General features: G+C 43.5%; 11 protein-coding genes across 25 annotated transcripts in view; 7 read left to right on the top strand and 4 right to left on the bottom strand.

Moving 5' to 3' along the window:
• The window catches only part of zgc:113363 (MDFI domain-containing protein), a 3,873-nt gene extending 1,074 nt beyond the window's left edge, over positions 1–2,799 (top strand). For both annotated transcript variants that reach the window (XM_026368386.1, XM_026368385.1), the window contains 3 exons: positions 1–58; positions 144–404; positions 2,324–2,799. The exon at positions 1–58 is cut by the window's left edge and continues 80 nt beyond it. In XM_026368386.1, coding sequence (XP_026224171.1) covers positions 1–58; positions 144–404; positions 2,324–2,595 — 591 coding nt within the window. In that variant the 3' untranslated portion in view covers positions 2,596–2,799. The remainder of the gene's footprint in view (positions 59–143; positions 405–2,323) is intronic.
• Positions 2,800–5,482: 2,683 nt separating this feature from the next.
• tfe3a (transcription factor binding to IGHM enhancer 3a) lies at positions 5,483–31,621 on the bottom strand. Its single transcript, XM_026367366.1, has 11 exons — positions 31,248–31,621; positions 26,372–26,470; positions 26,138–26,188; positions 24,097–24,256; positions 23,648–23,809; positions 19,575–19,673; positions 10,376–10,496; positions 9,784–9,840; positions 8,981–9,056; positions 8,652–8,799; positions 5,483–8,076 (listed from the first exon to the last, which is right to left on the bottom strand). The coding sequence occupies exons 1-11, from the start codon at positions 31,382–31,384 to the stop codon at positions 7,720–7,722; spliced, it is 1,467 nt and encodes a 488-aa protein (XP_026223151.1). The 5' UTR covers positions 31,385–31,621; the 3' UTR covers positions 5,483–7,719.
• Positions 31,622–35,870: 4,249 nt separating this feature from the next.
• On the bottom strand, positions 35,871–66,727 carry fgd1 (FYVE, RhoGEF and PH domain containing 1). The gene is made up of 18 exons (XM_026367888.1): positions 65,567–66,727; positions 52,018–52,323; positions 51,227–51,425; positions 48,237–48,984; positions 47,989–48,078; positions 47,340–47,488; positions 47,101–47,257; positions 46,860–46,998; positions 45,187–45,245; positions 43,363–43,509; positions 43,193–43,285; positions 42,761–42,840; positions 42,577–42,607; positions 42,223–42,324; positions 41,984–42,112; positions 41,705–41,863; positions 41,334–41,480; positions 35,871–41,178 (listed from the first exon to the last, which is right to left on the bottom strand). The coding sequence occupies exons 1-18, from the start codon at positions 65,691–65,693 to the stop codon at positions 40,906–40,908; spliced, it is 3,135 nt and encodes a 1,044-aa protein (XP_026223673.1). The 5' UTR covers positions 65,694–66,727; the 3' UTR covers positions 35,871–40,905.
• A 106-nt stretch (positions 66,728–66,833) lies between these two features.
• On the bottom strand, positions 66,834–70,933 carry LOC113167354. Of its 2 annotated transcripts, none has more exons than XM_026367891.1 (10): positions 70,678–70,933; positions 69,420–69,593; positions 69,162–69,319; positions 68,821–69,019; positions 68,649–68,745; positions 68,341–68,512; positions 67,915–67,991; positions 67,727–67,829; positions 67,497–67,657; positions 66,834–67,155 (listed from the first exon to the last, which is right to left on the bottom strand). In XM_026367891.1, exons 1-10 carry the CDS (start codon positions 70,923–70,925, stop codon positions 67,030–67,032), a joined length of 1,515 nt encoding a protein of 504 aa, XP_026223676.1. In that variant the 5' UTR covers positions 70,926–70,933; the 3' UTR covers positions 66,834–67,029. The 2 variants fall into 2 exon arrangements, with proteins under 2 accessions (XP_026223676.1, XP_026223677.1); XM_026367892.1 differs by having other exon boundaries at positions 66,834–67,071.
• Positions 70,934–73,911: 2,978 nt separating this feature from the next.
• On the bottom strand, positions 73,912–91,089 carry mecp2 (methyl CpG binding protein 2). Of its 2 annotated transcripts, XM_026367889.1 has the most exons (7): positions 90,966–91,012; positions 90,253–90,330; positions 79,942–80,134; positions 79,251–79,471; positions 78,966–79,159; positions 78,739–78,875; positions 73,912–78,477 (listed from the first exon to the last, which is right to left on the bottom strand). In XM_026367889.1, the coding sequence occupies exons 1-7, from the start codon at positions 90,995–90,997 to the stop codon at positions 76,258–76,260; spliced, it is 3,075 nt and encodes a 1,024-aa protein (XP_026223674.1). In that variant the 5' UTR covers positions 90,998–91,012; the 3' UTR covers positions 73,912–76,257. The 2 variants fall into 2 exon arrangements, with proteins under 2 accessions (XP_026223674.1, XP_026223675.1); XM_026367890.1 differs by lacking the exon at positions 90,253–90,330 and having other exon boundaries at positions 90,966–91,089.
• An 11,928-nt stretch (positions 91,090–103,017) lies between these two features.
• On the top strand, positions 103,018–111,870 carry irak1 (interleukin-1 receptor-associated kinase 1). Of its 2 annotated transcripts, none has more exons than XM_026368229.1 (14): positions 103,018–103,333; positions 103,967–104,134; positions 104,237–104,386; positions 104,790–104,869; positions 104,938–105,117; positions 106,039–106,103; positions 106,903–107,014; positions 107,158–107,279; positions 107,645–107,858; positions 108,548–108,616; positions 108,748–108,930; positions 109,766–110,345; positions 110,511–110,609; positions 111,089–111,870. In XM_026368229.1, exons 1-14 carry the CDS (start codon positions 103,222–103,224, stop codon positions 111,166–111,168), a joined length of 2,214 nt encoding a protein of 737 aa, XP_026224014.1. In that variant the 5' UTR covers positions 103,018–103,221; the 3' UTR covers positions 111,169–111,870. The 2 variants fall into 2 exon arrangements, with proteins under 2 accessions (XP_026224014.1, XP_026224013.1); XM_026368228.1 differs by having other exon boundaries at positions 103,019–103,333; positions 104,787–104,869.
• Positions 111,871–113,729: 1,859 nt separating this feature from the next.
• hcfc1b (host cell factor C1b) lies at positions 113,730–132,860 on the top strand. 3 transcript variants are annotated; one of them, XM_026367718.1, is made up of 30 exons: positions 113,730–114,706; positions 118,551–118,699; positions 118,893–119,053; positions 119,172–119,374; positions 119,617–119,701; positions 120,106–120,212; positions 120,435–120,614; positions 120,726–121,046; positions 121,135–121,283; positions 121,777–121,965; positions 122,600–122,827; positions 122,926–123,039; positions 123,130–123,322; positions 123,404–123,519; positions 123,634–123,769; positions 124,231–124,391; positions 124,514–124,679; positions 125,526–125,713; positions 126,309–126,425; positions 126,507–126,573; positions 126,973–127,112; positions 127,190–127,342; positions 127,433–127,607; positions 128,002–128,166; positions 128,293–128,474; positions 128,557–128,679; positions 129,159–129,344; positions 131,689–131,983; positions 132,061–132,115; positions 132,523–132,860. In XM_026367718.1, exons 1-30 carry the CDS (start codon positions 114,535–114,537, stop codon positions 132,560–132,562), a joined length of 4,716 nt encoding a protein of 1,571 aa, XP_026223503.1. In that variant the 5' UTR covers positions 113,730–114,534; the 3' UTR covers positions 132,563–132,860. The 3 variants fall into 3 exon arrangements, with proteins under 3 accessions (XP_026223503.1, XP_026223504.1, XP_026223501.1); XM_026367716.1 differs by having other exon boundaries at positions 113,953–114,706; positions 123,124–123,322; XM_026367719.1 differs by lacking the exons at positions 132,061–132,115; positions 132,523–132,860 and adding an exon at positions 131,447–131,509 and having other exon boundaries at positions 123,124–123,322; positions 131,689–131,774.
• Positions 132,861–133,857: 997 nt separating this feature from the next.
• Positions 133,858–155,126, top strand: si:ch211-169p10.1 (coiled-coil domain-containing protein 120). 3 transcript variants are annotated; one of them, XM_026367685.1, is made up of 11 exons: positions 133,858–134,073; positions 149,518–149,681; positions 150,050–150,164; positions 150,253–150,380; positions 150,657–150,770; positions 151,402–151,543; positions 152,140–152,196; positions 152,378–152,465; positions 152,829–153,607; positions 154,510–154,780; positions 154,866–155,126. In XM_026367685.1, the coding sequence occupies exons 2-11, from the start codon at positions 149,634–149,636 to the stop codon at positions 154,969–154,971; spliced, it is 1,848 nt and encodes a 615-aa protein (XP_026223470.1). In that variant the 5' UTR covers positions 133,858–134,073; positions 149,518–149,633; the 3' UTR covers positions 154,972–155,126. The 3 variants fall into 3 exon arrangements, with proteins under 3 accessions (XP_026223470.1, XP_026223469.1, XP_026223471.1); XM_026367684.1 differs by lacking the exon at positions 133,858–134,073 and adding an exon at positions 145,239–145,433; XM_026367686.1 differs by lacking the exon at positions 133,858–134,073 and adding an exon at positions 147,752–148,466.
• A 3,710-nt stretch (positions 155,127–158,836) lies between these two features.
• abcd1 (ATP-binding cassette, sub-family D (ALD), member 1) lies at positions 158,837–172,926 on the top strand. 4 transcript variants are annotated; one of them, XM_026367681.1, is made up of 17 exons: positions 158,837–158,924; positions 162,631–162,878; positions 162,955–163,061; positions 164,212–164,369; positions 164,499–164,686; positions 165,124–165,298; positions 165,410–165,600; positions 165,702–165,882; positions 166,202–166,344; positions 167,482–167,662; positions 167,929–168,023; positions 169,725–169,870; positions 169,978–170,123; positions 170,830–170,914; positions 171,228–171,353; positions 171,691–171,778; positions 172,415–172,926. In XM_026367681.1, the coding sequence occupies exons 2-17, from the start codon at positions 162,750–162,752 to the stop codon at positions 172,526–172,528; spliced, it is 2,253 nt and encodes a 750-aa protein (XP_026223466.1). In that variant the 5' UTR covers positions 158,837–158,924; positions 162,631–162,749; the 3' UTR covers positions 172,529–172,926. The 4 variants fall into 4 exon arrangements, with proteins under 4 accessions (XP_026223466.1, XP_026223467.1, XP_026223464.1 ...); XM_026367682.1 differs by lacking the exon at positions 158,837–158,924 and adding an exon at positions 158,931–159,450 and having other exon boundaries at positions 164,577–164,686; XM_026367679.1 differs by lacking the exon at positions 158,837–158,924 and adding an exon at positions 158,931–159,450.
• Positions 172,927–173,784: 858 nt separating this feature from the next.
• Positions 173,785–236,117, top strand: plxnb3 (plexin B3). 3 transcript variants are annotated; one of them, XM_026367676.1, is made up of 40 exons: positions 173,786–173,932; positions 185,714–185,787; positions 210,929–211,348; positions 213,203–213,926; positions 214,438–214,617; positions 217,023–217,151; positions 217,269–217,369; positions 217,449–217,581; positions 218,698–218,857; positions 219,058–219,166; positions 219,411–219,519; positions 219,699–219,815; positions 220,287–220,400; positions 221,587–221,677; positions 221,781–221,950; positions 222,026–222,177; positions 222,270–222,375; positions 222,725–222,861; positions 224,327–224,503; positions 224,581–224,746; positions 225,662–225,793; positions 226,161–226,265; positions 226,400–226,561; positions 226,791–226,942; positions 227,404–227,504; positions 227,628–227,845; positions 228,004–228,182; positions 228,603–228,669; positions 228,766–228,912; positions 229,132–229,212; positions 229,300–229,378; positions 229,473–229,576; positions 229,678–229,765; positions 230,534–230,700; positions 231,165–231,325; positions 231,397–231,544; positions 231,645–231,709; positions 231,945–232,020; positions 232,110–232,184; positions 232,377–236,117. In XM_026367676.1, exons 3-40 carry the CDS (start codon positions 210,945–210,947, stop codon positions 232,479–232,481), a joined length of 5,691 nt encoding a protein of 1,896 aa, XP_026223461.1. In that variant the 5' UTR covers positions 173,786–173,932; positions 185,714–185,787; positions 210,929–210,944; the 3' UTR covers positions 232,482–236,117. The 3 variants fall into 3 exon arrangements, with proteins under 3 accessions (XP_026223463.1, XP_026223461.1, XP_026223462.1); XM_026367677.1 differs by lacking the exons at positions 173,786–173,932; positions 185,714–185,787 and adding an exon at positions 195,903–196,079; XM_026367678.1 differs by lacking the exons at positions 231,165–231,325; positions 231,397–231,544; positions 231,645–231,709; ... (1 more) ...; positions 232,110–232,184; positions 232,377–236,117 and adding an exon at positions 230,800–230,872 and having other exon boundaries at positions 173,785–173,932.
• Positions 236,118–236,873: 756 nt separating this feature from the next.
• The window catches only part of srpk3 (SRSF protein kinase 3), a 23,969-nt gene continuing 13,461 nt past the window's right edge, over positions 236,874–247,381 (top strand). The window contains exons 1-3 of one of the 2 annotated variants that reach the window (XM_026367823.1): positions 236,874–237,333; positions 238,657–238,750; positions 243,987–245,014. In XM_026367823.1, coding sequence (XP_026223608.1) covers positions 237,324–237,333; positions 238,657–238,750; positions 243,987–245,014 — 1,132 coding nt within the window. In that variant the 5' untranslated portion in view covers positions 236,874–237,323. Of the gene's footprint in view, positions 237,334–238,653; positions 238,751–243,986; positions 245,015–247,381 lie in introns of both variants that reach the window. The other variant, XM_026367822.1, reaches the window with a different exon arrangement.

The following is a 247,381-nucleotide window of genomic DNA, read 5'->3' as shown; positions in this document are numbered from 1 at the left end:
AATGACATCTCTCATCTTCTGCCGACTCAGCTCAACTCTGCTCTGCGAAAACACAAAGGTAGCAGTTACCTGATGTCATCTGAGTTCATGGATCTGATGTCATCACACTGAGTCACCCATGTTGTCATGTCCACTTCTCTCAGGTGTGGACAGTTCTGGCGTGTCTCCTCGTCCCGTCTGTACCTGTCCAACCTCCACCTTCACTTCTTCTCCTCCTGCCCCTCCCCCTCCTCCTCCTCCTCCTCTGTTGTCCACCTGTGACAGACACACCTGCAACCTTCATCACCACCATCATCATCGTCACCATCGTCATAAAAACACCAATCAGAAGCGTCTGTCCTCCACCAAAAGCCACACCTCCCTGAAGACAGACGCCGCCCACATTAAAGAGGTCGCTGGAGATGGTGAGCCAACGTCTCCACTTACAAACACCGACACACAGTGAAGCTGCTGGGACGTCAGTCCGTCCATTAGGATCCTAGACAACCTCCAGGAAGACAACAGCCACAGACAGATACCCTCTGCTTAACTTTCTGACTGATTCTTCTCAGGTTTTGTGTTTTGTTAGTGTCCTCGTCACCACTGGTAGCACGAGGCAGCACCTGCAGCCCAGTCCGATTCCACAGGGAGTCCAGGTACTCCAAGAAAACACATGCGCTGTGCTGTGGCTCCCAGCAGAATTATAATAATGAATACTTTATGGATCCCCTTGGGGAACTTGTGGTTGAACAGCTGCCAGACATTACATATCTTCACTGCTACAGGGTTTCAGTGTCTTGTCTAAGGACACCTCAGCAATTAGCCAGGAGGAACCGGAAATTGAACTAACCTTGGGGTTCCGTAGACAACTGCTCTACCATGTGAGCTACTGCTGCCCCAACTCCAGCAGGATGCTGGTGTGTATGTTTTCAACCAAACTGTCATAAACAATGTCTTTTCTCTCTCCTCTTCCCACTCACCCCAACCGGTCGAGGCAGATGATCGCCCACCCTGAGCCTGGTTCTGCTGGAGGTTTCTTCCTCTAAAGGGGGTTTTTCCTCTCCACTGTCTCCTGGTGCTGCTCAGTGGGGTTGTTGTGTTTTCTATTTAACTCTGTATACAGTTCTATTTATGAGGTTTTAAACCTTAAACACTGTAAAGTGCCTTGAGACGACGTCTGCTGTGTCCAGAGAAAACCAGCATTGGCGCTTCGTCCACTTCACAGATGAAAGCAGGTTCATGCTGAACACATTACAGCCACGACAGAGTTCAAAGATGCTCTGCTGAACCTCCATGTCACACCCAGTGGTAGCCTGACTGCTGTGGGGTACTTGGATGAAACCCTCAGAACGACGGTCAGACCTGCACTGGGTCCAGGGTTCCTGCTATTACAGTGGTGCCACTGACTGCAGTTTCTGAGTGTTCGCTCGAACCCTCGGATCCCGATCCTGTCAGCTTGTTACCTTCACTGTGACCGTTGGTGTGTTCAGTACAGACAGCAACACACTCTGTGTGTTATCACTTTAAACCGTTTGGGTTTGCTCATTATTAGATGGACATTACACACGTGATCTTATTTTAATCAGAGTTATGGTTTCACGTTTTTCCAAACGGTTTTTGTTACCATGCAGCAGACAGACAGGCAGGAAGCAGAACGCCGTCCCGTCTAACTGCTTATCTCTGCTGAACACACACACTGACGCCCCACTCCCAGCGTCACCAAGCCCGACCCGAACACAGCAGGACGATAACAGACATCACATCACTTACAAGCTGCTCGTTGTTGTCTTTGTCTTTACAGCTATGTATCTGTAGACGTCAGTCAGCAGGAGACACCTGAACACATCAACTCCTTAAGGTCATGACACAAAAAACAGCCTCCGTCGTGTTTGGAGGAACAAAAGCTTTAATACAGACTGTTGTGTTCACTGACTCCTGGTTTGTCTGTTCTGTGTCTCCACAGACTGTTGTGTTCACTGACTCCTGGTTTGTCTGTTCTGTGTCTCCACAGACTGTTGAGTTCACTGACTCCTGGTTTGTCTGTTCTGTGTCTCCACAGACTGTTGAGTTCACTGACTCCTGGTTTGTCTGTTCTGTGTCTCCACAGACTGTTGAGTTCACTGACTCCTGGTTCTGTTCTGTGTCTCCACAGACTGTTGCGTTCACTGACTCCTGGTTTGTCTGTTCTGTGTCTCCACAGACTGTTGCGTTCACTGTCTCCTGGTTTGTCTGTTCTGTGTCTCCACAGACTGTTGCGTTCACTGACTCCTGGTTTGTCTGTTCTGTGTCTCCAAAGACTGTTGCGTTCACTGACTCCTGGTTTGTCTGTTCTGTGTCTCCACAGACTGTTGCGTTCACTGTCTCCTGGCCTGTCTGTTCTGCGAGCTACTGTCCATGTGTTCAGCTTTGGGGGAGTGTTTGGTGTGTGGACTGGGCGGGGCTGGATGCTGCAACGTTGCCAGCTGCTGCTGCTGCGTGGAGGTAGCGGGGGAGGCGGCCTGCACAGAGGAGGCGTGTCAGGCCGTGTTGGATTGTGGGATACTTGAGGACTGCTGCATCTCGTCCGACTGCTTGGAGATCTGTCTGGAGTGCTGCTCCATCTGCTTCCCCTCATAGAGCAGCCAATCAGAGAAGGACTACAAGATTATTTCAGAGCGATTAAGAGCAGAAGGTTATTGGACGAACACTCTCACCTGCAGTCTCACCTGGTTCCTCCAACCAACACTGAAATCAAACCTATCCAATTATATCAAATTCAAATTCAGTTTTATTTGTAGAGCGCTTTTTCTATTGACATTGTCACAAAGCAGCTTTACACAACCAAAGAAACTATGGAAGTTTACATGGACAGTGAATGTGTATGAATCATAATAATCAGATTGTCCCTGATGAAACTCCCCGAGAAGGCAACAGGAAGAAACATTAAGAGGAACCAGACTCAACAGGGAACCCATCCTCATATAGGTGATCACAAACTATGTGTTAGGCAGAGCATTTACATTATAATAGTTAATGTCTTTAAGGTAATATGGAGTCCAGTTAGATATTGGAGGCTCTGGTAGACTTGTAGGAAATTCCAGTCCTGGAGAGAAACAGCTGCCGTCGTCCACCAAGGCCAGGACCGTCTTCATGAGTGGAACCAACCCCACTCACCACACACATCCCATAGGGGCCATACGGGGCATCCAAGCAACGAGATCTCCGAACAGAAGTGGGGCGCCAGGACGAGTCAGACAGGTCCAGAGGTCAGAGGGTGGAACGACGTGTAGCTCAACAGAGAGAAAGGAAGAGGGAAATAGAGAGGTAGAGAAAGAGAGAGATGGCAGTTAGTTGTATTCACAGTCAGATAAAGTTTGAAGTGAATGTATATTTAGTGTAGTGCAGCAGGGACTCCGGCAGGACTAATTATGACAGCCTAACTAAAAGGGTGGGTCCAGAAGGAAACACAGACATGAGGGCTCCCTGGGATGTAGAGCAACCAAACACTTCACCATCAACAAACCTGAGTGATCAGTGAGAGTTGGGAAGACAGCATCTAAACATACCAGTTCACCATAATGCTCTACGTCCATGAGTCCTTCCCAGATCTATTTACAAAATGCTTGACTAAATAAATAGTTTTCAGCCTAGACTTAAACACTGAGACTGTGTCTGAGTCCCGAAAGGCTATTTGGAAGGCTATTCCATAACTTTGGGGCTTTGTAAGAAAAGGCTCTGCCCCCAGCTGTAGTTTTTAGCATACGAGGCACTGACTGGCAGCCAGCATCCTTTGAGCGAAGTGGAAAATATCATTGAATGAAAGACCTGGAGATCTGCAGTGACCTGGTGACTGCAAAGAAAAGGAAGTGGAGCATTCATGTGTCTGGTGTCTTCTGGGAGGAGCTGTGGAGTTACTGTCGACCCTTCACAATGAGTCTGAACTAAACAAAGTGTGTCTGCAGCTAAAAGGCAAAGACAAAGAAGGAAACTCTAACAATGAACATCCTGCTTAATTTAACCAAGGTTTTGTTCAGTGAACATTTAATTACTTTGATTTGATTTTCAGGGTTTAAACTGTAAAATATGAGAATCTTTATTCAGAGGTTGTTGTTTATCAGAATGAAGTAACTGAGCACAGAGTTGTTTCCTGATCTATTGTCCACAATCTGTTCAGAATAAAGACTCTTGTAAAACCTAAAACCTGCCCCATGTGCTTTCGTGTCTTGATGACATCAGATCCATTTTGTTTTTTGATTGACAGCTTGGAAGGGTGTGGGCAGGACAGGAAGTGGATCCTGCATGGACAGGAAGTGTGTGTTTGTTGAAGCGGCGTGCCAGGACATCCAAACAGGAAACAGGAAATCACTGCATTGACAGCGCCACCTGACCTTCGACCCCCATCTCCTCCAGAGGTCCGACATCAAAGAGACGCACACACCCTCAGCTCCCAGCTGTCAGAACCAGTTTGATTTCTCAACCACCATCAGCATCTGCCATTCAAACATGAGGGGCAGGGCCCCGTGAGGGGACACAGGATAAATCTGAGGGGTCGAAACTCAATAACAGGAAGGAAAAGTTTAGAAACACGTTCCTCTGATTTTAGCCTCATTTCTTCAAAATGCAGAAATGAAATAGGGACGATTAAAACCACCGTCCGACCACAGAGACGGTGGTGGATAGGATGTGAGTAGATGGTTGAGACATTGCCTGTTTAAGCTAAAACCTGATCTTCTCCAGTGAAGAATAAAAAGAAGATCAGTGACAGTACCACTGAAGAATCACAAGTGAATGACTGCAGTGAGCAATTCAACAGAGTTAACACGTCAAAAAACCTCAAAGCTGTAACAAAGTAGTTATTTCCCATCAACGGGTCAGAACTTGACCAGCTTCCCTGGGTTCACACAGTTCCAGCTCAGGGCTAAAACGTTAGCAGAGAAACAAGCACCTCTGGTGACAACTTGGGAGACAGAGAACTTTACAAACCTAAAGTTCTGGAAAAAGAACATTTGTCTCCCAGTCCAACGTAGTCCAGCACCGTCACATCTGGCGAACGAACAAACAGGGAGGTTCAGGTGATGCCGACAGGTCGAGATACAACTCAAAACAGCAAGAGACCTGACAGGTGAGTCCACGGTAAACCTAGAAATGTGATCATGTGATGATGAGAGAAACAGGTGTTAGGCAGGTGACCTGGGCTGCATTTACATCCAGAACCTAAGCGACGGTGTTCAATAACCACACGAATCCTGATTCTGACAGCGGCCTCTGAGCCACATGTCCGACATGAAGCAGATCCAGGACCACTTTCTGTCACACTGCAGACAAATCTGACCTGAGCCACCACAAAGATGAACGTCTGAGGACATCTGGTGGACAATTAGGGACTGACACTGAGAACAGTTACACAGGAAATCAGGATGCAGACTGTGGCAGACGGAGGAGCAGCTTGGTCAGAGTAAACAGAACCAGGACAGGAAGGAAGCGACTGTGAACTCTGCATTTGGTGAGAGGAAAGAGTCAGAACCTGGTTTAAAGATTTTATTTCTATAGAAAAGTTGAATCATAAAGAATCTATAAAAACACACAGATCACATTCAGACACTTGACATGATAATAATCTGCATTTCTCTGTGAGCACGTCAAACTTCAATATGAGAAAAATAGGAATCCCTTTATTATCGCAGGTCTGTCTCTGAAGACAGATTCAGACCCACATCTACATTTATCTGTTGCTGTTCTGACTTCTGTGTAAAAGAAGATTCTTCTCTGAGTGAGGTACTGCACTGAGTAAGTGCTCAGCTGCAGAAAACTGATCCAGGTTTTACTGCACACACTGGACTGGAACCACAGAAAGACTAGATAAACTGGTTGATCTGGCTTGTATTTCATTCTGCTGAATCCTCCTAGATCCACTGCAGCTCTGGTTAAATTTAATACATTTACATGAACAAGTTGTTAATCTGCTGATAACAGCATTTCCAAAATGTAAACCAACATAGCCCTCAATCTGCAGCCCGCACAGCAACTCAGAGTGAATATGTATGTGGGAAGACGTCTGATACAAGAAAAAGAAATAATACATGGAGCACAACAACCCAGCTACTACATGAACATTAAACATGGAGCAGCTCTGGGATGAGACATTTAAAACAAATGACAACAAACTCGTGAAACTCAGAAGTGTAACTGTCCTTTAACAGATGATGATGATGTGGAACAGTTTCCCTCACGTGTATCACTCATCACAGGCATCAGGCAGGAAAGACAGAAACTGAGAAATGAAATCCGTAACGAAGCCGATCGCAGCTGTTCGGCCGACGTTCCTTCGAGCACTCCGTTATGTACAGAGGTGACACTTGCAGCACTGACAGGAAGTCGTCTCAATAAAAACACTCATCTCAGTATTTCAGTGATTCTACACCTGCAAACAGGTGAACTGTGGGTCATCCTGCTGATTAAACTGCTCACAGCAGGTCAAACACATGATCCATCATAACAAACATAGATGTGGTTTTTGCTACTGCAGGTGAGACACCTGCTGTGACATCACAGATAGGGGCGTGACTAAGTGCAGCACTGACTCAGCTCAGGTGAACACGAGTGATTTAAAACCTTTCTGGAAACATTTCATGAAATGTTTAGTAATTAGAAACTGTCTGAAGGTAGCGTGCTGAGTTCTTTACACTAACTTGTTTACAGGGTTAGGGTTAGTTCATTAAATCTAAACTTAAATGCTGTCAGACTCCATCTCCTCATTTTTGTATCTGTGTTGAGCCACTTACTTAAAAACAGAGTAACTTATTACACATTACTCACTGACAAAGTAAAGACATTACTTTACTGATTACTCAGAAATAGAAACGTGTTCTATTGTTTTAAAGCAGAGATTTAGGAATTAGTAACTGTTATGTAATATCTGACTGTAGTCCCTTACTACTACTTGTTACTCATTTTTGAAAGTAATCATATTACTGTAAGGCATTTCTAAAAATGACTGCAGGTTTAGCCATGGGGACCCTGGCATTAGATTCTTTAATTTTTTCTACTTCTCCTCTGTTAGCAGCCAACTGGGTGAAGGACTAGGACCCATGAGAGGCTGAGCTCACTGTGCTGAAGCTCTCTGATTGGTCACAAACAGCCAAGAACACCTGCAGCAAGAAGGATCCACCCAATAAGAGAAGAGTTTGATTATTACCCAGCAGAAAGTCTCATCCTCTGTTTTAAATCAGCTATTTAAAACATTCTGAGAATCTGAAATAAATTCCCTCTTCAAATCGGATTTTCTCAGCTGCTCCTCCACCAACTAATCAGCCGCAACTTTGTTCCTTAACAGCCAATCGGATTCTGTTTGTGGTTTCTGGGTTTATATTGTCAAGGATCATACTGTGGGACACCCACAGCTGTTGCCATAGTGACACCCATGTACATTGTTACCTTGAGTCAACGGTCTAGTGGTTGCCATGGTTAAAGAAAAGGACAGCATTTACTACAGATACACGGGGATTGTTACCATGGTTACATGCTGAACGTTACTCCTGGAGGACATAAAGGTTACCGTGGGAACACCACGTTTAGGCTATACCACAAAGCAGTTGCCTTAGTTATAAGTGAGCACCGCAGTCACCATGGTGACACTGGAGAGATTTGTTGTCGTTTCACTGCGATGTCATCTTTGTGCGTTTGTTAACTTGTCACTGATTTAAAAAATCTTTCAATTTAAAAAGTTTTGACCAATCAAAGTTTCTGCGAATGATGATGTCATCAGAGGTCCTCGTCCATGCTGAAGCTGCTTCTCCTGCTGCTGGTCTTTGAGGCTCCGCAGGACAGCAGGGGGTCACCTCCGCCCCCTTCCTCCATCAGGATGTCGCCCAGACCGTGTAGTGTCAGTTCCACGTCCGAAATCAGGTCGGGGGAGAAGACAACGGGAGCTCCCTGTGGATCTTCCAGCTCCACGAAGCTCAGGGCATCCAGACCCAGAGAGGGGGTAACTAAAGAGGTGGAGGGCTGAGGTAGGGTGGGGGACAGCAAGGTCTGAGGATCCAGAGAAGAGGACGAGGGGGGAGGCAAGGAGGTGGAGCAGGAGGCGAGTCCATGGAGGCGAGCCTGAAGTTCCAGCTCCTACAAACACAGAAACAGCTAAGATTCAGATTCAAGATTCAAAACCCTTTATTAAATAAAAATTGTTTCGCAAAATAAAATAAAATAAAATTGAATTTCGCCCAGTTACAGCTGATCTCAATTCAGACAAAAGGAAAAGGAACCCCAGCCAGAAAGGATCCACATCAAGTACAGAATAACATCAATACAGAGAACTCAGTATATACCCCGAATATGTAAGAAGGATGAAAACAGGTGAAGAATAGAGAAGAGTGGAAGGACAACAAATAGACAGTATGACATAAATAATGGCTCTGATGATTGTCAGTTCACCGTGTCTTTTCAGAGGGGGAGGAGTTGTACAGTTTGACAGCCACAGATAGAACGGACCTCCTGTGGTTCTCTGTGGAGCACTTGATGTTGATCAGTCTCTGGCTGAATGTGCTCCTCTGTCTGTGCAGTGGGTGGGAGGGATGGTCCAGGATTCAGAGGAGTTTGGACAGCATCCTCCTCTCAGCTACAACATGTAGAGGATCCAGGTCCACCCCCAGAACAGAGCCAGGCCTCCTGATCAGTTTGTTAAAGATAATGCTCACCTGTATGCGCAACAGCAAGGAGCGGTTGGTGTTCTCCAGCCTCCTCTGTCTTTCCTCCATCTCTCGAGCTCTCTGCTGCTCTTTCTGCAGTTTACGGATGTAGTCAACTGACGCCTTCAGGATGGTTCCTTTGTTCCACTTCATCTCCCTGATCACACAGTCACACGTTTATCACCTCATTACGTCAGAGTAACAATTATCCAATAAATAATATCTAAGAATCTGATAAACATGATGTGACCTATTAGCAGTATTAGTACTAGCAGTATTGTCAGCAGTACAACTAGTATTAGTATTAGCAGCAGTGTGAGGGTGGTGTGTTCACTGACAAGTCGGTGGGTTTGGGGACGAGCGCTCCCAGTTCTTTGATGCGGTCGTTGATGTTGAACCTCCTCCTCCTCTCGACTGAAACACAAACAACAACAGATTTTCAGTGGAGAACAAAATACGTTCAAGAGTGAAGAATCTGACTATGCAGCTGATCACAGCATCAGGACGTAAAGGGGGTAGTTGTTTATCAGGTTGACTGTAAGAGAAGAAGCTGATTAACCTCGCCAATGTTGTTTTCTCTGGTAAACTGCTGCTGCAGGCTGGTGAGCTGACACGTCAGGAGGAAAAATAAGCGTGACTGAATCAAAAATCGTCCACCTGTTTGTAGACTGTGTGAACAGGAGAATGCACAGGTTTTAGTTTTCATGCACGTGACCGTGACGTTACAGTGACGATCTGTGCTTTATCTACGTGACTTTAATGTCAGGTGATTCATGGGGGCACTGGCTGTGACACCAAACGTGTGCAGATATGGCGGCAGGTTTTCCTTCCACTTCGTCTATTTAGTCGTTCCCAGCTGTTATGTATCGAGTCTCGTCCACGTCATGTACAATCTGCTTATCTGTCCAAATCTCTCAGTTAACTCAGTGCTGGATGATGTCTGCGGTCAGCCTAAATAGGATTCAGTCAGATGTATTTTTAATGCACCAAGACAACAAAAGTCTTATCGAGGCACCCTACAGTGTTTAGGGTTTAGGACCGTACAAAATGTAATGACCCCTCCACCTCTGCCTCTGTACTGTATCAGTAACTCAATCCTGTAGTTATTAGTATTAGTTAAAAGTAGTACTGCAGTACTCACTCAGGTTGTGGTTGTCCTTCTTCTGTCTCTCTTTGATCAAAGCTTTGGCCTCCACATCTACAACAACAACCCAGACATTGTGCATGTTACACACACGTTACAGCTGCCTGTGTATGAGGACTAACGGCCCCGCACAGGTTTGTGGGAACATTTCCACACTTTACTCTGATAGTGAATTATTTTGTAGTAGCTGTAGAGTGGTCTGATGAAAAACTGAATGTTCACAGAAACATTTAGTCAGAGCACAGTGTGGTCTGTAGTTTAGAGGACTAATATTCACATTGACTAAACAGGAAGTGGGAACTGATGATGTGGGAAAATACAACTGGCTGTGAGCGAGCGAGTACAGAGGAAGTCGTGATGTTGACTCATCAAACTGAAGAAGAACAAGAAGAACTGTTTTTTTACAGCAGAAAAATGGGAAACAGGGGTTAACTCTCACAGTGCTGACATCAGAACTGATGTAAACCAATCAGCAATCAGCCCTGCAGACTGTCTGCATGACTCATTTTTATAAATGCCGGTGGAAACGGGACCAAACTGCAGAAACGGGGGTCAACCTAAACCTGGGGTACAGTATGTGGGAACCCACCGTTCAGCTCTCTCTTGATGGCATGCAGCTCGGCCGGGCAGCTGTTGCTAATGGTGACGGAGGGCGCCGCCATCCCCCCGCTGCTGCCGTACACGTCCAGCACAGTCCCCGACACCGGCAGCTGAAACAGACCAATCAGAACACAGAATCAACAACTGATAGAGACACGGGCCAATCACAGCAATGAATTAAGAGCGTCCTGTCCTGTGATTGGCTGCAGGACAGTTCCGCCTTTGAAGTTCTTGCTTCTATTCATGGTCCAGGTTCTGTTATAAAGTTCTTAGTCTAAAGACAAAAGTCAGACCGAAGATCATCAGTGACCTCTTTCACTCCTCTCCTGAGTCTGATCCAGTTCCTCTTCAGGTGACTGTCAGGTGGGTTTGATCGACTCATTATAGATCTGTTCAGTGAATCTATCTGCAGCTGCTGTGTTGAGTCTCATTAGAAAGTGTGGAAACTGGACTAGGTTTAATTAAAGCACCTTCAGGTTCCATCAGAACATCAAGCCATGTTTACTGAGAGGCAGGACAGCTGCTTCATCACTGACACTGATTTAAGGTTTTCAGTCCTACAGTGGGTTCACTCTGGTCCAATCAGTGGACCACTTCTACGCCACCCTACTAAAGTGCATCACCACGGTTCTCTAAGGTTCTCATCCGCATGTTGGTTAAATTACTTGTCAGAATCTTCTAGACCACAGCTGTAAAGGAGTCATTTGTGTACATTATGTCTTCATGGTGTAAAGTTCAGTGGACTTTGTCTGTCTGTCAGGACCATTCATGTTTCACAGTTCCTTCTCACTCGCAAACTCTGGCGTTTCCTTCGACTAGTGAAATAAGTGAAAATTCAAGTGATGGTGAAATGACCTCTCTCTCCTCCTGTTAGAGGACAGATGTAAGCACGTGTGAGCAGACAGAGGAGACTTTGATTCTCAGCGTGTTTTATTAATGAGTAACATCAACACTGTGAAGTTGATTTCACCTGTTTCCCACAAAGGCTGCTGAACCAGGCTGTGCTGCACTATATAACATAAAACTAAATAACTGACTGGGAAACAGGAAAATGATCTCACTGCTGACTCCAAAAGATCTAAACCTGCAAACACAGTACATTTGCAGCTGAGCAGCACTGATGTGAAGTCAGTTCATGTTCCTGCAGAAAGTGTGGAATCTGCTGAGCGAACAGGAAACGGCCCAGGTGATAAGAGACACTGAGCAGCTTTTCCAGGAACAAATTCACTCAAGAACTGGATTTACAGGAACATACCACAGAGTCTGCAGCCAGCTTCAAACATGCGGCTTTGCACAGACTGATTCACGCTCACTGTTGTTTGGACACATATTCAGAGTGTGTGCTGCAGGAATGTGGAAACTGTCCTTTATAGAAAACACAGCTACATATTTAAGGGAACTCGACAGAAATTAATTCAAATAATTCAGGAACATATTTAACGCATGTTACCCTCAGAATCTGCGGTTTCACTAAAACTGCTGTTTTGGCCTGTGAGTGACTTTTTTTCTACTGCTCTCTGCATCTGAAAACCAGACCTGAGCCAGAAACCAGTCTACAATGCTGGAGCTGAACTGAAAAGTAGTCCTGAACCAGAACATGGCTTGGGCAGCGGACTGATCTATGTGCTAATTCACCAAACACGTAAAAGCAGCTCGTCCCTCTAGCTGCAGATTTCAGGTTCTTTTATTTTAGGATGCACAGCAAAGCTAGAGCCAGATTAGAAACCATGACAAACAATTACAGATTAAACTGGCAAACGGCACGTAGAGGAGTTAAAATCTGCTTTTACTGATTCAGTTTTACTACAGTACAGGATCTGTAGGCATCGTTCACCTCTGATCTCTCACCTTAACAACAGAACACAAATAAGTCTGAAATCCTGGATCAGTAACAAGACCGGTCTGCAGTCCAGAGGTCAGAGGTTGCAACAAGACAAAGTCCACATTTTACCTCAGATTTAATTCTCCTCTTCTCATGGTCCGGCAGTAAAACCAGAATCCTCATCTTTTCTGATTTCACGCCAACATAAACACTGAGTCAGGCTGAGCAGCTTCTCTTCCTCTTTCTGCCTGACGACTGTTGAAAAATGGGGAAACGTCTCTTTAAGAAAGAAACAAAAAACCTCCCTGAACTTCATTATCAGCCTGACACACGCTCGCCGAGTCTCCACCCTGAGCGGCTGCAGCACAAACAGGGAAGTCTGGAAAACTGAACCTATGATCACGTCTGCGTCTCTGCACTGGACCTCAACCAGCGTTAAACCGTTTTAAACTGGCTTTAAACCTGTTTTAAATCAGATTTAAAAAAGAGATTTAAACCAGTTTTAACCTGGGTTTAAAACTAACTTTAAATCACAGCTTAAGCTCAGCTTTAAGCCAGCATTAACTGCAGCTGTAGCTACAAACTAACATGTAAACATGTCTGCAGCAGTGGAACTTAACCGAGTACATTTCTTTAACCACTATACTTAAATACAGTTTGGAGAATTTTGCTGGAGTATTGAAATGTTCTGCTACTTGATGTTTTCACTGTGCTGCATTTAACACGTTTAGGTCATAAAAGACAACACTGTCAAACCAAACTGTTGGATTTGTGACCTCTGACAGTGAAATCTGAAACAAACAAACAAAACACTAAATCTGCTGGAATCGGATACACAGAGCATTGTATTATGGGTTGTTTTTAGCCTTGATGTTGTTAAGCTAACATGTTTTCAGTTGTTACTAAAACCTGCAGCTGCTCATGTCCAGGAGAAGTGAACCGACCAATCAGCTGCGACGAGACTCTGCCCCACGGCACACGCCACTTTTAATGTCTGTACAAACACAAGCCGCTGCTTCTTTTATAGGTTCTCTGTATGTTCTCTATATGCTCTCTGCTCCATATGCATGAGGATGACTATGGATCAACAGAAATGGTTCCACTGCCTGCGGGGTTGGTGTTCGATCCCCAGCTCCTCATGGCCACATGTCAAACTACCCTTTAAAAATCAGAGCAATGAAAATGAAACATTGCCTGTATGTTCCCCAAATGTTCTGGGTAAGTTCAATTTATCACTGATCATAACTATTAGAGAAAAAAATGATCAGATCCTCCCTGCATACGGCATGGATGGTCTCATTTGTACAACAACTCTACATTCATTTGTAAGACCACGCTCGTACTTAGACTGCTTCCTCCCTGTAAATCATTCTGAATTAATTTCAGTAATTAATTCCTCTAAACCATATGTGTCAAACTCACGGCCCGCGGGCCGAGATTATTTCTATATTATTGTTATTAATGGCCCGGCGATATGAAGCGCTGGTAACACAATAAACTACAGATCCCATAATGCAGCGCTTCAGCTGCCTTGCCGAACACATTCCGCATTAATCAAATCCAGTTTATGATGCTGCAAGTTATTGAAGCTAGTCCCCATGATGTCAAGTAATGTTGAACCATATCGTTACAACGGTGTTCGCAAATACGCACTTTGCTGATCAACTGAGTTCTCACGGAGCTTTGGTGACTTTGACGAACAAGAAAATCATTTTACCGTCTATGTGGAAACTGCACCTGTGCAGATTCAGATGGAGCTGATTGAGCTGCAGTGTAATGACTGAAGGTAAAGTAGGACACTGCAGGACCCGCACAGTTTATTCACTCCATTCCCACAGAAATGTCCCAGCTCCGTCCACATGAGGCTCGAACCTTGTTTATGTTTGGTAGAACAAATCTTAGTGAGAAGCTGTTCTCAGTGATGAAGACTAACAAAACAGCACACAGGAGTCGTCTCACTGGTGAGAACCTACAGTCCATCCTGAGAATCTCCACAACACAGAACCTCACACCAAATATAAAAGAACCTGTTGACAACAGAAGATGCAGCTCTGATAAAATGACTGAAGAGCAAAGACTGAATGATTTGATTTGTTATTGCTGAAAAGCACAAATTTTATTTATATTTCCAGGTTTTGTTATGCAGCATGTTCATATTTTGAATTAGTATAATTTTGACAGGATATATTTTTATGGAGAGTAAAATGTTTTGGGATATTTAAAATTTAAGTTTATTTTTTATATAAAATGACATTTGTTCTTTTAATGTTTATTTTATTTCTAACTCGTATAATGTAGACAGGATGTATTTTTATGGAGAGCAAAATAAAATTTATTTATTTTTTTTAAGTTTTAAAAGTTTCAGTGTGTTCAATAAATGTTTATCCTGTTCGGCCCGCGACCTAAAGTGTGTTTTGGATTTTGGCCCCCTGTGCAATTGAGTTTGACACCCCTGCTCTAAACCATCAACATGTCTCTTAGACCCCATCCCAACTAGACTCCTCAAGGATGTCTTACCTTTGATCAGCACGTCCATATTAGATCAGATCAATCTATCTTTACAAATTGGCTACGTACCACAGGCTTTTAAGGTTGCTGTAGTCAAGCCCCTACTCAAAAAGCCTACTCTGGACTCAGGGGTCTTAGTGAATTATAGACCAATATCCATTCTGCCCTTTATCTCTAAAATCCTTGAAAAGATAGTTTCTAAGCAATTGTACGACCACCTGCGCAGCAATAACTTGTATGAAGATTTCCAGTCAGGATTTAGAGTACATCATAGTACAGAAACAGCACTGGTAAAGGTTACTAATGATCTTCTATTAGCATCAGACAATGGACTACTCTCTATACTAAAATTCTTCTCCTCACTTATAAATCCCTTAATAATCAGGCTCCATCTTATCTTAAAGAACTCATAGTTCCTTATCTTCCAAGCAGAACTCTACGTTCTCAGGCTGCAGGTTTACTTGTGGTTCCTAGAGTTTCCAAATGTAGAATGGGAGGCAGAGCCTTTAGCTACCAAGCCCCTCTCCTGTGGAACCAGCTCCCAGTTCTGGTTCTGGAGGCAGACACCCTCTCTACATTTAAGACTAGACTTCAAACTTTCCTTTTTTATAAATCTTATAGTTAGAGATGGATCAGGTGAGTCTGAACCATCTCTTAGTTCTGCTGCTATAGATTAAACTGCTGGGGGACCTCTACTGATACACTGAGCTCCTCTCCTCTCTCCTTTCTCCTCTATCCATTCAAATTCTACCATTGCATGTCATTAAATTTGTGTCTTCTCTCTCCTGTAGTTGTGTTTCCTCCTCTCTGTCTCCCTCTCTCTGTACTTTTTTTGTATCCTCGGCCTGGAGCTGTACATCTCCAGAATCCAGTTCATCTACCCAATGTTCTTGATGCTTGTTGTTGTCTTTACTGCCTGCTGTTCTTTTCTCTCTTCTCTTTCCACTCACCCCAACCGGTCGAGGCAGATGGCCGCCCACTATGAGCCTGGTTCTGCTGGAGGTTTCTTCCTCTAAAGGGAGTTTTTCCTCTCCACTGTTGCCTAAAACTTGCTCAAATGGGATTGTTGGGTTTTCTATATAATTTTTTGTATAAATATTTTCTGTAAGGTCTTAAACCTTAAACACTGTAAAGTGCCTTGAGATAACTTCTGTTGTGATTTGGCGCTATACAAATAAAACTGAATTGAACTGAACTTTGTGTTCCCCAAATGTTCTGGGTAAGTTCACTTTGTGTTCTCATACGTTCTGTGTATGTTCCCCAAATGTTCTGAGTAAGGTCACTTTGTGTTCTCATATGTTCTGTGTATGTTCCCCAAATGTTCTGGGTAAGTTGACTTTGTGTTCTCATATGTTCTGTGTATGTTCCCCAAATGTTCTGGGTAAGTTGACTTTGTGTTGTCATATGTTCTGGGTAAGTTCACTTTGTGTTCTCATATGTTCTGGGTAAGTTGACTTTGTGTTGTCATATGTTCTGGGTAAGTTCACTTTGTGTTCTCATATGTTCTGTGTATGTTCCCCAAATGTTCTGGGTAAGTTGACTTTGTGTTCTCATGTGCTCTGTGTATGTTCCCCAAATGTTCTGGGTAAGTTCACTTGGTGTTGTCATACGTTCTGTGTATGTTCCCCAAATATTCTGGGTAAGTTGACTTTGTGTTGTCATATGTTCTGGGTAAGTTGACTTTGTGTTGTCATAAGTTCTGGGTAAGTTCACTTTGTGTTCTTATATGTTCTGGGTAAGTTCACTTTGGGTTCTCATATGTTCTGTGTAAGTTCCCCAAATGTTCTGGGTAAGTTCACTTTGTCATCTCATATGTTCTGTGTATGTTCCCCAAATGTTCTGGGTAAGTTCACTTTGTGTTTAGACCCTATACCGACACACTTTCTAAAACAGATAACAGAACCCCTGCTGACAATCATACATTCCTCACTCAGCTGTGGGTATGTCCCAAAGTGTTTTAAATTAGCAGTTATTAAACCGCTAATCAAGAAACCTGATCTCGACCCCTGTCAGCTGTCCAATTACAGGCCAATATCAAACCTCCCCTTTATCTCTAAGATTCTCGAAAAGGTAGTAGCTGGGCAGCTATCCTCGTATCTTCATAGAAATAACATACATGAACTCTATCAGTCAGGATTTAGGCCTCATCACAGCACAGAGACGGCCCTTGTTAAAGTAGTAAATGACCTCCTATTGGCCTCTGATCAGGGTAGCGTCACTATTCTTGTGCTACTCGACCTCAGTGCAGCTTTTGACACCATTGACCATAGTATTCTCCTTCACAGACTAGAAAATGTTGTTGGAATTAGGGGAACGGCCCTCTCCTGGCTTAGGTCCTATTTGATTGATCGTTATCAGTATGTAGATCTAAATGGCGATTACTCCACATGCTCTTCAGTGGAGTTTGGTGTTCCATAGGGTTCAGTTTTAGGCCCGCTGCTTTTTTCCCCTCTACATGCTTTCCCTGGGCAACATTATCCGTAAGCATGGTATTAACTTTCATTGTTATGCTGACGACACACAGTTATATGTTTCATCAAAACCAGATGAGATCAAACTGCTTAATAAAGTTGAGCAATGTGTAAAGGATATACAAGACTGGATGCTAATTAACTTCCTTCTGCTAAATCCTGATAAGACAGAAGTACTAGTTATAGGATCATCTGCAGCTAGAAGCAAGATGTTAGACCACACCGTAACTCTAGATGGCCTTTCCGTTACATCTAGTGCAACAGTCAAAGACCTTGGTGTGATTCTAGATTCCAGTCTTTCATTTGAAGCTCATGTAGATAATATCACCAGGACAGCTTTCTTTCACCTCAGAAATATTGCCAAGATAAGGAATATTTTGTCACTAAATGATGCAGAAAAATGAGTCCATGCTTTCATCACCTCTAGGTTGGACTACTGTAATGCCTTACTGTCTGGCTGTTCAACCAGGTGCATAAACAAGCTTCAGTTAGTTCAGAATGCAGCAGCGAGAGTCCTCACTCGAACCAGAAGATACGATCACATCTCGCCTATCTTATCTACACTTCGTTGGCTCCCCATGACATTTCGCATTGATTTTAAAAAAACTACTTTTGACATTTAAAGCATTAAATGGTCTTGCGCCGCAGTATCTGAGTGAACTGCTAGTGTCTTATGATCCACCACGCCTACTTTGATCAAAGGATGCTGGCTGCCTGTCAGTACCTCGTATCCTAAAAACTACAGCTGGGGGCAGAGCTTTTTCTTACAAAGCCCCAAAGTTATGGAATAGCCTTCCAAATAGCGTTCGGGACTCAGACACAGTCTCAGTGTTTAAATCTAGGCTGAAAACCTATTTATTTAGTCAAGCATTTTGTAAATAGATCTGGGAAGGACTCATGGACGTAGAGCATTATGGTGAACTGGTATGTTTAGATGCTGTCTTCCCAACTCTCACTGATCACTCAGGTTTGTTGATGGTGAAGTGTTTGGTTGCTCTACATCCCAGGGAGCCCTCATGTCTGTGTTTCCTTCTGGCCCACCCTTTTAGTTAGGCTGTCATAATTAGTCCTGCCAGAGTCCCTGCTGCACTATTCTAAATATACATTCACCTCTTTAACTTTATCTGACTGCGAATACAACTAACTGCCATCTCTCTCTTTCTCTAACTCTCTATTTCCCTCTTCCTGTCTCTCTGTCGAGCTACACGTCATTCCACCCTCTGCCCTCTGGACCTGTCTGACTTGTCCTGATGCCCAACTTCTGGCTGGAGATCTCGTCGCTCAGATCCACCGTTTGCCCAATGGGATGCGTTTGGAGACTGGAGTTGGTCACACACTACTATGATGTCGGTCCTGGCCTCGGCGGACGTCGGCAGCTGTTTCTAAAAGGTCTCGACTCAACGCTCAATAGTCCAGGAATGGAACAAGTCTGCCTGCAATTAACTAACTGGACTCCACGTTAACTTAAAGACATTAACTATTATATTGGACTGCCTGCTGCCTACACAGCATGCAATCACCCATATGAGGATGGGTTCCCTGTTGAGTCTGGTTCCTCTCAGTGTTTCTTCCTGTTGCCTTCTCAGGGAGTTTTTCCTTGCCACCGTCACCCTCGGCTTGCTCATCAGGGACAATCTGATTATTATGATTCATACACATTTCTGTTTTTTGGTTGTGTAAAGCTGCTTTGTGACAATGTCAATTGTAAAAAGCGCTCTACAAATAAAATTGAATTGAATTGAATTGTTGTCATACGTTCTGTGTATGTTCCCCAAATGTTCTGGGTAAGTTCACTTTGTCATCTCATACGTTCTGTGTATGTTTCCCAAATGTTCTGTGTAAGTTCACTTTGTGTTCCCATGAGTTCTGTGTAAGTTTGCTTTGTGTTCCCATAAGTTTTGTGTATGTTGCCTAAATGTTCTGGGTAAGTTCACTTTGTGTCATTAAGTTTACTTTGGGACATATGTTCTGTGTAAGTTCACTTTGTGTTCCCATACGTTCTGTGTAAGTTCACTTGGTGTTCTCATATGTTCAGGGTAAGTTCATTTGGTGTTCTCATATGTTCTGGGTAAGTTCATTTTGTGTTCCCATAAGTTCTGTGTATGTTCCCTAAATGTTCTGGGTAAGTTCACTTTGTGTTCCCATACATTCTGTGTAAGTTCACTTGGTGTTCTCATATGTTCAGGGTAAGTTCACTTGGTGTTCTCATATGTTCAGGGTAAGTTCACTTTGTGTTCCCATACATTCTGTGTAAGTTCACTTGGTGTTCTCATATGTTCTGGGTAAGTTCATTTTGTGTTCTCATATGTTCTGGGTAAGTTCATTTTGTGTTCTCATACTCATACGTTTCCCACACGTGTGTATGTGTTCCTATCTGTGTGCGGTACCGTGGTGGCGAGCTGCAGTCCCGAGTCGATCAGCGTCAGAAAGTCATCATTCAGGCTCGACTCCAAGCTGATGATGTCATCAATGACCGTCTCTTCAATCTGAATGAACCAATCACAGATGAGGTCAAAGGTGCTCACAGCCTTGATCAGTTTGTGTGTGACATTTACACTGCGAGTTATTACATTTGAACATGTTCTAATCAATGTGTTTTACAGCAGATCCAGGTGCATTATGGGAAGCATAGGATCCAGTGGACTAAGAATGAACTGACAACCTGGAAGACTCAACTCAACTCAACTCAACAAGAGAAATGTCACTTGGACGAGCAGGTATACCTGTCCGCAGGTAAGATGTAAATGCACCTGTACACACATTCAACATGAGCGATGGGGACAAACGTCACAGTCAGTCTTTTTAAACCCAAAGTAATTTTAGTTCTGTTCCATCCACTGCAGCTCAGCAGGGAAACACAAGTGCACATGTCATACTGAAACACCTGATCTGACGTAGCTTCAGGTCGGATTTAGAAACATGTTACGTTACACGTCAGAAAGATAAAGAGGAACGATCACAGAAAAACCTCTGCTGGTTTAAAACGTGGTGGACAACTGGCCCTTTAATGGTGTAACTGTGTATGTTACTGTGTGTCAGTGTATGTTACTGTGTGTCAGTGTATGTTACTATGTGTGTTATTGTGTGTGTCAGTGTATGTTACTGTGTGTCAGTGTATGTTACTGTGTGTCAGTGTATGTTACTATGTGTGTTATTGTGTGTGTCAGTGTATGTTACTGTGTGTCAGTGTATGTTACTATGTGTGTTATTGTGTGTGTCAGTGTATGTTACTGTGTGTGTTATTGTGTGTGTCAGTGTATGTTACTGTGTGTGTTACTGTGTGTGTCAGTGTATGTTACTGTGTGTGTTACTGTGTGTGTCAGTGTATGTTACTGTGTGTGTTACTGTGTGTGTCAGTGTATGTTACTGTGTGTCAGTGTATGTTACTGTGTGTGTTACTGTGTGTTACTGTGTGTATCATTGTGTGTGTTACTGTGTGTGTCAGTTTATGTTACTGTGTGTCAGTGTATGTGACTGTGTGTCAGTGTATGTTACTGTGTGTGTTACTGTGTGTTACTGTGTGTATCATTGTGTGTGTTACTGTGTGTGTCAGTGTATGTTACTATGTGTGTTATTGTATGTGTCAGTGTATGTTACTATGTGTGTTATTGTGTGTGTCAGTGTATGTTACTGTGTGTCAGTGTATGTTACTGTGTGTCAGTGTATGTTACTATGTGTGTTATTGTGTGTGTCAGTGTATGTTACTGTGTGTGTTATTGTGTGTGTCAGTGTATGTTACTGTGTGTGTTACTGTGTGTGTCAGTGTATGTTACTGTGTGTGTTACTGTGTGTGTCAGTGTATGTTACTGTGTCTCAGTGTATGTGACTGTGTGTGTTACTGTGTGTTACTGTGTGTATCATTGTGTGTGTTACTGTGTGTGTCAGTGTATGTTACTGTGTGTGTCAGTGTATGTTACTGTGTGTCAGTGTATGTTACTGTGTGTCAGTGTATGTTACTGTGTGTGTTACTGTGTGTTACTGTGTGTATCATTGTGTGTGTTACTGTGTGTGTCAGTGTATGTTACTGTGTGTGTTACTGTGTGTTACTGTGTATCATTGTGTGTGTTACTGTGTGTGTCAGTGTGTGTTACTGTGTGTCAGTGTATGTGACTGTGTGTCAGTGTATGTTACTGTGTGTCAGTGTATGTGACTGTGTGTCAGTGTATGTGACTGTGTGTCAGTGTATGTGACTGTGTGTCAGTGTATGTGACTGTGTGTGTTATTGTGTGTGTCAGTGTATGTTACTGTGTGTGTCAGTGTATGTTACTGTGTGTGTCAGTGTATGTTACTTTGTGTGTCAGTGTATGTTACTGTGTGTCAGTGTATGTGACTGTGTGTCAGTGTATGTTACTGTGTGTGTTATTGTGTGTGTCAGTGTATGTTACTGTGTGTGTCAGTGTATGTTACTGTGTGTGTCAGTGTGTGTTACTGTGTGTGTCAGTGTATGTTACTGTGTGTCAGTGTATGTTACTGTGTGTCAGTGTATGTTACTGTGTGTGTTATTGTGTGTGTCAGTGTATGTTACTGTGTGTGTCAGTGTATGTTACTGTGTGTGTCAGTGTGTGTTACTGTGTGTGTCAGTGTATGTTACTGTGTGTCAGTGTATGTGTTACTGTGTGTTATTGTGTGTGTCAGTGTATGTTACTGTGTGTTACTGTGTGTTATTGTGTGTGTCAGTGTATGTTACTGTGTGTGTTACTGTGTGTTATTGTGTGTGTCAGTGTATGTTACTGTGTGTCAGTGTATGTTACTGTGTGTGTTATTGTGTGTGTCAGTGTGTGTTACTGTGTGTCAGTGTATGTTACTGTGTGTGTTACTGTGTGTCAGTGTGTGTTACTGTGTGTCAGTGTGTGTTACTGTGTGTCAGTCAGTTTGTGTGTTAAGTGTGTGTCCAGTGTATGTTTACTGTGTGTCAGTGTGTGTTACTATGTGTGTGTCATGTATGTTTACTGTGTGTCAGTGTGTGTTACTGTGTGTGTCAGTGTATGTTACTGTGTGTCAGTGTATGTTACTGTGTGTCAGTGTATGTTACTATGTGTGTTATTGTGTGTGTCAGTGTATGTTACTGTGTGTCAGTGTATGTTACTGTGTGTCAGTGTATGTTACTATGTGTGTGATTGTGTGTGTCAGTGTATGTTTACTGTGTGTCAGTGTATGTTACTGTGTGTCAGTGTATGTTACTGTGTGTCAGTGTGTGTTACTGTGTGTGTTACTGTGTGTTATTGTGTGTGTCAGTGTATGTTACTGTGTGTTACTGTGTGTTACTGTGTGTTATTGTGTGTTGTCCAGTGTATGTTACTGTGTGTGTACTGTGTGTTATTGTGTGTGTCAGTGTATGTTACTGTGTGTGTTACTGTGTGTTATTGTGTGTGTCAGTGTATGTTACTGTGTGTGTTACTGTGTGTTATTGTGTGTGTCAGTGTATGTTACTGTGTGTGTTACTGTGTGTTATTGTGTGTGTCAGTGTATGTTACTGTGTGTCAGTGTATGTTACTGTGTGTGTTATTGTGTGTGTCAGTGTATGTTACTGTGTGTCAGTGTATGTTACTGTGTGTGTTACTGTGTGTCAGTGTGTGTTACTGTGTGTCAGTGTGTGTTACTGTGTGTCAGTGTGTGTTACTGTGTGTGTCAGTGTATGTTACTGTGTGTCAGTGTGTGTTACTGTGTGTGTCAGTGTATGTTACTGTGTGTCAGTGTGTGTTACTGTGTGTGTCAGTGTATGTTACTATGTGTGTTATTGTGTGTGTCAGTGTATGTTACTGTGTGTCAGTGTATGTTACTGTGTGTCAGTGTATGTTACTGTGTGTCAGTGTATGTTACTGTGTGTCAGTGTATGTTACTATGTGTGTTATTGTGTGTGTCAGTGTATGTTACTGTGTGTCAGTGTATGTTACTGTGTGTCAGTGTGTGTTACTGTGTGTCAGTGTGTGTTACTGTGTGTGTCAGTGTGTGTTACTGTGTGTGTCAGTGTGTGTTACTGTGTGTCAGTGTGTGTTACTGTGTGTCAGTGTATGTTACTGTGTGTGTCAGTGTATGTTACTGTGTGTGTCAGTGTGTGTTACTGTGTGTCAGTGTGTGTTACTGTGTGTGTCAGTGTGTGTTACTGTGTGTGTGTCAGTGTGTGTTACTTTGTGTGTGTCTGTTGTTGTGCTGCTGCAGCTCTGACTCAGATCCTGACAGGTGCTGACTCAGCAGTCTCTGCCTATAACAGGAAGTTCTGTGCTGACTTATTGGAAACAGGTGAACTACTCCTTTAACTTCCTGTTTGAATCCTCCACAAATCAAACTGTTTGTTCTGGTTCTTTGATTTTAGAACCAATAACTTAACAGCAGAACAGAACCTGTGACACGTTTGTCAGTTGTGATCCAGTACTGTCCCCCCGCCCCCCATCATCACAGTCCGACTCCACCCGACATGTTTACGCTGATGATGTCGCCACAGTGCAGTAAGTATAATTACCTTCTGTCGGCTGTCCTCGGGGCGTCTGGGCGTGGACTCCACCTGGGAGGTGTGGCTTGGCGATGGTCCGGCTGGCTCCCGATTGGACAGGTACTGACGTACCTGCTGCCTCTGAGCCTGCTGGATGTGATATCTGGTGGGGTTCTCCAGGTGAGTCTGCACCTGAAGGACACAGAGAAATTGCAGTAATTTATTTTCAGCTGCAGCTAAGATATTGCTTTCACATTAATACTTCTAATACTTAAAGTACATGTACTTATACTTTTAATGAGTAGGATTTTAAATGCAGGACTTTTTATGGAGTGTTTTCAGTGTGGTATGAGTATTTGTACTTCAGTACCAGACCTGAATTCTTCCTCTGCCAAAATGTATTTATTTATTCTCCATCTGTCCCTCCCTGAACCCCCCCACCCTGCTGCTCCCCCTGCTTCTCCTGCTCCTCCTTGTACCTTAAGCACCTCCACAGGGACCTGAGCCGGGGGTCTGCAAGAGGAAGACAGAGAGATCGGGGTGGAGGACTCGGTGCAGCTGAGGTGATGCTGCTGCTTCACCTCCTTCTTCTCCTCCTGCAGTGCCTGCTGACGCATCAGATCCTGACGCAGCAAAACCCTGCAGCAGGAGACAGGAGGAGACATGAAGAATACAGAAGGAGACAGGAGGAGTAAGGAGGAGACATGAAGAATACAGAAGGAGACAGGAGGAGACAGGAGGAGACATGAAGAATACAGAAGGAGACAGGAGGAGACATGAAGAATACAGAAGGAGACAGGAGAAGACATGAAGAATACAGGAGGAGTAAGGAGGAGACATGAAGAATACAGAAGGAGACAGGAGGAGTAAGGAGGAGACATGAAGAATACAGAAGGAGACAGGAGAAGACATGAAGAATACAGGAGGAGACAGGAGGAGACATGAAGAATACAGAAGGAGACAGGAGAGACAATGAAGGAGACGGACAGAAGATACAGAAGGAGACAGGGGAGTAGGAGGAGACTGAATACAGAAGAGGAGACATGAAGAATCAGAGGAGAAGGGAAGGAGAGACATGAAGAATACAGAAGGAGACAGGAGAAGACATGAAGAATACAGAAGGAGACAGGAGAAGACATGAAGAATACAGGAGGAGTAAGGAGGAGACAGGAAGATCCAGAAGGAGACAGGAGGAGACAGGCGAAGCCAGAAGAACTACAAGAAGAGACAGGAGAAGACATGAAGAATACAGGAGGAGTAAGGAGGAGACATGAAGAATACAGAAGGAGACAGGAGGAGACATGAAGAATACAGAAGGGGACAGGAGGAGTAAGGAGGAGACATGAAGAATACAGGAGGAGACAGGAGGAGTAAGGAGGAGACATGAAGAATACAGGAGGAGACAGGAGGAGTAAGGAGGAGACATGAAGGAGACAGAAGGAGACAGGAGAAGTAAGGAGGAGACATGAAGGAGACAGGAGGAGACAGGAGGAGTAAGGAGGAGACATGAAGGAGACAGGAGGAGACAGGAGGAGTAAGGAGGAGACATGAAGAATACAGAAGGAGACAGGAGGAGTAAGGAGGAGACATGAAGGAGACAGGAGAAGTAAGGAGGAGACATGAAGGAGACAGGAGGAGTAAGGAGGAGACATGAAGAATACAGAAGGAGACAGGAGGAGACAGGAGGAGACATGAAGAATACAGAAGGAGACAGGAGAAGACATGAAGAATACAGGAGGAGTAAGGAGGAGACATGAAGAATACAGAAGGAGACAGGAGGAGTAAGGAGGAGACATGAAGAATACAGAAGGAGACAGGAGAAGTAAGGAGGAGACATGAAGAATACAGAAGGAGACAGGAGGAGTAAGGAGGAGACATGAAGGAGACAGGAGAAGTAAGGAGGAGACATGAAGAATACAGAAGGGGACATGAAGGAGACAGGAGAAGTAAGGAGGAGACATGAAGAATACAGAAGGAGACAGGAGGAGTAAGGAGGAGACATGAAGAATACAGAAGGAGACAGGAGGAGTAAGGAGGAGACATGAAGGAGACAGGAGGAGACAGGAGGAGTAAGGAGGAGACATGAAGAATACAGAAGGAGACAGGAGGAGACAGGAGGAGTAAGGAGGAGACATGAAGAATACAGAAGGAGACAGGAGGAGTAAGGAGGAGACATGAAGAATACAGAAGGAGACAGGAGGAGTAAGGAGGAGACATGAAGAATACAGAAGGAGACAGGAGGAGTAAGGAGGAGACATGAAGGAGACAGGAGGAGAAAGGAGGAGTAAGGAGGAGACATGAAGGAGACAGAAGGAGACAGGAGAAGTAAGGAGGAGACATGAAGGAGACAGGAGGAGAAAGGAGAAGTAAGGAGGAGACATGAAGGAGACAGGAGGAGACAGGAGGAGAATAAAAAGTTGCAGATTGTCATCAGGTATCTGACAGTGGGGCAGCACAGCACCCTCTGCAGGACAAACAAAGTACAAGAGAGCAAAAGGAAGAAAGGTGTGTCTGTGTTACCTGGACGACATGACTGACGGCAGTGAGGAAGAGGAGGCAGCTGATGATGCACTAAGGAGAGAAACAGAGAAATGACACAATTACATTTAATCATTTATCCAAAGCAACTTACAAGTGAGGAACAAAGCAAAAATCGAAGTCAAGGAGAAAAACATCAAAGCAAAGCCAGCGCATGTTGTTACTGTACAGTGACAGAAACAAAGGTCACAGGTCACAGGTGTGTGTGTGTGTTACCTGATGCTGATTGGCTGACTTTTGATCTGGTAGAAGGTGTCACACTCTGAAGGCAGCAAACTGTCAACCTCGATGTCAGCGACGATCCCAGACTCCACCCTGAGAGACAGACAGAGAACCAATCAGATGTGTTGGAAACGGACAGAGGGAGAACCAATCAGATGTGTTAGAAACGGACAGACGGAGAACCAATCAGAGGTGTTAGAAACGGAGAGAGGGAGAACCAATCAGATGTGTTAGAAACGGACAGACGGAGAACCAATCAGATGTGTTAGAAACGGAGAGAGGGAGAACCAATCAGAGGTGTTAGAAACGGACAGAGGGAGAACCAATCAGATGTGTTAGAAACGGAGAGAGGGAGAACCAATCAGAGGTGTTAGAAACGGAGAGAGGGAGAACCAATCAGAGGTGTTAGAAACGGACAGAGGGAGAACCAATCAGATGTGTTGGAAACGGACAGACGGAGAACCAATCAGATGTGTTGGAAACGGACAGACGGAGAACCAATCAGATGTGTTAGAAACGGACAGAGGGAGAACCAATCAGAGGTGTTAGAAACGGACAGAGGGAGAACCAATCAGATGTGTTGGAAACGGACAGAGGGAGAACCAATCAGAGGTGTTGGAAAAGGACGGAGGGAGAACCAATCAGAGGTGTTGGAAACGGACAGAGGGAGAACCAATCAGATGTGTTGGAAACGGACAGAGGGAGAACCAATCAGATGTGTTGGAAACGGACAGACGGAGAACCAATCAGATGTGTTAGAAACGGACAGAGGGAGAACCAATCAGAGGTGTTAGAAAGACAGAGGGAGAACCAATCAGAGGTGTTAGAAACGGACAGACGGAGAACCAATCAGAGGTGTTAGAAACGGACAGAGGGAGAACCAATCAGAGGTGTTAGAAACGGACAGAGGGAGAACCAGTCAGATGTGTTAAAAACGGACAGAGGGAGAACCAATCAGAGGTGTTAGAAACGGACAGAGGGAGAACCAATCAGATGTGTTAGAAACGGACAGAGGGAGAACCAATCAGATGTGCTGGAAACGGACAGACGGAGAACCAATCAGATGTGTTAGAAACGGACAGAGGGAGAACCAATCAGAGGTGTTAGAAACGGACAGAGGGAGAACCAATCAGAGGTGTTAGAAACGGACAGACGGAGAACCAATCACATGTTTCAGAAAGGGACCAAAGGAGAACTAATCAGATGTGTTGGAAACGGACGGACGGAGAACCAATCAGATGTGTTGGAAACGGACAGAGGAAGAACCAATCAGATGTGTTAGAAACGGACAGAGGAAGAACCAATCAGATGTGTTAGAAACGGACAGACGGAGAACCAATCAGAGGTGTTAGAAACGGACAGAGGGAGAACCAATCAGATGTGTTGGAAACGGACAGAGGGAGAACCAATCAGATGTGTTGGAAACGGACAGAGGAAGAACCAATCAGATGTGTTAGAAACGGACAGACGGAGAACCAATCAGATGTTTCAGAAAGGGACCAAAGGAGAACCAATCAGATGTGTTGGAAACGGACAGACGGAGAACCAATCACATGTTTCAGAAAGGGACCAAAGGAGAACCAATCAGATGTGTTAGAAACGGACAGACGGAGAACCAATCAGATGTGTTAGAAACGGACAGACGGAGAACCAATCAGAGGTGTTAGAAACGGACAGACGGAGAACCAATCAGAGGTGTTAGAAACGGACAGAGGGAGAACCAATCAGAGGTGTTAGAAACGGACAGACGGAGAACCAATCAGATGTGTTAGAAACGGACAGACGGAGAACCAATCAGAGGTGTTAGAAACGGACAGACGGAGAACCAATCACATGTTTCAGAAAGGGACCAAAGGAGAACCAATCAGATGTGTTGGAAACGGACAGACGGAGAACCAATCAGAGGTGTTAGAAACGGACAGAGGGAGAACCAATCAGAGGTGTTAGAAACGGACAGACGGAGAACCAATCAGATGTGTTGGAAACGGACAGAGGGAGAACCAATCAGAGGTGTTAGAAACGGACAGAGGGAGAACCAATCAGAGGTGTTAGAAACGGACAGACGGAGAACCAATCAGATGTGTTGGAAACGGACAGAGGGAGAACCAATCAAAGGTGTTAGAAACGGACAGACGGAGAACCAATCAGACGTCTCAGAAACAGACAGACGGAGAACCAATCAGATGTGTTAGAAACGGACAGACGGAGAACCAATCACATGTTTCAGAAAGGGACCAACAGAGAACCAATCAAACGTCTCAGAAACAGACAGACAGAGAACCAATCAGATGTGTTAGAAACAGACAGACGGAGAACCAATCAGATGTGTTAGAAACAAACAGATGGAGAACCAATCACATGTTTCAGAAAGGGACCAACAGAGAACCAATCAGACGTCTCAGAAACAGACAGACAGAGAACCAATCAGACTCACAGACAGTCACTGGTAGAATTCTGTGTTTCCACAGTTTGTAACTTTTATTTTTACCACATTACAAAATAAATCTAAACTGCTGTAAACAGGCCCCCCGAGCCTCCCACTGCATAATTACTGCGCAGATGATTGGTTATTTAACTCTAACTAAGGCAGTGAGCAGCTTCTAATTTCCTAAACAAGAAGTCTGAAGACACATCCTGTGGTCGTGGAAAAGATGTTAATCTGGTTGAGAAGGGTTAAATTATTGACATGAATCAAAGAAAACATCTGAGGAGATTGATGAAATTACTAAAACCGGGTTAAGAACTGTCCAATGGAAGAAGGTCATGTGGTCTGACGAGTCCAGATTGACCCTGTTCCACAGTGATGGGAGCATCAGGGTAAGAAGAGAGAAGGGTGAAGTGATGCACCTGAGTGGTTCAGAGACCACGATACATCATTTTCACACATGGATTGTTCCACCACAGAGTGCAGACCTTAACAAAACGATGCCACAGTGAATGTGTGTCGTAATCAAAGCTAAAGGCAACAAAATATTAGAGTGTGACTATTTTTGGACAGGCAGTGTATTTATTAGAGCAGACAAAGTGGGAAGATTCTGACTATAGAGGGGTAGTTTAGAGTTGTGGTAATTCATTCCAACTGATGGAAATACTTGAATGAGGAGAGAGAGAAGAATGTGGAGAAACCACATCTGTCAGCTGTTTGGTTTCACTACTTTAACTCTGGTCCCCGCAGCTGCAGACTTCCTCCTCCTCCTACACCGTAAACTCAATTTAATGTGTGAACGCCAGCAGTGAAAAGAAAGTTTAACCTCAAAGTTAATTTTTTCAGAGGCTCTCTAAATTCATATCTGTCCCTGTTAAGCAGTTTTAAACTTTCCTTTCCCACATGTATAGTGTCAGTTTAACTAAGTAAAAAAGGCCAGGACACAACGAACCCAAACATCACCCACATAAACAACCTGCCCCACAGTTATCATCATCATCGTCCCAAATATCAAACTCACCATTTTCATCCTCACTACTTCTTTATTGCAACCTAGGTACCTGAAGAGAAGTCTTCTGGCCCCTCAGAAAATATAACTAACATGCAAAATGTATATATATTTTTTTGTTTTGTTTTTAGGGGATGCATTTAAACACAGCATAAATCTTGTACAATATAATACATTTCTATTTAGGTAACCAAGATGCTCCACCTGAATGTTGGTTGGATGATGTTAATGGTTGACACTGCAGGTTGTTCATTTGACCTCATTGTGATGAACCTTAACAGGTTATGAACAGCCTGGTAGAAATATCCGTAGTTTAAAATTAACCCTCACACTGTACATATGTAGTCATAATGACTTCAGACATTACACAACAGTTTGAGTTGTGTTAAAAATTAGAAACGTAAAAAGGAATTTTTCTCGTTGGGCTCTGTGTTTCTTAATGACTGTTTACAGGTGTTTTACCTTGATTCGTACGGGCCAGTTGGGACACTGGAGACAAACAAAGCTGGGCTTTGAAACACAGACACTGTAATTACTTGGTTCTTGTCCTAAGCCTGTTGGTTGTGCAACAACAACAGAAAAGTAAAGTCAGCGACAGATCTGAGGAGAAACTTATGGGGTATGAGCTCAACATCCTAACATCCTCTGGTGTTTTCATGGTTTCTCTCAACACAAAAGCAGAAGTTCACAAGGAAGGTTTTCAGTTTTCAGCCGTCCAACAACATCTGGAAACAATTGGAACTGAAGAGGCAAAAACTTATGAGACAGCAGAAACTAACTGTTCTTGATCTTCTGAGACTCCTATTTTTGTCATCATTTCATCTGTGAACACAAACACAGAGAATCCTGCTTGGATTTACTTTGGCTTTCTGTCCCACCACTTCTAGACCCGACTGGTTGCTCTGTAAGTCTGTCTCTGGCTTCACCCTGGGAAACTAAGCGTGTGAGAATCTTGGATGAGTCATTACACAAAGAATTAGAGAAGGATCAGAAGTCAAAGGTCAGACAGTAGCAACAACAGCAACAATCTGCCCAGCAGTCATCATCATCATCCTCATCATCATCATCATCATGTTAAATATCACTCAGCATATCAACGTATTTACTACTAGAGCACTTCACACCAACCTCCATTCATAAGTACTGAAACAGCTGAACGTTTGATGATTCATAATGCAGGTTGTTCATCATCAATACCAGTCAGATCTTCTTGTTATATGTATCAGGTGCCACCGCAGAGAAAACAGCCTGTGAACCATTAAATGAACGAGTACTGTGGACGATTCATATGCGGAATTTACCGAAAGACACTTCAGATCCAAACTATGTCCTCGGTCCTGTTCATTGAGGTTTGTTTTCGTACGGATGAACACAGCGATGTTAAATCTATAAATGTTGTAACGGAGTTTGGTAAACCCAAGAACTTCCTAACTCACCGGACGAGGTTGAGGGTTTCAGCCGAGTCCAGAATGACAAAAACGGTCTGCGGCTGCAGGACCCCTGCTTCCTGCTGGTCCGACTCAACTCGGTTCTGCTCTCCGGTCTGGATGTGGTCGGAGCTGACAGCTGACATTGCTCCAGGGACAAAAGGCGTTTTAACGAGCAGAGACCCGGACTCAGCAGCACAGAGAGGCGCTTTATCTCCCAGGAGCCACCGTAGGTTCAAAGTCTCAGGTGTGAGATCACAGGAGCAGACACAGGAACGTGGCCTGACTAAACCAGGACCAGCAGTAGTGAAGTCCTCATCAAGGGGAGCAAGAACAGGTCTCAAGTTCAAGTCCGCTTCGCAGCTGCAGAGAAACCGGGACCGAAGTGCGCACTGATCCACAGACTGAAGCGCACACAGCCCCGGACATAGAATCACAGCGCTCAGAATAGACACAGTCCAACTTTTGTACAAACGTCTCCTCTTTAAAAGTTGAATTACTCTGAGTCAAACTGGACCCTATGTGAGTCAGTACTCCACTCTCTATTCTATAGCTACACAATACGACGTCAGCTTGTTTATGGTTAAAATTACGTATTTTTATAAAAGTTATTCTGAAAATATCGAAGTTTCTTATTTATTTCTGTGTAATAATGTAAAACCGTTTCTACCTGTTCTGTTTCTATGTGGGTCTCACCGACTGGACTGATCTTAACCGGACCAATCAGCTGCTGCTATGCTCACTGCCAACCAATAAGAAAGCGGTGGGCATCGCTAACAGCCAATGAGCTGCTGCGGTGTCTCGGGGCTCGGAGTCGGCCATCTTGTTTGTTTTCGTCTCAGTTCTTACGGGAAGTGAGGGGAAACCCGGGATGACGTCAGGTCATGGGCCGAGCTCGGAGTGACAAAAGAGGGGACCAATCAGAGATCCGGAGAGTCGCGTAAGGGGCGGGCGGAACTATTTTTATTTTTTATATACACAGAATTTCATCAGCCCGGAGTGACGTCACAAAAAATAATGTAAATTTAAATAGCGCTTACACACATTAGATAATATTATAATAAAGGTTGAAATAAATTGTATTATTAATGGTATTAAAGGTATGCAGTAAAACCAGAATAAAGAATACAGCAGTATCATTAACAGATCATTTGTACTCATTGTACATTTTAGTCAGCTAATTAGACTTTAGATCATTAGTTCACTGAAAATGTAAAGGTGTTCAATTTGAACTAAACTGTGTAAAATTCTCTGCTAACTGGGTCAAGTTGATTTAATGTTTTTGGACCATTTTCATGAATATATTAAACTGGTTGTTTGTCTCTGTGTGACGTCCTGTCTGTTGTAAAAACTGACAGAGGGGGCTGTGGACATCTGACAGTGTGCAAATGACACATAAAGAAGTGAAACTGACTTAGGAAGAAAGTCCTGCAGTTAAACAGTAAATGACATGTGAGATACATCAGGTCAATTGTATCGTTTGTAAAAAGTACAATATTGAATATGCAGAGGATTATCAGTTATAAATAGAGTCAAGCCTGGACTTAAGTACAATAGTTGATTAAATGTACTGCATTACAAGCAAACAGTCGCCCTGGATCCAGTGACATTGTTTAAACAAAGAGGAGGAAAAGGTCACGTCTGCGCTCCTTCTAATTTCACTTTGACAAACATACATTTCCAAAATATCAATCTACTATATTTTGTTGAAACTTTCAGGGACAATATTTGTAAAATATGTCACAAACCTGGATTTTACCTTCTCACCTTGTGCCGTCATCTTATTTCTTTATGTATCTTTTCTGATTAAAACTGTAATTTCATCACTGCTCTGTTCTTTTATCCTCACCAGATGGTGATGTTGCTTCAACTGTAATTGGTGTCAGACCTGTAAAAATGTTTTTTGAATGCATTAGCATTACAATAATAATACATTTAAATAATAAATGTATGTATTGTATTTTATTATTCATTGTTTTAAGTATCGTCTTAATTGCTTGTTTTTCTTTTGACTAGCTGTGTACAGCACTTTGGTCAGCCAAGGCTGTTTTTAAAGGGCTTTATAAATAAAGTTGAGTTGAGTTGAGATTTATACAGCACTTTTATGAACATGTGTTACAAAGTACTACATAAGAAACAAAAACACAGGTAACCCAACAACCCCACTGAGCAGCACCAGGAGACAGTGGAGAGGAAAAACTCCCTTTAGAGGAAGAAACCTCCAGCAGAACCAGGCTCAGGTAGGTTGTTCCAGAGTTTGGGGGCTCTAACTGCAAAAGTTCCAGAGTTTGGGGGCTCTAACTGCAAAAGCTCTGTCACCTCTAGTTTTCATCTAGACTAATTTATTAACAGTCTGAAATAGAAACTTAGATTGTGAAGATGAGCAGTGATCAGGTCTGAGAAATATTTAAGTTACAGTTGTATTGTAGTGGAGTAGTGAGTCTTTCATAGCTTCATAATACACTTGAAGTCCAGTTTTCTTCCATCTCCTCTCAGCTTTCCTACACTCAGCTTTACAGTTACGAATGCTGACATCTATTCAAGGCTGTTCGTCGGTGGCTTTATGGGACACATTTGCAATCTTTAAGGGAGCAGCTGCTTCTAGAGCACAGGCACAAATATTATTGAAAAGGCGGCCGATATCGACATGTGATGTGGAAGACATACCTTGCAACAAGGACACGTTGGCATGTGGCTCAATAGGTAGAGCAGTTGACTGCCAATCACATGATTGGTGGTTCGATTCCCGGCTGCCACGTCACATGCCAAAGTGTCCTTGGGCAAGACACTGAACCCCTAGTTGCCCCCGGTGAGTCAGGTCTCTGCCATCGGTGTGTGAATGGGTGAATGAGAAGCAATGTAAAGCGCTTTGAGTACCAACTAGGTAGAAAAGCGCTATATAAGTGCAGACCATTTACATTTAACATACAGTGGCAAGAAAAACGTTGTGAACCTTTTGGAATTTCATGGTTTTCTGCATTAATTTGTCATAAAATGTGCTCTGATCTTCATCCAAGTCACAACAATAAAAAAACACAAAAATAATACTACACAAACATTATATGTTTTCATGTTTTATTGAACATAACATGTAAACATTCACAGTGCAGGGTGGAAAAATATGTAACATATAATATATGTGAACCTTTGGACTTATATATAACTGGTTGACCCTTCTTTGGCAGCAATAACATCAACCAAACGTTTCCTGTAGTTGCAGATCAGACCTGCACAACGATCTGGAGTCATTTTGGACCACTCCTCTTCACAAAACTGTTTCAGTGTAGAAATATTCTTGGGATGTCTGGTGTGAATGGCTCTCTTAAGGTCATGCCACAGCATTTCAATCGGGTTGAGGTCAGGACTCTGACAGGGCCACTCCAGAAGGTGCATTATGTTCTGTTGAAGCTATTCTTTTGTTGAATTACTTGTATGCTTTGGATCATTGTCCTGTTGCATCACCCATCCTCTGTGGAGCTTCAGTTGGGGACAGATGGTCTTACGTTTTCCTGCAAAATGTCTTGATAAACTCTGGAATTCATTTTTCCATCAATGACAACAATCCGTCCAGGCCCTGAGGCAGCAAAGCAGCCCCAAAGCCATGTTTTACAGTGGGGATGAAGTTTTGATGTTGGTGTGCTGTGCCTTTTTTTTTCTCCACACACAGTGTTGTGTGTTCTTTAAAAACAACTCAATTTTGGTTTCATCTGTCCACAGAATATTTTGCCAGTAGTGCTGTGGAACATCCAGGTGCTCTTTTGCAAACTTCAAACGTGCTGCGATATTTCTTTTGGACAGCAATGGCTTCCTCTTTGGTGTCCTCCCATGTACTCCATTCTTGTTTGATGTTTTCCTTATTGTAGATGTGTCAACAAAAATGTTAGCATGTGCCAGAGATTTCTGTAAGTCTTTAGCTGACACTCTAGGATGCTTCTTTACCTCATTTAGTATTCTGCGCTGTGCTCTTGCAGTCATCTTTACAGGACGACCACACCTAGGGAGAGTAGCAACAGTCCTGCAACAGTTAACCCAAAACTGGTGTGTGTTTTTAAAGAGGCAGGACAGCTTTCAGCAACACATCCAATATCATCACACTGATTGGACTCAAGGTTGGCTCACTCCTGGCTCCAATTAGCTCTTGGAGTCATAAGGCTAGGGGTTCACATACTTTTTCCACCCTGCACTGTGAATGTTTACATGTTATGTTCAATAAAAACATGAAAACATACAATGTTTGTGTACTATTATTTTAAGTAAACTGTGTTTTTGTATTGTTGTGACTTACATGAAGATCAGACCACATTTTATGACCAATTAATGCAGAAAACCATGAAATTCCAAAAGGTTCTTGTCACTGTAGATAGGTGCTAGTGAACTTTGCTGCTGACTGGCTCTTAAGTAGACGGCGTTTAACTGTGAATTTTTGAGGTACAGTGATTGGATGAAGACAAGTATCAAATAAAACACATTTATGATCAGAGATGGAGTCCTTTAACTAAATTGAGTATAGAGTGAATCCTAGAGTGAATATGGCCCTGGTTATGAGTGGGGCCTTTAATGCGTTGAACCAGGTTAAAAGATTCAGTTAAACTGATAAAATATTAGTACTAATAGTAAAAAATACTTTCACACTCATGTTTTCAGTTTTTATTTCATTTATAACTTCATAAACATTTCTCAGTTTATATACTTACAGAAGGGAGCTGATGGGAAACAGACATGAACAGGATGGAAGGCAGTGGCCGGCCACTAACCAATAACCTGCAATCAATCAATAATCAATAATACCAAGGTACCAGAACTACAACAGGAACATTAAGAATGCACAACCATGCTGCTGTTTCACCCAGAGAGAAAGAGGTGCTGTTGTTGTGGTAACTAGAGCACGGTGGTTGCTATGGTAACAGAGTCCACAGTACAGTGAAGTCAGGCACTGGGGAGTCTGGTTGTTACTATGGTAACATGCTGCTCCAGAAACCTCTGAGGCTTCTATAGTAACGAATGAGTAGATCAGCGTTCTGGCCAGAAAAATCAAAAAGTCATTCAACTCTGTGACATCAGCACAGAGCCCTCCTCTGATTGGCTCTTTAACAGCTCCTTAAAATGTTGTGTAATTTGTGTAAATGTTCTGAATTATCACATTTAGCCTCAGCTTCAACAGAAGCTTTGAGTCTTTTAACTGAACTGTGTGATTTTCAAAACACCAAGTACTAAAAGTGACCTCAGAGGCTCTAGTCAAGTGGTCCCTGACCTCTCAGGTCCCTCTACTGTGGTAAGTCCATCCATGGGTATCAGCAGCCTCTTACCAGTCAGTAACACCGTGACTGTGTGAGGAGTCATGGATGGATCGAAAAGGTGGAGGACGTTTTACTGCAGAAAGACTGAACCTTGTGAGGACAGAAACATCACTGTGAATAGACTCAAACAGCCAGGGAGGAAGTCCATATTCTGAAAGAACCAAAACCAATGACAACACTTTGACTATAAATGAGAAATAAATAAAAAGCACAGACTGAACGGTTCAATATGGGGAGCGAGCAAATCGTCTCATTTGGCACAAGTTCAATAAAATTGTGAATCTGTAAGGCAAAAATCTGAATCAGCTGTAAACCAGGAGAGTCACAGATCATCAGAACAAGGTCAAAGCAGCTAATTTGAAACTTGATGAATTTCACTGGTGTCATGCGATTGTGCTCATTTCCAGTTATAACCAGTTCAAACTGCTGTAAAACAACTGTAACTTATTACAAACTGACATGATGTGGTATCCAGACCTAATAAGAATTATTTAAACACACTATGAGGATCTGATATACTGTCTTAACTGGCTCTGTATGCTGTCAGGACAGGTCAGAACCAGTGTCCACCCATGTCCAGAGACAGAAGATAAAGTAAAACTTCATAAGAAGCTCAGTGGAAACCACTCAGATTAAAAACTAAAAAACATTTTCACCACATTGAAACAACTGATGGCAATGGGAACCATGAGTTACTGGCCATTTCCTTCCTGAGGGAAGAGGAGACGACAAGCTACTGCTTAACATGGCAAAAACATGCTAAAAACACACGACAACCAGAGCCACAGACTGAGCACCAGATAGTGACGAAGGTAGAAGTTTAAGAAAGAGCTCAACATTGTGTAACCCAGTGTCACATGTTTCAGGTGGACATCAGGATGTGGTTTGCCTGTCTCAGACTGAAAGCTGTTAGCCTAGCTAGAGTGGATCTAGAAAGAGAGTGACGATCCGGCTCCAACACTTTTCTCTGAGGTAACACGGTGAAATCAGACAGGATCACGACATATTCTCGCATTAACACTAACGCATCACCACAGAGCTTCACAGCTGTCACTGTGAATATAACTCACCTCTCTACAACCTACATTTATATTGGTGCACAACTGCTTCATTTAATTAAATTAATTTAATGGACAAACCTTTAACGAAGCTGTCACAACTTGTGACAGCTTCGTTAAAGGTCTTCTACCTCCAAGGCTCTGGCTCTACCAACAACTCCAAACCATCTGCTGGTGTTTTATTCCTGTCACTTCCCAAAACCAGAGCAGCAGCAGACTTTACAGTCATTGAAAAGGCAGAGACCAAATACTACTAGCATACAATTAGAAACGTGTTAGTTTAGCATGATGAAGCTAACATTTAATATTTAGATTTTCAGTCACTACTAAATTAGCACTGACCATAGCTCACAGCTGCCTAGCTACATAAAACCAGTTAAAATCCTTTCAAAAGCTCTATAGTGTTCTTAAGAATTCATTTTATTTTTGCTAACCAACAGCAGCATACCAGTTAACACTTATAACTGTTTTTAAGTTCAGTTATAGAAATAACAGAAATACAGATATGTAAAAATAGAAGGAACTTATCAGCCTGTTATTTGGAAAAGTCCTATTTAGCCAAAGTTTAGCATTGAGCTGTAGCCTGTTAGCATAGAGCATTAACTTGGAAGCTAACTAGTTAAATGCTACAGAAAGTGCAGTTAGCAGTGCTAGCTTGAGTTCTGAACATAATCATTAGTGTGGTAGCACAGGATGTAGCTTAACAACTAGACAACTAGTCCAAGCACATCACTGAGTTCAGATATCTATAATAAAGAGAGGCTTTAGCTGTTTGGTGCCAGTTAGCACACAGCTAGGCTAAACCTGAGCTCTCTGTCTAAAGTTTCAGCACAGAAGAAACTGACCTTCATCTGAAACATGTGACTCCGGAGGAAACAGAAACCAGCAGGCTTCATTAAAAGGCTCCTTTAAACTTTGCCCTGTGACCCCAAAATGCCTGCCTGGCTCTGGCTGTGCAGAGAAACAGCACACGTTAACCTTTAACCTTTACAGAGTCACATGACCGTGTGTGTATGTTTGTATGTGTGTTGGGGGGTGGGGGGTCATAAATTATATTTACAAAAACTTTGTTTTCAAGCAAACATCAAACACAGAAATATCCCATATCAGATAGATTTCAGAATAATACAGTTATTATATTAGATTTGATTTTTTCACTATCAAAACACTAGTTCAAAATCTTTTATAGTGACAGAGAGAGAAATACTGTACCACTGGAAGTGAAGATGAGAATCACAACTAAAGTCTTTTTCAGTTTTTCTTGTCTAATCACTGGATTATTTCCAACACCCAGTGAGTCCTGTCCAGTTGCTGGTTCCTCAGAGACTCTTCGTTCTTTAAAAACTTAAATTTTTTTTACATCCAACTAAAAACCAACAACATCAGTGTCCTGCAGAAGCCTCATATCTCACCAGTTATTAGCATGTTTCCAACATTAGGATTATTTTCATCTGGATAATAAATGTCAGTACAGTGTTAAAAAATGTCCAAACCTCATCAGTCAATATGGTGGAAGTCATATTTTCACTTGTTACAGTTAAACACGGATGAACTAATGTTTCACTTACTCAAAACTCATTAAATAAGTGAGAATAATATGATAATGTCAACATATAGCAGGAAAGAAGGAGTAAATTATTAGTGAAAAAGTCCACCAGACTCCAGTTTGTCTCTGTAAACACGAACAAAGAGACAGTTGGAACTAATTGGTGAATTAATAATTAATTACTAATGAAGTCCAGATGATAACTGAAAGGATCTGAACCCTTAATCTGCCAAGTTTGGACTGAGGTTTCTACAAGACAGCGATAAACCAACTGCCCCAGTAATTTTTATAAAAACCTGCTTCACCTGCAAAGAGGCTTCAGGTAAATCACCTCAGAGCAGAGGCTGCTGGGAAATGTAGTTGCCTCTGGGCAGCATTGAGGTTACTGAGGGTGAAAGGGAAAAGATTATAGAAATAAAGATTCTTTTTCTTCAGGGGAAACTTCAGATTAAAAAACTCTAAATGCCTTTAAAATGTGTTTTTGTTCTTTCTTTAAAACTCTCACAGTTTATATCGACCTCCTGCTGACAACCATTAAAAACAGGGAAGATTCTTATATTTTTCGTCCAGCAGCTGCTCATATCAGGTCGGCTGTGTGAGGAGGTTAAACTGCGATACGGACAAAACATAAATGAAGGTCTTTATGGGCTCATTCACGTCTGGGTGACCAAGAGCTTGGATCTGAGCCGGGCTGGGTCCAGACGATAGCAGCCCCACACCTGACGAGAACATCGATTCTCGTGATTCTGCAAAGAAATGTTTTCAAAAGACTGTGTCCAATGTTTTTCAATGTGATGGTGGTTTAAGTCAAGCTGACAGCAGCCCTGTGACGGGACCCGGACTTTTATCTCCTCCGTGAAAGTTGGAGTCATGAAACATTCATCCACAGATTCTTTCTGTACCTGCACAGCTTCAGGGCGTCTGTGTAAATCGATTCGTGTTCAACATGCAGCCAAGAGTTTAACAGAACCCGGCTTCTGCAGAATAATCAGGACTGAGTTTGTTGGGGACCGAGCTGCATCACCTTCAGCCTGATTGTGCCCAGTTCTGCTGCTGCAGGTATTGGACTTTCACGATTGTAGGTTCCACCAGATTCTTTCACTGCAGGGTTTCTTTCTTCGTTCTAAACAGACTTTAGAGTGTTTGGGGGGTTTAGTGTCCACAGTGGTGGACCTGATGTTAGAGCAGGGTTTGAACCTGCAATCTTTTTATTTTTTGGAGATGTCCATCTGTCCTATGTGGGACATAAACAAAAACAAACAGAGGACAGTAAAGTTTCACCTTCTGAAAAAAACAATCCAACAGAAGAAGGAGCCGTCGGTCGACACGTGTGGTCAACGAGTCCATAACGTTAAAAACAGAAAAGAGATATCATCCAATCAGAGAGCTTCAGAACCTTGTTGCCGTGCAGCTGATGGCAGCAAAAACGATCACAAATTTAAAACGGGTTCAGGGATCAGAAGACTGCTGTGAGGTGAAAATATACAATGAAGACATTTACAGGACTTAACTGTGCAACCAGAGGCTCCACCCACCTCACCTGGCAGGAGAAACAAAGGTGAGCTGAGAGGGAGTGACGCCATCTTCTGTCAACAGCTGGGAGGAATCATGCAGACAAACCACACTTTAAACATTAAATACACAGACAGCTCAGAGAGTGTGTTTAACGTATATGTTAGCTACGACTGTCTGTACTGGTTTGTACTGGACCCCAGTAAGGACTGATCTTCATTTAAAGACCCCGCCTTCATCATCATCCACTAGAGTCACGTGTTCTCGCCCTCTGCTGCAGCAAGCTCCTCGCCTTCCTCCTCCAGACTCTCCACAATTGGTCGGTGCACCTGAGGCTCCTCGCCCCTCCCCGCCCTCGACAGGATGTCCATCCATCGCCGCTGCAGCTCCTCCACCTCAGCACTGAAGAACAGCGTCAGGTGACTCTGGGAGATCTTAAAGGTGTGGCGTCGCTCTAGACGGTCACATGACTCAGGTAGAGAGACCTCAAAGCCAATCAGAGGGACGCTGCGCTGCGCCTTCACATCCTGTGGACAAATAATAAACAATCACAGCTTTGCCATTTAATCAGTTTGATTAATTATTGGTTTGGTTGTAGACAGATTCTGATTGGTTGGTTTAGTAGCTCAGTCAGAGCGTGGGACCCACAACATGGACGTCACGGGTTTGCTGCTCCACGTACCTGTGGAGCTCCGTAGATGTAGAGAACCAGCGGCTCGTTTTCAGGAATGACGAACCAGGCCTTCTGCCAGCCCTTCCCCCCCCCCTTCTCCATGTGGTGCAGAAAACTACAAATCACACTGTTCTCTGCAGCCAGCGAGGCTTGTTTCTGTGGCAACAGCAGAGAATCAGGATTTATTTTATTATCCCAGCATGTTGACAGATAAAACTAAAACATACACAGAATATGAATTAAAAAAAACTAAATCAATGGTTTTATGACAAACATATCCAGTGTAGTTAGTTACATTCATCATACGGTGGGGAATTATAGTGATCGAAACAAAAACAGCTAGATGAAGAACTGGAATCTTTCATCTTTGCAGAACCAACCTCGAGGATGGAGCGCCTCCTCTGGGTGCTGCTGGACAGCATGGCGGGGGAGGGTGACATTCCCACAAGCGCCGCATAGCAGTCGACACAAACGCGGTTTGTCCGATTGTTGTCGTACGACAGACGAGCGCGGAACTCCGAACATTTCCCACAAACCACCTGAATTTAACAAAGACGAGCAGGACGATCAGCTGCAGCTGAGACGTCAGCAAATGTCAGTGACACTAGAAAGATTCTGTGGAGATAACAGTTAGACAGTTGGACAGACAGAGGACGTACATGTCCACAGGCTTTACAGTGATGTCGTCTCTTGGTGATGGAGTTGAACGGCTCCTGACACTTCATACACAGAGTCACTTCCTTTTCTCTGATTGGAGTTGGAGCTCGTTTACCCAGCTCTACACAGCTCTGTAAAGGAAGCCGACACAACAGAATCACTGCCTCATGTCACTGGTGTTCCCATTGAAGTACTCTTGTACTCTGTACTGTTACAGATCTGAAGTACTTGTGTGTATTACCGGAGAGTGAGGTGGCGTGGACTCGTCATCTCTTAGTTGACAGTTCAGATGTCGGAAGCTCTCCACAGTCTGCTCATGTCTCTGGATGGTCGTCTGGATGGCCTGAGCACACACATGAAACTAAGACCAAGTCCACGAACTCTGATATATACATCACTGACAGTTTTCCACCAATGACCAGCGTTTATGTGGAACAGATATAGAATAGATAGAAGCCCTGTCCAACATTTGCACATGTGCTCTGTGGTCCTGGAGTACACCTGGACCTCACTGCAGCCAGGTGCAGAGTTCAACCACCGCACATCAGCAAAGTTATATTTTAAGAGGGGGTTAAATAAAGGAGCAAGTGCCTACCTGGATCCAGTCTTTCTTCTCCTCCTCTGTCCTGCACAAACCCACACACATCGTCACAAAACAACACAGGGGTCACTGGTTTCCAGTAATAAGTACTGGAACAAACTGCAGCGATTAGTCTTAATGTGCGACGACTGCTCTATTATGATGCAACTTGTTTGATGATGAAGTGATTTCCTGCTACCTGGCCTGCAGCTCTAAGGATCGTTGTTTTCCCGACACCAGGAATGTTCTGGGAACTGCAGCACTGCTGGTCTCCTTCAGCTGGAACACACAGAGGAGAGACAGACTCACAGTCAGCAGCTGCTGCTTGGGTGAAACCTGCCAATCATCCAGAGAAATTGTTCTGAAGGATAAGTGTGTGATAAGTGTTGCTTCCCTACAGGCTGAAGTCTGCAGACTCTAAAGTAGAAACCTGTTCTACTAAACAAATGAACAGCAGCTCTGAAGCCCCTGTCTGTGAATAAAAATAACTTTTTAACATTTATTATTTATCTCACCTGCCTGAGCTGAGATAGTTTGTCACACATCAGTCACCTGAGCCAAGGGGATGATGTCAGGAAGAACGCTGCTGTGCCAACTCTAAACAGAGGACACCGTGTACTTAATGTCTCACCTCCATGCCGTCCACGTCGATGCGAGCGCGGACTCCGTACTTCTGACCAATCAGACGCAGCTTTGGGACGCAGTACAGCAACCTGTCATTAAACTGCAGAGAAAGCCAGAAGTCACGTAACACAGTTTCCATCTACAATGAGGCGAGCAGACGAGGTGACACTACAGTACCAGTATGAGGTATCTGTCCTGCGTGGTCCCGTTCTTGTTGGACAGTTTGAGAATGTGTCCTTCTTTAATGAGCTCATTAGTTGGATTAACAATGTCTTCTTCCCCTCCCAACAGCTCGTACACCTTCAACAGCTTCCTCATCCTCTCCTGACAGAGACACACAAAGAGAACCGTTAATGTCTTGTTAGTTCCTGATAAAATGAACCAGGGTCCTTCTACCCACAGCAACAGAGAAATGATTCATCGCAACAGGACATATGTCGGTGAAGATCCTCAGTCGTCCAGGTGAAGTTATCTGGAAGTTGAGTCATGGCAACTAGACTACTCATCCAGGTGGCTCTATCGGTTTGGTTAGAGACCACAGTACATATACCGTCACCGGATTCTCACCAAAGTGTCTTCAGAGCCAACCTGGTTCTTTCCAGCACCCTACCTGTTAACAACATGTGTTGTTGGACCTTGGTGTTTCTCTGGACCTGCGTCTGCCCCCTCGGTTGAACTGCTTTACCTGCTGGTTGACCAGACTCTTGGCAATTTCTGCCCAGTCAACCATGTCTGCCAAGAATGTTGTTACTACAACTAGCAACAGTTTAGTTTTTTAGGAGCACAGTTGTTGGCCGAGCAGACCACCGTCTGAACCAATACTACATCTGCTGTGGTTGCTGGATTTCAACACTGAACAGTTTTCCAGCTTTTTTCAGTACAAGCTGTCGGTCTGAGCTGTGAAGTGACGCACTTCAGCTGCAGCTTCCCTTTAATCAGTCACAGTAAATTACAGACAACAGCAAACATCCTGCTGGGAGGAGCTAGATTCACCCAGAGCTCACAGCCATGAAATCTGAAATTAGTCCAGATTTATCCCCAACCCTGACCCAAATCACCAAGCCAGGGGACACTAACCCCCAACGTCCACGACCATGACTATACAGTGTTTTTGTTTTTTTATCAAACACAGGACCAGGATTCTGATGCTGAAAACTGTAGTGATTCATGAATGAATGAATGACATAATGTATTGATAACAACATGGGGCTGAAACCCTGAAGAAGTTAGACCGAGTAAAACCGCTCCCTCCCATCTCCTCTATTACATGTCATTATCTTTCTGTCTTTTCTCTCCTGTAGTTGTGTTTCTTCCTCTCTGTCTCCCTCTCTCTGTTCTACTCTGCAGGTATCCTCCTCCTTGGAGCTGTATATCTCCAGAGTCCAGTTACTGGTCCTACCAACCTGTCCAGTGTTTTTGCTGCTTCTTGTTGTTTGTTGTCTGTTGTTCTTTCCACTCACCCCAACCAGTCGAAGCAGATGGCCGCCCACCTTGAGCCTGGTTCTGCTGCAGGTTTCTTCTTCTAAAGGGAGTTTTTCCTCTCCACTGTCTCCTGGTGCTGCTCAGTGGGGTTGTTGGTTTTTTTTTATATAATTCTGTATACAGTTATATTTTGTAAGGTCTTAAACCTTAAACACTGTAAAGTGCCTTGGGATTACTTCTGCTGTGATTCAACGCTATACAAATAAAACTGAATTGATTTGGATTAAAAGTAAATAAGTGAAAACAAAGAAAGGCATCCAATAAATTCTGTGTTGGTACTAATTCTGTCATAGAGGAAGATTTTTCCAGCAGTGACAAACTAAGCGACAATGAACAGGATAAGAAACACACTTAATGAGAGTCATGATGGGAGCAGTTTAATTAAGGATGATGAGGTTAATTAAGGATTAAGGTTAATGACAATCTAAAAGTAATTGAGTCACATTTCTCTGACTGTGTGTCTGACCGTGGTCATCATGGCTGACAGCTCTGGGTGTTGACTGTGAAGATGTGACTTACCATCTTCCTAATGGCAGCGTTGGAGTGTTCGGCTGCTGTGGCGATTAGCTCCAGAGACTCTGCAGAGACACAGACAGAGGTGAAATTTTAATGTCACTATTTTTTCCCAGCTGGTCACACTCTCACTGCTTATGGCTCCAGCTGAAGCTCTTCTCACTCCTTGATTGTCAATTTCCTTCCACCCACCTGCTCACCTACTCCGGACCCACCCTGCCAACAAACCTTGAATAGGTAGAGCAGTTGTCTGACAATCATAGGATCGGCGGTTCAATCATCTCTGCCATCGGTGTGTGAGTGCTTGCGTGTGTGAATGGGTGAATGAGATGCAGTGTAAAGCGCTTTGAGTACCAGCTAGGTAGAAAAGCGCTATATAAGTGCAGAACATTTACCATTTACCTGACTTCCACTTCACCACTGTAAACTCCCTGGTTGACACCTCCCCTGCTCTGTGGAGGACTGTTCTTTGGTCAGTTCCTAATAACCCTAACCCTGACTCTAACCCTTGGTCCTCTGTTTACATTGGCCTACTTTCCATGCACTCCTGCCCTTCCGTCACTGCTCCCAAGTTCCAGGAGCTACCTGTCCTCCTCCCCGTTGTCATTCACTAGCTCCACACTTCAGCAGCCCGGTGCCTGTTCTGGTGCCCAGTTCTCTGACTACTCTCTTGCAGAAGTAGTCCCCCTCGAGCACTTTCCTGAGAGACTGTGTCATCTGAGATCCCCTGCTCTTCAGCTCTTCGGCCAGTGGGGCACTCACCCACAGCCATCTTCCCTGTGCATCCTTCTTCCACCCAGGTGGAATGCTGAATCTTTACTGTTCCTACAAGTGTCTATCACTATACAAACTGTTTGTTCTTTGTGTTATGCTGTGCTTGTGCTTGTTCTTGGACCCTCTCTCACACAGTACCTGCTGATGTCCAGTTTCCCTGAAAGTCTCTTCGATGGTTTCTAATAAACATGGCCTACTACACCAAGCCAACTGTCTGTCTACATTTGGGTTCTCACTGCTCGCCTGCAGGCTGACAATGTAACACCCGGTATACAGCAATGTGTTGCTAAAATGGATTCATTTGCAGAAAACTCTTTAAATACAGCACTAAACTGATGCAATTGATTCCATGACCGGTGTGGGAGGGGTTTTATGAAGAAGTGACCTGATGTCAAGAGAAGCTAAATACACTACAACTGAAACTATGAAATTAGTTTTGATTTAACATCAGCACGTTACCTTCTCACATTTGATGACCCCTCTTTTCCACAAGCTAACACATATTGGTGGTTCTGTTGCCGCTGGATGATTATAGAGAAATAAAGGAACGAAGTGGTGCAGTAGAGAAAATGATTCAATGAACTGGAGCCTTTTTCCTCTGACTGGTTGAACCACAGCTGGATTCAGATCAACTGTGAAAGAAAATATGTTTCAGCTACACTTTGTCCATAGAAACACTACAACCACTGACTTCATCCTGTCCTACCAAACACAGCAGATCTGACATGTCCCAGTTTGTAAAATACAGAAACCAAAATCTCTAAGATGTTCAGGGTCTGAGAGGAACCAGGTTTCTGCAGTGGACGAAGTCTGGATGTGAGCAGGAGTATGAGTGAAGCTGTGTTTTTTAAAAGTCAGTGTTAGCGTTAGCTTGCAGTGCGGTGTGTGTGGTTGTCGTTTCTTACTCTGGGCGTCCTTGTAGTCCGGGGCATCGTCTGGCAGTCGGTGAAGATAATCTTTGAGCAGCAGCTCGTACCGAGGAATCCTCTGAACTGGCTCCAGCATGTGATGCTGCAGAGTCAAGTTCCCACAGCGCTCCTCCCTCTGGGCAAACAAACAGCCATGTTTAAACAAACAAAACTTTAACTCTAACCAGTTAAAGAGGTTTAAATCCCAACAGAAGCTGGAACAGGACTGAATCTGTACCTGGATCTCCTGGATGATAGTTTTGAACTGAGCCGATCTCTCCATCCAGGTGTTCACCAGCTCCATGGCTCGGTCAAAGTTCTTCACGTACTCTCCGTACATCTTCAAAAAGGGAGCCAGCTTCTGCAGGATGTCCCCAATGCGTGGGTTTGAATCCCTGCACACAAATAAGAAGTGAAATCAGCATCTGTTGAGGAGGAGACCCAGCAGGAGAAGAAGAGCAGGAGAGAGATCCTTACCACTCCTCCATCCGCTTCTGCAACGCTGGCAGCAGAAACTGCTGATGGAAACAGTAGATGGAGCAGATGTTGGAGAAGATTCCCTGAACCACATCACAGGGGAAGGAGGAACGAGACCGAGCCTCCTCCATGAGTCTGGCACAGAAAACCTGGAAGAGCACGCCGGGCAGGTTTAAGATTTAAAGAAGAGTTCTACTTCTGTAAAGTAAGACTCACATTTAAAAGCCTGGATCTGTGCAACGAGAAACTTAACATTATGAATCATTTATTCAGTCTGTGTCTCATTTAGCACCTTTGTGATTGTGTTGTGTCTCTTCATAGTTGTTTCATGTCTGTTTGTGGTAGATTCGTCTTTTTGTGTCTCGTAGTAGTTGTAGTGTGTTTGCTTGTATTAGTACTGTTTCTGTTGCTGCTTTTTGTCTCTTTGTTGTAGTTTTGTGTCTTTGTGGCTGCTTTGAATCTCTTTGTAGCTCATGGATTTTTCACAGCTGAAACTGTTCACACCCGTCAGCCCTGTAGTGTAATGTCTGTGATGCTTCCATGGCAACAGTGACAAGAGTGTGAAAACAAACAAATCAATGACACCGATTCAGTCCAGACTGAAGAAGAGACGAAAGATAACAAGGGGTTAAAAGCTTAGGTAACTCACCTGGTCCAGCAGGTGGAGCTTAGAGACGTAGGCGATCTCTGTGTGCAGCAGCTCGTTGGCGATGTTGAAGACCCTCTGTTGGACAGACAGCTGGACAGAGACAACAGTCAATGCTAAACATGCGAGACGTGTTGCAACTTCATATTAAAACACGACGAAGAGGAACTAACCACTGAACAACTGATTTCTGTTTTCTGTGGCTGTTTCTGAAAAGTTCTTTTTAACAACTCTTGCGTTTGTAAACTCACCTCAGCGGAGTCCTGTCTGTCGGTTTTGGGGGGAGACAGCACCAGTGTGAGCTCTGCCTCCTCCTCCTCCAGATCACTGTCTCCTTCCTCCGTAAATTGCCTCCTACTCCTTACGCCTCCCCTCGCCTCCACCCCCTCCTCTTCCCGTTCCTCCCCCTCCCCCGCGTACGAGGATGAGCTGGAGAGGCGGGGCAGGAGGGCAGGGCTGCAAGGGTAAACTGCGCTCCCATCATCCACGCCGGCGAAGCAGAGCTCCTCGCTGTGAGATGGAGAGCTGATGCTGTCAATCCCACTGTCCCGATTGGCCAGCTTCCCGTCTGTCTGTGAGGAGGGGAGGGACAGACGCTCTGAGGGGAGCTCTGATTGGTCAAGCAGTGGTGATTGCTGGTGTTGCTGCTCCCTCATTTCTACGGCAACTACATCTTCCTCCAGGTGTTTCTCGGAGGCACTGTAACCAGACTCCATAGACAGACGCTTGTGATGGAGGTTGTCACTGCACGCTGCCGCCAGCTCTTCATCATCATCATCATCATCATCATCATGCAGGTCGCCCTCTGCTTCCCCCTTCTCACCCCCCAATATGATGTCATCACGTCTCAGCTCAGTGGGAGGGCAGTTATCATGTGAAAGAGGGACAGGTGAAGTTGATGATGGTCGTGATGAAGGTTGGTAGGAGGAGGGGGGAGGATCTGGGAGGCGTGGACACAGCGCTCCCCCGGTGATGTCAGGAACCACGATGATCTGCTCACTGCGCACACACAATAAACACATCATAAACACACGATAAACACATCATAAACACACCATAAACACACCATAAACACACGACAAACACACGACAAACACATGATAAACACACGATAAACACATCATAAACACACCATAAACACACGACAAACACATGATAAACACACGATAAACACATCATAAACACACCATAAACACACCATAAACACACGACAAACACATGATAAACACACGACTAACACATCATAAACACACGATTAACACATCATAAACACACGATTAACACATCATAAACACACGATTAACACATCATAAACACACGATTAACACATCATAAACACACGATTAACACATCATAAACACACCATAAACACACCATAAACACACGACAAACACATCATAAACACATCATAAACACACGACAAACACACCATAAACACATCATAAACACATCATAAACACACGATAAACACATCATAAACACATCATAAACACACAATAAACACATCATAAACACATCATAAACACATCATAAACACACGACAAACACACCATAAACACATCATAAACACACCATAAACACATCATAAACACACCATAAACACATCATAAACACACGACAAACACACCATAAACACATCATAAACACATCATAAACACACGACAAACACACCATAAACACATCATAAACACACTATAAACACATCATAAACACATGATAAACACATCATAAACACACGACAAACACACCATAAACACATCATAAACACACTATAAATACAACATAAACACACGATAAACACACGACAAACACACCATAAACACACCATAAACACACCATAAACACACCATAAACACATCATAAACACACCATAAACACATCATAAACACACCATAAACACATCATAAACACACGACAAACACACCATAAACACACGACAAACACACAATAAACACATCATAAACACATCATAAACACACGACAAACACACAATAAACACATCATAAACACACGACAAACACACCATAAACACACGACAAACACACCATAAACACACGACAAACACACCATAAACACATCATAAACACATCATAAACACACGACAAACACACCATAAACACACGACAAACACACAATAAACACATCATAAACACACGACAAACACACGACAAACACACAATAAACACATCATAAACACATCATAAACACATCATAAACACATCATAAACACATCATAAACACACGACAAACACATCATAAACACACGACAAACACACGACAAACACACGACAAACACACGACAAACACACTATAAACACACGATAAACACACGACAAACACATCATAAACACATCATAAACACACCATAAACACATCATAAACACACGACAAACACATCATAAACACACGACAAACACATCATAAACACACGACAAACACACAATAAACACATCATAAACACATCATAAACACACCATAAACACACCATAAACACACCATAAACACACGACAAACACACCATAAACACACCATAAACACACCATAAACACATCATAAACACATCATAAACACACGACAAACACACAATAAACACATCATAAACACACGACAAACACACAATAAACACATCATAAACACATCATAAACACACAATAAACACATCATAAACACATCATAAACACACGACAAACACACCATAAACACATCATAAACACATCATAAACACATCATAAACACACGACAAACACACAATAAACACATCATAAACACACGACAAACACACAATAAACACATCATAAACACACGACAAACACACAATAAACACATCATAAACACACGACAAACACACAATAAACACATCATAAACACACGACAAACACACAATAAACACATCATAAACACATCATAAACACATCATAAACACACCATAAACACATCATAAACACACAATAAACACATCATAAACACATCATAAACACATCATAAACACACGATAAACACATCATAAACACATCATAAACACATCATAAACACACGACAAACACACCATAAACACATCATAAACACATCATAAACACATCATAAACACATCATAAACACACAATAAACACATCATAAACACATCATAAACACATCATAAACACATCATAAACACATCATAAACACACCATAAACACATCATAAACACACCATCAAATCCTAGGTAATGACATCAAACTTCCTCTGACCAATCAGGACTCACCGCTCAAATTTCTCAATCAGTGACAGAACACATGTGGGTGAGGCGGTGCCATCGCCATGGATGGGTGGAGTCCTTCCTTCCCGGGGGTCTGCTGGGAGGGGTCTGCAAGGTGGGGTAGGGGGGAGGGGCTTCTCTGGGGCCCGGGGGCGTGGCCTTGACAACCCTGCCTGCTGCTGGAGGTGGGGGGGCTTTGGAGGGACTGTGGAGGGGGGGTAGTCACAGGTCAAACAGTGATGTTGTAACTTATTCTTTAACGTGTAGTTTCAGCTGTTAGAACAAACTCGCCCTGGAGACCCCGCCTCCTTCTTTGCCTTTTATGGAAACAACATTATGACTGACACAATGAGCTCGCCAGAACACAGTCCAACACTTACATTAGTTGGTCTGGTACCTAGTAGCTAGAAGCTAATTTATCTTCTAGACTTTACCGTGAAGGAAATGTGGACTAGCAATTAACACTTAAGACAAACCAAGCTGATATGAGGCCAATTCTCAGAGTGATAAGGACAATCTGAGACTGTTGTTCCAAGTTTATTTTGAAAGGCAGCTGTCTGACAGGCAGCCATGGTTAATTTACTGCTCACCGGCACGCCTTGTGTTTCTCATAAAACCTTTGCAGAGAGACAAAGGCACTTTATGGACAGTAGAAGAAGAAATCAGCCCAACATCAACAGGAGGACTGCTCATAGCAGACTGTGGTGGACTTCAGCTGGTGCAGCTTGTGACACCACATCAACATCAGAAAATGTTAAAATCCTAGTTAATAAAATAAGGTACACAAAGTTTTATACCCTGGGGTTTCGGCCCGGGCAGCGGTGGTCGGCTCTTGCTCAGTGGCGTTATTGTGGCAGCTGGCAGCTCTGGTGGCCCTGTGTCGTTGACCTGTTCATTTGCGGAGCCACAGCGCTCCGTTAGCCTCATTAATGGAGACCCTCCCTCCAGGGAGGCAGGGCCTGAGGAGGCAGAGCTGGGTCCTGGGTCGGAGCTCAGTTGCTGGGGGTTATCGGCATCCAGCGCCCCATAGTGGCCGCACGGTGAGCAGGATGGTTCCAGAGACAGACCCTTAGTCAGCAAACTGGGACTGGAGGAGGCAGGACCTGGGAAGGAAATGGGGGGGACAGGTGAGAATGGTAAGGACAAATGTAAATATAGCACTAAATCATAACAAAAGCTCAAGGCCCTTTACAGTGTAAGGTTTAAGACCTAAGTTATACTAATCTACAGCAGTATAATGATTCAGATTCACCTGATCCATCTCTAACTATAAGCTTTATAAAAAGGAAAGTTTTAAGTCTAGTCTTAAATGTAGAGAGGGTGTCTGGCTCCAGAACCTGAACTGGGAGCTGGTTCCACAGGAGAGGGGCTTGATAGCTACAGGCTCTGCCTCCCATTCTACATTTGTATGAATGTTTAGTTCTTCCTGTCCTGTATGTTGTGTATTTAAAGTAAAAGTATAACAATCTGCTGTCTTCTGTCATTGTTCCTGCTGGTACAGCTCTCTCTTGGCTCCACAACAAAACCTTAAAGTTTTGTATTTACAAAGAGAAAATGCATCAATCTCCAACCCGAAAATACAATAAACTCTGATGGAAAGTAACTACATCCTAAATCATTTGTAACTGTAATTTACAGTTACAGTATTTGCATGTTCTCCATACATTTAATTCACTGCATTTCAGAGCAGGTGATAAAAACAGCTCTGAGTACAACACGGTAGAAACTTATTATCACAGTTGAATCAACTCGTGTGAAACAGTCGGAAACAAACTGTTCCTAATAAACTGACAACTTGCTGTATTTGTCTTTGTTTGTTGTTGTGTTTTACCTCCTCACTAACAAATAACTGGTGATTATGAATATAGTTCAGTGACGCAGCATTTTTATCTTTGTCTGAGTTTCATTCAGCAGACGTGGCTGGATAAAATCAGCTGATTGTAAAAACACACTAATAGCTTCCAGATGACGTCTCTGCTCGTTGCTGCAGCTGGACAGAAATAAACTCCACATGGAGCAGACAGATTTTTGTGGTCTGCACACAGCAGCAGCTCATTGGCTGAGTCTTGATGCCTCCTGACAGCTGATTGGCTAAAAGGAATCATTTAAAACAACAATACCACATTTAAAATGACACCACATAGAGACATCTTAGACAGTATGAACAAACCACATCAGGTTTCTGTCTGACTGCTGTAAGAACAGTCCGATCGGCGACGAGGATGTTTCACATATGTTGGATTGTTATGGAGAAGGGCCCCCGACACAAATGAACTGACTGATGCAAAGTGAAAGATCATGGTCGTGTTCAAAAAAACATCCATTAATTGCTGGTCTGCAGCCAAACACAAGCTCCAGTCTGCTGCAGGAATGTCTGTGTGCACCATCTCCTCCACATTCAGTTTACTGCACCGTTTACTACTACCGTCTGCACTGAGGGCTCCCTTTTCTTCTAATCCATCTCTGGCTGCGTGTAAATCGTGACCTGCAGAACTGTCCAACGTCAGCAGAAGAGCTGGTGGCTCGGTTTGAGGCCCGGCGATTATTGATTATTGATGAATGATCATAAACTGGTTTTGCTGCACCTTTTTACCATCTTCTGGTTTGAGATTCCATTTGACATCACTCCAGCAGATCAGTGTTCTCTGCTCTGCAACTCTGCGACAAAGCACGGCTGTCGAAGCTGTTGACCTCTGACCTTAGCATCAAAGGTTACAACCCCAGAGGAAGTTGCTGATCCGATGCAGCTGTGTGGAGAAGAATTCCTGGAACTGGAACTGTGTCAAAGCTCAAATCAACCAACACAGACGTTTGTGACAGTTTGAAATAAAGTCCTGTTTGGACAGTGTGGACTAGTATCCAGAGAAAAAACTGGACAGTAGCACGAGTTCAGTCCCAGCTGTTCAACATGGGGGAGGAAATCTGCTCTGGACTTGTTGAAGCCAGCGGCACAGACACGAGGAAGAATTCCAGCCTGGACTCAAACGTCCTGCAGTCGGCCAAGAGGGTAGAGGGGAAACCAGGACAGCAATCCGGAGAAGGCCTCAAAATCCACCAGAATCTGCTTTAAGAAACACAAACTGAAGCTTTGGGAACCCCAGACCTGAACATCAGTGGACAGAGGGAGATCTCTGTGAACCTGAACTGATCTGGGGTTAAGACCACAAATACTGGAAGCTGTTACAGACTGGGTTTGTCCAAAGCAGCAACTGTTACCGCTAATTATCATTTACAGACCCCCAGGGCCCTACTCTGAATTTCATTGTGAATTTGCAGATTTCCTTTCTAACCTAGTTGTTTCTGTAGACAAAGCGTTAATTGCTGGAGATTTTAATATTCACTTTGAGAATCCAGAAGACCCTCTGAGAACAGCATTTATGTCCATATTGGACTCGCTAGGAGTAGATCAGTGTGTAGTAGGACCCACTCATAAAGCGGGGTCACACCTTAGATTTAATAATATCATTCGGTTTAAGTATAAGAAATTTACTTACGCTCCCACTGTCTGAAGTTATCTCAGACCACTATCTTGTTTCAACTACAGTGTGTCATATTAATAATGTATACTCAGCGCCGCGCTATCGCATTAAACGTACATTTACATCAACTACCGCACAGAGCTTTATTAGTAATCTTCCAGAGTTATCAACTTTGATTGGATCACCGTCTGACACCACAGAACTAGACCAGGCGACTGAATATCTCGAGTCGTCATTACGTTATACCTTAGATAAAGTAGCTCCAGTTAAAAGAAAAGTCATCAGAGATAAGAAACTTGCTCCTTGGTATAACGATGACACGCGCGCCTTAAAACAGACTACTCGAAAGTTAGAGCGTAAATGGCGCCAAACTAAATTGTTAGTATTCCAGATAGTGTGGAAGGAGAGCATCCTGAACTATAAAAAAGCTCTTAGTGCAGCTAGATCAACGTATCTCTCCACTCTCATAGAAAACAACAAAAATAACCCTAGATTTTTATTTAATACAGTAGCCAAATTAACTAGAAAGAAAACTACTGCAGATATCTCCACAACAACGTTGTACAGTAGTGAGGACTTCATGAACTTTTTCAATAACAAAATTGTAAATATAAGGCATAAAATTCAAGCTTTAAAACCAGACAATTTAGTTGACACAGGTGACGAGCTAACCTCAGCAGATCAGTACCTAGATTACTTTACTCCCCTTGAAGAGAATGAACTAATTTCACTCATCTCTTCTGCAAAATCTTCAACCTGTACATTAGACCCTATACCGACACACTTTCTAAAACAGATAGTGCCAGAAATAATAGAACCCCTGCTGACAATCATAAATTCCTCACTCAGCTGTGGGTATGTACCAAAGTGTTTTAAATTAGCAGTTATTAAACCGCTAATCAAGAAACTTGATCTCGACCCCTGTCAGCTGTCCAATTACAGGCCAATATCAAACCTCCCCTTTATCTCTAAGATTCTCGAAAAGATAGTAGCTGGGCAGCTATCCTCGTATCTTCATAGAAATAACATACATGAACTCTATCAGTCAGGATTTAGGCCTCATCACAGCACAGAGACGGCACTTGTTAAAGTAGTAAATGACCTCCTATTGGCCTCTGATCAGGGTAGTGTCTCTATGCTTGTGCTACTCGATCTCAGTGCAGCTTTCGACACCATTGACCATAGTATTCTCCTTCACAGACTAGAAAATGTTGTTGGAATTAGGGGAACGGCCCTCTCCTGGCTTAGGTCCTATTTGACTGATCGTTATCAGTATGTAGATCTAAATGGCGATTACTCCACATGCTCTTCAGTGGAGTTTGGTGTTCCACAGGGTTCAGTTTTAGGCCCCCTGCTTTTTTCCCTCTACATGCTTCCTCTGGGCAACATTATCCGTAAGCATGGTATTAACTTTCATTGTTATGCTGACGACACACAGTTATATGTTTCATCAAAACCAGATGAGATCAAACTGCTTAATAAAGTTGAGCAATGTGTAAAGGATATATGAGACTGGATGCTAATTAACTTCCTTCTGCTAAATCCTGATGAGACAGAAGTACTAGTTATAGGATCATCTGCAGCTAGAAGCAAGATGTTAGACCACACCGTAACTCTAGATGGCCTTTCTGTTACATCTAGTGCAACAGTCAAAGACCTTGGTGTGATTCTAGATTCCAGTCTTTCATTTGAAGCTCATGTAGATAATATCACCAGGACAGCTTTCTTTCACCTCAGAAATATTGCCAAGATAAGGAATATTTTGTCACTAAATGATGCAGAAAAATGAGTCCATGCTTTCATCACCTCTAGGTTGGACTACTGTAATGCCTTACTGTCTGGCTGTTCAACCAGGTGCATAAACAAGCTTCAGTTAGTTCAGAATGCAGCAGCGAGAGTCCTCACTCGAACCAGAAGATACAAGCACATCTCGCCTATCTTATCTACACTTCATTGGCTCCCCGTGAAATTTCGCATTGATTTTAAAATACTACTTTTGACATTTAAAGCATTAAATGGTCTTGCGCCGCAGTATCTAAGTGAACTGCTAGTGTCTTATGATCCACCACGCCTACTTCGCTCAAAGGATGCTGGCAGCCTGTCAGTACCTCGTATCCTAAAAACTTACACATTCACTGTTCAAGTACTGTTCTTTGGTTGTGTAAAGCTGCTTTGTGACAATGTCAATTGTAAAAAGCGCTCTACAAATAAAATTGAACTGTTTGATTTGTTCACGCTGAAATAAAAAGTTACTGACACGAGAACAAAGCCTCAGTTTATCGTCTGTTCATTGCAGCGTGTGTGTGTGTGTGTGTGTGTCTTTCTACAGATGTGTGGATATGGTTTACTTAGATACCATCTTTGTGAGGACATTCTGTCTGGTGATCACAGCTTCAAAATGTTTAGGGTTCAGGTTAGAACCAGGTTTGGGTTGTATTATAGCACTGAGTGTCCTCAGAAGTATACAAAGACACACATGTGAGTGCAGAGGTCATGGGAAAACGTCGCTGATGTGAAGCAGATGGTTTGAGTCTATTTATAAGAGTCTGGGAACAGTCCCCGATCCAGTCACACTACATTACCCAGAATCCTTCCAAAGCCAGCAAGGCTAGGTACTTAAACACCCCCCATGAACCCTAAAACCAGGTCTGGACCCTCAAACAGCACAGACAACGTCCTCAGCAGTGGTACTAATCCAAACACGCAACCCTTCAGAACCAGTTGGTCCAACTCGAATGTCAGCAGAACAGGAGGAGGAAAATATTCTATATGTAGCAAACTTTCCTCCACACGAACACGCAGAACATCAGAGAACACTCCTGCGTGTTAGAATCAACACACATGTTCCTACAGAGCCGAGTTCCCACACCGGTGACAACATGACATCTAGAACACGTCCCTGATGGTTCTTCTACTCATTACAAGATGTTCTGTTGATCACTGAGGAGGAGCTGGGTTCTACTTATCTTGTGGTCATTATGAAGGTTCTACACGTTCTTTAAGATACAGCTGAAGCGAACATCTGTAGCTGGAGGAGCAGTCGTTCTAAACAACATCCCACAAGATCCATTTCTAGTGTTTCTTTAGGAGCTTCTCATCCCTCTTAGAAGTTCTAATCATTGGTTCTAGTTGTTCACTGAGATGTTCTACTTTCCATCAAACAAGATGATGCAGTTTGTTGCTGATGGGCTCATTAGGCTTTCTTCTAGAACCTAGAGAAGGTTCTACTGTTTTGTATGTGGGCACCTAGAGACAGAAGGTTCTATGTTGTTTAGACTGTTTATATGAATAAATCTCACATGTCTGAAAGTACTGCTGGTTCTTTTGGAGGTTCTGGTATCATGCAGGTGGGTGTAATGGTACCGTATTTTCCGCTCTATAAGGCGCACCTACAAGCCTTCCATTTTCTCAAAAGCCGACATTGCGCCTTATATATGGATCATTATTGAGCCGCAACAGGTCTCGCAACTGTGGTAAACAGCCGCCGACTCCATTTTCCCTCGTAGAAGAAGTAGCGCGCAGTGCATGCTGGGATATATGACTTCGCGTAGTGTGCGTGTGTATTTCCATTTATGTGTTTGTGCAAAATCCTGAAAATGGCTCCTAATAAGAGACACGCTTACGACGCAGAGTTTAAACTCAAGTCGATCAGTCAGCAGTAGAACACGGGAATAGACCAGCAGCCAGAGAATTTAACATTAAGGAATCAATTGTGCGGTCTTTACTGGAGTTGTGAACTGAGGAGTACATTGCTCTCAACTACATTTTATCCTATCTTCTCTTTATGTAACTGAAAGAAACAGAAAGAAACTAAATTAACAAATAATACACATCGTTACACATTTGGTATGTTACACTCGCACACGCTAGCTTGACTTCAATGAAACTAATTACACTAACACGTACCCCTAATTTATCTAATGTAACAACTAACATACTTCTAATGACAATAAACATGTTAATACTTACAAAGACAAATGCTTTCCAAGGCACAAACGTATAAAGCACACTAAGCATAAACATGAACCAGTTGGTTTTACTGTGGAAACTAAACTAACTTAATTTACCGACGGAGAAAATACGTCAAAGCTGTTCTATTGAACAGAGAGTGGAAAGAGCGCTCACTCTGCAACTAATTATCTTAACAAAGATCAACTAAAATACACAACTCTCACTCTGACAAATTTTAAGAACAATACTAAAATACTTTTTAGCATTTATCACTTGAACTGAAAGGCATGACACGGCTAGAGCACATCATCAACATGGACAAAGATAAACTGTGTCACGGGGAAAATAATAAAACAGCTGTTTATTCATTTTGGGAGTGAAGGGAGTTGTCAGAACGCTGGTTTGTGATCTATTAATAAAGTTTTTGACCTATCTGACTGTTTTGTTAACATTCCCTTTAGCGCAGCTCCATCTAATGTTGCATAACCCATAACCCCAGCCTCTACTGTAGCGTCTTTTCCATGCGCCTTATAATGCGTTGTGCCTTATATATGAAAAAAGTTTTAAAATAGGCCATTTATTGAAGGTGCGCCTTATAATGCGGTGCGCCTTATAGTGCGGAAAATACGGTAATTTGAGCTACTGATGGTTTAGATCAGACTCAGGCTCGCGGGTCAAATCTGGCCCTTGGTGTAATTATATTTGGCCCACAAGATGATATCAAATGTGTATTAGAGCTGCCCCCCCCCAGTATACAGTTCATACACCGCTAATACTACAAATCCCAGAATGTTTTGTTATTGTGTTGGCTCTTCAGTCGAGACAGCCAAGCGCCCCCACCTTTTCTGTTGACAATCATTAGCATCCATGCAACCAGTCACCTCGGACAAACCTAATCCACCCCTCCCCAAAAATGGCCAAATGAAAGAGGCCAAGTGCACAGTTCACAAAAAAAAAAAAAAAACTCAGCGATTTGCCCACTTTGAAGTCCAGAAATGCAGATTTGAACTCCGTTTGCGGTTGACGTGGAAAGAGCATTAACAACCTCCAAATGGAGCTGATTGAACTCCAGTCAAAGTAGGACTGTGTGGGTGCTGCACAGTTTCCTTGTTTCCTCCCCGACACACTGCCCCAACTCTGTGCCCAAGCTGCTCAAATGCTCTCTATGTTCAGCAGCACATATCTATGTTGATGAAGATGGTCAAAACACCATTCAGGGGTCGTCTCATTGATGAACACCTTCACTCAATCAGCTCAGAGCCGAACCCCAGACATCTAAGTAGAGATACCAGGTATCTGTGTTGAACCAATGAGCATCAGAGTAAATCAGAGTGGAGCAAACACAGTTTGAATGATGCTGTCTTTATGCACTTTTTCTACTCCAAGGCATAGACTGTTAATAGTTGAAGGACTTAAGTAAATTATTATTATTTTTGGTTGTTTTGTTGTTGGCCTGTGAGAAATTGAGAGATTGAGATTTTCATTAAAAAGGAACTCGAAAGACTACAGATAGAGACATAATAATTTACTTTATTCATTTAAATAAGAAGTGAATACAACTGATGTGTTGTATTTCAAATTTAATTTCTCATTTGTTTCTAATATTAAGCTTTGCTTGCTCCAGATGGATTTGTTTCCATATGAAAAGGTTCAACATTACATATCTGGAGAGATGGAAATTATGCACAATTGCAGTTCATTTTTCAATAAAGGTTGAGTTCGGCCCGCGACTTCGTCCCAGTTTTTAATTTTGGCCCATTGTGAATTTGAGTTTGACACCGCTGGTGTAGATGGTTCCCGTCAGTGGTTCTGACACTTGGATAAAGTTTAATAGTCTAGATGTTCTAGGGATCATTCAAATGGTTCAAGCTTCCTTTAGAAGGTTCTACAGCTCTGTGGTTCTACTGGTCCTTTAAGAAGTTCTGGTGGTGGTTCAGGAGATTAAGACACACAGGTACGTGAAAATGATGTGTGCGCGTGTGTGTATCTGAGTATATCTGTGTGTATCTAAGTATATCTGAGAGTATCCGTGTATATCTAAGTGTATCCGGGTATATCCGTGTGTATCTCATTTTATCTGTGTGTATCTAAGTATATCCGTGTATATCTGAGTATATCTGTGTGTATCTCATTTTATCTGTGTGTATCTAAGTATATCCGTGTATATCTGAGTATATCTGTGTGTATCTAAGTATATCTGAGAGTATCCGTGTATATCTGAGTGTATCCGGGTATATCCGTGTGTATCCGGGTATATCCGTGTGTATCTCATTTTATCTGTGTGTATCTAAGTATATCCGTGTATATCTGAGTATATCTGCGTGTATCTGAGTATATCTGCGTATATCTGTGTGTATCTGAGTATATCTGTGTGTATCTGAGTATATCTGTGTGTATCTGAGTATATCTGAGTATATCGGTGTGTCTCCGAGTATATCTGTGTGTATCTAAGTATATCGGTGTGTCTCCGAGTATATCTGTGTGTATCTAAGTATATCTGTGTGTATATCTGAGTATATCTGTGTGTATCTAAGTATATCTGAGTATATCTGTGTTTATCTGTGTGTATCTAAGTATATCTGTGTGTATATCTGAGTATATCTGTGTGTATCTAAGTATATCTGAGTATATCTGTGTTTATCTGTGTGTATCTAAGTATATCTGAGTGTATCTGAGTACATCTGTGTGTATCTAAGTACATCTGAGTATATCTGAGTACATCTGTGTGTATCTAAGTACATCTGTGTATATCTGAGTACATCTGTGTATATCTGAGTACATCTGTGTGTATCTGAGTATATCTGTGTGTATCTGAGTATATCTGTGTGTATCTGAGTGTATCTAAGTATATCTGAGTATATCTGAGTACATCTGTGTGTATCTGAGTATATCTGTGTGTATCTGAGTATATCTGTGTGTATCTGAGTATATCTGTGTGTATCTGTGTGTATCTGTGTGTATCTGAGTATATCTGTGTGTATCTGTGTGTATCTGTGTGTATCTGAGTACATCTGTGTGTATCTGTGTGTATCTGAGTATATCGGTGTGTCTCTGAGTACATCTGAGTATATCGGTGTGTCTCTGAGTATATCTGAGTATATCGGTGTATATCTGAGTATATCTGAGTGTATCTGAGTATATCTGTGTGTATCTGAGTATATCTGTGTGTATCTGAGTATATCTGAGTATATCGGTGTATATCTGAGTATATCTGTGTGTATCTACGTATATCTGTGTGTATCTGAGTGTATCTGAGTATATCTGAGTATATCTGTGTGTATCTGAGTATATCTGTGTGTATCTGAGTATATCTGAGTATATCTGAGTACATCTGTGTGTATCTGTATGTATCTGTATGTATCTGAGTATATCTGTGTGTATCTGAGTATATCTGTGTGTATCTGAGTATATCTGTGTGTATCTGAGTATATCTGTGTGTATCTGAGTATATCTGTGTGTATCTGTGTGTATCTGAGTATATCTGTGTGTATCTGAGTATATCTGTGTGTATCTGAGTATATCTGTGTGTATCTGAGTGTATCTAAGTATATCTGTGTGTATCTGAGTATATCCGTGTGTATCTGAGTATATCCGTGTGTATCTGAGTATATCGTGTGTATCTGAGTATATCGTGTGTATCTGAGTATATCGTGTGTATCTGAGTATATCTGTGTGTATCTGAGTATATCTGTGTGTATCTGAGTATATCGTGTGTATCTGAGTATATCGTGTGTATCTGAGTATATCTGTGTGTATCTGAGTATATCTGTGTGTATCCGTGTGTATCTGAGTATATCCGTGTGTATCTGAGTATATCCGTGTGTATCTGTGTGTATCTGAGTATATCGTGTGTATCTGAGTATATCGTGTGTATCTGAGTATATTGTGTGTATCTGAGTATATCTGAGTATATCTGAGTATATCTGAGTATATCTGTGTGTATCTGTATGTATCTGTATGTATCTGAGTATATCTGAGTATATCCGTGTGTATCTGAGTATATCTGTGTGTATCTGAGTATATCTGTGTGTATCCGTGTGTATCTGAGTATATCCGTGTGTATCTGAGTATATCCGTGTGTATCCGTGTGTATCTGAGTATATCCGTGTGTATCTGAGTATATCGTGTGTATCTGAGTATATCCGTGTGTATCCGTGTGTATCCGTGTGTATCTGAGTATATCCGTGTGTATCCGAGTATATCCGTGTGTATCCGTGTGTATCTGAGTATATCCGTGTGTATCTGAGTATATCCGTGTGTATCTGAGTATATCTGTGTGTATCTGAGTATATCTGTGTGTATCTGAGTATATCTGTGTGTATCTGAGTATATCCGAGTATATCTGTGTGTATCCGTGTGTATCTGAGTATATCCGTGTGTATCTGAGTATATCTGTGTGTATCTGAGTATATCCGTGTGTATCTGTGTGTATTTGTGTGTATCTGAGTGTGTGTTTTGACACCATCCTCCTCCACCCTGCTGTTCAGCCTCCATCAGCTTTAAAATCAATGAATTAGGAGTCAATCAATAGAACCGCGCACGCGCATTGGATGCGGTTTGAGTAGAACCACAATAAAACCTTCACGCTGACGTCAGCATCGATTATCGATTATTGATGCTGCTGCTGTTGGAGTAAAGACTCACATCTGGCACGCGCAGCATCGTGCAGCCATACTAGCCTTCATTCACTGCGGCGAGATGTCGGTCAGTGTGTGCGCGTACACGTCGGCCAGTGAGAGCGCGCATGTCATCCCCCCCTTCGTGTTTTTATCGTCGTTATTTTTTTCTGCATCAATCAAATCTAATTATTCGATGAGCTGTGATGAGACTGCAGCTGTGGGCGCGCTCCTTCACGTGCGTGCTCGTTGGCCAGTCGGTGCAGGTGTGTGTGTGTGTGTGCGCGCGCTGCAGATGTGTCAGTGCGGAGACTCACCCCTCACGCTGCTTCTGTCCATGTACATCGCGCAGCAAAACACAAATCCGGTCATTAAAGAAAATGTTGGTGCGGGGGGAGAGCGGCTCCCCCGGTCCACAGCACGCAGAAGAAACCGGGTCAGCTCCACACACGCACACGCACACGCACACACAGAGGAGGCCGGACCGGACCGGACCGCTTCGGACCCAGAGACACCTCGACGGTCCGGACCGACAGGCTGCCGCTCGACGGGCGATAAGTAGGTTAGATCCGCTCGGTTTGGTTCAGAGCGCAGCCTGGTGTGTGAGCGGCGGGCGGCGACAGAGAGGGGAGGGGGAGGTTTGGCTCTCTCTCTCTCTCCCCCTCCTCCATCTTGGTTTCCTTGACAACAAATTAAGGAGAAAAGCGGAACAGAGAGAGAGGTGGGGGAGGAGTTGGAGTGGTGGGGTTCAGAGTCACCAGCAGAACCCGTCTGCAGCGGTTTCACTTCCATCTGTCCGACTGTGCTGCAGCTGTCTGTCTGTCTGTCTGTCTGTTGCCCTCCCTGTACCTGTTGGATCTCCCCCTCCTCCTCCTCTTTCTGCTCCACACACACACACACACACACACACACACACACACACACACACACACACACACACACACACACACACACACACACACACACACACACCTGGTTTCAGTCTTCTCACCTTCACAGAAACACTGGTCAGCTGACGTCTACTCGTTTCTGGACTTTCATCTACCTGTGTGGGTCACCTGATTCATTGTGAACCTGTTTTGGACTGGTTCCTGTTTTTGGACTCCTGGTCATCTTGTTTGCTCCCCTCCTGGATCTGCCTTGTATTTTTGGATTTCGGTACAGACGCTCGTTTTGCCTCCGCCTGGACCGACTGTAAGCCTGTGATTCTGTGTTCTAGCACATCTCCAGCAGACTGATCCATCAGCCTGCCTCCGTCTCCAGGGACCAGGACCACAGCTGAGAACTTGAACCGGGGTCTGCGTGAGGAGCCCTCAGCAGCCGGTTTACAGGGTCCAGCATCTTTGATTGCACAAAGCTGCAGTAATTAGGTGACGCTGCATTAAAGAAACAGCAGCATGAAACGTGAACATGTGTTCTGATCTAGAACTACATGATGAACATGGAGCTGTTGATCAAATCAAACATCAGTCAGTGTTACATAAAACAAACACACCCCCAGTTACTGATAAGGGAGGACGAGGAAGGTCACCAAATCAAACGCACTTCAGATTATTGTGCTATCAGTGGTGAGACAAGGTTAAACTCCACCAGTCTGTGGAGGATAAAAAAAGAAATCAGTTGATCACTGGTTTCTTATCAGGTTGAAAAACAAACGCACCCAAACACTTCAACCCAACAGAAAATCAAACACACCCTGTTGTCATCTGGGAGGGGAGGAGATAAAATTACAGGCTGACCTCTGAACTCCCCTCCCCCCGGAGCAACAGCAGTGACCTGGTGACCCAAACAGGCTCACTCATCAACCCCCCCCACAGGTTTCAAGATCACATCTGATCTTTACACACTGATCCAGAAACTGGATCACAGCTAGAAAACGTGGACCTGGACCATATTCATCTCACCATGACACCAGAACAAGCCCAGAATCCAGGACTCTGGGTGTTCAGACTGGTTCTGCAGCGATTCCAGGCTAAACCCACTGAAACCCAGTGCTTTGAGAAACCATTCATTCGTCTTCTGGATTTTAACGTTACACAAACAACATCGTTCTGATCCAAGCCAACTGAGCAGCTGCTGGGTCCTGATTCTGCTTCACCTGGATTTGGTCCATGATGTCACAGTGAGGCTGAGTAAGAAGCTGAACTGCTGAACCCCCCCCCTCCTCTAGGACTTGGATCTGAACTAGATCTGGTTCAGTTTTAGGATTTTCACACATTTTACAAAAATCAAAGAACCGATCAAAATAAACACGACGAGAGAAACAAGGCTCAGACCGGGAGGAGCTGCCGTGCACTCACCTGTCCTGCAGGTGGAGCTGCTGCTTGGTGGAGCTGTGTTGAGGTGGTAGGAGAACCTCATGGTGCTGAAGTGACTGGAAAAGGAGGAAGGAGGGAACAGGGCGCTGCGGGGTCGGTTCAGCTGCATGCCGACACCTCACAGGTGAAGTCAGTCTACACCTGTACACAGATCTCAGGTCAGTTCATAATTCACCGTTTTCTGCAGTCTGCGTCTTCAGATCATCGGCTACAGGTTTAACCCAGGTCGGTGTCCAGGTCTCAGCCTGATCCCCCAAATTCTGGTCTGTGCCGGTCTTGTCTCTAGATTTTGGTCTGTGCCAGTCTTGTCTATAGATTTTGGTCTCTGCTGGACCTGGTTCTGGTCGAAGCCATGTGCAGGTCAGGACGCAGCAGAAGTGTCTCCCGCTCCTTTATCCTCCCCCCCTCTCTCCCATCTTTTCCTCGTCTTCTTTTCCGTCACTCTTTCAGAAAACCAGACTTCCCAGATCTCTCCATCCCTGTCCCAACGTGTCCCGGGAACTGGTCTTGAAGAATCTGCAGAACTGGTTACAGTTTTCTGCTCAGACCAGCTCTGAGGCGGCGTGGACACAAAGAAAACTGAAATAGAACTTGATTCAGCTCCCGATCTGGGCTCTGTAGTTTCCTCCTGAAGCAGCTTTGACCCAGAATGTGCAGACTCAGCAAGTCTTCCTCCAGAACTGGACTCAGTTTTCCGTCAACTTCAAACCTTTCCTGGATCCTCATCTGCTCCTTTTGCACTTTCCGTTTGTCCAGCAGGCAGGAGACAGACGGACGCTCGGTCCTTCAGACGCGTTTCTGCTGCTTCAGGCTTTTGTGTGAGAATCTGATCTGAGCTGCAGCCCGACACCAGGACTCCTCCTCCTGATCCCAGACCAGCTCCCTCCTCCTCCTCCTCCTCCGTCGTCTGCTTCTCATTTTCTCTTTTTGTTTCTGAGGGTTTGTTTCAGGGTTTTTATTTTTCCACCAGACTTAGACTCTGAGCCCAGCAGAGCCCAGAGTCTCTGCTGGGCTCCAACCCTTCATATCAGACCCGCAGACTGAGGACGTCTGAGTGGTTTTAGACTAGTTGGGTTGGTTTGGTGTCTGGTTTTGGTGGTTTTGTCTCTTCAGGACCATTCCGTATCCTGACCTCCCTTTTCTGTCCTGGCTCCTGGACTGTGGACCCGTCTCCCTCTGGAGGTCGGATCAGTAAATTCATGTATTCTCAGATGTTTCCTCGTTCTGGTTATAAAGAGACTGAAGCAGCTTCTGATTGGTCGTTTTATTGCTCAGTAACATTTAAAAGAAGCAGGTTTAAAGTCCACGTTCAGGGGCGGAGCTGGATCTGGATCTGGATCTGGGTCTGGGTCTGGGTCTGGATCCGCACCAGCGCCACGTTTTTCCAAACATTTGACTTTTATTGACAACAGAAATAAAAACACACGCCAAGACTTCTCCGTCGGTCACTGAGTCTCCGATCGTCGGCTCCTCAGGCTGTAACGAGGCTGAACGGGAAAACAAAAAGCAGGAGAGAAGAAAGACCAGAGGTCAGAGGTCACAGGTGAAGTTCCTGGTTGATCTGTTGACACCTGTGGTTACCATAGAAACATGTGATTAATGAGAGATTGTGCTTTTAGGAACTGCTGAAATCTCTGTTTAACACCAGGACCCACCTTAATGACATCACCAGTGTTTGACCCAATGACAGTTTAAACTTTAAAAACCAGACACATGGAAAAAATGATCCAAACCCCAAAATCTGAATTCCTGTTTTTATAACATCTATTTCTTCATTTATTATTCATTATTATTCATTGTTATTATTATTATTATTGTCGTGAATAAATCAGATCCGAGTGCAGCTTTAAAAATCCTGCAAGACAACGAGCAAGGCGGGGCGACACACACAAAGTCCAGAAACTGACTCTACCTGTCTGTCCTCCACCAGGACGCTGTAGACCAGAGGGGAGGAGCAGGATGAGGGGGAGCGACGGGGACGCCGGCCCGGACTCCCTGAGGCATTGTGGGTAACATACGGAAGCAGAGTGACGTCCGTTTCTGAGCTGCTGACGATCCGGTCAGCGCCACAACCTGCACCACAGACACGTCGTCAGGGAGACGACCAAAAGAAAGTGCACTCAAGGTGAGACAGGTACTGACCAAGGAGCGAGAGGTGAGACAGGTCTGAGCTGTCTGTGGTCAGAGACATTAATGTGCTGCAGTCGTCCTCCTTCATCCTCCACAGCTCCTCCTCTCTGCTCCTCTGGAAAACAGGTGATTGACAGGTCAGTCACTGAGCGGGCACACACACACACACACACACACAGTCGAGCTTCGTGTTCACCGACCTTCACGTCCCGCTCACTTGGCTCCTTCTTCTTCTTCTTCTTCTCCTCCTTCTTCTTCTTCTCTTGTCCTAAACTCTCTGCAGACAGACAGGTAAGGGATCAACAGAACATCTGATTGGATCCAGTTTCCAGGTGTTGGCACGTGGTCATAACTGGGTCTAAGTGTCTGTGGAGTCCAGCCTCTGCTCTGGATCCTGTTAGACCAGGACCAGGACCAGTGGGGCCGGCAGTAGCTCGGGTGGTAGAGCAGCCGTCTACGAACCCCAGGTAAGTGGTTTGATTCCTGGTTACTTGCTGAAGTGTCCTTGGACCAGACACTGAAGCCCTGTAGCAGCGCCGACATGTTCTGTCTAACAGCCGTCCGACCAAGAGGATCAATAAAGTATTGATTATTATTATTTACTGTGACAAGTGTGTGAACGTCACCTGCACGCTGCAGCGCCTCCTGCAGGCTTCGCTGTGTCTCTGTGAGCTGCCGCAGCACCTGCAGACTCTGCTGCACCGGGTCTCTGTAGCGAACACACACCACCAGAAGAACACACACTCCAACACACACCATGACCCGTCGCAGCACACTCACATACACGCTGAGCAGCTCCTGCAGACAGAGAACAGGGAACATGAACACGGCACTGTTGAAGAACACGAAACACACACACACGTGAACACATGTCGGTCAGGTGATGCGTTACATCAACACGTCAGGTGTTGTGCAGGTAAGTGAAGGTACGAACCATGTGTCTGTGCTCAGGGTGGTCGGAGCTCAGCACAAACTCGTAGATCTTCCTCTCCAGGTAGAAGTTCAGACACACTAACACCAACAGCAGCAACCTGACACACACACACACCGAATCACTCACAGCTCAGCAGCACCTCCTCCAGCTGTAGGTAGGGGGCAGGGGTTACCTGGCTCGGGAGGAGCGCTGGGTGGAGGTGAGGAAGAAGGAGGTGAAGAGTGCAGCAGCGTTGTAGCAGCAGGAGCTCAGACTGTGAGCCTCCATCAGCAGGAAACTGTGCAGGAAGGAAACTCTGTTGAAGAGTTCAGACAGCACCACCTGCTGGTCCCTGGAGACACTGCTGAGCTCGGAAAACACCGCCCGCAGACCTGGGCGAGAGACAGGTTGAGAGATATGGGTAAAAAACAGGCAGTTTTTTTGACGCCGGGGGGCAGATGAAGACACAGGCTTTCAGTACTTTCCACCCCGTGTTAAGTCTCTCAGGCTGGTTGTGTTCTTGCGTTTCTTTACCCTGTGTAGAGTCTTGCAGGGTGACTTTCAGCTCCTCTCCACTGTTCAAAATCGCCTGCTGTGCCTGTAAGGCTTCACTCTGGGCCTCAATCAACTCCTCAGCCATCTGCCTGGTAGACTGAAGCTGCTCAGCTACACCTGCTGAACTCTCTGTTAGCCTGATAGACACACACACACACACACACACACACACACACACACACACCGTGTTCAGTAAATGAACTGTGTGTACCTGTGGTCACTTTACCTGTATCTCACCTGTACATGGTGTTCTCTGCGCGGCTCTGCCAGGTCTCAGACTGCAGGAAGTGACAGATGGAGTGAGTGTGGGTGAAGAACTCTGTGTAGGTGTTGAAGGCCACAGCATCCATTGCACCTGTACATCTGCTGACCTCTGACCCCTTAGGGCAGGCTGGGAAATCCCTGCCAGAGCTGACGGACAGGCACTCGTTACCACAGGTTACAGGCGTAACCAACAGCTGAGCTGATTATAGAAATGTTAGTGCAAAGAGTGAACAGTGGAGTACAGTCACAGTTTTTAATAAAGGGTACTGCACGGGGTACTGCACTTGTTGGACATGTGTCACAGAATACGTGAGTGATCGTTGCTGAAGAACGTGTCCGTGAACACGTCTTCAGTCGTTGGAATCACTTTTACTGCGACTGTGGACAAATTGAAGTAACTGAGGACGTGCGGTGAAATAAACTTCAGTCTCCAACGTGTTGCTCAGAACGTACTTTGAGTGGACGTACTTTGAGTACTCAGTAGTACTTCATTACTGTGCTCACCTTTAAACTGTACATTCATTTCAGTAGATGCTGAGTGGGATTCTAGATTTACAGTGATTTGTTCATAGTGTGCATTTAAATAAATACACAACTTTACAAAAACTTTCCATTTGATTCGTTTTTCAGAAATTAAACAATAAGTTTTATCATTTCTACATTAGAACAACCAGAAACACAAACTGGTTTCTTGGCTGCTCTTCCTCCTCTGATCCAGTTTCTTTGGACTCTTTCTTTGGAACAATCCACCCAACATCCACATGAAGCTGCCAGACGCCGAACTTCTTCTGGTCTCATCATCTGCTGCTGCTGCTGATGATAAATTGATTGCTTATTGTTTATTGATAATGTGACTCGAGGCCAGTTTCTAACAGGTGACCTGACACGTACCTGCAGCTACTGCAGTACAAGCACCTGCAGCTACTGCAGTACAAGCACCTGCAGCTACTGCAGTACAAGCACCTGCAGCTACTGCAGTACAAGCACCTGCAGCTACTGCAGTACAAGCACCTGCAGCTACTGCAGTACAAGCACCTGCAGCTACTGCAGTACAAGTACAACTTCCCTGACACCAGGAAACAGAAATACTCCAACAGAGTACAGAACACAGTACTTCACAGGTTAGGCGCAGTAGTTAAGTAAATGTACTCAGTTACTTTCCACCACTGTTTAGCAGCAGCTCAGACAATTACCTGAGCTGAAGTTGGTCACGTGGCTGTGTGCGTCTTACCTGCTCAGGTGACAGTAGGTGAAGCTCAGCGCGATCCGGCTCTGGCTTTCTGACGTCAAGTCCCTGCAGCGCGTGTCCAGGTGCTCCAGAGCTCGCGACCAACACTCTCCGTACCTGGGCTGAGTGGCGAGGCCCTGCACGCGCCGCAGCTGCATTCTGCCGCGCTCCGAGTCCGGACCGGGACCGGGACCGGTACCCCCTGAGAGTCCGAGGAGCAGCAGAAACACCGAGACCGCACGAGCCGCCATCTTCACCTGTATGCAGGTCAGTGTGCTCAGCCAATCAGAGAGCCGTGTTTTCACCTGGTCAGAGGTCACCGAGAGGTCGCGTTTGCCAGTTTTTGTCTGTGGTTCCGTTTGAGGCAGGTCCGCTTTAGATTCGTTTGTTCGGTTATTCGGGTTTTAGAAAAGGTCACATCAACAAAGTCTCAGCTCCGTTAGTAAAGGGTGACACTGATGACGTCATACAGGTGCGTGTTGGTCCAGATCTGGATTTATCACTGAGGCGACTTGACACAGCTGCTGCAGGTAACAAAGGTCTGATTGCAGAACAGAACCGAACCTTAGGTGGTGTCGTGTAGTTTTGCCTGATGACTGAAGTTCAGTTTAACCAATGAATGAGAGCAGTGAGTCCAAATGCTGCTCAGGTAAAGTTACCTGTTCTGTTCTTCGTTCAGTGTGAACTCTTGAATGATTTTCTCAGGAACACAAACAGGTTTTTTTTGGTTTTCCATAGATCCATAAAGCTGTTTTTATTTTTTGAGATTTTAATTCAAATGAAAAAAACAACAACAACAACTAAAATATGAAAATAATATATATAACAATATATAATATATGAAATGATAAATAAAACCATATATAATATATGAAATGATAAATAAAACCATATATAATATATGAAATGATAAATAAAACAATATATAACATTATATATTTACTGTATATATAAAATTCCCCACTCGCTCCTTCCTTGGAGCGGTCTTATTTCTTCAACCTCGGGTCCTCTACCAGAGGCCTGGGTGCTTGAGGGTCCTGCACAGTATCTTAGCTGTTCCTAGGACTGCACTCTTCTGACCAGAGATCTCACATGTTGTTCCTGGGATCTGCTGGAGCCACTCTCCCAGTTTGGGAGTTACAGCCCCCAGTGTTCCTTTCACCACGGGTATCACTTGTGCCTTCACCTTCCACATCTTTTCCAGCTCTTCTTTCAGCCCTTGGTACTTCTTGATCTTCTCGTGCTCCTTCTATCACTACAGCCTTGTTCTCCTGTTTGTCCAACAATACTATATCAGGTTGTTTGGCCATTACCAATCATGGACAAGATAGATATATATATATACTGTATATGTGTATATGTATATATACACATTATACATAATAAAGCAAATAAAATTTGGAAAAGAAAAAAGCAGTCTGTCAGAGCCAGCAGGTGGCAGCAGTGCATCATGGGATCTGGAGTCCTGGTTGTACCGATGACATGCATCAGATATTTAACATTGACTGTGTCTGACGTCACAGGGTGAAGACGTGATGTCAGTGAGGCCCCATTTCACATGTTGGTGATAAGTTGGCGTGTCGAAGGGTTAGAGAACTCTGGACTGTGTCTTTGGTCCAGTTCTTGGTCCTCTGTCTGCAGGTTTTAAATAAATCTTCATGCTGAGACGTGGTGTTTTGTCTTTAGTGATGCACCAGCTGACGATTCGTATGTGAAGAAACACAACCCTGAGTCTTCTGGTTTCTCGGAAGACTCAGACTCTGGACTCCGAGACACCTGCTGAATTTGTTAACGTCAGTTTCAGTTTCGATCATAGCCTCTGAAGCTGCTTCATGTTTTTTATCCACAAAATCAATGTCAGCGGGGGTCAGCGGGACCCGACCCTTCAGGAGGTTAATGATAAGCTACACAGTCATAATCAGCCGGTGATAATTATCAGCTGATGTATTTTCACATCTTTCTAATACAGCACTTTCAGATTTGTGTTCTTTTTTCTTAAAGAACCTCGTTACCTGTGACCTGTCCCACCAGGTGTTTTTACCTCCACAACTGTTCCCATATTTTGTTCTTTCTGAAATTCTGAACAAATTTCATCTATGTTTCGTCTATGTTCTTTTGACAAATTCAAACGAATCGTCGGCTTCAGCTCACACAGTAGCTGTACCTGTATTGTACCTGTATTCTAGTATTTTACTGATATCTGATAAGTTCCTCTGCAGCTGCATGTGAACACTGGAGAACAATGCATTCACATGTGAGAGCAGAGTTTCTGCTTCAATGATTGAATGATTTATTATTTAAATGATTTCAATGACAATGAAGCTAACAGGTAAAGTGGGGGTTGACAGGAGATTGACCTCAGGTCAACTTCCTGTACTTATGTGTGAGTCAGTGAAAGAGACGAGCACAGGTGAGGGGACAACAAACGCTTTTAGTTAGAAAGAAAAATAAGAAAACAGGTAAAAACTAGTTTGTCTACAGCGACAGTGTATTGGAGTTTCACTGAATTCCAACCAGAGTAAAAGCAGAATATTCATCCTCAATATTAGCAACTATGAAGTCACCACACACATCACTACTAAGTCTAGAAACACAACATGGCTTGGCGGACATGGTGGCTTCTGGCAAGACGCACAATATTATAGGCACTAAACTCTGGAACATGCAATATGGTGGCTGGTTACTGTAGTTGGTGCCGGGTCGAGTCCTGTGGAGTGAGTCCGTTCACAGAGGGACGTTTGATTTCTGCAGCCGGGCGGCAGACGGAGGGGCCGTGTACGCAGAGGGGGGTGGGCCACAAGGTGCAACAAGGTGAGCGGGCTAAACTGAGTCACGTGAACCAGAGGTGGAAAGTAACAGAGTACATTTACTCAAGTATACTTCTTGGTACTTGTACTTTACACAAGTATTTTCATGTTCTGTTCCGTTTCCTCCTGCACACACGTGTCTTAGTTCCTTCAAACTGAAGCTAATGAACCGATGTTAAAGAGTCAGACTCTGCAGCAAAAACTGAATGAAATAAATTCACCATTAAGAGTTTCTCCTTCTAAAAACTCTTAATTTCTCTGCAAATGGCGATTTCCTCCAGTAACTGTTCAGAAATCAGGTTGTTGAAGTTTTTCTCTGATTGAATTTGTTGATGAATTAAACTGAACATGTTGGATTCTGCAGAAACTGATTTATGAGACACATGAGAAACAAACCTGGACTCAAAACATTCAACAAGTTCAACACTGGTTCAAATAGTTTGGTTTATCAGGAAGTCAGAGAAATCACTTTATTACTGCAGTACTGATACTTTAAAGGACATTTTACAGCAGGTACTTAGTACTTCAACTGGAGTAAATATTTTACTACTACTACTACTTATAGTGCAGTACTGTTTTAGATAAATACTTGCACATTTACATGAGTAGCCTGTGTACTTCTACCACCTCTGGTGAACTCTAAGGTGCAAAGTAGCAAGTGTTTCCACAGAACCTGTGAGTTTGGGTTCTGGAGAGATTGAGACGTGCAGAACGATGAGAGGTTTCTAACCCAGCTGAAATGTGAGGACTGAAAACTGTAGGAGACTAAATTACGACGACTACAACTCCCAGGGTACACTTCACTGACAGCCAGACTTCAGGTTAACAGCGAGCTGAAGATGAACAATAACTGATTTTACCATCTGCAGCATTTTAATTCGGCCTCCGATTCTGGATCAGTTCTGGATAAACCCAGAAACCACAGTGACGTGTTTACTTCCTGTTTAATGGAGACAACAGTGTTTCTTTGTAGTAGTTTCAGTTTCGTTTTGTAAATGACAGACTGCTGGTCTCTGGCTATTGGTTTCTGGGCCGTCTGACATCTGAATACATAAATGTGGTTTAACGTTGTTTTTAAACACGTGCTGGCCGTAAAAACCTTTATTTAAATAGATGAATCCAAGAAACAGCGGCAGACAAACTGTGGCCCATGTGGCTTTCCAGACAGGTGGCCTCCTTCAGTAGAGCGGCACTAAGAGTTTTGAATTCTGCACCGACACGTTTCTCTGTTCTGTCAGAAAATAAACTAACTGAAGGGAACAGTTTATGATTCTGTTGCTACATCTCTGTCAGTGTAAAGACCTTGACCACACTGTGCTCTGTCTTCTCTACGTTTCTATAGATCCTCTGAAAGTTCTGCACTCATGAATCTCTCCTCAAATCGGGACTGGTGAAGTTTGTCTTTGTCTGCCGTTGCTAACACATCTGACCCCACGTGAGGCTGAACCAGACGTGGTTCGGGTTTTACTTCACGTCACTGACAGCAAAACCCGACGAGGCCGACCTCTGCGTACATGCGCCTCCGGTTGAAGCCTGCAGGTTCTCTGAGTGACATGCAGGCGGTTGATTGTACAAACTGGAGGAGTGCAAACTGTTCCAGACATTCAACATGAAGACACAATAAAACTGAGTCCGTTTCCCACTCTTTGATTAAGACTAAAAACTAAAATAAAGCTACTGTAAAGTGGGTTTGGTTTGATATTAAATGCGCTTCCTTTGGAAACAAAATGACTACCAAAACAAACAGACTGGATGAAGACTAGTATGGAAGAATCTCTAACCTGGAAGAACAACTGGCTGCGTTGGAAATATTGGAAAAGCAAACGAACAGCCCTCGAGTTTTTCCTATCAAACGACCGACTGGTTGTTTTTGAGGCTGTGTCTGATAAAAGCAATTGAGAACTCAAGTTTTCAGATATTTTAAACAACTTTCAAAGTGGGTTTGAAAGACTGAGTAAAGCCATGAATTCGATAGAAATATATAAGATTCGCTACCTGTAGGGGGCAGTCTTGAAGTGGATGGAAAACATACCCCCCCCCTTATTATTTATTGTAGGTGTAAACTGGGATGGAAATGGGAAGTAAAAAAAGATTTCTAAGAAACCAGTTTAAGGTGCAAACCGCCGCCCCACATCATCTCTGAGGCTTTCAGTTGAAGTCTAGTTTCAGTAAGGGACCGTCAGTCAAAAAGGAGGACCTTTAATGAGAGACCGTCAATTAAGAGAAGGACTTTAAATAAGGGACTGTCAGTCAGCAGCAAGGCCAAGGGTCAGGGACCGTCAGTCAATAATATCAGAGTTTAAAGCTGGATAACGGAGACAAAACAATAAACTATCAAAATACGAAATAAAAAAACAGGTTATATTCCGGAAGCAACGTTTCGTTCAGAGTAATGTGTTAAGCGTTGGTTTTTAGTTCCAAACTACTCCCCCCTCCCCACGGAGACTAGCGGGACACAACAGCTGCCTTTTGATTATATATACACACACACTTTTTATCGGATTTTCCTTTTCGTTTGTTTTTCCTAGAAAAAAGACACTATCTGCTCTCCTCTCCAGCTGTCCAGGTCAGTTGTCAAATCCAGAACTTCACAGAGCGTCCACACAGAATCAGAGTCAGAGTAGACTCTGCAACAGTCCTACTAGCTCTGTGTCCGTCTATCTGAAAACAGTGTAAAAACAGGAAATCTCCACGAACAGCCCAGTCCTGATCCTCTTCCACCTGGTGCTGATTCACTCCGTCAATCTACCGATCGGTCAGCCTGTTCACCGGCCGATCAGCTCACTCTTTCGCTCACAGCAGTCCGTGACTCTACGGTTTCCTCTCGGCTGGGACACGGGACGGCAGACTGGGGCACGATGTCTCTGAGCTCCCTGCCCTCGCCTGCTGCCTCTGGCTCTGCCCTGAGCCTGCCCCTACCTTCTGTTCCAGGCACAAGACCGGTCCCTGCTGCTCCAGGAGGTCCAGGAGGCATGGAGCTGGGAGGCCTTGAGGTGCTGTTTGACCCTCTTTCTCCTCCTAGAGCCTCTCTGCTTTCTGATGCCACAACAGACTCCCCTCTCCCCTCCACCCTGATCCCTTCCTCTCGGCTCGACAGGAGGCTTGCTCGGCCAGGCCGTGTGGTGCTCAGATCTTGGGGCTGTTCACTCTGGTTCTGCTGAGTAGGGACCAAATTGGTCCTGGTTATGGTGAGAGATGGTCGATGGGATGAGTGGTGCTGTACATGTGGCCTTGTGAGCTGAGGGTGGGGTTGAGACAGGGGGCGCAACTGTGTTTGAATCCTCTGAAAGTGTGGTTGTGCTTGGGACTGGGATTGAGACTGAGGTGGCCTAGGCTGGGACAGAGACTGTCTGGGTTGTGGTCTGTATTGAGTCTGGAATTGGTGTTGCAAAGGGTGTCTTGTCTGTGGTTGGGACTGCACTTGATGCCTGGTTTGCAGGTGAGGTTGCGTTGGGGTCCTGGACTGAGGTTGAGGCTGTGTTTGAGCTGGGGTTCTGGGCTGTGGATGTGACTGCATTTGACCAGCAGTCCTGGGCTGCATTTGAGGCTGGGTGGGGGTCCTGGCCTGGGACTGAGTCGGAGGTTGGGTTGGGGTCCTGGCCTGCTGTTGGAGTTGAGGCTGCAGTGATTGCCGAGGCGGTGTTTGGGATTGTTGTTTGAGCTGGGTTTGGGGTTGAGAAGTGTGCCTGGGCTGGATTTGAGGTTGGAGTGCTGTGGGGGGCTGGGTTTGCAGATGTGAATGCCTTGTTTGGGGCGGATGAATGTGCTGGATGGAAGGGGACTGAGGAGGGTGTGACTGAGGTGAAGCGTGCTGACCTTGAGGCTGGGTTCGATGGTGGGCTGGGGAGTGGACAAGCTGCGACTGGGCTTTTTGGGAGGAAGCCGGGGGCTGACTGTGGGTTTGGGTGGGGGATTGCTGGGGCCGTGGCTGAGGCAGGACATGCCTGGGAGGAGAGGACTGGGGTGTGGGGTATCGAGGCTGGGCCTGGGGCTGACCAGGGGAATGGGTCTGGGGATGTTGTTGAGGGCGGGGTTGGGGTTGGTGGCGTGGTTGAGGGGGAGGATGCTGAGGTTCAGGTGGGGACTGAAGTGCAGGCTTGGACTGTGTTCTGGGAGGTGTCTGCTGGGTGTGCTGCGACTGTTGGATTGTGAGCTGAGGCACAGTCTGGGGCTCGACTTCAGGCCTGGGCTGGCTGGAGGATGCTGGGTGGCCAGGAGCTGGAGGAGGCTGATCCAATGTGGAGGCAGAGGATTGTTGGTGACGATGGTGGTGGTGGTGGTGGTGGTGATGGTGGTGGTGTTTGTGAGGCGGTCTGTCCTTCCTTTTGTGACTTTTTGATGGGCTGATGCTACTGCTGCTGCTGCTACTCCGTCCTCCTCCACCCTGTCCTCCTTTATCACCTACATCTTCACTCGCTTCCTCTCCTCTGCTCCCTACATCTCCTGCTGCTATTCCAGTTTTCTCCTTGTGCTTCCTTCCTTTATGTGTCTTGTGTCCATGTAATTGGCTGTCATCTGAACCACCGGCCTGCTTCTGTGATAGTGACTGGCTCTGTCCAGAGGGGGTGGGCTGAGGCTCTGGGGTTGGAGCTCCCTCCCCCACACCTCCTTCCCCCTCTGTAGTAGCCCTCCTTCCAGTCTCAGTGCTTGTGGTTGTTGGAGTCAGAATGCTCTCCCTCTCCTCCACTGTCTCTCTTGTTTTGCGTTTTTTGATTGGCAAGGCTGTTTCCTGGACGACAGGTTTGGTGGAAGACTCCTTGGCTGCTCTCCGTTTGGCCTCGGCAGCTAAAATGGCCGCCGCGGCATAGCTTCCAGCTGCTGAGCTACCAGCCGATGCTGCTGACGTGGATGCTGTGGCAGCCGGTGATAATACTGAAGTTGACGCTGGTTTCCTGCCTCGTTTCTTGGGGGCTGTCTGTGGTGGTGGTGGATGTTCCTGTTCTGATTTCCTCTTTCTACCGGGACGGGATTTGGGCCCCAGCGTGGGAGACACCACCTGCAGGGGAATTACCACATTAACATCAAAAACTCAAATAATAAAACACTGCACCATGTAAGGTCCTGAAGAGCGAACTGACTAACTCAAAGTCTGACAAGTCAGAACTGATGAAGCTATTCAGATGAGAGGATAAAACTTGAGGAACTCAAAGCAAGTCCAGTTGACATTGCACAGCACCTTTGAGATGCTCAGGTTATTCCACAGATCATTACAAACATTAAGTCTCTCAGAAATGTATATATATCAGACTGATTGTACCTTTGGGACAGTGGAGGCGGTACTGGTGGAGGACTCAGACTTTCCAAAGGGCATCTTGACTAGCAGTTTGCCTGGAGTTTTCTCAACCACACGCTTCATGGCCACGCCCTCTGTAGCCTGTCTCAATTTTCCACTGCCTACACAAACACAAAGGGACATAATCACAAACACATTAACTTGTTTGTTTTGGTGACTTCAGTTTAAGTTTGATCTAAGAGCCCGAGTACCTTTAGGACGTCCACGGCCTCGCCCTGATGGTTTTACCACCTTTGGTTTCTTGGGGGGGCGTTTCTCACGGCGGGATGGACTTCCACGTCCCGTGACAGTGAAATCAAAATCATTGGGGTCAGTGGTTGTGTCCCCAACCTTCTGGAAGTAGGCGATAAGTTCTACCTTGGAACGAAATGCCTTCCCCTCTGAGCTGGACAGTAAGATAAAGACAACATCAACAGTGCTGCTACTCCATCGCATTGTGGATATCCAGAACAGCATCAGGGGTGGCCATGCCTTACTTGATCAGGTAGACATCAAACTTCCCTGCTGAGCGTCCAGACTTCCTCTGTTTCAGTTTGCGAGTCCAACCTTCAGGCAGTGACGGGTCATCATAGAGTGGCCCGCGATCCCGGATGATGGAGCGCCGCTGTCTAGGAGAACCTGCAGACCCACTGCCGGCTGCAGACTCTGACTCTGGTGCTGAGCCCGGCTCTGAGGGGCCCGCAACTGGTTCTGATACCTGCAGGGAGAAACAACATGAAAGCAGTATTTAGTATCTCCTGTGTTAATTGTAATGTCTTTTCCAGTTTTTTCATTGCTTCTTTTTCTGTATTTCACTTGCTCCTCCTGTGACCAGCAGTGAGTCTGGTTCCTGTGTTCATCACCTGATGCGCTGCCCTCCCTGCCAGCTCACCTGCAACTCATTCTTCTAACTAATCTCTCAGGATACAGTACAGTTTGCCACTGGTCCGGTCCAGCCAGATTCTTTGTTTTAGGGTATGAGCCAAATATTCAGAAATTCATAGATTAGATTAGAATTCAGTTTTCAGATTTTCTATTCAGATATTCATTTTTCTTACTAAATCTAACATATTAGTAATAATCATTATTTAAATGTGAAAATACATTGACTCACATCCGTCTCACTCATCTTGCCTCACTCACTGTTGAAATGTATTTGGAACAGCTACTGCCAACACCTGTCTTTACCTGGGTCTGAGACTCTGCCTCCGTCTGTGACTCTCTGGTTGTTGGGGGGGTGGCCGATGCTGTGGCCTCTGCCCCACGGTCAGCATGGCGACGCTCCCTGCGGGCCTTCTTGGTCTTACCGTGGGATCTTTCTCTCTCTCTTACAGGGGGCTGAGGGTCAACAGGTTCCTCCTCGCCTTCCAGACCCTCCTCCCTGTGAAACCCAGATTACATCATGCATCATGTATGACAGGCGAGAAACCGGTAGATTCTCTAAGCAGAGGAGAAGAGAGACAGCACTAATGGAAGCTCAGAAAAATGCCATTTCATCACAGCGTTGCAACCCTTTGTCTTCCCTCCTTTACCACCTCCACTGCCAGAATAACTAAAGGGGCGACAATGTCCCACTGACCTGGATTTAGAAATTAAGCCCTGCTGCTATAATCTCACCTTGACCAGGCAGTGTTTAATGGTCTACAGCAGAGATTCCCAAACCTGGTCCTCCAGGCCTACTGCTGATTTCCACCTACCCCTGTCCTACCCGCCGGCTACAGCTCGGCGCTCGTCTCAGGTGCACGGCGTGCGCTCTGAACATGGACACAACTTCAACGGCTCCAGCTCGCAACGCTCTCCTCAGCCCCTCTTCTCTCCGACCACTTTAATTGTTGGAGACTCCATAACCAGACACATCCGGTTCTTCAATGCAGCTACTCACTGCTTCCCTGGTGCCACAGTCCGGGTAATTCTGGATAAACTCCCGAGTCTGTTAGACTCTCTTCCGTCTTCCATTGTCCGGGTCATCGTCCACGTTGGATCATGTGACACCACTCGCCAGCACTCTGAACTGACTAAGAAGGACTTTAATGCCCTTTTTAGCTTCTTAAAGTCCTGTGGCAAGTCTGTCTTTATTTCTGGCCCCATTCCCACTCTAGGCAGAGGTATAGGACGTTTCAGCAGAATCCTTAGTCTTCATACCTGGCTCCAGTCTGCCTGCATGTCTCAGCATATTGGATTTATTGACAACTTTAACCTCTTCTGGGATAGACCCTCATTTTTCAGGAATGATGGTTTGCATCCCAGCCGTCATGGCAACCGCATGCTCGCTGCTAATATACAGCACGCCATTCAGTGTACTCCTCATGACTGACGGTCCCTCCTTTTACCACCTGGAGATCCTCATCTCCTACCTTCACCTCAGGGATTTGCTCCCCTCAATTCCCCTCTCTGTTCTGTGATCCCCACTAACCTAAGTTCTCTCTCCTCTAGCTGTATTGTCCACTCTGTACCACCTCTGGACAACACACCTGTCACAGGTTATCATCAAGGGGGGAGCAGGTGTTACTCCTCATCAGTGAGGCATTTCACCAGCTCCCTCAAAGGTCCAATCAGTGTCAATATTATTCCAGTTATCATCAATGGCAGACAGCAAACAGGTCACAGAGCAGCACAAAGAAATTATTCTAATCTTGTTAGGCCTCTGACCAACCCTAGTACTAATATTAGTTCTCCTACTACAAGACTTGGTCTTCTAAATGTTAGATCCCTCTCTAACAAAACATCTCTCTTAAACGACTTTATCCTCTCTCAGAATCTAGACTTCTTTTTCTTAAATGAAACCTGGCTGAGGATAGGTGAATCTATCCAGTTGCAGGAGCTCTGTCCCCCTAATTTCATTTATTTCATCTCCCCTAGATTAAGTGGTCGGGGTGGTGGTGTTGCTGTGGTCTTTAAAAATCAATTCAAATGCTCAATGCTATCACTTAAACAGGTTCACAGCTTTGAAGCTCTGTCGTTTCTTATCCACTGCTCTGTTCCTGTATGTTGTACTGTCATCTACCGCCCACCAAAAGCTAATGGTAACTTTTTGTCAGAGTTTTCCCAGTTTGTTGCTGACATTGTTGTGAGGTATGATAAGGTCATTATCGCTGGAGACTTTAACCTTCATATTGACAATAATACTAATACTCTAGCAAATGATTTTATCAATCTTACTGAATCTTTCAACCTGGTTCAACATGTCAAAGGTCCGACCCATAACCAGGGCCACACCCTTGACTTGATATTCACTTTAGGTTTGACTCTAAATTCTATTGAGTTAAAGGACTCCATCTCTGATCATAAATGTGTCCTATTTGATACTTGTCTTCATCCAATCACTGTACCTCAGAAATCTACTGTTAAACGCCATCTATTTAACAGCCAGTCAGCAGCTAAATTCACTAGCACCTTCTCTGTGTTGAAGCAGGGTATTTCTTGCACATCACATGTTGATGATATCGTCCGCCTTTTCAACAATAATTGTGCCTCTGCGCTAGAGGCTGCTGCTCCCTTAAAAACTTCAAATGTGTCTCGTAAAGACACCAACAAACAGCCTTGGATAGATGTCAGCATTCGTAGTTGTAAAGCTGAGTGTAGGAAAGCTGAGCGGAGATGGAAGAAAACCGGACTTCAAGTGCATTATGAAGCTATGAAAGAAGCATTACTCCACTACAATACGATGGTAAAGAATGCCAGATCTAAATACTTCTCAGACCTGATCACTGCTCACTGCCATAATCCTAAATTTTTATTTCAGACTGTTGACAAGTTAGTAAACCCAACCCCTCCTAGCATCCCAGCTGAAAGTGATGCAGATTGTGAGAAGTTCTTAACCTATTTTAATGATAAAATAGAATCAATCAGAGCTTCTGTCATCCCCAACTCCTCACCAGTCATAGTTGCACACCCTTTTAGAGAATGCACTTTAAGCCAGTTTCCTCCCATGTCCGTATTTGAGCTACTACAAACTGTCTCTAAAATGAAACCATCTTCCAGCCCAGTTGATGTCATCCCAACTAAGTTCTTAATCTCGATCATTGATTCGCTTGCTCCCTCTCTCCTGAATATTTTCAATACTTCTCTGTCCACTGGGATTGTGCCAGATTATTTTAAAATTGCATCTGTGCAACCTCTTTTGAAAAAACCTGGTCTAGATCCCTCATCCCCCGAAAACTACAGACCAATCTCCAAACTACCCTTCATATCAAAGATTTTAGAAAAGTACGTGTCTAAACACTTATTTCTAGCCGCAGAAAACTATAACATCTTTGACGAATTGCAATCTGGTTTTCGCAAACACCACAGCACAGAGACCGCCCTACTGAAGGTAACCAATGACATTCTGTTGGCTTCTGATGCTGGTTTGTGCTCTATTCTTGTCCTCCTCGATCTTAGTGCTGCTTTTGATACAGTAGACCACCAAATTTTGTTAGACCGGCTAAAGCACTGGGCTGGAATAGAAGGCACTGCACTGGACTGGTTCTCCTCATACCTGTCCAACAGATCGTTTTGTGTTACAGTTAATAACTACAAGTCGTCTTTTTCTCCTGTAAAGTACGGAGTCCCACAAGGTTCAGTGCTGGGGCCAATCTTGTTCTCTTTGTATATGCTCCCTTTGGGACATATTATTCGCAAACATGGTGTTTCTTTTCATTGCTATGCTGATGACACTCAGCTGTACTGTCCCTTTAAGATATCAGACCACGGGGGACTGAGTTCCTTACATGAGTGTATAAATGAGATAAAAAACTGGATGGCTCAAAATTTCCTGCAGCTGAATTCTGACAAAACAGAAATAGTTGTCATCAGTCCACAGCGTGTAGCCAGACACATTCTGCCCTGCACAGATTCTCTCTTAGCTAATTCTAAGCCCACTGCAAAAAGTCTTGGTGTTTGGTTTGATAGTAAACTTAACTTCGAGCATCATGTCAAAAAGCTTGTCCAGGCATGTTTTTATCATCTTAGAAATATCTCCAAAATACGTTCAATTCTTTCTTTTCATGACACTGAAGTAATCTTACACGCATTTATTTCCTCACGCCTTGACTATTGCAACAGTCTGTTCACCTGTCTCAGCCAGAAATCTATTAATCGGCTCCAGATTGTTCAGAATTCAGCTGCAAGACTCTTAACTAGAAAAAGAAAATATGATCACATCACTCCTGTATTAGCTTCCTTACACTGGCTGCCAGTATTTTTTAGGATTGATTTTAAGATTTTATTAATAACTTTTAAAGCTCTGCATGGCCTTTCCCCCAGCTATTTATCCCAGCTTTTAAAGCCTTATGAGCCTGCACGTAGCCTGAGATCCTCTGGTAGAAATCTTCTGTATGTCCCCAATGTCAGAATGACTACTAGAGGTGACAGAGCCTTTTCAGTTAGAGCCCCTAAACTCTGGAACAGCTTACCCGAGCATATAAGATCAGCTGACTCAGTAACATCTTTTAAAACTCTCCTTAAAACATACCTCTACCGGCGAGCCTTTTGCGATCTTCTGTAAGCTAAAACAAATCGGTCCTTGGGAAGACTCTCCATTAGATTACAATGTCTTTACGTTGGAACTGGTCTCCCCAAGGACCGATGTGGTAGTTGTTTGTATTATTGTTTTGTTTGTATAGCTGTTTCCTGCTCCCCATCCGGTCGAGGCAGATGGCCGTTTAACTTGAGCCTGGTTCTGCTGGAGGTTTCTTCCCCCAGGGGGAGTTTTTCCTCTCCACTGTTTGCCTAGTGCTTGCTCAAGTTGATCTTGTTGGGCTACATGTGTTTCTTGTCTGTCTTGTGAAGCACTTTGTAACATATGTTTAGAAAAGTGCTCTATAAATAAATTTATTATTATTATTATTACTGATTACCTGGATTACCTGATTACATTAGCAACATTAGCTAGCACATACCTCTACTGTCAAACTCTGTGTTAAACGGCTGATCTATCCGTTCAGAGACAATGTGATGTGTTCGACATACCTTGAAAAATGTCGACTCCAAATTTTCGAACCTAATTTACATTACCATAGTGTGTTTAATGCTTTTATTGAAAAGCTGCTGTGTGAGATGTCAAAGTAACATACACTGACCTTGTCCCTGAACACACCAACAGGAAGTTTCCAAATGAGTTTGCTGTAAACCACAACACCACATTTGACTAATCAGCCACTCTGATGGGTTTTCTCTGTGCAGCAGGTAAAGTCCCTGAAAGCTCATTTCCACAGAGATGAAATGAAACTAAAGGCTGCAAGTAAAAATATTTAAACATTGTAGTTTGGCTCCTGACTATGCTGCAACTTCATCACTCTGTCCTCGCGTGAAGGTGCTGTTTTCTACTCTACAGTTCTACATTTCTACTTTACTGCATTTGACTGTCATTGAAAAACAGAAATACTGTGTATCTGTGTTAATTGTTTGACTGAGTCAGGTCATGAAGATAAATTCTGAGTTTAAAATATGACATATGAAGAAGACTGAAAATCAGTCCGAAAAATGCCACAGAGAATTTTCTGATTAAAACTAATGAACTACCTTTATCATCTGATCATCTGATCAATACTTTCAGCTACAGACAGTTCAACACAGGCATCAACAGGTACTGAATCAGGACTGAAGACTGAAGAAGGAAGAAAAACAAAGGATGGATCCAGAGACAATGGGCTTCTCACAAGACATTTTGCTTCTTGTTGTTTTGTGTCTCTATGATTTTGTCTCTTTGTGGTTTTGTGTTTCTTTGCATGCTATAACCTTACAGGTTCCCCTCCGGAGGGGCCCCTCTCAGTCCCTTGCCAGGTTAACAACAATAGCTGAAACTGAAAAATTCTAATTTGGAAGCTAAAATTCAAATACAAACTACATTCACAAAAGAAATTGCAATAAAACTGAAACCCCTCTACCCTGCTTCAAAACTAAGACTAAACAGAACTGAGAGATAAAATAATTTTTCACTCTCATTGGTGCAAACTAGTCACAAGGAAGATTTAAAAAGTTTACTGCAGAGCGTGAGCATTGGTTAAAGCAGGAGCGTGCCAAACTGCAGGACTGTAAAGTGTCAAGTCACCTATAAACCTGTGTTTAACAGTAGAACCCTACAAATCTAAAATATCCTGACAAAACAAAATGAGATTTCGAAACTGAAATTGACAAAACCAGTCTGCAAAACTCCTGCAAATAAACTATATAATCATTTCATAAAAGACGATCACTGTTTGTGCTGAGGTGACACCAATTCTCTGATTCTGATGATGATGAAGGTGAGTGGAAAATCCTGATAATACTAGTTTCCACAGTAATGCAGTCATAGATCACTACTCATTCCATATTATTACAGTTACTTGATACCCATCACCAAACAGCGATTAACGGATTAAGGACAAACGGAGTCGTTACTACACAACTAAACTACAACAGGAAACTTGTTAGATGGTGTTAGAAGATGTGACACTGGTGCACTGGGTGATAAACATGTGGTCGCCAGCTATGTAATAAATCTGGAGTGTGAAAGACAATTTTACAATTTTGAGGCACTTGTATTTTATTGGGGTACTTCAATTTCATGTTACTTTTACTTTACTAGAAACTATTGTACTTTTACTCCACTACATTCATTTTAACATCAGTAGTTACTAGTTTCTTCTAGTACTAGCTCTGATCATATCATTTGTCATTGTTAACCTCCTGTCACTATATAAAATCAGCTCCACCTTTACCGATTGCTGCTTCTGTTCAGCACAGTCTGTAGGTAACTACATGTCTTACTCTGAATTTTAACGTTAACAAATCTGGACTAAACGTCTACATTTGTGTATCATCAGCATTAAATTCTGCATTGTTAAAATACACAGTCTTCTTTGTGGAGTACTTTTACTTTAGTACTTTTAGTAAAATATTTGAGCTTCTACTTTAGCACTTTTACTTGAGTATTAAAAACTTAAAGGGTACTTCTACTTGTAGTGGAGTAGTTTTTTGGCAAGTACTTGAACTTTTACTTGAGTTTGTGTACCCGGTGTGATGACAGATGTTCATCACCAAGCTAATATTGTTGTACATGGGCTAGTCTTTTGCATCTGCGCACAGGTTTTACCTGAAAAGTAAAACTGTGTAGCATCTTTTATTAAAGCATGTTGTGACTATGACGCATTCAGGGACTATACAAAACAAAGGTCATCTATTATCTGGAAACACTGAGTGTAGATTTCTTATTATATTCTGGCCTTTTTTTAATTCACATGAATGTACATGAATGTAGAGACTAATAATCTAATTATTAGAATTAATCTTAAGATTGTTTTTATTTTTTACCTTATTATACATACTAAAAATTTATTTCAGATCACAGACACGATTACATTTAAAGTCGGCGAGAACAGAAAAGCCACAACCTGTTTATTTACATTTAACCAAAACCAAAACCGAACCTGAACCGACGGGACTGTCACCCGAACCACACTCTAGGTCAGAAAGCAGGTTGATCTTAGTGCAGACAATTACAGACAGTAACAGGTTCAGTGAAAGTCCAGCTGAACCAGTCCAGTCAAACCAGGCAGATCAAAAACCCCAAACCAACATGTTCAGTCCAGAGGAACCAACAATCTGTTGGAGCTGAGTGGTTAATGGAAACCAGGTGTGGTGGCTAAAGGAGTGAGAGCTGGACCAGAACGAGGACACTGTAGACTCCTGTGTTACTGCTGATCAGATCAGATCAGATCAAGGAACTAATCAAAAACTGGTTCTTGTAGAGAACATCACAGCTTCATGTTTTCTGTCAACATGACAGTTACATGATCCCAGACAACAACACGGTATCCGATCTCGCAGAACAACGTGTGATGAGTCTCTTCCAGGATCAAGTTGAAACTCTAACAGGCTCCTGATGACAGTGAGAAAAACACTGCTCTGCTACCCACACAGACACTGGACTCTGGACTGGAACTCAATCCTGTGTATTATTCCCCCTTCATTCACCCCAACCACCTCCCTGTGACTTGGTTTCTGTTAATAAATGGAGCTTCATTCATTTACATGCCACAAGATAACCATGTTCACTACAGAAACGTAACCGTAAACATTTTACTGCGTTGTTGTTGTCGATAAGATGGAGGAGAAACAGGGGGACTCTCTGAGGACCGCTATGACGTGCTGTGAATACAGCAGAAGAAGGAGGTCGGCCCAACCACTCATGTTTTCTGATGCTCCATAATATGATGGTCAGTAACCAATCTGAGGAGGTTTTGGCTGCAGGCAGCAGACAGAGGCAATAAGTAGAAAATCTCCTGGTAGACGCTGTGTTGACTTTGGACTTAACAAAAGTCAGTGGACAAACACCAGCAAATGACATGGTCCCAGATCACCCTGGACTTTTAGCAACTTGGATTCTGTACCGCTCCACTCTTTCTCCAGACTCTGAGACCTGGATTTTCTAATGAAATGTAAAATTATTTTTATCTGAAAAAAGGACTTTGGACCACCGAGCAACTTTCCAGTCTTTTCTCTGTAGCCCAGACAAGAAGCTTCTGATCTTTCTTACTTTCGGGACTGGCTCGTCGTCGTCCATTTCCCAAGTTCCTGAAACAATCTTCTTCTTGTTCTTTCAGAGATGATGTTCTTCTGGACAACTGACAAGTCAGAGTCTTCCCCATGACTGTTTATGTGTGTACTGATCTAGACAGATACACAGTATTTATACTGCACAAACAATAATTTACTCAAATAAAATATTCTAATATTTAGAGAGGCTGGATGTTTGATTGACAGCTGCCATAATAATCAGAATTAAAAGAAAAATGTTATTTATTATATATTTCACTTCATATGTAATGAATCCAGAATTTATCAGTTTCACTTTTTAGACTGAGTTACTGATGATAGACCAGAAGCTGGTCTGTAAGACTCTGCCATTAAATTATTATTATAAAAAAAAAAGCCCTGGAACATAATTTTATAACAAAGGCAAATGAAGTAACAATACTGCCTAATTACTACATAATAAACCAACAAAGGTTTACTTACTGACTTTCAGAACTTTCACCATCATCAACAGCCTTCACTCAGTGAATGGAGCAGCTCAGTTGTTGTTTTATTTCCCTACCTGCTGATCTAAACACTGACACAAAAAAATCATTCTGATGCTTGAATACTGGGATTCATTCCTTAAATTTTATTTTCCCTTAATTATTACATTAGTATTATTATTATGAATTTTGTCCAATTAAAAAATTAATCTAAAACCAGAGTCTGAACCTTGTAACATACTGTGAAACCTCATCAAAATGACCCCGGATTCGAGGGATAAAACATCAAAAACATACTAAATTTTACAATATCCTGAACCTTTGGAAATGAATTGCAAGACTTTAGGAACAGACAGATTTGTAATCTGATTTAAGAATTAGATTTAAACTAAACGCTACAGTCAAAGCTTCGTGGATGAGGACGACAGTGGGTCCCTCTGAGGTCGAATGCAGAATAAATAACACGTTGTTTTTATTAAGTTTGCTTAATATATTGCTTAAGTTAAAAAGCTTCATAGGAGATGGTGTGTTTCTAGTTTAACTGTACTATGACTGTCATGTAAAACATTAATCAGTCAATAGAAACCCAAATTTGATTATTGATCTGTCAGATATTTCGACTGTCAGGACTGAAACATCTGTGCATTTGATATTAATGATCTGTCATTAAATCGTTTTGTTTGAGTCTAAAAACATATTTTCTGATAAATCACATTTATTCTGTAAAAGAATCGATCTTCCCAGTAAAAACTCGGACTAATAAAATATTTAAAATAAAAGAAAAGATTTTCTATAAAACGTCCTGTTGTTGATCCAACACCTGAACCAATCAGATGTTAGATCAGGTGAGAGCAAGATGTTTCCCATCATGCCCTGGCTCCAGAATCTGCGCCCGCCTTCGTTTCAGCATGTTATGGTTGTTTACGTATGTATGACTTCAGCGCAGGTCGGGATCAGGCCGGACAGGAAACTAACCGGCATGCACTGTGATCATCTTGATTGAACCTGGTAATAAATAACACGGCCTATCTGCCCGTTATATGTTCATTCTACTTGTACAGCAAACAGACCCATTTTAGAGTAGTTTGTATTTCATGACAAACATCCACAAAACCAGAGATCACTGCCAGGTGTCGACTTCTGTGGGGTTCCTTCTTCATGTTGACAATAAACCTTTTTCCCTGTGACATAAATGAACCTGATTACTGACTTTAACTGTGTGGTGGCTGTAACAGAAACGGAAACCAAACTTAGCATCACATGTCCACTGATGCTCCACACTCCTGCTGCTGCACGCTCCTCCACTACCTGCCTCCGTGCAAAGCCCAGGTACCCACAGTAAAACTATTATTACTAGTACTACACAGTAATAAAACTGTCTAACTACTACAAAATAAACCCAACAGTCGAGATGAGCATAACGAAACTGAAGAACTGACCAAAAAAAGACTGAATGACTGTAAAGTAGTAATGGTTCATTGTAAACACTCAGACATTACTAATCGAAAGTTGGAGTTACTGTGATGATGATGATGATGATGATGATGATGAAGCTGCAGGTAGAGGTGAAGCATCATCCACAGGAACAGGAAGTGAGCTTTAGAGGAAACACACACACACCATTCTGTACACACTGAGCCACAGGTTCAATCCCCATCACACACACACACACACACACACACAAACAGGAACTGCCTTGCTCAGCGGCACTGAGGCAGCCAGACTCTAACCCCTCTGATATTCACTAGGGGCTCGCTGTCAGGGGTGGGGGTGCGGTGGATGTGTGTGGGGCGGGTTAACCCGGGTTATGGAGCAGTGGTCTGAACACTTCCCTTCACATGAACACTCTGTGTTTGCTAACAGCTAGCAGCCCGTTAGCTCCCTCCTGTCTGACGGAGGCGGGTGGACACACCACCGGTGACCGGGTCTGTGATGTCTGTGGCGGACACAGCGCCGCCGACCCCGGCCTGACTTCCCGGGAAGTTGTGTAGAAGTCAGAGCGGCCCGGCGGCGCACGGACAGCGGGCTAACCTGAAGCTAAGCTCCGCTCCGGCTAAAGTACGGACTTAGCAGTAAGTTGGTGACGTATTCCCGCTAACCCCGCTCCGCCGCGACAGGCCGGGGTGAAAATCAACGCACTTTTACTTCAATAAAACACACGACAGAAAAAGCTCGGCGGCGGCAGCGGCGACGACGCTTTAACGGAGGATAAAATGTAAAAAACCCACTTACAGTCTCTCCTCTCCGCTCTCCACGGCGGCCATTTTTATTTAAATAAATAATTTTATATTAAAAAAAAGCCTCCAAACATCTCTGCTCCCTCCTGCTGCACCCCGCCCCCTCCGACTCCATTTCCAACAGCCGTCAGTGATCAAAACACCGCGAGATCTGCAGGACGATGAGGTCAACGCTGCGCATGGGCGGTGTAATCCCGCGAGATGTGATCATCTATATGAGACGTTCAGGTCCAATGTGAAATTTGTGAAAATAAAATAACTGGAGGAATCGCAAGTCTTAATAACAACAAAGTCAGTTTTCTGTAGGACATAAAACGCTTTTGAACGATTTTGAAATATAACTGAACTGATTTTTCATCATTTGTGTTTAATACAGGTAGACAGAGGGCAGAAGTTCTCCTCTTTCCAGCCAGACCTTCAATACAACACAACATCAGCATCAACATAGGGCCCACAGTGATTGTTCCCACTAACTCTGCCAGAAACCTGGGGGTGATCAGTCACAATCAACTGAGCTTTACCGACCACATCTCCTCTGTCTCCACATAATGCAGACTGGCCACTTTCAACATCCAAAATAGCAGACCCTACCTTTTGGACCATACAACACATCTCATTGTTCAGGCTCTGCTCATATCTGGTCCTGACTACTTCAGTGTCTTACTGATAGTGTTACCAGCTGCACCATCACACCTCCAGATGATCCAAAATGCAGCAGCACATCTAGTTTTTGATTAGTAAAAAGGACATGTTTCACCACTTTTCAGATCTCTGGACTGGCTTCCTGTAACTGCTCCATCAGGTTCAAAGTCCTGACCCTGACCCTGCAGACTCAAAACCACCGGTATCTGAACTCCCTCATCCTGGTCTACAATCCCTCGCGTCCACTGTGCTCTGCCAGAGAACAACGTCTTGTGGTCCTCTCACCTCACCTCAAAAGACCCCAGGCTAAACATTTCAGCTCAGTGGTTCCATGATGGTGGAACAACCTACTCACCTCTGCACGCTCAGCAGCCTCACTCCCATTTTCTCAAGACACTCAGTGGATGGTTTCCTCTCCACAGTGTTTTAGTGGTGCTCGAGATTTGTTGGATTTCTGTAAGATCTTAACCGTACTGTGCAAAATACCTTGAGATGATTTCTGTGATTTTATATTAATAAACTGAAGTGAACTTAAATGAGCCTCCAGTTTCTGAGGTCTTCCTGTCGGCCAAGCTAAGCCCAAACAGTGGTTGTTGGCTATCTTTTGTTGGCCCTGGATGACGTCTGTAGCAGTATAACATTACTCAGACATATTGGTTTAAATCTTAAATATCCGATATTAATAACTAATATAGTTTGTTCCCTGATTGTTTGGAGCACAGCTGCAGGTCTGCTACATCAATTTTGGACCTTTAGCGTGGTAAATCACATGTGCTGCCTCATAGACTAAGTAATGTAGAAATTATAGTGTAATGAATGAGCCATGTAATAAAATGCCTGACACCAAACAATATCTCAGGTATATTTGAACTTACTGGTCCATCTTCTTGTTCCTCTATCCACTTTCTAGCAACAACCTAGCTGAAACTCCTGCTGCAGGTTGTGAGAGCAGTTGTCTGTGAACAGATGAAAACATCACTCAAGGACTGTTTCCTCTCAGTAACTGTATCTTTAGTTATTTTATGGTTTTGTCTTTGGGAAAAGTAAACTTGTAAACTTGGTTTTTTATAGACTAAAACTACCAGCCAATGTGTAAACACATGTTTACATGAGGCTTTGGGCTTCTGACTTTGTGTAACATGGACGCCAAACTACATCTACAACAGTTTTCCAAAGAACTCCTGAGCCCATGTGTACCATGACAGTTTCTCATGCAGTGCTGCCTGAGGGCTCAGAGTAAACATGGTTTCTGTCTATGGCCTTTCCTCACTGAGATTTCCCAAAGTCCCTAAATCTTTTAACAGTATGACAACTGTAGATGGTAAAAGACCTAAATTCTTTGTGTCATGTTCCTTGTTTTTCACTTCCTGTCCTGTGTTCTTATTTTGATGTCTTTCTCCTGGTTCCGGTCTCCAGCTTCACACAATCACCGTTCTTAGTTTGACCTGTGCCCCTCTGCTCTTATTCAAACTTCCCTCAGTTATCAGGTCCTCGCCAGATTGTTAGTTGCCACACTATGCTTCGCATGTTCGCATGTTTCTCCACGCGTCTCGACCCTTGATCTATTGTGTGTTTTGTCTGCCCTGTGTATTTGGACCTTAGCTCTCTCCAGCTCCTGGATTGCGAACCTTGTACATTTGTTTTTGTGAGTCCCCGTTTTGGCAGTGATGTTCTGTTGGTACTTTTCTGGTTTTACTTAGCTTAGCTTAGTTTTACATTCTAGTTCTTTGGTTTTGGGGTTTTGTTTGCCACTTGTGTATTCTCTTGTTTTGATGGGCAAAACAGGTCCAGTACTGTGTTGAAGTTGTCCATGAACCCCAGGATTGGTGGTTCAATTTCTGATTCTGATTGTTGGCTGCATGTGGAGGTGTCCTGGACGTGGTCCCCAGGGGAACTAATAAAGGTTCAATTGTTACTTTTAACAGAAAGAACAACGAGGACATCTCATGGCAAGACTGAGGAAGTAGAGCCCTGCACATGTTTCAGGTGTTACTAACAGCAGGCTGGGTTAGTGCTGCTGATACACACTCATTTATTTGCATTGCGGCAGACAGGGCAGATATATCTGTCTTACTGAAATCTGCAGGATTGTGTCCAACAGGTTTGCCCCCCTCAGTGATTCACCCGCTGAGAAACCTGGAAGAACTCTGGTCATAGGAGACTCGATCATGAGACACGTGAAACTAGCCAGACCTTTAGGGGCTCCAGCGGCTGTGGTCAGGTGTATCCCGGGGGCCAGGGTACCGGACATTGAAGGCAATCTTAGGGCCTTAGGACAGCATAGCTTTTCAAAGATAGTGATACATGCCGGAGCTAACGATATACGCCTTCGTCAGTCTGAGGTTACCAAGAATAACTTTAAAGAGGTGTTTAAATTAGCGAAGGCGATGTCCGAAGTGGTAATCTTCTCTGGCCCCCTCCCAATGAGACGAGGTGACATAACCTACAGCAGGTTATGGTCGCTGAACCGCTGGATGTCCAGGTGGTGCTCCGAAAACAACGTGGGCTTCATAGATAATTGGAGTACCTTTGAGGGCAAACCTGGCCTGTTAGGGCAGGACGGTGTCCATCCCACTCGGGAAGGTGCTGCTCTCATTTCTTGCAGTATAGCTCATAGTCTAAGATCAGGCCTAGCTAGTCACTGACTACCCAGAGTCCAGGACAGGGAGCAGACAAACAGGCTAAACCAAGTGTCTGCTAGCTGCACAGAGTCGTCACTCAGGGTTCAACATATTGAGACTGTGTCTGTTCCTCGAGCTAAACAAAAAGCTAGAAAAACCCAGAAAGTCTGTTTTAATAATTTAATTAACATACAGACCTCAAATTCAGAGCACACTGATTGTGCAGCCAGCACCTCTGATCTGAAGTTAGGACTGTTAAATATTAGATCTCTTACATCTAAAGCTCTTACTGTTAATGAAACTATCACAGATCAGTAGTTTGATATACTCTGTTTAACAGAAACCTGGATTAAACAGGACGAGTATGTAGCTTTAAATGAAGCAACTCCTCCTGGATACAGCTACATTCACCAGCCTCGTCTGACTGGTAGAGGAGGAGGTGTCGCAGTTATTTATAATGATAAACTGACTATCGTACAAAAGCATGTACACAAATTTAAAGCTTTTGAATGTCTTTATAGTAACATAACAAGTATAGATACAAATATAAAGTCTGCTCAGCCGATCCCGCTAATTATCATTTACAGACCCCCAGGGCCCTACTCTGAATTTCTTTGTGAATTTGCAGATTTCCTTTCTAACCTAGTTGTTTCTGTAGACAAAGCGTTAATTGCTGGAGATTTTAATATTCACTTTGAGAATCCAGAAGACCCTCTGAGAACAGCATTTATGTCCATATTGGACTCGCTAGGAGTAGATCAGTGTGTAGTAGGACCCACTCATAAAGCGGGTCACACCTTAGATTTAATAATATCATTCGGTTTAAGTATAAGAAATTTACTTACGCTCCCACTGTCTGAAGTTATCTCAGACCACTATCTTGTTTCAACTACAGTGTGTCATATTAACAATGTATACCCAGCGCCGCGCTATCGCATTAAACGTACATTTACATCAACTACCGCACAGAGCTTTATTAGTAATCTTCCAGAGTTATCAACTTTGATTGGATCACCGTCTGACACCACAGAACTAGACCAGGCGACTGAATATCTCGAGTCGTCATTACGTTATACCTTAGATAATGTAGCTCCAGTTAAAAGAAAAGTCATCAGAGATAAGAAACTTGCTCCTTGGTATAACGATGACACGCGCGTCTTAAAACAGACTACTCGAAAGTTAGAACGTAAATGGCGCCAAACTAAATTGTTAGTATTCCAGATAGCGTGGAAGGAGAGCATCCTGAACTATAAAAAAGCTCTTAGTGCAGCTAGATCAACGTATCTCTCCACTCTCATAGAAAACAACAAAAACAACCCTAGATTTTTATTTAATACAGTAGCCAAATTAACTAGAAAGAAAACTACTGCAGATATCTCCACAACAACGTTGTGCAGTAGTGAGGACTTCATGAACTTTTTCAGTAACAAAATTGTAAATATAAGGCAGAAAATTCAAGCTTTAAAACCAGACAATTTAGTTGACGCAGGTGACGAGCTAACCTCAGCAGATCAGTACCTAGATTACTTTACTCCTCTTGAAGAGAATGAACTAATTTCACTCATCTCTTCTGCAAAATCTTCAACCTGTACATTAGACCCTATACCGACACACTTTCTAAAACAGATAGTGCCAGAAATAATAGAACCCCTGCTGACAATCATAAATTCCTCACTCAGCTGTGGGTATGTCCCAAAGTGTTTTAAATTAGCAGTTATTAAACCGCTAATCAAGAAACCTGATCTCGACCCTTGTCAGCTGTCAAAGTACAGGCCGATATCAAACCTCCCCTTTATCTCAAAGATTCTCGAAAAGATAGTAGCTGGGCAGCTATCCTCGTATCTTCATAGAAATAACATACATGAACTCTATCAGTCAGGATTTAGGCCTCATCACAGCACAGAGACGGCCCTTGTTAAAGTAGTAAATGACCTCCTATTGGCCTCTGATCAGGGTAGTGTCTCTATGCTTGTGCTACTCGATCTCAGTGCAGCTTTCGACACCATTGACCATAGTATTCTCCTTCACAGACTAGAAAATGTTGTTGGAATTAGGGGAACGGCCCTCTCCTGGCTTAGGTCCTATTTGACTGATCGTTATCAGTATGTAGATCTAAATGGCGATTACTCCACATGCTCTCCAGTGGAGTTTGGTGTTCCACAGGGTTCAGTTTTAGGCCCCCTGCTTTTTTCCCTCTACATGCTTCCTCTGGGCAACATTATCCGTAAACATGGTATTAACTTTCATTGTTATGCTGACGACACACAGTTATATGTTTCATCAAAACCAGATGAGATCAAACTGCTTAATAAAGTTGAGCAATGTGTAAAGGATATACGAGACTGGATGCTAATTAACTTCCTTCTGCTAAATCCTGATAAGACAGAAGTACTAGTTATAGGATCATCTGCAGCTAGAAGCAAGATGTTAGACCACACCGTAACTCTAGATGGCCTTTCCGTTACATCTAGTGCAACAGTCAAAGACCTTGGTGTGATTCTAGATTCCAGTCTTTCATTTGAAGCTCATGTAGATAATGTCACCAGGACAGCTTTCTTTCACCTCAGAAATATTGCCAAGATAAGGAATATTTTGTCACTAAATGATGCAGAAAAATTAGTCCATGCTTTCATCACCTCTAGGTTGGACTACTGTAATGCCTTACTGTCTGGCTGTTCAACCAGGTGCATAAACAAGCTTCAGTTAGTTCAGAATGCAGCAGCGAGAGTCCTCACTCGAACCAGAAGATACGATCACATCTCGCCTATCTTATCTACACTTCATTGGCTCCCCGTGAAATTTCGCATTGATTTTAAAATACTACTTTTGACATTTAAAGCATTAAATGGTCTTGCGCCGCATTATATAAGTGAACTGCTAGTGTCTTATGATCCACCACGCCTACTTCGCTCAAAGGATGCTGGCAGCCTGTCAGTACCTCGTATCCTAAAAACTACAGCTGGGGGCAGAGCTTTTTCTTACAAAGCCCCAAAGTTATGGAATAGCCTTCCAAATAGCGTTCGGGACTCAGACACAGTCTCAGTGTTTAAGTCTAGGCTGAAAACCTACCTATTTAGTCAAGCATTTGAGTAAATAGATCTGGGAAGGACTCATGGACGTAGAGCATTATGGTGAACTGGTATGTTTAGATGCTGTCTTCCCAACTCTCACTGATCACTCGGGTTTGTTGATGGTGAAGTGTTTGGTTGCTCTACATCCCAGTGAGCCCTCATGTCTGTGTTTTCTTCTGAACCCACCCTTTTAGTTAGGCTGTCATAATTAGTCCTGCCGGAGTCCCTGCTGCACTACACTAAATATACATTCACCTCAAACTTTATCTGACTGTGAATACAACTAACTGCAATCTCTCCTCTTCTCTCTCTTTCCCTCTCCCTCTCTCTTTTCCCTCTTCCTGTCTCTCTGTCGAGCTACACGTCATTCCACCCTTTGCCCTCTGGACCTGTCTGACTCGTCCTGATGCCCAACTTCTGGCTGGAGATCTCGTCGCCTGGATCCACCGTTTGCCCTTTGGGATGCGTTTGGAGACTGGATTGGTCACAAGCTACTATGATGTCGGTCCCGGCCTCGGCGGACGTCGGAAGCTGTTTCTTGGAGGTCTCGACTCAACGCTCGATAGTCAAGGAATGGAACAAGTCTGCCTGCAATAACTAACTGGACTCCATATTAACTTAAAAGACTTTAACTGTTATACTGGACTGCTGCCTACACAGCATGTAATCACCCATATGAGGATGGGTTCCCTGTTGAGTCTGGTTCCTCTCAAGGTTTCTTCCTGTTGCCTTCTCAGGGAGTTTTTCCTTGCCACTGTCGCCCTCGGCTTGCTCATCAGGGACAATCACATTATTATGACTCATACACATACACTGTTCATGTACTGTTCTTTGGTTGTGTAAAGCTGCTTTGTGACAATGTCAATTGTAAAAAGCGCTCTACAAATAAAATTGAATTGAATTGAATTGAATTGCAGGATGAATATGTTTCTCTGAATGAGTCGACCCCCTCAAGTCATGTTAATTATCATGTTCCTAGAAGCACAGGTCAGGTGGAGGGGTAGCAGCAATCTTACACTTAAGCTTATTAATCCATGTTTACAATTTAATGAACTGATTCCATCTTTTATTTTAAAGCCTGTCATGGTTCCAGCCTCCTTGCTGCCTGGCTTCTCCTCATGCCCTTATTTGGGCAATTTCCTGTTTCCTCCTCACAGCCTGATTACCTTCACTCACCTGATTGCACCTGGTTTCCCCCAGACTACATATACAGACTTGCTCACCTTTGTCCTTGGCCAGATAGTCTATTCTCAACCTCTAAACACTATCCAGCATTTCATTTGGACTGACTTATTTTGGATTTTTCGGACTCTGCCTGCCCTGGACCCTGTCTCTTGCCTGACCCCCGGTGCTGTGAGTTCTGCTTACTCCCCCTGCTCACAGTGCCAGACCAGGACCTGTATCTGCCTGATTCCCCTTCCCGGACTTGCACCCCTTCCACCCTTTTACGCGAGTGTTGTCCCCCGATCTGTTCTCTCCCTCATTGTTCCTTTCCCTGCTTCAACTCTGTGTGGACCTCCTAGTGTTTTTGACCTGGACTGTCTATTCTGTTGTGGATTTTGCCTGCTGGACTTCCCTCTGAACCTTATCACTTTGTATGACCTGGATTGCCCCTGACCACGAATGACAGCCTGTTGGATTTATTGTTGTTCTGCCCTGTACATATCCCCGGACTTTATTAGCAACTTGGGTATTGGATTATCATCATAATCTGTATTTGGATTTAGACTGTTTCCTCCATCATACTTCTGCAAACTGTTATCACTCTCCTGGACTCATTACACTGTTGCCAGCCACCATTCCCGGCATTCACTGTCTCCATCTGCTCCACATGCTCTCTGTTGGTTGGCCATATTGGCTATGACATCACACCACCATTTCCTGTCACCAACTACTTACGGTTCACCCAGACCTCCACAGTCATGCTGCACTGACAAGTTGCCGACAATCATCCGTCTGACTTATTCCCGTGTACCCTTGTTGTTAATAAAAACCTTAAACTCTTCCTGTACTCCGTTTCATCTCTGGCCATGGAGTCCTTCATCCAGCTCGTGACAAAAGCCATGTACCAACACAGAGGAGGGCAGTCATTCTAATGTTACTCCAGCAAAAGTCGAGTATCTTGTTGATAATACTGTAGCCTCACTTTGAACAATACTCAATACTATTGCTCCTTTGAAATAGAAGCTAAAGAATCAGAGGAAGTTAGCTCCATGGTTCAATTCACAAATTTAAGCTTAAAGCCGGAATTGCGTAAGCTGGAAAAGAGGGGGAATTCCACCAATTTAGATTAATCTTGCCTAGCCTGGAAAGAAGATAATAATATATTTTTTAAAAAATAGCACTCCATACAGCTAGAACCTCATATTACTCTTCATTAATAGAGGCATATTAGATCAAGTTAAGGTTTCTTTTCAGCACTGTGGCCAGGCTGACAAAGAGTCATAGCTCTGTTGAGCCTAGTATTCCCTCAACTCTCAGCAGCATTGATTTTAAGAATTTCTTTACAAATAAAATCATATCTATTAGAGAAAAAATTGATCAGATCCTCTATGCATACGGCATGGATGGTCTTCTATCTACAATAGCTCTAGATTCATTTGTAAGACCACACGCGTACTTAGACTGCTTCTTCCCTGTAGATCATTCTGAATTAATTTCAGTAATTAATTCCTCTAAACCATCAACATGTCTCTTAGATCCCATCCCGATTAGACTCCTCAAGGATGTCTTACCTTTGATCAGCACGTCCATATTAGATCAGATCAATCTGGTCCGTAGCACAATGTGATGTGATCTTCTTTGATTACCTGAAGGGTTGTTTGTGTCTTATTTTGTCTTTTGACTGTCTCTGATTATTTATTCTGTTTTTTTGTTGTTGTTGTTTTGTTTTTTTTTATTCCTTTCATTCTATATATATATATGGCACAGACTGGTTGGCACCTTAATCTCGTTGTACGATGTTGCAATGACAATAAAGTTTATCTTTATCTTTATCTTTATCTTTATCTTTACAAATAGGCTATGTACCACAGGTTTTTATGGTTGCTGTAGTCAAACCCCTACTCAAAAAGCCTACTCTGGACTCAGGGGTCTTAGCGAATTATAGACCAATATCCATTCTGCCCTCTATCTCTAAAATCCTTGAAAAGATAGTTTCTAAGCAATTGTACGACCACCTGCGCAGCAATAACTTGTATGAAGATTTCCAGTCAGGATTTAGAGTACATCATAGTACAGAAACAGCACTGGTAAAGGTCACTAATGATCTTTTATTAGCATCAGACAATGGTCTACTCTCTATACTCGTCATGTTAGATCTTAGTGCTGCATTCGACACTATAGATCACAACATTTTATTACACAGACTGGAACATGTCATTGGGATCAAAGGAACAGCACTAGAGTGGTTTAAATCGTATCTATCGGATAGATTTCAGTTTGTACATGTTAATGATGAGTCTTCCATGCACAGCAAAGTCAGCTATGGAGTTCCACAGGGATCTGTGCTTGGACCGATTCTTTTCACTTTATATATGTCCTCTTTAGGCAATATTATTAGGAAACACTCTATAAATTTCCATTGTTATGCAGCTGATACCCAGCTATATTTATCTATGAAACCAGGAGAAACCAATCAATTAGTCAAACTTCAAGCTGCTTAAAAGACATAAAGACCTGGATGTCCTCCAATTTCCTTCTCCTAAATCCAGACAAGACAGAAGTTATACTGTTTGGGCCTAAAAATCTCAGAGACACTATGTCTAAACACATTCTCACCATTGATGACTTAGTTCTGGCCTCAAGTAATACTGTAAGAAATCTCGGAGTTATCTTTGATCAGGATATCTCCCTCACTTCATACATCAAAGAAATCTCTAGAACTGCCTTTTTTCACCTGAGAAACATTAAAGTTAAAATTAGGAGCATCCTGTCCCAAAGTGATGCTGAAAAACTAGTCCATGCATTTGTTACTTCCAGACTGGACTATTGTAATTCATTATTAATAGTTTGTCCCAATAACTCCTTAAAAAGCCTCCAGTTAATCCAAAATGCTGCAGCCAGAGTTCTGACTGGAATTAGCAAGAGAGATCATATTTCTCCTACGTTAGCTTCTCTCCATTGGCTCCCTGTTAAATCCAGAATTGAATTTAAAATTCTTCTCCTAACTTATAAATCCCTTAATAATCAGGCTCCATCTTATCTTAAAGACCTCATAGTTCCATATTTTTCCAGCAGAACTCTATGTTCTCAGGCTGCAGGTCTACTTGTGGTTCCTAGAGTTTCCAAATGTAGAATGGGAGGCAGAGCCTTTAGCTACCAAGCCCCTCTCCTGTGGAACCAGCTCCCAGTTCTGGTTCTGGAGGCAGACACCCTCTCCACATTTAAGACTAGACTTCAAACTTTCCTCTGACTCTGAACCATCTCTTAGTTCTGCTGCTATAGGTTATTCTGCTGGGGGACCTCTACTGATACACTGAGCTCCTCTCCTCTCTCCTTTCTCCTCTATCCATTCAAATTTTACCATTTCATGTCATTAACTTTGTGTCTTCTCTCTCCTGTAGTTGTGTTTCTTCCTCTCTGTCTCCCTCTCTCTGTACTTTTCTGCAGGTATCCTCGGCCTGGAGCTGTACATCTCCAGAATCCAGTTCATCTGTCCAATGTTCTTGCTACTTGTTGTTGTTTTTGTTGCCTGCTGTTCTTTTCTCTCTCCTCTTTCCACTCACCCCAGCCAGTCAAGGCAGATGGCCGCCCACCATGAGTCTGGTTCTGCTGGAGGTTTCTTCCTCTAAAGGGAGTTTTTCCTCTCCACTGTTGCCTAAAGCTTGCTGAAATTGGATTGTTGGTTTTTCTATAAATTTTTTTATACCACTATACTCTGTAAGGTCTTAAACCTTAAACACTGTAAAGTGCCTTGAGATGACTTCTGTTGTGATTTGGCACTATACAAATAAAATTGAATTGATAAGGAATTGACTAACAGTAAGAACTTCATGCTTTTTATAAAAAGGAAATGAGAAACAGCCAAAACACAGAGCAGATCCATTCAGGACTTCCTTTACAAAATAAAAGTCCTGGATTATAAATAGGCATACATAAGGAATATACAATGTAATAAAGTAATTTGTGTTATAAATACAGTCCTTAAATGTAACTAGAGGTATTTTACTAGAGTACTTCGATTTTCTGATCGTTCGGTCCACTCTGTGTATCTGTGCACTTTAATTACTATGCAAATTGTTAAAACAGAATCTACAAGATACTAATAAACGTTAATAATTTATTCTGGCTGTCAGAACATAAAGGGTTGAAATGAGCTGCTGGTTGTTCCACCCCAGGTCTCTGAAGTACCACAGATCTGTTCTCTTCTTGAATCTGTTCATGAATTAAACTGAACAAGTTGGATTTCTGCAGAAACCAGATTAATGAGACACATGTGGAACAAATCTGGACTCAAACATTCATGTTATCAACAGCATCAATTTCAACACTGGTAAAAATACTTTGCTTACTCATAGTTACTGATAAAAAGGATAAAAACATTTTCTTTGTCAAGTACTGCTACTCTTGGACATAAAATACATTTTACAGCATGTGTGCAGTATTTCAACTGTGGAAATATTAGGTAGTACTTTTACTTGTAGTGTTTGTGTACTGTTACCACTGCTCTCCACCGCTGTACAACGGACCTTTATTTTGAAGCGCAGACCGGAAGCGGCTCTTATTGCAGCGGGCTTGTGGCGGCCGGAAGCAGCGGAGCTGAACTCTGGGCAGAGTTTTGATCGGAGTTTTAAAGACCGGTTTGCGGACCCGTCCGGACTGATCCAGGTCCCGGTGTGAACGCCCCCTCTTCACGCCGGCGCCACGCTGTTTGTTGTTAGCTATTAGCGTGCTAGCTTGTGTCTTAGGTTGGGAGATGTCGGGAGGAGACCTGAGAGTTCAGTTTCTCTACAACCTGCCATCCTCCGTCCTCTGGGAGTTCTGCCGGGTCATGGATGGACTGTCAGACCTGGACTGGACCCGCTTCGGTGAGTCAGAACCATGCCTTAGACTGAGAGCAGGGTGTACCTGTCTGTGGTAGTGTTCGGTCTCTGGTCTGTGCGGTGGTTTTGAGTCTCCGGTCCGTTAGTTTTTGTTCTGTCTGTCATGGCTTTGAGTCCAAAATGTCCAGATTGTAATCTGGTATTCATGCTGTCTTATTGCCTGAACCTGAACCCTTAACCAGGACTGGTTCGGCAGGGTATCGGACAAGTGAAAAAGCGGCATTTGTCCACTTCCTCATCACCACCCTGTGGAACCCTTCTGCAAGTTCTCCAGGGGTTCGATGCAGATTTTAGCTTCCAGGTCACAGTTTAACAGATCTGGGTTCAAAGTCTTAGTACTTATGGACCTGACTGAACACTGAGACCAAGACCAGGACCATGACAGGTATTTGTCAGTCCACGAAGCAGAGTAACTAGTGAGTGTGAGATAAAGAAGAACCAGACCTCTGGTTCCGGTTCCAGCAGCACGTTTTTTACATTTTAAAGATGAAGAGTACTAAACGGTACCAACAGCCCAGAGTGTGTTTTAGTTCAGTTTTTAGGTTTACCACTGTTTAGAACTCAGCTTCCTCACGAGTGACAGGAGGACCTGACCAATCATCACCTTCTGTCTCTTAGCCTCTGAAGTCCTGCGGGATCAGACCGCCGTGCGATTGGCTGAGAGGAGGGAGAGGCGGACTGACTGGGTGATGAACCAATGGGAGAACAGGAACGGTAAAGTTGGAGAGCTGATAGACCTATTGGAGCATCTGCAGCTGCTCCGCCCTCGTGATGTCATTCTGTGCTGTAAGTTGACTTTGACCTTTAACCTCTGACCTGTGATTACGCGCAACGACCTCTCATCTGCCATGACCTCTAACGTCTGCATGACCTTTTCTCTTTCTGCAGGGACGTCCAGTCTGAAGTCTTCCTCCTCTCCTCCTCCTCCTCCTGCTCCTGCTCCTCATCTTCCCTCTTCCTCCCTCTCACAGTTCGACCCTCCACCCAAGTCCTCTCAGTCCCCGCCCACACTGAGCACCTGGAAGCTGAGCACAGCAGGTAACACACATGGGTTATTTTAATTTAACCAACATGTAACCAGTTCAGTCCTGAGCTGCGGCTGACGCTACCCGACCTGACACAGACATTTCACGCTGTTTTGGTTGAACCAGGATCAGTTTACATTTACATTTACATTTAGTCATTTAGCAGACGCTTTTATCCAAAGCGACTTACAAGTGAGGAACAAGGCAAGCAAACAAGACCAGATTCAGTTCAGACCAGATTCAGGTTTCACCAGACCTGAGTTCTGTGTAAATACACGCTAACGGTGGTTTGTCACCTTCTATGGGAACAAGTGCAGAAATGTTTTGTCCAGTCACAGATTCTCAGGGGGACTAAGGTTCTGCCCAAAGTGACGAGAGTCAACGTTTCAGCAACAGATGTGTTCTTTATTCAGTAGATGAAGGAGGAGGAAGACCACTACCCAGACCTGCCCCGCCCCCCTCCATTCTGCAGTCCAACCTGCACCGACCCCCCCAGGTAACACAAGCACACACAATAATGATGATAATAAAAATAATAATTATAATAATGATGTCATCCTTTAGCCCCCCCTCGTGGAGGCGTGCAGCGGTGCAGGTGCTGGTGTGATGTGCTGGTCGTATGAAGAGGTGCATGCTGGGACGGATGGGTTCTCCTCTTCCCTGCAGGTGGGAGAGGGGGGATTTGGTGTGGTGTACCGAGCGACTCTGAGGAACACCGACTGTGCTGTGAAGAGGCTTAAACAGGTCAGCCCATCACAAACACAACTCCCTGTGAGGGTTAATTCAGTGGGGCCACTGGAGGCCCCAACATTAGGCTCGTTCGAGATGTAAAACAGGCGAGAGTAGGCAGAGGCAGCAGGGGCGGAGATGAGATGCTGCAGTGAAAAAACGCTGCTGTTTGTGCTGAGAGCAAAAAAAACTCACATCCTGGGAGAATCAGTAAAATGGTACTTTGTACTCAATTACCAGAAACTTTAGTTTGTTGTTTAAATGCTTCACAGCAGATGTTGAGTTTCATCATATGACTCAAATATTTCACATGAAATGTTCAAATTATAATGAACCCCAGTCATCGTTTCAGTTTGCTGATTAAACTATAAATGTCAAACATGAATCAGTCAATAGAAAGATAGATAAAAATATCTACATTTGATTACTGATCTGTCGGGACTGAAACATCTGTGCAGTTATTTTATTAATCTGTCCCTAAATCATCTCCTTTGAGTCTAAAATTTTTTCTGATAAATCACGTTTGTTCTGTAAAAGAATCGATCTTCACAGTAAAAACTCGGGCTAATAAAATATTTGAAATAAAATAAAAGAGTTTCTATAAAACGTCCTGTTGAACCAATCGGATGTTATATCAGGTGAGAGCCAGGTGTTTCCCATCATGCCGTGCTGTCTTACAGCCGGTGGAGAGCAGCTGCAGCATCTGGCTCCAGAATCTGCGGCCGCCGGTTGTGGTTGTTTACGACGTCAGAGCAGGTCGGTATCAGATCGGACAGAAAACTAACCGGTATGCATTGCGCCGAACTGGATCATCACGAATGAGTCCATTAATCCTAGAAATAGAAAGGTGTTGGGGGTCAGAACCTGGCAAAGTTTTTATTCACAGAAACATCTTTGTTGTTGCTGGTGATGAAGTGGACTGTGTTGTTGTTGCAGGACTGTCTGCTGGACTGGACTCTGCTGAAGGAGAGTTTCCAGAATGAAGTGGACAAACTGTCAAAGTAGGTAGGGGGACAGGGGGATGAAGCATATGGTTCTGTTATTATCATGTTCACATTATTTATGAAGATGTGCTCTGATGCAAGTTTTGTTAAACTCTCCCCAGTTTGTTAGAAACTGTTTTAGACTGACCATTTGACTCATCTATAAAATTATCGATCATTATTATTATACTTTTTTTTTTATCACTTTACCGTAAACCGGTTTGTCCCATTAGGATCCTGTAGGAACCATGACTCTTTTTTTCTGATTGGTTAGCAGTTGGACTCTTGACAGATTTTGATCTGATCCTCTGAAGTTCACCTACTCCAGGTGAGCTGGGCAGCAGCTGTTACCATGGTTATAGAACCTGATTAAAAGTAACCCTGCCTTATTATACAGGTAAAGATAATTGAAGATAAGATACTGGATATGACACTGATCTCACTTTGGGGTACAGCTCACAATGCTCCCTTAATCTTAGTCAGGTTCTATCACTCATCATTAGCACGTTCCACCTTCCATCTCATTCCTGGTTCTGATGATTACCTACTGCTCCCCTTTCACATGAATGCACCAGTTCAGACCCAGCTTCTAAGTACCAGTTTTCCATGACCCCGTGACCCCGTGTTGAGCTCAGAATAGCAGAAAACCCACAGAGAGCCAGAATAAATTGGGCCAGGTGTCTCTTGGCTGGTTCAGTCATTAATGTTTTGACTCTTGAAGTTATGAAACAGTTCAAAGACAAGCTTTAAAGTAAACTAAAAACAGCCTATGAAGTGTCTTTATATTTTAAACACATGAAACTGTCCTTTGGATCAGGTTCAGACACCCCAACATCGTGGACCTCCTGGGTTTCAGTGAAGGAGGAGGATCAGTGTGTCTGATCTACAGCTACATGGAGAACAGATCAGTGGAGGACCAGCTACACAATGTAACCCACCCACCCACCAACACGAAGATGAATTAACTCATCAGTTAGTTTGGTTTGGAGATTTAATGAAAAAAGAGTTGAAGTGTTTGGTCGCCTGGAGGAACCTTACTAACACTGGTGTGATTAAATGTGTGTGTTCTCAGGAGCGTGCAGGTCTCTCCTGGACTCAGAGAGTCACTGTGGTTGAAGGAGCATCAGCAGCTCTACAGTTTCTTCATTCTCCCCCTGACATACGGACACCTCTCATCCACGGAGACATCAAGAGGTCAGCATCCTGGTAGCAGGATGATTCCTCTGCATGATGAGAACTTCTCATCTTGTGCTACTGATGACAGGGTTGCGTGTTGATGTGTTTGTATTAGTGCTTTAACATGTGCATGTTTCCACAAACACAACAGTTCATACTATCCTTTCTATTCTTTCCACGTATGGGGAATATGTCTTGGGTCATTTGGTGCAGGACAATATGAAGACTGATGAGATGCACTTAGACATACGACTCTATGTAGGGAAGTCTGTTGCTGTGATGCATCAGATCATTTTTGTGTGTTAACAAGATCAAATGAGTTCATGTCAAACTTAACTGTTAATGTGATTCAGACAGAAACAGAAATCCCTGTGTGTCCCCAGCTCCAACATTCTGCTGGACCGGCACTTGGAGCCAAAGCTGGCCGACTTCGGTCTGGCTCGGTTTGCATCTCGCAGCTCATCGTGTCGCTCGGCGGCTCAGACGGCATCGGTGGGGAAAACGGCGACGGTCAGAGGAACGCTGGCGTACCTGCCTGACGAGTATGTGAGGAATGGAGAGCTGAGCACCGCTGTGGATGTGTACAGCTTTGGAGTGGTGAGTTGTAGCAAGAGCTGATGCGAGAGGTAGTGTTAAGTTCAGATATGTTGTTCCTCTTCACATCAGTATCACAGAAACATCTGGAGTTGGTCAGTAAAACCTTTAACAAAGTCATGTGTGTCGTGTGCAACAGGAAGCTGAACAACACAGCAGATGTCGTAGTGAGGAGCAGTGGAACAAAGGTTGGAGGCAAGCTGAAGGAGTTCAGGCTGCAGTTTTAGCGTTTTGTTCATGCCCTGACTGGTTTTATAAAGTGTGTGTGTGTCCTGTCTTTGTGATAATCAGTAATTCTCAGTGAAATTATTTTAGCTTAGATAAGATCCGCTTTAATGTCATTTGTCCAGGAGATCTGCTTTTTGTGAATCTGCAGATTTGCTCATTGCAACGGATAGAAAATCAGTTTCATCTTGTTTACTGTTTTCAATAGTGACTGATTCTGTGGATGATGCACAAAGAGTCTGAGAGAACAGAGAAAATCTGTTTACAAGACAAACTGTAGATAAATAAATATAATTTAGGTTTTATCAGAAACCATGTTGTAAAATCCTGGGATGGTTGTTTCCTCTTCTTCATTCTAATAATTCTACGTCTGGGTTTTGACATTGGGTCAGTAGGCTCCTGCAGGGCTGGAGGAACAGTTTTAGGTCAGGACCAAATCATTATTCTGTGTGTGCGTGTGTTTTTAGGTGCTGTTGGAGGTCCTGACTGGCCGCCGAGCCCTGGAGAAGGACCAGAAGTCAGGAGAGAGATACCTGGTGAGAACACACAGTCTGGTGGACAGTCCACAAAAAGTCTACTCCCCAACAGGTCCAACATTCACACATTCAGTAAACAATTCTAGCTCTTAGCTGTTTGGCTTATTGTGTTTCTGGTTCTCCATGTGTAGAAGGACCTGGTGGGAGAGGCTGAGGACAGTCCAGCTGGTTGGTCAGCTACAGCCTGGAGGAAGCAGCTAGACCACCGACTGATCACAGGTCAGGCTGCAGATCCTGTGGGCTTTCTGGAGATGGGGGCTTTGGCCTGCAGGTGTTTGGACAAAAAGAGGAAGAAGCGACCGGCCATGACTGAGGTCAGAGACAGGAAATGTCACTCACAGCTGTGGACACAATACATTTATTCTATAATTTTTTTATTGTACAGGTTCAGAACTAATTTTAAAATAAAATGAGTCAGTGATCAATTACACTTTATTTTAGTTGTTAATGAGCAATAATTGGGTAAAAAGGTTTCAGGTTTGTGTATTTTTTAAACATCAAAAATATTTTTTATGTAAGTGTTGTTGAACACCATAAAGCTTCTCTAAATATGAACTGTAAAATATTAAATAATTTTATTTTGACATGATCAACAACAGACAGGGTTGTAATAAAGTCTGCAGCCTGTAGGGGCGCTGGCAGCAGACACCTTCTGACTTTAACAAAGTGAGGTCAGTTGTACAGCAGCACATTTATATTACAACGGTTTTAAAAATGTGGGAGTATTCTTGAAGTCAGAGTAATCTGAGAACATGTTTATTTTCACGAATAAAGCAGCAAGTGCACTAGTAATGGTTTGTGTGAATGCAACATAACTGCAGCGTCCCCGGTTTGAGACCAGCTGGAGACATTTGCTGCATGTCACCCATCCCCCCCCCCCCCCCCCCCCCCCCCCCCTCTCTCTCTCCCTGTTTCCTCTCTGCTTCTCTACTGTCAAACAGTCCAATAAAGGCTAAAGAAAAAGACCAGAGGATTAATAATCACAGTAAAAAGAGGGTAGGAATATTCTGACATATACATACATAGTGGGGGAAAAAAGTGGGAATATTTTCTAGAAAGGCGTTACCGTTCTAAGAATAAAATGGGGATGTGGTGTGCCTCAGGGCTCCTGTCTGAATCCTCCTCCTCACCTGTGTGTTTTCCTCTCAGGTCTTTGGCAAACTTAAGGACATGCTACACATGGTGAGGAAGACCAACTCCTCGCCCCTCCCACTCCCTCCTTCCTACTCTTTTCCCCACCCTGCCTTCTCCCTGGACTCCAGTGTGGAAGCTCTGTCCAACCAGCTGTCCAAACTGGGACCATTGGAGGACATGTACCAGCCCTGCCTGTCATCCCATTCCTCTTTCTCGTCCCTCAGCTCCCTCGCTTCTCCTCACCCACTGCACTCCTCCTCCTCTTCCCTTACGACCACCACCTCCTCCTCATTCGCCGATCCGTGTGAAACTGATGAGAGTCGAGGTTTCTCCCAGTACAACCTTCGGTCTCTATCTCCATCCATAAGAGACCAGTATCACTATACAACTGGGCCCACAGAGTCCCAGTTCAGCCAGCCCTCAGTCCCTACTGAGGACCAGTACAGCTTTCCTCCTCAGCCCATCTGTACTATTGACAGGCCAAGAGCCAAGGCTGTGGTAGGGGCCTCCACAGGACCAGACACTTCCACAGGAAGCATCCTAGAATGCCTCTCTCCTGCAGGGTCCCTGCAGTCATCGTCCTCGGGGCCCTTGGGTACATCAAATTCATCATTAAAGGACCAGACTGCATTAGTTTCATGCATTATTCACTAATATCTGATTTGATAGAACAGTGGAGCTCTACTCGTACAGTTTATTTTTCTTTTAATAGACTTTAGATTAAATCTGAAACACCTCCTTTTCTCTGTCTTATGCTTAGTCTACATGAATCCCAGTAAGCAGCGTTTCCTGGAGAAGAAAACCCAGTACGAGGTGGGGAGGATCCAAACTCCAGAGCTGCTGTCGTCTGACGATATCTGTATGTGAAAAGATCTGTTTTATGTCACAGTGTGAACGTGCTACAGTTTTTCTTTATGTCACATTCAGTCAAGTTATTGATGAGGTTAATTTCTGTATCATCTCGATGTCTTATCTCATGTCCTGTCTTCTTATCTCACATCCCATCGAGAACAAATGTTTCTGGATTATCTGTTTTGTTCACTATCTCGTCTCACATCTAACTTCATTTTATTTGGTCTCTAATTCAGTTTTATTCCAATTGTTTCATCTGTTATCTCTATATCACATCACATTTTAATTGAATCCTAATCCAATCTCCTTTTATCCTCTAATATTTAGCTTTATGTCATTTCACATCTTATTTTAGCCCGTCTGAGATTTTGTTCAGTATCTCACACTTTCTTTTTAATCGAATTACTTCCACCTCATGTTGAAGCTTGTCTCCTGTCTCACGGTGTTTTGTTCCAGCTCAGTCTGTTGTCTCGTGTATTTCTGCAGATGGAGGAAGGAGTTCTGAGGAGTCCAGAGGACCAGAGGAGAGTGATGAACTGGATTATGTCCCTGACAAACACAAATGACTGTTTTAACAATTTGACATCAACCCGCACATGGTGATGTGTTGTTCTTAAGAAACAAAGATGTCGGAAGCACTCGAAGACTTCAGCGCAGATGGTGAAGCTATGTGCTGCGTCGCAGATTTCAGATATTTGAATCCGTTACATCTCTGATAAATTTGTATTTAAGACAAACAAGAAAAACATCATGTGGTGGTAAATGAAATGTCACCACACATTTCTTTACGTTGATGAAGCATTTCCGTTCACTACACTGAAAAACAACAACAGTTCACATGAATTACAGATTTACAGTTTATGTACATCAAGGTACGAAGCGGCATCATCAGCTCTTCTGCTGCTCGGTTAAAACCAATCATCTCACGTACGACTGTTAATTCATGTCAGTTTGATTCTGACATTAAATAACAGTATTTGTGATTCTGTCATCAAATCTTCACAGTATTTAAATTATTATTAGATCCTGCTGATTTTAACCCTCACTTTCATAGATTTTTTTAATATTTAAATCTGACTGTTTATCATGCAGTCTATATGTCTCACATGCTTTTTTCCATTTGTACAATGTTGTCATAATCAGGTCACATGTTCAGCATCTTGTTTCGTGTTAATGCTTTATTTTTCCCAGCACCTGCCAGAAATTCCTCTACCTCCAACATTATCTTCATTCAATCAAAGTTATGGAAATAAAAGTCTCAGTCCAAACTCCTGAGTCCTGATCTTTTATGTTATCTCTTGTTTATTCTGTAACCCTGTCAGTCCTGGAGCAGATCAGTCACCAACAGACACTTCTGCTCACCGTTTAATCCATAGGTGTCAAACTCTGGCCCGCGGGCCAAATTTGGCCGCAGTGTAATTATATTTGGCCCGCGAGGCTTTACCAAATGGTATTATACAGCGCATTCATTCATTGCTAATACTACAAATCCCATAATGCAGCGCTTCAGCTGCCTTGCCGAACACATTCCGCCTTAATCAAGTTTAGCTTATGATGCTGCAAGTTATTATGAAGCTGGTCCTCAGGATGCCAAGTAATGTTGAACCATATCGTTATAACGGTGTTCACAAATACACACTTTGCCGAAAAACTGAGTTCTCACGGCGCTTTGGCGACTTTGACGAACAAGAAAATAATTTTGAGTTGCTTCGCAAACCATTTACCGTCGATGTGGAAACTGCACCTGTGCAGATTCAGATGGAGCTGATTGAGCTGCAGTGTAATGACTGAAGGTAAAGTAGGACACTGCAGGACCCGCACAGTTTATTCACTCCATTCCCACAGAAATGTCTCAGCTCCGTCCACATGCGGCTCGAACCTTGTTTATGTTTGGTAGCACAAATCTTAGTGAGAAGCTGTTCTCAGTGATGAAGACTAACAAAACAGCACACAGGAGTCGTCTCACTGGTGAGAACCTACAGTCCATCCTGAGAATCTCCACAACACAGAACATCACACCAAATATAAACGAACTTGTTGACAACAGAAGATGCAGCTCTGATAAAATGACTGAAGAGCACAGACTGAATGATTTGATTTGTTATTGCTGAAAAGCACAAATTTTATTTATATTTCCAGGTTTTGTTATGCAGCATGTTCATATTTTGAATTTGTATAATTTTGACAGGATATATTTTTATAGAGAGTAAAATCTTTTGGGATATTTCAAATTTAAGTTTATTTTTTATATAAAATGACATTTGTTCTTTTAATGTTTATTTTATTTCTAACTTAATATATAATATATAATTTAGATAGGATATATTTCTGTAGAGAGCAAAATATTATAAGTTATTTAAGGTTTATGTTAAAAAAAGTTAAGTTTTAAAAGTTTTAGTGTGTTCAATAAATGTTGATCCTGTTCGGCCCGAGACTTAAAGTGTGTTTTGGATTTTGGCCCCCTGTGCAATTGAGTTTGACACCCCTGGTTTAATCTGTCGACCTTCAACTGCTCCTGTGGGAATCCAGACCACTCCGCATCTCAACATTTTCTTTTCAACAGAATATTTACTTACGGTTTTACGCCTCAAACTCAATTTGTCTACACAAGTTCAAACTATATATTCATATGATGAGAATATAAAATGTATTTTAATGATGGCTGATTTTACTTTCAACTGATACTTCACTAACGTAATGAAAACCAATCTCTACAAAGTCATCTACACACAGTAAGACCTCAACACAACAACATAAATAGTCCTAAAAGAAAAGTACAAGTACCTCAAATTTTTAATTAGTTACTTTCCACCAGGGCTTCCTTTTAAGAAAATAAAAACTTTATTGATCCCCGACGTGAAATTCAATAAAAATAATAATAAATAAATAGATGTATAATATTATACAGGATGAGTTGGTCCAGATACATTTACTCAGGTATGGTTCTTGGTTTAGATGGACCAGAGTACAGAGAATGAAATACAGTTAATCGGGAGTCATCAATCAGAGAAACTGCTATACACACAAGAAGACAGCCACAACATTAAAACCACCTGGAAACACCTGCCTGCCACCTCTGCTGCCAGAACAGTTGTGACCTGGACTCTGGGACCGAGGTGTCATCAGCAGATCGTCCAGGTCCTGAATGGATCCATAGTTTATTTCTCTGGACTCGACTTGTACATTGATGTTATCAACACTGGTTAAAATGTTTTATTTTTGTATCACTTACTAGATAAACCAAGTACATGTCAGGGCATATACTTAGTACTTGTAGTAGAATTTGAAGTGGTTCATCTACGTGATGTGTGGTATTTATTTAGGAAATCACCTGGAGTGTTAACTTGGTACCTTCACAGGAGCCGTCTGTTAGCCATTAGCATTAGCCGTTAGCTTCTCCATTTCCAGCGGCTCTTGATTTTTGTTTAGTTGCTGTTAGCAGCAAGATGGCGGCTCCCACTCCGGCGTACAGACCCTCCGCTCTGCATGTTTAATAACGGTTGTCTGCCTTTACAGTGGTCCCTGACACCGGTGCGTGGAGCAACCGAGCAGCGGGTTCATTTGCATCTAGAAATGCATCAGCGTTTTTGCTAATTGTTGTTGGCCTGAGTAGCTACCGGCGGCTTTGTACCAACTCTGCACAGCGTTCCCCGGGCTAAAATGGCGGACTAGCCGCTGCAGTGTCTGGGCTAGCTAACACCACAGTAATCTTTCTCAGAGTCACATACTTGGTCGTTACATGAGAACGTTAATTCAGTCTGTTAAATAAAAGGTTCTGAAACTTGGTTAGTTCATTATCGCTCCACACTAAAGACGTGTTTCACCCGGCTAAGAAAAGCTAGTTAGCGTCCATCAAGTTAGATGGCTAGTTAGCTTTAGGAGCCAATTAGCGGGCTAATGAGTGATCTAGATTTGAGACTGGCAGCGTCGTCATGGCAGCCGAACCCGCGGTGCTGCAGCCTCGCTGGAAGCGCGTCGTGGGCTGGACAGGCCCGGTGCCGCGGCCCCGGCACGGACACCGAGCCGTGGCCATAAAGGAGCTGATGGTGGTGTTCGGCGGAGGAAATGAGGGGATTGTGGACGAGCTGCACGTCTACAACACAGGTACCGGATCCACTGTTGCTTTAACAAGTATTTTTGTGTTAATAATGGATCTAAAGACATGCTAATGCTGCATTAACATGCTTATAGTAATGCTAGCGGGAAGCTAGCATTGTTGAATATGCTAAAATAAAATTGTTGACGATGATGCAGACCGTTATTAATAGCTAGCTAGGCTAGGTTGTGTTAGCTTCTGTTCACCAGAGCTAACATGTTAGCTACTATGCATGCTAACTAGGTTAGCAGGTCGCTAACAGCGGTAGAAACGGGAGAAATGGCGCGTTTTTACTGAAAACACTGCTGACGTCACAAGGACACGCCCCCACCTGCTGCAGTAAAAAGGTTGTAATAACAAGAACAACGTCACACTCTCACCTGTTAAATCACTTTGATGACGTTTAAATGATGTGAAACAATCAATACAAACGCAAGTTTCACAAGTTTCGGCTTGGTCTGTTTCTGATCGAGATCGTTAAAATAAAGTGTCAATACATTAATATGTAATAATGATGATAAATAACTAACAATACAATTACAAACACAGTTAGACTTTCACTACATTTATTATTTTGTAATTTAGATTCGAGTATGCAAATACAGATATGTGGTATTTAGAACATCAGTCATATGTAAATTGGCACACTCTACATCAGTGGTACTCAACTAAAATTTAAAGAGGTCCGGTTACACAAATGTTTTGGAAGCAAAGGTCCAGAAGATTATAATGTCTAACTATTTACTGTGTTATATTATCATGTAGCCTGCATGTAATCAATACTTGACTGTCAAATCTAATTAATTCAGTACAATTCAAAAACCTTTTGACAAATTTATTGTTATCAGAATCAGAATCAGAAACATTTTATTGCCAGGTGCGATAAAGGGCATTTTACAGCACTAGGAATTTGTCCTGATGTTAGGTGCAGGCATAGAATAGAATAGTAGAAAAACAAACAGACATAAATATGCATATTCATAGTCAGTTGGGAGGGGTGGGTTTGTGCAGAGGTTATCTAGGGGGAATTGGGGAACTGTTCAGCAGGCAGGGAAGAAACTCCACTGTCTTGAGAGCGTTGAGCTCCAGGTTGTTCAAGCTGCACCATGACACCAGACGGTACATGGCGAGAGGACGCAGCCTTGGGGGATCCAGTGCTGATGGTCCGGGAGTCTGAGACATGCTTCCCCAGCCTCACAAACTGCCTTCTGTCTGTCAGGAAGTCTATAATCCACCTGCACAGTGAGTCCGGCACGTTCAGCTGAGAGAGCTTATCTTGGAGCAGAGATGGAACAATAGTGTTAAAGGCAGAGCTGAAGTCCACAAACAGTATCCTGGCATAGGATCCTGGGGAGTCCGGGTGCTGGAGGAGGAAGTGGAGAGCCATCAGAGTGGTGGGCTCTGGGCTTGTAGTTGGTGATGGCCTTAAGCCCTTTCCAGACAGAGGCAGAGTCGTTGGCTGAGAGTTGTTGTTGCATTCTCTCACCGTACACTGATTTAGCTTTTTTTTCACCTCTTTGCTAAATCTGTACTTGGCCTCTCGGTATCTTTCTCTGTCCCCACTCCTGAATGCAGCCTCTTTGGTTGACCTCAGCTGTCTGAGTGAGGATGTGAACCAGGGTTTGTCATTGTTGTAACTCACCCTGGTGCGTGGTGGAATGATGCTGTCCTCGCAGAAGTTGATGTATGACGTCACAGCATCCGTGTATTCGTCGAGACTATTAGTGGCAGACCTGAAAACGTCCCAGTCGGTACAGTCAAAGCACTGCCGTAGTTCCTCCACAGCCTCACTGGTCCACTTCTTTGTTGTCCTCACAGCAGGTTTACAGAGTTTTAATTTCTGCCTGTATGCCGGAATCAAGTGGACCAGGATGTGGTCTGACTGCCCCAGTGCAGCGCGAGGGACGGCATGATAAGCACCGCTGATGGTGGTGTAGCAGTGTAACATCAAACTGAGCATGTGGCTCCAGATCCTGGTGGACTGATCATACTGGACTCTGAGACTAACAACTTTCTGTGATCGCACTTGGTCCCATACTGGTTTAGTGGGTAATATGAACAGAAAGGAGTCTGTTCATTCTGGATTAAAAACTCGATTTTCACTGTCCACTTTTCTCTTTTTGGACATTTTTACATTTATCTCTTCCTGTTTCAGTCTCACCGTCACTTTATCAACTTTCTCCTCTGTCGTCTGTATCTCTCTCCCTTCTCTCGTCTGTATCTCTCTCCCTTCTCTCGTCTGTATCTCTCCTCTCTGTCGTCTGTATCTCTCCTCTCTGTCGTCTGTATCTCTCTCCCTTCTCTCGTCTGTATCTCTCTCCCTTCTCTCGTCTGTATCTCTCTCCCTTCTCTCGTCTGTCTCTCTCCTCTCTGTCGTCTGTATCTCTCCTCTCTGTCGTCTGTATCTCTCTCCCTTCTCTCGTCTGTATCTCTCTCCCTTCTCTCGTCTGTATCTCTCTCCTCTCTGTCTCTCTCCTCTCTGTCGTCTGTATTTCTCCTCTGTCGTCTGTATCTCTCTCCTCTCTGTCGTCTGTCTCTCTCCTCTCTGTCGTCTGTCTCTCTCTCCTCTCTGTCGTCTGCCTCTCTCCTCTCCGTCGTCTGTATCTCTCCTCTCTGTCGTCTGTATCTCTCCTCTCTGTCGTCTGTATCTCTCCTCTGTCGTCTGTATCTCTCTCCTCTCTGTCGTCTGTATCTCTCTCTCTCTCTCCTCTCTGTCGTCTGTATCTCTCCTCTGTCGTCTGTATCTCTCTCCTCTCCGTCGTCTCTCTCCTCTCTGTATCTCTCTCTCCTCTGTCGTCTGTCTCTCTCTCTCCTCTCTGTCGTCTGTCTCTCTCCTCTCTGTCGTCTGTCTCTCTCCTCTCTGTCGTCTGTATCTCTCCTCTGTCGTCTGTATCTCTCTCCTCTCTCCTCTCTGTCGTCTCTCTCCTCTCTGTATCTCTCTCTCCTCTGTCGTCTGTATCTCTCTCTCCTCTCTGTCGTCTGTATCTCTCCTCTCTGTCGTCTGTCTCTCTCTCCTCTCTGTATCTCTCTCCTCTCTGTCATCTGTCTCTCTCTCCTCTCTGTATCTCTCTCCTCTCTGTCGTCTGTATCTCTCCTCTCTGTCGTCTGTCTCTCTCCTCTCTGTCGTCTGTCTCATTCTCCTCTCTGTCGTCTGTCTCTCTCTCCTCTCTGTCGTCTGTCTCTCTCTCCTCTCTGTCGTCTGTCTCTCTCTCCTCTCTGTCGTCTGTCTCTCTCTCCTCTCTGTCGTCTGTATCTCTCTCCTCTCTGTCGTCTGTATCACTCTCCTCTCTGTCGTCTGTATCACTCTCCTCTCCGTCGTCTGTATCTCTCCTCTCCGTCGTCTGTATCTCTCCTCTCTGTATCACTCTCCTCTCTGTATCACTCTCCTCTCCGTCGTCTGTATCACTCTCCTCTCTGTCGTCTGTATCGCACTCCTCTCTGTCGTCTGTATCTCTCCTCTCTGGCGGTAAAGTTTAAAGCCTGTGATCCACAGAATCCATTGGCTAAGTGAAGTCACGTGGGATGGCTTAACTCGCATTCAATTGGTCAATGCGTTATCGCGTATCACTTAACTACCGTAAAGATTCGCGCTGAAGCTGCGCTGGGTAAAATTAAGGTGTCCCGCTAGATTTTGAATCAAAACATTGGGTATGGTCTGTAGCTCCGGGTCCGTATGAGACAGCTTCTGGGTCCGAATCCGTACCGTTGTCCACCTTGTTAGTGACCGCTGCTCTACATCATCCAGTAATTTTTTTTGCAGGCTTTAGTTACTTTCTGTTTACTGGCAGTTGTAGATGTGACTGAGTGATGCCTCTTTACTCACAGACCATCTTTGCTATGCTTTTTTTTTAGCCACCAACCAGTGGTTCATCCCTGCAGTCCGTGGTGATGTCCCCCCAGGCTGTGCCGCTTACGGCTTTGTGTGTGATGGGACAAGGCTGTTGGTGTTTGGGGGGATGGTGGAGTACGGCAAATACAGCAATGACTTATATGAGCTGCAGGTGAGTGATATCGGTGCAGGGAATGAGGAGGGTTTGGGTATGGCTGGAGTCCTGACCAGCAGGTACCCTGCAGTAGGAGTGATTTATCATACAGAAGTCTGCAGGTTCAGGTGTTCAGATATTTCAGGTTCAGTTTTTTTTTTTTTATAGTTTTATTATGTCATTTTTGTAATAACACGTTACTCACCTAAAGGCAAGTCGCTGGGAATGGAAACGTCTGAAGCCCAAGGCTCCAAAGAATGGCGCACCCCCCTGCCCCCGTCTTGGACACAGCTTCTCTCTGGTTGGCAGCCGCTGCTACCTGTTTGGAGGACTGGCCAATGACAGTGAAGACCCAAAGAACAACATTCCCAGGTAGCAACTAGCAGACAGGTGTCTTCGGGTATTGGAGGCTGTCTGAATGTGTACTTTTTCACACGACCTTTGATCCATCTCTTTGTTACTAGCTTTGTCGTCTGACCCCCCCTTTTAGGTACCTGAATGACCTGTACTCTCTGGAGTTGCGTCCTGGCTCCAGCGTAGTGGGCTGGGAGATCCCAGTGACGTCAGGTCAGCCGCCACCGCCCAGAGAGAGTCACACAGCCGTGGTGACGAGCGGCCGCAGAGCAAGCAAACTAATCATCTATGGAGGCATGAGCGGCTGCCGACTGGGAGACCTGTGGGTCCTTAACACAGGTGAGACACTCACGAGATACCCAGGTGGAACACAGGCAGGAATGGTCGGCATGTTTTCTGTGTTTTATTTGGTGGCATAGAACTATGGATGAATTGATCGTCACATGATCTTAAATATTTCCCAGGCTAACCTCACACTTTACATTAGGATAATGTCATGCAAACAAAAGTTCTGGAAAGTAGGATTTCTGCTCATGTACTTTTCTAACTTTTGATTGGTTCATGTTTTGATGATGTCACAGACTCTCTCACCTGGAGTAAACCAGCCCTAAGTGGAACTGGCCCCCTCCCCCGCAGCCTGCACTCTGCTACCAGCATCAACAACAAGTACTACTACACACTGCTACTGCAAAAAAACAAAAAACATACACTGTATATAAAAACTACAAATACACAGTATATTATTAATACAGTTAGTAATAATGAAAAAGGCCGTCTCTTCTATTCTCTGTTCTTTGTATTTTGACTGTTTTTTCTCAGGTAAACTACGTAACTGGAGCTTGTTGAATAAAATCTTCCCATGTTATTGCAGGATTCAGTCTGATTCAGTCTGAAGTGACAGTGTTTCTCCACTGAGTTTATCACATTTTAATTTTGTTGATTTTTAAAGAGATTTCAAGAGTGTTAACAGTTTCTTTAACACACAAATTAAAAATGTTCATAAACACACATCTGTTCATAATTAAAAATTGTCCTCCCTCACCTGTCTCTGTCTAACCTGTCTGTGTTAGGATGTATGTGTTTGGAGGTTGGGTTCCTCTGGTCATGGAGGATGTTAAGGTGGCAACTCATGAGAAGGAATGGAAGTGCACCAACACACTGGCCTGCCTTAACCTGGGTATATACATGCTAACTTACACACGAACATGTGCTTGTTTCCATGCCATAAGGGAAGGTGACACTGATTTACCTACGCTTTAGACACCTGGACAGAGTCGTCTTTCTCCTTTGGCTGATGTCTTTACTGTCATGTAAACAGAAACCTGTGATCAAGGTAGAGAATCACAGAAACCTTATGAGACACCTGTCTTCCTCTCTGTCCACCTGTCTGTCCGCTCAGACACGATGTGCTGGGAGACGGTCCTGATGGACAGTGTGGAGGAGAACATCCCCCGAGCTCGAGCGGGTCACTGCAGCGTCGCCATCAACTCCAGACTTTACATCTGGAGTGGCAGAGATGGATACAGGAAGGCCTGGAACAACCAGGTGTGCTGTAAAGATCTGTGGTACCTGGAGACAGGTGAGGGAGACAGGTGCAGCTGCTTTGTACTACTTCAGTATATTACACCGTACTTCATACAGCATACAATAATACGTCTCTCCTGTCTGACCCTGTCTGGCCTGTCCTCAGAGCGACCATGTGCGCCTTCTCGGGTGCAGCTGATCCGTGCCAACACTTTGTCTCTGGAGGTGAGTTGGGGGCCATCTCAGACGGCTGACACTTACCTGCTGCAGCTGCAAAAGTACGATCTTCCCACCGCACCTTCAGTCGCCTCACCTGCCTCCAGTCCTGCACCAACCGTGACAGTTGGAGCCACCTTTCCCAAGAGCCCTTCTCCTGTTGCTGTGACACCAGCCAATCAGGCAGTTCCAATGTCCGGCATCACATTAGTCCCCTCCCCCACCGCCTCCATAGCTGGAAGCCCATTGGGTGCTGTTGGTAAAGCACCAGGTGGGTTTATATCTGGATAGGTACATCTCTTGGTGGTAGAATGGGTAGATGAACAGGTGGAGCTCACCGGTCTGCTGTGTTTCTGCAGGTGTTCTGAAGGTGGCAGCAGTTCCAGGTGCAGCAGGCGGAGCTTCAATTGTCACAGTGAAACAGGCATCGCCAAAAACCCCAGTTGCTGTGACAACACTTCCTGCGGGTGTTCATATGGTGGTACCTGCTCAGTCCAGTCAGGGGACGGTAAAGAGATGTTCATGTTTCTTACCTCTTAAATTTTCTTGCTTCTTCCAGACCTTTTGACCACATCTCATGGTCTTCCTACACAGTTTGCTAAATTGTCATGGAAATGGATCAGGTCACCTGATGATACCTGAACTATCTCCATAACAACTGTGCAACTCGTCCACCACTGAAGACTAGGAGATGTGGTTGAAGCATCTGGAGAACTAGCAAGTGATTAAACAGTTTGTACTTGACAACTAACAGTGACTTTTCTGGAACCTTCAGTTACATTCCTTGGCCTTCCTCACTGTGTTGACTTGGCTCGGTAATTATGTGAACTTAAAGACCACTTAAACTAATTATAACTAAACAATCCCCAATGACAACCAAGCAACTCTGTATGCTGATGACAGATATAAAACTTAAAGCTCCAGAAACGTTCTTGTAATTACACTTAGTATTAAGATTTAACTTCTCAGTGGTTCCTTCCGCCCTATCTGTCTGCAATCAGCCAACAGGCAGCAGAACTCAGATGAGCGGCATGGCGGCACTGGCAGCAGCTGCGGCAGCGACCCAGAAGATTCTCCCATCCACGTCAACGGTCCTTAATGTACCTGCAGGAGCTGCGATTGTAAAGACTGTGGCTGTCAGTCCAGGATCCAGTAGTCTGCCGGTCAAAGTGGCTCCTCCTGCAACCATGGTACTTGCACACAGTTTACAACTGCACTATTCTACTAATGGTTCCTGAAGATTAATCTGGGTACCTGCAGACCTTAAAATCTAGACCTAATAACCTAATATGTGTGCTTAAACCTTTTAGATTTAATTAGTGTTCTGGAACAGCTGAAGAGTTTTAGTACTGGCACACAACAGGCCAGAAACAGTAGTCCAGACTGACATAAAAGCTTAGATTCACATCTCCCTGTCTACCAGTCACAGAGGTAATCAGGTTTTGGATCTATTTTATTAGTTAAAGAGAGCAGCGATATCTAATCAAATGAGAGTTTGCTCACCATACGAATTATATTGTTAGTTTTAAAAGAATGGAGGGCTGTTTTTTGGATCTAATTGTGGCTTCTCCAGGTGAGGCTTGACCACAGCCGCTGTAAAATTACTAAACCAGAAAACTAGGGTGAGTATCCATTCACACGCTCACATGCTTTAAGGCACACGATTGAAAGGAAGAAAAAAAAATTTACGCAAAAAATGTCTACCAGGGGATCCAGTGCTACAGCTCAACACACAACAGGGACAGAACCAAAGAAGTCATCAGCTTTAGTGATAGGTTGCAGTGTTAATCCTGGGTTCCTACAGTTCTCTGGTCTCTGTCTCAGGTGAGTAACCCAGCAACGCGGATGCTGAAGACAGCTGCAGCTCAGGTGGGCAGCACCTCTGTCGTCTCCACCCCCGGGACACCAGGACGACCAATTATTACGGTCCACAAGTCTGGCACAGTGACGGTGTCTCAGCAGGCACAGGTGGTCACCACGGTGATGGGAGGAGTCACGAAGACCATCACTCTCGTCAACAGCCCCCTCAGTGTGGGAGGGGGTGGGGCTCTGGTGAGTGATGTCACCTGCTGGGCATTGCTTCACATCTTCATGTTCACCTCGATGCACCTGATGACGGCGCACCTGATGACAACACACCTTTGTTTCAGATTAGTAACCTTGGTAACCTAGGAAAGGTGATGTCGGTGGTCCAGACCAAACCGGTTCAGAGTGGAGCAGTTACTGGTCCAGCTGGGAGCAGCCCAGTCACTCAGATCATCCAGGTACTGGCTCCTGAGGAGTTTGACTTCTGCCAATTCGTTTCACGTAGATTCCAGAGAGATTAACCTTGCGTGTCTCTGTTTCAGACGAAGGGCGCACTGCCAGCAGGAACCATCTTGAAGTTAGTGACGTCATCAGACGGTAAACAGACGACCATCCTCACCACTGCACAGGCAGGGTCCGCACCAACCAAATCCACCATCCTGGGTGTCACTCCGACAACCTCCAAACAAGGAACCACCATCATCAAGACCATCCCAGTGTCCGCTTTGCAGGGGGGGGCAGGTAAGGGAGAGAACACGTCTGAACATCCACATGAGATAGTTTTTTAATTTGAAGGTCTGAATGAAGCTCCTCCCCTTACAGGTGGTAACAGTCCAATCACGATACTCACCACCAAGATGGTGACTCCAGGTACTGCAGGAAAAATCTTCACCGCTGTCCCAAAAATCACTGCAGCTGGTCAGCCGGGGGTCACACAGGTAACACATACAAATACACACATGGGTAACACACACACACACACACACACACACAAGTAAGCAAAAGTGCACAGGTGGGGTTCAAAAACCTGGTTGTTTTGTGTGTGTGTTCAGGTGGTGTTGAAAGGAGCGCCAGGTACACCTGGCACCATCCTCAGGACCATCCCAATGAGCGGAGTCAGACTGGTGTCACCAGGAGCTACCGGCACCAAACCTACTGTCACAACGCTGGTTGTAAAGACAACCACAGGTAAACACTGTTCAGGAGTTGGGTGGTCTGTATCTGAAGTGAGTGGTAGTAACCCTGCACTGACACACTTTCGAGAAACGCCATCCGACTGTGAGTGAACAGATGCCGACAGTGAGTTTACCTGCACTCAAGAAACCTGGTTACTGGAAATCTGGAGTATACATGCAGCAGAAGAGTAATCTGATTACTTCTCTGTCCTGGGCTGATTTTAGAAGTGTGGTACACAGGTTTTTGTAAAATTCTGTGTTGGTTTCAGTTTTAGTTGTAGTTGGACTTGATTTTAAATCAAGGCATAATCTCTCCGTGTGATGATCTCTGCTTTCATCCAGCTGCTCCTCTGCCGGTAGTAGTAGAGTGGTGAGTGTTTGCAGCCTTTGTCCTGAACATGATCCCTGGTAAAAAGATGATTAGAAACCTGGTTACTTGAGTGCAGGCAAACATTGAGTTTGCGTCTCCAACAGGTGTGTCCAGTCTGGGGACAGTAACAGGGAGCGTCTCCACCACAGTTGCAGATGGAGCTATTGCTGCTGCCAATGCCTCAATGGCAACACCCATCACCACCTTAGCAACCATTGCTAATCTGGCCAGCCAGGTCACAACAGCAAATGCAAGACCCAAACAGGTAAAATATGATCTGCAGGTTATCTGACAGCACCACAGTACCTGCAGTACCTTTAACAGTACTGTTGTTTTGTGTCTCTGTACTGTAGTAGGACTGCATAAATACTGTGTTACACTCTCCAGGTGACCTTGATCACGACTCCAAGTGGTGCTGAAGCTCAACCACTGGTCCAGGATCTGCCCGTTTCTATTATGGCTTCTCCTACTTCGGAAGAGCCTGGGAGTACTACAAGTACTGCTACAGTTTCTACTGCAGAGGGAGACATGGGAGATACTGCAGTTAGTACAGGTACAGGAACTACTGCAATTACTTCTAGTACAGCTGCAGATACTAGTATCAGTTACTGCTGGAAACAATGCAAGTGCTTCTACAGAAGTGTTCATGAATACTGCAGTACTAATTATGCTAACAACATGCAGTAAATGGCTATGGATGAAAAATAGATACTCAGCTGTGAGAAAAGAAATAAAAACAAAAGCGATGGCTAAATTTTAGACCTTTCCTCTGGGTGACCTGACGCTGAAGTAGTGATTCTTTACACCTGGGCGCAGGTGAGACAAGTGAAGAATCTAATACTTTAACCACAAGATATAAAGAGCACAACACAAGTTGTTTTTGCATATGAAATTGCCTGGAGAATCTGGTCTAGGCAATGTGCATTGTCCGTTCACATATGCAGCACACAGCAGGAGAAAGTTCTCACTCTGGGAAATGGTTTTGTGAGGGATGGTTGCTGGGTAAAGTGTGATGGAGGAACAACATGACTCCGTTATATTTTGTTTACAGCACATCGAAGTAGAGCACGCCACAAAATTAGTGTTATGTATATATCTCCGCTTTCCTAAAAGAGAGAAGTGTGACACAAAGCATAGTAAAAACTGTATTCACGTCATGCAGAAATTACACAGACTTGGTACTAGGGGGCTAACATGATGAAGTCTGGTTAACCTCAGAGCTCACTCTGACATTTGCATTCTCACATGCAGCTCAGCCAAGTGATGTCTAGATATGTTCAGGCTTTCAGCGAGAGTGGGATCAACGCTGACCTCAGTGTGTCAGGACTCCTTGAGGAAAGTACAGATACTGAGATAGATGCTCAGGTGTGTTGATGATGTCACTGTAATGATGCTGCAGTAACGCTGGTATGCTCCAACCCTCCCTGTGAGACACATGAGACGGGGACGACCGACACCGCCACCGTTGCCACGGCAACAATGGACAACAACAACACAGTCTGCTCCAACCCTCCCTGCGAGACACATGAGACGGGGACGACCAACACCGCCACCGTTGCGTCTTCTGGCATGAGCCGAGACCTGCAGGTGAGACCATGCTCACAACACAGTGCATGTCAATAACTCAAAGCCTCAGTAAGTGTTGATGTGGTTCTGTGGTCTTTTGGCACAGTGGGGGGTGCCAAAGGAAAGGGTACCGATAGAATAATGCAGAGTCAAGTTGATGTGGGGACGATGATAACAAAAGGAGAATCTGAAATAAACACAGAAGTGTTCAGTTCTCAGGACGTTCTGCTGTGGGTCCATCTTCACCACACTGAACATTTCTACAGCTCAGGGAGATTTTATGAAATAAAGTAAAAGTTATGATTTCTTAACTCAGAGGCTCCATTTTACTTAAAATTCCTGTAGGATCATCTAAAAGCCGATTCAGGAGGTAAAAATTACCACTAATTAATAATCTTGCATACATTTTAAGACAATAACAGCTTTAGTAACCAGGAAGTGATCAAAGTATTTAAATCAAAATTATTATAAAATATCGATTAAGAAAAATAATAAACAAAACAGTCAAACTCCTGTGTCTATGTCTGTCTCAGACATAAAGTTTGGTTTGAAATGGGACCAGGTTTGCTGATTGTAGGCAGACTTCAATCCTGACCCGCTCCTTTTTATTCCATAGGTAAGTTCTAACCTGCCTTCAGCTGTCAATGAAAGTATTGCCTGCTCAAATCCACCATGTGAGACCCATGAGACCGGAACCACCAACACAGCTACCACAGCAGGAGGACTCAGACAGGTGAGAAAACAGGTGATTGAGCAGGCGATTGTTGGTTCAAGGAATGTAAAGCAATTTAACGCTGTATGTTTCTGGTTGCAGGTGTGTTCAAATCCACCATGTGAGATGCATGAGACTGGAACCACCAACACAGCTACCACAGCTACAGGTAACCGGCAAATACCTGGAGTACACCTGCTGAACTTACAAACAAACTTGGAAACCAACCAGTTGATCAGTGGTAGGCTCATTCAAGATGATCCAGTTCTGTGCAGATTTGTTCAGCGGTTAGTTTTCTGTCCGACTCACGACTTGCTCTGACATCATACGTAAACAACCTGTATCCGACCTCACAGGATGTATTTTTTTGCTCGCAGCTTGATGCTGCTAGAAAAAATAGAAGTCTGTCTTCACAGCAGCGTCTTGTCTCCACCCCTGCTGCCGCCGCATGCTCTCCTCTGTTTGACAGGAACAGTTCATCTTGAAAGAGCCTAATGTCAGACTGCTAGTACAGGTACAACCAGATGAGTGAACCTGGTGACCTCACTTCCTGTCCTGTATGTCTCAGCTCAGCAGTGTGGAGATGGTCTACAAGGAGACTCTACAGACCCCGCCTCCTGTAACCCCAACTCTTCCACTATGGTCAATCAGAGCAGAGCTGTAACCACAGTTACACAGGCCACGCCCACACCTGGACCTTCCATACCTGTAAGAGATGGGCACACAGACCCTTATCATCATCCTCATCACCATCATTCCTCATCATCATCTGTGTGTGTCTGCAGGAGATCTCCTCATTGGTCAGAGAAAACAGAGTGGAGTCTTCTGAGGCTGTTGCCATAGTACCAGCAGCACCAGGAGTGAAGCCTATGGAGACAGACAACCAATCACAGGATGTGATGTTATCACCAACGTCAGTGTTGCAGGTTTCTGTGGAGGTCAGCGAGGCAGCAGCACAGGTAACATACACACCTAGCTCTCCCCGACCCTGAGCCTAACATAACTTTACTTAACCCTACCCCCTTCAGATGGAGACCTCAGACAGTGGTCTTCCTCAGGAGCTGTGGTCATCAGAAGGGGATGGAGGAGAGGTGGTCTCTGGGACTGCCACCCTGATGCTGACAACAGCGCTGACCCCGGATCAGCTGGCTGTTAACACTGCAACAGAGGCTGCAGCAATCCAGGCAGTGCTGCAGGCAGCAGGTATCTGACACTATTTATAAGTCCTGGAACAGTGTTAACTAGTTTTCCTGGAAAAACCTGGAAACCGGGTTATCTGAGTCCATGTGCAGAAAGACTGTGCAGTGTGAGCTTCAACCATTTTCAGACAGATATTCTGGTAAACTTCCACTAAGCAAGTCAGCAGAATGACGCTGTGATAATTAGAGCAGATCGTCACACGTTATGAGTTTGACTTTATCCACTAATCTGAATAAAACCTCATCATGTACCTTTGTCTTTACTGGAAGTATCAAAACAAAAGCTGCTGCAAATTAAGTGCTGTATTTACTGTCACTGCTTTTCACAGAAAGATATAGCTGTTTGTCAGCACGTTGTTAAATAAAGTTTAAACCAAAAAAATAACTGAATGTTTCAGGTGAAGCCGAGGGGTCTGACGATCAGACCATCCCCATCGTTCTGACGCAACAGGAGTTGGCAGCTCTGGCCCAGCAGCAGCAGCAGGAGCAGTTGGAGGACGTCCACCACCAGTCAGAACCAGAAGCAGCAGAACCAGAACCACGGCACAGCAACGTTCCTGCAGGTAGAAAAGAAGAGAAATGACATTTCGTCCTTGGCGAGAGCTGCTACATGTGATGGTTAATGTTGTGCCCGGTTGGTGGTAGAGTTTTTTTTGTTTTGTTTTTTTACCCTCTTCTTTTTTTTCCAGAGGGCCTTGCTCCGGCTGACAGCCTCAACGACCCAGCAACAGAGAGTAACGGACACGAGCTGACGTTGTCAGCAGTAACGAGTGCCGTTGCGAGATTGGCCAGCACATTCGGCCCTGCAGCAAAGATTCAAACTCTCGCCCCGCACTGTGAGTTGACCAATGGCGTTGCAACAACTGCACAGGTGAGAGACAACAGCAGGAGGAGCCAGTGTGAGTGAAACAACACGATAATGCCCTAATATCTTTCTGTGTGTGCATGTGCAGAAACACAGTGTCCAGGTGAAGATGTCGGCGAAGGAGAATCTGTGGTACGACGTCGGCATTGTCAAGGTCACCAACATGGTCGTCACACATTACTACGTACCCTACGATGACAACGTAATCGACGTAAGGCAGTTTTATTTTTATATTCAGCAGGGTCTAAACAAAAACCAGACCGGGCTCAAAGTGAAACTTTTATCCTCCTCTGTTTTTTAACCTTGAAATGACAAGAAGAGCTTGAGAGGAGGTAGAAGTGAACCAGGGTCAGAACTCGTCCTGCTCAAAATCCTGACTGAGTGAATTGTGAACACAGAGATGAAACGCATGTTGATATGATTCAGTGGGACTAAACCTTCCCCAGAAAGTTATCTCTGTCTGTCCAGAGTAAGCCTCCAGAAACCCTACGGCTGCAGAACTTCATTCTGAATCTTTATGTTTTTAAGTTTTCTGAACATTATGATCCACTGCAGACAGGAGCTGATCACTGAGAGCGAACACGCTGTTATTTACCTAATGATGATTGTCATTATTCATTAATCTGCTGTTTAGTTTCTAAATGGTTTAATCCAGAGATGTTTTATTGATGGTATCGGATGTGTCTGCAGGATGACTCAGGTGTGGTACCTGACTACAGTCAGATGAGGAAGGTGGAGCTGCAGCCGGGAACAGCCTATAAGTTTCGTGTTGCCGGGAACAACATCTGCGGCCGTGGAGCATTCTCCGAGGTGTCGGCATTCAAAACATGTCTGCCCGGTTTCCCGGGAGCACCTTGCGCCATCAAGATCAGCAAGGTGAAGCCCATTTGTGTTTATAACCTCCACAGGTTTAACTGGTTGACCATGGAAACCCAGTCATTACTGGATATAAACGTGTAGAGTCTTATCACCAGGTTGGACTTTGGAATGTTTGAGTCGTTCCACCGTGTCTAACACCACCGTCGCTGAGTTTTTCTTCTTCGCTGATTCTGTAGAGTCAGACGGGAAACAGAACAGGAAGGAAAGGCTCAAGAAAAGATCTGTGGGGGAGAACGTAAACTGCGCTTCTGTGGGTCCCTAATCCTAGAAGTGATTGATTTTTAGTGTAAGTTGATGTTGGTTGTGTGTTTTTAGGACAAAGTAGTGCCGCCAACAGAGAATCTGGTGGGAGGTTCCATTTCTTTACTAAAGTGTTCCTGCGCGGATCTCAGGTTCAGGTTTTCTGACATTATCTCACATCACGTTCAGAATGTCCCTGTTTTATTCATCTTAGTCATTAAATCAATCAGACTCATGTTTGATCAGGTACTTGAATTGGATTTGGCACACAGGCTGTTAATGTGTAAATAGAACAGACTAGAACAACTTTACTGTCGTTGCATTATGTAAAGGCGGTCGTTAGCGGCACATGTCGGGGTGGGGGCAGATTGGGGGAGGGTTGTCGCTGACTTAGCACAAGAGGAAGGGAGGCCGGCTGAAGCTCTGCCTCACCAAGACATCTTATGGAGACATCCACACACATGTTGTTGTTTTTCCAAAGTCGTTTTTGGTGTTTTATCCGTTGGTCACATAACAAATACATAGAACTAACTAACACATCCACACAGTGAGACACGGAGCGGGCCCGGACACCGGAACACGCCGTCGAAGCAGTTCAACAAAGAGGGACGACAAGTTGTCTTTGTCTTTAATTCTATGTAATTGTTACGTGACGAACGGATAAAAAACGAAAGACGACTTGTCATCCCGCTTTGGAGAAGGAAGAAGAAGATCTGTGTGGATGTCTCCATAAGATGTCTTGGTGAGGCAGAGCTTCAGCCGGCCTCCCTTCCTCTTGTGCTGAGTCAGCGACAACCCTCCCCCCATCTGCCCCCACCCCGACGTGTGCCGGTAACGACCGTCTTTACATAATAAAAGCAGCTGTCCACAGGGGGCCAGGTTGTCATTTGACCACCTTGTCGGGCTCCTAGGTATATTGTCATTTGACTGGTCTGTCGTAGTTCTAGTGTTAACCAGCATTTGATGTCTTCTGCTTCCTTTATAAAGTGTTTTTACTGTGTACACTGAGCTTCAGACGTGTTTGAGGACCGATGAAGGTCCGTGTGGTGTCATTGTCGGGCTGCAAGCACAGAGGCGGAGATGATTGAGCAGCAGCTGTGGAGAGGATGAGAGCTGTTCTCCATGATGTTCAGCCGTATGTGCTGCATCCTCATTGTCTCCACCTGCTCCAGGTGTTCCAGTGAAGTACCCAGCACAGAACCACCCTTCCTGATCACTTTAGTCAGTTTGTTGGTGTCTGATCAGAGCAGTCAGTCCTCTGTACCTGTTGTGATGTGTATCAGTAGGTCTTCTTCACTATTGCGTTATAAACTTTTCTTTTTATTGTTGGTGAAGATTCTCAGTCGTCCAGGTGATTATCTGGAAGTTGAGTCATGGCAACTGGACTTCCTTTAGTTAGTTGAAACGTTTCGCTACTCATCCAAGTAGCTTCTTCAGTCTGAAGATAGTTGGTTAGAGGCCGCAAATTTATGCTCCAAGACTGGTTTCACTCCTCCCCTTGCCCTGAATAGGCTCGTTAGGTGAAACAAAGGATGGGGGAGATGTGAAGGATGTAATGGTCACACCTCTGCCCACCCCCTCTTGACACCTAAATGGGTCGTTAAGTGTGACCAACACTTCCCTCACCCCTCTCTCGAACCACTTGTCCTCTTTATCCAATATCTGAACGTCCCAGTCCTTAAATGAGTGTCCTTTGTCCTTAAGATGAAGGTACACAGCTGATTCAGGACCTGAGGTGTTACTCCTCCTGTGCTGTGTCATCCTCCTGTGTAGCGGCTGTTTAGTTTCTCCAATGTACAGTTCAGAACATTCCTCACTGCATTGGACCGCATACACTATATTGTTCATCTTGTGTTTAGGAGTCCGGTCTTTAGGATGTACCAGTTTCTGTCTAAGCGTGTTAGTGGGTTTGAAGTAGACAGGTATGTTGTGCTTTCTGAAAATCCTTTTTCTTTTTATTATTTTTCTAAATGAAAAATTAAATTAATTTCCAGAAATCAACATGTTGAAATCAGAACCATCCATACTCATCCCAGTGGCGCAGTTTGGCCACTCGGCTGACGTTTTACTGTGGGTCTTAAATTTCATTCTGGTTCTACAGAGTCAGGACAGGGCTCAGCTCACCTGGGAGCCTCCTGCTGTCACATCAGGGAAAATAACAGAGTATTCAGTGTACCTGGCCATCCAGTCTAGCCAAGCCACCTCCTCGGGTTCGGGTCCAGCACAGCTGGCCTTCATGAGGGTCTACTGCGGCCCAAACCCATCCTGCCTGGTCCAGGCCTCCAGCCTCGCCAACGCCCATGTTGATTACACCACCAAACCCGCCATCATCTTCCGAATCGCAGCTCGCAACCAGAAGGGCTACGGGCCGGCCACACAGGTCCGATGGTTACAAGGTGAGAACCAGTAAAAATGAGTGGATCGCACTCATTGTCTTTAAGAGGATGTTTCATGTTGTGTTTTTCTCCTGTAGAAACCTGTAAAGATGCCAAATCAGCAGCAAAGAGACCAGGAGCTTCTCCCGATTTGTAAGAATAATTTCATTTTTATCACAACCTGTAGAAAGTAATGCCACAGCGCCAAACAGTAAAATCTGGATTCTGTTGTCACTGGACAAACTGTTAAAGTCAAAGAAGATAAAATGATGTCCGGTATTAGCTAGCTTAGTAAGTTAGTGAATCCACAGGTTCTGTGTAAAACAGAAACTGAACTGTCGACGTCGTCTGAATATTTGTCAAATACCAATTTTATAAAAAAGGACACAATTTTGATTCAACAGTGAATTTAAACAAATCTGAAAAGTTTTGTTTTTATTAGATGTGAAAACTTCTTGGATGTGAAGCTGAAATTTCTGAGGTCAGAGGTCATCTGTACAAACAGGAACTGGTCAAAGTTCACGTGTGTTCATTTAAAGATCGTCTGTTTGTGTTTTCAGTAAACCTGTCGGACCAAAGAAGTTCAGATCCGACCAATAGGAAGAACCAGTAAATGGGGGAGGACTTTCATTGGTTACTATTCTCTTAGGCTCCGCCCTGCAGCTGGTGACCATAACAACAGCGAGGAGGGGCGGGGCTTTAACAACAACAAAATAAAAGACTTGGGATATTCGTACATTATTGGCCATTCAGGACTCTATATTTCTCTGTTGTCATGGAGACGGCACAGAGTGGGGTCAGCAGCATCTGACCTTCAATTTTGTCAAGGTCAGATGTTATGGTATCGTCAGTGGGCGGAGTTTAAGCCAGCGCTGTTGTAAAAAACTTTTCTTTTTTATAATTGTAAGAAAAAACAGGTATTTCTTCTTCTGTGGTTTCGGGTTCCTCACTCATTGGCCACGTGACAAATGTTTGTGAATATTCTCTGGAACAATAAAGATTTTTAGAGAGTTTTTCTACCGGCGGTGTCAGTTCCACTTCCTGTTGTCTCTGTGTTTTTTCAATAATAATCCATCCCTAACCCTAACCACATGTTCAACTGCACCTTGCTGCTTTTTCTTCAGCGCTTCATCCTGAATAATCTGAACCTTTATCAATCTGGACTCTGTAGGAATTTCCACCATTCTTATTTAAAGATGTCCGACGTATCTGGACAAACTTGGATTTAGTTGAGTTCTGGTCTGAAGTCTGGACGCAGGTCCCGGGCTGCTGGTTCCTTCAGGTCTTCCTCTGTACTGTTGATCCGGAAGTTTAGAGAGCGTTTGCAGGTTTCTGAGGTTTAGCGGCGCATTAGATCTTGTGATAAACTGTATTTCCTCTGGTGAAGTCGACTTTGGACCCTGACACAGATCCTCCGTCCTCCTGTAGACCCCCCCCAAATGCAGCACTGAGCAGCTCCATCTTTCACCCTTCATCGGAATATGATCCACATACATTAAATCTGAGTCAGATCACCTCTGATCAGAAACTGTAGTCAGAACCAGGTTCAGGTCCAGGTTCATAAACCCGGATGAACAGATTTTCATGTTTTAGTTTTTCTGGACGTGGTTTCCCTGATTTCTTTATGATTGGAAACAAACGTGAGAAACTTGAACCCCTGAATCAGGCCGAAGCACAGGTTTCCCTGTGGTTCTGATCCCGATCCTGGTTCCGGTTCTAAATGAGTAAATTTGGATCAAATGAGGAAACTTCGGGATCAATAAACCCCGGTGTGATTATCCATCACGAATCTCTCTGTTCACTCCGTGAACGCGCACGGACAAGGGTGTGAACGTGCGTGTGCCCGCGGTGTGGTGTGCCGTGAGCGCGCCTCGTGGTGCTGATGGAGCGCAGGCAGGAAACTGCATCGATGAAGAGGATGAAGAGGATGAAGATGATCGATCAGCGGCTGCGCGTCATCAATCAATCAAACAATAGAATCATCGATCACGTCTGAGCGCGAGCCGCAGGGGAAGACAATCAGCTGATCGCAGCCGCGGGTCTGGATTCTGGATGAGGAGGAGCCGTCGGTTCGACTGAAGTGTGCGGAGGGAAACGTGCACCTGATCCAGGTAGGACGTCAACAAACTGGTCCGTCCCGCGTAGAGGTAACCGCAGGCCAGACTCCATTTGAAAGTTGGGCAATTTAAGGCTGCTCGGTTCTGCAGCTACAGCGCTGAGATTAAAACAGAGCTGAACAGTTTTTATTAAAGTCACAGAGCTTCTGTTTGATTCTGCGCAGAATCAACACGCACATGGGTTCATGAACGAGCAGAGTGGGTGTTTTATTTCAGCTGCTGCGTTGTTGCCACAGTAAAATGCGAAATGTAGGGCAACGAGAATCGGCCAGAATCTGACTGCAGTTTGGTCTATATGCCTCCGTTCAACAGTTGGAAAAAAAATGTGTTTATGACGAGATGAAGTTTAAAATGAGAAAAGGTTCATGGAGCCTCCACCCAGACACGTGCCTGGGCGTGTGTGAGATAGCTGTTTGTAAAAGTCTGAGCTCAGTTACACTCTAATTAAAAAGAACTAAATGGGATTTTTCTGTAATGAAAACTTCATCACACCTGATTTTTTCCACTGAGAATTCACTGTTGGCAGAAGGTGGAGAGATTCTGCAGCTGCTCAGAAAAAAACCATGATCACTAAGTGTGATCGTGTCTTCACTAACTAATTCAAAGAGAATCACCTGGTTCCTGATCTGTCTCTTTAACATGCAACTGATAACTACAGTTACTTTTCAGAGTCAGAGTAACGAAGTAATCTGATTGTTTATTGATAAATTCATCAGTACAATGTTATTTAATCATTATTATTATTATTATCATTATTACATTTGATCAAACGCTGAATAAAGTGATCAAACATTAATGACCAATAACTGCACCAGTCCCGTCCAGATCAGGAAATTGTCTGGGATCAACAAAGTCCCCAAACCTGATGATGAAGTTTGTGGAAACGTTGGAATAAATGTAGTTTAATGTTTGTCTCAGTGTGGAGACTCAGTCTTATGGGACTCCCACCAGGTCCTGAGCATCTCACAGACTGTTGTCTGCTGTTGATGGTCCAGAAATGAAGACAAAATCTCCACATCTGTCCAGTTCAGTTCAGTTTTATTTGTATATCACCAAATCACAGCAGAAGTCATGTCAAGGCACTTTACAGTGTTTAAAATATAATATAGAAAACCCAACAACCCCACCGAGCAGCACCAGGAGAAGAGAGGAGCTCAGTGTATCAGTAGAGTTCCCTCAGCAGACTAACCTATAGCAGCAGAACTTAAAGATGGTTCAGAGTCACCTGATCCATCTCTAAGCTGCTGATTCTGGAGTTCAGGTTTATACAGGTAAAGTTGTAAAATTAACAATGTCAGACCTCACACTACAACTCCCAAGATGCATTTCACTGACAACCAGCCAATCACAGAGCTTCACTGTTGTTTCTACTGCCATATTCCCACCTCTGACTGTGGTTCTCTCCATGGCAACAGCAGCTGAGGATGGTGGGACATACAGTCGTTAGAAGGTAACAAGTCCACAAGAGCTACATGGACAAGTAAAAAATACTTAAAGTACCAAAAGTAAAGTACTTATTCTGCAGAATGTCTGCTCGGATATTATTGATTCTAATTATTGATCATTAATGTTTGATCACTTTATTCACTGTTCTAAATTTAATAATGTCAATAAACTCTGATTACTTTGTAGCAGAGTAAAGTAACTGCCGTTATCAGAAACTCGTAGCAGAGTAAAGTAACTGCAGTTATCAGTTACATGTAGCAGAGTAAAGTAACTGCCGTTATCAGAAACTCGTAGTAGAGTAAAGTAACTGCCGTTATCAGAAACTCGTAGTAGAGTAAAGTAACTGCAGTTATCAGTTACATGTAGCAGAGTAAAGTAACTGCCGTTATCAGAAACCCGTAGCAGAGTAAAGTAACTGCAGTTATCAGTTACATGTAGCAGAGTAAAGTAACTGCAGTTATCAGTTACATGTAGCAGAGTAAAGTAACTGCCGTTATCAGAAACCCGTAGCAGAGTAAAGTAACTGCAGTTATGAGTTACATGTAGCAGAGTAGAGTAACTGCAGTTATCAGAAACTCATAGCAGAGTAAAGTAACTGCAGTTATCAGAAACTTGTAGCAGAGTAGAGTAACTGCAGTTATGAGTTACATGTAGCAGAGTAGAGTAACTGCAGTTATGAGTTACATGTAGCAGAGTAGAGTAACTGCAGTTATTAGAAACTCATAGCAGAGTAAAGTAACTGCAGTTATGAGTTACATGTAGCAGAGTAAAGTAACTGCCGTTATCAGAAACCCGTAGCAGAGTAAAGTAACTGCAGTTATGAGTTACATGTAGCAGAGTAGAGTAACTGCAGTTATGAGTTACATGTAGCAGAGTAGAGTAACTGCAGTTATGAGTTACATGTAGCAGAGTAAAGTAACTGCAGTTATGAGTTACATGTAGCAGAGTAGAGTAACTGCAGTTATGAGTTACATGTAGCAGAGTAAAGTAACTGCAGTTATCAGTTACATGTAGCAGAGTAAAGTAACTGCCGTTATCAGAAACCCGTAGCAGAGTAAAGTAACTGCAGTTATGAGTTACATGTAGCAGAGTAGAGTAACTGCAGTTATGAGTTACATGTAGCAGAGTAGAGTAACTGCAGTTATGAGTTACATGTAGCAGAGTAGAGTAACTGCAGTTATGAGTTACATGTAGCAGAGTAAAGTAACTGCAGTTATGAGTTACATGTAGCAGAGTAGAGTAACTGCAGTTATGAGTTACATGTAGCAGAGTAAAGTAACTGCAGTTATCAGTTACATGTAGCAGAGTAAAGTAACTGCCGTTATCAGAAACCCGTAGCAGAGTAAAGTAACTGCAGTTATGAGTTACATGTAGCAGAGTAGAGTAACTGCAGTTATCAGAAACTCATAGCAGAGTAAAGTAACTGCAGTTATGAGTTACATGTAGCAGAGTAAAGTAACTGCAGTTATCAGTTACATGTAGCAGAGTAAAGTAACTGCCGTTATCAGAAACCCGTAGCAGAGTAAAGTAACTGCAGTTATGAGTTACATGTAGCAGAGTAGAGTAACTGCAGTTATCAGAAACTCATAGCAGAGTAAAGTAACTGCAGTTATCAGAAACTTGTAGCAGAGTAGAGTAACTGCAGTTATGAGTTACATGTAGCAGAGTAGAGTAACTGCAGTTATGAGTTACATGTAGCAGAGTAGAGTAACTGCAGTTATTAGAAACTCATAGCAGAGTAAAGTAACTGCAGTTATCAGAAACTCATAGCAGAGTAAAGTAACTGCAGTTATGAGTTACATGTAGCAGAGTAAAGTAACTGCAGTTATCAGAAACTCATAGCAGAGTAAAGTAACTGCAGTTATGAGTTACATATAGCAGAGTAAAGTAACTGCAGTTATGAGTTACATATAGCAGAGCAGAGTAACTGCAGTTATGAGTTACATATAGCAGAGCAGAGTAACTGCAGTTATGAGTTACATATAGCAGAGCAGAGTAACTGCAGTTATGAGTTACATATAGCAGAGCAGAGTAACTGCAGTTATGAGTTACATATAGCAGAGCAGAGTAACTGCAGTTATGAGTTACATATAGCAGAGCAGAGTAACTGCAGTTATGAGTTACATATAGCAGAGCAGAGTAACTGCAGTTATGAGTTACATATAGCAGAGCAGAGTAACTGCAGTTATGAGTTACATATAGCAGAGCAGAGTAACTGCAGTTATGAGTTACATATAGCAGAGCAGAGTAACTGCAGTTATCAGAAACTTGTAGCAGAGTAAAGACACTGCATTTACCAGTTACACATAGCAGAGTAAAGTCACACCACACTTTCACCATGAGTCGAGGTGGACGTTTGTTCCACGTGTTCCTGAGGTTCCCTTCTGAGATGAACACGTGTTCTATCGTATCGACACACGCACTGAACGTTTCTGTCTGTTTCTGCATCGTGTTAAACTGTGCACCTTGGAGGAACCTTTAAACAGACAGACGTGTTCCACACGGTGCTCTCGGTTAGACAGAACAGACCAGTGAGGCTCACTGCTGAGAACCAGTACAACCAGTCAGATCCAAGAGATTTTTGCAGACTTGTGTCTCCTTCCCCCTTTTAAATCAGTTGTACAAAATACTACAGTACCCATAATGCTCAGCAGCAGTTGTATGGACATACTGTCACCTGAAGCTGTGACATCACAGTCACATGACAGTCAGAACCAGATTTTATCCAAACATGAGAACTTGTCCATCTGCCTGCAGCTGCACGGCAACACAGTTTGCTGCTCTCTGATTGGAAGATCGTGCTGCAGTGCACCCTGGGAATTGTAGTTGTAAAGAAACTAGTTCAGGACACAGACTGTGACCTCTACCTGTTTCTGAGGGTCCGCCCACTTAACTGAGGTTTGTGTGTGAAAGTCTAACAAACACACACACTTACACACACACACACACACACACACACACACACACACACACACACACACACACACACACACACACACACACACACACACACACACTAACAAAGTGCCCCTGGGGTTGAAAGGTTATTGGTTGACTGGCTGGAGCTCTCAGCCAATCGAGTGTGAGGATGCAGAGTTGGGATTTTCTTCATTGTTGCCGGGCAGAGAATCTGCTGCCTGACCTACATTCATCTACACACACACACACACACACACACACACACTGTTCTCCCATCCATGCATGGACCCCCAACCCTCAGCCCCCCTCCCCAGAACCTGGTTCTGACTAGAACCTTGAAGCCAGGTCTGGTTCTAAGGACCCTCGGACAGACCTTAGGACCAGACATAGTGTAGAAATGTCCTCACAGTCATACTAAAGACCTCATATTAGTCTATATAAACATTACTGCACATGAATGTGTGTGTGTGTTTACATCTCTCTATGGCTGTGGGGAAAACATTTTAGCTCTTTACCATCATTGTGAGGACCTTTTCATGTTGTTTTGTGTATAATTACTGCAACACTACAGACGCAGTACTCAGCTGTGTGTGGTCACACTGAGATGTTCACAAACTCCAGTAAAAGTACAAGTACTTGGCTGAGAAAGTACTACACTACAAATAGAATCACTTCTACAATTTCGTTACTCAAATTAAACTAAGTAGAAAAGTATCAGTACTGAAGTAATAAAGTCATTTCTCTGACTTCCTGATAGAATCTAAGTATTTTTACCATTGTTGAACATGCTGTTGATAACATGAAGGTTTGAGTCCATGTTTGTTTCTCATATCTCATTAATCAGGTTTCTGCAGAAATGTTCAGTTTAATTCATGAACAGATTCAAAAACCTGATTTCTGAGCAGTTACTGTCACAAACTGAACCTTTAGTTAAAAATTAAAAAAACTAATGTTGGAGCGTGACAGCAGAGAAATTAGACTTTTTAAGGGAAGAAAATACACTTTTCAAAAAAAAAAAAAAAACAGGGAACACTAGAATAACACAACCTAGATCTGACTGAATTAAATATTCTTATTAAATACTTTGTTTTCATAGTTGAATGTGCTGACTACAAAATCACACAAAAATTATCAATGGAAACTAAATGTATTAACCCATGGAGGTCTGGATTTGGAGTCACACTCAAAATTGTGGAAAAACACACTACAGGCTCATCCAACTTTGATGTAATGTCAAGTCAAAATGAGGCTCAGTAGTGTGTGTGGCCTCCACGTGCCTGTATGACCTCCCTACAACGCCTCGCCATGCTCCCGATGAGGTGGCGGTGGTCTCCTGAGGGATCTCCTCCCAGACCTGGACTAAAGCATTCAACAACTCCTGGACAGTCTGTGGTGAACGTGGTGTTGGTGGATGGAGCGAGACATGATGTCCCAGATGTGCTCAATTGGATTCAGGTGTGGGGAACGGACGGGCCAGTCCATAGCATCAATGCCTTCGACTTGCAGGAACTGCTGACACACTCCAGCCACATGAGGTCTAGCATTGTCTTGACTGTCAGTCATGTGCTCAGTGTGAACCTGCTTTCATCTGTAAAGAGCACAGGGCGCCAGTGGTCTATTTGCCAATCTTGGTGTTCTCTGGCAAATGCCAAACGTCCTGCACGGTGTTGGGCTGTAAGCACAACCCCCACATGTGGACGTCGGGCCCTCATACCACCCTCATGGAGTCTGTTTCTGACCGTTCGAGCAGACACATGCACATTTGTGGCCTGCGGAGGTAATTTTGCAGGGCTCTGGCAGTGCTCCTCCTGTTCCTCCTTGCACAAAGGCGGAGGTAGCGGTCCTGCTGATGGGTTGTTGCTCTCCTACGGCCTCCTCTACGTCTCCGGATGTACTGGCCTATCTCCTGATAAGGCCTCTATGCTCTGGACACTACGCTGACAGACACAGCAAACCTTCTTGCCACAGCTCGTATTGATGTGCCATCCTGGATGAGCTGCACTACCTGAACCACTTGTGTGGGTTGTAGACTCATGCTACCACTAGCATTCAAAAATGACCAAAACATCAGCCAGAGAGCATAGGAACTGAGAAGTGGTCTGTGGTCACTACTTGCAGAGCCACTCCTTTGTTAATTAAAAACTAAATTTTATATTCAGCTCTGACCTTCTGTTCACCCCCTCATTTAAATCTGTTTTCATTTAATCCCCCCACCCCACCCCCTCAGTTGTGTGATTTTTGTGTGTTTTTAAATTTGCTTTATTGACTTGCTGTGATCTGGGCAAAAACCAGAGGAAATGTGAGAACCAGGAGAGTTCAGCAGAAGAAAGCAATTTATAGACAGAGTTTGTCTTGATTTAATACATAATATTGACATTTGAACAGGGAGATTCTGAAAGTGATGACAGATCAGCTCATGGATTAAAGTACTTTACAGAGACTCCCAGTCATCTCACATTGCTCAGAGGTGTAACAGAGTGATACCCCCAACCTGCAATAGACAATCTTTGACTACCACCTCCTCTCAAGAGTAAGGTACAGGTACAGCAGAGAACAGTGGAAAACGTCCTATGGCTCATGATGTTGATGTTGACACTGATGCTTTATACCAGCGGTCACTAACAGGCGGACTGCAGTCCGGATCTGGACCCAGAAGCTGTCCCATACGGACCCGGAGCTACAGACCAAACCGAACGGTTTGATCCCAAATCTAGCGGGACACCTTAATTTTAATCGGCACAGCTATTGTGACCTTTACGGTAGTTATTTAGTGGACGCGAATGCGAGTTAAGCAAATATTACGTGACTTCACTTAGCCAATCGATTCTGTGGATCACAGGCGGCAAATTTAGCGACTCAACAGTAGATGAGAGAAAGTTTGAGGTTGGAAAGAAATTAATAAAGAAAGAGGCGATAACAGAGAGGAGAGAGAAATAAAAGAGAGGAGAGAGAAATAGAAGACAGAGAGGAGAGAGATACAGACGACAGAGAGGAGAGAGATACAGACGACAGAGAGGAGAGAGATACAGACGACAGAGAGGAGAGAGATACAGACGACGGAGAGGAGAGAGAGAGAGACGACGGAGAGGAGAGAGATACAGACGACGGAGAGGAGAGAGATACAGACGACAGAGAGGAGAGAGAGACAGACGACAGAGAGGAGAGAGATACAGACGACAGAGAGGAGAGAGATACAGACGACAGAGAAAAGAGAGATACAGACGACAGAGAGGAGAGAGAGACAGACGACAGAAAGGAGAGAGAGACAGACGACAGAGAGGAGAGAGATACAGACGACAGAGAAAAGAGAGATACAGACGACAGAGAGGAGAGAGAGACAGACGACAGAAAGGAGAGAGAGACAGACGACAGAGAGGAGAGATACAGACGACAGAGAGGAGAGAGAGACAGACGACAGAAAGGAGAGAGATACAGACGACAGAGAGGAGAGATACAGACGACAGAGGAGAGAGAGACAGACGACAGAGAGGAGAGAGAGACAGACGACAGAGAGGAGAGAGAGACAGACGACAGAGAGGAGAGAGAGAGAGAGACAGACGACAGAGAGGAGAGAGATACAGACGACAGAGAGGAGAGAGATACAGACGACAGAGAAAGAGAGAGAGATACAGACGACAGAGAGGAGAGAGATACAGACGACAGAGAGGAGAGAGAGAGAGACGACAGAGAGGAGAGAGATACAGACGACAGAGAGGAGAGAGAGACAGACGACAGAGAGGAGAGAGAGACAGACGACAGAGAGAGAGATACAGACGACAGAGAGGAGAGAGAGACAGACGACAGAGAGGAGAGAGATACAGACGACAGAGAGGAGAGAGATACAGACGACAGAGAGGAGAGAGACAGACGACAGAGAGGAGAGATACAGACGACAGAGAGGAGAGAGAGACAGACGACAGAAAGGAGAGAGATACAGACGACAGAGAGGAGAGAGATACAGACGACAGAGAGGAGAGAGAGACAGACGACAGAGAGGAGAGAGACAGACGACAGAAAGGAGAGAGATACAGACGACAGAGAGGAGAGAGACAGACGACAGAGAGGAGAGAGATACAGACGACAGAGAGGAGAGAGACAGACGACAGAAAGGAGAGAGATACAGACGACAGAGAGGAGAGAGACAGACGACAGAAAGGAGAGAGAGAGAGACGACAGAGAGGAGAGAGATACAGACGACAGAGAGGAGAGAGAGACAGACGACAGAGAGGAGAGAGACAGACGACAGAAAGGAGAGAGATACAGACGACAGAGAGGAGAGAGATACAGACGACAGAGAGGGAGAGGGAGAGACACAGACGACAGAGAGGAGAGATACAGACGACAGAGGAGAGAGGGAGAGATACAGACGACAGAGGAGAGAGATACAGACGACAGAGAGGAGAGAGATACAGACGACAGAGGAGAGAGAGACAGACGACAGAGAGGAGAGAGATACAGACGACAGAGGAGAGAGAGACAGACGACAGAGAGGAGAGAGAGACAGACGACAGAGGAGAGAGAGACAGACGACAGAGGAGAGAGAGACAGACGACAGAGAGGAGAGAGATACAGACGACAGAGGAGAGAGGGAGAGATACAGACGACAGAGGAGAGAGAGACAGACGACAGAGAGGAGAGAGATACAGACGACAGAGGAGAGAGAGACAGACGACAGAGAGGAGAGAGATACAGACGACAGAGAGGAGAGAGATACAGACGACAGAGAGGAGAGAGACAGACGACAGAGAGGAGAGAGACAGACGACAGAGAGGAGAGAGAGACAGACGACAGAGAGGAGAGAGACAGACGACAGAGGAGAGAGAGATACAGACGACAGAGGAGAGAGAGATACAGAGAGGAGAGAGACGACAGAGAGGAGAGATACAGACGACGGAGAGGAGAGAGAGACAGACGACAGAGAGGAGAGAGACAGACGACAGAGAGGAGAGAGAGACAGACGACAGAGAGGAGAGAGACAGACGACAGAGAAAAGAGAGATACAGACGACAGAGAGGAGAGAGAGACAGACGACAGAGAGGAGAGAGATACAGACGACAGAGAGGAGAGATACAGACGACAGAGAGGAGAGAGAGACAGACGACAGAGAGGAGAGACACAGACGACAGAGAGGAGAGAGAGACAGACGACAGAGAGGAGAGAGACAGACGACAGAGAGGAGAGAGACGACGACAGAGAGGAGAGACACAGACGACAGAGGAGAGAGAGACAGACGACAGAGAGGAGAGATACAGACGACAGAGAGGAGAGAGAGACAGACGGTGGAAGTTCATCAACAGCATAAAGCAGCTGTAGACAGCAGATCAATCACATCACTGCAAACAGCATCACTGGATCCCTGTTTCCACACCGCACCACTGGAACTGGAGTGTTCTGTGTATTTACTGTCAGAACTTAGTATACTCAGTATTCTCTGAACATCTTGGCCTGTTCTGTTTACCACTAGGTGCATGATGGGAAATGTAGGATCCAGTGTACCTGGAAGAGTCAGTTTTATCAACGTCTGTGTGAAATCCCAACGTCAGGCTGATTACACACCTGATTCTGGCCTGTTGGGTTCAGATCTCTCTCTCATCCTGAATTGAATTGTGTGAATCAGCTGCTGGTTTTACTGGTGCAGCCTGTGAACAGGTTTACAGGTTTTACTCTTTTAAAGTACCTAATTACTCAGACACCATCATGTCCTCAAACTTCTTAGTGTATCAAACCTGGACCTGGACTCATGATAGGCCCCCTGCCCCAGGGCCTGTGTTCTGTAGCCCTGTTCCATGCCTGAACTTGGTTTCAGTATTTGTGGCGACACAGTTGCTCGTTTTTCTGATTTTCCTCCGAATATTTTGCACAAACGTCAGGAATATTTTCCAGACTCTGGTCTGAACTGGTCCCAGCATGATGGTTTTACAGTTCCCAGTTTGGGTCGCGCTGAGCTGCTGAAAACACACAAATAGGGGAGGGGTGGGGGTCATCTTTTGTTCTGCTAATGTAAGTGGTGGGGGGCTGTTAATGTAAGGAGCTATAATGTAACAGGAAGCAGAGTTTGTCAGTCATAATTCCAAAATAAGAGTTCAGTTTTTATCTTTCGGATCGGATCAGTTTTAAATATGAGGACTCAGATTTTAGCTGTGATCTTTATTTACTGCCTGTTTCTGTCTCGGTTCTACTGTGGTAGAACAGAGGATGTGATACAAGGACCAGTAGAATCAGTAGAATCCCAGTAGAGTGAGATAGAAACAGTATTTGTTTTTATATAAAGGGCGGGAATAGAACGACCACGTCAAACCAATATTTTATATTTCTTTTTCTTGCCGTGTACCTTGCTGTAAGTCTCCCCGGATCAAAGCGTCTGCCAAATGACTCAATGAAAATGATGAAAATGATGATGACGGAATGAATAATTCACGGTAACCCTGTCATCCATGAAACAAGCTGAGAATCAGACTCAGATAGGTTTTTTATTATTTCTACGTTCAATCAAATAAAACTAAAAAATAAAAGTTTTCCTGACTGTGAAGAATTTCTACTTTAAATTGAATCTGCACCCGGTTCTGAAATAAATTCAGTTCATACTGACACTCAAACTTTACATCCTAACACTGAGGAACTGACATTAAATTGAAGCAGTGTCGTCGTCGTGTTCTTATTTTAGTTTGTTAAACGGAAGAAAAATAAAATTGATAAAAAATTCCTGCTCCTGATCAGCGAGCTTCCTGCGGGGCTTTTATTTTGATACTGGACTTTTATTTTGAAGCGGCTAAGCGGACGCAGTATCTGCAGGTATCTTGACGGTGACTCGGTCTGCAGAGACTCAAAAACCCACGGAGTCGCTCAAACCGTCTCAAGCTCGGTTCAGAGACTGAAGCCGTTCCTACTCCGGATTTCTTCCATTTTTATTCCGGACGTTGAGTTTTGAGTCCGGACTGAAGCGTCCCGAGGACCGGACCTGTTCCCCTGTGGGACCGAGGATGGTTCAGGTATTTAAACTAGTTCATGTTGCTGTGTTGGTGCCCCCCCCCCCCCCCATCTGAATCGGTTCTCAGTCCGTGGCTTTGTGACGTCACTGGTCCCAGACTCTGGTTCCTGTAGATTATTTATTATTAATATCAGTACCTGAGAAAACGGGACTGGGAATGACCCCCACACCCCGAGGCTGAAGGTGTCTGTTGTTGGTTGTTAGGTTTTGGTGGTTTTAGAGCACCCCTAGTCCCAGCAGCCTGTTGAATATCTACATTCTGGATTTGTTTTCATGGTAAGAACTTGGAGCCTTACTGACGTCTAAGACCTGAGTGTGCAGGTTTTAAGTCCACGTGGTGGGGTGGGCTGAGACCTCGTCTTCACGTCAGGTAGATCCACAATCTCTTCGTTCTGCTGCTGCTGCCTGAAGGTCTCCTCGTTTTACCTGAGGGAACCTGTGACCCAACAGTTTTCATCAGCACTGTGAGATCAGCTGTTCAGCCACCTGAGGGGCAACAAGGTCAAATGTAGTCTGTGAATTATTCACGTCTCTGATAAAACAAACCTAAATACTCAGTTTGCATGTATCTGATCATTATCAGTATCTGATCATTATCAGTATCTGATCAGGATCAGTATCTGATCATTATCAGTATCAGGTCAGGATCAGTATCTGATCATTATCAGTATCTGATCAGTATCAGGTCAGTATCAGGTCAGTATCAGTATCTGATCATTATCAGTATCTGATCAGGATCAGTATCTGATCAGGATCAGTATCAGTATCTGAGGCTATTGATGCTTGAAACTGCTCACGGTGAAAGTCTGAGGAGAAGCTGCAGGTCTGAACTTGACTCAGCAGGACACAGGAATGTGTGTGTGTGTGTGTGTGTGTGTGTGTGTGTGTGTGGCTATCATTGTATCATTGTATCATTGTAAGGTCCAGCATGATTTTTTTTTTAACCATTAGACTGAGGACATTTTTACAAAGTGGGGACATCTTAGCCGGTCCTCACAAAGAGAAGGGTGTTTAAAGAGCAGTTTCAGGGTTAAGACTAGGTTTTAGGGTAAAGTTTAGGGCGGGGCAGTTAGTTGTGATCACATCACAACACCCTAATCCCAACCATCAACACAGGATTTATTAAAAATTCAAACAGAGTAGATTAACTTGGCCAACAGCAGAGAGCTAGGGAGTGAATTATGTCAATGAGTGTCCTCACGCTGGTGTTGTTGTTGTTGTTGATGGTGTTGGTGGTGTTGGTGTTGGTGGTGGTGTTGATGGTATTGGTGGTGTTGGTGTTGTTGTTGATGGTATTGGTGGTGTTGTTGTTGTTGATGGTATTGGTGTTGTTGGTGTTGTTGTTTTGTTGTTGATGGTATTGGTGGTGTTGTTGTTGGTGTTGATGGTATTGGTGGTGTTGGTGTTGGAGGTGGTGTTGTTGGTAATGGTGGTGTTGGCTTTGGAGGTGGTGTTGATGGTATTGATGGTGTTGGTGTTGTTGTTGATGGTGTTGGTGTTGATGGTATTGGTGGTGTTGTTGGTGTTGATGTTGTTGGTGTTGATGGTATTGGTGGTGTTGGTGTTGGTGTTGGAGGTGGTGTTAATGGTATTAGTGGTGTTCGTGTTGTTGATGGTATTGGTGTTGTTGTTGATAGTATTGGTGTTGTTGTTGTTGATAGTATTGGTGTTGTTGTTGTTGATGGTATTGGTGTTGTTGTTGTTGTTGATGGTATTGGTGTTGTTGTTGATGGTATTGGTGTTGTTGTTGGTGTTGATGGTATTGGTGGTGTTGGTGTTGAAGGTGGTGTTGATGGCATTGGTGTTGTTGTTGTTGATGGTATTGGTGGTGTTGTTGTTGATGGTATTGGTGTTGATGGCGTTGTTGTTGGTGGTGTTGATGGTATTGGTGTTGTTGTTGTTGATGGTATTGGTGTTGGTGTTGATGCCGTTGTTGTTGGTGGTGTTGATAGTATTGGTGTTGTTGTTGTTGATAGTATTGGTGTTGTTGTTGTTGATGGGTATTGGTGTTGTTGTTGTTGATGGTATTGGTGTTGGTGTTGATGCCGTTGTTGTTGGTGGTGTTGATAGTATTGGTGGTGTTGGTGTTGAAGGTGGTGTTGATGGCATTGGTGTTGTTGTTGTTGATGGTGTTGTTGGTGGTGTTGATGGTGTTGTTGTTGTTGATGGTATTGGTGTTGGTGTTGATGCTGTTGTTGTTGGTGTCGTTGTTGATGGTATTGGTGGTGTTGGTGTTGTTGTTAATGGTATTGGTGTTATTGTTGTTGTTGATGGTGTCGTTGTTGATGGTATTGGTGTTGTTGTTGATGGTATTGGCGTTGGGGTTGGAGGTGATGTTGATGGTGTTGGTGTAGAATCAAGTCTCTATTAAGAGCCAGTTGATGATTTCTGTAAAGCAACGAGGGAGACGTACAGGAACTAATGCTGCAGCTTCACCTGAAGTCGGTTTCACAGCTAATCCCCTGCAGCTTCCTCTTCTGTCCTCGTCTTTACATCCAGAAAATCAGGACTTGCTTCAGGCACCCTGGGTTCGGATTATTACCATAATATGAGCATGTCAGCCTGCAGCGGTGTGTTACTGAGAACTCATCCCTCAAAATCCTGAATCGTGAAATACAGAGTTATAAAGACCAGGAGAGAACAGGATCAGGAGAACTGAAGTTCTGCTGCTGCCTCCATCTGAACCCGAACACAAAACACATACACATTTAGGTGTGGACACTAAGAGAAAGTCTCACACTGACTCATGTTTGTTGTTGTTGTTTGGGAGGAGACGTGTTTGGACAGAATGCAGTAGGTTTCTGAGCAGATCACAATCAGGATGCAGCTGCTGCTTCAACAAGAAGAACACAGGCTGTGAAGAGGGATGATGCAGTTGAAACAAAGGACACCTCGGGGCCTGAGAGCCAACTACATGTTACTCAGGACCAGGTGCAGTCCTGCATAAACTGAAGTTCCGCTACGAGAGTAATTCTGAGACAGGTCCTGGTCTGGATGCAGAGTTTTTATCCAATCTGAAGCTGTTTTTGCTCATGTACGGTGACAGCCAGCGAACTGATAAAATAAGTGTTTGTGTTAGTGTCACTGATCACTTCTCTCTGGCTTATGTAACTTTTCCAAACACTCTGATTTAACTCGCTTCCTTTTCCTGTTTCCTCTTGAGCTCTTGTCCGGTTCTCAGTGTGCCTAACCCTAACCCTGCAGTCAATAATCGGTTGCACTGATTGTTGTAAGAACTTTTTTTTTAAACTTCGTGTACAACTGTTGGAGTTCTGCTTGTTCTGGCTGATCAGGAAATAGCCAGTGAACCAGTGAAGCTGCTCTTCATCATATTTCAGAAAAAAATAATCTGTTTTCTTCTGTAGGAAGATCATTTGACATCTCAAAAGACAAAAAGTAAAGTAACTAATATTTAGTTCTGATAAGCACTGATGGATTAAAGCAACTGGATCCATGTGTATCCAAACCTTCAGGTTCTGCTCTAGGCTGTAAAACAGATCTTCTAGCTAAACCGTGTCTTTCAACCAACCCACACTGACCCAAAAAACAAGAGCCAAGAGCTGCGGTGTTCAAAGTGAACAGTACAAAGAAGTGACAAAACAAAACCAGGACCATCCCCAGAACATTATTATATTTCATCACATCTTATTCATATAGGAAGCTCTAGGAATTTTGCAGTAGGAATTTTAGAGTTGTCTATAACCAGGAGGTCAAAGTTTCTTTCTGGTCTGTCATGTGACACTGAAACCCCAGGGTGGGGCTGTCGTATATGGGCAGCTCCAACAAGTCTGTTATTATAATAATTATTATTATTTTTATTATCATTATTGAAGTAGTAGTAGTCAGTTATCTGTGGATGTGTGCGCCCCAGTGCACATACTCAGTAGCCTGTCCCAGCTTGGCCCACAGAAATATCATGACCCAAGCTTTCACGTACAGATCTAAAACCTCAGTGGAATAAAACTCGTCTGTGGTTGGAAATGTAGTGTTTTCAAAAGGTTTTGTTCAGAATCCAACAGAAAACCGGGAAACCTGAGAGGAGGTTTTACTCACTCTATCTTCTTCCGTCCTTTTTATCTTCTCAGGTCTGCAGCTCTGTAGATTACCTCCCTCTACAGGACAATCAAGGACCTGCAGCTGCACCACCAACTAACAGTGATCTGGTCTGGAACCAGTCCTGTGGTTGGGTTCAGGCTGTTGGATGGCCACAGGAGTGAACTACTGGAGCTCTTATGAACCCAGTCACAAGGTGAGGAACAGGTGTTCTGACACAAATAGTTGCTGATGTTTGAATGCGGCTGGATAGTGTAGTGGTAAGATGCTGCCCTCCATGCGGGAGACCAGGGTTTGTGGCCTACCTCCAGACCTGGCTTTGCCTTGTACCTCTTTTGTCACTTTAGTCACTTTGGATAAAAGTGTCTCCTAAATGTAAATGTTTGAATGGCCTGAGAGTCTGTAAAGTTTCCAGATTGCTGTTGATTCACCTGGAGAGGTGCTGATGACAGAAAACTGAGCTGTATCACTGAATGGAACCCAGGGGCCCGATAGGTCGGGGCCAGAACACAACCTACTATGATCTGAGACCCCACCTCTGTTCTCCTGTTCAACCTTGTCTAGGTGAGTTGGAGTGTGTGGGGTGGAGAACAGGAGTCCAGCAGTGAGGAGGGAGGAGGAGGGGTTACATGGGACACACTTGCCATGGAGGTCAAAGGTCAACTCATCTCAGCACCTGGTGAGCAAAACTGAGCACAGTCACAGTCTGGTTTTCACTGTCCCAACTTACTTGTGACTTACATGTGGTGTGTGCTTTACCTGTGCAGACCCTCAGATCTGTCCAGACAGGAAGTTGAATCAGCGAATGGCAGAGTTGCAGGAGAAGAGGCGGGGCCTGCAGGCATTGCTGAGTGTGCGATTGGCCGAACTGAGACGCATCTGTCTGCAGGAGGCTGTGAGTAATGTCATCATGAAAGAACAGATATGATTTGTCAACTGACAGTTTCACTCTTCTGGTCTACAGTATGTACACCTTGACCTGTGTAGATCCATCTGGTCCTTGTGCTCATTGATTGCAGTGCTTCAGGTCCTTGTAATTCTAACTGTCTGTCCCTGTAACTATAGACTCACTTTTATTTTGAAGGGTTACAGTGTTGTTCCTTTTAAATCATTAATTTCATTTAATGTGATGTCACATCAGGTATTTATTTTCTATGTTTTTATTGGTCAGGAGCTGACAGGGTTGGTGCCCAGTGACTTCCCCCTGGAAGAAGGGGAGAAGCCCCCCTGTGTCCGACGGAGATGGGGGTTATCCCGCCAAGGAAACAGGAAGTGTAGAGCTGAGGTGAGGAGCTGGTTTTGGTTTGATTCTCTCTGTCTTGCATGGGGCGACATGTAGCTCAGTTGGTAGAGCTGTCTCCGGAAGGAAGTTTACATTTGTCAGCAACTTACAAAGCAAAGGTAGGGTAAGTGTAAGGTAAGGTAGACCACAGCTGGGATTTGAACCCCAGTATCCCATATGGAGGTCGGCGATGTTACCCCCAACACTATCCAGCCACCAAGTTAAAATAAAAAGCCTGGAGACATATTGAGTTTTTCTGTATAGATGTTATTGGTTATTGTGTATTTATGTTTGTGTTGGATCTTTCCTGGTTGTGGTTCCTTTTCTTTCTGTCTGTGTTGAGAACAATGGCAATAAGGCAAAACAATTTCCCTCTGGGATTAATAAAGTTTTTTGAATCTTGAATGTCAGACAGAATCAGAAAAAGTAGAGTGGTACCTTAAAATGTGATCCCACTAAAAAATTCGGTCTACAGTGGACTCAGTAATTCAGCAGTCCAGACCAGTCTAGATTAAGTCAATTGAATGAATGAATCAGACTCAAGTTTAAACGTGTTTAACGTCCACATCAAACCTGAACTCACAAAACTCATTGGTTACTGTGTTACCTGTGTGTTACCTGTGTGTGTTTACAGGAGGAAGACTCTCAGCGTTCGAAGCCGAAGAAAACTTTGTTCAGTGGAGCTCTGAGGAAACACAGCGACTCTGAACACAACACACACATTCAAACACAGACTCACCACGGCAAGAGGACAGTACACAGAGGCTGCCACACAGGTAACACACACACAGGTAGCACACTGTACCTTATCACTAGAGGCTGCTGAGGTGTTTACAGGGTGACTGAGTGCAGGAGGTAGAGCGGTTGACCACCAGTTCGCCTGTTTAAAGGGAAAAGCAGCAGCTGTTGGAGGTAACCTGAGGAAATAACCATTATAACTTTCATTTGGAAATAAGTGGTAGTTACTACTTCTAAGTGTAGTTACACGTATTACTTTACAGTATTACAATATTACTTGTATGGCAGTAACTAGTAACTAGTTACTTTTAAAGTGTTGATTATTGTCAGAAAATGTTAATGTAGTAATACTGCTAATGCTGTATATTGAGTGAAACTATCAGTCGTTCTGGGAAGGCTCTGAGACCAGCGCCCCTCTTCTTGTATCCAAAGAGAAATTCGACGTGTTTATCCTACAGACTCTGCTAAAGGACAGTATGGACCTAGTCTCAGAGTGTGTGAGACAGGACGGCTGGTCTTCCTGCGGAAAGAGTCCATTCAGCCTCATGAGAAGAGAGGCCATTGTTCTAGGAAGAAGAGGAAAACCTGCATGTTCCTGCCTTTATTCTGAAACTGTGTGTTTCTGTTTTTCCAGACGACAGCGTGAGGTCAGAGAGCAGCTCTACATCAGACTCAACAGGACACGACAACGGTAAGGCACAGACCCCACCCCCTCCGTAACCACAGTGGCTTGGGCCGCCCCTCCCTGTGTTTCCTATCTGTCTCTCTACATGTATATTTAGTCATTTGGCAGACGCCTTTATCCAAAGCGACTTACAAGGTCTACTGTCAAACTGTCTGATAAATAATGTCTGTCTCTCTCTCTGTCTCAGATGAAGGTGCCTCTCAGTGTCGCCCCCCGCTGGTCTCTGCTGGTTCTCCAGTTGAGGTTTTCTACCAGAACAAAACCACAAGGAACAGGTACAGCCCACTGTTCCCTGCAGGTGAATACATGATGATGCTGCAGGTGTAGCATCAGTCCAGAAGTCTGTGAAGAGGCTGTATCATCATCATCATCATCATCATCATCTGAACCAGTAACAGCTGTGGCCTGAGGCATCACGTGCATTTGTCCCGTTCCTGGGAATTTTTGGCACAAATTACTTGAGACATGAGCATGAACTGAAGAGAATTTGGTCAGAGGTCAAAGGTCAAAGGTACTGTGACCTCGCTAACTCTGTCAGACATGTATGCAGGCTGCAGCTTGCAGCTGGTTCGTGGAGGTTCTGCCTTATTCCAGTTTTTCACACCGGTGTATTCTCACCTGTCTCATTCCACTTTCAGGTCTGACTATCCAGAGACTCATCAGATCCACAGGCCCCTCCCCCCGCCACCATCCCATCCTCCCCCTCGCTCTCAGGACTCCTCCTCCTCCGGCCCCTCTGAGCCAGGAGCAGCTGGGGAGGGGTTGGTCAGAGTTAATACAGCCCGTCGCAGTAACGGCTCCGACGGCTTCCCGGACCGCATCACCCCCCCAGAGGAGGGGGGGCTGCAGCAGGGGGGAATGTGGGTTAATGGTGTGCCGGGGTCCAGGGGAACGAACGCCACCGGAGTGTTCAGGAGCTCCAACGCGCTGTTGGATGGACGAACCAGGATTAATAATGGACCCACTGAGGTGGGAATGAGGGAGGGTGGGGCGGGGCGAGGACGGGGACGGGGAGGAAGAGGTGGAGGATACAGCGAGGTCCTGCTGGACTACGTCTGGGGCAAACAGCAGCAGCTGCAGCGACAGCAATCCCAGCCCAACAGCAGGCAGCCAATCACATCACAGCATCAGCCGCTCTACAATGGCCACTCCTCCCAGCAGCTCCCCGGAGCTCTGCCCACCTACCATGGTCCCCACGGTGACCAGCAACGGGTCAAAGTAACCCGCACCAAATCCTGTGGCCCCTTCCTCCCCATGCAGCAGAGCCAGTCCAATACCCATAATCCTCCTGCGTCCACCATCCAGCCTGACCCCCACCCACACCTGCTGCCCCCCCGACCACCACAGCTGCCCCCTAACCAGGATTCTCAGCTGGAGGAGGCCACCAGGAGCCTCCACAAGGCTCTTGCCCTGGAAGGTGGGTTCCAAACACTTCCTGCTACATCACAGTGTTCTGTGAACCGTCAGGTCTTGGTGAACTGTAACCTCCCTCCCCACCCCCCCGTAGACCCAGTCCAGACTTAAAGTTCAGCTCTCTGCTTGGATCTGATAGTGTTTTTAAATCTGACTGTTGAATCTTTAATGGTGTGGAGATGAAACTGGGTCACTGCAGCTGAAAGAGAAACTGCTGCAGGATGAAGGTCTCTGCTGGTTCTGGACTCCATCTGCTGGATCTGGTTCTCCAGAACTACTGACAGTTAAATTTATATATTAACCCAGAATATCTTTTTTAGTCCAAAATGTTGATACAGTAAATGAAAATTGATGCAGGTGATGTTGTGCTTAGAAAAAAGATCAAATCTATAAACAGGCTGTGACTCCTGTGGGTTCTGAGAACAGCTTCTCTTACTGGACACGACCAGTCCTGATTGGTGGAGCGATCCGGATCGGTCGCAGCATTCAGGATTCATAATAGCATGGGGCGACATGTAGCTCAGTTGGTAGAGCAGTTGTCTATATCCACCGGCGTCAGTGGTTTGACTACCGATTCCTCCTCGACGTGTCGTTAACAAAGACCCCGACCCCCCCCCACAGTGGCGCCGTCATCAGTCATTATTCATTACTAGTGAGTTTTATCCTTAAAACCACTTCACTGATCTGGTCTTTGGTGTTGAGACCTTTAATTGGAGCAGATTATATCAACAGATGACACCTTCATTTTCAGTTCTGTTCAGTTTAGAGGAAGTGGGGATGGGGGGTCAGTCCGTCTCTTAAACATCAGTAATGGATCTGAAAGTCCTGCTTTTTGTCCCTGTAACAGCTCTGGTCAGAGTGTGATCCCGTTGGGAGTCATCTGAATCTGTGACATGTGATTGGCAGGTCTGAGGGACTGGTACCTGAGGAACACGGTCGGCTCCACCCACCAAAATCAAACAGGTGCAAAGGTGAACTCGGGGGTTGGCACAAATGTAAATGGAGGGCTCAAAGGTCTAGCAGGTGGGGGAGGAGCTTTGCAGCGCAGACGGACAACTCACGGCATCATCCATCAGTCGACCTATCAGGCGGAGACGAGTCATCGCCATGCCACATCGCGTCACAAACAAACACTGCCACACTCTGCCACGTTCCACGGACACCCACTGCACGGCAGGTAGGAGGCAGCTCACTTGTTCAGATGCAGGTCCAGTGTTGTAACAACTCCTGTACCTGACCCACACCCTATCTCTCTCTCTCAGGTCTGTGGATAGCTCGCTCTACCACGACTCCTTCCCTCCTCAGAAACAGGAAGTTCCTCTCAGAGACTCGACTGTGGACCAGCCGTCACCTGGGACCCTGGTCTGACCCTTTGACCAGTCAGGACACTGTTAAGCAGACAAATTGACCAATCCCAGGCAGGCTTCCTGGGATCCAGGTGACTGAACTAAACACGCCTGTTGGTCCTGGTGGTTCTCCAGGAACAATGATGTCACACAGAGGATGATGAAGTCACTATCCAGGTGAGCTCAGGTGGAGTTTGGATAAATCACATGTGAATAGTCACAGCTGCACGAGACTCAAAATCCAAAGCCATGTTTCATCCTGAACTGGCTTTATAACTCCCCCCGTCCCAGGTTATACAGACCCATATCAGGGGTCTACGTATCCTAGCTAATCCTCCTATGGTCCAGGTGAACTGGTTTTTCAATCAGGGATGGAAATAATTTAATGAGGTCGGACGTCTTTGTTTTCTGGATCTGACAGGTGTCAAACTGAGCTGCAGGTTTTACCTTTTGTACCATGAAGTCCTTGTCTTTAATCAGACTCTGCTCAGACAATCAGGACCCGTCAGAGGTTTTTATAGTCTCACTTTTAATGATGAAACCAGCAGTTTGTAAAGTCTGAAAGATCTGATCAGGTGAACCCTCAGGTGTGTCCATCAGAAACCAGCAGGTGTTTTTACAGTTTGGACTCTGCTCTAAAACAGCTGCAGAAGGTGGATCAGGTCCTGGCTGTGACGACTCGAACCACACTCACATTTCTTGAATGCTCGGGAGAAAATGATTTGTCACCGTTCGTTTCCTGTCGAACATGAGCAGAAGCTCCAACTGTCTGAAAAATCAGTCCCCAGTTATTTTTATCTGTTTAGCTGCAGTTTCATATTTCTTCTTGGTCTCTGTGTCCAGAACGTGGATACGCCAGGTCCAAGTTCTGTACAGCTCAACTAGACTGCAGCATGTGTTCAGGTTTGATTTGTTTCTTACAGCTCACGTTGTTCTGACCCAAGAAATGGTCCAAACAACAGTCCTTTAAAAAGTCCTTCAGTAGTTTCGTGATTTCCTCCTGCAGTTAGTCCAGAGACTTAGGGAAAAATCAGCTGGTTCCTCCTGAATCTGACTCACTGTGTGTTTTTCATATGAACTTTATCAGTGTCACTTATTGATCTGATCTGAATCCAAGAAGAACCGGGAGAACGAGATTCTGACTCTGACATGACGGGATCCCCTAGAGTAAAGATGTATCACTACAGAAACAGTAACAGAGTGGAGCATCTTCCCTCACAAACACTCTTTGTCTGAGTCTAGAGTCTGTTAGTGAAGCTGAAACCACATTTGTCATGTGAAGCAGTAAATGCAGAAACAAGAGAAGATGCTGCTAAATGTTTAGAGAATCACTGGACTTTAGAGACTGTGGAGTCTCTCTAATGTTCTCTGTCGTCTTTGTAGAGCCCGACTGTGAAGGACACAACATGTCAGTTCAGTAAAGATTATAGTTTATCTGATAGTGATCTTCAGGATTGGATCTGGATGTCTCGACATCCTTTAGATATGAAGAAGCTGCTCTTGCTGTAAACCACATACAAAAAAATGTCTAATTTATTATTATGTTCTCCCTCAAACAGCCAAATGTTATATCATCCTCCAGATTTCCACTGAGACTAGATCAGATTTAGGTCTTCTGCAGGTTCAGAAACCAGATCCAGATCCACTCTGAGAGCAATATGAGGATGTGTGTCCAATGTCCCTGGACAAGGCACTGAACCATGAAACCTTGGCAACACAATGCAGCTTCCTGTCCACAAAGAAGTTCTCCAATGGGACTGACAAAGTATGAATTATTATCATTAAAAGTCACTTGCAGCGACAATCAGACGAAGATGTCACAGTGTCAGTAGATGATTTAACGATCGATTAATTCTTGAGCTGAAGTCAAACTTTTCTATAAACTGTGTTTTCTACAAGTGTTTTCTGCAGGAAGCTCTGGTCTGTACGGCAACGTCACAGAATCCGCCACAGACCGAAGATTTTGTCTTTGTTCTCTCAACCAAAAACTCTGAGTCTGTTTGTAAAATCAGGTTGATCAGCTTCACAGAAACCAGTCTGACCCAAGCCGTGGTCACATGACTTCAAACGGGATCAGACTAACGTTATTCAGCGTGATTATCACGAAGCACATTTTACATGTGAAACAGTTGCCATAGAAATGTGATTTTCATGTGTCACTGCTGAAAAAATATTCTGTTCTTTTCTCTTTCTTGCAGATAAAAACATTGATTCATTTAAAAAATCTGTTTTACACAGATATCACAAACATCGTAGAAAACCTGTCAGTACATCACACCTGTCTGACACCTGCTGTTATGTGACCATGGCTTCAATGTCAGCGTGCACCTTCTCTATCTCGGGTCTCACACCAAAGCAGAACAGATGTCAGGATCAGAGTGTAAATATGTAGAACTGATGATGGATAGACATACTGCAGCATCAGCAGGTAATACAGTGTTAGTTCTGAGCAGTACAAATATTCAGGGCTGTAGCTGCAGGTTCACCAGCCTCCAACCAAACTCTGTGCAATTTTCTGAGGAATCAAAAAGTCTGTTTGTTTGTGTTACTGTTCAGTTTTATAATACATGTTTAGATGTTTCATTCTGCTGAAGATCATTAAATTCTCTGTATTTTAATTAAATATATTTAAATTTAATGAAAATGTGTTGTCAGACGTGTAATTACACACATTAATGCCCCACTGCACACACATTTCCAGAAATGTGACAGGAAAGTAACCTTAGTACTTCAGCCCTGACACAGTATCGTACTTAAGTAGTAGTACCAGTATGGTGCAGTGTCAGTATTAGTCCTGAAGACTACGTGTTGGTGTTCTGTGTCCCCCTTCAGGCCCAGGACCAGCTGCTGGTCTCTGCTGGGATGCATTCAGGTTCAGTCTGAACTTTGTGTAAAAATCATTTTCTATCTATTTTGAGCTCTCCAGTCATTTGTACTTTTTCACTCTGAACTTTTTGCTGTTGGAAAATGTTGGAAAAGAATGAAGTCTGTGTAAATAAATGATTGACAGGCTGTAACCATTTTAAAATAAACATTTCTCTTCACAGTTCACATTTACTACGTAGTACTTACTGTGTTTTAACATTTATTCTTCGGAAGCAGCTCCAATTACATCACATTAAGCTTTAAGCGTCTCTTTATTCCACAGTGACAGGAGCAGGTAAACCAACACGGTTCCACGTCTAAAACAGTAAAAGAACAGAAATAATGTGGATGGTGACAAAGTGAAACGAGCAACATTAAAAAACTGAATCTACGATAGTTGAGAGTGTACAAGTGAAACCTGAACAGATTTTCTCAGTACAGGTTCAGTAGTGCAGCTGCTGCGTGGCCGGGTTACTGATCGGCCCTAATGTGTACAGCACACTTAAAGATGGAAACCAGGCTTCCTCAGTCTGGGGGCTCTAATGGGGGCCACTGCTCAGACTGTGCCCAGGGCCAGGTTTTCTCATGACACATATATGGTCAGAGCCATGATGTGAAATATCAACAGGTAATAGTTATAATGGTAGATACAGCACAGTACGTGTAATATCAGTAATAATACAGTTCTACAGTGTATATAATATAAAAAGAACCAAATACCACTACTAAACCAATAGTAAGAAGTAGTAACAGAATTATGTGCTGTAGAAGTACTATATATATATATATATGTGTGTGTATATTAAGTACTGTATAATATAATACTAAAGCTTCACAGTAAAATAATACATAACCGTAAATAAGAGGTAAATGTTGAATTTTAATGTGGATACAGGTCAGTGAGCAGGCAGGTGTCTATTTCTAAAAAACCTGAGGCCAACGCCCATCTACAAACAGTTCAACAGGTACAAAGATAAGTTCACAGCAGCTGGTAACCAGCTGTAGCCCAGCAGGGAGGACAGAGGAAAAAAGAAGGAAAGGAAGTAAGGTCAGGAGGAGAGGAGGGAGGAGGGGAGTATCTGAGTATCAGGACGCGGCCCGTCCTCTCAGGTAACCGACGCTGAACTTTGTGCAGGCGGCGACACTAAAGTCCGTTAAACGGTGATATAATGACGTTTATGGAGGAGACATATGAAGAGTTTAGTGACCGGTGTGCCGCTCCGATCCCGGAGGGCAGCTTTCACTTTAACCCGTTAAACTTTGATCTTTCCGGGTCCACATTAGAGAAAAACAAAGTTCCTCTTCTGCTAGCGGCTAGCTGCAGTTAGCATATCTCGGTGAAGTTAGCTTCGTAAACCCGGGTCAAACTGTCAGCTCACCGGGCAAGGTAGCACGGTTTACACCGGACAGTCACTTAAAACGGTTTTTAGTCGGTATCCCGGTGAATACCGACGGCTGCGGGCTGTTAACCGGCTGCTACACTCAGCTAACGGTCACCGCAGCTAACGTTAACCCCCCGTTGAACCCTTTCTACCGGGACTTTACCGGGTCCGGTTGGATTCAAGTGGTTTTGAAGGACTAACGGGTCAAACGGTCAGCAGAACCGGTACCGTGAGTGTGTTCACTGTAATTTAGGGTAAGAGGTATTACAACAAGTACTAATACCACACTGTAAAAGTAGAAGTCCTGCATTCACAGTGTTACTTCGATTAAAGTTTTAAAGGACTAAAAGTACTATTACTCATGTAGCAGCATTTATAATCTGAGTCTTCGGATTATCGGTTATGTTGATATATAGATGTCATTAGATTATAGATTATGTTACTGTAATATCGGTTCTGTTGATATATAGATGTCATTAGATTATAGATTATGTTACTGTAATATCGGTTCTGTTGATATATAGATGTCATTAGATTATAGATTATGTTACTGTAATATCGGTTCTGTTGATATATAGATGTCATTAGATTATAGATTATGTTAGTGTAATATCGGTTCTATTGAAATATGGATGTCATTAGATTATGTTACTGTAATATCGGTTCTATTGAAATATAGATGATGTCATTAGATTATGTTAGTGTAATATCGGTTCTATTGAAATATAGATGTCATTAGATTATGTTACTGTAATATCGGTTCTATTGATATATAGATGATGTCATTAGATTATAGATTATGTTAGTGTAATATCGGTTCTGTTGATATATAGATGTCATTAGATTATAGATTATGTTACTGTAATATCGGTTCTGTTGATATATAGATGTCATTAGATTATAGATTATGTTACTGTAATATCGGTTCTATTGAAATATAGATGTCATTAGATTATAGATTATGTTACTGTAATATCGGTTCTGTTGATATATAGATGTCATTAGATTATAGATTATGTTACTGTAATATCGGTTCTATTGAAATATAGATGTCATTAGATTATGTTACTGTAATATCGGTTCTATTGATATATAGATGATGTCATTAGATTATAGATTATGTTACTGTAATATCGGTTCTATTGAAATATAGATGATGTCATTAGATTATAGATTATGTTACTGTAATATCGGTCCTGTTGACATATAGATGTTATTAGATTATATTACTGTAATATCGGTTCTATTGATATATAGATGTCATAAGATTATAGATTATGTTACTGTAATATCGGTCCTGTTGACATATAGATGTTATTAGATTATGTTACTGTAATATCGGTTCTGTTGATATATAGATTATGTCATTAGATTATAGATTATGTTACTGTAATATCGGTTCTATTGAAATATAGATGTCATTAGATTATGTTACTGTAATATCGGTTCTATTGATATATAGATTATGTCATTAGATTATAGATTATTTTACTGTAATATCGGTTCTATGGAAATATAGATGTCATTAGATCATGTTACTGTAATATCGGTTCTATTGATATATAGATGATGTCATTAGATTATAGATTATGTTACTGTAATATCGGTCCTGTTGACATATTGATGATTTCATTAGATTATCTAACATTGGTTATGGTGATATATTGATGATGTCATAAGATTATCTAACATTGACTATGGTGATATATTGATGATGTCATTAGATTATAGATTATGTTATTCTAATATTGGTTCTGTTGACATATTGATGATATCATTAGATTATCTAATATCGGTCCTGCTGGCATATTGATGATGTCATTAGATTATCTAACATTGACTATGGTGATATATTGATGATGTTATTAGATTATTGACTATGTTATTCTAATATTGGTTCTGTTGACATATTGATGATATCATTAGATTATCTAACATTGACTATGGTGATATATTGATGATGTCATTAGATTATAGATTATGTTATTCTAATATTGGTTCTGTTGACATATTGATGATATCATTAGATTATCTAATATCGGTCCTGCTGACATATTGATGATGTCATTAGATTGTCTAACATTGGTTATGGTGATATATTGATGATGTCATTAGATTATCTAACATTGATTATGGTGATATATTGATGATGTCATTAGATTATTGATTATGTTATTCTAATGTCAGTTCTGTTAACATATTGATGGTGTCATTAGATTATTGTTTATGTTATTCTAATATCGGTTCTGTTGACATATTGATGATGTCATTAGATTATGGATTATGCTTCTGTAATGTCGGTCCTGTTGATATATTGATGACATCAATAGATTATTATGTTATTCTAATATCGGTTCTGTTGACATATTGATGATGTCATTAGATTATGGATTATGCTTCTGTAATATCGGTCCTGTTGATATATTGATGACATCAATAGATTATTATGTTATTCTAATATCTGTTCTGCTGACATATTGATGATGTCATTAGATTATTGATAATGTTATCCTATTATTGGTTCTGTTGATATATTGATGACATCAGTAGATTATTGATTATGCTGATCTACCATCGATTATGTTGATATTTTGCTGTAAGAGATTAATAATTTGAGTGGTCGTTACCAACTGACCTGCTCATTACAGGATTTATCGTGTAAAACTCCACTGTCACACCCTGAGTGCTAGCTGGGTCCAAACCCCAGTGATAAAATAAGCCTTTATTGAGCCATGAATATTATAAGAATTCCATGTTTAGTTATTGAAGTGGAACCAGAGGTGACTATGTAACAATAAGTCAGAATATTCACTGATTAAAGTCTGAATTGTAAGAGGTTACAGGGAAAGATTTCAGTCACATACAGATACTGAGCAGGTACTTTGGTTGCATACAGATACTGAGGCGATATACTGAGGTGAGTTGGGTACTGATACCAAGCTGATATTTCAGACTGTAATGGTGTACAGGGCTGCAGACGGAGAACCATACAGAAAAATAGGACAACTGACTGACAGAATGTGTTGTAGCCTCTTTTGGATAAAACTTTATTAACCCTAACTGTATACAACACTAATACTAAATAATTATTTAAAAAAAGATCTTTTAGATTAAAGGTGGACAGTTTGTCGATCTCTTTTTTCTTTCTACAGAACGTGTGATCTTGTGAGTATGTCTTTAGTCTTGTTGACTTTATCAACCACCACCAAGTTTTATTCTGATAAGTGTCTGTACTTGATGATTAGTGTCTTTCATTAATGGACTCTTGTCCATTTGAAGAATTATTATTGCCTTTCCTCACTAATATTTCCCAACAGCTCTTTAGTGCCATGAAACAAATATAAAATAATTGGAACATTGCAACTATAATCTTTTTGTTGTAACATCCTACATACCACAACCACCTATAAACATTTCCTGTCTCACCTTTTCAGGTGGAGGATCAGACTCTGGGGTTATCATGTTGTTTCTGTGAAGAGGCTGAAGTACTTAGTGGACCCTCTGGGACCAGCTTCAATTTGGACTCCTGTGACGTGCTTGCCACCTGTCTGTCATGCAGCTTACCTATCAGAAACTGCCAGCTCACCTGAGGCGGAGTTCCAGGTTCAAGAAGGTGATGGCTGTGCTTCTTGCCGCCTACGCTGTCAGGAAGCTATCACCGTACGTCTGGAAGAGTATACAGGTGAGACAGCACCTGTGATAACACACACACGTTAGAACACTGCAGGTAAATGAGGCCGTGTTTGTTTTGTTAACAGAGAAATGCAGAAGGTAAACGGCTGGCTGGGGGTAACCTCCCTGAGGGTGGGACCACTTCCTCCAGCACTGTGGAAAACGGTGAAGGGAAGAAGAAGAGTGACAGCAGGTAAATATGTGGGTGGCAACTGGAATTGTTTTTTTTGTTCCTGACGTTTCTCCTTCCATCCGTGAAACATCTTGAGAAATCCTGAAGACATTCTCACGGTTCACGGTTATAAGATCAAATTTCTTATCTTACAAAGTTTGATCTTGTAAACGTGAGGATGACTGAGAATCTCTACAATCCTTTTATCATTGGTTCATTCGTTTTTCAATTAAAAATGAAAACTAATTTCGTTTGATTTAGTGACATGTCGTGCCTTATTATCCTCCACAGGAGCACAGGCTGTTAAATAATAACGAATACTTTATTGATCCCCTTGGGGAAATTGTGGTTGGACAGCTGCTAGACGGTATGTCAGCGCTACACTGCGGGGTTTCGGTGTCTTGTCCAAGGACAAGACCGATTATCTGGGACTACAGCTGCTTATTTCAGTATCAAACCATCATAAAGTGCAAACACTGTACATTAAATATATCCCTGTGGTAACAGCGATGGTATGTCTTTATAAAATTTTATTGTTCGTGGAAATTTTTATTAAAAAACCATAGTAACAGTCAAAGGAACCCGATGTCATTTAAAATGCTTTAAATCAGTCCTCGGCCATAACTGTGATGTCTTTTTAAATTTTGTTTCTGGAAACTAAGTTTATGAAGTCTAAGTTTATGTTATTTTTTGTTTTAAATAACGAATAAACTGATGATACACGAATTCTCCACAGACATGTGGGTGTGTTTGTTTACCTGTGTATTTGAGGACCAGAGTTAGTTTCATTTCAGGACCTTTTTTTTATTTGAAAAGTTTGATAAGCCCCAAACTTTTTTAATTCACAATGAAAAACTTATCTACCCACCCCTCCCATCTGAACATAACACACCCCATGTACCAGGATATGTAGAATATGGAAAGAAATAAGAGTCATATTTGTTATAATGTATGTGTGTACTTACCCACAGGATAACTATATGTATGTATGAAATTAATCTATAGATGTATATAATGTGGGGCATTAGTCGACCTTACTGTAATAGCCAGTGTCAGGCTACTTTTCAGTTGTTTTCCCTCAGCCACAGGGAACAATAGTTCATAGTAATATGACACACAGACAGTCCATACAAGTAGTAGTTCAATACTCTTTGTCTTTTTGTGTCTTCAGGTCTCCGTCAGTTAACAGAGAGTTTGTCCTCAGACTGTCTCGGCTGTTGAAGCTGTTATTTCCGCAGCTCCTGTGTCCAGAAGTCGGCCTCCTGGCTCTGCATTCTCTCACTTTGATGTCCAGGACCTTCTTGTCCATCTATGTTGCCTCTCTGGATGGTAAGTCCCCATCAGTCCCTGTTGGCCCCTGTTAGTCTCTGCCAGTCTGTGCCAGGATTTGTGAACGTTGTGTTTTTTGGTGTTGAATTGTTGCAGGAGCATTAATAATCAATAGTATTGATCTCTCAGGTCTGATAGTGAAGTGTATCGTTCAGAAGGATCCCCAGGCCTTCGTGTTGCAGCTCTCTAAGTGGCTTCTTGTTGCAGTTCCTGCAACCTTTATCAACAGCGCCATCAGATTCCTGGAGGGTCAGCTGAGCCTCAGCTTCAGGAGCCGATTGGTCACCCACGCCTACGAGCTGTACTTCACCAACCAGGTAACAGACAAACTGTCCTGATGATGACTGATTCACTGAGGCCTGAGACAGGACTGACCAGTGTTAGAGCCACCGGCTCATTTAGTTTTAGTCTTTGGATAAAAACTGAATTGAATAGAGTTACTACAGCTTTAGTCAAATGTCATTGTTTGATTTTGATGGAAGTGTTTGTCAGTGAGATTTTTGTTTAATTTCTGTCCTGCACTTTCAAAATGTATCTTGTGTTGTGGACATTTAGTTACAGCTGTCCCTGATTTAGTTCCCTAATGTCCTGATCTGGAAGTTGAGTCGTGGCAACTGGACTTCCTTCACCTGGACGACTGAGAATTTTCACAGACTAATGTGCTGATATAATGTAGTGTGAATTCACATAAAGCACTTTGTACCTGGTATTGCACAGTTTGACTGACAAAATTGGCTCCTCTGTGTCTCTGCAGACTTATTACCGTGTCAGTAACATGGACAGTCGTCTGTCCAATCCTGATCAGTCTCTCACCGAGGACATCGTCATGTTTTCAGCTTCCATCGCACATCTCTACTCCAACCTGACTAAACCCATCCTGGATGTGGTTGTCACATGTTACACACTGATTCGCACAGCTCAGTCTAAAGGTATATGCGTGTTATTACGTTCCACTTTGGAAACATAACCCACTGAAGGTCAGAGCCTGCCTGTCTTATTGTTTAAAGACTGAAGAGGTCACTGTGATGTTCCTCTGGCAGGAGCTAACACCACATGGCCATCAATTATTGCGGGGCTGGTAGTAGCGCTTACTGCTAAAGTCCTGCGCTCCTGTTCGCCCCGATTTGGTAAGCTGGTGGCTGAGGAGGCGAAGAGAAAAGGAGACCTAAGATACATGCACTCAAGAATCATTGCCAACTCTGAGGAGATTGCTTTCTACGCAGGACACAAGGTAAACCCGACTGAGCGCCCCCTGCTGTTAGATCATAATTAGGTGTAACAGGGGACTAAAGTAATTACCTTCACTGGGCAATGTGTGTGGTTGACCTATAGGTGGAGATGGCCCAGCTCCAGAGGAGCTACATGGCTCTGTCCTCTCAGATCCATCAGATCCTGCTCAAACGTCTCTGGTATGTCATGTTGGAACAGTTCCTCATGAAGTACGTATGGAGCGCCTCTGGCCTGGTGATGGTCGCTGTGCCCATCATCACTGCCACAGGATACTCTGAATATGGTAAATACTTCACATCAGGAATACCCAATTACATATTAAATATGATGAGAAGAACAACAGACACACACACACACACACACACACACACAATAGACCCTTAATAGACCCTCAGAAATGCTTGAAACGTGTTTTCACTTTGTCATGGTGAGTTATTGTTGCAGGTTTGTTCAAGTTAAATGTTCAGTAAAATAGTCAAAAAGTGGAATACTTCCTGAGGCAACTGTATGAATCAAGAATGGCCCAAATCTAGTAAACATACATTAGTAATGAACTCGTGGAGCTGAGATGTGTGACCTTTGACCTGTAACTTTATGTTCAGACTCTGAGGAGGTGAAGCAGGCGGCACTGGTGATGAAGGAGGAGGAGTTAGTGAGCGAGAGGACTCAGGCCTTCACAACAGCCAGAAATCTCCTAAATGCTGGAGCTGACGCTGTGGAGAGGATCATGAGCTCATACAAAGAGGTACATATCATGCTCTCCTTCACCTACTCCCTTAGCTCTGCTTTCACCTCCTTTCTCTTCCTCTTTCCAAATTCCAGCCAGTTATTTACTGTAGGTCGGACTGATTGGAACCATTTTTGATTTTTGACTTTTTTGCTGCAACAGAAAATATTTTCTTTCATTTCTTCTTATGTCACAATGTAAATCACCCAGAAATACAGTGACAAACATTTCAGTTGTATTTGTACTCCAAGAATATGTTTCCAGATATTTTACCAGTATATGTGGATTTTTGGTTGAGTGCAGAAAACTTGGCAGTGACCCAGCTTACTGATTTTTGGTATTTTTGATGTTTAGGAGTAATAACATGGCAGATTATTTTTTTCTAGCTAAATTCACTCCAACAGGCAGAACAGGAAGTGAAAAAACCTAATACCTCCCACACATTTTCCCATTGTTGGCAGGTAATTTTATTAGTTAATTCCTTTTCCCTCTTTTTTTAATATAGTTGTTAGAAATCCTTACTTTAATAATTCCCTGACAATATTTAATGAAGTTTGGATTGTTTGTTCGTTAGGCTCCAGCTTAATTTCCTTTTGGAAATATTGGTAAAACTGTAAATAATAACTGATTTCTCATCAACTCCTTAACTGATCACTCTTGACAAGAAGTGCTTTGTATTAGTTTCAAGTTGCTTCAGTTTATTTTCTTCATCCAATTTAAGTTCTGTACTAAGGGACATTATTTAGTCCCTCACAGATGTCATTAAGATGTCCCATATTATATTTTACTTCTCAACTATCATTAAGATCAAGAACATTTAGAATTTTAGCTTTTACCTCTGGGACAACAATTTTATTGTTAAAGTTAACTTGCATTGAGTGTCCAAATAGTTTTCTTTGGTCTGCTTTCCAAATCTAACACCAAGTAGAGTGGTGCATGGTCTGAAATATTTCTCAAGATTCCCGTGTATATTAAAAGTTGGTATGATGTTAAAGTCTCCTTCGCATATTAAAGTACCTTTCTGTGGCTATAAGCTCAAAGACACACAAAATAAACATGTCTTTGAAACAAAAATAAATGTGTTTGTTCTCAGGTGTGATTTTGATCTCAGTGATCCTGGTGCTGTGATGAAACCATGTGTCTGCATGTTTTCAGGTAACAGAGTTGGCTGGTTACACAGCTCGGGTTTCTGAGATGTTGGATGTGTTTGAGGATGTGAATCAGGGAATCTACCGTCGTTCTGCAGACAGAGATGAGGAGTTAACAGCAGCAGGAAGTGAAGGAGCAGTGGTTCAGCACGGTCAGAGGGTCTATTGTCGTCTTCTGGAGATGAGAGGTGAGTCACCTTTTATATATGTTAAGCTGTTTGCAGTTACTGAAAACCAGCTTGTGTCAGTGTGGGTCAGAGGTTGAATTCAGGTTGGAGAAAGAGACAGAAAATTAGGACAGTGCGGTCTGAGACAACACATCTTCTCTCTTTATTAAAAAGGTCACTATGACACTTGATTACCCACATAATTAGATTTTGCTACAGTTTAGGAAAATCTTATAATTGAGACAATCAGAAGTTTAGATTCAGTTTCTCCTCTTGCCCATGTGCAGGTGAGGTGATCAGTGTGGAGAATGGGATTCGCTGTGAGAAACTGCCAATCATCACACCCACCGGAGATGTGGTGGTGTCCAGCCTCAACATCCAGGTAACACACGTACTTTATTTAAATAAGAGTAGACAACAATTCTGAGCTCTTCATAAGATAAACAGCTGTTGACAGTACCTGATGGAGAGTGTTGATAAGAGTGGGGACATTTCTGGGTTAGTTAGTTAAGTTGCACTTGCAGCTTCACGCTGAGTCAAAACGTCGTAATATACAGCTGCATTTATCCACTTCATGCTGAATGGTCTGTGGGCAATGGAGCAGTGGTTGAAGTCTCCCATAAAAAAGCACAGCAGCTGTAGCCTCCAAAGGCATGGACACAGATAAAAGTTCTAAACCTTTGGTGCACAAACGTTCCCTCACTACAACAGTGTTACACCATTTGTTATACACGTAAATACATACACCACCTCCACATGACCTGCCGGTAGTTTAACAATCTTGGTCTATGTGCAAAGGCACCAAAGCCGTTGATTGACATAAGGGAGTTGGAGTCCTTCCTTCCTGTAGTAAAGAAATAAAGTTTAGTACAGTAAATTAAAATGTTATTTAAAAAATGGTCAGATAAAAGAGGGTTTTGGGGAAAACCTATTAAATGATCAATTTCAACACTGTATGTCAGAATAAGATCAAGGGTGTGATTGAAACAGTGAGTGGGTTTATTTATATTTTAACAGCACTTTTAACAGTTAAAAAAGAAGAGACAAAGGAGCGCTACTTTTCTACTGATCGCAGCATGCACATGCGCCCTCACCTAGCTGATTAAAATTTTATCTCTCAGATAAATTCCAGTTACTGCATGTTAATGATGAGTCTTCCATGGATCAAACCTGAGGGAAAACAGATAGTGAATGGAGTTAATCTGACCAAATCAGTTTTCACACTTTTCACTGTGATGTTGTGAAAGCGTGAACAGGCTGAGGACAGAACCAGACCAGCAGAATGTTGGTCAGCTTTATGCTAGATGCTACTGATGCATTGAAGTCTACCAGGATCAGCCTGATACTGAAACTTAACATGTGTTGACAATGATTGTACACTTTCCAGCTCCGAAATGCCAACCAATCGCAGAGCAGTTGTCAGAGCAGAGAGGTCAGAGGTCAAGAAATAGACGACAGAGAGAAGCTACTGTTTCCATCAATGTTCTTTTTCTTCTTCTGTCTGTTCTGTTTCCATCTCTGTTTCCTTGTCTCTTCCTCTCTGATTCTTGACCACAAAAATGTCCCTCTCTATAATCCCTCTGTTGTTTAAACATGCTGTGTTTCAGTAAATGCTAATTAGCTGTAGGCTCGGCTGTGACCTCTGACCTCAGGGAGTGAAACACTAGTGAAAGAGGAATTAGAAAAGATGAAGTCAGAGATGGGGTGACAGCACCAAGAGTCATTTGTCAGGGACCATTCAACTAAACGTCACAATCAACCAGGGCTGCGTGTCCTACTCAGTAGACAATTAGAAAAACCCCAACCAGTCGAGTCAGATGCCCGCACACCCTGAGCCTGGTTCTGCTGGAGGTTTCTTCATTTTAAAGTCTGACACACCATCGACTGGTGCTGAGCAACCTGCAGCTGTAGACAGGGACCATTTTATTTCTTTATTTCTTCATCCTGTTTTTCCTTCTCTTCAGACTCTTCACCTACTCGGACTCAGATGGACCAGAAACCACATTGCATGTCCACACAATATCTTCTTTTCAGCTTTTCCGTAGTTACCTTTGATAGTGTGGATCTATTCTCTGTGTCTCAGGTGGATGAGGGCATGAATGTGTTGATCACGGGTCCAAATGGCTGCGGGAAGAGCTCACTGTTTCGGATCCTCAGTGGACTGTGGCCGGTTTATGGAGGAGTCCTGTACCGCCCAGAACCACAGCACATGTTCTACATCCCACAGAGGTACTACTACTACTGTTGGTACCAGTATTCTCACTATTGTCCTGTCCAGAACCCCAGGTACTGTAGTAGTACTGTAGTAGTGATGTAGTTGTGTGTGTTCTGAACAGACCCTACATGTCAGAGGGGAACCTCAGAGACCAGGTGATCTATCCAGACTCTGTGGAGGACATGATTCAAAGGGGAATCACTGATTTAGATCTGGAGGAGATCCTTCGGACTGTCCATCTCGTCTATATTCTGGATCGAGAAGGAGGTGAGTGTGTTTTTGTGGCACCAGGATCAACTGTTTGATCAGCTGACCTGCAGGTAAAGTTAAGACACACTCTGAAGACTTCTTCAAAGACTGGAAAGTTCACACAGCAAGACTGTGTCCAGCACAGATCCCATATCTACAGTCTTTGAAAGTCTGGGAGCAGAACACACCTGTAACAACAAATATGGATGCCAACCAGCAGCTTCTAATTCTCATAACAAGGGAAATTTGGACTGGATCCTGGATGGAGAAACTCTGACTACAGGAAAAGTATTAAAAGTCTCTATGAGAACCACTGCCAACGACTGGTTCTTCACACAAAAGACTGGCCACCTAGGTCAGACCGGTTTTCATGTCCAGTCAGTAAGTCTACACATGCTGGTTTAGGTCATTTTAAACATCAAGAACACCTAGAGATGGGTCCATATGTAATGGAATGAAGAGAAGTTTCCTCTGGTCAACACAACACTGGTTCTGATTTTCAAACACACACCCCTATTTGGGGGGGCTCACAAATAATAATAAAGGGTGCATGTCCAGGTGTGTCCTGTTACCTGTAATTTCCTGTAGCTTACTGTAGGTTCCCTGTTCTTACTTTGTTTGCAGTTTTTCAGTGTTCCCTGTAGTTTCTTGTATTGTACTGCAGTTATATTGATTTTACAGTAGTTTCCTGTAGTTACTGTAGTGACCTGTGTCTGTGTGTCAGGTTGGGAGGCGGTCAGTGACTGGAAGGATGTTCTGTCTGGAGGAGAGAAACAGAGGATGGGGATGGCTCGCATGTTCTACCACCAGTAAGTATTTATTGACCAATGACCTTCCCAGTATGGCACTGTGTTTCCAGTTCAGTGCTGAACTACACCATTACAGTAGAACTGGATGATATTAATCTGTCCACACCGGGAGGGGATGTTAGTGGAGGTATTATTGCATATATACTATCATGCCTACGGTTCCTCAGTTTCCTCCAAGAGGAGGGGGCGGGGTCTGCTGGCATCTGGGTCTGGATCACACACTGGACATGGATGATAGGTGTTTACCGTCTTGTTTGTTGGTTTATCGACTGACTCTCTCTCTCTCCATGTGTGTCGATTGTCTCTCTCCCAGCCCTCGCTACGCTCTGTTGGACGAGTGTACAAGCGCCGTCAGCATCGACGTGGAGGGAAACATCTTCCAGGCTGCAAAGGATGCTGGGATAGCTCTGCTGTCAATCACACACAGACCATCGCTGTGGTCAGTATTTTCAAATGAAAATGATTCATTATCAGACACGAGGCCACAGTGACATTGTAGCACCTGTAACATCAGGACGGACGTCACATCACAGATCAAGTTCAGGTTTTTCTCTGCAGTGTGAACAAACCACATCAGATTCTCTAATCTCTGAATCTTGTTCTGAGTGGTTTGTGTTGTGTTTTTGCACTTTCACACTTTTCCTGAAGTCCTGGGTTCAGCCTGCTGCAGTTCTGTCTGCATCCTGGAGAGGGCAGCATAACTCCGAGCTGGTCTCTGCTACCACACCCTGATCATGAATCTATTTCTTCTTCTTCTTCTGTGTCCTCTGCAACAGGAAGTACCACTCTCACCTGCTGCAGTTTGATGGAGAGGGAGGATGGAGGTTTGAACCTCTGGATGCGTCAACTCGTCTCTCTCTGAAGGTCTGTCTCTCTGTCCTGGCCTTGATGGATGGAGGTGGAGGTCTTTATGCACTGTGAATGTTGGATCTGGTCTGAGATAGACTTGCAGAGAAGTCCTGAATGTGATTCAAAGTCAAATGAAATGTTATTGTAAAAATGTGACTTTGTGTGAAGGGTGATGTTTCACCCTCAGATCAGCGCCTGAATGTTTCACTGCACCTTCGTGAAAGTAAAACAGCTGCTGAGACTTATTTTTCATCATGATAATGACGAGCTAATGCTTTTCATTTTTATTAGTTGTTGCAGCCATAGTTTGAAGACGTGTCTGAAGAGTCTTGGACTCTATATCGAAATATTCAAAGTCTCTGAACCCGACCAAAACACTACATCCTGGATTGAGTCCAGTCTTTGTAATAAAGGCAGGAAATATCCTCACAGTGATAGTATGTACATGTTAAAACCAATGACCCTGCCTCTGCAGATACTGTAGTTACCATAGTAACCTGCAGCTGCACAACAACACGCCTCCATCATGTGTCAGAGGTCAACGTGTGGAGATGAAACAGAGAACAGCCAATCGACCGTGTCTGTCTGAGTCACATGACTGACTGTTCCTGCTGAAGGACTAATTTACCTTTTTCCTGTCTCTGGTCACAGGAGGAGAAGCAGCGCCTCGAGAACCAGCTGTCAGGGATCCCTAAGATGCAGCAGAGACTGGCGGAGCTGTGTGTCCTGCTGGGAGAGAGGGGGGAGGAGGAGAGGGAGGAGTGAAGAAGAGGAGCCACTCTCAGCTGTTTTTATGGTTGCCACAGACACGCACTTAGCAGGTCATGTGACTGAACTTTAGGGTCCATAAACCACCTGAACCCATCAGGCACAGATCTGAACCTGTCCCAGACCTGAACAGATCACGTGTTACTCACATGTGAAGTGTCATGTCTGAGGTCACGTGTCATACCAGTTGTGTTGTTCACGTTTCCCGCTGCAGGAAACGTCCAATCACAGCTTCACATTCTGTCACATGACTCATTGCTGCATTTGTTGCACATTAAAATCGAGGCGTTCAAAGACTCTCGGCACCAAATGTAAACGGTCAACATGTTGTATCCGTGTCATCATGTATGTTTATCACAGAAGGAGCAGGGAGGCCATTTACCTCCAGACAGTAACAGAACAGTGAGAACACACCAGTTTCTCAAAGTGGTTTGACTCAGATTCCCGTGTTTCTGGATTGCAGCATTAGGATGGCCACGTAACCACAGCATCCCCGGGTTGAGTCCAGTGGGGGACCATTTCCTGTTTGAGTCTCTTCTGTTCAATAAATAATCTTAAAAAGAAATTGACACATGTTCAGGTCATGTGACTGATCAGCTGATTTTAAACGTGTCCTTTTTAATCTGTTTGATTATTGTGATTGATGGATCAGTAAATCAATAATGGGAAACGGTGATGAAGAAGCTGGAACCTTGTTTCTGTTCTTTTCAAAATAAAGAAAAATAGTTTATTCTAAAATTCTGAAAACCAGATTCAGTTTGATTCTTCCTGAAGGAAAAAGTTCATCAGGTTCCGGTTCTGGTTTAGGTTCTGAAAATATACAAACAGGAAGCCAGGAAGTAAAATAAAAAGCTTCACAACAGTTTATTAGATATTTTAATAAACCACATTAATGATCGATAACATCAGATCAAACATTCTGCACAAAGAGTACTTTTACTTTTGGTACTTAGAGTACTTTAAGCTGAAAGGTTTGTATTTGTACTAAAGTAACAGTCTGAGAGGCTGCAGAATGAACCAGGTTCTAGACCAGGTTTCCGTCCGGACCAGAACTTCTAAACTTTAACTTTATCGAAGCCACAGATAAGATTCAGATATTAAAATCATTAGTTCACTGTTTTCAGGATTTTAGGTTTTTCCTTACTGTGTCAGTAAACCTGGAAAACCAGAACCAGGTTGTGGGTTCTACTCCCTGCAATGGAGCCAGGCACCACCTCCGCCGCGGAGGAGCGTCGGAAAAGCTTCCCGGCGCCGTGCGGAGCGGGGCGGGGTCTCTGTGGGACCTGTTCTGGGTTGTCGGTGCGGATCCGTCGGATTGTGTCTTTGCAGGACTGCGGGTTCTAGTTGTTACTCCCGGCGGCTCGGACTCCGGCGGACCGCGGAGCAGCCTGCCGAGCTCAGGTGAGTCTGACCCGGATCACGCTGTCCCCTTTTTCTCCGCTCCAACTTGTCCCGAACTGCAGCTGCAGGAAGGAAAGCGCGTGTCGGAGTCAGGCGTGTCTGACGGACGCTCCGTTCAGAAATGGACGTTTTGAAATGTTTGCGCTTATTTTTCAGACACTAAATGTCAGAGGGCGAGTGTAGGAGAGGTTCTTTAATTCAGCTCCCAAACTGTAATCACATGTCATCGCTCGGTGTCGGTCCCTAGGGTTTAGTTTAAACAACCTTTAAATAGACGACTTTAAAAGTGGGGATTTCTGTAACGGTGTCTGGTTGGTGGCTTGTGAATAAACCGGAAGCAACAGCAATGTGTGAAGAGGTAATTGAGCTGATCGGTTCTGTTGTCACGTTGTTTCATTGTGACACAACACAGCGACTGTTTCTGCGTTTGTCGGGTGGTTCCAGCCTGTCCTGGCACGGCACGGCACGGCTCAGCCCGCAGCCGCATGCTGAATAGTTGACATTCCTGCACATAGTCTGCTGCAGCGTGTTCATTTATCCAGTCCAGAACATTTGGACATCAAAACTACTAAGAAAACTTCAAAGTCAGATGTGATCTGCTGTGTGGACTAAACTGAAGCTTTTAAATGATGTGACACAGGAGCCACTTTCAGACTGTGTCTGACAGATGCCTAGCAGCCCATTATGGCCCCGGGGCCCCAGAGCAGGTTGGTCTGGTCCCAGTTTTAAGTGAAAGCTGGTCTTATAATGACTGCGTGACTGTGAGCAGAAAGTTTGCTCCTAAATATCTGTTACTGTAACAATAAGTCGGCAGAGTCAGTGAGAACTGGTCTTGCAGGGAAACTGGTCCAGGTCAAGCCACTTTAAACTTCTGAAAACCAACATTACATTAAAAGTGGGAGTCCTGATAAAAGGTTTGGTGAGAGCTGAACTACGTGTGTAGTCAGCTGATGGTGAAGCTGTGACTGAAGACGTTATGTTCAGACGGTTTCACATGACTTTCACGTCGACTCCTTCGTGTGTTTCTTTGTACAAAGTGAATCAGTTTCTGCTCAGAGTCACTGTGAGGAAAACCGCAGTTTGTTGTTTCTGAATGGGATCTGGTGAGAAACAGAAACGAACCCTCAGGTCATGTGACCTGCATGAGTCATCAGTGTGATGAAGATGAGAAAACATTTGACTAATCTGCAGGATTTAGTCTGAGACCGGATTCTGAGTCCGATTATGGTTCCTGCTTGATCACCTTAAATCTCCACACGCTGAGTTAATGTGCTGTAATTTGCAGACTGGACTGGACTCAGACCAGTTCCACCAGCACGCAGTTCAAGCGAATGAACGAGACGTCAGTTCTACTTTCTGAGAATGAAATACCACACGCAGTAAAAGTCAGAACAACGTGTAGTTTACCATTGGGGAAAAAAAACTCTCCTGTTTGATTTCACATCTATTTAGACCTGTGTAGATCTTTAGAACTGTGAAGGCACTTTACAGGGTTTTAGATTTAAGACCTTACAGAGTAGAACTGTAAACAGAATTATATAGAAAACCCAACAACCCCACTGAGCAGGGTGGGTGGCCATCTGCCTCCAATGGTTGGGGTGAGTGGAAAGAGGAGAGAGAAAAGAAGAGCAGGCAACAAAAAACAACAATAAGCAGAAAACCACTGGACAGGTTGGTAGAACCAGTAACTGGACTCTGGAGATATACAGCTCCAAGGAGGGTATTTAACCCTTGAGCTACAGTGTGTTGGTTATTTGGGCGAAACTTCTCACCACAAATGGTGGTGAGAAGAAAAAGGACACGTTGGATTAATGCATCTGTGTTGAACCTACACAGATCATCAATCTTCACCTCTGTGAGCTTCGATGCTGTGTCTGTTGCTCACCGTCAAACCTCTAGTGGAGCTTCCTCTCCACTGGGATGAGCTATTTTACTACAAATGGTGACGCTGAAACCGAGCAGATCACATCGGGGCTGCTGGAGGTTGAGTAGCAGTAAATTGTCCCGAAATACTGCGTTGCAGTGAAGAGACGTTGAAGGACGCAGCCTGTACGACCGGCGCAGCGTTACTGGTCCAACTGGTGTCTGCGCTCACATTTGTGGGGAGGAACGTGTCAGGTTGCAGTGTAGGGTCCAAAGCTACGTCATGTCTACACTGTAGGTACAGAGTAGCTTTGGCGTGGAGGCAAACAGGATCCTCTCCATGTGTTTTCGACTGTGTGGCGAGCAGATGGAGACTTAGTTTGAGTGGAAGTTTCCTTTAACCCAGAACTGTGTGTATGTGTGATCAGTTTTAAAAACATCCGACCATCTGTTCCTGAGAACACGTTCTTGTTTCATGGATTATGTTTGTGCTCATACCAGCGAAGGTGGACACGTCTTTCTGTGGCTTACTAAACAAAGTTTAGTAAAATATCATAGTTGTGAGGAGATTTCTGCAGTTCCCTGGTGACAGGACGACCAGACCTGCAGTAGGTCTCATGCTCGTGTCTCTGACTTCCTGTAACTGCTGCATCAGGTTTAGAGCTCTGACTCTCACCTACAGACTGGTCACCTCACTGCACCTTCCCACCTGAGCCCCGGGATCAGGTCTACAGGCCCTCTCTCCCACGGTGTCTGGTCCCTACATCTCACAGAGAAAGATGCAGATCAAAGATTTTCAGCGGTCCCACAATGGTGGAACAAGCTTCATAAAGGCCAGTTCATACTTTCAGTTTGGCCTCCAACAGATCTGTGTTCACGCCGCCGATGTTTACGTATCACACCAAAGTGCACGTTCAACATACCACAAAAGATGAGGAAGAAGAAGCTCCACTGTTTGTCCCAGTTTTTGAGGCAGGAGACCAAGAGCATGTTGAAACCAGCTGCTGAATGTTTTCTACACTGAGATTAACTGAAGACAAACTGGACTCTGATGTTTTCTGTAGAGCCCGACTGAGAAGGACGGAACACGTCAGCGTTCAGCAAAGACAGATCAGATTCTGATCAGGTACTGAGCCACCTGATCCGCTCAGGTCATCTCTAGTTCTAGTTGTGATGGTTAAGGTCGGTGGGGGGTGGGGGGCAGTAGCTGTAGAAAGACCAGTGTGTGTGTTAACGAGTCGGGTCCACTGGGAGCGATCCACAGAAATCAGCTTCTTTATGATTAATAATTAATAATCACCTCCAGCTACACACAGACAGATCTGACACACACAGGGGAGGAGGGGGGTGTGTGCATGTGGGGAAGGTGGGGGCTTCAAGGGATGGGTGGTGGTGGAGGAGGATCGGGGGGGGGAGGCGGCTCAGCAGTTGGTGTGATCAAGGACACTTCGTTCGCACTCGACAGAGTGTGTATAATCTGTTGGGAGACCACGCCCTAATCTGGATCAACAATAGACCCCCATAGCAAACCCCCCCCCCCCCTTGTGCTCCACAAACCCCCCTTGATGGTTTGTCTTCATAGCTGCAGCTGAAAGATCCACAACAGCCTTGCTGTGGTTGTTCAGTAGTTCTAGGGAACCTTATCTTAGCCCTGGAGGGTAGAAATCTCTGGACTCTCAGCACAGACCTGATCCAGGCAGCGAATACTTAAATCCTATATCAATCAAAACAAAGACCTGAGAACCAACCGTTCTGGACACTTGTGATCTCAGCACTTCATTTGTCTCCGTGCTGCCAGGATTTACAGACACATGTCTGATTCCTGTGGATGGTCAGTAATTCTGCTGTTTGGGAGAAACACCAAGAAATTGTTCATTGTCAAAGTAATGGTGCAAGTTAATTAGCAAATATAAACTGGCTCCTGTGGAGAGGAGGGACCTTGGATGTGTAGTGCACCTGTGTGGCAGGTTGAAGAAGTGTGTTCACCTGTGGCACTGATGAGGCCCGAGTCTGGATCAGACCAGACACAGACCCACAGATATACAGTATACAGATGCTGGCTCAGGGCTTCTGAAATGCATCTGTTGCATGGCCGTAGTGGTTCAGGACTCTGTCCTGTACTGACCTGTTTAAGTAATAAAAAATATTTTTTCACAGATGAGAAGCAACCTTTTTTTATTGATTTAGACAGGACTGAACAGATCGATGCAGTAAGAAACGAATAAGGAGTAAATAATTATAGTATCACAACCTGCAAAAGATACGTTTTGATTAAATAACCCACATTTTAAATTTAACTAACAATCCCTGTATCCTCAATATATTTCTGGCATTTGTAACAAACCAATCAGCTGAAAAGTCGAGTTATGTCGATTTTACTAAAGATAACTTCTGCGCACATACACACATGAAGAGGCGCTGAATCCCTGATCCAATATTACGGCTGAGTTGCTGCATCAACACCAATGGAAAGAAGCAGATCAGGCGGCATCTAGGTGGAGATATCTATGAAGACTACTTGAGAAGCTGTGGAGTTAGTGCCTTCGGTCAGTGGGAGTGATGGTTCAAGTGGAGCTTGGTGGAGCAGCGGTTAGCGCTGCTGCTGGAGCGGGTACTGACTGAACAGCCGGGTCAAACAGCGCAGGACACGGCTCGGTGCTGTTGGTTCAAGTACAGGTGAGATGATCCAGTCACAGATCTCAATGGTGAACAGTAGAAACAGCAGAAACACAATCCTGGTAAACATCAGTTATCCTCAGGACCCAGTTGGGTCTGAACGCTGCCTGACACAAAGAACTAAACCAGAAACGGGGGAGCTGGTTTCTCGGGCCTCCACTGTCAAACAGGTGCGTGTTGTTTCAACACGTTGAGCTGTTCACAGCTTCTTCCTTCGAAAGCTCTGATGGTCAGAACTATGGACCAGGACTGAGTCTAGAATTCAAATGAACTTCATGGAAAGGCTCGGGGGGAACAGTGTTAACGCTTCAACAGACTCTTTCAGCGGGTCACGGCCTCGATCTACATTGTTCAGCCTGTGAAATGGTTTCTAGCTGGTTTGCGGTTCAGTGACAGAAAACTGGTCCTGAGATCAAACGTGTCTGTAACCATGTGAGAAACCAACATACAAGTCGAGTCCAAGTGGACGTTTGAGTCACATGTAGTGAAAGTAGGTTGATGAAGAGGTCACGGTGACCTTTGACCTTTGACCACCAAAATTGAATCGGTTTCCTCACCATGTTCCAGAGATCTGGTTTACAAGAACGCCTGTGAGACCAGCGTACTAACACGAATCAAAACAGAACTGCTCAAGTAGAGTACAAGTACCTCAGACGTGTACTGAAGTACCTGAGTAAATGTGTTTTATGTGTGAAGTTACTGTGTACAAGAGTTGCTAAGAACAAACTGGACTCTGTTGTTTCCTTCAAAGCTCTGCTGGGCCTTCAGACCTTCAGACCTGGTTTTAGGATCTACATTAGAACCAGGGTTGAGGTTAAATTTGGTGCTGTTTATAATAGAGGAGGAAGTTCCTGCTGGCTGTTAAAAAGCTGTTGTTGCTGTCGCTCCGTTTCCATTTCCCCTGCTGGAGCGGCCTCTTCCTTCCTCGCTCTGTCCGACTCATCGTCCTGAAGCTCAGTCAGATCCTCCCTGCTCCACTGGAGACGGTCGGGTTGGCACTCTGCGAAAATCTGTTTCAGTTTTAGAAAGGGGGGCGGGGAGCTGGACCCTGGGCCTGACTGAATATCAGACTCTGCACTGGGGACGGTCTAACCACCCCCCCACCCCCGACTCAGTGTGAGACTGAGAAGCAAAGTGAAGATTATACTGTGTGAGTGTGTGTGTATGTGTGTGTGTGTGTGTGTGTGTGTGTCTGTCTGTAATTGGTATGTAGCGGTGCAGCTGTCTTCGGTCTCCGGCAGCTGTTACACCCCCAACTTAGAAACACACCCGTGTTAAATGTTCTTCTCCATGTTTCACTCTCAGTTTGCTTCTGTTGAACAAACAACAACGTTTTCACTGGTTTCTCACATTTGATTAATTTTGCATTTGCGCATCTGATCATGTTAAAGGTGGAAAAGTAAACGATCATTAGAATAAAATACAGTGGCAAGAAAAAAGTATGTGAACCTTTTTAAAATTTGATCAGATCTTCATCTAGGTAAAGAGTATTAACAAATATAATGAACCTAAAGTAATAACAAAAAAAATGTGATTTATGGAAAACAACCATAAAAACCTTATAGTGCTAGTGAAGAAAGTATGTGAACTCCTTAGAATTAATAACTAGATGACGCCCCCCCCCCCCCCCCCCTCAAGTCGTTCTAAAGCATCTCTATTAGGTTGGGGTCTGAGCCCTGGCTTGACCACTCCAGAAGGATTTTGTTTTTCTGTAGCCATTCTGTTGTGTGTTTTGGGTCATTGTCCTGTAGCATCACTCAACTTCTACAGATTTTCAGTTGATGTACAGACATTCTTACATTATCCTGAAGAATGTTTTCATACACTTGGGAATTCATCTTTCCCTTAATCACTGCAAGCTGGCCAGGCCCTGATGCAGCAAATCAGACCCAAATCATGATGTTTCCTCCACCATACTTTACAATTGGGTGTGTGGATGTTGTTATGATATGCTGTGACCTTTTTACACCAGATGTACTGTTCTGTGTTCTTTCCAAATAGTTCAATATAGTTTCATCAGTCCACTAAACATTTTTCCAATACTGCTGGGAAGTGTGTGTTCCTATGTGTTCCCTTTTGTTCCATTTGTTCCCATATGTTCCCATGTGTTCCCTTGTGTTCCCATGTGTTCTCTTTTGTTTCATTTGTTCCCTTGTGTCCCTTGTGTTCCCATGTGTTCCTGTGTGTTCCCTTGTGTTCCCATGTATTCCATTTTGTTCTGTTTGTTTCCATGTATTACTATGTGTTCCCATGTGTTCCTGTGTGTTTCAATGTGTTCCCATGTGTTCCTGTGTGTTTCAATGTGTTCCCATGTGTTCCTGTGTGTTTCAATGTGTTCCCATGTGTTCCTGTGTGTTTCAATGTGTTCCCTTTGTTCCCTTGTGTTTCCATGTGTTTCCTTTTGTTCCATTTGTTCCCATGTGTCCCTTTTGCTCCCATGTGTTCCGTTGTGTTGCTGTGTGTTCCTTTGAGTTTTTGTGTGTTCCTTTGTGTTCCCTTGTGTTCCTTTGTTCACATGTGTTCCATTTTGTTCTATTTGTTCCCGTGTGTTCCCTTGTGTCCCTTTTGTTCCCATGTGTTCCTTTGGGGTCTTGTGTGTTCCCATGTGTTCCTTAGGGGTCCTGTGTATTCCCTTTTGTTCCCATGTGTTCCTGTGTGTTTCCATGTGTACCGTTATGTTTCTGTGTTTTCCCTTGTGTTCCCTTTTGTTCCATTTGTTCCCATGTGTTTCTGTGTATTTCCATGTGTACCCGTATGTTTCTGTGTGTTCCTTTGAGTTCCTGTATGTTCCCATGTGTTCCCTTGTTGTCCCATCTGTTCTCTTTTGTTCCATTTGTTCCCATGTTTTCCATTTGTTTCCATGTATTCCTGTGTTCACATGTAGTCCTATGTTATATGTTCCCATGTGTTCCCTTGTGTCCCGTTTGTTCCCACGTGTTCCCATGTATTCCTTTGTGTTTCTGTATGTTCCATTGAGTTTTTGTGTGTTCCCTTGTGTTCCCTTTTGTTCCATTTGTTCCCATGTGTTCCTCTGTGTTTCTGTGTGTTCCTGTGTGTTCCTCTGTGTTCCTGTGTGTTCTTGTGTTTATGTTCCACATATGCAGATTACAGCCCTGTGATGTCTGGGTTTGCAGAGCTACAAGCATCAGATTAACTGCACAGATTAGTGAATGAAGGCAGCAGCCTAATCTCTGCCTGTGTGTGTTAGTTTTGCTTTAATGGGGATTAAATCCACTCGTGGCCTATTTGGATTCACTCTAAGTTTTTTGCACGTCAAGTAAAAAATGGCTGCAAAATACAAACAGTAGAAAAAGGGTCCTCATTGACTCGTTGAAGCTTCACCATCATCTCTCTCAGTGTGACGAAGCCTGACTGTTCCAGCGTGATGTGCGTGAAGTGATACGTTAACTCAACATTTCAGGAAGTGACAGGAAGTAACCAGCAGGTGGCAGTGTTGCGTGTTCTGAAACAGGACAACAGAAGAAGACGTAGAACAGCAGGTAAACAAAGCGACATGTTATGTAACTTAGTGGATGGACAGGAGTCCACCTTTCTTATACAATGATTTGTTAAGCTGAGCTGCCAATCAGAGTGGTCTTTCTTTCCAAGACCACCTGGCCTCTCTGAGTGTGACGGGTAAAGTACACACTGAGGAGTACACAGTTAAGTACACACTGAGGTACACATTGAAGTACACACTGAGGTATACATTGAAGTACACACTGAGATACTCATTGACGTTCACAGTGAGTTACACGCTAAAGTACACACTGAGGTATACATTGAAGTACACAGTGAGGTAAACAGTGAATTACACACTGAAGTACACAGTGAAGTACACACTGACGTAAACAGTAAAGTACACAGTGAAATACGCACTGAGGTACACGTTGAAGAACACACTGATACTCATTGAAGTTCACAGTGAAGTACACATTGAAGTACGCACTGAAGTACACAGTGAGGTACGCACTGAGGTACACATTGAAGTACGCACTGAAGTACACAGTGAGGTACGCACTGACGTAAACAGTGAAGTACACATTGAAATACGCCCTGAGGTACACGTTGAAGAACACACTGAGATACTCATTGAAGTTCACAGTGAAGTACACAGTGAGGTACGCACTGAGATACTCATTGAAGTTCACAGTGAAGTACACATTGAAGTACGCACTGAGGTACACATTGAAGTACGCACTAAAGTACGCAGTGAGGTACGCACTGAAGTACACAGTGAGGTACGCACTCAGATACTCATTGAAGTTCACAGTGAAGTACACATTGAAGTACGCACTGAAGTACACATTGAAGTACACACTGAGATACTCATTGAAGTTCACAGTGATTTCCACGCTAAAGTACACACTGAGGTACACATTGAAGTACACAGTGAGGTAAACAGTAAATTACACACTGAAGTACACAGTGACGTAAACGGTAAAGTACACGGTGAAATACGCACTGAAGTACACGTTGAAGAACACACTGAGATACTCATTGAAGTTCACAGTGAAGTACACATTGAAGTACGCACTGAGGTACACATTGAAGAACACACTGAGATACTCATTGAAGTTCACAGTGAAGTACGCACTGAGCTACTCATTGAAGTACACAGTGAAGTACGCACTGAGGTAAGCAGTGAAGTACACAGTGAAGTATACAGTGAAGTACACATTGAGGTACACAGTGAAGTATGCACTGAGGTACTCATTGAAGTACACAGTGAAGTACGCACTGAGGTAAACAGTGAAGTACACAGTGAAGTACGCACTGAGGTAAACAGTGAAGTACACAGTGAAGTACGCACTGAGGTAAACAGTGAAGTACACAGTGAAGTACGCACTGAGGTAAACAGTGAAGTACACAGTGAAGTACGCACTGAGGTACACATTGAAGAACACACTGAGATACACATTGAAGTACGCACTGAAGTACACATTGAAGTACGCACTGAAGTACACAGTGAAGTACGCACTGAGGTAAACACTGAAGTATACAGTGAAGTACACATTGAGGTACACAGTGAAGTACGCACTGAGGTACACGTTGAAGAACACACTGAGATACTCATTGAAGTTCACAGTGAAGTACACAGTGAGGTACGCACTGAGATACTCATTGAAGTTCACAGTGAAGTACACATTGAAGTACGCACTGAGGTACACATTGAAGTACGCACTAAAGTACACAGTGAGGTACGCACTGAAGTACACAGTGAGGTACGCACTCAGATACTCATTGAAGTTCACAGTGAAGTACACATTGAAGTACGCACTGAAGTACACATTGAAGTACACACTGAGATACTCATTGAAGTTCACAGTGATTTCCACGCTAAAGTACACACTGAGGTACACATTGAAGTACACAGTGAGGTAAACAGTAAATTACACACTGAAGTACACAGTGACGTAAACGGTAAAGTACACGGTGAAATACGCACTGAAGTACACGTTGAAGAACACACTGAGATACTCATTGAAGTTCACAGTGAAGTACACATTGAAGTACGCACTGAAGTACACATTGAAGAACACACTGAGATACTCATTGAAGTTCACAGTGAAGTACGCACTGAGCTACTCATTGAAGTACACAGTGAAGTACGCACTGAGGTAAGCAGTGAAGTACACAGTGAAGTATACAGTGAAGTACACATTGAGGTACACAGTGAAGTATGCACTGAGGTACTCATTGAAGTACACAGTGAAGTACGCACTGAGGTAAACAGTGAAGTACACAGTGAAGTACGCACTGAGGTAAACAGTGAAGTACACAGTGAAGTACGCACTGAGGTAAACAGTGAAGTACACAGTGAAGTACGCACTGAGGTACACATTGAAGAACACACTGAGATACACATTGAAGTACGCACTGAAGTACACATTGAAGTACGCACTGAAGTACACAGTGAAGTACGCACTGAGGTAAACACTGAAGTATACAGTGAAGTACACATTGAGGTACACAGTGAAGTACGCACTGAGGTAAACACTGAAGTATACAGTGAAGAACACATTGAGGTACACAGTGAAGTACGCACTGAGGTAAACATTGAAGAACACACTGAGGTACACACTGAGGTACACATTGAAGTACACAGTGAAGTACGCACTGAGGTAAACACTGAAGTATATAATGAAGTACACATTGAGGTACACAGTGAAGTACGCACTGAGGTACACATTGAAGTACCCACTGAGGTACACACTGAGGTACACATTGAAGTACACAGTTAAGTACGCACTGAGGTAAACACTGAAGTATGTAATGAAGTATACAGTTAAGTACACAGTGGAGTACGCACTGAGGTACACATTGAAGTACCCACTGAGGTACACACTGAGGTACACATTGAAGTACACAGTTAAGTACGCACTGAGGTAAACACTGAAGTATATAATGAAGTATACAGTTAAGTACACAGTGGAGTACGCACTGAGGTACACATTGAAGGACACAGTGAAGTACGCACTGAGATACACATTGAAGTACACACTGAGGTAAACACTGAAGTATATAATGAAGTATACAGTTAAGTACACACTGAAGTACACCAGCTGCTGACCAGATCCTGTATCGTCTCCATCGACCATCTGTCCGGTGAAGCCGTGAATCACTTCCTGTTGTGAAGAGTTAATGAGTGTGTGGAACTGATCATCAATCACTGTGGATATTGATTAATGATCAGTGAACTAAGCTCATGTTTTTCTATTTTTATTTTTACACTTTTAATTTTCACTTTATTTATTTATTATTTTTTTTAAATAGTTTTCTCTGTATACTTTTCCTTTCTCTGTGTAGTTTTACTTTCTCTGTGTACCTTTACTTTTTGTGTATACTTAACCTTTCTCTGTGTAGTTTTACTTTCTATATGTACTTTTACTTTCTCTGTATACTTAACCTTTCTCTGTGTAGTTTTACTTTCTATGTGTACTTTTACTTTCTCTGTATACGTTACATTTCTCACTCTTGATGTGACAGTGAAAAGAAATGTTCAAACAAACTTAGTCTATTTTATTTGTTACTGTGTGTGTAGTAGTTGTGTTTTAACTGTCAGTTTAAGTTGTTGTGATGTTTCTATTTTCATGATAGTCGTCCACCAGAAAAGATGTCTCATTATTTGTAAAATTTGTGTGAGTGACCAGCATTTACTGGTGACAGCAGAACCTAGCAGAACCTGGCAGAACCCACTAAAACATGAGCTAATGTGTATCTGTCTTTGCATTACTGCAGGAAACGTCCTCCTGATGTAGATGATTCCTCCTGAGTTTCCTCATCATCGACACAGCAGCAGGTTGCTTCAACAGGTTGGTTTCGCTCTAATCACTAAATGTGCCATGAACAAATAATGATGTCGATCACAAGTCATTGCTGAAATTAAAATGTGTTGCTGCAGTGCTGCATTTACATGTTGGTCTGTCCACAGAATTTGTGGTTGCTCTTGTGGTCCATATTGCTGGTTGCTTGAAGTAATCCTCTGATGTGACTCAGAGGAATCTGCAGATTGAACCTTGTTAACCCAACGATCATTAGTGGGACTGTGTGTGTGTGTGTGTGTGTGTGTGTGTGTGTGTGTGTGTGTGTGTGTGTAAAACAGACCAGTCTTTGTTGTCAGTGTCTGTGTGCAGCAGCAGATTCTTAGTTCAAACTGTTCAACATTTTGTGTCATTAATAAAATATTTACTGAGGAAACAATCCGTCTGTTCTAGTTAATTATCACTGGACACGTGTAACTTAACTTACTGATGAATGAAAATCGGTTCACAGCATCACGGTAAAGAGATGAAATTTACTGTATGACACATACTAACAAGATGAGTAAATAATAGAATAATATAAAAAATAAACTGACTCAACTTCCAGATAACTTTCCCAACATATTACAGTAAAGTGTTACAGTGATACTATAGCATTAGAGTAAAGTGTTATAGTGATACTACTGCATTACAGTGAAGTGTTACACTGATACTATTGCATTACAATGAAGTGTTACAGTGATACTACAGCATTAGAGTAAAGTGTTACACTGATACTACTGCATTACAGTGAAGTGTTTAAGTGACACTACATCATTAGAGTAAAGTGTTACAGTGATGACAGCGAAGTGTTTCAGTGATACTACAGCATTACAATGAAGTGTTGCAGTGTTACTACAGCATTACAGCGATAATGCATTACAGTGAAGTGTTGCAGTGATACTACAGCATTACAGTGATAATGCATTACAGTGAAGTGTTACAGTGATACTACAGCATTACAGCGATAATGCATTACAGTGAAGTGTTAAAGTGACACTACAGCATTACAGTGAAGTGTTACAGTGATACTACGGCATTACAGTGAAGTGTTAAAGTGACACTACAGCATTACAGTGTAGTGTTACAGTGATACTACAGCATTACAGTGAAGTGTTACAGTGATACTACAGCATTACGGTGATAATGCATTACAGTGAAGTGTTGAAGTGATACTACAGCATTACAGCGATAATGCATTACAGTGAAGTGTTACAGTGATACTACAGCATTAGAGTGAAGTGTTGCAGTGATACTACAGCATTACAGTGAAGTGTTGCAGTGATACTACAGCATTACAGCGAAGTGTTAAAGTGACACTACAGCATTACAGTGAAGTTTTACAGTGATACTACAGCATTAGAGTAAAGTGTTACAGTGATACTACTGCATTACAGTGAAGCGTTGAAATGACACTACAGCATTACAGTGAAGTGTTACAGTGATACTACAGCATTACAGTGACGTGTTACAGTGATACTACAGCATTATAGTGATAATGCATTTCAGTGAAGTTTTACAGTGATACTACAGCATTACAGTGAAGTGTTACAGTGATACTACAGCATTACAGCGATAATGCATTACAGTGAAGTGTTAAAGTGACACTACAGCATTACAGTGTAGTGTTAAAGTGACACTACAGCATTACAGTGTAGTGTTACAGTGATACTACAGCATTACAGTGAAGTGTTGCAGTGATACTACGGCATTACAGTGAAGTGTTAAAGTGATACTACAGCATTACAGTGAAGTGTTACAGTGATACTACAGCATTACAGCGATAATGCATTACAGTGAAGCGTTGAAATGACACTACAGCATTACAGTGAAGTGTTACAGTGATACTACAGCATTACAGTGACGTGTTACAGTGATACTACAGCATTATAGTGATAATGCATTTCAGTGAAGTTTTACAGTGATACTACAGCATTACAGTGAAGTGTTACAGTGATACTACAGCATTACAGCGATAATGCATTACAGTGAAGTGTTAAAGTGACACTACAGCATTACAGTGTAGTGTTAAAGTGACACTACAGCATTACAGTGAAGTTTTACAGTGATACTACAGCATTAGAGTAAAGTGTTACAGTGATACTACTGCATTACAGTGAAGCGTTGAAGTGACACTACAGCATTACAGTGAAGTGTTACAGTGATACTACAGCATTACAGTGACGTGTTACAGTGATACTACAGCATTACAGTGATAATGCATTTCAGTGAAGTGTTACAGTGATACTACAGCATTACAGTGAAGTGTTACAGTGATACTACAGCATTACAGTGATAACGCATTACAGTGAACTGTTACAGGGATACTACAGCATTACAGCGATAATGCATTACAGTGAACTGTTACAGGGATACTACAGCATTACAGCGATAATGCATTACAGTGAAGTGTTAAAGTGACACTACAGCATTACAGTGTAGTGTTACAGTGATACTACAGCATTACAGTGAAGTGTTACAGTGATACTACAGCATTACGGTGATAATGCATTACAGTGAAGTGTTACAGTGATACTACAGCATTACAGCGATAATGCATTACAGTGAAGTGTTACAGTGATACTACTGCATTACAGTGAAGTGTTAAAGTGACACTACAGCATTACAGTGTAGTGTTACAGTGATACTACAGCATTACAGTGAAGTGTTAGTGATACTACAGCATTACGGTGATAATGCATTACAGTGAAGTGTTACAGTGATACTACAGCATTACATTGATAATGCATTACAGTGAAGTGTTACAGTGATACTACAGCATTAGAGTGAAGTGTTGCAGTGATACTACAGCATTACAGTGAAGTGTTGCAGTGATACTACAGCATTACAGCAAAGTGTTAAAGTGACACTACAGCATTACAGTGAAGTTTTACAGTGATACTACAGCATTAGAGTAAAGTGTTACAGTGATACTACTGCATTACAGTGAAGCGTTGAAGTGACACTACAGCATTACAGTGAAGTGTTACAGTGATACTACAGCATTACAGTGACGTGTTACAGTGATACTACAGCATTACAGTGATAATGCATTTCAGTGAAGTGTTACAGTGATACTACAGCATTACAGTGAAGTGTTACAGTGATACTACAGCATTACAGTGATAACGCATTACAGTGAACTGTTACAGGGATACTACAGCATTACAGCGATAATGCATTACAGTGAAGCGTTGAAGTGACACTACAGCATTACAGTGAAGTGTTACAGTGACACTACAGCATTACAGTGACGTGTTACAGTGATACTACAGCATTACAGTGAAGTGTTACAGTGATACTACAGCATTACAGTGATAACGCATTACAGTGAACTGTTACAGGGATACTATAGCATTACAGCGATAATGCATTACAGTGAACTGTTACAGGGATACTACAGCATTACAGCGATAATGCATTACAGTGAAGTGTTAAAGTGACACTACAGCATTACAGTGTAGTGTTACAGTGATACTACAGCATTACAGTGAAGTGTTACAGTGATACTACAGCATTACGGTGATAATGCATTACAGTGAAGTGTTGAAGTGATACTACAGCATTACAGCGATAATGCATTACAGTGAAGTGTTACAGTGATACTACAGCATTAGAGTGAAGTGTTGCAGTGATACTACAGCATTACAGTGAAGTGTTGCAGTGATACTACAGCATTACAGCGAAGTGTTAAAGTGACACTACAGCATTACAGTGAAGTTTTACAGTGATACTACAGCATTAGAGTAAAGTGTTACAGTGATACTACTGCATTACAGTGAAGCGTTGAAGTGACACTACAGCATTACAGTGACTTGTTACAGTGATACTACAGCATTACAGTGATAATGCATTTCAGTGAAGTGTTACAGTGATACTACAGCATTACAGTGAAGTGTTACAGTGATACTACAGCATTACAGTGATAACGCATTACAGTGAACTGTTACAGGGATACTACAGCATTACAGCGATAATGCATTACAGTGAACTGTTACAGGGATACTACAGCACTACAGCGATAATGCATTACAGTGAAGTGTTAAAGTGACACTACAGCATTACAATGTAGTGTTACAGTGATACTACAGCATTACAGTGAAGTGTTACAGTGATACTACAGCATTACAGTGATAATGCATTACAGTGAACTGTTACAGGGATACTACAGCATTACAGCGATAATGCATTACAGTGAAGTGTTACAGTGATACTACAGCATTACAGTGAAGTGTTACAGTGATACTACTACATTACAGCGAAGTGTTAAAGTGACACTACAGCATTACAGTGAAGTTTTACAGTGATACTACAGCATTAGAGTAAAGTGTTACACTGATACTACAGCATTAGAGTGAAGTGTTACACTGATACTACAGCATTACAGCTAAGTGTTAAAGTGATACTACAGCATTAGAGTAAAGTGTTGCAGTGATACTACAGCATTACAGCAATAATGCATTACAGTGAAGTGTTACAGCGATAATGCATTACAGTGAAGTGTTACAGTGACACTACAGCATTACAGTGATAATGCATTACAGTGAAGTGTTACAGTGATACTACAGCATTACAGTAATAATGCATTACAGTGAACTGTTACAGGGATACTACAGCATTACAGCGATAATGCATTACAGTGAAGTGTTGAAGTGATACTACAGCATTACAGCGATAATAATTTAATGAGGATTAAAATAGAAATATGAGTAACTCAACAACCCTGCACCTTTAAATATGAGCAGTCAAGTGATGGAGCTGAATGTATTTTAATAATAATTTTTATGTCCAGGCTGAATGAGTCCTTCATGTTGAGTTTCAATTGAGTTTAGTGGTATCAGAGTTTTCAGAGTGTATTTCAGCTGCGTCTCATTAAATTCAGTGGGATTTTAGCTGTTTTAATAAAACACATATTTATTTTATATTACACTGTTTGTTTTCCTTTAAAACATTAAAAATGTTTGGGCTGAATGAAAGTTTTTATTGTTCTCTCTCCATCATGTTTCCTCCCAATTACTGCGCATCACCTTTCACCCCAACCCCCACCCCCCATTCATTACTCCGCCTGGTTGGTTCCTCTCTCTACAAGCTGCTTTTCACGCTGTCTAAACCTCCCCCATCACCCCCTCCTCAACGTCATCCTCCCCCCTTTAAAGCCTCTTCACTCGTCCTTCATCTTTTGTTTCTGCTGGATAAAAGCTGAAACACACAAACCACACCCAGAAACACAACAAGGACAACAGGAGTAATAATCAAACATTGGTGACATTTTGTTGGGATTACTGGACAGAGGGAAGCTGAAGCGATCACATCATTTACATTTAGTCATTTATCAGAGTTTATCCAAAGCGACTCATCTAAGCCAACAAGTCAAAGTTTAAAGAAACGTAGAACAAACTGCTATAAGTGCAAGATTTATTTTGTTTTTGTGTTTTTTATATAAGATTTTAAGTGAAAAGTTCTGTTTTCAGCAAGTTTTTGGAAATTGAGTTAAGGCAGCTGAGCTTGCAGAGGTGGGTAGTGCGTTCCACCATCATGAAACCACAGAGCTGAAAGTTTTAGCCTGGGATCTTTAGAGGTCAGAGTGCTGCTGATCCAGATGATAACATCTGGGAAATTAGATCAAAGCTGAAGAACAATGAATGTGCAAAGGAGCAGCTTCTTGCTCACTTTCTGTTGATGATGAGCTTTTATCATTGTCTGAGAGTGAAGCACAGGGAGGGGGATTATTGCAGTATTTAGCCCCCACACCATTTTGTTGCTGGGGGGGGGGTCATAGTTTCTCCTGTTTCTCACCTCTCTCATCACCTTTCTTTAACGGGTTCAAACAGGTGAGGAGGTGAAGTGACCCGTTAAAGCTGAGCTCAGTGAGTTCTGCTGGATCCAAATCCTGATAGTCAGTGGTTTTTATCAAAAAGCAGGAAATGGGACATTTGTAAGGGACTATTTTCAGCGGCAGATTCATTATTTTAATGACTGGATACTGTTTAACACTGTATTTTTGGAGCATTTTATAAAGAAAACAGGTTGTGATTGGTCAGATGTGTGTGTGTGTTTGGACCTAATGACTTCAGGTTAATACAGAGACATAAAACATCTACACACCAGCTGCACACCATAAAACACACACACACAGTCAGACCTCAGACTGTGTATTTTCTCTTTGTGTGTGTGATTGATGTGTGTGTGTGTGCAGCAGTGCATGTGACCCTCAGTGTATGTGATTAATATTACATGAGGCTCCTGATGAGAGGTGGACAAACAGCTGAGCTCCAACACACACACACAACACACACACACTCAAATGACTAAAGCAGTGTGTTACAGATAAGATGAAGCTGATAACACAGACTCTTCACGCCATCTTCACATCACAGTAAAGTCTCTCTGGTCACCATGACAACCTGAACACAATCTGATTTTCACCTGCTGTGACCTGTCAGCTAGGAACCAATCAAACAACAGCAAAAACTAATAATAATAATTCATAATTTTATTTACAAAGCATTTTACATTTGTGGGCAAATCTCAAAGTGCTACGGAGCATAAGAGCAAAACATATAAAACTTAAATCCAAAGAAGAACGCAGCTCTCTGAAACAGTCAGGGTGGAGTTTGGCTCTGGGAGCAGTGAGATGGTCAGTGTTTCTGGAGCGGTGGTGTCTTGTTGTAGATTGTGTTGTGAGGAGTTCTTTAAGGTACTGGGGGACGTCTTATCGCTGCACTGGTGGGTGAGTAGACGGAGTTACGGAGTGACGGAGTGATGTGTTCATAAGGATCCTGGTGTGTTCCCAATGAGGAGTGCTATACAATGGTTCAATGGTTCTGTTCATGGTTCTCTTTCTTTGTGACCTTGATGGTTCCCATGTTTCTACTGCTGAGTTCTGTTGGATTATGAACCACCAGAATCAGCTGATGCTTCTTCCTGTGTTAACTTTGTGGTTTCCATTTAATTTAACCAGTGAAAAAGTTCTCATGTGGCTCACTTTTGGTCTGTGAGAGAAGACACTGAAGCAAACTGAAAGCGGTCCAGGTTCACAGACCGGTCGAGCGAAGGAGACAGACGAAACTATTCTGATGAATTTTTCTTCTGATTCTAAATTTGCTGCAACAGTGAGACTCCTATGATCTGTTCACGTGTCAGACTGTGTCTGCATGATCCACACACTTTGATGGTTTAGTAGCTGTGTTGATGTAGACGCTGAGTTTCCAGCAGCTTCTGAACCTGTTGGTCCACACAGACCACAAACCCGCCAAAATGACTTAGTAACACTAAAAGCTTCTTCTTCCTCTTCACCTGCACGTCCTCGTGTTTGAAAACATGTTGAATATTTAGCGACTGTTTCCCATCATGCACCTGGGCTCACAGTGGGATTATTAAACCACCCACAGCAGCTGATGGAGGAGAATCAAAGGAACAGATCAGCTGTGGGACATCAACAGGGGGACTGAGACCCACGGTGGGAATGAAACAGAAACACTGGAACGTCCCCAGCGTCTGTGATTCAGTAACTTCAGCATCACAAAGGTGGTGGATCAGCAGCTGCTGCTGGAAACATTTTCATCCAAATGGATCAAATTAGATGTGAATTTCCAGATGGAAGTCGTCCATGTTTCACTGAAACATTTCACAGTTACACACACAATAAACTACGACCAATAAGAAAACATATACACATATTACCCAGCAAATAATTAACATACAGCGAGGTGTAAAAGGAGGCTACAGAAAAGTTCGATCAGGAATCAGGAATCAACGGTTTAGAGGCCGTGAATTTAGACCGAGACACAGAGACATGATGAAACCAAAACTCAACGAGCTAAATGAGGCTGAAGAGCTGAATTCAGCTTGTTCATATGAAGACATGTTCTAGCAGCTCGACTCATTTCTACAGTAACTTAATTCAATTCAATTCAATTCAATTCAATTCAATTCAATTCAATTCAATTCAATTCAATTCAATTCAATTCAATTTTATTTGTATAGCGCCAATTTACAACAGAAGTTATCTCAAGGCACTTTACAGTGTTTAAGGTTTAAGACCAGACCTTACAGAAAATATTTATACAAAAAATTATATAGAAAACCCAACAATGCCATTTGTGCAAGCTTTAGGCAACAGTGGAGAAGAAAAACTCCCTTTAGAGGAAGAAACCTCCAGCAGAACCAGGCTCATAGTGGGCAACCATCTGCCTCGACCGGTTGGGGTGAGTGGAAAGAGAAGAGAGAAAAGAACAGCAGGCAATAAAGACAACAACAAGCAGCAAGAACATTGGACAGATGAACTGGATTCTGGAGATGTACAGCTCCAGGCCGAGGATACCTGCAGAAAAGTACAGAGAGAGGGAGACAGAGAGGAGGAAACACAACTAAAAGAGAGAGAAGACACAAAGCTAATGACATGCAATGGTAGAATTTGAATGGATAGAGGAGAAAGGAGAGAGGAGAGGAGCTCAGTGTGTCAGTAGAGGTCCCCCAGCAGACTAACCTATATCAGCAGAACTAAGAGATGGTTCAGAGTCACCTGATCCATCTCTAACTATAAGATTTATAAAAAAGGAAAGTTTTAAGTCTAGTCTTAAATGTAGAGAGGGTGTCTGCCTCCAGAACCAGAACTGGGAGCTGGTTCCACAGGAGAGGGGCTTGGTAGCTAAAGGCTCTGCCTCCCATTCTACTCTCTAGGAACCACAAGTAAACCTGCAGTCTGAGAACGGAGAGTTCTGCTTGGAAGATAAGGAACTATGAGGTCTTTAAGATAAGATGGAGCCTGATTATTAAGGGATTTATAAGTGAGGAGAAGAATTTTAAATTCAATTCTGGATTTAACAGGGAGCCAATGGAGAGAAGCTAACGTTGGAGAAATATGATCTCTCTTGCTAATTATGATTGCTAGTTATGATTTTATTTGTAAAGAAATTCATGAAGTCATTGCTGCTGAGAGTTGAGGGAATACTAGGCTCAACAGAGCTATGACTCTTTGTCAGCCTGGCTACAGTGCTGTATATTAATGAGGAGTAATATGAAGTTCTAGCTTTACGCAGGGCTTTTTTATATATTATTAAACTATCTTTCCAGGCTAGGCAATATTCATCTAAATTGGTGGAACGCCACCTCCTTTCCAACTTACGTGATTTCTGCTTTAAGCTACGGATTTGTGAATTGTACCATGGAGCTAACTTCCTCTGACTCACTAGTTTCTTTTTCAGAGGAGCAACAGTATCAAGTATTGTTCCAAGTGAAGCACCAGTACTATTAACAAGATAGTCCACTTGTGCTGGAGTAACATTGAAATAACTGCCTTCCTCTGTGTTGGTACATGGCTCTGAAATAAAAGATGGAATCAGTTCCTTAAATTTGTCAACAGCATTTTCACATAAACATCTACTGTAGTGAATCTTATCTGTAGGTTTAGTAAAGTCTGGTACTGTAAATTCAAATGTAATTAAGAAATGGTCAGATAAAAGAGGGTTTTGGGGAAAAACTATTAACTGATCAACTTCCGCACCGTATGTCAGAACAAGATCAAGGGTGTGGTTAAAACAGTGAGTGGGTTTATTTACATTTTGGGTAAAACCAATGGAGTCTAATAGTGAATTAAATGCAGTGTTGAGGCAGTTATCATCAACATCTACATGGATATTAAAGTCACCCACTATAATGACTTTATCTGCACTAAGAACTAAATCAGATAGAAACTCTGAGAATTCAGTTAAAAACTCAGAGTAAGTGATTTCAGTAAATAGACAGAGCCCCAGTTTACCAGTTAGTCTTTTCATACTGAACCAGTAGAAAACTGGTTAGAAACCGATTTTCAGCATCTCTGTTGCTAACCGATTAACGACTCTGACCACGCCCACCACTTTGTGTGCAGATATGCCCCACCCCCACAGGACTCACCCTCCTTCTCTCTCTGTGTCTAAATGTCTCTCGCCCTCTCTCTCTCTCTCTCAGTGTGTCTGAGTGTCTCTCTCTTTCTCTCTCTGTCTGAATGTCTCTCGCCCTCTCTCTCTCTCTCTGTCTAAATGTCTCTCGCCCTCTCTCTCTCTCTCTGTGTCTAAATGTCTCTCTCCCACTCTCTCTCAGAACAATGTGTCGTTCACAATAATGGGATTACAGCCATCCAGCCGGCTGCTCGCTCACCCTCTCTCTCTCTCTCTCTCTCCCCCTCTCCCTCCCGCTCTCTCTCCAGTTGCCTTTTTGTAGTTGTTCGTTCTCCATCTCTCTCGTCCAGTGTGCAGGTTCTTTCGCTCGTTGTCATCTGTTGTTGGAGAAATGAAAGAAAAACGGAGCGTTTCCTGAGAGAAGTAAGTCTCTCTCTCTCTCTCTCTCTCTCTCTCTCTCATGTGTTGTGCCTGTCTCTCTCCCTCTCTTTGATCAGGCTTCGATTGACAGCTGACTCTCGTTAATTGCGCTGTGATTTAATTAGTAGCAGAAATTAGATGAGCAGTAAAGACACATAGACAGTCATTGTCTCTCTCTTTCCGAAGTTCTCTCAGAGTAAAGAGGCTGTCATTTACTGTGTCACAGATTCTCTGCTTGTTATTCTTTTGTGTCATGTTGTCTTCATCACAGTGGGACAGTGAGATAGGAAACAGAAGGAGAGACACAGGTTTTAACCTGAAACTGCCTGAACTGGAACTGGAAACTTAGATTAGTGGTTTTGTTGTTTTAGAGATTAATTGATAAATTGAGAAGATCATCTGCAGAGCTTTGGCAGTTCTGTCTGTGTGTTCACTTCTTGGTGAAGTAGAGTTTGTTCTGTCCCGGCTGTTACACCCATGAATGTACATGTACAGCAGACGTCCTCGGATAAACTGGAACTGTTATTGAAAATTAGAACATATTGAGGTGGGTCGGTGTAGTGCTGCAGTCACTAAAATGTCTGCTCAGCAGTTTCAACTCTATCAGGAAACAGACACAAACACCACGCCAAGGTGTGAAGTTGTGCAGAAACAGAAATGTGACAGTCGTACCTCCAGGCTTCCGGTGGTAACACGATAACACGTTTCACGTAGTGTGATGTGGTCTGATGATCCCATAGAGAGACACTACAACTCTTTGTTCTCTTTTTCTGTAATTTTGCTCACACTAAGGGATACAACTTACAGAAAAGTCTAATTTCACATAGTTTTCCATTGTTTGAGCTTTGGCCTCATCTTCTACTGCAGCGAGTGGAGGATCACCTTCACCAGCTGTTTGTCTCCATCAACCAGTCAGCTCAGATTCACACAACAGGGGGGAAATAACTTCAGTTAAGATTTGTTATACTCTTCATCTGGAAACCAGTGTAACTAGTCCGATCTCTGAAAAGTTGACCAGGTTTAGCGCTGTAACATCCCCATGTGTGCATCTGTCAGCGAGTCAGTCGTCCGTCCACTTGTGGACTCTGACTCCGTCAGACCTGTAAGTCATTACCATGGATGTGTAACGAGCACATCATGTGGTTACTATAGCTGTTTTGGCTGGTGGTATAATTAAGGACAGCATCTAGGAGCCTTGTGCAGGCTGCTATAAAGCTGAACAAAAACATTAAAAACATTGTAGATTTGTAGCAGCAACAGAACCAAAGCTTGTAATATTAAATTAGGCTAACGTTATCCATGTTGCTGTTGGAAAAATGCCAATGCTCACCCTGCAGTGAGCTAACTAACTAACTACAGTCAGCAACTAGCTAGTGTTAGCATTCACCCACTGGAACCCAATTTTGATTTGTGTAGTAAAAGTTTTCCAGGTATACGCTGATCAGGGAAACGTTACGTATCGTATTCAGTGTCTAGATGTCCGACATGTTTGTAATAGTTCCCAACTTATGACATTACTTTCATCAACGTGCGTCTATGTTAGCTTACATTTTCATTCTTGTCATTTATCAGGCTCGTTTATCCAAAGCAACTTACAAGGTATAAGCTAAAGGCAGAGTAGTTTTAAGGACCCCTACTGGAGGCCAGCTGGGATTCAAACCCTAGTCTCCCACATGGAGGACGGCAATGTTACCGCTACACTATCCAGCCGCCATCTTAATTAGCTTAATGCTAATTAGCAGCTGACGACGCACCAAAACTCCGGGTTTCACCTGGATTCAGTCTGAACACGTGCAGAACCTGGCTCCACCCTCCCGGCGCTCTACAGGATAGCTGTAGACAGAACTTGACATTTCAGCTTTTACTGAACTGAAAGATGTGGGCACTGGTTAGGGTGGAGGTCTAGTTTTGAGCTTTTCTGAACCGTTTTTATTTGCATTAAATGAAAGTGACTGTTGTAGTCAGATAAAAGGATCTCCACCCTCACTCTCTTTCTCCTTTCTCTGCCTTTGTTGAATAAAGTACAACAACGCCCCCTTCTCCCCTCTGTTATTACAGTATTTCTGTGGTTTATTACCCTCCACCCCAAAGCCTTGTTTTAATCCTGTAAAAATTCTGCTCTCATAAACACATTAGAGAGCTGCTTCACGCCTGTTAACTACAGGGAGGGGCAGTAGAGACAGAGCTGTAAAACTCACTCAGGTTTGGTTTTAAAGCAGCTACGCCTCCTCCCATTTCTCCACTTTGTCTCCACCCTGATACAGAAAAATTAACATCACTTCTTCTCTTCTCACTCCAGATTATTTAAGGTCGACTTCCTGCTGGATTCTTCTTTTAATGTTTCTGTGTCTCCGTCCAGCTGTTGTCTTTGACTCGTCTTTGTGTTTGTTGTCATGACAACTGAATCCAGACCAAATGTGTGATTTAATGGAGAGTCTCAGTGCAGCAGCTCCGGAGTTATTACACCAGCTTCAGTTATAGGAACTGAACAGATTAGATGTTATTGGATCATGCTACTCCAGGTGCCTCTCTCCAGATGAACTGGGCTCAGACCTGGAGACGGCTTCGCTGATCAAAATAAGAGAAAAGCATCAGAAGAATAAAATAAAGCACTCAGAGGAACTTAGACATTTATTTGTAATTTATTAACAAAAGTCTTTTGTCAGATTAAGAAGGGGGCAGAAACCTGGTCCTCAGCTGGGATCACGTCCAGGCAGGAGGGGTTAACAGCCTGGGTTAAGACTTTGACCTGAACAAGGCTATTCTCTGTAGACCTCTGACAGCAAAGAAAGAGACAAGGATGTTTTGATGTGATGCTGGTTCACAAAACGAACCAAAATCAAAGAAGAAGTTTTCTTCAGGTAATCATCAGGGCAGGTGGTTCGAGCTTTGTCTCAACTTCTCAGTAAGCAAAAGCCCTTGTGTGATGCACTGCACTGATTAATTACTGTGAAGGTACAATATAATGAATCCATCAGTCACTGCAGAACAGAATATACAAATAAAAGTCGAAAATTGAATCCCACATCTCAGGTAATCACAAATGAAAATGAACCTTCTCTCAAGCAGATGTGTTTAATGCAGTAAGGATTATCTAGTGGAAGATCTAGTGCAGTGAGGCGTGTTTAATACGGTCTGGTGTATTTGATGCAGTGAGGAGTAATTTCTGTAGTTTGGTTTGTTTAATGCTGTGTGTTTTCATTCTCTTATGCAGTCAGAAGTGTTTAATATAATAAAGTGTGTTTGAATCAGTAAAGTGTGTTAAATGCTTTGAGGAACATTTGATGCAGTGAGAACTAGTTGATACAGTTAAGTGTGTCTTATCCAGTGTTTCATGTGGTTGAATACAGTGATGTGTTTATTGTAGTGAGGAGTTTTTAGCCCAACGAGGTTTAGTTAATGCAGCGAACTCTGTTTCACATGTACACGTGTGCAGGTGTGTCACCAGCCTGTGAGTGTGGATGTGATGAACCTGTGAGTGGAGGAGGAGGAGGAGGTAAACCCCTGTTATCTCCTGCTGATCAGAGCCACTTACACACTCTGTTAATTGGAGAGGAAGCAGCAGCATTAATATATTCAAACACACAGAGAGAATCACATTAACACACACTCTCAGGCAGATGTGTGTGTTTGAGAGGAAATGTGTGAACACGTAGGGAGAGCTGATGGGCGTTAATGATATTGATGCTAATTCTATCACTCTGTGTGTGTGTGTGTGTGTGTGTGTGTGTGTGTGTGTGTGTGTGTGTGTGTGTGTGTGTGTGTGTGAGAGTTACTGTGTGTGTCAATATCAAAGTCTTGTAGTTATTAATATTTCATGTTTGCAGTGATCAGTATTCAGTTTGTGGAGGTTTGGCTCAGTTCCTGCTGCTGCTGCTGCAGAGGACTCTGCGGTAAAATACAACAGAACCACTTACAGTGGAGACACAGTAGAATACAGCAGAGAGGCATTCCTATTGTTAATTCACTGGACTGTTTACCAAAGCTTCATGTGAAATTGTTCCTGTAATAGCATCGTGTTGGAGAAGAAGTGGCTCTAGATCTGAAAGTCAAAATGATGATAATTTAGTAATTTATGCTCCATTTTCAGCCACATATAAAGAGTCCTGTGGAGGACAAGTGAAATTCAAACAAATCAGCGAAATGGTTGAAGCACAGAGCTACATGAGTGTTTTAAACACTGCGTGTCACGTGTGTGGGGACAAAACAAGAAAAACCACAGTTTAAGTTGACAGTTAAGCTACGACTCAGCGAAAACTAGTAAGAAGAGTAAGAGTAACATCCAGCATCAGGCCTCGTGTCGGTCCGTGTATTTTAAGTTCTGCTTTATAGAATTTTTTCATGTGTATTACGTTTCCATTTCAATTCAATTAAATTCAATTAAAAACTTGAATAAATTGTTTTGCCTTGTTACAGTTGCTCAACCAGAAAAGATCCACATCAACATAAATACACAATGACATCAATACAGAGAACTCAATATATATACAGTGTATGTAAGATGGATAAAAATAGGTCAATATTTTTAGTCCAGGGTGAAATGACAACAGATATATGACAAGAAATTGTCAGTTTCCCCACCCCTTACAAAGGGGGGAGGAATTGTAGAGATTGATGGCCAAAGGTAGAAAGGATCTTTTGTGGTTCTCTGTGGAGCACTTAATGTTATTGAGTCTTTGGCTGAACGTGCTCCTCTGTCCAGCAGCACACTGTGCAGTGGGTGGGAGGGATTGTCCAGGATTGAGAGGAGTTTGGACAGTATCCTCCTCTCAGCTACAACATGTAGAGGGTTCAGCTGATTCAAGATGGCAGGACTCTGAGTTGTACCTGAAGTCTGAGGTGTACAGGGTGAAGAGGAATGGAGACAGAACTGTCCTCTGTGGGGCACCTGTGCTACAGATCACAGTGTCAGACACACAGTTCTGCAGGCAGACGTGGCTAAGCCTAAGCCAGTAAGCCCCCACGCTTGTCCAGGTGGGTGTAGGTGCGATGGAGCAGATGTATGATGGCGTCCTCAACTTCAACTTGGGGTTGATAGGCAAACTGTAGGGGGTCAAGTGAGGGTTTGACCAGAGGTCAGAGACACTCGGTCTCTCAAAGGCCTTCATAATATGTGAGGTAAGACAACATTTTCAGATGTAATTTAAAAAATATATATTTCTGTCTTCAGTAGAGTAGAAATGTGCGTGTCCGCTCACCTGATAGATGGAGGAGGATGCCCCACCCTCAGTGTCCCTAAAACTCAAAACAATCAGATACACAGACTGGGGCTCTGAGCAGATGTTTCTGAAAGTAAAAACGGTCCACATAGACCTATGAATAAGATGCTCTCTACCTGGCTGGGAATCTGGGAATTTCTCTGATTTGGACTGGGGCGTGTGCGGTTCCTGCTGAACGTTGTTGTTGCTTACGTAGGTTAAAAAGTAACTTTACACTACAGTACCAGTTTTCTGATTCAGTAAATTATCTGCACAGTCACTTGATTCTCAGTGTCTCTGTCACAGAATCCAGTTAGGCAACTCGGTAGATTTAAATGATGGACATGTTAAAAATTTGAAGAATATAAGAACATATGAAGAATATGATCTGGGAAGAAGCTTCCTATTTACCACAGGGTCTTGTGTTCTAACAGTTCTAACAAGTCCAACTCTGAGCTCTGTTTGCAAATGTGCAAATTGCAAGGTGTGATTAACAACATGAGATCATTTCCTGTAGCTCATCCACGGTTCAAAATAAACTCCATGCATGCAAACTGTGTGTGAGAAAATCAGTGCTCGGGTTCAAGCTCGATGCTGTTTCTATTGTCCTTTTAACCTAACGTGACGCTCTCCGACCAGAACAGAACATGAACTTGACCATGTTTGTCTCTGTGTCTCTGCTCAGTCAGAACAAGATGTCAGATGGATTAGACCTCGCAGCTTCTTACAGGTTCAGGTTGTTGGAACTCCAAGTTACAGGTCTGTCAGTTCCTTTATAGGAAAAGTGTGTCAGGCCCGACCTCACTGAGAACAAAAGGTTTTACTAAATGTTGGACTGTTCCTTTATCAAGTCTCAGATATTTTTAGAATGGAGTCGTTTCCTCCTGCAGGGACTCTCTGCTGCTAATCTGTTCTGTGATCTGCTGTTATTCACTTGTTATTCTGATCTTCTGTCCCGGATTAAACTGAGGAGAATCTCTAATTCTTCTTATTCTGATCTGATCCTGCTGTCAAACACACGGCTCTGTGTGTTTACACGTGCTGTCAATGCAAACAGGATTTAGTCCAGATTAGAGACAGAGCGTCAGGAATAGCAGCTCCGTGGCCACATCATCCATGAAACAACAGATGATTACGTGACAGCCACAGGCCCACAGACGGTTCTTCTCATTCTGAGGAGAAAAGACGAATTAGCTGCTTTCAGTTTGGATCGGATCAGAACAAAGTGGCCCAGAATCAAAGAGTGTCATGCTGCTGGCAAAACCACTTCAGACAGAGAGACAAACTACCGGTCCTGCAGCAGTGACACCGATAGAGACCTAAAACTGGACCTGAGACTTAAAACTGGACCAAAGACCTGGTCCACTTCAGTTCAGATTCATGGAACAGATTCCAACATGGCAGCTATGTTCTGAACACCTGAACCAGGTTGTCCTCTGACTCTGCCCGTGTCTCCATTGTAACCACAATAGAAATAAGGAAGGGAGGGGGTTAAACAGATCATTTGATCAACGAGCTGCATCACCACGGTGACAAATTGACTTCCTGTAGGGATGATGATGATGAAGCTGTGCGTGCGTGCGTGCGTGTATGTGTGTGTGTGTGTGTGTGTGTCTGTCTGTGTATGTGTGTGTGTCGGCTCTAAGACTCTCACGCACACAGGAAAAATTTGCCTTTGTGGGAAATTACTTTTTTATTTTGTGACAACTGCTGACAACACACACACACACACACACACACACACACACACACACACACACACACTCACAGAGCCCCAGTGGGATTTAAAGTGTGTGTGTCACGACTGTCAAACTCCCTCGATGATATCAAACCATCCTCATCTCTGTGAGAGTCAGAAAAAATTCATGAGCTCACCAGGGGAGTGTGTGTGTGTGTGTGTGTGTGTGTGTGTGTGTGTGTGTGTGTGTGTGTGTGTGTGTGTGTGTGTGTGTGTGTGTGTGTGTGAATAATAATAAAGCCGAACACACAACAAAATAATCCTGAAGCTGAAGAAAACGACAAAGGAGGAAAAACAAAGAGAGAAAGAAGTACGGTTAGTACTGCAGTTTCTGTGCTGTGTTACTGCAGCACCTCTACTAAAAGAGTTTGGTGAAATATGAAAAACCACGTGGGTGTCGTGGGCAGTAACACGTTACAGTAATTAGCTAAACAGGAGGATGAAATATGCTGCTGATAACTTGACCAAACATTGTTTCACCTAAAGTGTTGATATACTGCTTAGTTTACAGTTCATATTTTAATCTGAGGCTCGACTGATACAAGATTGTATCATTTTCATGCTTAATAAGTACAAATGCATGTTGTAATACCTCTTTATATTCGAACGCAGGCTAAACAGCCCACTGCCCAGAATAACATGCAGTCAGCTAACAGTGTTTTTGTACGACGTAGAACAAACAACACTATAATTCAACTAATTGACTACGATCGTCATCGAGGGTAGGGGGAGGAATCAGCTGGGAGGATGATGGAACTATGGTTAAATGCTTGGAGTGTTGGGGGGGTGGAGGAGGGTTACACAAGCGTTGGTCTGAGAGACAGAAAGACAGAATCAAGGTATTAGGATATTTAAAGAATGGACTGTCATTAATTCAATTCAATTCAGTTTTATTTGTATAGCGCCAATTTACAACAGAAGTTATCTCAAGGCACTTTACAGTGTAAGGTTTAAGACCTTACAGAAAATATTTATACAAAAAATTATATAGAAAACCCAACAATCCCATTTGAGCAAGCTTTAGGCAACAATGGAGAGGAAAAACTCCCTTTAGAGGAAGAAACCTCCAGCAGAACCAGACTCATGGTGGGCGGCCATCTGCCTCGACCAGTTGGGGTGAGTGGAAAGAGAAAAGAGAAAAGAACGGCAGGCAATAAAGACAACAACAAGCAGCAAGAACATTGGACAGATCAACTGGATTCTGGAGATGTACAGCTCGAGGCCGAGGATACCTGCAGAAAAGTACAGAGAGAGGGAGACAGAGAGAAGGAAACACAACTACAGGAGAGAGAAGACACAAAGTTAATGACATGAAATGGTAGAATTTGAATGGATAGAGGAGAAAGGAGAGAGGAGAGGAGCTCAGTTTATCAGTAGAGGTCCCCCAGCAGACTAACCTATAGCAGCAGAACTAAGAGATGGTTCAGATTCACCTGATCCATCTCTAACTATAAGATTTATAAAAAAAGGAAAGTTTTAAGTCTAGTCTTAAATGTGGAGAGGGTGTCTGCCTCCAGAACCTGAACTGGGAGTTATTGGGACAAACTATTAATAATGAATTACAATAGTCCAGTCTGGAAGTAACAAATGCATGACTAGTTTTTTAGCATCACTTTGGGACAGGATGCTCCTAATTTTAACAATGTTTGTCAGGTGAAAAAAGGCAGTTCTAGAGATTTCTTGAGATGTATGAAGTGAAGGAGATATCCTGATCAAAGATAACTCCAAGATTTCTTACAGTATTACTTGAGGCCAGTACTAAGTCATCAAGGGTGAGAATGTGATTAGACATAGTGTCTTTGAGATTTTTAGGTCCAAATAAAATAACATCTTTCTTGTCTGGATTTAGAATAAGGAAACTGGAGGACATCCAGGCCTTTATGTCTTTAGCAGCTTGAAGTTTGATTAATTTATTAGTATCTTTTGCTTTCATAGATATAGCTGGGTATCATCTGCATAACAATGGACATTTACCATTTAGCGCTGTTCCTTTAACCCCAATGACATGTTATAGCGTGTGATAAAATGTTCTACTGCTCTATCATAGTGAGCTTCCTGCCGGTCATCAGGTCGTTCAGTCCCAGCAAAGAAACTGCTGCTCTGAGGTCAGTCTGCAGCTGCCTGGCTCTGAGGCTCCTCAGAAGAGAAAGTAGGACAAAGCTAGGGAGGGTCCCCAAGAGTGAAGGAGAGGAAATGAACAAAGAGGAAATTTAACTGCACACACACAGTAAGTCATACAACTGTGTGTGTGTCGGATGGTGTCTCTTTGAAGAGTGAGAGTCAGCAGCAACCACAGAGATAATACGGGGGTGGAGGTGTGTGTGTATGTGTGTGAGCCTGAGGTAAGGCAGCCTGTAATCACCACCTCGACATGTTGAAAGCAGCCTGTCCTTCATTTACATACGGGGGGGGTGGGGGGGGTGGGGGGGGGTGGGGGGTGGGGGTGGGGTGGCATGAAAAAATTGAAGAAGAGAGAAAATGAGGGAGGTGAGAACAAAAGACGAGTGAAGACCAAACTGCAGCGATTACCAAAGTAAAGTGAAGCTTCATTGCAGACAAACCTGTAGCATCAGCACTGTTACCACGACTACCTGCAGCTTAACACACCTGGATCTAAACAGCCAATTAGAGAGCAGCAGTTCTCACAGTGATAGTTGATTTAGTTTCCACTCAGGTCACTGTGGAGTCTCCAGGGGTCCTGAATGAGGTTCCAGTGGTTTTAGATGAAACTACTTCTGTTCTGTCAATAATAACAGCAACAGCACTGTTTATGCAGTAACTTCATTTAAAGCTGAACTTATGTATCTTTACACACAGCTTTTTTTTGATCATCCAAAAAAGACACGTTACTCCCCTGTTCAGATCTCTGCACTGGCTTCATACAGCTGCTGTATCAGGTTCAAAGTCCTGACTCTTACCTAGAACGTGATCAACTCTCTGGCCCATTATGCTCTGCTAGTGGAAGACATCTTGTGGTTCCTTCACCTCAAAAGATCCCATGCTAAACTGCTGAAAACAGAACTCTTCCACAAATTTCTCTTCACTAAAATATTAATAATAATAATAAAAAAACTGCATTTACACCTACATGGAAACTGCTCTTTCTAGTCCACTTTACTTTATAGTAAAGTCAAGTTCCTTGACTTCACCTCTTAAGCCCCAAGCTCTATTCTGATATGCATTTTTTATTTCTCTTTGCTATTTGGGCTTATTGGAACCTGATAAGTATAAAAACTAAGCATCATCTTTTCATGAACACTTTCAGGAAGACATCATATGCCTACAACAACAAATTACAACACATTCAAAACATTTTGCATTAAAAACTAGCATCAAGCCCTTTTCTTTACACACCTATTTGTGAAAGGCTGTGTAACAGTTGCAATCAGCTAGAATGCACAAGAACCCAAAATGTGATGTACACGCATGTGTATGCCAGGTCCTGAAAGGTTAAATATTTTGCTTTGTACCTCACTTGTAAGTCGCTTTGGATAAAAGCATCTGATAAATGACTAAATGTAAATGTAAATTTAGTTTGCTTTACACATAGAAAATATTTGAGAGTCAGCGCCTTGACCTGATGCAGCAGCTACTGGAAACCAGAGCAGAGACATGAACAGTGGTGCCTCGTGTCCTTTTTGGTTGATCATAAAACATCTGCAGCGGGTGCAAATGCAGCATATGTTGAATGACTGGATCCTTCTGACTGTGTACAGTTTGATATGAGGAACAAGAAAGGTGCCTGAATTAGTGACAGAAGGCAGCCTGACTGATGCCTCAGAGATTAAACCCAGGGCAAAGTGTGACTGCTAGAGAGAAATGATCAACCGAACTGATCAGTATATTGGTAATGTCAGAGGTCATGACCCCACCACCACCACTACCAGTGAAAATTACTCACTTAAACCCTTGTCTAAAATTCTGTCAGCGCCCCCAACTGAATCAAAAACTGATCGACAGATTCAGACCAGCACAAACCAGCAGCCTGACACAAATACATAGACAAGGGTGTGTCCTGTTCTTCTGCAAGAAAAACACACCTTTATATCATCAATGGGGGGGGAGCTGACACACACAGACAAAGGAGGGGGGCAAAGGGAGGGCTGATCTAAATTCAACAGATCAAACATGAATGTATTTTCTCTCTCTGGGGCTTTTTCCTCATTTTTGACTTTAACGCTTCGCTGCCTCCAGCTCTCTCTACATCCCCCCTCCACCTCTCTACCTTCGTTACCCCACCCCCCCCCCCCCAAACGTTACCCCTCTCTCGTCACTCTGTCCTTCTCATAACCTCCCTCCCTCCTATCTGTCTTCCTTCTTCCTCCACCTCCAACTTTGACTCATTCCCATTTCACTTTTTGACAACCAACAAGTCTCTCTGTTCAGCTGCATGAATTATAGATGACCCCCCACCACCACCACACACACACACACACACACACACACAGGCCCCCCATCAGCTGAAGGAGGAAGTTATTAGCATAAAGACTGGCAGGCTGTGTGAGGATGTCCAGTATTACCATGGAAATGTTGAGGTATTAGCGTATGTGTGTGTGTGTCCTGAGGCCTCTCTTGGTGTTTCCCATCATGCACTGGGGCCAGTTAAACAGCAAGTTCTAGTCTGAACCGACACGCAGCAGGAGGGAGGGAGGGATGAGTGAGCATGACTTTAAGGGGAGAGAGAGATGAATAGTGTTTTGTATCTGAACTGGAAAAAACTAGAGTAGATAATTTTCCTGAAAGAAACCAGTCAGTGAGTTCACTGCAGCAAAACATCGAAGAACAAACAACATAATGAATTTGGCTACTTGTAAAATCAGAATAGACTTTAAAACATTTCTCCTCACATTTAAAGCACTTATCTTAGAAACCTCATAGTTCCATATCTTCCAAGCAGAACTCTCCATTCTCAGACTGCAGGTTTACTTGTGGTTCCTAGAGTTTCCAAATGTAGAATGGGAGGCAGAGCCTTTAGCTACCAAGCCCCTCTCCTGTGGAACCAGCTCCCAGTTCAGGTTCGGGAGGCAGACACCCTCTCTACATTTAAGACTAGACTTAAAACTTCCAGTTACTGGTCCTACCAACCTGTCCAGTGTTTTTGCTGCTTGTTGTTGTTTTTGTTGCCTGCTGTTCTTTTCTCTCTCCTTTTTCCACTCCCGCAACCGGTCGAGGCAGATGGCCGCCCACCCTGTGCCTGGTTCTGCTGGAGGTTTCTTCCTCTAAAGGGAGTTTTTCCTCTCCACTGTCTCCTGGTGCTGCTCAGTGGGGTTGTTGGGTTTTCTATATAATTCTGTATACAGTTATATTTTGTAAGGTCTTAAACCTTAAACACTGTAAAGTGCCTTGAGATGACTTGTGTTGGGATTTGGCGCTATACAAATGAAATTGAATTGAAATTTTACTGAGGGGTAAATGAAGTACTCAAAAACTCAAAAAAGTACCAAAACATCACTGTAGGAATACTCCATTACAAGTTCTGCATTCAAATTCTTCCTGGCTGATAAATGATGCTACAGTCTGTCACATAACCACATTAATATTTGAGCAGCATTTTAATGTTGCAGCTTGTAGAGGTGCACTGGGGGGTTGAGGTCGGCTATAGATCACACCTGACCACAACAAATAAATACCACATATAAAATACTCTAGTTCAGTGGTATCAAAGGGGGATGGATTCCGTGTCCACCCAGTCCTCCAACTTTAACCCCTGTGTAGGTCATTTGTCCAGGCTCAGTCTCAACACCTATTTTCACCCTGGACAACAACTGTACAAACAGTGCAATTTATTTGTGATTCAGCATAAAGACATCTGGTTTAGGTTTAGGCACCAAATTAAAATGGTAAGGATATAGAAAATGATGGCTTCCTTAGCTGGTAACAGTAACATCAATAGACAGTTATCTTAAACTGGACTCGACTGGACTGGATTAAAAAAAAAAATCCTTTGTGCCATTTGTCATCATTAATGTCAGAAACAAAACCCTTTTAACCAACAACTAGCAAATGGATTTGACAACCATGATGGGAACTACTAAATTAACTGCTAAACATGAGCCATTTGTCTTGGAAATTCACAGGTGACCTGCCTGGATCATCCTTTGAGAAGTGAAAATGCTGAAAATAAGATGGACCTGGGGAAGTGTTGGTGAAAGTTGAGGCAAGGGCAGGGCAAACAAAATCCACCTGGAGCTGAGATAGGAACTACAACCTGGGTAGGTTTAGACAGAGGAGGAAAAGATTTTTCACCAAAACTTCAATAAACCCTAAATGGTTCATCCTCTTGAGAGCAGGAAGGAAATCACTCACTGGTAAAAGGAGCAGAACAAGACAGGAAACAGCATTCAGAGTGAAACCAGTTTGACACCAGTTTAAAACAACGATGCATCATAAAAACCAAAAAACCCATGGGAGGTTTGAGCCATTTCACTGTGTTGCTGTGGATACTAGGGTGTTGCCATGGAGACGTTACTACAGGCAACTACAGTTTGACCGTCAGATGAAAAATGAGAAGCAGCAAAATATTTTATTAATAACTTCACAGAGAGACACAGAAGCAGATACACAGAGAGAGCCTGCAGGGCTCACTTCACCTGCTCAGGTGTATTTACATATTTCACATTTCTGGGTGTGAAGCAGATTCATGTTCCTCGACTTTAATCTGAGACGGTCACGGTTCAGTTCTGCTCTGAAACAGCAGAGAGGTTTTTCTCCTGCTGAGAAGGAGAAGTGGAAATAACATAAAATCCCAGCTCAGCTCCATGTTGGGTCAGGTCTCCGTCTCTCCATGGGCTGGGGGGGAACTGGAAACTGATCAGCTGTGCTGCGCTGCAGAAAAGGAAGCAATTAGTCCATTAACTTGTCTTTAAAGTGACGATCTTTGGGTTTGGTTGGTGAATAATGCTTGGAATTTCTACTGGATTCTGATGTTTCATGACAATGACAATAATAAGCTTTGTTCGCTAGTTCTTATTTCTAAGTAAAAAACCTTTACTGGTCAAAGTGTTTTATAGAAAACACAAGAGCATTAAGCCATGGTACCGTTTTGTTTCAGCCTCGTTCATGAACACTTTTAAAAAACAGTGTGTGAAACACTATATGTCTCAAACCTAATGACAGTAAGTTAATGAAAGATGTATCTGAGGGGGAAGAACCTTGATCTGCTGCTCTGTATGAAAGCTGCACTATAAATAAAGATGACTTGAAGACATTACATGAGTTGCTATTTCAAACAGAACAGGAAACAGAACAGGTTTTTTTTTTCCCAAGTCTTAGCTCACTGAATCTGTTGCTCGTCTGAAGATTTACCGATGTGACTGAATCCGGGTCAGATAAAGTCCTTGGACAGTAGCACTTTAATCTCTGCATTCCCGCATTCATCACACAGTCACATGGAAATAAATACAATGTGCGAACCACACAATTACTGATTTTTTTTTCCAGAGTCAGTGTCCAACATGTCTCCAACAGCCGGCGTTTAACTATCACCATGCCGACATTTACCCAACCCTCGGCCAACATTTAACTGATGTTTAGCCAACATTTAAAGGTGCACTGTGTAATATTAGGTGACATCTAGTGGTAAGATTGTAGTTTGCATGTGCACCCCCCCACACACACCCTTCCTGTCAGAGACAAAGCTGTGGTGGCCGTCAGGTTCCAGTAGCAATTTATGAAGGGATGAAGTTGCGTTAGATACTCGATAGTCTTCTTTACTTTAGCAGTCAACAAACTCAAGCTGACATTTCAGCACGAGCTGCTGTTACATGTGAATTTCAGTTCAGGACAAATAAAGTACGTAAAATACTTATCGTATGCCATCTTACGAAAACACAACTTTTTCACAGAGAGGAAAAGGTTGTGTTTTGTTTTTTCTGTTACATTAAAGTTTCATTTTATCCTTCTCTCACTTGTTGCAGGTAAAGAGGAGCTGCCATGTTGGCCTCCTCCATCCCTCTGTCACTCCTCTTCCTCCTGCTTCCCCTTCCGCCTCCCTCCCTCCCTGTCATTATGACCCCTGACCCAGCTGTGACATGGGTGGAGCTACAAGGTGCCCCTCTTTCTCACCTACTGCTGAGCCCAGAGGAGGGGCATCTGTATGTCGGTGGGGTCGACCACCTGTACCAGATAACCTCAGACCTGGAGGTGATGTCACATGTGACGACTGGCCCTCACTTGGACTCCCCAGACTGCCTCCCACCGATCGTCCCTCAGGACTGTCCCTCGGCCTCGCCCACTCACAACCATAACAAACTGCTGCTGATGGAGGAGGGGCAGGGGGCGGAGCCAGGACGCCTGATCGTCTGTGGTTCACTGTATCAGGGCATCTGTGATAAGAGGTAAAACTCAGGTCGGCAGTGATTTAGAAGTCTGGGCTCCTTACATGTCAGTTGTTCTTTAAGCAATAGGCGAAAGACCCGAACTGTTGAACTACTGCAGAAATAGAAACAATGGAAACACAGTGAAGCTCCAGCTAAATGTTACAAACTGACAAACTAACCAACAAGAGGAGGACAAACAAAAAGGGGATTTATTACCAAAAGGCAGGGGACACAGGCAACTAACAAACACTAACAAAGTAACAACTAAAAGAGACCCGAAACACAGTGGAAAAATACTAGCAAAACAATAAACCAGAAATACAGTACTAACTAAAAACGGTGCGGTAACGCAGGCCAAAATACAAACTTATAAACCAAACATACAAAGTACCAACAAAACAATCAAAGCACAAACAACAAACCAACAAACTATCACAAAATAAGAACGAGGCACAAATGCTAACCGAATCACAAACAAACTCACTAATAAGAAACGCAAAGTAACAAAACTAAATTCACAGCAGAAGGCAGGAAAACGCTAACGGACATACAAACCGAAAAGTACGAAGTAACAACAAAAAGGCACTGCAATGGCATATGGTGTAATTATGTTTGGCCCACGAGATGATATCAAATGTGTATTAGAGCTGCCCCCCCGGTATACAGTTCATACACTGCTAATACTACAAATTCCAGAATGTTTTGTTCAGTCAAGACCGCCAAGCGCCCCCTCCTTTTCTGTTGACAATCATTAGCATCCATGCAACCAGTCACCTCGGACAAAAGCCCAGAAATTAAGATTTGAACTGCTCAGTAATCTGTTTGTGGTTGAGATGGAAAACACAACAACCAATCTCCAAATGGAGCTGACTGAACTCCAGTAAAGGAGGACTCTGTGGGTGCTGCACAGTTTCCTTGTTTCCTCCCCGACACACTGCCCCAACTCTGTGCCCAAGCTGCTCAAATGCTCTTTATGTTCAGCAGCACTTATCTATGTTGATGAAGATGAACAAAACACCACTCAGGGGTCGTCTCATTGATGAACACCTTCACTCAATCAGCTCAGAGCCGAACCCCAGACATCTAAGTAGAGATACCAGGTATCTGTGTTGAACCAATGAGCATCAGAGTAAATCAGAGTGGAGCAAACACAGTTTGAATGATGCTGTCTTTATGCACTTTTTCTACTCCAAGGCATAGACTGTTAATAGTTGAAGGACTTAAGTAAATTATTATTATTTTTGGTTGTTTTGTTGTTGGCCTGTGAGAAATTGAGAGATTGAGATTTTCATTAAAAAGGAACTCGAAAGACTACAGATAGAGACATAATAATTTATTTTATTCATTTAAATAAGAAGTGAATACCACTGATGTGTTGTATTTCAAATTTAATTTCTCATTTGTTTCTAATATTAAGCTTTGCTTGCTCCAGATGGATTTGTTTCCATATGAAAAGGTTCAACATTACATATCTTCGTCCCAGTTTTACATTTTGGCCCACAGCAAATTTGAGTTTGACACCCCTGGTGTAGAGTAACAAACCAGCAGTGAACCAGAAGACTGAGGGGAGCTATAAAAGGAACGAGAAACACAGGTAAACTGAATCTACAATTAATGAGTCCGTATGTGTGGGCAAACAGGAAGTGACAGGTGACAAAAACAAAAACAAAACCAACGTGACGGGGCAAAGGGAGGAATTGTAACACTAAAACTCAACTTGTTTAAATTGTTTGTACAATGACATGACATCAGGCGATACTCAGTGGACATTTAGTTGACTCTCTATCTGGTTGTGAAGATTCTCAGTGGTCCAGGTCAGGTCTTACATGCTATAACTAGTGGTCCTTAATCTTCGCTTCTCTTTCTCTTCAGGAGTCTGTCTAACATCTCTCAGCTCATCTATCAGACATCAAACCCCGTTGACACTCAGTACGTTGCTGCCAACGACCCCAGAGTCTCCACCGTCGGCGTGGTAATTACCACAGAGAACAAACAGGAAGGAGGTGGTGTGGTGCGTCTGATGCTGGTTGGACGAGGCTACACCAGTAAAGGCCCTGGTGATATCCCACCAATCACAACACGGCGTCTGTACCCGGTGGTTCCACCTCGCCGGGCATTCTCTCAGGAGGAGGAGTTGGGGAAACTCGTTGTAGGAAGTTACTCTGAGTACAACAATCACTTTGTGAAGGCCGTCACCTTTAGTGACTATATCTACTTCCTGTTCTTCCGTCGGGATATGTGGCACAAAAAGGAATACCGCACCTATGCCTCTCGGCTCTGCACCTCGGACCGCAGCTTCTATTCATATGTGGAGGTGCCTCTGCTGTGCGATGGTGGGTACAATCTGGCTCAGGGAGCGTGGTTAGGAAACCACTCAGGTAAACCTGCCTTGTTCGTTGTCATGGCAGCAGGGCAGGCATCCACACCTGTAGCAACGAGTCGATCGGCGCTGTGTATTTATGGAATGGCCGAGCTGGATGCCATGCTGCGCCGTGCACAGGAACTGTGTTACACGGAGGGAGGACGGGGCAGCAGCGGGCAGGAAGAGGCTTACATAGAATACGCTGTGTCATCCAAGTGTCTCAAACTACCGAAGGTAAAATGCCTGTGAAGATTTTCAGTCATGAGATCACAGTTTACATGTGATGACATCACAGATTAGCAGCTGGCTTAGTAAGAAGCCGTCACCACTCATCACCTGTCTCCCTGCTGACCTTAATACCCCGTATGTGTGTAGGAGATTATGTGTTATCTTCAGCAGCTGGATTTATCATCAGACAGCTGTCACTCAGACATACACACAGCTGGTAGGACTCATCTGACCCACATTTACACAACACACAGATTAAACTGCAGGCAGAGTGAAAACAGGTTTAGAAATCCATCTAAATATCATATCTGCTAGAGACGCTGTTAGAGCAGCTCTGTCACGTGTTTGGTGTAATATATATATATATATATATATATATATATATATATATATATATATATATATATATATATATATATATATACTGTATATATATACCGGTTTATTATTCAGAGTCTGTTATTTATTACATTACAATCTTCAGAGGGAAACTCAGTGATTCTTTTTCACCTGGTAGGGCTCGCTGTTAGAGTACACCTGTGGGGGAGAACACACCCCAAATCCTATCGCTAGTGCTGTACCAGTCCAGGCCACACCCACCTTTATCTCCACCACTCAGCTGACCGCCGTCATCACAGCAACAGAGGCAGGGCACACCATCGCCTTCCTGGGAGACAAAGAGGGACAACTCCACAAGGTGACAACATAAATGAAGAATATGCAGCATGTCTATAAATGTGACGTAGATTTTGTGTTTGTAACCGAAGCAGAGGAAGTTTAGTTCATCTGTGATTCCTGCTGGAAATTAAGGGACTCAACTTCCAGTTATTCCTTCTCCCTCTGCCAGTTGGAGCCATCTTTTTCCAGTCTTTATGCTAAGCTAACCAGCTGCTAACTGTTGCTCATCCGTTATTGTCACGAAGTGAGAGTAGTTTTGATCATGTCCTCTAGCTCCCTCTGGTCCCAAGTGAAGGATTACAGGTATATCTATCAGGGACCTGTTTACAGTGAGACTGAAGTAGAGCACAAGGTTGACAGGTGACCTGCTGCGTTAACAGCTGAGTAAGTGGATCTACGATCCAACCCTCATCGATGGTCATGAGCTTTGTTGAGTGACTGTCATGCATGTCATACATGTCAGCACAATCCCCCATAAGGACCAAGGACTCAGTCCACCTCTTCTAGAGGTTTTCCGAATCTCTACTCTAGACTTAGAATACATTGGAGAGATCATGTTTCTCATCTGGTCTGACCGTGCTCTGATAGAAGAACTGCTACTGCACCTGAACTACTCACAGTTCTGAATCTAAAGACCGGGTCCAGGTACATGACTTATTATTTTAGCAGTTTGATCTGTGAACCAGTGAGCAAAGAGAACAGAACTTCTGCTCCAACAAGGCAGCCTTGAGCAAGGCCCTAAAACCTGTCTGCTCCAGAGACCAGACACCAGACTGGTTGTGCTGGGCAGCCTCCAGCTGGTGAATGTGATCCTCAGGCCTTTATTTCTCCTGACAGTCGTCCTGTTCACAGCTGTTGGACCTGAGGGAAGGAATCTGTGGTTTCCTGTTTGTGTTTGTTTGTAAGTAGAAAAGTCTGAGCTGCACCAGGAAACACCTCACAGGCTGAAAATACACAGCAACAAAACACATCTCATTTACATCACGCACACAAACACGCGCAACAGCGTGAACACAGAGCAGATTGTAGCCTGAGGCTCTTTATCAACAAAACAACACACACTGACAATGATACACTGTGTGTGAGAGAGAGATGACTAACAGGCGTTTAGCTGGAGGGGGTGGTGGTGGAGGAGGGGGTGTCACAGGGGAGCATGCTCAGGCTCTTGTTGTTGATTGGTTATTGGACCCCCAGGTGCACTCTGGGTATGGATCCAGCAGGGCGTCCCTGAAACATTTACAGTGTGTGTGTTAATGAGGTCTAATCCTGCCTCAGAGCCTCAGTGTGGTAAACAGCAGAGCTTTGATTCAACCTGTTAATATTTAATCTCTCACATGCAGTAACAACATGTTATCAGCAGCAAACTGCAGCACATTAACTCTTGGCGCACTCCGTTTCTGCTTTTGAGTCCAACCCAGCTGCAGGTCTTACTTCTGATCAACCAAAAAGGTCAAATGTCACCACTGTTCAGAACTCATCTCAGCATCACCTTCCTACCTGAGCTCCTGATCCAGGTCTACAGTCTTTCTCTCCCCCTGAGCTCAGCCAACAGAGTCTGGACCCTACAGCACACAACAGAAACAGATTCTAAGTATAGGTTTTCAGCTCAGTGGTTTCACGATGCAAAAGTCTGAAGTCTTGTATTCTACAAACAGCTGAAGATGGAGCTTCCTGCCTAGAAAGATAATTCTCTATTGTTCCGAAGCCGTTCCTCTGGTTTTACTGTCAGTGTCATCACTCTGCTTTTCTTTGGTTCTTTGGACCTCACTTGTAAGTTGCTTTGGATAAAATAATCTGACAAATGAATGTAAATGTAGGTAAAAGTTACAGGAAATGACAGTGTAAAGAGATGGACAGTGAGGTCAAAGGTCATCTGCAGGTTCGTACAGAGACCCTGGCATTGGAAATGTTTCTCAGAACTACAGCTGGGTCTTGTGCGTTGAGGAAAGTCATTTGCTCTGCAACACAACATAACATTTCTATAGTGAATTATACAGTGAAGAAAAAAGTCTGTGTCCCAGAATCCTCTCACACTGAGACATAAGCACGTGTCTACACATCGTCTTTAACAAACTCGAGACCTGCTCAATTCAGCATCTGGTATTTGGGACGGTCAGTATCCTTAAAGCTGGGGATTCTGCCTGAGAAACAAACCTGTGGATCAGATGATGCCAGGACGAACGGTGTGCACTAACAATCAGCCTTTGTTTTCTGCTTGTTCCATGTCTTTCTGTCTCAGTCTTTCTTTGAGACTCGACACCGCTGACGCCTGCAGAAGTGTCTTTATTGAGGAGAAGCAGCATCTCCTGGTGGCAGATTGGAGGACTGTAGTTCAGCTCGTTGCTGCTTCTCAGTCTGTCTTCACTTTGTCTGATTCAACTCCTAGATGTTAAAGTGACCTGTGTGTGTTCTGTTGTGTTGCAGGTGTTGGTGCGTCCCGATGGGTCTGGTGATCAGTACGGAAATGTGATGGTGGACCGTGGCAGCGTGGTCAGCGCTGACCTGCTGCTACATAGTAGTCAGCAGCACATTTACGTTTTGACGAACAGCAGGGTGAGTCTGTCCACGTGTTTTAATGACGTTTCCCTTTTAACTTTCCCTCCTCTTCCATTATTTAGTCCTTTTCTGTCCTGAGATGTGTTTAAACGTAACTGTCCTGTCTATCTCTAGCTGTCCAAGGTTCCTGTGTCGTTATGTGAGAGACAGGCAGATTGTCAATCCTGTCTGTCTGTCAGGGACCCGTACTGTGGCTGGTGTGTCCTGGAGGGAAGGTAAGTCTGTCTCTTCACGTGTGGTCATTAATCACAGCTATAAATCTTCACTGTACCTTATGTGATGTATTTTCTGCAGATGTTCACGTAAACATCAGTGTCAGCGTCACACTCAGGCCAATCACTGGCTCTGGAGCTTTGGACCAACCAACCAGTGTGTGACAGTGCAGAGTCTGCAGCCAGCCAATCAGAGCAAAGAGGAGCAGACACAGGTACCTTTGTTAGGTGGACCGCTGAGTCTGAGCGGATGATGAGCTGCACACAGGTTTGGTAAACACAGACATTATGAATAATGAAATCTTTGGATCGTGCAGCAGTCGACTGGTTTGTAAATAGATTTTGATTCTGTCCAATCAGCCATTGGTTTCAGTTTGTGTCCAGTGAAATGAACGTGCACAGATAATCCATCCCTTGATGATTCTGTCAGACTTGTGTCAGTTCCCAGCACAGATTGTTTTGTCTCCTTGTTTCACTGTGGGAATTTTGCTCAGAAATTCTTCCACTAATGTTTCATTGCCTTTGATCACAGAGAAGGCTGAGCAGTGGGATGGATTATTCATGTAGCAGCTTGTTGCTGCCTGTACCCACAGTGCGACTCTCTCAGCAGCGAATGCTCAGGGACAATCTGTATAATCACAACTAGTTAGATGACTAGTGTAGGTAGATAAGCAGCTCTCTGACCAACTGCTGCTGCGGCTGATTCAGACTGTAGTCGAAGGATGATGTCGTGGCTGGAGCGTACACCCTTACACTCTTACACCGATGGGGAGAGCTACCAGGCAGCTGACCTGACTCACCAAGGACTGGAATCGAACCACCCATCCCATGATTGGTAGACGACTGTGCTATTTTGGCCTCTCTGTCAACTGAACTGCAAAATATGTTTCATAAGGAATACAGTATAGAATATTTTCGTATTATATTCTAATATCTTAGCAGAACAGAACTGAAGTGTAGCACTGTCACCTCACATCTAGAAGGACCCGGGTTCAAATACACACGTCGCCCAGACTTTGCATGTTTTTTCTGTGTCTGTGTGGGTTCTCTCCGGTACTCTGGCTTCCTCCCACCCAAAGACATGTAGTTAAATTAACTGATGATCTGTGAATGTTTGTCTGTCTTCATATGTCAGCCCTGTAATAGACTGGACACCTGTCCAGGTGTACTTGCTGCTCACCCAATGACAGCTGGGATTGGCTCCAGCATTTGTGGGATTTTGGCAGCGTAGTCTGGGGTCGGTTCCTCTGCAGAGCTCGTGGGGCCAGTTAAGCAACACCAGCAGGCTCCTCAGCACCGGTTTATCTGATCATGTGTTGTCCATCTCCAAGGTAACACTGTTGGTTGTCCAGCTTCCTGCCCTCACCAAAGCTGAGTCTCTGTCCTGCGTTTTTGGGCTGCTCCCACCTCAGCCTGCAATCATCATGGGAACCAGCATCACCTGTCAGTCACCTTCTCCGGAGCTCCTCCCACCCGTGCCATTAGGAAGAGGTGAGTAACCAGAGAGCTGATACGGCACCTTAGTCACTCATTATACAGGAAGTAAATGTGCTTCAGGGCACCTCCCACTTTTTCATCTGACTCGGAGGGGTCTTTGAGTCCAGGATCCAGTTTGTGTGATAGCTCCATGGTGAGGATTCATTTATGGTTCAGGATCTACTGATGAAATTTAATTACCTCTCTGCTTCCAGATCACATGATCCTGCCCGTGTCACTGATGTTTGGTCACGTGATCGTCACCACAGGGAACATGACCTTCTACGACTGTGGAGCTGTGAGCCGACTGAACCAGAGCTCCCAGTAAGATCACATATTACACACAGTACAGTAGTGGTTTATAATGATATTAAGCACGATGATGATAATTTGTGACTCCAAACTGGATTACACAGGCTTAGTAGAAGAAGATTCTGAGCCGCCATGTCATCGTGGTCTTATTTATAATTTATTTTATCCACAGCACACATTCAAAGTCTTCAGGTTTTGGTTTGTCCTCAACGGATGATGATGATACTGATGGAGATGATGGTGGGGTGTGTTTCAGGTGTCTGGCGTGTGTCAACAGTGTGTGGAGGTGTAACTGGTGTCCAGTGGATCAGCTCTGCACTCACAACCACAGCTGCCCCAACCAACACACCATCCTCAACCAGAGAGTGAGACAGCTGTCTGTCTGTAACTGTGTGGAACTGTTTGTGTGGAACTGTCTGTAACTGTCTGTGTCGAATTGTCTGTCTGTCTGTAACTGTCTGTGGGGAACTGTCTCATGCTGTATCATGCTGGGGTTAGTGAGTCTCTGTCTGTCTGTCTCCCCCTATCACCTGTCTCTCTGCAGGACTCTTCTGATCCCACTTCCTGTCCTCTGGTCTTCGCCCTGCAGAGTTCTGCCTTAGTGCCGATGGGTCTGAGCACCACTGTGGTGCTACGGGGACAAAACCTGGAGGTCTACACTGTGAGAATGACTCGAATTATCAAGTGTTTGTTCCTTTTTCTCAGATCAAATCTGTGTCTATGGATCTGATCTCAGTGTAAATTCACCTGTTCAAGTCACTGTAGCTTTCTCAAATGCTTTAATGTCACGATTCGACGTTTGTGTGAAATACAATCAAACAAAAGAAAAATGTGGTTAAACGGGTCGTGGTCCGTTTGAGGATCATCAAGACAAATAACAAGAGATTCTTAAACTGTTAAACACGAAAGACAGAGGACGTGAACGTGTCCTTAGCTCCCGACAGTTGTGTGTCTGTTTGCCCTGAAGGTGGCGCTAGAGATAAAGTCCACGCTCCAACATCCACCGCTCAGGAGATGTAAACTGATTTTTCCTCAGAATATTAAAAACAGTGAAACTGTAACTTTAACAGTGAATTTATTTCTGGCTTTGATTAGACGCAGTCTTCTTCATGTTCTTCCTTCGTCTCTGCAGGATGAAGCTCAGTATGTCTGTGTCGTGGAGATCGAACAAGACCAGTTTAATCTGACGGCAGCTGTAGAGAAGAAAGACGACAACACGCTCACCTTCACCTGCAGCCCCCACCAGGTAATGTACACCTTTGTGTGTCCGTAGTTATGACTGTAACAATGAAAACAGAAGAGTGACTTAAACAACTCTCCACCTGTCTCTTTCTCTCTTTCTACCCGTCACTCTCTCTCTCTACCTGTCTCTCTCTCTCCTCTTGTCACTCTCTCTTTCTACCCGTCTCTCTCTCTCTCCACTCGTCTCTCTCTCTCCACCCGTTACTCTCTCTCTCTCTCCACCTCTCTCCCTCTCCCCCTGTCTCTCTCTCTCCACCCGTCTCTCTCTCTCCACTCGTCACTCTCTCTCTCTCTTCACCTGTCTCTCTCTCTCCACTCGTCACTCTCTCTCTCTCCACTCGTCTCTCTCTATCCACCCGTTACTCTCCCTCTCTCTCTCCCCACCTGTCTCTCTCTCTCCACCCGTCTCTCTCTCTCCACTCGTCACTCTCTCTCTCTCTCTCCACCTGTCTCTCTCTCTCCACTCATCACTCTCTCTCTCTTCACCTGTCTCTCTCTCTCCACTCGTCACTCTCTCTCTCTCTTCACCTGTCTCTCTCTCTCCACTTGTCACTCTCTCTCTCTCTTCACCTGTCTCTCTCTCTCCACTCATCACTCTCTCTCTCTCCACCTGTCTCTCTCTCTCCACTCGTCACTCTCTCTCCACCTGTCTCTCTCTCGTCACTCTATCTCTTCACCTGTCTCTCTCTCTCCACTCGTCACTCTCTCTCTCTCTCCACTCGTCTTTCTCTCTTCACCCGTCTCTCTCTCTCTCTCCACTCGTCTCTCTCTCTCCACCCATCTCTTTCTCTCTCTCCACTCGTTTCTCTCTCTCTCCACTCATCTCTCTCTCTCTCTCCACTCGTCACTCTCTCACTCTCTTCACCTGTCTCTCTCTCTCCACTTGTCACTCTCTCTCTCTCTCTTCACCTGTCTCTCTCTCTCCACTCATCACTCTCTCTCTCTCCACCTGTCTCTCTCTCCACTCGTCACTCTCTCTCCACCTGTCTCTCTCTCTCCACTCGTCTCTCTCTCTCGTCACTCTCTCTCTCTACTCATCACTTTCTCTCTCTCTTCACCTGTCTCTCTCTCTCCACCCGTCTCTCTCTCTCTCCACTTGTCTCTCTCTCCACTCGTCTCTCTCTCTCCACTCGTCTCTCTCTCTCTCTCCACTCGTCTGTCTCTCTCTCCACCTGTCTCTGACTTTTTAGTTTCACTATGCAGTGAGTAAGCTTCTGTATTCAGCTCCTATCTACCTGCGCAGAGGAGAGAGACGCATTGACGCTTCACCTGGCCTTAGACGTAAGACCCTTACCTGTCTGTTTGAGATATACAGGTGTGTGTGTGTGTATGTGTGTGTGTGTGTGTGTGTGTATGGCTGATACCTGTTTTCTGTGTTTTCCAGTCCAACTGTACGACTGCTCAGCCGGCCAGTCAGACTGTTCACAGTGCAGGGCAGTACCTGAGGAGTATGGCTGTGTGTGGTGTCCAGGAAGCCCCACCCCCAGCTGTGTGTACAACCAATCATGCTTAAGCACACCTGCAGAAACCTGCCCGCCTCCTCAGATCACACAGGTGAGTTTAATGACAATGTTTGTCTGTACAAGAAACATTTGTTGACATATAAACTTCCAGACTGTCTGTCTGTAGGTGGTACCTGTCTCTGGTCCTCTGGAAGGTGGGATCTTGGTGACAATCACAGGTACAAACCTGGGGATGAAGTACCAGGATGTGATGGGTGGAGTCACAGTTTCAGGTGTTCAGTGTCTGGTCCAACCTGAAGGATACCAGATCTCCACTAGGTAATACATAATGCAGAAATGTCCTCTCAGGGATAGAAATGTCCTCTCAGGTATAGAAATGTTCTCTCAGGGATATGTGTGTTTGTGTTTAGGGTTGTGTGTGAGCTGCAGCCCAATGGGAAACAGATGGGTGGTCCTGTCCTGGTTGCCGTGGGAACATCCCCCCCAGGGAGATCGGCACAGTCCTTCACCTATCAGGTGAGAGCGTCCTGCACACAGTCCTTTACATTTCATTGTCTGTCTTGCCTGTCTACGATCAGCCAGAACTGGGGTCCAGGATCAGCTACCCCTGAACAACCACAGACTGATGAGTCTGGACTAGTCCACTTGTTAGTCTTATCTCCCACATGAGGACGGTTCCTAGTTTTTAGTATCCTGTGGTTTTATTCCAGTTTATTCTGGTCTGGTAACTGAGAACAGTTTGACTTCTAGCTCAGTAAAGTCCTCGGTCAGGGTGTAGTATGCTGTTAACTGTGTGTGCGCGTCAACATTATTTAATAATGTTTGTAAATGTGACTCCCACTCGACCCCACCCCTGTGTATTCAGGATCCTCAGCTCCTGGGTCTGGTTCCTGATAAAGGTCCGGTCTCTGGAGGAACCAGACTGACCATCAGAGGACGACAGCTGCTGACAGGACAGACGTCTGACCTGAGAGCCTTTCTGGGCTCCCAGCCCTGTTACACGTGAGTACTACAGTACTACTGCTGCCGGGCTCTCAGCCCTGTTACATGTGAGTACTACAGTACTACTGCTGCCGGGTTCTCATCCCTGTTACATGTGAGTACTACAGTACTACTGCTGCCGGGTTCTCATCCCTGTTACATGTGAGTACTACAGTACTACTGCTGCCGGGCTCTCAGCCCTGTTACATGTGAGTACTACAGTACTACTGCTGCCGGGCTCTCAGCCCTGCTACACGTGAGTACTACAGTACGACTGCTGCCGGGCTCCCAGCCCTGCTACACGTGAGTACTACAGTACGACTGCTGCCGGGCTCCCAGCCCTGTTACACGTGAGTACTACAGTACTACGGCTGCCGGGCTCCCAGCCCTGCTACACGTGAGTACTACTCCCAGCCCAGGAACACCAGGGGGAACGCTGTAGCGTCACTTACAGCTGCTGCAGGTCAGAGGGCAAGCTGGGCAGGAAGAAGGAAAAGAGACCAATGCAGTGACCTCCAGAAGTAGAACAACAATTTGTTTGTTTTTACTGAGTCTCATCTGGGTTTAAGACCAATAGATGGTCATGAAATTGAGACTCCTAGTTTTTATTTGATGCTATGTTCAACTTGAGATGATAGAACCTTTCCTATGAGATGACCCAAACTCTATGGAACAGGTGAGTGACAGGTGCTTCTTGTTACCCAGGTGAGTCCTTTGAGATTAATTACCAAACAGTAACTAGATCTGAATTAGCACTCCTGGTTTGGGTTTCACCTGTGAAGACTGTGTTGTTAAAAGGATGAAATAACCTGAAAACCAGAAAACTGTCTGTGGGAGAAAGCCAGATATTTTGAATCTGAGAAAAGAGAGAATGTCCTGAATAAGACAGAACCCACTGGTGTACTGAGCAAGACACACAAAACGGATCTGTCATAGACAAAACTACAGTTGAAGACAGAATAATTGTGAGAGCTGAGAAGAAAAAACAAATCATACCCAAAGGCCATATTACAACATATAAACTCGTCATCAGTAGAGAGAAGTCAGGATAGAATTTGCAGAAACGTACAGAGACGTGCCACAAAAGTTCTGGACTGATGAGCCTCTACTGGAAAGATGTGCTCATGATCCAAAAAGTGCCTCTGTGCAGCATGGTGGGGGTAGGGTCATGGCTGCCTCTGAAACAGTCTCACTGATCTCTACTGATGATTTAAGTCATGTTGGCAGCAGCAGGATGAATTCAGAAGAGGACACAAACATTTAGTCTGATCACTGACAAAGAACTCAACCAAAAAGCAAATCAAACTAAGAAACCAGTTAAAGCAAACAGGGGGTTTGACCAAACAGCAGTTTGACCAACAGTTCCAAACAGCAATTTCCCCAAGGGGATCAATAAAGCATTAGTATAGTTAACTGTAGTTAGTTAAGACATTATTACCATGGTTATTTTACATCTTTGTCTCTGTCTTTGTTTGTCTTGTCTCAGTGCGGAGGAAGTGAAAGACAACCAGTTGGTGTGTGAGACTGGTTCTAGTAACCAGACCGGTGGAGTCCCACTTCGGGTTTTGTTTGGTAAAGCTGAGAGGACCATTCCCCACGTTAAATTCCGTTACCTTGAAGACCCCGTCATCTCAGAGGCCACACCAGCCGAGAGCTTTTACGCGTAAGAACATAATTGCCACCCAATAACCGTGACCCAAGGATGCAATGTCCTAATTTTTTGATGACTTCCTTCCTCAGTGGTGGGCGTGTCATCATGGTGATGGGCAGGAACCTGGATGTGGTGCAGCAGCCAATCATAGTGGTGTGGGTGGAGCCTCTTGAAGTACAGAGGGTAAAACGTAGAAGACGATTGGCTCTCCTCACATCCAAGCAGCAGCTGGTGTTCAACAGCACCATGACAACGGTGAGATTAACTAGCCAATCAGACGAGTCTCAGTCTCAGTTTGTTGTTTTCTAAATCTCTAAAGTAGTGGTTATTAACTTAACTATTAAATTAATTATAGTAGTTATCAACTAAGAGAATATTGTATTTAAGACACACTCCCTTTTTTCTGGAAAGGTGTTCCTTACTGTTGTGTACACAGGAGCTTCTGAAGTTTGTATTAAGACCAATTTAAAGAATCCTGATCCAATTGTTTAAAGCAGGCGTGAAAGACTGTAAAAGTAAACAAGAACAACTCAGCTTTGGTTACATTTACATTTAGTCGTTTATCAAACGCTTTTATCCAAAGCGACTTACAAGTGAGGAACAAGGCAAGCAAACAAAATCTAAGTCAAGGAGAAAAAACATCAAAGCAAAGTGCTGTTAAAGTGTTTCTGTTTCAAGAGATGTGAGTATAAGTAAGTTTTTTTTGCAAAGGAAGATGTGGAAGAGTTCTGTTTTCAGCTGTTTTTTAAATATTAAAGTGAGGTGGCTGAGCGTGCAGAGTTTGGCAGCTCATTCCACCATCGTGGGATCACTGAAGTGAAGAGTTTTCCTTGGTGTCGACTGTGTGGTGCTGGTACCACCAGACGTCGTTCACTGGTCGAGCGCAGTGGACGGGACGGGATGTAGAATGGTTAACAAGCCATCAAACTAAACAGTCTGGAGAAAGACTAATGAAGGCCAGTTTGCTAAACCTGTGATCTCATGAGGACCTTTGAAAACAGGCTTGCAGGTAGAATGTAGTCAGGTGGCTGAGTGAGACAGGTGTGCAGGTGAGCCAGCAAAAGGGAAGGTGGATGGGGACATCTGGTGGCTGGAGGGAGTTAAGCTGTGACAGATAACTATGCTCTTTTTCCCTTTTCCTGTCTTTCTCTTCACCTGTTTGTCTCTCAGGTGTCGGAGCGCTGCTCAATTTTGTCTTCCTCTCAGATGACCTGTCCCACCCCCCCAGTGACCCCAGAGTTTAAAGTGAAGGGGGTCTGGTTTCAGTTGGACAACGTCAGAGTCCACTATGAGAGCATCCAGGTACCTGTCCGTCTACCTGTCTGACTGACAGTGACACAGATGACAGGACACAGACACAGAACTTCATTCAGAATCTTCATGTTTTTAAGTTTTCTTCAGTGTCACAGGTAAACAGTGAAGTAGTCTGGCAGGAGCTGATCACTGAGCCTCTTAAACAACAGTTCACAGAAGATTCAGTCGACACAAACCTCTAAACAAATAAACTGTGGATGTTGTCGAGTGTTTAGCTTCTGCCCTTTGGCTAAACTCTGTAAACTGGGAAAGATGTAGAGATTAAAAATTAAGGCAGGTATTAGAGACTGAAATGTCTCTACAGAAGAGTGGACTTTACTTATGGGATAACAACACTGACTTGTTTGTCCCTTAGGCTAAAAGCTTCACTTATTATCCAAACCCGGAGCTTTTCCTTCTGAACCGAGAAGCTCCAGATGTTCCGTACCGTTTCAAACCGGGAGGAGTGATCGCTGTGGAGGTATACCAAAATTTCCCCTTGGGGATCAATAAAGTATCTATCTATCTATCTATCTATCTGAGCTCCTTCGAAGCACTCATTGAACTTCTGAGCTGTTTCAACCAGATCAATCATGTCGCATTTCTGTCCGTCAGGGTCAAGACCTGACCCGAGCAATGACTAGACAGGAAGTGAAGGCCCAACTCGGGGATCAGGAATGCGAAGTGAAAACTCTGGACAACACCCACCTGTACTGTGAACCTCCAGAGATCCAGCCAATGAGTGTGGACGACAGCAACAAGCTGCCAAGTCTCAAGGTGATACATGGGGTTAGGGTCAGGAAACTTTCACTTTAACCCCACTGACAGAATGACTGGAACTGCATCTCCTCTGTCTTTTCTCACATGGACAAGTCAGTAGTGAGACTGTTGTCATACCCCAACATACAATATGTGTACATAGTTTATGGTCAGACGCTCCAGGAAAAGCGGGCAATAAGTGAAGCAAGTGGACCTAGAGTTTTAAATGATCCCCATCTGTTTCCAGGTGATCATGGGAAGCCTGCAGGTGGACCTGGGATTGGTTCAGTACGACAGTAACTCTCTGGTGTCTCCCGTCCCTTTGGCTGCTCAGATTGGTTTGGGGGCAGGAGCCGGTGTCATCATCCTGTCAGTGCTGGTCGTCATCCTCATGTACAGGTATGTACCTGTCCGACTGTCTGCCTGCAGACTCAGGATGTAAAATCCTTGTTTCTGTGAATCCTGACTCTGATGTCTAAGACGTCTACACATCATCAACAACTTGTTTTCTGTTTTTATGTGACAGTAAAACCTTGATTTTGAACCAATTTTTAACAAAATCAGAAAATGAAACCAATAATATACATATACTATGTTGGTTTTTATTAATTGGGTCAAATTATCTAGTCAACACATATGTTCTGTCTGAATACTAAGTGAGTGTACAGTCTTAGGTTTTTACTGCTACAGATGGAAATATTCTATGTCATGATTAAACCTTAACAAAAGGCTTTAAGACAAACAGCATGAGGTCGTGCTGTGACAACAGATGAGCTGCCGCTTGCTGTGGGTTTATTGCATGTATTTGAGTGAGCAGAAATTCTTTAGTACTCACTAACTTCAGTTGTCTGTGTGTGTAGGAGGAAGAGTAAACAGGCTCTCAGAGATTATAAGAAGGTTCTGCTGCAGTTGGAAACTCTGGAGATCAACGTGGGGGATCAGTGCCGCAAAGAGTTCACAGGTAAACACAAATAAAATGTGCTGAACTGTTTGAATGCTTGACTTGCAGACTTGGAGTCATTTACCACAGATTTTTAACTGGAGCCACTGAGCTGCAAACGCCTATAACTTCCTCTCCTTTCAGACCTGATGACAGAGATGATGGACTTGAGCAGTGATGTTGGAGGACCAGGACTCCCTCTGCTGGACTACAAGATGTATGCAGAGAGGGTCTTCTTCCCCGGCCAGCAGACGCCGCCATTGAGCCGCCAACTCGATCTGCCAGAGTCCAGGAGGCAAACTGTGGAGCAGGGTCTCCAGCAACTCAACAACCTGCTCAACAACAGACTCTTCCTGACAAGGGTGGGTGATGCTAATGCAGCCTGGTCTCAGATCAGGAGATTGTGTCATTGTCCAGTATCTAGTAGTTAGTTAGTTATTTTAGCTCAAGTGTTCAAGTATCACAGAGCTGGCTCTGCTGTGGCATCACATGTAATCTTATTGTTATGTCCCTTTCTCAGTTCATCCATACTCTGGAGGCCCAGCAAGGGTTCTCTCAGAGAGACCGTGGTTACGTTGCCAGTCTGCTCACCATGGCTCTGCATGATAAACTGGAGTACTTCACCGAGGTCATGAAGAGTCTGCTGCAGGACCTGGTACAGCAGTATGTCGCTAAGAACCCCAAACTCATGCTACGTCGGTACGTGAAACAAATAACTTTAGCCATATTCAATCAACTACATTACATCTATAGCGACAGGCTGGTCGTGCTACATTCTCTACATAGACGCAGTTTGCACACAAGCTAAAATGAGATCCACTTCCAGCAGGAAGAGAGGACATATCTGTATAATTTTATGCAGAAAGGGTGCTGTTGATAATATGCAGGAGAGCTGGGATGTGTGGAATAGCAGTGTCAGTGCCTTGATCCTACAGCTAGTTCAGATGCCTTAGATTTCGCTCATCAAAGCTGCTCTGGCAGATGTGATGGAGGAAATTCTTTGTTGTTGCCAGAAACCTGCGAAGTGCTTCAGTCCAATTAATTTTTTGCTCCGGGTAAGATGACAACTAGAGGATCTCAAACTGTTCTGTCTCTCTGTAACCTGTCTGTGTGGTTCAGGACAGAGACAGTTGTAGAGAAGATGTTGACCAACTGGATGTCAATCTGCCTCTACTCCTTCCTCAAGGCAAGTACCTGTCTCTCTTCAGTCTGTCTCAGCCAGCTGTCATCCCACTGCGTGCCTCACCCTTACCTGTCACTTTTCTACCTGTCTGGTTGTCAGGAGGTGGCGGGGGAGCCTCTGTACATGCTCTACAGAGCCATAAAGTATCAGGTGGACAAAGGCCCGGTTGACGCCGTGACAGGAAAAGCCAAAAGAACACTAAATGACAGCCACCTACTGCGAGAGGACATCGACTACTGTGCAGTGGTAACTATCGCAACACACATCCATCAATCATGCATACCTGAGCACAAGCAGGTGAGTCATAAAGGACAAGAGTAGGCATGTCGTGGTCCTTCACTATCTTGACACCTACTCTTCGCCTGTTTAGTCTGTTAACCTGTCTCTTGTATATATCTGTCTGTCTGTCCCTACCTGTCTCTTTCTCTCTCTGCCTGTCTCCCTTTCTGTATCTGCCTCTTCCAGACTCTGACAGTCTTGGTGAAGAATGGAGTTGAGGTTCAGCCATGTCCCGTTAAAGTGCTTGACACTGACACAATCACACAGGTACCTGTCTGTCTGATCTTCACCTGTCTGTCCATCTGTTCCACTAAAGTATGTCTTGTTCTCATTTGTCTGTCTCCCTGTTCACAGGTGAAGGATAAGATCCTGGATCAGGTCTACAGAGGAGCTCCGTACTCTCAGAGACCATCAGCTGACAGTCTGGACCTGGGTATAAGCACACACACACACACACACACCTGTCTGACCTGTGTGTTGTTTGATTGACAGCTTTTGCTGACCTGTGCTTGTGTGTTTGGTGGAAGAGTGGCGTTCAGGTCAGGCGGGTCACCTGACCCTGTCAGATGATGATGTCACAGCAGTAGTTCAGGGCCGCTGGAAGCGAATCAACACGCTTCAGCACTACAAGGTGACAGCAACCATCACCTGCACCACTCATCTTCTTTTGTCTCCACATTTCCTCACCTAGTCCACCTGTCCTCGATTAAACATTAGGCTCTTGTGCTTCAGGTTCCCGACGGAGCAACAGTCGCTCTAATTCCTCGCTCTCAGAGCTCTAGTGGACTCGGAGTAAACCAGGTTTTCCAGACCGGAGAGAGTAAGAAAACAGCACATGTAAACACAGTATGACATATAGAACATGCGTATGTGTAAAGTGTTCTCTATGTGACAGCTTTAGAACATCTACAATAGCTATCACATTTGAAACCCAAAGGAACAGACAGAACCATGTGGCATATACATTCAGTTTTATATCCACCTTATCAATGATAAGCACTAAACACACTGAGAGAAAAAAACAGAAGCAACTAGAATCTACAACCAGTGCAAAGAATCCAAAATAGTACCTTGATGGTATGCAGACATCTTGAATGCAAACACAACATCTGCAAGATTTAGGATACACCTAGAACACAGCTCAACCAGAACCATCTAGATTACTGGGAATCTGGAAAAAAACATAAAGAGACAGATTGAGAGCATACAAACCCAGGAATACAACATCTTGAAACACAGAGCATAAACCACTTTTCTAGCACATCTAGAACAAACGAGCAAGACACTGAGGATCACTTAGAACATTTAAAACTAAGACCCATAATAGACGCAGGCTAGCTAGAACCCAGTACCAACACAAAGATAAAGAAATGCAGCTTATTTCACCCAGAACATCTAGACACTCTGGAATAATTATAATATCTAAGACACAGAAACTAGTCACAAAATCCCAACCCTGCGGAACACCAATAATACAGTCGCAATGAAAACAGTTAGAAGCACAATTTGACATCACAACAATTGACAGCCTCTGTGTGTTTTCTTATTGGCTGTGATTGTAGTCATGGTGACTCTGTGTTTGTCATAGAAACGCCAATGCTGGAAGGTGAGGAGGAGGAGGGTCTGCGTCTGTGGCATCTTGTGAAGAGCAGCGAAGATCCTGAAATCCCAAAACACAGGAAGAGCAGCATGAGGGAGAGAGAGAGAGCCAAGGCCATACCTGAGATTTACCTGACCAGACTACTGTCCATGAAGGTATCACACACACTAACACACCTGAGTTTACCTGTTCAGACCTCTGACCATGAAGGTAACACACGTGAGGTTTACCTGATCAGACTGCTGTCCATGAAGGTAACACACCTGAGGTTTACCTGATCAGACTGCTGTCCATGAAGGTAACACACTAACACGCATGAGGTTTACCTGACCAGACTGCTGTCCATGAAGATAACACACTAACACGCCTGAGGTTTACCTAATCAGACCGCTGTCCATGAAGGTAACACACTAACACACCTGATGTTTACCTGACCAGACTGCTGTCCATGAAGGTAACACACTAAAACACCTGAGGTTTACCTGTTCAGATCGCTGTCCATGAAGGTAACACACTAACACATCTGAGGTTTACCTGATCAGACTGCTGTCTATCAAGCTAACACACTAATTACAACCTTTGTCTCTGTCTTTCTCCACCTGTCTGCCTCTCTTCGTAGGGGACACTGCAGAAGTTTGTTGACGACGTCTTCGTGGCAATCCTGAGCACCAAACGCGCTCCTCCGATCGCTGTCAGATTCTTCTTCGACTTCCTAGACGACATGGCTGAGAAACACGGCATTGACGACCCTGAGACCGTCCACATTTGGAAGACCAACAGGTGAGACACGCCTTGTTACCAGACACAGCTGGTCCCCTATCTGTTTCTCTGACCTGTCTATCTGTTTCCAGTCTCCCTCTCAGGTTCTGGGTCAACATCCTGAAAAACCCTCAGTTTGTTTTGGACGTTCAGGTGACAGACAGCATCGACGCCATCTTGTCTGTCATCGCTCAGACCTTCATCGACTCCTGCACCACCTCCGAGCACAAAGTGGGACGGGTACGAGCTGTCTGTCTCACTGCCTGTCTGTTACAGTGTCCACTATATGACCATACATGTCTGAGCTGCTTGACCTCATGATGATTTTCTGTCCAATCAGGACTCTCCTGTCAACAAGTTGCTCTATGCCAGAGAAATCCCACGATACAAACAGCTGGTGGAGAGGTGAGACGGCTTTAGCTAAACGGAAATTTCCTCTGATGGCTGATGTAGAGTTACCATAGCAACAACAACATGCTCTCACAGTCGTACAGTTACCATAGAAACAGTGCAGCTGTTGCTGTAATCTGAACACATAGAAAAGCTTCCACTTCACAAACAGTAGTAAAACAGTGAACGAGGACAGAATCACTGTTTGTGTGAAGATGTGACTGATGTGATGAATTCTGTGTCGGTGCAGGTATTACAGCGATATTCACAGCGCCGCGTCAGGCTGTTATCAGGAGATGAACTCCACCCTGACTGAACTGTCCGGGGTCAGTAACCTCTCTGTGTCTGAAATACATCCACTGAAGAAAACGCTCTAGCTAAGTACTGTCTGTCTGTCTGTCTGTGTGCGTTTCAGAGTTTTGCCTCAGAGATGAACAATCTTGTTGCTCTCCACGAACTCTACAAGTACATCAACAAATATTATGACCAGGTAACACACACGTGCTGAATGTTACTGAGTGATTAATCCGCAGTCATCACCTTTCGTCAGAACAGAGAGTTTATTAACGCAGAGGTCGCATGATGTCAAACTAAAAACCTCTTTAGAGCAAACCTACGTTCACTGTTCTACACTAGACAACGTGATTTTGTCTCTGTCTCTCTCCACCTGTCTGTCTCTCAGATCATTATGTCTCTGGAGGAGGACAGTTCTGGTCAGAAGATGCAGTTGGCCTATCGGCTGCAGCAGGTCGCCGCACTAGTGGAGAACAAGGTCACTGACCTCTGACCCCATCGGCCCTCCACATGAAGCACTGACCTCTGATCCCTGAAGACAATCGGAGCCTAACTGAGGAAGATGAGGATGAAGACGAAGCTTCTGCAGCAGCTCTGAGAGACTGAGAAATGATTGGACTCCAGTTAACACTGTGTCTTCCTGCTGCATGTGTGTTACTGTGTGTGTGTGTGACTGTGTGTGTGTGTGTGTGTGTTACTGTGTGTGTGTATGTGTGTGTGTGTTACTGTGTGTGTGTGTTTTTGTAGTCAGACTCAGGAGATCCCACTTCTTTACTCTGCAGCAGCTTCACTGTTTAAACTCTTTTACACAGTTAAATTCAAACGGACGTGAATCTAAACTGAACCAAACCCGATGCTGGACCAACCCGTCACCAGCCTGTGGTGTAAAATGACAATCTAACCAAACAGATCAGGGATCATCTTCTGCTGCTGCCTTGCACTATATTTCCCAGAGTCCCCTGCTGTTTCTGTGGAAAGTCAAAAAGCACAATTCTAAAAGTTCCTCAGCTGATCATACTTATTGATTATTGATTTTTGCTGACAGTATTTTTGCCTGTACCACTGACACCAGCGTTGATGTTGGAGTTTTACTGAATGCAATAACTAACAGGAACGGGTACTAGTTCTAATCTCAGTCTGTTTCTAGTTTCTCATCATATCTGGGGTTCAGGTTATTTTGACCTTCTCCTGACAAACTCAGAACTCAACACATACTGGTTTCCAGTCTCTTAGCTCCAGATTGAATCTCAAGGGTTCCTCAGCCACTAGTGCTGAATTTGTATTTATTAGCCAATCAGCAGCTCGCCCATGATGCTGCACTGAGGTCTCTGACTTTCATCCTCTGCTGCAACTGGACGGTTGTTTTCTGATGGATCTGCAGACACAGCAACAGTGACCATAATTCATTTTGACAAAAAATTCCTGTTTCTTTCTGTCTCAGGAAAGTTTATGTAAAGAGGCGAAGTAAGACCAGTACAGGACCAGTATCAGTGTTTCCTTAATTTTCTGTAAAATTCCTTCATGTAAACCACAAGATTTGAAATGACTCTTCACTTCAGAGTCTGTAGCTGAACTGTATCACAGGTTTAGTTTTTAATGGTGTTTTCCTCTGTAGTGTTGGGGAGCCAGGTCTCATTACCAAGGCATGGCAGCTGTTGCTGGTCCAGTTTTTGGAATCCTAGATTCGTTAGAAGTCTGTTTGGTTTGTAGAGTGTCCCTCTAGTCCATCCCAGGTTGGAGACCTAGTGTTAAAGCTAACGTGCTAATAAGCTTCTTTAATTAACTTCAGGTGAATTAATCTGAAACATGGAAGAAAGTAATGGCCAGAAACTAGAATCAAACTGAAACCTAAAAGTCGAACCTGCTGAACCACAGAAGTGATAAAAAAAAACAATCTGAAATGTGGGTTTAAACTGTGCGAGTGTGTGTGTGTGTGTGTGTGTGTGTGTGTGTGTGTTAGCCCGTCACTAACTTATTGTGTGTACATAATCTAAGTCCTATTTATACGTATTTATCCCGGCGGTGCCTTCTCTCCTGCAGCTAGGTGGCACTGTCTGCTCTGACAGAAGACAGTCATTGTAACGTTGAACTTTTTATTGAAACAGGAATAGAAAAATGCTGCAAGCAGATGCTGAACCCTCATGTCATATAAACAGCCTCAGTTACTCTGTTAACAGATTCACTAAGTGGAGAAAAACCCTCCTCTTTAGTTATTGTAACATGAAGTGGAGACAAGTGAGTGGTGAACAGTTCTGGACACAGAGCCACAAAGAATCTGTGTCAGTGTTTGCCTGGAATCATCCAAGAAAAACTAAATCCTGTCTGTGTCGCCAATGAAACGAAAAGGAGGAGGATCAGCCGATGCTGTTAATTGTCATCAGTCAGTCTGACGCGTCAGGTCTTAACTAGCTGACTCACTAAAAAGCTTCTTTTTCATTCATACTTCACTATAACAGCTAGAATAATGTTCACCAGCTGTTTTCTACCAGGTTTTTTATTTAGCGTCACATCAGATTTAGAAAACGTTCATGTGTGATCAAATACACATCCATTAAATGAAGGTGTGCAGCCTCCAAGTTTGTTTTGTTTGTACACATTTCTGCTTCAGATAGTCACATTTATCGGAGCTTTCAAAAAGTCCCGTCACACTTTGTTATTACTGGTGGAAACCTAGTCACCAGCTGACAGCAGCAGCAACAGTGGCTCCTGGTGTTTGGATGTAATCAATATTTTTGATGCTGTTGTTTTTGATGCTACCAACTACCTGTTGTTACACTTACTTTACCGTTTGTATGGATCCACCTGTTTTTTCTGTTGGACTAAGTCCTGCTTTCCACACTTGACACAGGGCAACGTAACAGAAGCAATAGTAACAGAGAAAGGTTGGTTTCATCCAAAAGACCAGTGTTAAAGGGAAAGTTTTTCTGCACATATCAGCCTTTCTCTGTCTCTGAAGCAGCTCATGCTTCACTGCTGGCATGAAGAAACCTGGAACCAACTCTGGTCTCAGATTAACCCCTTTGTTCCAGGTTTGGATTCAGTCTGGACTTTGTCAGCAGTTTTATTTAGTCTTCATCTGCAAATCTGCAGTCATCCAGGACTCTTCTGAACTCCCCCGGACTCTACGCACAGGATACTTTCTGGACTCTCCTGGAATATGTGCGTTGTGTTTTCCAGTGTAAATGGACTCTGAGACTGAACTCACCTTGCAATAATTCAACTGTTAGCGAACGTCTCTGCTGCAGGACTGAAACATGTTATTTGAAAAGAGATTGATTTTAAATAAAACATTATCTAAATGATTGTAAGCAGCAAAAATATTGAAGCAGCACTTTTCTCTTATAAGCTGACGTATGTCTAAATAATGTTTGGTTTTAAATGAAGCATCTGAACGATGGTTGGTTTAAGCCTTTAAATTCTGAAACACATTTGGTTGGAAACTGACTGTTTTCTGAATGATGTTTGGTTTGAAACAAAACATTATCTGAATGATCTTCCTGCAGCTTCTTTACTTTTCTTCTTCTGATATTTCTGATTATCGCTGTCTCACCTCATTGTCTTTCATGTGTTTTTGCCTTGTATGTTTTTTGAGCCTGTGTTTGACCCGTAGTTGTAGTGCTCAGATCAGATTAGATTTCTGCATGCATGTGATGATGATGATGATGAAGATTTATGGTGCTTCTTTAAGATATTTTTTTTAATAAAGCCAAGAGGTAAACTCTGCCGTATGTAAATGGAGGATGAAGACCATGCTTTGACCTTTGACCTCCTGATCTCTGTACAGTTTTCTAATGTGGATGTGGTGAAATGGATCCTTAGCTTTGCTTGGTTGAGCTGTTTGTTACTGAAATGCTTTTCTACAAGGGAATAAAAAAACTTTAAGTGTTTGTATAAAATAAAACAGATCAGGGTTAGTAGTTGTAATGAAGCTCAGATGCTTTTCTACTGACTGTGTACAGTTTGCTAACGGTGTGTAAATGTGCCTGTAAATATGTGTCCGAGTAGGAGGAGCAGGATGAAGATGAGTCAATCTGCAATGGAAGTGTTTTTATTGTGAAGAGCCGGAGGCCAAACACCATTTGTATCATGTAAAAATAAAGTTATAATTTTAACAGTTGTTTTTGATGCATGGGCGTCATTAAAATGTTTCAGTTTCAGCACTGAAATTCATTTCATTTATTTATCAGGTGTCAGTTATTATCAAATTATCATCAGACGTAGATGTGACAGAGTCAGACAAAAGACCCATTTTGTCCACAGGCAGTAGTGGAAGCTTAAATTAAAAGAGTCATTACCACAATGTAGAAGTACTTTGTTAAAAGTAAAAGTACTGCCTTCAAAATATTACTCAAAGTACCTAAAAAATTTTCTTTCAGACTGAAGAAGCCACCTGGATGAGTAGTGAAACGTTTCAATGTTGGTGGTGAAGTCCAGTTGCCATGACTCAACTTGCAGATATCTTTCACCGACATTTAAGACTAGACTTCAAACTTTCCTTTTTTTATAAAGCTTATAGTTAGAGATGAATCAGGTGAGTCTGAACCGTCTCTTAGTTCTGCTGCTATAGGTTAGTCTGCTGGGGGACCTCTACTGATACACTGAGCTCCTCTCCTCTCTCCTTTCTCCTCTATCCATTCAAATTCTACCATTTCATGTCATTAACTTTGTGTCTTCTCTCTCTTTTAGTTGTGTTTCTTCCTCTCTGTCTCCCTCTCTCTGTTCTCCTCTGCATGTATCCTCCTCCTTGGAGCTGTATATTTCCAGAGTCCAGTTACTGGTCCTGCCAACCTGTCCAGTGTTTCTGCTGCTTGTTGTTGTTTTTGTTGACCTGGGGGTTCACGGCCCCCAAGTCACCATGTTCCGGTTCCGCCCCTGCGCCCTGTTTGGGTCCGTCTCAGCGTGGTTGGTCACTGCGCATGCGCTCAGCCCGGTGTCCGGTGTCAGACTCAGCAGCTGTTGAGTCCATGAACGGTGGCTATAACCGAATAACACGCGCTCAGAATAACCGTATGGACCCGGCGCAGATCCGGTATTGACCCGGTAAGTGCTGGCAGAGCTGATGTGCAGCTAACGGGCTAAAGGGCTAGCGTGCTGTCGGCTGTTCTCGAACGGAGCTAACGGACAGGCCACCGGCTCAGGTTCACAAAGTGCACCGCACCCGAGCTGGTTTCTGGATCTCTTGGACCACCTCAAGCTGGACTGTCTCGAGCATTCACCGCCGGGTTCTGGTGACGTTCTGGAGGCTCAAGCAGGCGAACGTGTTAACTGCCAGTACCGTTAGCCCAGCCGGAAAAGACTGCTCTGACCCGGTTCGATTTGAGGACCGGGAGCCAGAATGCTGATAGGTAAAGTGTTCCTGACCCGGGTCGGAGTCCCGGTACAGCTGTCAGTGCAGTTTGTTTGCGGTTTGCTGGCTGTTAAATCAACTCGCCGAACTCTAGAGAGCTAACATGCTAAGCTAGGTAGCATTAGCTAACGGTACCAGGCTGCGACTGCAGCTGGTGTCACACATGTACATGGATCCGCTAACTCCTCCACCAGACTAGATTAAAAAAACCTGTAATTTTAGAGTTACTACCCTCCCAGCAACTGATCAATACCCGTGATGTGTGAGTTAATTATGCTAACTGCGGCACATAAATGACTCTAGAACTGTTCTTCTAAATCATTTAAATCCAAATAAAAAGGTATAAGTAGATTGTGGTGCTAACAGAATCAAAGTAAACCGAAAGACTTTAGTTTAGAAACGAAATCTTGCCAGGGCTGTATGTAAAACTAACGTTTTATTGTAACGTCAGGTTGTTTTCAGTTCTATGTTTAGCTGGTTTTGTGTGTGTGTGTGTGTGTGTGATATGCAGCAATAATGTGTAAGATATGTAATTATTTTGTTGTAACATGGATCCTACTGTATGTCCTTGTTGGTGTTTCTTTTCTGGCCATACAACATGCTTCAACAGTGATGTAAGTTTGTTCCTAATGAAGAAACTGTGTACGTTTATGATTTATGGAGTTCTAAATTTGTGGTTATGTCTTGCACAACAAAAGACTTTTGTTTGGTAATTTGCAGACAAAAGTCAAAATTTAAAGGTGAAGTAAAACAATGACGACATTAAAAAGATGTACAGTCACAAAGGAAAAGTGAAGGCACTGTTTGCAATGTCCTGGTTTTCTGCATAAATTGGTCCTGAAATGTGATTTGATCTTTACTAACACAGTATTTCTAAGCTAATAAAACAGTCCCGATCTTCTGATCTCAGGTCTTTATTAAACACAGCCATTAGACACTAGCAGCCAATTAGCTTACAGTTTACTAACATTATTTGCATTATGGAAAGTATTTTAATATTTACCTCATTAACTTTGTAACACCACAGACTGACACTGTGATGATTACTTAGTGATTAAACTGTTATAACCATACTTATTACTGACACATCGTAACGTTGGAATAACATATTGAAAGATTGCAGATGAGGGACAAATACAGCGATGTTGTGGTTCCATTAGAAAATATGAAATACTTAATACAGTAAGGTTACAGATAAACTTACTACAACCTGAAGATACAGAGGTTTTTAAATGTTTGGTGTATGACAGAACCATGACTTGGTGAACTGGACAGAAAATGGAGGCACTGTGACTGAACATGTGTTGTTTCTTTTCAGCAGCGGTCAGTGCTGGAACCGGAAACACTGCCTCCACCGGCAAGAAACATCGGAGGAGAGGAAAAAAGAACCGCAGAGTCCGCTCAGATAAGAACCGGTAAGAAACAGGCACAGACATTAGAGACACACTGATTAAGCTCCCACAAACACACACTCAGAGGATATATTTAGCTCACAGGGAAACATCTAAAGGCTGCATTTCACTTGTGTTAAACACACAGTGTTTTTATGAACATTTGTGTCACAGTTTTCACTCGGTTCATGGCTTAAACAGTAGGTGTTTACATGATCTCTACCAGCGGTAGAAGAAGTACTTGGAACTGTTGGTAAATGTACAAACCACTAATACCAAAGTTTAGAAATACTCTGTTACAAGTTAACATGTTGCATTTGGGATATTTTTTTGTAATGACTCAGTGATGAGTTAAAACACAGAAAATGACTTCTACAGCATGTGAAGCTAAACTTAGCAGCTAAGCTAACTGTTTCCCCTCGCTACTAATCTTTGTGCTAAGCTAGCTAGTGTTCTGCTGACAGAAACATGTTTGGTGCTTGGCCTGCTGAGAACCAGCTCCAATAATAGATCCTGAGACAGAGTCATGATCCTGCCATAGACACACACACACACACACACACACACACACACACACACACACACCAGTCTATTTCAGTGCACTCGTGCCAATCTCAACAATGTCCATGACTCAGAGCAGCTGTGTGTATTACATATACAAGATCAGTGATTTCTAGGGCTGTCCAGAATGCCTTTTTTTTTTTTTTTTTTTTGAATAAATTACATTTGGTAAGTGGTGCAGTTAGGCATGCTCATTTCAATAATATGTTGGTTTGAACAAAAATAAATGAATGTATAAACAGAACAAACTATAGGTAATAATACACAAGCACAAATTGAATTCAGTTACATTGAGATTATTTATAAAGCAACAAATCAAGATTAAAACTCCTGTCAACTCAAGATTTTAATTCTTACAGAATCTTATAATACAACGTTATATAAAAAACCCAAAAATCCCATTTAAGCTGCACTAGGAGATAGTGGGGAGAAATAAACCTCCAGCAGAGCTAGGCACAGGGTGGGCGGCCATCTGCCTCGACCGGTTGGGGTCAGTGGAAAAAGGAGAAAAGAACAGCAGGCAACAGAAAACAATACCAGCAACCTCCTAAAATAACGGAAAGGTTGGTAGGACCAGAAACTGGACTCTGGAAACAAATGGGAAATGGAGAGTAATAGTGAACTACAGTAGTCCAGTCTGGAAGTAACAAATGTGTGGACTAGTTTTTAAGCATCACTTTGGGACAGGATGCTCCTAATTTTAGCAATATTCCTCAGGTGGAAGAAGGCAGTTCTAGAGATTTCTTTTATGTATGAAGTAAAGGTCATATCCTGGTCAAAGAAAACTTTGATTTCTCACAGTGTTACTTGAGGCCAATGTTATGTCATTTAGGGTAAGAATATGATTAGACAACATGTCTCTTAGGTTTTTAGTACCAAACAAAATAACCGCTGTTTTGTCTGAGTTTAGGAGAAGGAAATTGGAGGACATCCAGTCCTTTATGTCTTTTAAGCAGCTTGAAGTTTGATTAATTGATTTGTTTAGATTGGTTTATTGTTTTGGTTGTTTTTTTTTTTCGATATATATAGCTGGGTATCATCTGCATAGCAGATTTTGATTTTAAGTGACCAACAAAGTCTAGCCAAGAATTACAGTGCATCCAGAAAGTATTCACAATGCTTGAAAACCTTTTCCACATTTTATTATGTTACAGCCTTGTTCCAAAAATCACATGTACATAAGTATTCATAGGTATGAATACTTATGCAAGTATTCATTGCCATGACACTCAAAATTGAGCTCTGGTGGATGTTTCTACAACTTTATTGGAGCTGTGGGAAATTCAGAGCCCAAACCAAGCCATGAAGTCCAAGGAATTGTCTATAGACCTACGAAACAGGATTGTATCGAGGCACAGATCTGGGGAACAATACAGAAAAGTTTCTGCGGCATTGAATGTTCCAATGCACAGTGGCCACTGCACAGTGGCCTTCATCATCTGTTAATGGAAGACATTTGGAACCAGCAGAACTCTTCCTAAAGCTCAAGCATTTCCTTGTGGAGAGAGGAGAACGTTCCACAAGAACAGCCATCTCTGCAGCACTCCACCAATAAGGCCTGTATGGTAGAGTGGCCAGTTTGAATCCACTCCTCAATAAAAGTTAGTCAAAATGCACCTGAAGGACTCTCAGGCCATGAGACACAAGATTCTCTAGTTTGATGAAACAAAAATTGAACTCTTTGGCCTGAATGCCAAGTGTCATGTCTGGATGAAACCAGGCACCGCTCAGCACCTGACCAATACCATGGTGGTGGCAGCATCATGCTGTGGGGATGTTTTTCAGTGGCAGGAACTGGAACACTAGTCAGAATCGAGGGTAAGATGAACGCAGCAATGTACAGAGACATCCTTAATGAAAACGTTCTCCAGAGAGCTCGGGACCTCAGACTGGGGCGACATTTCATCTTTTAACAGGACAATCACCCTAAGCACATAGCCAAGATAACAAAGGAGTGGAAACAGGACAACTCTGTGAATGTCCTTAAATGGTCCACTCAGAGCTCCCAAGAATGGGAAAAACCGCCCAAAGTATTGAGTATTATTAAGTATTTATTTTTATTTTATTATATCCATGCTTTGGCAGGATTTTTCGGTTGAAAAGTTTACATGTCAGTTTAACTTTGCGCAAATCACTTTGATTTTATAAAAACTGTAAATTATAAAAACTGGATGTTTCACAAATCTTATTACAGACTGGGTTAATGAAATGCTGATATAAGAGGAACTGAAATATCAGTGTAACTGGACAGAGTGTAATGTGATCAAAGACACATCAACGTGTTAGTCAGGTTTTATTTATATAACTGAGGCTTAGACCTAAGTAACTGCTGAATAAAGGACAATGACGTACAGACAATAAATGGTTGACACTGGAAGGAGCTTAAAGTGTGAATATATGCTGTACAGTCGCTTTCAGACAGATCTGGTTTGTTAAAGCTTAGTTGTTATGTCTGTTCTGTCCAGCACTTTGATATTGTGGCTGTAAAGACCACAGCAGCCTCTGCTATAGTTATTACACAATTATACCGTTCAGTTCTCCAGCTGTCCACTCCACTCCACTCTAACTGAGTCTCGTCACAAGTTAAACAAATGTCAGTAATGCAGAGAATTTTCAACATTATCGTGATCAAAGTGGAAAAAGAGTGTTTTGCAGAACTGGTGATGGCCCATTAATGGAAAAAAACATATTTGCACACGCACTTTAAATTTAACACAATCAATTAGATAATAGGCTCTATGACAAATAAAATCCACAAACGTGTGGTGTTTGTAGACATTCTCTATTACCTGTGCACAATGCACACACATCACTCGAAGGTCCACTGTAGGTAAAACACACTTTATTTAAAGACACTAAAATAAATGCTCCAAAAATAAAACGTAAAACAATTTAGCATCACGTACGTTAAATATAAAGTCTGTCTCACTAATTACATCTGCAGCCATAACACAGCTGACAGGTGTAAATACTGTGCACATGCATTGTGCATAGTGCTGTTTGTAAAGTAGAAAAATAAATTGTCACTTACATATTTAAGTTCATTAAAAATGTAAATTACAGTTTTATCTCTGACACAGACTTTGCTGGTTTGTGTATTGTTTTGCAAAGAGAAACAGGTGTCAGATTTATTTACTTTTTTTAGTTATCAGATTCAGTTCAAAAACCTTTTTGTAATTTACATTTACATTTACATTTAATTATTTGGCAGACACCTTTATCTAAAGCGACTTACAAGTGAGGAACCAGGCAAGCAAATAAAAGCTAAGTCAAGGAGAAAAAACATCAAAGCAAAGTGCTATCAAAAAGTGTTTCTGTTAAAGAGATGTAAGTAGAAAAGAGCAGTATTTTGTTTTATTATTATTTTTTTTTAGTGCAAAGGAAAATGCGGAAGAGTTCTGTTTTCAGCAGTTTTTTAAATATTGAAAGTGAGGTGACTGAGCGTGCAGTTGGTAGCTCATCCCACCATTGTGGGATCACTGAGTTGAAGATTTTTCCTTGGTGTCTACTGTGTGGTGCTGGTACCACTGGACGTCGTTCACTGGCCGAGCGCAGTAGACAGGAGGGGTTGTAGACCTGAATGATTGAGTTGAGGTAAGTTGGAGCTGTAGAGTTGACCACTCTGTAGGCAACAGACAGAGCTTTGAACTTAATCCTTGCAGCCACAGGAAGCCAATGCAAAGAGTGGTGTGACATGAGTCCTTTTTGGTTGATTGAAAATGAGGCGTGCTGCTGCATTTTGGATCAACTGTAGGGGTTTGGTCGTGGATGCTGGTAACCCCATCAGCAGTGCATTGCAGTAGTCGAGACGAGATATGATCAGTACCTGTACAATGAGTTGAGTTGTGTACTCCGTCAGGTAGGGTCTGATCTTTCTGATGTTGTGGAGGGCATATCTACACGACCTAGAGACTGTGGCGATGTGTTCCGTGAAGGTCAGTTGCTCATCAATGATGACCCCCAGATTTCTGGCTGACTTAGCAGGGACAATCATCACAATGATAGAGCCTAGAGAGGAAGTATAGATGGAAAAAAGAAGAGGACCAAGGACTGAGCCCTGCAGTACACCAGTGGAGAGGTTATGAGAGTTGGAATCACGCCCCTGCCAGGATACCTTGAAGGTTCGTTCGGACAAGTATGACCAAAGCCAGGCTAGAGCTGATCTAGAGATGCCTATGTCTGAGAGTGCAGTCATAAGGATCTGAGGGTTCACAGTGTCAAAGGCTGCAGATAGGTCTAATAGAATTAAGAGAAGCATTACCTGCAGCTTTAGCCACCCGTAGGGATTCCACAACAGTCAGAAGTGCCGTTTCTGTGGAGTGACCACTCTTAAAGCTAGACTGATTTACATCCAGAGAAGGCGTCTTCAACAGTGGAGTAATCTGGGCCTGCTTGTCAGAGAAGTGTTGATGATCTGTGTAATGGCTGGTATTAGTGTTGGTGCAATAGCTTGAAGAAGAGTAGAGGGGATCGGATCAAGAGAGCAGGTGGTTGGGCGATTCGAGAGGATTTACTGATTTTACTGAATCAATTTACTGATTGATTGATTGATTCTGATATGATGCATTGCACACTGCTGTGTTATACTGTGTGAATGAGTAGGTTGTCACAGCATAGTACCATTACATGTGACCATTCACTGTGTTTACCTTGAATAAATCAGATATTCAGTGTCAACCGAATTTTTTTCTGTTTTCAGACCTGATGACCTCTGTGATCCTGACAGCAGCCTCCTTTCTGCATCACTGCAGAGTTGCCCCCAAATCACCCAGTTGCCCCCCCAGCACACCATAGAATCCACCACATCTCCGGGTAGCAGGCCATCACATCAAGAAGATCAACATGAAACCACCACAACACTTGTACAGAATGTCCTACACTCTACCATGTTTTCCACCAAAACCACCCCACCTCCCCACCATAGTGTTCCCCGAACGCACTCACCACATCCTAAGAACACCTCCTGTACACTACCCCTTGCTCTAGCTACCACAGATACCCCTGTAGCACCTCTGGAACATCCTAAAACTACCCTCCAAACTGCTCCACTGCCTCCTGTAGGAGCTCCTCAGATCTTCAGCCAATCGCCTGCTGCCATATCTGGAAGTTTTGCTCGTAGTCCCAGCCAATCACCTGGTGCGACATCTGGAAGTCTCGCTCGTAGTCCGAGCCAATCAACTGGTGCCACATCTAGAAATCTCGCTCGTAGTCCCAGCCAATCACCTCCTGCCACATCTAGAAGTCTCACTCATAGTCCCATTCAATCAAAGCCCAATGTGAAGGAAAATATTATCCCAAATTCTTCCAGATCTCCTCACAGGACTCTTACTTACAACAAATCACATCGTTCCAAATCACCTCCAACTTCAGCCCGAATGACCCACAGTGCCAGAGAATCACCACCATTATGTGCCCTGCATTCTCCTCCCATTGCTTCGTTAAACTCCCCACACCCTGAACCCTTTCTACTGACCTCCATGACTTTCACTTCTAGCACCTCCTCGAATTTATACTCCCCCTTCTGCTCCCCCTCCACTTCGTTCCTCCTCTCCCCCGAATCTCAGGGCCCTTCCATTGGTCTGCCTCCAACAATATCATCAGTCACCCCTCATCTGACCACACCCCCTCCTGTAAAGACCCCACCCTCGCTGGAGTTAACCCCTCCCCCTGCTCACCTGCTAGGCTCGGATGATGAGGAGCAGGAGGACCCATCGGATTACTGCAAAGGTGAGGCAACTCTCAGATCTGATCATATACAGTGGTGTGAAAAAGAGTTTGCCCCCTTACTGATTTCTTATTTTTTTGCATGTTTGTCGCACTTTAATGTGTCTGATCATCAAACGAATTTAATTATTAGTCAAAGATAACACAAGTAAACATATCATGCAGTTTTTAAATGAAGGTTTTTATTCTTGAGGGTAAAAATAAATCAAAAACTACATTGCCCTGTGTGAAAAAGTGTTTGCCCCCCCCCCCCCCCCCCCGTTAAAATATAACTTAACTGTATATAAACTATAAAGCTGGACATCATGCCGAGATCCAAAGACATTCAAAAACAAATGATACAGAGAATAATTGAGATTTATCAGTCTGGAAAAGGTTATAAAGTCATTTCTAAAGCTTTGGGACTGCAGTGAACCACAGTCAGCCATTATCTACAAATGGCAAAAACATGGAACAGTGGAGGAGTGGCCGGTTGACCAAAATTACCCCAAGAGTGCAGCGACAACTCATCCAAGAGGTCACAACAGACCCCACAACAACATCCAAAGAACTGCAGGCCTCACTTGCCTCAATTAAGGTGAGTGTTCATGACTCCACAATAAGACAAAGACTGGGCAAAAATGGTTTGCATGGCAGAGTTCCAAGACGAAAACCACTGCTGAGCAAAAAGAACATAAAGGCTCGTCTCAGTTTTTCCAGAAAACATCTTGATGATCCTCAAGACTTAAAAAGAAGAAGAAGAAAATACTCTGTGGACTGACAAGACAAAAGTTGAACTTTTTGAAAGGTGTGTGTCCCATTATGTGTGGCATTAAAGTAACACCGCATTTCAGAAAAAGAACATCATACCAGCAGTAGTGTTGTTTCGGTCGTGAACGATTCGTTCAATATGAACAAATCTTTTCTATGACTTGGGGGTGATTAGTTCTTTTAGTGAGTGATTCGTTCATTACCAGTTCATTGCAGTACCTTCTTTCACCACATGGCAGCAGCTCCATAAGCTCAGTCAGCAGGACAGGAAACAGAAATGATTCGTTCACGACTCACTCAACTGTGAGTCTGTACTCAGGTCATCGTTCTTTTGTCACGTGACAGCCAGGCCGCTCAGGCTCTGTGGCAGCAGACACTACAGTTCTTTAATGAGTCATTCATACGGATCATTACGGATTCGTTCTTTCGTTCTTTTGTCATGTGACAGCTGTAGCTCAGCTACGGAGCTGTGGACTGAGAAACAAGGAAACAAGTCATTTATTTGTCACCTGAAGCCCGACATTATTTATTCATGGAATCATAATTAATTAGTGGTCTTTGATTCTTTTAGATGTGTGTAGTGATTTTGTGTACTATGTTTGTACATAAATACTTTCGAAAATTATAAACATGTTAGTTGTGCTATTCTCCTCCATAAAATAAAAAAATTTAACATTATTAACAACAACAACAACAACAACATCAATAATAATAATAATAATGTTGCATTTTGGACACAATAAATGCACCCTGTAAATATTTTCGGGAATTTGTTACTTGTTGCTTTAAAAGTCTAACGCATTATCCAAATAAGTTTAACTTTCACTCATCCTCTACCAGCCATCACAGCTCAGGCTGCGGCAGCAGTTCACTCGCTCTTCGTTCATCGTTCACTGCTCTCGTTCTTTGTTCACCGTTCTCGTTCATCGTTCTCGTTCATCGTTCACAGCTCAGGCTGCAGCAGCAGTTCTCTCGTGTATTATATTTGTGTATTATAATTTGTCAGCTGAACAAACCATGTTGTCTTCACTATATAGTGTCTGAGAACCGCGGCCATTTTTATATCACCCACTAGAGGGTTACACCGCAACCCGCTGTAAAATTAATGAAATGAACGAAATGAACGAAATGATTTGTTCACTTTAGAGTTCGAGTCAGTTCAAAGACTCAAGCTCACCTCAAGCTGAAGCGAACTTGGATTCTGCAGCAGGACAATGATCCAAAGCACAACAGCAAGTCCACTTCTGAATGGCTGAAGAAAAACAAAATGAAGACTTTGGAGTGGCCTAGTCAAAGTCCTGACCTGAATCCAATTGAGATGCTGTGGCGTGACCTTAATAAAGGGGGTTTATGCTCGAAAACCCTTCAATGTGGCTGAATTACAACAATTCTGCAAAGATGAGTGGACCAAACTTCCTCCACAGCGCAAGTTTTGAAAATGCTTGATTGCAGTTGTAGCTGCTAAGGGTGGCCAAAGCAGTTATTAGGTTTAGGGGGCTTTTTCACAAAGGGCAATGTAGTTTTTGATTTATTTTTACTCTTAATAATAAAAACCTTCATTTAAGAACTGCATGATGTGTTTACTTGTGTTATCTTTGACTAATAATTAAATTTGTTTGA

This window comes from Anabas testudineus, chromosome 7 (genome assembly GCF_900324465.2).
Source record: "Anabas testudineus chromosome 7, fAnaTes1.2, whole genome shotgun sequence".
Taxonomy (NCBI): domain Eukaryota; kingdom Metazoa; phylum Chordata; class Actinopteri; order Anabantiformes; family Anabantidae; genus Anabas; species Anabas testudineus.
The sequence above is the reverse complement of the archived record's forward strand: the minus strand, read 5'-3'. Positions and strand labels throughout refer to the sequence as shown.

What these genes read in the sequence shown, in the direction of transcription:
- tfe3a (XM_026367366.1), bottom strand. Translation starts at nt 31,384, where the DNA reads ATGTCAGCTGTCAGCTCCGACCACATCCAGACCGGAGAGCAGAACCGA. An exon ending in CCGTCAGTCATGTCGTCCAG is followed by an intron (nt 24,257 to 26,137) that starts GTAACACAGACA and finishes CTCCTGCTGCAG; the next exon opens with GGTTTTGCTGCGTCAGGATC. An exon ending in CCGAGGACAGCCGACAGAAG is followed by an intron (nt 19,674 to 23,647) that starts GTAATTATACTT and finishes TGGTTCATTCAG; the next exon opens with ATTGAAGAGACGGTCATTGA.
- fgd1 (XM_026367888.1), bottom strand. Translation starts at nt 65,693, where the DNA reads ATGCAGCTGAACCGACCCCGCAGCGCCCTGTTCCCTCCTTCCTCCTTT. An exon ending in AGGACAGATACCTCATACTG is followed by an intron (nt 43,286 to 43,362) that starts GTACTGTAGTGT and finishes CTTTCTCTGCAG; the next exon opens with TTTAATGACAGGTTGCTGTA. An exon ending in GGAGGCGCTCCATCCTCGAG is followed by an intron (nt 41,481 to 41,704) that starts GTTGGTTCTGCA and finishes CTGTTGCCACAG; the next exon opens with AAACAAGCCTCGCTGGCTGC.
- LOC113167354 (XM_026367891.1), bottom strand. Translation starts at nt 70,925, where the DNA reads ATGGCGGCTCGTGCGGTCTCGGTGTTTCTGCTGCTCCTCGGACTCTCA. An exon ending in ACCTACTGTCACCTGAGCAG is followed by an intron (nt 69,594 to 70,677) that starts GTAAGACGCACA and finishes CCTGTCCGTCAG; the next exon opens with CTCTGGCAGGGATTTCCCAG. An exon ending in CAGCGCTCCTCCCGAGCCAG is followed by an intron (nt 68,746 to 68,820) that starts GTAACCCCTGCC and finishes TGTGTGTGTCAG; the next exon opens with GTTGCTGCTGTTGGTGTTAG.
- mecp2 (XM_026367889.1), bottom strand. Translation starts at nt 90,997, where the DNA reads ATGGCCGCCGTGGAGAGCGGAGAGGAGAGACT. An exon ending in TCATCATCATCATCATCACA is followed by an intron (nt 80,135 to 90,252) that starts GTAACTCCAACT and finishes TGGGTTTCACAG; the next exon opens with GGAGGAGGGTCTGGAAGGCG. An exon ending in AGGCCGTGGACGTCCTAAAG is followed by an intron (nt 78,876 to 78,965) that starts GTACTCGGGCTC and finishes GTGTTTGTGTAG; the next exon opens with GCAGTGGAAAATTGAGACAG.
- irak1 (XM_026368228.1), top strand. Translation starts at nt 103,222, where the DNA reads ATGTCGGGAGGAGACCTGAGAGTTCAGTTTCTCTACAACCTGCCATCC. An exon ending in CCTGGACTGGACCCGCTTCG is followed by an intron (nt 103,334 to 103,966) that starts GTGAGTCAGAAC and finishes TCTGTCTCTTAG; the next exon opens with CCTCTGAAGTCCTGCGGGAT. An exon ending in TCGTGATGTCATTCTGTGCT is followed by an intron (nt 104,135 to 104,236) that starts GTAAGTTGACTT and finishes CTCTTTCTGCAG; the next exon opens with GGACGTCCAGTCTGAAGTCT.
- hcfc1b (XM_026367716.1), top strand. Translation starts at nt 114,535, where the DNA reads ATGGCAGCCGAACCCGCGGTGCTGCAGCCTCGCTGGAAGCGCGTCGTG. An exon ending in GCTGCACGTCTACAACACAG is followed by an intron (nt 114,707 to 118,550) that starts GTACCGGATCCA and finishes CTTTTTTTTTAG; the next exon opens with CCACCAACCAGTGGTTCATC. An exon ending in CCTGTGGGTCCTTAACACAG is followed by an intron (nt 119,375 to 119,616) that starts GTGAGACACTCA and finishes ATGATGTCACAG; the next exon opens with ACTCTCTCACCTGGAGTAAA.
- si:ch211-169p10.1 (XM_026367685.1), top strand. Translation starts at nt 149,634, where the DNA reads ATGGCCACAGGAGTGAACTACTGGAGCTCTTATGAACCCAGTCACAAG. An exon ending in CTTATGAACCCAGTCACAAG is followed by an intron (nt 149,682 to 150,049) that starts GTGAGGAACAGG and finishes AACCTTGTCTAG; the next exon opens with GTGAGTTGGAGTGTGTGGGG. An exon ending in TCAACTCATCTCAGCACCTG is followed by an intron (nt 150,165 to 150,252) that starts GTGAGCAAAACT and finishes TTACCTGTGCAG; the next exon opens with ACCCTCAGATCTGTCCAGAC.
- abcd1 (XM_026367681.1), top strand. Translation starts at nt 162,750, where the DNA reads ATGCAGCTTACCTATCAGAAACTGCCAGCTCACCTGAGGCGGAGTTCC. An exon ending in AAGAAGAAGAGTGACAGCAG is followed by an intron (nt 163,062 to 164,211) that starts GTAAATATGTGG and finishes TTGTGTCTTCAG; the next exon opens with GTCTCCGTCAGTTAACAGAG. An exon ending in TCATGAGCTCATACAAAGAG is followed by an intron (nt 166,345 to 167,481) that starts GTACATATCATG and finishes GCATGTTTTCAG; the next exon opens with GTAACAGAGTTGGCTGGTTA.
- plxnb3 (XM_026367676.1), top strand. Translation starts at nt 210,945, where the DNA reads ATGTTGGCCTCCTCCATCCCTCTGTCACTCCTCTTCCTCCTGCTTCCC. An exon ending in GCCTCTACTCCTTCCTCAAG is followed by an intron (nt 228,670 to 228,765) that starts GCAAGTACCTGT and finishes TCTGGTTGTCAG; the next exon opens with GAGGTGGCGGGGGAGCCTCT. An exon ending in CACATTTGGAAGACCAACAG is followed by an intron (nt 231,326 to 231,396) that starts GTGAGACACGCC and finishes ATCTGTTTCCAG; the next exon opens with TCTCCCTCTCAGGTTCTGGG.